At 51.5% G+C, this 277,938-nt stretch overlaps 10 protein-coding genes, 3 long non-coding RNA genes and 1 other non-coding gene across 25 annotated transcripts; 6 read left to right on the top strand and 8 right to left on the bottom strand.

Moving 5' to 3' along the window:
* Nucleotides 1-45,970: 45,970 nt before the first annotated feature.
* Nucleotides 45,971-57,434, bottom strand: LOC134559173 (uncharacterized). Of its 3 annotated transcripts, XR_010082472.1 has the most exons (4): nucleotides 57,223-57,434; nucleotides 55,048-56,513; nucleotides 52,890-53,016; nucleotides 45,971-48,733 (listed from the first exon to the last, which is right to left on the bottom strand). It is a non-coding gene; the product is annotated as an uncharacterized LOC134559173 (long non-coding RNA). The 3 variants fall into 3 exon arrangements; XR_010082470.1 differs by lacking the exon at nucleotides 55,048-56,513; XR_010082471.1 differs by lacking the exons at nucleotides 45,971-48,733; nucleotides 55,048-56,513 and adding an exon at nucleotides 48,744-49,245.
* A 72,574-nt stretch (nucleotides 57,435-130,008) lies between these two features.
* On the bottom strand, nucleotides 130,009-132,247 carry LOC134559131 (uncharacterized). The gene is made up of 2 exons (XR_010082459.1): nucleotides 131,827-132,247; nucleotides 130,009-131,427 (listed from the first exon to the last, which is right to left on the bottom strand). It is a non-coding gene; the product is annotated as an uncharacterized LOC134559131 (long non-coding RNA).
* Nucleotides 132,248-143,246: 10,999 nt separating this feature from the next.
* Nucleotides 143,247-160,399, top strand: DELE1 (DAP3 binding cell death enhancer 1). Of its 2 annotated transcripts, none has more exons than XM_063413662.1 (11): nucleotides 143,247-143,842; nucleotides 143,927-144,023; nucleotides 144,126-144,246; nucleotides 144,557-144,700; nucleotides 151,016-151,071; nucleotides 152,805-152,898; nucleotides 153,612-153,754; nucleotides 154,599-154,736; nucleotides 155,600-155,692; nucleotides 158,959-159,115; nucleotides 159,985-160,399. In XM_063413662.1, exons 1-11 carry the CDS (start codon nucleotides 143,742-143,744, stop codon nucleotides 160,239-160,241), a joined length of 1,401 nt encoding a protein of 466 aa, XP_063269732.1. In that variant the 5' UTR covers nucleotides 143,247-143,741; the 3' UTR covers nucleotides 160,242-160,399. The 2 variants fall into 2 exon arrangements, with proteins under 2 accessions (XP_063269732.1, XP_063269731.1); XM_063413661.1 differs by having other exon boundaries at nucleotides 143,263-143,842; nucleotides 154,578-154,736.
* On the bottom strand, nucleotides 150,033-152,798 carry LOC134559130 (uncharacterized). The gene is made up of 3 exons (XR_010082458.1): nucleotides 151,188-152,798; nucleotides 150,775-150,934; nucleotides 150,033-150,460 (listed from the first exon to the last, which is right to left on the bottom strand). It is a non-coding gene; the product is annotated as an uncharacterized LOC134559130 (long non-coding RNA).
* Nucleotides 160,400-162,905: 2,506 nt separating the features above from the next.
* PCDH12 (protocadherin 12) lies at nucleotides 162,906-173,809 on the bottom strand. The gene is made up of 4 exons (XM_063413660.1): nucleotides 170,761-173,809; nucleotides 170,222-170,316; nucleotides 168,345-168,532; nucleotides 162,906-163,675 (listed from the first exon to the last, which is right to left on the bottom strand). The coding sequence occupies exons 1-4, from the start codon at nucleotides 173,611-173,613 to the stop codon at nucleotides 163,311-163,313; spliced, it is 3,501 nt and encodes a 1,166-aa protein (XP_063269730.1). The 5' UTR covers nucleotides 173,614-173,809; the 3' UTR covers nucleotides 162,906-163,310.
* Nucleotides 173,810-175,328: 1,519 nt separating this feature from the next.
* On the bottom strand, nucleotides 175,329-182,133 carry SMIM33 (small integral membrane protein 33). The gene is made up of 2 exons (XM_063413663.1): nucleotides 181,776-182,133; nucleotides 175,329-181,341 (listed from the first exon to the last, which is right to left on the bottom strand). The coding sequence occupies exon 2, from the start codon at nucleotides 181,323-181,325 to the stop codon at nucleotides 180,918-180,920; it is 408 nt and encodes a 135-aa protein (XP_063269733.1). The 5' UTR covers nucleotides 181,326-181,341; nucleotides 181,776-182,133; the 3' UTR covers nucleotides 175,329-180,917.
* Nucleotides 182,134-183,788: 1,655 nt separating this feature from the next.
* ECSCR (endothelial cell surface expressed chemotaxis and apoptosis regulator) lies at nucleotides 183,789-202,528 on the top strand. Of its 2 annotated transcripts, XM_063413121.1 has the most exons (12): nucleotides 183,791-183,931; nucleotides 184,024-184,169; nucleotides 192,691-192,732; nucleotides 193,282-193,332; nucleotides 194,995-195,111; nucleotides 195,578-195,631; nucleotides 197,425-197,472; nucleotides 198,027-198,125; nucleotides 198,881-198,979; nucleotides 199,539-199,575; nucleotides 200,682-200,781; nucleotides 201,303-202,528. In XM_063413121.1, exons 2-12 carry the CDS (start codon nucleotides 184,118-184,120, stop codon nucleotides 201,309-201,311), a joined length of 708 nt encoding a protein of 235 aa, XP_063269191.1. In that variant the 5' UTR covers nucleotides 183,791-183,931; nucleotides 184,024-184,117; the 3' UTR covers nucleotides 201,312-202,528. The 2 variants fall into 2 exon arrangements, with proteins under 2 accessions (XP_063269190.1, XP_063269191.1); XM_063413120.1 differs by lacking the exon at nucleotides 201,303-202,528 and having other exon boundaries at nucleotides 183,789-183,931; nucleotides 200,682-201,296.
* A 961-nt stretch (nucleotides 202,529-203,489) lies between these two features.
* On the top strand, nucleotides 203,490-217,728 carry DNAJC18 (DnaJ heat shock protein family (Hsp40) member C18). Of its 4 annotated transcripts, XR_010082423.1 has the most exons (9): nucleotides 203,490-203,644; nucleotides 203,755-203,900; nucleotides 205,213-205,398; nucleotides 208,003-208,115; nucleotides 209,878-209,987; nucleotides 211,638-211,810; nucleotides 215,251-217,239; nucleotides 217,347-217,410; nucleotides 217,541-217,728. XR_010082423.1 is itself a non-coding variant. In XM_063413119.1 (7 exons), the coding sequence occupies exons 1-7, from the start codon at nucleotides 203,607-203,609 to the stop codon at nucleotides 215,373-215,375; spliced, it is 891 nt and encodes a 296-aa protein (XP_063269189.1). In that variant the 5' UTR covers nucleotides 203,490-203,606; the 3' UTR covers nucleotides 215,376-217,728. The 4 variants fall into 4 exon arrangements, 1 of the variants encoding a protein (XP_063269189.1); XR_010082422.1 differs by having other exon boundaries at nucleotides 217,347-217,728; XR_010082421.1 differs by having other exon boundaries at nucleotides 215,251-217,410.
* Nucleotides 217,729-220,840: 3,112 nt separating this feature from the next.
* PROB1 (proline rich basic protein 1) lies at nucleotides 220,841-226,105 on the top strand. The gene has a single exon (XM_063413117.1). The coding sequence runs from the start codon at nucleotides 221,108-221,110 to the stop codon at nucleotides 225,776-225,778; it is 4,671 nt and encodes a 1,556-aa protein (XP_063269187.1). The 5' UTR covers nucleotides 220,841-221,107; the 3' UTR covers nucleotides 225,779-226,105.
* A 677-nt stretch (nucleotides 226,106-226,782) lies between these two features.
* On the top strand, nucleotides 226,783-228,188 carry MZB1 (marginal zone B and B1 cell specific protein). The gene is made up of 4 exons (XM_063413705.1): nucleotides 226,783-227,001; nucleotides 227,277-227,383; nucleotides 227,569-227,673; nucleotides 227,748-228,188. Exons 1-4 carry the CDS (start codon nucleotides 226,810-226,812, stop codon nucleotides 227,920-227,922), a joined length of 579 nt encoding a protein of 192 aa, XP_063269775.1. The 5' UTR covers nucleotides 226,783-226,809; the 3' UTR covers nucleotides 227,923-228,188.
* SLC23A1 (solute carrier family 23 member 1) lies at nucleotides 228,172-232,653 on the top strand. The gene is given in 16 exon segments (XM_063413278.1): nucleotides 228,172-228,317; nucleotides 228,320-228,393; nucleotides 228,860-228,931; nucleotides 229,117-229,221; nucleotides 229,312-229,469; nucleotides 229,542-229,630; nucleotides 229,707-229,774; nucleotides 229,870-230,051; nucleotides 230,152-230,272; nucleotides 230,375-230,531; nucleotides 230,693-230,840; nucleotides 230,959-231,064; nucleotides 231,141-231,270; nucleotides 231,475-231,618; nucleotides 231,760-231,855; nucleotides 231,977-232,653. Coding segments are annotated over 16 exon segments (2,031 nt in total). The 5' UTR covers nucleotides 228,172-228,184; the 3' UTR covers nucleotides 232,225-232,653.
* Nucleotides 232,654-234,550: 1,897 nt separating this feature from the next.
* PAIP2 (poly(A) binding protein interacting protein 2) lies at nucleotides 234,551-242,878 on the bottom strand. 2 transcript variants are annotated; one of them, XM_063413510.1, is made up of 4 exons: nucleotides 242,721-242,878; nucleotides 239,077-239,242; nucleotides 236,788-236,967; nucleotides 234,551-235,662 (listed from the first exon to the last, which is right to left on the bottom strand). In XM_063413510.1, exons 2-4 carry the CDS (start codon nucleotides 239,212-239,214, stop codon nucleotides 235,597-235,599), a joined length of 384 nt encoding a protein of 127 aa, XP_063269580.1. In that variant the 5' UTR covers nucleotides 239,215-239,242; nucleotides 242,721-242,878; the 3' UTR covers nucleotides 234,551-235,596. The 2 variants fall into 2 exon arrangements, with proteins under 2 accessions (XP_063269580.1, XP_063269581.1); XM_063413511.1 differs by having other exon boundaries at nucleotides 239,077-239,236; nucleotides 242,721-242,858.
* A 2,480-nt stretch (nucleotides 242,879-245,358) lies between these two features.
* On the bottom strand, nucleotides 245,359-271,293 carry MATR3 (matrin 3). Of its 4 annotated transcripts, none has more exons than XM_063413759.1 (15): nucleotides 271,025-271,148; nucleotides 262,238-263,318; nucleotides 257,911-257,972; nucleotides 257,297-257,338; nucleotides 256,951-257,054; nucleotides 255,753-255,805; nucleotides 255,152-255,277; nucleotides 254,438-254,563; nucleotides 254,082-254,252; nucleotides 252,714-252,845; nucleotides 251,478-251,521; nucleotides 250,625-251,015; nucleotides 248,609-249,002; nucleotides 247,897-248,018; nucleotides 245,359-246,418 (listed from the first exon to the last, which is right to left on the bottom strand). In XM_063413759.1, exons 2-15 carry the CDS (start codon nucleotides 263,126-263,128, stop codon nucleotides 246,368-246,370), a joined length of 2,709 nt encoding a protein of 902 aa, XP_063269829.1. In that variant the 5' UTR covers nucleotides 263,129-263,318; nucleotides 271,025-271,148; the 3' UTR covers nucleotides 245,359-246,367. The 4 variants fall into 4 exon arrangements, with proteins under 4 accessions (XP_063269829.1, XP_063269830.1, XP_063269832.1 ...); XM_063413760.1 differs by lacking the exon at nucleotides 271,025-271,148 and adding an exon at nucleotides 270,666-270,985; XM_063413762.1 differs by lacking the exon at nucleotides 262,238-263,318 and having other exon boundaries at nucleotides 271,025-271,293.
* Nucleotides 271,294-273,889: 2,596 nt separating this feature from the next.
* On the bottom strand, nucleotides 273,890-274,092 carry LOC134559311 (small nucleolar RNA SNORA74). Its single transcript, XR_010082497.1, has one exon. It is a non-coding gene; the product is annotated as a small nucleolar RNA SNORA74 (small nucleolar RNA).
* Between the last annotated feature and the right edge of the window lie 3,846 nt (nucleotides 274,093-277,938).

Below are 277,938 nucleotides of genomic sequence, written 5' to 3'. Positions count from 1 at the left end.
TGCAGAGCTGCCCCAGCCCCGGGGCCCAGCACAGCAAGGAGCTGGAGCTGCTGGAGCCAGGCCAGAGGAGGCACCAGGATGAGCAGAGGGATGGAGCAGCTCTGCTGGGAGGAACGGCTGGGAGAGCTGGGATTGTTCACCTGCAGAGGAGAAGCTTTGGGGTGAGCTCAGGGTGGCCTTGCAGGGCCTGAAGGAGCTGCAGGAACATGGAGAGAAACAATTGCCAAGGGCTGGAGGGACAGGACACAGGGAATGGCTTCCCATTGCCAGAGGGCAGGGATGGATGGGAGATTGGGCAGGAATTGTTCCCTGGCAGGGTGGGCAGGCCCTGGCACAGGGTGCCCAGAGCAGCTGTGGCTGCCCCTGGATCCCTGGCAGTGCCCAAGGCCAGGCTGGACATTGGGGCTTGGAGCAGTCTGGGACAGTGGGAGGTGTCCCTGCCTGTGGTAGGGCATAGAACAAGATGAGCTTTAGCCTTCCACCCCAAGCCACTCACCAGTTCCATGATTCTCCCCTGTCAGCTCTCCAGGGATCTCCTGGTATGTCCCAGCTCAGCAGGAATGTGGCACTGCCATGCCTGGTGGCACAGGACGGTCACCCCTCACTCTGTGGCCAAGAGCTGCAGAGGCAGGAAGGGTCACAGGGCTCCTGCCAAACCCCAGCCAGGCACCCTCGCTGCTGGGGAGGAGATTTTGGGGAGCATTCCAGGTTCTCCTCACCTGCAGCACCTGGGCTGTGGCCGCCAGCAGCAGCAGCAGCAGCAGCAGCACTGAAGGAAGGCTGGCAGCTGTGCCAGGGACAGGGCTGCCAGCCTGCTCCTCCCTCCCTCCTGCCAGAGCATGAATTGCAATTTATTTTTGTATTGCTCAGGGTCAGGCAGAGACCAAGAATTGTACAGCTGCCCTGTGCCCTGGACAAGTGACCCTCCCCAGTGGGACGCTCCTCTCCTGTGCCACCCGAGTGCCACACAATGTCACCGCCAACTGCCAGCAGAAGGAAAAGCATAATGAGCCTTCATCCCAGCCATTGTTATGCCGGGGATGTGTTAAAATAAGAATATTCATGAGAAAGCATTTGTTTATCCAAGTAGCCTTGAGCATTCAGCAGTGAAGGGCTGGCAGTGGCCAGGCGTCAATATTTGTCCAGCATTAACAGAGCAGAAAGGGTGGTTTTGGACACAGGAGCTTTCCTCCTGCTTTGATTCCAGAGCAATCTCTGGTGCCAGAAGCCTTCCAAGATCTGCTCAACGCTGGATGCCACGGCCAGGCCGGGGCGCGGGGGGTGCTGGGGTGTGCTCAGGGTGTGCTCAGGGTGTGCTCAGGGTGTGCTCGGGTTCCCTGGTGCCCACACCGAGCATTTCCGGGCTGAACGGGCTCGGGGCTGTGGGTGCCTGCTGGGAACCCCCTGCCCGGGTGCTCGTTCCTGCCGCTGGGATGGGCTGTGCCGGCCGTGGGTGCTGGCCAAGTCCAGCGGGCACTGGGCGCTGCTGAGCCTCCCTGGCACCTCCCTGGCACCTCCAGCCGCTCCGCCTTGATGTCTCCATCACTCCCGGCACACTGCGCTGGGGTTTTCTCCTCTCCCTTCCCCTCTGCGGGATTGCAGCTCCCCGGGCACCGCGGCGATGCCTTGGATGAGGGATGAACATCCTGTGCCATCGCTCCATCCCCATCCAAGCCTGCCAGCAATGCCAGGCTGCCCGGAGCAGTTTTCCTTGCTGGGAAAGCAGCAGCGGGCAGGAGCCAAGGACACGGCAGGGATGGGCACATGTCCCCACGGACAGAGCCGGCCGGCAGGGCTGGGCCGGAGCAGCAATGAGGCAAACAGCTGGGAGAGGGCTGCAGCAGATGCTCCGCATCCCAGCCAGGTGGCAGGAGCAGGGAAGGGCACCGGGAAAGAGCTGAGAGCACTCAAAATCTGGAGATGCTGCTGGGGAGCCTCAGCCCTGCACCCACACCCCCTGCACCCACACCCCCTGCACCTCATCCTGCTAATTATAAATATAAATAATGATCGTTTGCAGCAAAACTGCCTCCTGGATGGTCAGCAGGTCTCCCAGAATCAGGGATGTGAGCCCCATCCCGTCCTTCCTTGGCTGGGTGTGACTGTCACTCTGCAGGTGCTCCCTGCTGGCTGCTCCCCTCTCTGCCTTTAGTGCTGGCTGCTCCTCTCCAGCCTGGCTCTTCTGGCTGCTGCTCTCCAGCCTGGCTGTGCTGGTTGCTGCTCTCCAGCCTGGCTGTGCTGGTTGTTGCTCTCCAGCCTGGCTGTGCTGATTGTTGCTCTCCAGCCTGACTGTGCTGGTTGCTGCTCTCCAGCCTGACTGTGCTGGTTGCTGCTCTCCAGCCTGGCTGTGCTGGTTGCTGCTCTCCAGCCTGGCTGCTCCCTGGCCCAGGAGCTCCCTTCCCTCAGCAGCTTTTCTCTCCCAGCCTGTGCTGGAGGCTCCCATCCTCTCCTATCTGCAAAAGGAGCTTGGCAGGCTCCGTCCATCCCCAGTGCCTGCAGTGCTGCTTCCCCTGGGAGCAGCACCAGGGATCCCCAGGGACAGACAGGATCCCCGGGGACAGACAGGATCCCCGGGGACAGACAGCCTCCCAAAGGCAAAGAGGGCTTGGGGACAAAAAAAATGGAGCAGCACTTGGAAAAAATAAAATTCCATCAAGCAAACAACCCTCCGTGCCCCCAAAGGCAGAGCACAGCTCTGTGCTCCTGTCTGCTCCCCTTCCCAGCTGCTGCTGGAGATGGGATGGGATGGGATGGGATGGGATGGGATGGGATGGGATGGGATGGGATGGGATGGGATGGGATGGGATGGGATGGGATGGGATGGGATGGGATGGGATGGGATGGGATGGGATGGGATGGCCCCAGGAGCAGGGAATGCAGCTTCTCTGCAGGCAGGGGAGGTGCAGCCAGCACAAACATCCTCAGCAGCCCCAGAGAACACTGAGAGTGTGGCATGAGCTGATACTGAAATCGTGGAATCACAGTTTGGGTTGGAAGAGGCCTCAAAGCCCATCCAGTGCCACCCCAGCCATGGCAGGGACACCTCCCACTGTCTCAGGCTGCTCCCAGCCCCAGTGTCCAGCCTGGCCTTGGGCACTGCCAGGGATCCAGGGGCAGCGACAGCTGCTCTGGGCAGCATTGAAATGAGAGACCCCATTGTCCCTTGTGATGATCCCCCTCAGGGACAATCCATGGATCCAGCTCCCACAGGTTTGGAGCCAATTCCATGCATTTCCCACTCTGAAGGGAAGCCAGACCTTCCCCTGAGGAGATGCTCAGTCTGTGTGGATCCACAAGGTTCTCCCTCAGCTCTCCCTCAGAGCAGCCTGAGGAGAAAACACCCTGGAAACTGCATTTACTTTGGAAAACCTGGATTGGACCTCAGGGCTCAGCCCATTTTATGCTCGAGAAGCTCCATCCTTTGCAGGTCAGCAGTTCCCATGCTCGAGTTTCACTCAGTGCTTCCTCGGAGTCTCCGTGCTGTCTCCTGCTCCTCCAGCCTGGATTTCGTGTTGGAGCAGCTCCCTGGCCCCAGCTGAAGGATAATAATTGAATAACATGCAACATTACACTCTTAGGTTTCATTCATTTTCACACTCGCAGCATCTGTAAAATCTAAAATGAGGTCTCATCTCCAGGCTGTCATCCTGCCCAGCAACAACAAATTCCAGCAAAAAGGGAGGACACTGCAAATCCAAACCTGTGAATTACCTCAAACAATCTCATTCAGGATTTGATTCACATTTCAGGGCACAGCTCCCACAGTAAATTAATAAGATATAAGCTTGTAATATTTTCAATGGCTTGATGTGGCAGCATTTTTCATTTCAATTAGGGGGAAGAGCACAATTGGATTCCTCAGCCTTGGCTGGGAAGAAAACACATTATTCCCTCAGGGTGAGGACCTCAGCAGCATCCAGGAGCCTCCACATCCTCGGAATCTTCTAGGTGAGCCCTGAACTGGTTGCCAGTGGGAGCTGCTGGAGAGGATTTGTGGCAATACGTCCCAACAGTCCCCAGCAGGGAGGGGAATCACAGCCGGCCCTGCAGGGTTGTTCCTCCTCTCCTCATTTCCTGCAGTTCCTCCCTGCAGGACCCGTCCAGGTCTCAGCAGGGTGGAGGGGCTGCCCTGAGAGGTCTCACTGAGCACCAGGTCCCTCCCCAGGAGTTTGGATGAGCCTGCTCTGGGATAACCTTGGGCATCTGAGAGCGATGGTTCAGCCCCTTCAAGGGCCAAAGTCCAGAAAGAGAAACATTGAGAGAGAATTGAGAAAACACTGAAGTTATTTGGGGTGTAAAAGTCACTTTTCTCAGCCCTGATCCCTCCTTTGGTTCTCACATCCCTCTGTGCCTGAATCCCAGCTGGATTTGGGGAGCAGCAGGGACAGTGATGGCCCTGTCCTTGTTTTTTCCCCTTTTATTTGGTTTGTATGAGGTCTTTGGACCTGTCAGAAACCCTGTGGAATATTAGCACCACAGGAAGGAACCAGCCATGGGTGTAAAATAAAGAGTAGCTCAGCTTGGCAATGATTTAGGCCATAAGTGGTGCAATTAGAAGCTTTTGGAATTTGCAAGTCAGAAAAAAACCCCACAATTATCAAAAATCCTTCCTCCAGTTCAAGAAGTTTGGTGCCTGGCAGCTGGAGTTCACAAATCTAATGTGAAATAAAGCCAAGATTTAGGTTTAAAACACTGGGTAAGCCAGACTCAAGGCTTAGGCTGTGAAACGTGGCAGAGGATAAATCCTGGCCTTGCACTGGGGTGCTGGGAGAGCAGAAAAACAAATCCACAGAGCACAGGAATGAGGGGAAAAAAATCCACAAAAATCCAACCTGTGTGCATGAGGGCTTCTGCCACCCCATCCATGAACTTGATTCAAACCAACAAACCAACAAACACCGTGGTTTTGGATGTGCCAAACACAAAATTCCCTAAAAAGATATATTTTCATGTGCCCAGAGCTCCTGGATTGGAGTTTCTGGATTCTTGCACAGCAGTTTTGGGTCTGGAAGTGTCTCAAGCACTGGGACAGGGAGAGCTACAGGGTCAGAATGGATCCTGAGCCTACTCCCCCAATCTGAGTTATTCCAACCAGGAATCAGGCACCAGCCTCCCTGTTTTCCATGTCTGCCCACAGAGATCCACTCAAAAACACATTAAAGAGTCAAAACTGAGGGCATTTCCCAGGCAAACTTGATTCAAGCAGGGAAAACAACAAAAATCCTGGTCTTGGACATGCTGATTACAAAATTCCCTAAAACCCCACATTTCCACAGGCTCAGGGCTCCTGGATTGGAGGGTCTGGATCCTTGCACAGCAGCTTTGGGTGTGAGAAAGGGGCTGAGTGGTGTCTCAGGAACAGGGACAGAATGGACCACGCTAAACCCTGAGCCTGCTCCTCCCACTGGAGTTATTCCAGCCAGGAATCAGGCACCAGCCTCGCCCACAGAGATCCTCAAAAACACATTAGGGAGTCAAAATTGGGGCATTTCCCAGGCAAATTTGATTCAGTCAGGCAAACCAACAAACCCAAACTGGTTTTGGGGGAAAACCCGCCAGCCCCTGTTTGTGCGTGGGACAGGACCACGAGGAGCAGAGCTGTGGCTACCAAAGGCCCCTCCAAAGGCACAGCTCCGGTATTTCCCATTTTCCCGTGCCTCAGGGATGCTCTGGCACGTTTTTGGTTTTTTTTCCAGGAGCAGCTCAGCGGTGCAGCTAAAGCTCCCTCCAAACATCAAAGAGCTCGAACAGTAAAACCCATCAAAATTTTCCTAATCAAAACGGCACGTAATTGTCAAGCAGAGGCAGAGAACAGAAGTCGGGCAATCTCTGTGAACCCCCAGCTTCACTCAGACTTAGCAATTAAGCACCGGCTGCTGCTCCGAGGAGCTGCGGGGCTGGGGGGGAAAAGTCGCAGCTCGCCAGCACCAATTAGCAGCTAATGAACATCAGCAATCCCCCTGGAGAAGGGAGCAGGAGACAAAGCCGCGACCAAAATACCACCCACGCTTTAAGCCGGCCTAAAGCCGCACCTCTGCTGCGAGGGATGCTCCGAGTCCTGCATCCGCGGGGCTGGAAAAGGAGGCAGGCATGGAATTCCGGGAGGGAAGGGTTGCTGTTCCCAGGTCAGTCAGCAGCACCAGGGAGGGAGGGAGGGAGCCTGGAATAATTTCAGCAGCGCTGCCATTCCATGTGAAATCAGAGCCTGAAAGGAAGTCAGTCAATTTAAACCCGCTCCTGAAGGGGAATAATTAAACACTCCAAAGATGTGGGAGAATTTTAAGCAGTCAGCAAGGATTTAAAGACAACATATCATTCCTAGCCGGAATAATAATAATAAAAGAAGGGGGAATGTAGGCAGGCAGGGCTGACTGAAGGGAGCCTCAGTCAACCAAGACAGCCTGCCAGAGGTGCAGGGGCTGCAGAACAGCCCCTGGTGCATGGGCTGCACCAAAAACAGCGGTGCAGCACCTGGAAAGGCATGGGAAAGTGTCTGGAAATGGGAAATACAAGCATAAGTCTGGAAAGGGGTGGAGGGAAGGGGAAAAGAGAGGAGAAGGGGGAAGGGGAAAAGAGAGGAGAAGGGGGAAGGGGAAAAGAGAGGAGAAGGGGGAAGGGGAAAAGGGGAAAGGAAAAGGGGAGGCAAAATGAGGGAAGGGAAGGGAAGGGAAGGGAAGGGAAGGGAAGGGAAGGGAAGGGAAGGGAAGGGAAGGGAAGGGAAGGGAAGGGAAGGGAAGGGAAGGGAAGGGAAGGGAAGGGAAGGGAAGGGAAGGGAAGGGAAGGGAAGGGAAGGGAAGGGAAGGGAAGGGAAGGGAAGGGAAGGAAAGGAAAGGAAAGGAAAGGAAAGGAAAGGAAAGGAAAGGAATTGGTGCCTGGTGCTGCAGGTGTGTCTGTGGCAGGCCTTGGTGACACAGGAAATCCTGGGACCTGTGCAGGACCATCTCCTGCCAGGACATTCCACGGAGGAGGACAAACTGAGTGGGGAGGCAGGGCAAGGAGGTTTCCAAGCCTAGGAAAACACTGGAGACTGCTGAGTGCTGCAGACTACAAAGGGAATTTCAGATCCACCCCAGACTCCTGGATGAGAGAGGCAGTGAACATCCTCATTTCTGGGTTTTCCCAGATCAAGGGAAAAGGAAGTCTCTGAGGACAGAGTGGAGGCACCCCAAAAACGCCCCACCATACAGGATTTTTATTGCCACAGAATCCCAGACTGAGTTGGGGTGGAAAAAGACCTTAAAGCTCATCCCATCCCACCACTGCCATGGCAGAGACACCTTCCCCTATCCCAGGCCACTCCAAGCCCCAATGTCCAGCCTGGCCTTGGGCACTGCCAGGGATCCAGGGGCAGCCACAGCTGCTCTGGGCACCCTGTGCCAGGGCCTGCCCACCCTGCCAGGGAACAATTCCACTGCCCAGTATCCCATCCCTCTATTTGATTATCCCTTTCAGAGAATGAATCAGCCTGACCACATCACCAGGCACATCCCTGGAGCAGAGGAATTTTTGCAGGGAAAGATGAGCCAAAGGTTCCTTCTGGAAATGAGAATAAAAGTGTCACCACCTCCCGTATTCCAAAGGATTTCCATGTGCAATACGGATTAGAGGAAGGTGCCTCTGTGAGCATCACTCAGTGCAAGAGTTCAGTCTCACAACTCACGTGAAGGAGAGAGCCAAGACTCCAAATGTACCCAAAGCCTCATCTCAGCTCCAGGCACCTGGAAAGAAGAACTCACAGCAAACAAGATTTATGTGCATCGAGGAAATCAAAGCTCTGTGTAAGCTTTTTGGAAGGTAATTAATATATTTTGGCATTTGGGCACATCTGACACAGCAGAGAATGTGCTGGACTCTGGGAGAATCCAGAGGGCTGAGTGAAATGACCAGGAAAGAAACTCTCCCTGCCCTGAGCCTCCCACCCCAAACAGGTGTTGACCTAAATAGAAATGAGGAAATGGCTGGAAATATCAAAGGTTTTGTGTTCAGGGAACTTCTGCTCTTTCCAAATCTCTCAAAGCACCACAAAACTGTTAAAATTGGCAAATCAAATAGAATTCCTGGGAAAGGCATGAAGGAAAGGAATTATGCAAATGTGCAGATGATGGAAACAAAGATCTGGTGGGAGGATGGGAGAAAGGAGCCCGAACTCTTAAAGAAGTCCATGACTTTCCCCTCAGAGGGGTAAAATCAATCTCTTAGAAGATCACACACCCAAAAATAAACGCATCAGACAGTTCCTGGTGATGGGGGATGAACATCGAGCAAGAGCTAAAAAAAATATCTCCAGGCATCCCCCATTTCCGAATGCCTTTGGAAAGAGCAGGGAAATGGTAGAAAAAGCAGCATTTTGTGGGCACTCTGGGGACACAGTGAAGCCCCAGCAGCGTTCCCTGGCTCTTCAAGAGCTCAGAAGTTCCCTGTCATGTTACCACGTCCTGACCCCACTGATCTGGAGCTCACAGTCAAAGGCAGCCAAATCAAAGACGAGGCTGGGACCAGAGGCAATTACCGGAATCACAGGGACCAGGAAGCTGCTCTTCCCAAAAAGCTCAGTTCAGCTGCACAAGGAATGGACTCACTCAGGAGGGGGATGAAGGGTTCCCTTTGCTCCTGCCTCACCCCTCAGTGTGCAGCAGGAATTTTTCGTGGAAGGGGAATCAGAGCAGGGGCCTCCATCCCTCGGCAATTCCATCCCAGCCCTGCTGCTGCTGCTGCTTTGGTGCTCCCTCACAGAAGCTCCAAGATTTTGAGCAGCCTGGGACAATCAGGACATGGAGAAAATCCAGCACGAGGCTCCTCAGCATCCTGGATCCCTCTGGAGTTCTTGGGAACTCGTAGCTGAGCTGGCACGGGCTCAGCCCCAGCACCAAATACCCTCACCAGGATAACAAATATTCTCCCCAGGAGAAACACGGAGAGCATGAGCTGATCTCAAAATTGTACAATCACAGTTTAGACTGGAGGGAACCTTAAATCCTATCCAGTCCCACCCCTGCCATGGCAGGGACACCTCCCACTGTCCCAGGCAGCCCCAAGCCCCAGTGTCCAGCCTGGCCTTGGGCACTGCCAGGGTTCCAGGGGCAGCCACAGCTGCTCTGGGCACCCTGTGCCAGGGCTTGCCCACCCTCCCAGGGAACAATTCCTGCCCAATATCCCATCCATCCCTGCCCTCTGGCAGTGGGAAGCCATTCCCTGTGTCCTGTCCCTCCAGCCCTTGGCAATTGTCTCTCTCTGTATTCCTGCAGCTCCTTCAGGCCCTGCAAGGCCACCCTGAGCTCACCCCAAAGCTTCTCCTCTGCAGGGGAACAATCCCAGCTCTCCCAGCCGTTCCTCCCAGCAGAGCTGCTCCATCCCTCTGCTCATCCTGGTGCCTCCTCTGGCCTGGCTCCAGCAGCTCCAGCTCCTTGCTGTGCTGGGCCCCGGGGCTGGGGCAGCTCTGCAGGTGGGCTCAGACCTGGGCACAGGGAACAGGGGCACAATCAGGGCTCGGGGGGTTCTGGACTGGAACGTGCCCAGCACTACCCCACCAACCCCCCCAGGGCTTTGGGGACTGTCCCCTCCCCTCCAGGGCCACATCTGGCAGTGGAGAGGTTTTATTTCTGCAGGCACTGGAGCTCAGAAATGGTAAATGTGTTTGGCAGTGTCCACGGTTGCTATTGCCACACACTCCGCTCCAATTTTTGTTCCTGTCTCCCACTCCAGCACCATCCAAATGCTGGTAGAAGGGGGTTAATTTCTTAATTTAGGAATCATTAGTGAGAGAAATTGCACTGCGCAGCTGTCTCAGGTCTTTAGGAAAATGCCTCGAGCAGCTGCAGATTTGCGATTCAACTTGACCAGCTCTGTTCTCATCCGTTTGACACCAACAGCAACAGTCATCTGGGGTCAATTAAATGTTTTCTTCTTTGTTTATCACCATAAGTCTTAATAATATATCTGGCAGCACGAGTCCATCTGAAGAGGAGGCCACCACATCCATAATGGATGGGAACTCGCAAATCACAAACAAGTGGATAAACACCAAAGGCCTCACATTCCCAGCTGGATTCCTCCTCTCCCCGGTGCTGAGCTCACTCACAGGGCCTTGCTGCATCTCTAGGTGCAAGGTTTGACTTCTGTAATGATTTTAAACACCATGTTTAATTGCTTCTCTGTGCCCCTGAGAAGCCAGAGCTGTCAGCACAGAATTCGGGGTGATTACACAGCCAGGCAGAGGCTGCTGCTGCCTGTCCACCCCTGCCCCACAGGCGGGACGGAGCCTGCACCGGGGCCTGTGCTGGAACTGTGGAACCCTGTGCAATTCCTCAGGAGCTTGGGGTTTGTGCTGGAACTGTGGAACCCTGTGCAATTCCTCAGGAGCTGGGGCCTGTGCTGGAACTGTGGAACCCTGTGCAATTCCTCAGGAGCTCAGGGCCTGTGCTGGAACTGTGGAACCCTGTGCAATTCCTCAGGAGCTGGGGCCTGTTCTGGAACTGTGGAACCCTGTGCAATTCCTCAGGAGCTGGGGCCTGTGCTGGAACTGTGGAATCCTGTGCAATTCCTCAGGAGCTGGGGCCTGTGCTGGAACTGTGGAATCCTGTGCAATTCCTCAGGAGCTCCTTAGCAGGGGTTAACTCCCCGTTGGTGCTGCTGCCTGCCCTGCAGCCAGCCGGGCTCTGCAGCAGCCACTGCAGTCTCTCCTCTGCTGCCTCCTGAGCAGGGCTGCCTTCACTAACAACCCCACCTTGGCCTTCCTTCAACACAGGCTGATCAGGATTTCGACGTCGTCTCCCTCGGCGCTCTCATTTGGAGGCTGGGGGAGCTCAGGCTGGATGAAAGCAGCGTTGGAGGGCTGGAAAATTGGCCGGGGATCGATGGCTCCACATGTGCTTGGCAGCCAGGAGCCAGCTGAGCCTCAGGGGTCAATAGTGGGGCTGGGACGGGTCAATATCTTCATCAGGAGCACACAGAGCCACCCTCAGCAGCTCTGGGGGCACCACGGGGTTAGACAGGCACAGCTCCACTCCTGAGGGGCCTGGGGATGGGACTGACAGGAACTCCACGGGATTCAGCGAGGGATGTGGATACTCCTTGTGCTTCATTCCAGGCTGGGAATGCCAGGCTGCCAGGGAAAACCAGCACAAAGTCATCCTGAATAATTCTAACCCCACCCTGCACTGGGGGAAACACGGATGGGGATGGTCCCCATCCCCTCAGCAGCTTTGGGGACACCCCGGGATTAGAGGGTGATGGACACGGCTCCACTCCTCAGGGACCTGGGGAGCCTGAGGATGGGGCCAACAGCAACTCCACAGAGTTCAGTGTGAAGCAGGGATTGTCCTCATGCCTGGCACCATTCCAGGCTGACAAACCAACCCCAGCACCCTCACCCTAAATAATTCAGACCTTATCCTCCATGGGGGGAGCACGGCCAGGAGACTGCAGGGGGTCCCTGTGCCCTCAGCAGCTTTGGGGGCATTATGGAATTAGAGAGGGTGATGGACACAGCAAACAGGGGAGCTCCACTCCTCAGGGACCTGGGGGAGCCTGAGGACGGGGCAGCTCCACAAGAAGTTTCTGGCACCATTCTGGGCTGGGCACCAAGGCAGAGCAGCCCCCAGTACCGTCATCCTGAATAATCCCAACCTCATCCTGCATGGAGGGAACAGGGCCAGGACACTGCAAGGAATTCCCATTCCCAGTGCTGGGGGTGGGGCCACAATTTGGGCACCACCAGTGTTGGTTGCCCAAGTTCAAGGGCGATGGGAAGAGCAGGGATGAGACAGCCAAGGCCACCAAGGTGCTGCTGGTCTGTGGTTCTGATCCGTAGGATCCTTTTCTTTTCCACATCCTTCCATTTCCATTAGGAAAGGCCAGGGGACACAGGTGAGTGTGGGCTCGGGGGTGACCTAACTGTGTCCTTCACCTTCCTGAAGGAGCAACAGGACCGAGGGGCCCTTCCCAGGGCTCAGAGCAGCACTGCAGGCACGGGCTGCACCTCAGGAGGCGCCGACCGCCCTGGAGGAGCACGGGGAATTCCCTCCAGAGCTTTCCAGGGCTTGGCTGGGAACGCCACAGCCTGATCTGCTCCAGGCACTCAATTTAACCTGAGGAGCTCCTCAGCAGCACCTCTACAACTCCTCCGTTTGTTCAGGTGGAAATTTCGGAGATTTTCCATCGTTATCGTGGGCACCCCTGAGGCCCCCTGCTCACCCATCATCCCAGCTTTCAAAACCCAGCCAGCTTCCCCTCCTAATCCTCACCTAAGTGTCCTCCAGCCAGCCCTTCTGCCAGAAATTGGGATCGTAATGGGCTGTAATCACATAATTCCTGTCAGGAAAAGTAAACAGGGATGGCTGAGTGATTTCCAAACAACACACTAATGGCCAAAGTAGGGAAAAAATCCTCCTGCTTCACTTCTTGAATTTTTCTTGAGCCACTCTTTTGCTGCTCATATTTATTGTAGGTTTTCGCCTCATTTTTAGGTTTATTTACCCCGAGCTAATGAATAACATGGTGAACATATGCTATAAACCACCATTAAGATGAAATTTGGAGAAAAGAAAATTACTTTAGTGGCAGAGCTGAGAGGATGTGTAACCACTAAATGCCCAGCGCTGATATTTGAAGGCTTCTTAGGAGAGGCCTCTCGGGATTGCTCGGTCAGATAAAATGAGGTCTTTTGTAGGAATTCTCCTTTCAAAGTTAGACTTGTTTTTTTAACAGTCTGATGCAGATGCTGCTCTGAAAAAAAAGAGTCAACTATGGACTTTTTCCATCTTGAAGGCTTTGAATCTCATTTTTCCTGATTATCACAGCTGTTACAAGCAGCAGGGTGAGCAGTGCCAGCAGATGAGACCTTGTACACCAATTTTAGAGGGGGTTGGGGCCATCTTGCAGCAAACTCAAGCATGGAAATCTACAGAGGTGGAAAATATTTGGGGAGAATTCCATCCAGCACGAGCACAAAAGTTGCTGAAAACTTGGGGTTTTCAGAGGAGCTGTGAGTGACTTGTTGTCAGAGGGAGAGGCCCCGAGGAGGCTTTTCCAGAGCACATCTGTCCAATGTTATTCCATTTTTCATTAGGGACCTGGCTGCTGCCCCTTGGAGGATGCTCATTAAACGGGCTGGTTTAGTGTGGAAGGAGCTGAAAACATCTTGGAGGACGGGATTAGAGCCCCAAAAAAAGCCTGAAAAGGATTATTTGTTATTAAAATGACACCATCCAGTGGGATAAGGGGGAGTCTCCTCCATGATTGCAGTCACTCCGAAGGAAATGCTGGATAATGGGAGCAGGAGCTGGAGTCCATTCCAGCAAACATCTGTTGACTTCCAACAGACCTTGAGAAGCTGGTGGCCATAAAGAGAAAAAAACCCTCAAGAGACAGGCAGGGAAAGCTAATCAGGCTCCTGAACCTGCCAGCTCCAGTGCCAGCGTTCCAATCCAGTTCTGTAAGAACACAGAACACCACGGGCACGAGGCAGCCAGGAACAGCTGGAGCCCCAGCATTAACTCTGGAATCAAAGGTGGAGCTGCCACAAACCCTTGGAAAGCAGCAGGAGGAACTGCAGGCACCTGCAGCACCCGTGGCAGGGCTGGGAACTCAATCATCCTGGCAGGAGCAGCTTTGGGAGGGCATCCAGAGGCCTCTGGGCACGGCTCAGGCTTGTGGGCATCCATGATTTGGATCAAAGGCCTGGAAGGGGTCTCCAGACACAATTCCCGTGCCTCTCCTCAGACATGCAGCACATCTGAGCACACACAGACCTTTCCTGAGCAAGCCAAAGGCATTTCTTGTTTGGGGCAGTGAGGCCTGAGCTGGCCTCTGAAGGAGTTTTAGGAAAAGTTATTCCCTGCTTTAGGGGAGGAGCAGCCACACCTCCGAGGCTCTGAAAGGCTGGGCTGCATTTGCCTGGTGAATCCAGGATGGATTTTGGTGTGATGTCAATTATTGATTCCTTCCCTCAGCCTGAAATCGCTGCTCATGATTCCAGAGGCACATCAGTCACAGCCCAGCAGGCGCCTCTTAAAATGAACTTCTCATTTTACTGGGAGAGGCGAAGTCCCAAACACCAGGATGTGACTGGGGTTTTCTTGGGACTGCAGGTGGCAAAGTCCAGGGAGTTCAATGTGTGATAGAGGAGCTAAAGAGAGGAATGTGTTCACTGGAGTGACCAATGATCTCTCCAAGGTTTAAAGGAGGTGCCAGACTGAACTCCTTAGGTTTAAAGAACATTCCAGGCTGGTTTTGCTCTCTGTCACCCCAAACTAATGGCACTTTGCAGTGACTTTTGCCATGCCACTGGTAAAAAAGAAGGATAAAGTAGCTGACAGCACCCCAAAGGGGATCTGGGGTTCAGCCTGGGGGAGCTCCAGACAGGGACAGCATCATGAGCTTTTCCGGAGCCTCCACTGCAGCCCCTCCTCCTGCTGAGGTGACAGAGCTTGAGGCTGTCCCTTCCCTGTGCCCCCTCCACAAACCATTCCTGTGTCTGGGAGCTGTTTCCTCCCCTGCCACAGGACATCCCTGTGTTCCCAGGCCCCCTGACCTGTGTCCCAGTGTTTCCAGCCTTCCCTGGACAGCTCCTCTGATTTTTCCCTTCCAGAGCCCTTCCCAGGCTTGCTGTGGCTCCGTTTATTGCAGCAGGGAGAGGACAAAAGGCTGTGAGCCCTTCTGTGTTCACTGAGCTGCCAGAGCCCCCAAACACTTCCATTTCATTCCAGCCATCTCTGCAGGCTCTTTATGCCCAGCTCTGATGAGTGTAGCTCCAGCTGTTTGTGTTTCAAAGTTGGTTTCTGCCAGCGTTGTTTCCTTGTCTTTTCCTCCAGCAATGCCATAAAAAGCTCTGGTTTCATTTTCTCCCTTTCATCCTGGCATTAGCCCTGCAAACAACCTCCTTGCTTCCCCCTCCTTCCAAACCCTTTGTCGGGCAACCTTGGCTGTCTGGGACCAGCATTTTGTTTTCTCTGGTCGCAGTTGCTGCTTTGTTTGTTCATTACAGACACTCTGCTCTCTGCTGTGATCCCACAGCACTTTCCTCTTTGCCAGCAGGGTCCTAAACTTAATGACTGGGGAGTTTTTTTTCTGGAGGCTAAACAGGAGACTCAGGAAAAGCATCCAGCTCAAGAGGTGCTTGTACCTGGAGAGGCATCCAGGAGAGCAGGGCTGGCTGTTCAAGCAGCACTGAATGAGAAATAATTTCTTTTTATTTACTCTTGCTGATGTTAAATCAGTTTATTTTCAGAGCTGCTGTCCCAGCTGCACTTCTTACACCACTCCTCTGCTTTGCTCAAAACATCTTGTGCTGCCCTTGAATCATGGAATGGTTTGGGTTGGAAGGGACATCAACGTTTTTCTTGTTCCACCCCCTGGATGGGCAGGGACACCTCCCACTGTCCCAGGCTGCTCCAAGCCCTGTCCAGCCTGGCCCTGGGCACTGCCAGGGATCCAGGGGCAGCCACAGCTGCTCTGGGCACCCTCAGGGCCTTCCACCCTCCCAGGGGACAATTCCTTCCATATGTCCAACCTAACTCAGTCATTCTGAGCCACTCCCTCTTGTCCTGTCCCTAAATTCCTGATGATCTCTGTGTCCAGTGGTTCCCAGCCTCCTGAGGCTTCGAGGGCCCCAGGGAAGCTCAGTGCCGTTCTGCTGCCAGCAGTGCCACCCTGCAGCTCTTGCCTCAGCCTTGGCACTGCAGGAAGGCTCCTGCAGAGCCCAGGCAATGCAGGCCATCTTCTCTCCCCTCAATGCAGCCTCTGGGTCCATCCCCAGCTGCCCCAGGATCCAAACTGAAGCTTGGCTGCATCAGGAGCTGTGTAAACCCTTCTTAACTCAGTGAATAAGCTGAGTTTGGTGTGGAATGCTGCCTCTGTGCTGTTTCATCTCTCTGCCCGTGCAGGAAACCATCAGATGAATGAATTCCAGGCAGCTCTGGGGGATGCTCTGCTTATTCCTGCCTGGCCCTCTCTCTCTGAAACCCTTGGAAGCCAGGCAGGCTCTGAGAGCTCGTTGGCATGGCCTGGGCGAGGAAACACCACCCAGGAGGTGCAACACCAGTTACTGTTCCAGGGATGGAGCAGCAGGGGCTGAAGTGCCCCTGGCATCCCATTTTGCAGAGGCAGGTCAGGGATCAGGCCCTGGTGCTGTCCAGCCCAGCCCAGCCCAGCTGTGTCCCTCCAGTTCACACAGCTCACTCCTCCTGCTGCCCAGCACACCCCTGTGAGGTTTCACAGCCTCTGGAAAGGCCAAAAAGCCTCCTCACCTTGTAATTTGTGCTCCATTCCCCAGGCCACTTTTCCCAGTGTTTCCAGCCCACTCCAGGCATCTGCTCCTGCTTTCCTGGCCTTGGATCCGCCTGCCTGTGCTGTTCCCCAGCCCCAGCACTCCCTGCTCTCCCTCCACCAAGGGCTGCTCTGGGCTGGCCACATCAGTGGCACTTCCCTTCCACGGGGTCCAAGGTCAGGGACATCTCCTGAGCTCCTCCTGCTAATTCCCAGCCCCCACGGCTCCTCTGTGCCCTGGTGTCACCACTGCTGAGCCCACCCATTGCCCCGGAGTGCTCCTCACATCCATCATCACCCCAAACCCATCCTCCCGTGGTGGCTGTGCCTCTTTTGGTGGTTTCCGATTTCCAGCACCACCCAAGAGCTTCAGGGAGACCCCAGATTGTGCCCTGGAGGTTCCCTCCTCTCCCTGCATCAAGAGAGGCTCCCTGTCTATCCCTCAACTTGCTTTGCTCCAGCATCCTCCCAATCCAATGGGAAAAGTCTCTCTGTTCCCAAATACCATCCTCCTGGAGCCCTCTGAGCCACCAGCTGCACCTCCTTCCTCCACGGCCTAAACCCTCCCAGCTTCCAGCAGGGTGGGGCAGGATCCTTAACAAGAAATTCCAGTTTCTCTCCCACCCTGCTGAGACTTCCAGCCCCATCCTTTTCCTTCCTCACCCCCAGGCTACAAGGAGCCAGATGAGGAGACCCCACTAATCCATTCTCTGTCCCACCCGAGGAAGGTGGGAAATCACAGAGGGAATCCCCTTGGCACCTGGATGCTTTGGGAAAAGGCACATTCAGATGGAGGAGCCACCCTGAGTCAATCCCATGGGATGGTGATGTGGATATTCAGGGAGAAACACTGAGCAGCACAATTGGAGGTGTGGGATCTCCAGGCCAGCCCTGGAGGAGCTTCAGGGAGTTCAGGTTTTCTGGGAATGCTGGGAACTGCAGCAGCAAAGCTGCTCTGGATCCCACCTGCTCCAGGCTGGGAGCAGGAGAATCATCTCAGCCAAAAACCACTGCTGCAGCATCCCCCAAAGCAACACCCTCCCCAAAAGGTGGCTTTTAATGGAACCTAAACTGCTGCTCATTAGGGCCTGGTAATTATGAGCCTCCCCTCTCCATGCCAGCTTTCCTTGCTTTGCAGCAGATCCCCAGGACGGCTCGGTGTCCTGGTGGCTGTCACCCTGTCCCCCGGGGGTGACACAGCCCCAGGCCCAACAGGAGCAGGGAGCAGCAGCAGAGCTCCCCCCACACTGCAGAGCGAGCGGGAGCAGTGCCTGCTCTCCTTCTGCCTTTCCCTGGATATGTGCTGCTGGAATTTTAAACAGATTATGTAAGTGGCTCTCATTTAATCCAGCTGAACTCTCCTCTTTTCATCGCAGTGAGATCAAAGCAGCTGCTGGGAGATGAGCAGGGTGCAGCAGGGCTCTCCCCGTGCATCTGGCCTGCAGTGGGTGACAAGGAGGGGACACTTGCCAGGCCACCACACTTCGCCAGCTGCTTTTTAAAACCCTCCACAGCAAAGAACAAGAGCTGCTGCCACTTTCTATGGATTCCTCGAGGCCTTCCCTTTGTCCCCGTGCACCGCAGAGATGCAGGACATGCCCACGGATGTGGGAGCTCCTCAAAGAGAGAGCAGCTCTCTCTCTCTGTGTCTCTCTCTGCAATTTATAGAGTTTACCTTTTTCATTCCTTCTCCTGAAGGCTGACATTTAAAAATGTGTAATTGTGTTTATCCCTGGCAAGCTGTGAATGGCTCCCCGGGCTGGCCGTGCTTCCTGCGCCGCTGGATAAATTACACTGACAAGCCCTTATTACAAAGGGAAAAATAAGTTAATGGAAAAGCAAAGCAGAAAGAGATGCATAAAAATCCCTGAGTGGCCGAGTCAGCAGAATTGCCCCCACGTGAGAGTCGTTGCCAGGGTTTAATTAAACAGAGATCGATCGTGGGGCTGAGGGGGAGCCGGGGGGTGCACGTGCAGGCCAGGAATTGGCACTTTTGGGCTGAATTTATTTTTTTGATAGCCAGGAGTTATTGATATTTCACTGAAGGCTGCCCTGGCAGAGTGGCTCAGGGAACGAGAGGTGCTCCCAAGCCTCCTTCCTTCCTTCCATCTCTCAGTGCATCCCAGCGATGGCTGGCAGGGAGCTGGAATGCCTGCCTGCCCCTCGGGAAGAGTTTGGGTGCTGCAGAAAGGCTCTGGGAACTGCAGAGGCTGGAAATGAACCTGCCTCCAAGTGTGAGCAGCAAATCTGCACAGCAGCACTGGGAAATAGGGAATCACTTCCCAAAACAGCCCAGGGTGCTTTGGGAAAAGGCACTTTTAGGTGGAGGAGCCACCCCGGGTCACTCCCGAGGGATGGTGACATGGATATTCCAGAGGGAATATTGACCAACACAATTTGAGGGGTGGGATCTCCAGGCCAGCACTGGGGGAGCTTCAGAGAGCTCAGATATCCCAGGAATGCTGGGAACTGCAGGAGCAGAGCTGCTCTGGGTCCTGCAACCCATCCCTGCCGATGGCTCTGTGGGGTTCTGGGGCACAGAGCTCTGAACAGACCCTGAAATCCTGCAGGATCCCTGGGGGTACAGCCTTGGAGGCAGGGAAAACTGGCTGGCTCTGCCTGAACCCCCTAATTCAGATCTTGAGGATGAGCTGCTGCCTGTGGGGTTGGGAATTGCCTGTTCCTGGCAGATTTGGGTCTGTCCTGAAGAGCAGCTCTGTGTTTTCCATGGCCTCTGGGATGAAATGCCAGCCGTCAGCCAATACTGGAGGAGAATACTGGAGGAGAATTGCTGCTGGAAATCCAAAGCAGATCCTGAAAAAAGTGTAAAATGGCAGGGCAGAGGTGGGAATGCTCAGCTGAAAATGCCAACAGGAGCTGGGAATGTTTCCTCATGGGACACTGAGCCCCTGCCATTCCCCATGGGAACAACGGGCACACCCACAGTGCCAAAATGTTTTGGGAGGCATGAAGATGTGAGAGTGAGAGTGAGCTCCACATTCCCAGATCGATTGGAATTCAGCCATCTTGGGAGCAGGGCAAGGAAGTTCCCAGCTGCTGGAAATGACACACAGCTCCTTTCATTTCCACACATTTTTCCTGCCTAATTGGAGCGAGGAGGGAAGGAGCCGGACACAAGTGCTCCGTGACTCATTCCTGAGGGAGGGAAGGAGGGATGCAGGGATTGCTCTCTGGTACCAGTTGCACCAGTCTGCTCTTACTGGGCATAGGAGGAGGAACCTATTATCTCCAGGCACCCACAGATGTCATTTGGGTACACTGGATGAGAAAATTCCCATTTTTTCTGTTTCAGGTGTAGCTGTGCTGCTTTTCCATGCCTCCTCCTCAGCAGCTGCATCCAGGCTGGACTCCTGTAAATGTTAGCCAAGACTCAATGGAGAGGAAATAAAACCCTCAAACAAAACAAGAGGAATAATTCCTGTTTCTGTGCCGCTTTCAGATCAGTCCCACAGCCCTGACATCTCCCAGCTAATGACTGAAAATCCCTTTTCCTTGCAGCCTGGACACCAATCAATACCCCACAAGCAATTTCCAGGGCTCGGCTCACTCGTTAAAGCCCAAACATTCCTGTTCCTTAGGAAGTGGGTGGCACAGTCAGTCACAGGACGCTGCCTCTACCTGCTGCAAGCCAGGCTGGAAAGCAGGAATCATCCAGAAAAAGCTTTCTCCCAGCCTAGGGATGAATCCTGAATCCCAGTAAGTACTCGAGAGGCTTCAGGAGAGCAGCAGGTCCCAGAGGTCCTGGCATTGCCACCTGCCTGGTCCAGGAAGGGCTCACAAGGGATGGAGGGCTCATCCTGATCCCAGGGGTTCCCAAAATGTGCTCTTCCATAAGCAGTGACTGCTCCTGGCAGGTTTGCTCCACGTCTTGGGCATGTCCAGAGGGACTCCAGCATCATCCTCCCATCCAGCTGCCATCCCTGCAGGAATTCTGGCCCTTCCTCACCCCTCCACCTGCAGAGCTGGGAGAAGACCCAGCAGGAGGAGGCACCAGGCTGGAGCAGGAGCCTGAATCTCCCATCAGGGATGGTGGCTGGGCTTTTCCAGCAAGGAAGCCCCCTAGGAGCTCCTCAGGCTGCCCAAATTCCTTTCTTTTAAAGTTGCTTTGCTTAATTACTCTGGGATAGGTCTGAAAACAGGAGTGCCACGAGCCTTTGAAGTTCAGAGAGACTGGGGCAGGTGCTGTAATCCCCTTATCCTAATCCTGATGGCCAAGATACGTTGGCGCTTTCTCCTGGTCGAGGTTTAAAATCCAGAGTCTTTGTCCGCTTTCCTGGGATGAGATCTGGAATCCCGCTGACCTGTGGGGTGTTTATGGACACCTGGGCTTGGTTGGGGCTTATTTTTATCTCCCTAAAATCTCATGGGAGCACCCAGGAGGGCAGTGGGTGTTTTTTCCAGCTGTTTCCGTGCCAGGAGGGGGAGAAACGCTCAATCCATGCCTGGAAGCAGCCAGAGCGGGTCGGGGGCTGCATCCTGGGGCACATGGAGTTACCAGGACCCCGTGGCCCTGGGAGTGGCCAGGAGAACATTCCAAAGGCTGGGAGTTGCTGCCATCCTGCAGTCAGAGTGAGCAGGGAAGGAATTCCTCTTCTGCAACTAACGGGAGTGAGGGGATCACCCAAAGCAGAACAGACGATGAGCTGAGGGAAGTACATGGAAAAGCTGCAGGGATGGGGATTTGTTAGAGGGGTCTGGGGGCTTCTCCAAGGGCAGAAATAAAACCAGGAATAATCAGGAAGCTCAAGGTGGCCAAAGCAATGCTTTGTTCAGAGGAAGGAACAAAGTTAGGATGGGCTGCCCGGGGAAGTGGTGGAGTCCCTGTCCCTGGAGGTGTCCAAGAAAGCCTGGACGTGGCACTCGGTGCTGTGGATTAGTTGAGAAGGTGGTATGGGGCCAGAGGCTGGACTTGATGATCTCAAAGGCCTTTTCCAACCTGGTTAATTCTGTGATTCTGTGACTGGGCAAAGGCTCAGGAGGTTTGGAGGCCTGGAACTCCTGCCACAGCACAGCACAGCTCAAGGGAAGTGCCATTCCCAGCAGTGTTTTCCATCTGAAATGAACTCCACCAGAAACACCTGGCTCTGCTGCAAGTTCCCTCCAATCTGGCAAGAGCTGCCAAAAGTCAGGGCTGGATCGGAGCTAAGTACTTCCATCAAATTCCATAATTGCAGGATGGTGAATGGGCTGGGAAATAAAGTCAATTGTGGAGCAACAAATGCAGTATTCACTGCAAGAGAGGTGCTCGAGCTTTCACAGCTCACAAAATGTCTTCCCTCTCTTTTTGTTCTCCCTTCCTTTTCCCCAAATTAGATTTCCTTGAAATCAATGTATTCCCATGGAAATTCTTCATTACAACAAAATGCCACTGAAATGCCATTTTCTGCTGGCAATGCTCTGTTGGTTTGTTACTGACACGCTTCACTTACTGCGCTCGCTGCAGCCCCGTGCCAGCAAACAGCACCCAGGGCACGTTCCCCTCATCCTGCACTGGCATTTGAGTCCCCACAGTTCCTGGGGCTGGAATCCAGCCTGAAGGGATTCCTCTGGGATGTCTGGATGCATCCTGGGTGCAGAAGACCCCCTCCAGATTCCAGAAGGCTCTCATGCTGCTTCATCCAGGACCATTCCCATGAGGAATCACATCCTGTCCCAGGAGAGACATGAGGGCTCAGTCCATCCCCTGAGTGCAGGAGAGGTTCCAGACCTGCTGAATTTCTTCTCCAGGCACAGGTATCCCTCATTTGACTCCCATCTCCTGCTCCTCTGGGCGTGGATTTGCATCTTCTGCCTTTGCGTGGCAGCCATGAGTTTTCCCAGGCTCAGAGATCCCACAAGGTTGTCACCAGACTGGTTTATAGCCAGACTGGCTGGGTTTGTCCCAAAACTCCTGTGGGAATCACACGCTGGGCTCTGCAGCTTCCAGCTCCAGGCAGCAGCTCCCTGTGGTTTTTAACCCAGCAAACCTGGATAAACATCCCAGCTCCTTTGAGGGGGATCACACCACTCCCAGCTCCAGCAGGAAGCCCCCACTGGAAGCCCTGGAATAGTTGCGCAAGGAGAAAACATCTCCAGTGAGGTCACTGTGTTCTATCCTGGCTGGGAGGAACTGAGGCAGTGGGTGGGACAGAGGGTCCTGTTCCTCAGGGAAAAGGGAATGGATTTAAGCCAGAAAATGGGAGATTTAGATGGGACATTGGGAAGGAATTCCTCCCTGGGAGGGTGGGGAGGCACAGGGTGCCCAGAGAAGCTGTGGTTGCCTCTGGCAGTGCCCAAGGCCTGGCTGGAGCAGCCTGGGACAGTAGAAGGTGTCCCTGCCCATGGAAGGGGTGGCACTGGATGAGACTGGGGACTTTAAGGTCCCTTCCAACCCAAACCATCCCATGATTCTATAAAACACCTGATGGACAAATTGTCCCTCAGAGGGACATCCACAGGCTGGAGAATGGGCTGGGGGAGCTTTGTGTTCCCAGTGCTCCCGGTGTTCCCAGTGCTCCCAGTGACGGGCCAAGAGGCAACAGGCACACACAGAAATACAGGAATCTCCTCTCATGTGAAAAGATTTTATTGGGAAGGGTGCTGAACCCTTGGAGTTCCCAGGTGGCCACGAGAGGTTTGATGTTCCCATCCCTGGCGATTCCCAAACTCCACCTGGATGTGGAGAACCTGCTTCAGGTGGCTCTGCCTGGGAGAACCTGCTCCAGGGGCTGGACCAGGAGATCTCCAGAGGAGCCCTCCAAGCTCAGCTGCTCTGTCATTTGGGAATACTGGCCTTCTGAGTCCTGCTTGTGGCTGCCCTCCCCAGGCCCCTGATTGGAGAAAAGCTTTTCCCAACTTCCCTGTGCTTGGGAATTGATCTGGTACCATCTGAGCATTCCTTGAAGAGAACTGTAGGAATGTGGAGTGAGGACATGGATCTGTTGCCCTGAATCAGCTGGGATAGAATGGAGCTGACCTTGCCCTCCCATCTGAGCAGGATTCTCCCTCTCCAGGTGTTTTCCTTGCTTTGGTGTGGAAGCATCCATGGGAGTGGAATAAAACCTCTTCTTTCCACACAGATCCTTAAAGCAGAGCTCCCAATTCCCTCTCAAATGAGGCTGATGTCCATTTTGGCAGCAAATTTAATCTCCTGAAATGCTTCTGAGAGGCTGCAGGACTCACCCTGCCATCCCCCCTCAGCCAAGGCTCCCCAGGAATCAGGACTGAGTTGTTTATTCCCTGCAGGATTTATTCTGGAAGTGCAATCCCTGTTTCCTTGGGAAGTGCTGCCAATGCTGAGCTGTCCCAGCCTTGGGATTCAGCTGCCACCCCTAAGCCCTGCAGGAACCTGCCCAGGCTCCTCTGACTACACCAAGGCCTGGATCCAGCCCTGGGGGATTCATTTTACCCCCTTGAAGTGGTCCAAGCTAATTTTTCCTCCCCTTTTCCCACATTTCCCTGATTCTCTGCTGCAGCAGCTCTTTTCCTTGGAATATGAAGGCCCTTGGAGTTTCCTCCCAACAAACTGAGCAACTTAAAGCCAATTAAAAGCAGCTCTTTCCCATGCAGATACACTCGGCTTCAGTTTTGTCTATTTATTTTAGGCTTGGCAGTTCATTTAAAACAGAGAAAAATATCCCACCACCAAGGCATCAGCAGCACACAGCGAGGATCCCGGGATGGGGCAGGAAAGGGGAATGAAACCAGGCACTTCGGGCCACAGAAATGCAGCTTCCCCTGGCAGCCAGCTCAGCAAACTCTTTATTGGGGTCATTTCTCTCCTGATGGAATACTTGCAGTGGGTTTTTTTTGATCCAGCATGGTTGGTGATGAAGCAGCTCCATTAATCACTCATGCCCAGCCATTCCTATGTGTTCTTATCCCACTGTTTGCCTCCGGAACTGGGAATCAGCTCCCCAGCACCTACAGCTCCCTTGGTGCATCCACGGGCACAGAAACACACCCAGGTCATTACCTGAGGGCCAGGAATGTAAAGGAGTCCAAGGAAAAGATTCCAGCAGAGAAAGACTGGTTTTTATTTAACACATTACTTTTTCAAATATAGGCTCCAGCTTACTTAAGGCAAAGTTCAAGTTAATATTGATATTTGAAAGAAGCCGCACTCTCATATTAATCAGCCACCTATTAAATGTCTGTTAGGAGACAAAGCTCGTGGGCTCTGGCTCCAGACACGTTTTCAAATGTTCAGGCTCACTTTGATCCTTCTTAATGACAGAAAGCAATTAGAAAATGGGTTCAGAAACTCTTTTCACGCACAGCTTGCATGGGTGAGGGGTTTTTTTGTAACGTTGTCAGCTAATATCTCCATAACATTTCTGGGAAGGCAAAAATGCCCCTCCTTGGCTCATCCTGCTCAGCAGTGTCAGGTTTGCAGCAGCCTGGATGTGAAACGGTGTCAGAAGTGTGAGGGGCTGCAGGGGAGCAAAGTCCTGAGGGTTCCCCTCAGCCTGGGATGCAGGGATTGTCCAGCAGGAGCAGGGAAGGAGCTGGGGATGTCCCCACAGGAGCTCGGGCATGGACTGCCATGGCAACCACACCCCAGGGCAGCAGGGGTGGTGGGAAACTCATCTGACACCACAGCCAGCCTGGGATGGGGCCTGACACCCATCTGACACCAGAACCAGCCTGGGATGGGGCCTGACACCCATCTGACACCAGAGCCAGCCTGGGATGGGGCCTGACACCCATCTGACACCAGAGCCAGCCTGGGATGGGGCCTGACACCAGGGCAGGGCGGGAAGGGCATCCCACACTCCTGCCCCGCTCCAGGCTGGACATCTGTGCAGGGTTTGGTGTGTGTGGGGTGCCAGACCTGTGGTGCTGGCTGGGGACCAGAGATGGGGAGAGGGATGGGAAAAAAGGGCTGGAGGAGTCAAAAGGGTGCAGAGCAGCGAGGGCAGCTCAGCTGAGGAGAAAGGGCCAGCAGAGGCTGGGGGCAAACCCCAAATGTGCTGGAGCTGGACCCTCCTGCAGGTGCCTCGAGCTGCAGGTGGTCCCCAAAGGCACCTCTGTGGATCAAGGAGCGTCCAGGGTGAAAAAGCCATGGGAGAACTCAGGCACCTGGAAAAACCTCACCCCATCCAGCCCAATCCACGTCTCTCTCCTCCCCAGCAGGAGACAGGAACTGCCACTCTTAGAACACCTCATTTCGGGCAATCACATCCTAAAACCAACACAAAACAGGCTGGAAATGCCCCAGGAAGCCACAACATCCAACTTCCCCCTTTTCCCTCTCCCACACCTTCAGCTCCACATCTCCTGACTGGCAAGAGAGGGGCTGGGCTGGTGGCAGCTCTTGGGGAGCAGCTGGAAAATGGGAAAGCAGGAGGAAATTTTGTGGGGCTGGTCACACGAAGCCCTTCTGTGTCTGTGCTGTTGAGCCCTTCCCAATTTTCCCTCTTTGAAAACGAGAATGTTTCATTCTGCTCCATCTTGGCATCTTTTTAGTCTCAGGTTTCCTGGACTTGCTGGCTGGCTCATTAGGGAGCAGCTAACGAGCTTTCTCTGCCCACAGTGGATGGGTGCAAAATCCATGACAAATCTGTTTTCCCAGTATTTCTCAAGGTCTGGGTTTAAATTGGTGTGAGCAGAACAGAACAGATAAAGGATTTAAATAGAAATAAAATCTCTTTGTTGAGGAGGTGTCAGGGACACCTCACCACCCCTCCAAGGGAGATTCCAGAGGTGAAAATGGTCCAGATCCTGAGGAGAAACCCCACAAATCTTGTGGAGAATGGACAGAACTCTCCTGCCCTAAAAATCCATTAGATGCAGCTACATCTGCTAAAAGTATAGGAATTAAAATCCCGGGAGCCCAAATTCCATCTACACCAAGGTACCTGAATGAGAAATTTGGTTTGCAAAAACAGGGAGCGAGCCAGGGTCCCCCAATGTTCCTGTGCAGCCTCACAGCACAAAAGCTGCTCCTTTCAGCTGGCCAAATTAGCAGAGTGAAGGGAAAATTACGGTTATTAAACCCCTCTCTTACCTGAAATGCAACCTTTTATTTAGATCACAAAGACATTTTTGGATATTATGGGCACTTTCAAGTGTAGCAGCTAGAACAGTGACATCAAGAGCACAATCCCAGCGTGAAAAATCAAAATATAGAAGTGACTCCCAGGTCCTCCCTGCCCCTCCCAGTTGAATTAATTTAAAACCAGCTCTAATCAATCTGGACCTGACTCAGCTGCCTCTCCCAGGGCTCAGTGATGGCACAGCTGGGCTGAGAGCTCCACGCTAAAATTCCATAGGCAGGAGAAGGAGATGGGTTGGAAAAATCCAACGTGGCGTTTGTCAGAGGGGCCCTCTGGCCTCACCTGCTGCAACAGCAAACGAGGCCCCTGCCAGGTGCACATTTGCAAGCCCCAGCTTTTGTGTTCCCATCTCAAAAAAGGGGGGGTCTGGGAATGCTTTTCAAGCAATTCTGGTTCACAGCTGCTCTGCTTTGCTTCTCTTCAGGTGGGAAGGACACAGGATTGTAGAATTCACAAACTCTGCAGAGCCTTTGGAAAAACAGGGAGATTGGAGGGGCTCCTGTGTGAGGCAAATGGTGCAACCTCTTCAGAGCCTGCGAAATGAAGGGAAGCAGCATGCAGCAACCCAGACAGTCCTTTTGTCCATGGGGCTTCCACTCTGAGGGCTGGCCAGGCTGTGTGTCCCAAATCCCACAGCCCAGGCTGCTTCTGGGGTTTGCTGCCCTTCAGGACCAGTGGGACAATGCAGGGACAGTGGGACAATGCCCTCTCCACCTGCAAACCCAAACATTCCCTGTCACCTTCCCTGCTTTGATGCCCTCTGCTCCTTCCCAGGGTGGGGACTGTGGACCGGGGCTCTGACCAGTGTCACCAAGCTGGAGACAACCCTCACCAAGGGGTGACTTTGTGTCTTAGCCTGCAGTTCTCACCTGAGATTTTAAGAGAGGAGGAACCCAACCATGAGGATTCTCAGGTCAGCCTCCCAGATGCCCAACCAAAAGGGATTTTTATGGATCCTGCTGCTCCTCATGCCACTCAGAGATGTCCAAGTGACAGGAAACAGCCTCCAGCTGGGTCAGGGGAGGCTCAGCTTGGACAGTAGCAGGAATTTCCCCATGGAAAGGATGCCTTGGCAGGGGCTGCCCAGAGATGTTTGGAATGCTCATCCCTGGAGGTGTCCCAGGAAGGGCTGGAGGTGGCACTGAGGGCTCTGGGCTGGGGACAAGGTGGGGATGGGGCACAGCTGGGACTGGATGGGCTGGGAGAGTTTTTCCAACCTCAGGGATTCCATGACTTTTATGTGCACAGCGTTATCAATGGCACGAATCCACCTTTCCAGGATGCTGCATCCCTGGGAAGGACTGGCAGGGGCTGCACATCCATGGAATCAAAAATTGCAGCAGAGCCCCGGTCACCTGCAGAGATCACAGGCACCAGGGCTGTCCCCAGGATGAAGGTGCAATCTCTGTAACAGAGGGGTCTGCAGAGTGATTTCTCCAGGCTGGCATTCCACACCTGCAGTGCAGGGAGGGACAGGGCTCTGGAAACTCCGCCTGTCCCCTGGGTGGTTCTGGGATCAGGGACAGGCAGGTGCAAAGCACAGCCAGGGCAGGGGGGCTCCTGAGCTCTGCAGCCATCCCACAAGGAATTAGGAACACTAAAATCTCCCTGAGGGGTTTTCCCCTCCTATCTGAGCCCGGGCAGGACCAAGCCCAGCATCACAACCCCAAACTGGAACTGCACTCAGGGGAAGTGTCCTACAGGAAGGGAAGCATTAGAGACAGGTTCTTGTCAGCAGCACGGGGTTATTCCAGCATGGATCCTGCAGGAATGGGGACAGAACCCTCTGGGAATGTGTTTGATGCCAAAACCCCCTGTGATGCTCTCAGTCACCAGCAGCAGGGAGGGGAAGGTCTCCCAGGTGACACCACTGCCATCTCCTCACAGCCAGAGCTTTGCCTTTCACCAAAAGCTTTTGGTGGGCTGGAAGTGTCACTTTTGCCCCACTGCCACTCCCTGGAGCTGTAGGAATGGGAATGAGACCCCAAGGCTGAGCTTGGGGCCCTCCAGGGTGGCACTGCTGGACCCTGGCCCACCCTGCATGAGGGAGGTGCTGTCCAGGAGAGAGGGAAGTGTCCCACGTGAAGGTGAGCAAGCGTTTAAGCCCTGTTTAAAGCTGTGTAAGAGCTTAAACCCTCGGTGTCACCCAAGGGCTTAAAGGCCTTAAGGCTGCACTGAGTCCTGAGGCAGAGTTAAAGCAGCTTAAGGCTCTTTCAGCCTCCCTGCTCCTTGAAGGGCAGTCCCACAGCATCCCAAGGGCTCCTGCTTTAAAGGTCTCCCAAACCCAGGCTCTCAGAGAGTGTGACTTTCTTCCAGGCTGCTCCAAAGTCTCCTGTTCCATCCTGGCTGGGCGCAGTGCAGGAGGTCTCTCCTTCCTTCCCCAGGTTTAAGACAAGAGGTTTCTGAGCTGGTTTTCCCATTTTCCCTGGCTGTGAGGCTGAAGGAGCCAGCCCTGGGATGCTGCAGGATAAAAGCAGAGGTTCTCCAGCTGGCACAGCCCCAGAAATCCAGCCTGGACAAGGGCAGGGGAGGCTGGCAGAGGACTGTGCCCTCTGCAAACATCCCTGCCCTGATCCACAGGGCTTCTCAGAGCCTACAAAGCCCCGTCCTGCGGCAGGCCCTGTGAAGATACCGGCTGCACATCCCTGCTTTAAGCCCCTACAGCAACTTAAACTGGCTCTAACGTTAAGCCCTTGGAGTATTTTAAACTGCTTAGGCTGCTCAAAAGACCAGCTTAATCTTAAACTGCAGAGCAGCTGCTTAAACAGTTTAAGCTGCTCTCAAAGCTGGCAGGAACATGGGGGCTTGAACTGTGCTTAGCCCTGGTTGTTGACTGAAGCTCGGGGCTGGCCCTGTCACACCCAAAGTGACACCAGAGCTGTTCTCCTGAACAGACCTGGCACAATCCAGGGGAAAAAAAGATCTTCTGTTGTCCCTTCCCAGCAGCTCCAGGTGTGCTCATCCTTCCCTCAGCTCCCTGGGGAGAGGGAGGGCTCCAGGCAGACCCGCGGAAGGCACATTGGGAATTGTCACCTGGTCTCTGTTTGGTCACTACAAGTGGAGTTCTGCAGGGAGAAGAGCTCAGAGCTGGGTTATTAATGGTGTTCTCCTGAACAGCCCAGCAGAAGGGAAGGCACCTTTGTCTCCCTGAAATGAGGAACTGCTGTAATCTCCAGCTCCATCCCCGAGCAGGATGAAGCCACATCCAAACCCTCCATGACTCATCTCAATCCTATGGATCTCTCCCCCAACAGGCTCGTTTTCTCCCTGTCTCCCAGAGAAATCCCATTGTTTGTCAGGGGTTTATTAAATGTACTCTGATTTTACAATTTCTTTGAGTTTTCTCTGTTTACAGCCATGATGCAGCCAACGACTTGTGCACTGGCTTGGGAAAAGGAGGGAATTCTCCCTGGTGACCTGTCCAGCTTTGAGAAAATGGGTAAATGTTGCCCAAAATAAAAATTATATCAGGCTCAGCTAATGCTTTGCCTCGAGCATGAATTCACTTCATATATTGGTGATGATTTGGGCCTTTCACATAAAATTCACAGTTTTCACATCATCATGACAGTAAAAAACACCAAAACCCACAGAATTACTTTCCCATTTGTGCCAAGCACTGATGGGAGGCTGTAAACCCCCACCTTGTGCTGTAATTTTTCCTCTCTGGAATATTTAACATTGATATGCCTGGATGTGGCTGTTCATAGCAGAGACTGCACAAGTTTCAAAGGGATTTGCATCTTTTCCTCCGCGTGTGACTTTGACAACCTGAGAGGGCACAGTCTGTAACTATTTTGACAGAATTATCACACAGGGAGTTGAAATGGAATGTACCTGTTGGTTTGTTTCCCTAACGGGTGTCATTCCAGGCCTGTTCCTCCTGCTGAGGCTGTCACCTGGAGGGGCTCTGTGCCCCTGTGGCATCACCCATTTCCTAATAATTCATTGGAATATCACTGTAGGAGCATGGAATGGGCTGGGCTGGAAGGGACCTTAAGGATCATTTAGTTCCAAATCCCCTGCCATGGCAGGGGCACCTCCCACTGTCCCAGACTGCTCCAAGCCCCAATGTCCAGCCTGGCCTTGGGCACTGCCAGGGATCCAGGGGCAGCCACAGCTGCTCTGGGCACCCTGTGCCAGGGCCTGCCCACCCTGCCAGGGAACAATTCCTGCCCAGTATCCCATCTAAATCTCTCCTCCTTCAGCTTAAAAACATTCTCTGTGTCCTGTCCCTCCATCCCTTGTCCCCAATCCCTCTCCAGCTCTCCTGGAGCCCCTTTAGGCCCTGGAAGGGGCTCTGAGCTCTCCCTGGAGCCTTCTCTCCCCCAGGTGAGCACCCCCAGCTCTCCCAGCCTGGCACCACAGCAGAGGGGCTCCAGCTCTCGGAGCATCCCCATGGCCTCCTGTGGATTTGCTCCAGCAGCTCCACATTGTCCTTCCTGTGCTGGATACACCCAGCAGCACCCTGGGGTGGTGCTGGCTCGTCACACGGTGTCACCCAGACAAGGGGAGGGGTCACAGGTCACCACTGCTGAGAGGAATTGTCCCACACAGCAAAGGTTGTGAAACGCTGCCGGGCGCTGGGAACGCGGATCCACGGAATGACAGCGGCAGGGAGCACAGGCCTGTCCCTGGCAGCATCCAAAGCTGCTTCCCAGAGCCTTGTTGAGATGGGAAAACCTAAAAATAGGACTCGGGATCTGCGGAGAGGCCTGGAGGTGCTGGAGAAAAGGCCACGAGTGTCGCTGGTGCTGTTGACAGCTGGGTACGGATCAGATCCCGGCCCAGCCCCGCGCTGCCCGCCCGGCGGGATGCACGGCTCACACCCAGCCTCCCTGCACACAGAGGGGCCGTGCCTGGCAGGAATTCAGGCATTTTCTGCCCCATGGAGACCCCACCTGCCAGACCCAGAGCCCGCCGGCCTCAGCCCTGCTGCCCGTCCTCCACCAGGAGCAGCTGGGATCAGGAACTCGTTCCTGGTTTTCTGCCCTGGGAATGGTTCCCATTTCTGGATGAGCTGCCTTTGGCAAGCCCCAGGGTGCTGCTGGAGCCTCTCGGGCTGGGCACGCAGGGAGCGGCTGCGGGAGCACGGGAGACAAACCTGTCCTGGCCAGGGGGCAAAGAGCAGCTGTGCCGGGCGTGAGCAGGGAACTGCAGCAGAGCTCCTGGGCCAGCAGGATGTGTGGGGGAATGGCCCACAGGGGTGTGGGTGAAATAAACGGGCAAGGAGCCCTGCTCCTTTTTGATGCCTTTATGAAGAGTTCAGCTCCAGGTGGGGCCCGTGGGGTCACACACACCGCTGGTGCTCCCTTCGGTAACATCGAGGAGGACGTCGCAGCTGTGACACCCAGCAGAGCTGGGGCTGCCACCCTCACGGGCGGGCCTGGGAAGACGATTTGAGCTCGTTGTCTGAGGGGGGGTCCTGCAGATGAAGAACTGTTGAGGTCACGGCGACATGGTGGAGCTGCTTTGGTTGGTAGTTTTATCTTCTCCACTTCTATGCCAGTCTAGGGCGTAGAGTACTATTTCTAGTGTTGGATTTTACATTGGCTCATTGGCTTAAGGGTTCTTTATCTCTGAGCAGTACCCAGTGTCCCAGTGTCCCTTCATTTGCATATTGTGTGCCATTTTGGGGAGCAGAGGCAATACCCGACAGAAAAAAGGTACAGGTAAGGGACTGTTTGTTAGGGTAATTAACAATATGAGTGATTAACAGAGTCTATGCATTCATTTTGGTGATCAACATTTGACATGGTAACATTTAACAATTAACAGAACATGGTCACAATCAATGGATTAACTGATAAATGTGTTCATACCATGTGGGAATGGCACACGAGCAGGGCCCTCAGGAAGCACCTCGTGCTCCTCTCGCACACTGCAGAGCATCATTCCAACACATCATTCCAACCTCATCCATGCCATTCCCAACTCCTGGACACCCCCAGCCTGCCCACCCTGTGCTTTCCTTCCCTGGCCACTCACACCTGCAGTTAAGTCAGTACCAAAGGTTAAAGCAACAAGTTCTGTTGAACAGGGGGAAATTCTTCCCTGTGAGGGCAGTGAGGCCCTGAAGAAGCCAGAAAAAAAGATGGAGAGAGACTATTGACAGGGGGCTGGAGTGCCAGGATAAGGGGGAATGGCTTCCTCCTGCCAGAGGGCAGGGATAGGTGGGAGATTGGGCAGGACTTGTTCCCTGGGAGGGTGGGCAGGCCCTGGCACAGGGTGCCCAGAGCAGCTGTGGCTGCCCCTGGATCCCTGGCAGTGCCCAAGGCCAGGCTGGAAGGGCCTTGGAGCAGCCTGGGACAGTGGGAGGTGTCCCTGCCCATGGCAGGGCATGGAATGATCTTTAAGGTCCTCCCAGCCCAGGCCATTCCATAAATCCATGAGGAGCACAAGCTGGCTGTGTCACCCCTGAGCCACCTTCCCTGCCAGCAGCACGTCCTTGCCCGGGCCCAGCTCCGGCGTCTGAGCAGCACAGAGACAATGTCCTCCCCTAACTGGGTTAGAGGAGATTGGATTAGCAATTTCTGAGTTAGTAAAAGTCTAAGGATGGCAGATAAAACAAAGTGTGACAGCCTAAGCAGCCCCTGTCAGCGGGGATTGATCACAGCGCTAATGGCCAGCGACAGGCACACATTAATAACACAATAACCCAGCTCGGGATATTGGCACTATCACAACCCTTTAACCTGGCAATAACTCATGGGGAAAATGCTCCCAATGGCAGAGCCAACATGGCTGTGCTGCTGCTTCCCCCTCCCACCTGCTGGAATTCCGGGGGTCACCGCTCTGCCGGCCAGGTGGGCGCCAGGCCCCTCCCGAGACCCAGTGCCCACACCCAGGTAGGGATTTACACCAGGATGCGCCTTTGGGGTGTGGGCACAGCTCAGGGAGGGAGCAGGAGATGTGCAGGGATGATTCCAGAGTGGTTGCAGGGAGGAACAGGGAATGGGGAATATCAGGAGTCAGGGAAGGTGGGGCTTTGAGCTCAGAGCGCTCAGTGAATGTATCTGAGAGAACTGGACACAGGTGATTGTGGGGAAATTTGGGGTTTTTTTTCCAGACGTTCTGAATTTTAGTCACACAAACCATTCCCAGTCTGACTGGAAGCCACCTGCTTCTACTTAAACTGTGATGGGAGAAGAGATACTGGGAAAAAAAAAATATATATATATATATATATCAGGACTGTTCAGAAAATTAAAAACTGAACTAGAGACTGAATTTTTTTTTAATGTAACTTAAAATTTGGGGAGGGGTGAAAAAAATAAAGCCTGTCTTAGGGCAGAGAGCAGCCTCTGCCTTTCCAGAGGCTTTCTCAGAGGCTGCTCAGTGTCACCATGCTCAGTGTCAGAGCATGGAGAGGGAGGAGAGATGGAGAAATATCCCTGCTGTTTCTCCACCCCTGAGCAGGAGCAGGCTCTGCTCTGGCTCCCTCCCAGCTCTTCCATCTCTTGGCTGAGCTTGTCAGGGCAACACTGAGAGCAACCAATTCCAGGGATTCAAAGGGCAGCAAATCCCAAGTGAGAGCAGGGCTGCTGCACTGGGATCTGCAGAAGAGCCCTTCCCTTCCCTTCCCTTCCCTTCCCTTCCCTTCCCTTCCCTTCCCTTCCCTTCCCTTCCCTTCCCTTCCCTTCCCTTCCCTTCCCTTCCCTTCCCTTCCCTTCCCTTCCCTTCCCTTCCCTTCCCTTCCCTTCCCTTCCCTTCCCTTCCCTTCCCTTCCCTTCCCTTCCCTTCCCTTCCCTTCCCTTCCCTTCCCTTCCCTTCCCTCACCACCTGCACCAGGGCTGGATCTGCCAACACCTGGGAGCCCCAGGCAGGTGGAATTCCTGGGAAATGCTGTTGCTGCCCCAGTTTGGCCGGGTCAGGGATCTGGGATGCCCATGGCTGGTCACACCCACGCACTGAGTCTCCTCCATGTCAGCCCTTCCAGCGGACTCAGCTGTCCTTGGATTTGTCTCAGACAATCCTGGGAATGTCCATGTGTGCCCATGGAACAGGAGGTACTGGGGAAGGAGAGGGACCTGTGCAGGGATCAGTGTCCTGCCCTGTTCCCAGTGTTCCCTACATCCTCTCACCCATCCCTTCCAGGAAAGTGGGGGATTATCCCACTCCTGCTGTGCCAAATAATTCAATGTAAGGGCACAGAAGCCCTCCTGGCTGTTGTAAAGGGCACTAATTCCAGCAGGGATTGCTCTGCTCCACCTCCCAATCCATGGCTGAGCTGTTTTGACCTTTCTCTGGAGTGGTGACCACTTGTTGCCCAAAACATCAAGTCAGGGACTACCAAGAGGAAAATTTGGGAGGCTGGGGGTGTTGCTTAAGGATGCAGGGATGTGGCAGTGTCCCAGAAAAACAGAACCCCCTCCTCAGCACAGCTCCCTTCAGGAGACAGGCAAATCCCTCCTTTCCCAAGGGGTTCCTGCCCCCTGCCCCCCTCTCTTTGGGGCAGAAGGCAGAGTCTAAAACAAATTTTAAAAAAAATTAAAAAAAAAAAAATCTGGAAATGCAATGTAGCTTTGAAGGATCCCCTGACTAATTCATTTGGGAGCTGAGGGAGCTGATCACAACCAGCCTGGCCTGCAAATCAGACTCCTGAAAGATTTGCTGCCGAATGGGCACTTCCCCGAGAAAGGAGCGGGAACATCCCGACCATCCCGTTATCCAGCACCATTCCCACCAACGCTGCCCCAGCCGGGCTGCGCTGCAGCAGTGCATGCGAGGGCCATGCATCAGCGGTGCAGAAGGGAGGGCTCAGCTTGCCGGGCTCCATCAGAATAATGAAGCTGTGAGTGCAGCGGGAGGAGGGTGGGAATGCTGCGGCTGTAATTGGCAGGGCTCGCGGGAGCTGGCGGCTGGCAGCCATATGGAAGCAGCAAAGTGAGGGGAGTGAGTGACAGCCCGAACCTGTGGCGCTCTCATTAATTCCAACAGCAGAGCCGTGATGGATGTGGCAGCTCCCTGCTGCTCCGCAGCTCCGGCGCCTCGTTCCAGCGAGCTGCTGCTGCTCCTGCTGCAGCCGGGGCTGGGACACGAGGCAGGGAGAGGGGGAATGCAGAAAGGAGGGAAAGGGAGGGACAGGAGGAACAGGAAAAGGTTGTGGGGTGAGATAAGTGTGTGTTCTTATCCATATAATCCAGGCTCAGTCCAGGCTTTCACTCCAGAGTCACATTTTCCACCCTGGATTGGCTCCCTGTTGGAGTCAGAGGTGTCTCAGAGCCCCCAGGACCTGGCTCTGGTCCTGCTGGTGCCCTTGGCTTTTTTTCCAGGCTCCAGGCAAAGAGGCAGGGCCAGGCTGTGCCCTTGGTCTCTCTGCCAAAGATGTGTTCCTCAGTCCCCACCTCCTCACCCGCTGAGGGCCAGCCCCAGTGTCCCAGTGACACCCAGCAGTGTCCCCATCCCAGGCTGGCACTGGTGTGTCCAAGATGTGGGATCCACAGAACCACTGGGAGTTTGCTGTTGAAATCCCAAACCTGAACAGGAGAGGCTCTCCCTCTGTCCCACCTTCTGGGATTCACAGTGGGATGTGACCCACGGCTCAAACCCCTTTCTTGTTCTGTCCCAAAGCTTCTGCCAGGATCCCACAGGAATTACAGCATTCCCAGCGCTCTGTGCAGAGCCAACTGACCACATTTAGCTTGATCTTCCTGCAGGGCTTCCACCTCTTCTTCAGCTCTGGCCACATCCAAACAGGGTCAGTCCGGGAGGGATTGCAAGCGAAGGCAGCTCCCTCATGGATAAGAGGTGGATAACGGGCATTCCCACATTCCACGTGCTCCTTGGAGGAGGGGGGAACCATGCCTGTGCTCGGGGAGAGCTGTCTGCAGGATCCATCCTGTGGCAGGAAGCTGTGGGAGCAGGGAGCATGGCTGGGAAGAGCTTGGATCCCATTTCTGAGCATCATTCCCAGGGAAGGGATCGGGAAGCGTTGGCTGAAGCAATCACGGATGGGCAGGGATGGCGATGGACAAACCCTGTGTAATTCCTCCTCTGGCTGGCCCAGGAATTTGTAATCTTTTCCATTGGAACAGGCAATTATTGTCGCTTTCCAGGAGCCAGGTTTAATGGTCTGAATGTCCTTTTCCCTCTCTTGAGGGAAGGGAAGAGATCTGGGCAGCCCCACCTCAGAGCTGTGCCTCAGTGGGTGTCTGGGCACAGCATCCAAGCACTTTTCCTTCATGGAGAGAGTCGTGGCCGTGGGAAGTTGTGGGACAGACTGGGAGAGCTCTGCCCGTGCCACCATGAGCTGCTGGTCCACCCAGCACTGCCTGAATCCAGATTTTGCTCCCTCCTTCCGAGGGAAGCAGCTTCCCATGAAGGGGAACAGGGCATGAAGTGGCAGGATGAGAACCCATTGGGGTGAGGCTGTCAATCCTCCTTTGTTCTGCCCCACTGCCTTCAGGAAGGAGCGTGCAAAACGAAGGACTGAGTGTGTGCAGGGAGCAAAATTCCAGCTTTCCCCTCTGCAGACATTCCCAGTGGGGAGAAGCCCAGGTGATGCCTCACTCCAGGGCTGGCTCCCACACACTGCAAAGCTAACAGGGAAAAATAGGGAGTCTCTTCCTCTGGGCAACTCCACTGAAAGCACGAGGCTGCTCCACTCATTTGAAGCAAAAAAAGCAAAATGGACAAGGAAAAATTGGGTTTTATTACAGAGTTCTAGGTGCAGAGTTCCTCCAGCAGGAAAGCAAGGAACAGTCAGAGCAGCCAGCAGCTCTGTAGCCTGTACAGTCATTTTTCAGTGGGTACTCATGCTGGAGACCAGCAGGTAAAGGATCCCAGAATAACCAATCTCCTTTGCAGACTCCATGGTGAGGAGGAGGTTTCTCAGCAACTGGTGCCTCCCACGATGTGGCTGTGGCTCTTCCCAGAGCGGGATGAGGCTTTTGCTCCTCAGGATGCTGGGATCTGCTCCACGATCCCTCCTCAGTGTCCCTATCTGGGCATGCCAAATGGAGAGGGCCACCATCCAACTGCAGGAAAGCACAGAGGAGGTGACAGGGTCTGTCACTGGAGCTGGGGATGTGCCGTGTCCAGCCCGGCCTGGGCGATCCCTGCGGGGTCTGAGCAGGGCCATGACCCCCAGCTGGCCCTGTTGTGACCTGTGGGAGCCCAGGCTGTCCCTTTGGTGGCCCCACTTCGGCCCTGAAGGCAGCACACAGGCCTGGCTCATCCAGAGCCCTTCAGATCCCTCTGGGAGCTGCAGGCTGGAGGTGCAGGAGGTGCTGGAGCCTCAGGCCGAGGGAAAGCATGGCACAAATCCCAGGGCTGAGCAGCTCCAGCAGAAAGCAGCTCTGATCCTGGACAGGAGCTTTGCTTTGGAAGAGTAGCAAAGAAATTAATTAGAAGGATGTGCCAGCAGTCAAACACAGCAGCCCTGTCAGCTTTTCCCACACGTTTCGCTTCCTAAAGGTGTTTCCAGGGGCTGAAATGCGGAATTAAGCTGGCTGCAAGGCTGTGGTGCTGTTTCCAAGGCTCTGACTCTGCAGCTCTGCAGAGCCAACCTGTCTTTGAGCTGCTGGAGCTGAGCAGATGAGAGGAGTGCTGCTGCCTTGGTCTCTGGAGTTTCACGGGTCCTGCATGGGTGGTAGACAGCGGAAGGCAGCGTTTGCTGAGCAGTCGGGAGGAGAGAAATAACTACATGACAGCCCTGATTTGTCCTCTGTGGCCATCCCAGTGTTTCCAACCCTTCCGAGCGAGCAGCAGTGATGGGGAGTGGGATGTGCAGAGAAAGGCTGGCTGGTGATGGCTGGGATGCTCTGAGCTCCCTCTTGGGGCTGGAGGGGATCTGAGGACTCGTGGGCAGGGCAAAGAGCCCATCCCTCATGGTGGCCACCAGAATAATGAGACAGAGCACTGTGAGGGTGTCCCCAGCGTCCCCAGCTGAGCCAGTGGCAAACCCCACTGGGGGTGTCTCCCACGTGGCTGCAGGCTTGGAATGTGCCTAAGGGTGAGAGGGAACAGCCTCAGACTGGGCCAGGGGAGGCTCAGGGTGGACATCAGCAGGAATTTCCCCATGGAAGGGGAGCTCAGGCACTGGCAGGGGCTGCCCAGGGAGATTTGGAGTGCCCATCCCTGGAGGTGTCCCAGGAAGGGCTGGAGGTGGCACTGAGGGCTCTGGGCTGGGGACAAGGTGGGGACTTGATGATCCTGGAAATGTTTTCCACCCTTGGTGATCCTGGGATTCTGTGACTCTCTGCAGGGGATCAGATATGGTGGCCAAGCTCAGTCCCCTCTGTTTTGGGGTGGGCAGGGGGAGGCAGCAGCACCCCCAAACCCTCCCTAGAGCTGCTGGGTGCCAGTGCAGAACTGAGCTGGGGGTTTGACTCCTCCCTCACCTTTTCCATCCTGCTTTGCTGTGAAATGGGTGGAGAAGCAGCTCCAGTGCTGCAGCTGGGGCTCAGCTGGGAGCGGCCACCAGCAAAACACAGCAGCTCCTGACGTGCTGCTGGAATGTCCAGATGGATTCCCTGCTCCCATCCCCGAGCATCCATGGACTGAAACACTTCCCTGGAAATCCTGGCCCCTGCTCCGAAGTGTCCCATGCCAAGGTGGCACGGGACATGGTGGCAGAGCACACACACCCTGCAGGCAGGGCACAGGCAGGGGAAGCAGCAGCTGGGAATTCATCCTGCACAGGGCTGGGATAGCAGGAACGGGGCCGGCATGGCTGAGGCACCCAGGGATGCTACCCACAAAGTCCTGGATTCCTGGGAATTCTTCACAAGGACACCTTCCTCTGCCAAAATGTTGTCACCTGACCGACATGCCCAGGAGACAGCCTGCATTTCCTGAGCAACACTGGCATGGCGGGGTCATTTTCCATTTTCCACTGTGCTGCTGAACATCCCTCTTCCCACCATTTCTGACCAGAACAATGTCATTTTTCCTGCTTTGAGGGCTTCCACGCCCAGATGTTCAGCGCTGGTGGTGCCTCTGCTGCAGCATAGCAGAGAAAAGCTCTGAGAAGGGTCGTGCTGGGCTCCAGAGCTGATCAGGGAGCTTGGATCAGAGTTTTCAGGGCGGGCCAGGCCACAAAATCTCCATCCTACTAAACCCAAGCAGGGCAACCACCTGTCTGAGCCCCTCCCAGCATTTCCTCCAGGCTCAGCATCCCACGGTGCTGTGATCATCTCTTGTGCAGGCACTGAAGGGGTTTTTTCACTTTAAAGCTTTCCTCTCCTCAGTCTTGGGCTTTATGAACCTCCCTGACTGTGCTGGATAACTCTGTGCTCCCAGCATGGTCTGCCTGCTCAGCTGGCCCTGCTTGGTGGGTGGATTAATGCCGGGGTGAATTTGGGAATGGGGACACTCTCCTCAGCCAGGAGCTGCTGGATGATCCCTCTGGGGCTTCATGACGTTCCTAATTCCGACCTGGGAATGTTTTGACTGCAAACAAGCCAGGTGATGTGGATCTGCTTCTTAATCACATCAGACTCCTCAGGCTTCCGAGGCGAGTGCTCATAAGTTCAAAATTCCTGTCTGAAACACATGCTGCTGCATCTCTGTGTGGAAAACATTCCTGTTGGCAGGCTCTGCAGGAGTGCTCGGAGAGAACAAATATCAAAGTGTGACAAGCAGGGCTGATTACAAATAGCAGGAACATTTGCAGAGCACTGCAGAGCCAGGCCCACGCAAGAGGCTCCTCGGCAGCAGAGCCCCGCTGCTCCCCAGGGATTGTCCAGCTCCTGGAGTTGGTATCCATGAGCTGGGCCAGGGAAAATCACCTCAACGGGTGGCAGAAAGGGATGGGGCAGAAATACCAGCAAACATTAGTGGGGTAGCAGAATTTGGGTCTCGCTGCAGCTTCACAGAGGGATGGATGTGCAGAAGTTGTTCTTGTGCTGCCTTTCTAAAGGTTCAACAACTTTTTCCCATCAGAGCTGCAGAACCTGCTTCAGGACCACAAATCCCACCTCAGAACACCCCAGCTTGTTCCTTCAACAAAAGAACCCCACTTTGGGCTGTGTTTCTGGCCACATTCGCATGCTGAGGTTTGATATCTCTGCAAAGAGTGTTTGCATCCACGACAGGTTATTTGTGAGGATCTTGGTCTTCCCTGCATCATTTCCAGGATGGTTTTATGGGAATGGTGAGGTAATCCAGAGAATGTCGCCCTGGATGTCAGGGATTCAGTGGTGATGCAGTCCCAGCACCCCAGCCTGCTGGCAGTCAGTGTTCTCGGATATCAAACAAATGTTCATGGACAATTTTCAGGGTCTGCATTGTGCCATCTGTCAGAGCAGCACTGGGAGGTTTTAATTATGGTTTACACTCTGTCTTCAAGCACCTGGATTCGTTTTCTCCTCCTGTCAATTATTGATGGGGATTCGCTAAAAAGTGCCTTAATTCCACTTTGTGCTCTTCCCCTGCAGCAGCTGGGCCAGGAACAGAGATGGGAAGGGGTCAAAGTGAGGCGAGGACACTTCTTGCTCAGCCACTTCCTGGTGTGGGGGCCAATTCCCTGACCATTCCCAGGTTTATCTTTGGAATAATTTTCCTAGGGACTTACTTATGTTAGTAATTTGTGAGGAAAAGGGATCAGAGCAGCTTCCCAAAGAGGAGGGAGATCTGCATGGGGGATTCTGCCCCATCCCCTGTGCTCAGGTCAGAGCCCACCTGCAGAGCTGCCCCAGCCCCGGGGCCCAGCACAGCAAGGAGCTGGAGCTGCTGGAGCCAGGCCAGAGGAGGCACCAGGATGAGCAGAGGGATGGAGCAGCTCTGCTGGGAGGAACGGCTGGGAGAGCTGGGATTGTTCACCTGCACAGGAGAAGCTTTGGGGTGAGCTCAGGGTGGCCTTGCAGGGCCTGAAGGAGCTGCAGGAACATGGAGAGAGACAATTGCCAAGGGCTGGAGGGACAGGACACAGGGAATGGCTTCCCACTGCCAGAGGGCAGGGATGGATGGGATCTTGGGCAGGAATTGTTCCCTGGCAGGGTGGGCAGGCCCTGGCACAGGGTGCCCAGAGCAGCTGTGGCTGCCCCTGGATCCCTGGCAGTGCCCAAGGCCAGGTTGGACATTGGGGCTTGGAGCAGCCTGGGACAGTGGGAGGTGTCCCTGCTCGTGGCAGGGGTGGAATGGGATGGGCTTTAAGGTCCCCTCCAATCCAAACTGTTCCACAATTCCATGAAATCTCCCCTGAGCTGGTGACTGCTGTCCCCAGGCTGCACTGGGTGGAGGAGCATGGAAATCTCAGAGTGGGGTGGCAGGGCTCACACAGAACCTGCTGTCTGCACCTTCCAGTGACTCCTCCAACCCCAAAATGCAGCTCTGGAATGCAGCATTCCATGCCCAGCACCCTGCAGGGCTCCTGGAGCGAAGGTGTGGCCTTCACCACTCCCAGAAAAATCCAATATATCTGATTTTCCAAACCAGCCACTCGCTCCTCTCCAATCGAAGCAGTGCCCGTGGAACAATGAGGGCACAGCCCCAAAAGGGGAGGGAGCAGCGAGCTGCCAGCTCTCCCTGCATCCACCAGCCCGCAGTTTCCAGGAGGAATCACTTGCCAATACATATGGTGTTGTGTGGATGGGAAATGTCACGGAACATAACGTCCTGATATGTTTAAAAATAAATTGCTGGGACGGCTGAAAAAATAAATGACTGAAGGGAGGGGACTTGTGGTGGCTTCTGCTGGGGATTAATTTTGTCGTTGGGTTTAGGGGGAGCTCGATTCAGGTGTCAAAGCTGGTGTTGGTTTGATAAACTGGGGGGTTTGGCTCCGTCTCTGAGGAGTGCTGGGGAACGAGGTCAGTTTCTTAATTAATTTATGCAAATTGCTGCTTCCTTCTCGTCTGTCTGAATGTTAGTGACACCTGTCTTATCTCCTCACAGCTAATTGCAGGGAACAAACAGGGAAGCACGGGCAGGACTTGGGGAACAGCACCAGCAGGAGCGATGGAACTTCCAGAATCAACGCAGAAAGCTGCAAAATTATCAGAATGGTTATTGATTATTGGTTATTATTTACACGTTCTGTAAAGCATTGATCAGAGCAGTCACTGGGCTCCCAGTCCGTGCCTGGAGCAGGAATATCCTCGCAGGAGCCTGGAGCATCAGGATGAGCTCCTGGCTGGATGTCACGCTTGGAAAATCCACCCCAAATCCCCTTCCTGGGTTCCCTCCATGCCCTCCGCCTCTCCCTCCCTGCTGTGTGTGATCCTCCCAAATCCAGAATCTGCCCTCCAAGGGAGCTTGGTCCTTAAGGTTCCTTCCAAGCCAAAGCATTCCATAGCTCTTTGATTCCAGCTTCCCTGAGCCTCCCGGTGTGGTGGGAGCTGTCCCTGCTCACTGGGATTGGACTCGATGGCTTTGAGGGCTCCTCGCAACCGAATTATCCTGGGATTTTTCCACAGAAATTTAGAGATTCATGAATACAGACCAAAGAGGATCTCCAGACTCTGGGAATTGCCTTTGGGAGAGGATTGAGAGAAGGACAGGGTGCTGTGGGATGGGCAGGTGGCACCTGGGTGGGTTCCAGCCTGCACCTGGCAGTGAAATAACAATAATTTTTAAATACTGCCAATTCCTGCCCCAGAGGGCTGGGAATAGGGAAAATGGGCTGGGAAAAGACTGCAGTCGCTGCAATGGGAATGGTGCACCCCAAAGTTTCTCCCATCCCCTGTTTATGGGTTATTTGGAGAAGGGAAAATTTTCAAGATTCCCAAAAAACCCCCCCTGCCTTTATTTCGTTGTTAACACTCCATGTAACTTTATTTAATTTCATTTTTTAAGGAATTTCCCCTGGTTTTTATGAAGGCACAAGGAAGAAACCAAAGCTGGGACAGCAGGAAAAATATCTCAGGAGAGGGAAGGGAGTTGAGGGAAAGTTGGTGCAGCTGGATACCAATTTTGGGGGGTTTTCTGATCTTTTCATCACCCAGACAGGACAAACTGGATCAGCTCAAGTGGAGCACATGCAGATACTTCAGGAAAATCCTGTCTTCCTGGTGGAAGATGCTCCAGAACCAGTCAGCACATGGCAAATGCCTATTCCCAGGATAATTTATCATGATTTCCCTTGGATCTTTTGTTTCTTTTGGGAGATATTGAAAAATATAGGTTTCATTTAATAAAAACAACATTATTTGGGCCCAAAATTGCAGGGTTCTGCATGAAAAAAATACCCAGAGTTTAAAACAGTTCTAGGTTGCTTGTGTGGGTTTTTGTGGGTTTTTTTTTCAAGAAAACATGTTCTGTTCAAAACTCCAAAGCCTCCAGCATTACCTCCAAGAGGTCCTTAATGTTTTATTCCCTTCTCTTTTCACATTTTTTAGGAGAACTACTTGAAAATTTGTCTGGGGTGAAAAAAGCAAAATCACAGGAGCTCTGTCTGGTGTGAAAGTTCCTTTTCTTGGCAAAATCCAGCCGGGATATGATGAAGCAACACCCCCTCGGGGGAGCAGCCTCATCCCAGCTGCAGAGCTGCAGGTTGGGCTGGAGGCTGGGCCATTCCCACAGCGGGTTCCCGCCTTTCCATGGCTTTGTGATCAGTGCTGGAAATAAAGGTGCTTTTCCCTAGGAAAATACCTGGAATTTTTCCAAGTTGTGCTCCTGCCTCCCGGGTTCCCTCATCTCCCACCCTGGCGTTCCCTCTCTCCCACCCTTCTCCTGCTCCCCCCAGTCCAGCCAGGCTGGATTTCCCTCCAGGCTCCCTGCCTGTTGGGAGTGTTGGGGCTCCAGAGGAGCTTTTCCACCGGGCACCCACCGAACGTAAATTCAAGAGTCCACCTGGGCTGCAGAGGGATGTGGGAGGATGAGGATGAGGATGAGGATGAGGATGAGGATGAGGATGAGGATGAGGATGAGGATGAGGATGAGGATGAGGATGAGGATGAGGATGAGGATGAGGATGAGGATGAGGATGAGGATGAGGATAAGGATGAGGATGAGGACGAGGATGACGATGACGATGACGATGTGGATGCAGCTTAGGGAGGTGTCTTTGGCACTCTGGGCTCTGTGGTGGCCGCAGAGCCCCCAGTGTCACTGTCCCCACTGTCAGTTTGGGGCCAGGGCTGTCCTGAGGGCCAGCAGCAGTGCCCAGTGCTGCGTGCAGGTGCTCCCACGGGTGGGTGTAGAGCTGCTGGAGATGTCCTGGTGTCCAGCTGCAGCTCCAGGAGCCAGCATCCCGTTCATCTCCTCCATCCAAACATCCCACGTGCCCAAGGCTTTTCCTCAGGCTCTGGACTTGCAGCCAGGGGACCTGCAGGCCCCAGACACCTGCAGCTGGACTGCTCCTTGCAGGCGCCTCACCCCTGAGCAATTCCAACCGGGATGAGCCCAAAGCTGCCTCTGGCACTGCCCTGGCACCGGAGCGAAGCGGCTTCTCCCAGAATAACTCCCAGCGCCGCGCCGCTGGCGGAGCCTCCCTCCCGGGATGTGTGGAGGGGCTCAGCACCTCGAGCTCGACAGGGAATTCGGTGCTCGAGCAAAGTGTGAGACTGTGGGAAGCGTCTGGAGCGGCGGCGGCTCCGCTGTGCCAGCCTGGCAGCAGCTGCCACCGCCCGTATGGCTCTGCCCACATGCACCCCCACTGCAGTGCCTCCCGAACGTGCAATATCAACATTGCGGGAGCAGAGGATTTCTGCATGTCATTATCCCAGGGTTTATTTGAATAAAGGCTGGCGGGGGGAGGCAGAGCCGGCTCCGCCGCGCGCTCCGGCGGAGTCTCGCAGCTCGGCTCGGAGATGCCGACAGACAGCGGGAGCACAGACACAGCCAGGGCTGTGTTTGCTTTGCGGAGTGCTGCTAAAACATGTTGCCATCGAGATTCCCAAGCCCCACATTTCTAAAATATTCATTGCCACAGCCCAGATTCCCTCCCAAGGAGCAGAAATCCAGGCAGAGATGAGAATCTATCTGGCATCCCCTTGTGGCTTTGCTTCTCCCTACTGCGATGGCAGTGAGGAGCACACCCAAAGGAGAGCCCAGGGCTCAGGGGATTGCTGCCAGGCCTCGTGGCTGGCACCAGAGTGTCCTCACGGAGTTATCCTCTCATATCTGAACCACGGAGCCTTGGATGAGGAATCAGTGATGAGGGATCCACAAAAAGGAGATAAGAAATCAGTGATGAGGAATCAGTGATGAGGGATCCATAATGAGGGATCTGTAAGGAATCAGTGATGAGGGATCCATAATGAGGGATCTGTAAGGAAACAGTGATGAGGGATCCATAATGAGGGATCTGTAAGGAAACAGTGATGAGGGATCCATAATGAGGGATCTGTAAGGAAACAGTGATGAGGGATCCACAAAAAGGAGATGAGGAATCAGTGATGAGGGATCCATACAAAGGGGATGAGGAATCAGTGATGAGGGATCCATAATGAGGGATCTGTAAGGAATCAATGATGAGGGATCCATAATGAGAGGTCTGTAAGGAACAGCCATACAAGCTGCAATGAGGAACAACAGCCAGAAGTGTGGGCAAAGCCCTTTAGTGACACCTCAGAGTTACCTGGGCACCTTCAGAGGTGTCTGAGCCGTGTCCAGGGGCAGGATGGACACGCAGGAGAAGCTCTCCAGCATGGCCCTGCTGTTCCTGAGGTCAGGAATTCCAGCCCCTGCATGCTCTGCTGCCCTTTGGGATCTCATCCAGTGCCCCACTGCTGTCACATGGAGATGTCACCATCATGGTGGATTTAAGTAAGAAAAACACACACTCTCCCCTGACCTAGTCAAGTTTTATTGTTCCTGAGATTCCCGAAGGTCCTGGTCACAAAAGTGACTCCACGTGCAGAGCCCTGCCCCGAGGCAGCAGCAGCTGCTCCAAAATGACCCGGTTTGGGGGCAGGGGTCCTGTTTCAAAGGGTCAGGGAATGTTCGGGGACCAGATCAGCAGCAGCCCCGGGAAAAGGCTGAGCTCGGGAGGGGCCCCGGGGCTCCAAACTGCGCCTCCAAATTGCCAAGTGCAGATGCTCTTCCCACCCAGCTCCCCCGGCCCCTGCAGCCCAAACCCTCGCGTTTGTGGGTCAAATTTCATTAAGGAGGGCCGGATGCTTGGAAGACATGGCACGCCTGTCTCTGGTTATTGTCCTGGTGATTTACATAATGGATTAGCACAGATTAGCCCGGCACTGGGAGAGGCACCGGCTGGCTTTGCATGCTCCACAGGCGCAGGATTCCGGCTGGAAATGGGATGATCTAATAACAGGGATAATTGCTGCTTTATGGACTGTAAGTGCTGCCATGTCAGGGGCTCGTCCGCCTCGACAGTGAGGCCATTGTACAAATATAAATCTCCCGGTCACCCCACGGCTCACAGTGACTTCCATGGGGACACTGAACACCTGCACCACGAGATACCAGCAGCGAATTAATTGATCCGACCCCTTAAAGCTGCTTTAATGGGATCCCCGGGGCTAATATTCCCACTTTCCCACCCCCCAGAGCGATGCTGGAGGAGGGGAAACTGAGGCAGGAGCAGTTTCCCTTTGCACAGGGTGGAGGGTGGGATTCCCTTATCACCCCCCAATCTCGGTGCTTTTATCTCTGATTCCCTGAGGGTAAATTCAGGGCTCGACAATTAATTTCTGCCGGGTGTTTTGCACTGCTCAGGAGCCAGCCAAGCCCATACTGTGAATATTACAAAGCTTTTTAGAACAGGAGAGCTTGGCAATTGCGACAGCACTTTTGAATCATTCATAATTTTGCACAGGGGCAACTTCTGTAGGTGTCTCGTTTCCTCTATGTTCATAATGTTTTAGGACTAAAAATAACATGGAATTGCTGTTCGAAATGTGAGCGAGGAATTAGAATTGCCAAGGAACTCGGGAGTCAAACTGTACGGGAGGACATCAGAGCCTTCCCACAGCCACAGCTCCAAACCCAATTAATCCCGGGTTAGGCACATGGAAAACGTGTGCCTGGGAAGATTGGGAAACAGCTTCCACTTTCCAGCAGAGCAATATGCAGATGAGAGAGCAGAAGGGGATTTTGGGGAAAATTAGTCCTTTATGCCCACAACAGCACAATGCTGAGGCCAGCTGAGCACCTGGGTTACATCCCTCTAAAATTCCCGCGAGGAAAGAGATGCTTTGGGACAGCAGAGCTGCACTCCTGCTCCTGATGGGAGACTCCTGCCTTGTGCTTCCCGTGTGAGGCTGCTCCCATGGCGTGGGGCAACATCCTGGAGAGGTTTCAGTATCTCCTGTGGATATTGTATCCCCTCCTGCCGAGGGGCTTTGCTGGAGCTGCCTGGGATATTCAGTGGTGACAGTCACGGAGCTGGGATTGGGCTGCAGGACGAGCAGGGACACCGCAGGCACGGAGGCACCAGAGCTTTGGGACAGCAGAGGCAGAGACCTGGGGGTGGGGAAAGTCCTTGTGGTGGCACAGGAAAAACAACCCTGTCCTGATCCCACGGCAGGGGAGGGGATTCTGCCCCATCCCCTGTGCTCAGGTCAGAGCCCACCTGCAGAGCTGCCCCAGCCCCGGGGCCCAGCACAGCAAGGAGCTGGAGCTGCTGGAGCCAGGCCAGAGGAGGCACCAGGATGAGCAGAGGGATGGAGCAGCTCTGCTGGGAGGAACGGCTGGGAGAGCTGGGATTGTTCACCTGCACAGGAGAAGCTTTGGGGTGAGCTCAGGGTGGCCTTGCAGAGCCTGAAGGAGCTGCAGGAACATGGAGAGAGACAATTGCCAATGCCTGGAGGGACAGGACACAGGGAATGGCTTCCCATTGCCAGAAGGCAGGGATGGATGGGAGATTGGGCAGGAATTGTTCCCTGGCAGGGTGGGCAGGCCCTGGCACAGGGTGCCCAGAGCAGCTGTGGCTGCCCCTGGATCCCTGGCAGTGCCCAAGGCCAGGCTGGATGGGGCTTGGAACACTCTGGGACAGTGGAAGGTGTTCCTGCCCATGGCAGGGATTGGAATGGAATGAGCTTTAAGTTTATTGGTTCAACCCAAACCGTTCTGGGATTCTCTGACCAGGATTGCTCTGGGCTGGGCTGAGCCAGAGCTGCCCTCAGAGCCCTCACGCTGTCCTGGCTGGCTCAGAAGGAGCAGCTGACCCTCCCATCTGGTGGAGTTGTTGTCCGACAGCAAAGGCTCCCCTCTGACCCCCTTGGGTTTGGGATCCCCTCGGATTCCTTCCCAAGAGGTCACTGCTTAGATCCTTCCCTGCCTTTCCCAAGCCTTGCCCAGCTCCCCTGAGCTCTCCTCCATGGCAGGGGTCTGCTCCAAGCCCTTGCCTGATGATTTCTGTGCTGAGCTCTCTGAGCTGAGGGGATGAGGAGAATTCACGTCCTGGAAGTTTCAGCCTCTTCTTTCGGAATTAATTTTGCAAGCTCCTCCTTGGCCCGAGCTCTCTGCGGGCTGAGGCAGAACAGGGCCAGCGAGAGGGGAAAGTCATGTTGCTGGTTAAATCTCCAAAGCAAAAATAATCCATTTTAATGAAGGTTCACAATCTGCAATGAATGTGAAACAATGTTGTCAGCTAAGCTGTTGCATTATTCACTTTTATTTGTACAAGGTCCTTCCATTAATATTTGACTACAAGAGAATGCAATTAAAAATTTTCTACTTGAATAAACCTCTCACCACGGTGTTGGTTAAAGGATAAAACCCTTTTACGGTGGTGGAGAGGGGAATTTAGCACACTGGCACGTGGGTCACACCCCGGCTCTCATCCTCTGCACCCCACGTTTTGTTCCCTGCTCTCATTTTTTGCCATGTCTTCCCTTCAATCCTTGCCCCACATTGGCTCCTCTGGGCTCCCCTGCTCCCTTCCCTGGCACTTGGAGGATCCCAGCGCAATCATTTCCTTCCAAGCAGAGCCCAGACAGGCGGGGCAGGGAGGGGGATGTGCAGGCAGGTAGGAAGCAACCCCGATCCACAATTCCCACAGTTTTCAGGCTGAGGCAGAGCCCCATTTTCCCGGGAAGGAGTGGGGCTTTGTCTTCGTGTCCAGGGGTGTTTGCTGGCAGGGAGAGATGATTTATTATTTAAATTTTGGCATGCATGGCTGGGCACTGAATTAGCTGTAATCTCCCAGGATGGGAGGAAAAAACCTTCTAGGATCAGGGAAGAGAGTTCAGACACGAGCTCAGCTCGTCACAAAAGGGAAGATGTTGGGGACAAGGGACACAAGGATGATATGCAAAGCATGGAGTCACATATAGAAGGATTAGGCACTAATTCCCTTTCCAGAGCATCCAGGAACAAAGAGCCTGTGGTGAAAATAAAGCCACAGAGCTTAGGTGGGCATGGAAGGCTGAAATATGGCCAGGTTTGTAAGGATTGGTGGCAGGGAAGAGGACAATCCATGAGGTTTGAACTGTTGGGCCTTTGGGAGATCCCTCCCTGCTCCAGGCTCCTTCAGGGAGCTGGGAAGTGCCACCAGGAGATGGACATTCCATCCTGTGCTGCTTCACCTCCTGGAGAATCCAACACTCCCTGTGGGGCTGTTGGAAAAAGCACAAGGGAAGTTTGGGAGCCTGGAGGGCAGAACTGGATGGGATAGAAGGAGAAAAGCTGTGTGGATAAGTGGAAAAGAAGCCTCTGGCCTCAGAAACGTCTAGGAGTGGTTTGGAGCCTCTTTTGGAGGGGAAATCTGGGGGCTGAGAGGGCCAACCTTGGGGGCAGGGAGAGGGCCAGAGACCATAGGGGTGTCTCCAGGAGCAGGGGAATAACCTTGCAGAGTGACTCCTAGAAGAAAAGGACCCTCCGGAGAGTTTCCACCTCCCCAGGGACTTCCACAGAAGCAGAGGAGAAACCAGAGAGGATTTTGGGGAATAAATAGTCTGTCTCAGCTGATCCAAGTCCGGCATCCTGTAGATCACCTTTGGTTTTTTGGGAGAAGATCTGCCAGGGCACACAGTGTGCAGAGATCCAATCCCATCCCATGGCAAAACCTCACTGATCGCTGTGGGAATTCCATACGCTCACCATTAACACCCCCAGGAACATCTGCACATCTACATCTCTTTAATGGTTCGATTTGATGATCTTAAAGGGCTTTGCCAATGTAAACAATCAGGATCTGTCTCCTTCTGGGATCAAGCAGGACCTGCTGCTGTTCTATAACATCCCGAAAAGCTGCCAGTACCATCCTCCTCTTCCCAGACTGAACATTTCCCATTTCTGGGACAGCCACAGCTCCTCAGTCAATCTCCTGCCCTGAGCACCCGGGATCATCGCTGAGGCTGGAGCAGCCCATCCACAGGGATCGCAGGGAACACAACAACAAACCAGCAGCAACTGCAAGGGGGATTCAGGGAATGTTCTGTGGACTATTCTGCTCTTCCCTTGTCCCCTGCAGGGCCCTTCCCTGGTGTTTGTGGGGAGGGTGTGTCTTAGGTTGCAATGCAAGCTGTAACCAGCAGTGTGTATTCCATCACCAGCTGTTAAACCAGCTGGGGCAGTGTTCTTTATCCCTTCCAGGACCCATCCTCCCTCCAGGGGATCTCTGCTGTCCATGGGCCATCCAGGCTCACTGCAGGGCTGATACAATTCCAGCATCCATGGGGAGATGCTCCACCCAGGGGAGGAGCCCTGCATTCCTGCCTGGACAAAACCTGAAATTTGGAGAAGCCTTTTTCCACAGGATTCCCAGAGGAACACCGGACCCATCTCACCAGCACTGGACCTTCACAGGAAAAGTACCCCTTCTACAGGATCATTGCTCCGACAGAACCACGTCTGTCACTCCAGCACTGCAGCCACCATCTAATCAGATTGCTACCAACACCCTGACCAACAGGGTGTCAGGTTCTATTCTGGCTCTGTCAGTGGTGGGTTTTTTGTACTACTGCATTTTTATTTTAATTCTCCTAGTAAAGAACTGTTATTCCTATTCCCATATCCTTGCATGAGAGCCCCTTCATTTCAAAATGCTAATAATTCAGAGGGAGAGAGTTTACATTTTCCATTTCAAGGGAGGCCCCACCTGTCTTTCCAAAGCAGGACAAGGTGGCTGTGGCATCCAGAGCTCCGAAGAAGCCGCTGGCACCATCTCCAGGCTCTCCTGAGGGGCCCTGGCTGCACCCCTGGAGATTTCACATACCACAGCTGCCACTGCAAGGGGGGATCAGCACATCAAAGCCTCAGGAATCTGTCCATGGAATGCTAAGCAGCACCTCAAGCAAGGCCTGGGAGTGCACAGAGAGGAATCTTCAGACCTTCAATTCACTACACTCCAACTCTTCCCAGATAAAAGAAGGATTAGGAAGCCCATTCATCTTCGGGAGTGCTGTGGAAAATCAGTCCATTATTTGTGTCCCATTAATGTTATCTGGGCCAGGGAGATGAATAATTCCATCCCCAGCAGCAGATTTGTACAGTGAGGAGTACAGAAGACAAGGGCCCATCCCAAACAATCAGGCTGGAGCAGGACGCTGAGGGATGGTTCATGGAATGTGTGCCAGAATTCCAGGCCAGGCTGGGGCTCCCAGGAACTCTCCCAGGAGGAGTGGAGTGCAGCTGCATCCCAATCCCAAGGCATTCCCAGAGCATCATGGACTGGGTTGTGTTGGAATGGTCTTAAAAATCCCCCAGGGCCACCCCTGCCATGGCAGGGACACCTCCCACTGTCCCAGGCTGCTCCAAGCCCTGTCCAGCCTGGCCTTGGGCACTGCCAGGGATCCAGGGGCAGCCACAGCTGCTCTGGGCACCCTGTGCCAGGGCCTCCCCACCCTCCCAGGGAACAATTCCTGCCCAATCTCCCATCCATCCCTACCCTCTGGCAGTGGAAGCCATTCCCTGTGTCCTGTCCCTCCATCCCTTGTCCCCAGTCTCTCTCCGGCCCTCCTGGAGCCTCTTCAGGCCCTGGAAGGGGCTCTAAGCTCTCCTTGGAGCCTTCTCCTCCCCAGGTGAACAATCCCAGCTCTCCCAGCAGAGTTGTTCCAGAGCAGAGGGGCTGAGGAAGGGTCTGGAGCCCCAGGAGAGGCTGAGGGAGCTGGGAAGGGGCTCAGCCTGGAGAAAAGGAGGCTCAGGGGGGACCTTGGGGCTCTGCACCGCTCCTGACAGGAGGGGACAGCCGGGGGGGTCGGGCTCTGGGAACAGGGACAGGAGGAGAAGGAACGGCCTCAGGCTGGGCCAGGGGAGGCTCAGGGTGGACAGCAGCAGGAATTTCTCCATGGGAAGGGAGCTCAGGGATTGGAACTGCCCAGGGAGGTTTGGAGTGCCCATCCCTGGAGGTGTCCCAGGAAGGGCTGGAGGTGGCACTGAGGGCTCTGGGCTGGGGACAAGGTGGGGATGATCCTGGAGGGCTTTCCAGCCTCAATGACTCTGGAATTCTGTGAAATACTTTCCTGTCATCCAAACCCCTCTCCTCATTACAGACCCACCATTCGAGCAGAGACTGATGTGAGGAAACCTCAGAGACAGTCTGGAACATTCCAAGCAGCTGGAAAAGGCAGTGGCTGGACAGGAGCTGGCCGCTCCTCCTGCCCCACCCCCAGATCTGCTGGGAAGGTCTAAAGTTGCTAAAATCTGGTTATGGAACGATCTGGGAGTGCTGCACTGCTGCTCAGGGAGATTTATCCCCCATCTGTGCTTGTTTTCATTCCACCGCCACACCTAATAAATATCTCCTTTTAAACCAAAGCACCTCCATTTACAAACCTGTTAGCAGAGCTCTGGCATTTCCCAAGGATTTTGCCTCCAACCTCCCCGCCTGGAAGGGCACGTGTTAATCCCCAGAACTCGCTGGGATTTCTCAGGCTGGAGGTCCCTCGAGTTTTCTCCTCGGCTGAAAAACAGATAGTCCAAAATCTTCCAGATGCCCACGCAGGTGAGAGCCAATAATCCTGGGAATTTGAGAGAGCGATAACAAACCGAAATTCCCATTTTAGACGAGCACATCAAGGCTCAGAAACCTTTGTTGTGCATGAAGAGAAGGGGAAAAAAATTAAAAATAAGAAAAATTTTAAATTACCAAATCCCAAAGCCCTGCGAGGCAGTAAGTAAAGTTTGGCAACTTCCAAATGCATTCCCTGTTGTTCCAAGCTGTTCCCTGTGGCTCCCCAGAGGGCTGGTCCATAAAGGATAACAACCTTTGCCTGCTGGGAGCTATTAGCTTAAATGGGAGCGGGCTGCTGCAGCATTTAAGGCTGATTAGAATGGTGTCATTGGATTTGTATGCACTGGGATCCATGCAGATGGATTTCACAAAAATTCCGAGAAATTACATCCAGGAAAGGGAGTTAAAGCGATGTCTCAATGCGTGGCAAGCGCTCGCTCGGCTGACTGAAATTGCAAATAGAGGAGCAGGAAAAAAAGAAAAAGAAAACCACAAGGAAGCTAAAATGACCCTGGGGAATTTAGGAATAGAATTCCAGGCTCTGGAATCCGTTGGAATGGGCAGATGGATTAGGGATCAAAATGGCTACAAATCTCTTCCTCATTTTTGCACCAAATTTAAATTATTTTCATTAGATGTGTGAGCACATTCAATCATTGCTGTGTTACTCGTGGAACTGCACAGAATTCGGGATGCGTGGGTACCCTCCGTGCGGGTGCCACCCCTGGATTAAAAATTCTCCCACCCTGGCATTTCCAGGCATTCCCAGGTCACGCTTGGAGCCAGGAAACCTCATCAGCTCAGGTAGCAACCCCCGAATTTCCACATCCTGGAACAAGCAGGGAATTTGTCGCTGGATAAAGCCCCTGACCCAGAAAAGCATCGACCTCTTACAACTCATTTGTCTCTCTTTGACTTGCAAATCTCAGGAATTTTCCACCCCAATCAACTCAGCTCTCACCTCCCCCTGAGAAGGCAAAGCAGCTCCTGCAGCATCTTCTGCTCGAAGGTTTTTGGTTTCTCTCAGGGCTTTAGCGGCTCCTTTTGGGGGTTTTCTCACCCATGGAGCTGCTGGGGCATTCCCAGCGTTCCCAGATACAGGGAATGAAGCTGGGCTAACCCAGCCTCCCTGGTGATGCCACAAAGGGTCCCTCAGCCAGCCCCAGAGCACGGTGCAGGCAGAGCTTTCCAGCAGCTTCTTGGTGTCCAGAGCCATTGATGAGCTTTCACCTCATTAAAATAATCGCTAATAAGTCTGGCATCCTTCAGGTAGGCTCAGAGTCTGCTCCCTGTGCCCAAAGCCATGGCCTGGGCCTGGTTGGATTGGACCAGGGATGTTGGAAGGAGGGAAAGGCCAAGCAAGAGTCTTTAAACTGCCTGAAACAACCCGATGATCGTGGTCGTTTTCATCCCATCAGGTTCATTTTCATCCCATCACATTCATCTTCATCCCATCCTGGGGAAGAGCTGGGATACAGAGGGGCACTGCAAACACCCCACTAATTCCACTACCAGGGCAACATTCCTTGATTTTCCAGCCCCACCCAGGCCCACTTCCCCAGCTCCAACACGTTTAACCCTTCCTTCTCTCTCCAACCCCTTCCTGCTGGGATAAACAGTGCCTCAGCCCTCAATAATCCTTTTTTAACATTTAACAAAATCTTTTTCTCCCTCTTAAGGCTTAAGGAGGAAAAAAAAAAAAAAAAGAAAAAAGAAAAAAAAAAAAGCTTTCCCTATTTAGCAACATTCTTGTGATGTTTATTGGAACGGGCTGAAAGAGCTGAGGTTTGAAAATTAGGATCTGGCAAGGAAACAGTGTCCTCAGGGGCCAGAGAACAAACCTCTCTGGGAGGAAAGTGATGGGACCAGCCTTTAAAGGCTGGAAAATTGCAAACCAATGTGCTCAGCAGTATTTTCGTTTATGCAGTTCTTTTATTCTTAAGATGAAAATTGCTCGGGACAAAGGCATTGGTCTCATACCTGGGACAGTGTGCTCCTTCCTCTCCTTTTCCGTGTGAAAATGTGTGTTGCTTTGAAGAGCAGCGATGTTCAGCACGAAGCAAATGCCAACGTGACCATTTTCAATGCAAATTCGCTGCCATCTCTCCCCGGTCCTTTAATGCTGCCCGGGAATGTGTGACAGTGCCTTGGCAGGGCTGTCACTCGGGGAGGAACCCAAGCCTGCGGTGCTTTTCCAGGATGAGAAAGTGCCTTGTTGGGTTTCCAGCCTCTGATCCCACCTGGACACGACAGCAAAAGCCTTTTCCAGCCCTCCCTGGGACTCGCTGCTCAGTCACGCCGAGGTTTTAATGAGGGCAGTGCTGGTGGCATCACTGTGAGGGTGCTCCTGTGGGCAGGGCTATCAAAGTGCCCCTTGCACAGGTAGGGATGGACAGAGGTGTCCCAGTGTCCCTTTCTTAGGTGGGCAGGGGTGTCCCCAGTGTCCCTTGTTTGGGTAGGGGTGGACAGAGCTGTCCTCAGTGTCCCTTGTTTGTAGGGATGGACAGAGCTGTCCTCAGTGTCCCTTTCTTAGGTGAGCAGAGGTGTCCCCAGTGTCTCTTGTTTGGGGTAGGGCTGGATAGAGGTGTCCCAGTGTCTCTTGTTTCGGTAGGGGTGGACAGAGCTGTCCCCAGTGTCCCTTTCTTAGGTGGCCAGGGATGTCCCCAGTGTCCCTTGCACAGCTAGGAGCAGGCAAAGGTGGTCCCTTTCTTAGGTGTCCCTTTCTTAGGTGGGCAGAGCTGTCCCCAGTGTCCCTTTCTTAGGTGGGCAGGGGTTTCCCCAGTGTCCCTTGCACAGGTAGGAGCAGGCAAAGGTGCTCCCAGTGCCTCTCGTTTGTGTCGGGGCGGGCACCGAGTCCCGTCCCGCATCCCCAGCGCGCAGAGGGTTAAACCCTCCCTGCTATTCCCGGGGCTGGGAATTGCGCTGGGGCCGCTGCCCTGCCCCGGCCCGGGCTCCGGGAGGACGCGGCCGTGCCTTTCCCATCCGCTCTTCCCACACTTTTCCCGAGCGCGGCTCCGCCCGAGCATCGCGCCCCCGGCGCGGGGCCGGCGCTGCCCGCGGGGGGGGACGGGCGGCCGGAGGTTCCCACAGCCCCCGCCGGGAGCGGAGGAAGCGCAGCCCCCGGGGCCGCTCCGGGAGCCGCGGCTCGCCACAGCCCCCTGCTGCCACCGGCCTGTCCCCAGCCAGCCGGGGAGGCCGTGCCCGCCGCCGCAGCCCCGAGGCTCTCCCGGGGGCTGCGGGGGTGAATGCACACAGGGGGACAGCGTCCGTGTGCCTTTTCCATGGAATTCCATCGCCCGTCCTCCCCCGAGCAGCCCCGCGCTGCTGGGACCCTGCTGACGCCGTTGGTGACACCGGCACTGCCCGGAGGCACACCCGGGGACAGCAGCACCTCCCCTGATCGCTGCTCTGGCACACAAATCGTGGAGTCCTGGGATCGCAAAATCCTGGAATGCAATGGGAGGGGTGCTAAAGCTCATCTCAGTCCACCTTGTGCAATGGCAGGGACACGTTCCACTGGCCCAGGGTGCTCCAAGCCCTGTCCAAACTGGGCTTGGGCACTTCCAGGGATGGGCAGCCACAGCTGCTCTGGGCACCCTGTGCCAGTGTCACAGCCTGGTCACTGTTCCCATGCCCACAAAGACACCTGAGTGCCAGTCCTGGCCTGCACATCACCCCTTCCATCAGTGACAACACCCCTACAGGAGCTGGAGGAGTCCAGGAGCTCCTGCCCCGACCTTTGGGGCTCCAGACCACTCTCTGCAAGTCCTTCTCCAGGCTTGCAGCCTCCTGCCACCTGGGGTGACTCCTGTGCCACAGAAATGCCCGAGCTGGCTGCAGCTGCAGGGGGTGTGAGGGCCCAGCCAGTGATGGTTCACCATTCCCAAAGCTTGGGAGGATTAACTAATTCTTAGTCATTAATTAGCCCTGTCTGGGCAGCACAGGTGCTACAGCAGGCATGGAGGAAAGGTCATTTCCTCCACGTGCCCTTACACCTGGTCTTTGCTGTGGAAACATTCCCAAAGCAGGGAAGAGGAGGGTGGAGAGAAAAGAGCCTGGGGACAGCATCCACAGGTGTCCCCCCAGGAGAGAGTCCTGCCTGGGGCATCAGGTGACCCCACCTCAGACCGAGGCCACCCAGGCTGATTTTCCCACCTGAGGCACAGCAGAAGATGGGAGAAGAGCTCCAGGAACCGTTCCTGCTGCCCAGGGATGACGGGAAGGCCGTGGGAAGCGGCTGGGAGAGCGCGGCAGGCGGGGAGCAGCCGAGCTGTAATCCCGCACTCTTGGCTATTTAATGCTGCTTATTGCAGCCCTCAATTCTCCCTCTCCCTGCAAGACAAATGTGCTCAGCGCTCCGTGAGCTTGCCCGGCCCTCCCCAGCCCCGCTGCAGCCGGCAGGGAGTTTTGCTGGGGGGCAGGATAAGATTGTGCAGATATAATAACTCCATTCATCACCGGCAGCGGGGCCAGGCGAGCGGCGCTTTGTAAATGGCTCGGCACGTTTGGCAGCTCAGATGCCACCAATCTCCCTGACAGGCAATACCAGGGTGCCCTGGAGCCCCGGGGCAGCACAGCCAGGGCAGCCACAGCCACGGGCACCCTGCCAGCAGGGACTCTGCTGCCCCATGGGGAAGGATGGAGGGGAAGGATGGAGGGGGGAAGGCTCTCCCTGCCTTGAGAATCCCAGGAAAATGCTCAGAGCAGCAGGACAACAACTCTGGAGGGGCTCATTCCCCAGGAATGGGTGATGGCCTGAGGCCAGAGCACCCACAGTTCCCACAGGACTCATCCTCAGCCTTCCACAGACTCTGAGAGCTTTGCACTTAAAATCACAAAATCACAGAAAACTTGGGTTGGGCGAGACCTTGAGTATCTCATCCCATCCCTGCCATGGCAGGGACACCTCCCACTGTCCCAGGCTGCTCCAAGTCCCAATGTCCAGCCTGGCCTTGGGCACTGCCAGGGATCCAGGGGCAGCCACAGCTGCTCTGGGCACCCTGTGCCAGGGCCTGCCCACCCTGCCAGGGAACAATTCCTGCCCAATCTCCCATCCATCCCTGCCCTCTGGCAGTGGAAGCCATTCCCTGTGTCCTGTCCCTCCAGGCATTGGAAATTGCCTCTCTCCATCTTCCTTGTAGTCTCCTTTCAGACACTTGAAGCCTGTGGATGTGTTGGCTATGGAAAACCTGGATATGCAAGGATTTGGTGCTTTCCCAGCTCACTCACACACACAAACACAGCCCTGGTTGGTGCATCCCTCCTGTTCCCTCCTGACTCAAAGAAATACCCTCCATGAGCTAAACTATAAAAGGAATTATGGATATTTTTTTTAAAAAAAGGTACTCCAGCTGCATCCCACATTCCTCCTCCTTGCCTTCAACCCCTGTTGAAGGGAAGTGCAATCCTGCTGCTGACACGTGGCTTGGATTCAGGGGCTTTATTAACCCAAATTCCCTGTCCTGATTCCCTATGCTGATCCAGGACCTGCTGATTTCCATCCCACCCTCCAACCTCCTGTGCATCCCACCCTGGAAATTCCAACAACCTCCTGTGCATCCCACCCTGGCCATTCCAGGCTTGCAGAGACACCAGCGAGGGACAGGGCTGTTAAACACCCATGGGCTGGGGAGATTGTCCATTCCCAGCTCAATGCTTTGGCCTACATCCATTTTTAGGGTTTTGGATTCCTTTTCCCAGTTTTTAATTACCAAGTTGGTACAGCAGGAACATTGAACCCCACTAGTTTTCCTCCTGTCTGGGTTTTCATTAGAAGCCTGGCATCTGTGGAAGGAAATCCAAGAAAGACTTTGTCTTTCCTGACACAAAACAGCCTTCCCAGAGCTTAATAGAAATTTGAGTGAGGCTTTTGCTGCCAAGGATGCAAAAAAAATTGATTTTGTGTGTTCAAATTCGCATCTTATTTTTTGCAAAATATTTTCCAAGGGTGAAATTTCCTGTGCTTGCTTTCAGCAGACTTTGCAGGCCTGTGTTGAGCTGCTTCTCCGCAGAACAGTGATTACGAATGTTCATTTTCAGGATTAAAGTAAAAACAACAAACAAACAATTCTTGTCATTCCACAAAGAATTAGGGAACTGCTGCAGCATCCTACACACACACACACACACATATACAGTGTGAGGATTTCTCCACAAAATCCTTGGCACACCTAGGCTGGGCTAAAGGCAAAATAAATAAATAAGTGTATGACACAAATAATTATCAAAATGCCTCAGAGCAGCCCATATTTCAGCAGAGTAATGAAGGCAGGTACTCATTGTGCTCTGTCAAACCAAACAACTCACTTTTAGTATTCCTGCAGTGCTTTCTTCCAGGTAAGCACTATATTTACTTCTAGAATGTGATGGAGGCACTACATTTACTTCTATATTCCCCCTGCTTTTTATATTTTAAGGGAATGGCATTACAGGTGCATTAAATATGGGGATGGAGGAGCACTCCTTGGAATATTCAAGGTTCTTCTCATGCTGGGAGGAGAGGGTGAAGGGCTCCTGCCCAAGGGAGGGCTTCAGTCAGGAAAATCCAAGGGTTTGGATCAGCTCCCCCACCTGAACTTGTGGGAAGAGTCAGAGGGAGAAGAGAGGAGAAGTTTTCAGGTGTAGGAGAAGGAGTTGGGTAAGTTCTTACAAACATTGGGAGGTCACAGAATCCCAGACTGGATTGGTGAGCCCACAGGGGCTCACCTGGAGCCACCTCCCTGCTCCAGCAGGGCCATCCCAGAGCTCAGGGCACAGGAAGATCTGCAATGTCCCAGGGAGGGACACTCCACAGCCTCTGTGCACAATCTGCTCAGGGCTGGCACTGCCCAGGGCAGAAGTTGTGCCTCCTGTGCAGGGGCAGCTCCTGGGCTTAGCCCCTGCCCGTGGCTCTGGGGCCATTGCTGGGCCTGGAGCAGAGCCTGGGGCTGGAGCAGAGCCTGGGGCTGCTCTGCCCTCCCTGCACACAGGGACGGACACAGGGACAGACACAGGGACAGACAGGGACACACAGGGACACACAGGGACACACAGGGACAGACACAGAGACAGACAGGAATACACAGGGACAGACAGGGACAGACAGGGACAGACACAGAGACAGACAGGAATACACAGGGACAGACAGGGACACACAGGGACAGACACAGAGACAGACAGGAATACACAGGGACAGACAGGGACAGACACAGGGACAGATACAGGGACAGACAGGGACAGACAGGGACAGACACAGGAACAGACAGGCACAGACACAGGGACGGACAGGGACACCCAGGGACACCCAGGGACACCCAGGGCTGAGGGCCCCTCTCAGCCAGGGCTCCTCTCCAGGCTGAGCAGCCCCAGCTCCCTCAGCCTTTCCTGAGCATGGAGATGCTCCAGGCCCTTCCTCAGCTCCAGGAGTTCCTGTCCCTGCTGTGCTGAGGATCCAGAGCTGGACACAGCACCCCAGAGGTGTCCCCAGGGGCAGGATCACTCCTGACCTGCTGGAAATGCTCTTCCTGAGGCACCTCAGGATCCCACTGTCCTCCTTGGTCAGAATTTATTATTTCTGTCATTTTCCTTCCCTGAAATGGGAGTGAAGCACTCATCCTATGCTCCTTCCATGTCAGGAAGTGCTGGATATCCTTCTCAGTCCCAGATGGATTGGGAGTGCAAATGTCCTGGGCAAAGAGAAGAAATTTCATGAGACAGAAGGTGACCAGCTTCAGGGTCACCTGAAGGGAGGGGAGCAGTATAAGGACACAGCACATGCAGATGTGGCTGCTTTGGACTGGGCAGACTGGGAGGAAAAGCTCCAGAGCAGGCAGGGCAGGAGCTGAGCTCTGGGAAATCCATGTGGGAATGGCCACAGGACTGTGCAGAGACAGCACATAACAGCAACTCCATCAACAATGGACAACACCATAAAAACAGAACACGAGCCTAAACTCCCCCATCCTGTGAGCATCCCTGGAAACCAGCAATGCACAGCAGGACACGGGGTCATCAGAGCAAAATTCAAGGACTTTTGGCAGAGAAACTTCATTTTTAAGAAAATTGTTATTGCTGCATGGCGTGTCCTGTGTGCATTTATTGTTTGGGAAAGGAGCCCTTTCCCAGGGGCTGCGGTCTGTTCCTGCTGGGAACAGCATCTCAGCCCTGTACTGGAGCCCTGGAGCAACCCTCGAGCATGGGGACAAAAGGAAGAGCCTGAGGGTCTTGTGGTCCCCAGGCCCAGCCTGGGGTTGACTCCATTCATCCTTTGCAATTATTTTTCCTCTCTTCTCTTCCAGTGCAGCTTCACTGGAGGTGTGGATGAGGGGACAGAACAGGTAAACACCTCACATGGAGATCCAGGCCTCCAGTGGCATCCTCAGCAGCAGGAACAAGCCCTTTTCCTAAAAAATCCAGCCAGGACAACAGCCATCAGCTGGCAAAGAGCCTCTGATGGAGAGGATGCAAATGTGAGAGGCTGCCCTGACGTTCTCTGCCAGTGACCTAATGAAGCACAAGAAGCGTTTCTGAGCATGGCTGTGGAACAGACATTTACATAATGTTTGTCTGCAGCCCGGGCTGTTACGCTGGGATGGCTCTGCAGGAAGGACAGGCTGTCCTCCTGGAGGTGGCACTGAAAAATGTGCTTCCCTCCCAGACTGAGGAACAGCGTTTGTGTTCCTTGTTCCCAGGGAGATCGGCAGCCTGGGCAGACATCGGTCAGGTCACCGTGCCTTGGGCTGGCAGGGAGGGGCAGGGAGCACCCAGCACCTTCCCAGGCACATTCCAGCCTGGAGGGAGTGGGATCACTGTGCCAGGGGAGAAGTGGGAGCAGCCAGGGGGCACAGGGTGGCAATCAGGAGCCACCAGCCCAGAGAGGTGAATGGGGACAGGTAGCTCAGGTGCCTTGGAGAATGAAACGGGTGTTTGCAAACCATCCCAGTGTAGGGCAGAAAAGGCATTTTCCAGCTGGGTGTTGGGAGCAGGGAGACAGGCAGGAGGTGTCAGGGAATTGTTGGAGCACCTGCAAAGCATGCACAGGTCACCAAGGATGGCGAGCCTTGGGACAATGATGGTTTTGTAGGAAATGATCTTTTAATCCAGTTTTACTGAATAAAACTGGAGAGAAGCAGCCAGAATGTCTCAGTTTGATTGAGGAGTGTAACAGAGAGAGTTAATTACTTATTGCAACCTGAGGCTCAAAACCCAGCCAGAAATCAGGGTTTGAAATGCTGCTCCCACCAGCAAAGCGTGGGAAAAGCCATGGGAATGCCACCAGCCCCATCCTTGGGAAAGGGGCACGTCCATCCCTGAGCTCCACGGAGCTGGAGCCGTGCCAGCCCCCACTCCCATCTGCTGCACCTGCAGGGGGGCTCAGATTGACAAAACTTCAGCTTCCCCACGGATTGGAGCAACAGAAATCCAGGAGCTGAGAGCGGACACCAAAATGGACTCTGATTTTAATTTTTCAAAGACTTCTATACTTAGAAGTCTCTTGTTGGCCCTCAAAGTGGACCTGTTACTCTCTGCTCTTCAGATGATTTATTAATTACAGGCAGAGTTACGGCAGAGCTGCAGCTCCCCCAGTCCTGGTGATTTGTGTGAGACAGGGAAAAAAACCTTCCCCCTTTGCAGAAATGAAACCTACATGCCCAGGAAAAAAAAAAAAAATAGAAAAGGAATGTCATCCTTAAAAATTACACCCAAACATACACAAATATCTATTCATATATATATATATATATTTATATATAGCTTTTGGTGATGTGTCTCATGCTTCAGGACTGAAGCTATTTTTATGCTTTTCATAAATGACCATGGAAGAGCATTTCAAATGAAGCTCAAAGAATAACATCTTTTTGTTCCCAGGAACAGATACAGCCAGAATGGACTTGGCTGAGAAATAAAATCAGACTTTGAAAAGAGGAGACAGAGCAAAGTTACCTGAATAGCTGCAAATTCAGAACTTCTCATCTCCCTGTCACTGCAAGAGAGATTTCTCAAGTTTGGAGAAAGCTCTGGGTTCCCATCTTAGGAGGGACACAAAAAACAATAAAAAGTTTCCTTCAAATTCCCAAAAGAGGCATTTGATGCTCTTCTGGAAGTGGCTAAATGCTGCAAAGGCCTCTGGAGATGTGTTAATTATGGACAACCCAATTCTGGCCTCATGAACACTCAGCCATGGAAGATATTTCAGTTACAGCAAGGCAGACACACCAGAACTCCAATCAATAGGTGGATCCTTTATTAAACTTTAAGAGAGAGTCAGGATTGGAGGGAAGAGATTATATTGGTTTGTCCTGGATAAATCAAACAGCAGAGCTCAACTTTATTTCTGCATTCAGAGAATCCCAGACAGGTTTGGGCCAGAAGGAATCCCAAAGCTCACCCAGCGCCACCCCTGCCATGGCAGGGACACCTCCCACTGTCCCAGGCTGCTCCAAGCCCCGTCCAGCCTGGCCTTGGGCACTGCCAGGGATCCAGGGGCAGCCACAGCTGCTCTGGGCACCCTGTGCCAGGGCCTGCCCACCCTCCCAGGGAACAATTCCTGCCCAATATCCCATCCATCCCTGCCCTCTGGCAGTGGAAGCCATTCCCTGTGTCCTGTCCCTCCAGCCCTTGGCAATTGTCTCTCTCCATTTTTTCCTGCAGCTCCTTCAGGCCCTGCAAGGCCACCCTGAGCTCACCCCAAAGCTTCTCCTGTGCAGGTGAACAATCCCAGCTCTCCCAGCCGTTCCTCCCAGCAGAGCTGCTCCATCCCTCTGCTCATCCTGGTGCCTCCTCTGGCCTGGCTCCAGCAGTGGGATGAGCACAGGGATCTTTTTGTGGTCAGGACAAACATTTAGGATGCTCTTGGTGTGAACATGAGCATCAAACAGGCTGAAGAAAGGAAAAAGTTGGATATGGAGCTCTTTTGGGTGGTTGTCCTGCATTGTTAACCCCCAGTGGGGTCTGTACCCCCTGCCACCCCTTCCCTGCTCCATGTGGGGCTCCTGCAGCCTCAGGGCCCCTCTGCACATCCCTGCCTCAGGACCTGCTGCTCCAGCTTCATCTGAAGAAACCACTCCAGATAATGCATCTTTATTTGTTTTGGAGGAATTAGATTTAAATTCCCCCAGAAATTCAGTGAAACTCCTCTGTAATAGCACAAAGCCCACGAGCCCACGCTCCGCGTGCCTTTGGAGCAGAACATCCATCTTTGCAGCACTCAGGTAATTCCAAACTGAGAGGAAGGTTTTTGGGAGAGGGATGCCTGGATTAGAGCCAGGTCTTGAACCAACAAGGACACAGCCTGACCTGTGGCTCCTAAATAAGGCTTTAGAAAATACAGGATTTAGAAAATCCTTGCCAAGAAAGCTGTGGAATCCAAAAGGTTTCAATGTGAGATCCGAAGCTAGGATGTGAAATTCCTTTTCAAGAACATTGGCAGGAGGAGGACCAAATAAAAGCTGTCACTGTTATTTTTCTTGTTGTCATTATATGGTTACAAGTGAAAGAAGAATGGGGCTTTTGCATCAGACGATATAATACAGTCTGTAGGTGTTGGGGAAGAAAGGGAAAGGAATCAACATGAGGGGAGGAGGGGAAGACGAGGGGAAAGTTACATAAAACTGCAAAGATGAAGCCATTTTGGGCAAGAAGGTTCTCAGGAAACTGAAAAGCCACGAAGGTGGGAAGGTTAAAGCTGCTGTGCTTAGAGATATCCATGTGGGGCTGTCCTGGTGTGAGAATCTTCACAGAGCCACAGGCATTGTGTCCAGTGAAGGCTGAATTTCTGACTTCCCCCAGGGGATGAGGAAGAGGCTGAATTTCTATTTCCTTCTGGGGATGAGGAAGAGGATGATTTTTTGGCTTTCTACAGGGATGAAGAGAATGAATTTTTATTTCCTACAGGAGATGATGAAGAGGATGAATTTCTGACTTCCTACAGGGATGATGAAGAGGATGAATTTCTACTTCCTGCAGGGGATGATGAAGAAGATGGATTTCTATTTCCTACAGAGGATGATGAAGAGGATGAGATCCCCCTCAGCTGCCTCCAGGAGCTCCACAGCCACTGGATCCAGCACAGGGTTTCCAATGCAGCCCCAAAGCCAAAGGGAAAGGGGAGGGCTCCCTTCCCTCTGGGGGAAAATTTCTTGCTGATTCCAACCCCACTGCCAGCTGGAACATGGGACAAATCCTGCTGCCCCTGTGGTGTCCCTCAGCAGGAATTCCTGCTCTCGGGACAGCGGGCAATGGGACAAATGTCCCTGTCAGGCAGGACAGGGTCGGGGGTGCTCACCCAGGGCCCGGCATTAAGGCAGCAACAGAGATAAAAACCCGAGTAAAACCACAAAAGTGCAGAGCGTGGCTGAGCCGTGGGGCAGAAGGGAAAAGCACCACACAAGAAATTGATTCCATTAAAAAGTAATCTCAAATTTAATAAAAGTTATGATTTGATTATAGCCGTAGACCCGCAGGGCAGGGGAGGGAGCGCGGGGAGAGCTGGGGGGAGGCACTGGGGAGGGGAGAGCAGCTCTCAGGGCTGGCTCAGCCTCCTGAAGGGCTCTCCCAGCCTGCCTGGCCATGTTGGCTACTGCCTGGCTACCTCCTGGCTACCTCCTGGCTACCTGCTGGCTACCTGCTGGCCTGTCCTGAGCACCTCTCCAGCCCTCTCCACTCCCTGCACTCCTCTGTCCCCGCTCTGGGGTCAGGCTCAGGGGGGCACAGCAGCGGGGGAGGATGGAGAGCATCACGAGGGAGCTCCTCCAAATAACGCCAGCATTTATGAAACCAATGCCTCAACGTGCCTGCAGGGGTGCAGGGAAGTCCTTCGTCATGCCAGGAAATGCTGCTGCTTCTCTGAAGGCTGCTGGCACGGGCATAGGCACTGCTCTGCCCCAGCCTGGCTTCTCCAGCAGGGCACAGCGGGCACACACATCCCTGAGGGTGAGCCCCAGCTCCCTTCTGAGTGCTGGCACTGCAGCAGGCTCAGGGGGTTGGGGCATGCCCCAGGAGCGGCAGATGCTGAGCTGAACCCCAGGGCTGTTGGCAGAGCCCGAGTGCTGGAGGAGCTGCCAAGGCTGAAGCTTCAGTGTCCGGAGCTGTGAGACCTGTGCTGCCCTCGGAAGCCCTCCTTGCTCGGTCCAGGAGCATCCCCTCCCTCCAGCTCCAGGGGGGACACAATTCCTGGTCACAGTGTGGCTGCAGCCCCCCTGGGGGCACAGCTGGGAGGGTGACAGCAGCAAAAGCTGATGGGGATGTGGGGAGGAGTCGGTCCCAGCCTGGTGCTGATCCAAACCCCACATTCTCCTCGGGAATGCAAGTGGGTCCCCTCATTTTTCCTGGGAGAGGGATCGGAATGGCCTGGGAGGGACAGGGGGGCAGGGAGGGAGATGGTTTTGCCACTTGAGCCCAGGTAGTGGTGAAGGAGAACTTGCTGGTTCCCAGGAGGGTTCTCCTCGCCTGATCAATCAGAACCCAAACCCCCCCTAGCTCTATTGTGCAAAATAGAGAAACAAACACAGATTATTTGCCTTATTGGAGTAACACAAACTTTCTAATTTAAAAAAAAAGGAGTGAACTGGTCTGTGAGTCACCATCACACTGGAACCACTGGTTGTCCCCTCTCCAGTTCCTCTGTTGTCATGAAGAAATTCATGGATAAATTCATGGATAAATTTGGTAGCTGAATGGCTGCCAGTGCCTCAACAGTAAATGCACATGAAGGATCTCTGTGTTTATACAATGTCGTTCTAGGTTAAGATATTCCTTTAAATGCAGGTGACAGGCAGTGGCTGTGAGTGCAGACACCTCTGAAAAGGAGGGAAGAGAAATTAATTAATCCAGCCTCAATTATCTGGGCTTTACCTTTTAAAATAAGCTATTACATTATTTGAAAGTCTAGTTAGGGAAGTAAAGAACAAAAGAAGAAAACAGCCAAGTGTTAGGACTCAAAGAAATCTGATAATAGGAATTAAAAGGGATCTAATGCTAGTGTAAAGCCCGCTGCTAAATGGGAATGATAAAATTGATGGGAGTGTTGCTGAAAAGTTAAATATGTTCCAAAAATATTTCTGCTTAGTAATTAAAAGAAGCCAAAAGGACAGAATATTGCAAGTTTAAGGAGCTAAGGAGTTATTTTTCATTCTAAACTGTAACTGTGGTAGTTATTAAATTGTATTATTGAGGCAAATGCATTTAAATTAGAGATGCTGTGCAGTGGGCTTTGGAGAAACTCCTGGGGAACTTGGGGCTTAATGATACATCCTGTGATAATGTGGAATACTGGGAAAGCTTCAGTGAGAGGGGAACTCTGGGCTGAAACAAAGACCAGAACGACATTGCTCAAGTGATTTTGCTCCACACTGTTCTTCCATAAAATAGCAGGACAGCTGCTAAAAAGATAGAGCTGATAATTAATTGAGAACATTATTAGAGCAGTTTATTATGGCCACTCAGCAGGATTTTCTGAGTGTTTCTGGTGAATTATTGAGGATCAGGCAGGATAACTCTGGGAGGGACTTGCCCGGGTGCCTCCTACCACACAGGGAACTGGAGGATGGACAACAGCAACTCTGAAACAGGAATTAAATCCAGGGACTCAGAGGAACATCCTGGAGCTTCCCAAGCCATAGACAATCCTCCAAGGTGTTTTAAAGCTCTTAATTTCAAGTCCAAAATATCAAAGACTTCAAAAACAAGGAGAGGGAGATTGCTGTGGGCTCCCACAACAGGAGGGCCCCAGCCCAATAAAAACATGCAGGAGGCCTTTGAGAGTGCACCCCATGTCATAAAGAAGGTGGGAAATAGAAAAGCATCCCTACTATCCTTGATTTAAGGAAAATCTCCTTCTTGATCCCAAATCTGGTGATCAGGTGAAGATGCATCTTCCCAAACCAAATCTGCCTCTACCTGCAGCTGCTTGTTGGTTTTACAGAAGGAAAAAATGCAACCCCAAACCCCCAGTCATACATCCAGTGGCAGAAACACGAATTCTTCCTGATCCCTGAGCCCTCAGGATTATATAGAGCATACTATGGAATAATAAATACATGTCCTTGTTTTCCCTTTAGATAGACCCAGATGTCCCCTCGAGCCCCCATAGTCAATCCAGAGGTCCAGAGGAACATCCAGGAGCTTCACAAGCCACAGATAACCCTCCAAGGTACTTTAAAGCTCTTAATTCCAACTCTAAAATACCAAATTCTCCTACAGCCGGTGAGTCAGAGGAAGAAAGGAGAGCCTGTGAATGTGTCACTGCTGTGGGCTCTGCAGCAGGAGGTATCAGCCCAGCCACAGCAGCCAGGTGACAATTTCTCACTCTTTCCTGTCTGGAGGAGGAGAAGGGCTGGCGTAGGATGGCCTGAGGTGTCTGGAGTGAGGTGTCATGGATTTGGGGGCTGCCTGTCCTGGGGAGGGCTGGGCAGCTCTGCCCACCTGCAGCCTGAGAGGGAGCCGGGCTGACTCAGATGGAATCAGGGCTGCTTTCGGCAGGAAACCAGAGAGAGGGACTTGAAAAGCTTTGTGCTCTGTGCTGGGAGAGGAGCAGCTGCTTCCTCCTCCTGTTCTCCTTCCCTCCCTGGCCTGCTGCTCTCAGAGTGCTTCTGACTCAGCCTGTGAGGGGAAAAGTGGAGCTCACTGAGAGCTCCAGCACTTTAATCACAGCATCACAGAATATCCTGAGCTGGAAGGGATCCACAAGGATCATGATCCAGCTCCTGACACCCCAATAATCCCACCCTGAGCATCCCGGAGCTGTGGCAGCCTCGGGGCTGTGCCCATTCCCTGGGGAGCCTGGGCAGTGCCAGCACCCTCTGGGGGAAGAAGTTTCTCCCAAAATCCAGCCCGAGCCTGCCCTAGCCCAGCTCCAGCTGTTCCCTGATGCTGTCCCTGTCCCAGAGCAGAGCTGGAGCTGTCCCTGCTCTTCCCCTCACCAGAAGCTGTCACTGCTATGTCTCCCCTCAATCTCCTCCAGCTGAACAAACCAAGTCCCCTCAGGTGCTCCTCACAAGGCCCTTCTCCAGCCCCACGGCCTCCTCTGGACTCTCTCTAATGGTTTTCCTTCCACTGGGTGCCCAAAAGTGCCAGCAGTGCTCCGGGGAGCCAGCCCAGCCCGGGCAGAGCGGGACAATCCCTCCCTGGCCTGCCGGGGGGAGCTGGGCCTGATCCCCAGACACAGCAGAGATTTAATTCAGCGTTTGGTGTGTGGGGAAGGCCAGAAACCAAAGTGGCCATGGGGGTGAGAGCTGAGGCCTGCTGAGCCCTCCACAGACAGAGCCAGCTCCGCTCCAGGCCCCGGGGCTGTCAGGAATGCTGACAGGGCAGCACAGCTCCTTCCAGACCTGTGGGACTGGGGGCTCGGCATCACGGCAACCGTTCTTGAGACAGCTCCCGACTCTCCCCCTTCTCATCAAGGTTTGCTTTTTAAAAATGTGCTGTTTTTCTCAGATATATGAGGCACAAGAGTTCTCAGCTTTGTGCAGTGGGTCTTTACGAGGCTTTTAAGGAAATCCTCATCCGGATGCATTTGCACTTTCTCCTTCTGCTTGGAGCTGAGTCACTGGAACTGCAAATTGTGGTCACCACAGACATTTGCGTCTGTGATTCTGTTTTTATCTGTGAAGCTGATGCCTGGTTTAGAGCTGGGGATGGCACTCTTTAAGTAAAGACCACAATTATTGGGAATTCTGGGATTACCTGAGCCCTGGCAGCCTCAAAGCCACTGCTTTGAGCTCAGAGATGAGCAAGACAGAGATGTGGCTAGGCCAGGAATTGAGCCCCATGTTCCTACTGGCCAGAATTAGGTTAGGCCCAAGATCGTCCTCAGAAAATCACAGGAATTTTCTAGAGAAGGAACAGCCCCTGCAGGATCACTCTGTGTTGATGGCTCCAGAGAGATGTGGAGCAGCTCTGCTGGGAGGAACGGCTGGGAGAGCTGGGATTGTTCAGCTAGAGAGGAGAAGCTTTAGGGTGAGCTCAGGGTGGCCTTGCAGGGCCTGAAGGGGCCATCAAGAAAGATGGAGAGGGGATATTTCCAAGGGCTGGAGGGACAGGACACAGGGAATGGCTTCCCACTGCCAGGGGGCAGGGATGGATGGGAGATTGGGCAGGAATTGTTCCCTGGCAGGGTGGGCAGGCCCTGGCACAGGGTGCCCAGAGCAGCTGTGGCTGCCCCTGGATCCCTGGCAGTGCCCAAGGCCAGGCTGGACACTGGGGCTTGGAGCAGCCTGGGACAGTGGGAGGTGTCCCTGCCATGGCAGGGGCTGAAATTAGATCAGCTTTAAGCACCCTTCCAACCCAAACTCCAATTCTGGGGTTCCATGATCTCTTTTGATCCCCTAAGGACTGATTTACAGGACACTCAGCTGTAAACTGTAGCAGCTCCTCCCCATGCTACATCCCTTTTATCCCATGAGTTCCACAGAAGATTTTGGACTCCTATTTCCCATCACACCTCTTCTCCTCACCTCTTTCAGGCAATAAACAGTATGAGTTGTTGGACTGGAACCCCTCAGGATGGGTGGAGCAATTGAAATTTAGAAGTGCAGGAGCTGTGAGTTGAAAATGTCTTTAGCAAGTGACAATTAAACCTTGAGATGTCCCCAAAATGCAGAGAGGAGGAGTGACTGCACGTCAGGAGGGGCTGAGATGGTGAAGGCCCAGGGTACCAGGACATCTCATCTCAGCCCCAAATTCTGCATGTTGTGAGCAGAAATCCCACACTTCACTAATACTGACCTGAGGCTGTTTTCAGAGGCTGTGGGATTGGGAGGGAACATTCTCCTGGCCTTGCATCCTCATCCCAGCAATTTCTGCGCCCAGATGGAGCAGCCCTGGCCCTCAGGACACAGAGTTTACCCAACCCACCCCTGTTTGTGCAATGCTCTGTGCAGGAGAAGGCTTTTTATACAAAATGTGTTGCCAGGCTCTTTGGAGGGGGTGGGATGTGAATTTCTCTCCTTTTTTTCCAGTATCTTTGGAGTCCTGGGGAAATGTGATGTTTTATCAGGCCCTGATTTTGCTACTGAAGCAAAATCCTGGCTGCCACTCACTTCTGTGCGGGGCTGTCACAACACTGCTTTGGACCTGACTTTTTTTATTCATTATTGATCATGGGAAATTGTTTTGAGAAGAGAGATGTAATTTATTTATCACCGAGGCTTCCAGTGGAATGTGATTTGCGCTGGAGTCCTGTTCCCTGAATTGTGCTCTGGCAAATATGATAAGGCTCGGGAAGTAGGACAGCTTTGATGCTGAGGAGTCACTCTTAACATCCCAAACACTGCTGGGAAAGGGCTGCACCCTCCCTCCTGTGCCTCATTCCTGCCGTGCCAGAGGCTCCTCTGGAAATCTCCGCTCCCCCTCTGCCTTTGGTGGCAATCAGGAGAGCCTGCAGCACCCCAAAGCCTCTCTTATCACATCCCATCAATATTATCACCCTTGAGAAGCTCATGGGAAGTGTTTTAGGCAGAATAAACTTTTTTTACGGCAGGAAGTGAGCAAATGGAATTATCTCTGTCATAAAGGTTATTTGCTAGGCAATAAATAGATATTTTTAAGGGCAGAGTCTGGTGTGATTCCGTCTGTCAGAGCTATCCCTGACTTTAGGATTCAATATTTTTATATGACAGTGTGTTTATCCTCACCATGAAGTGAGGGCTGAGGGGAAATACGGGATTTGAGCACCCCCAGTTGAGCCATATTCACTGCTTTGAGGTATCCAATGGAGCCTATTCCAGCTGCAGGCAGATTATGACCTCCACAGATGATGTGAAGAAGGGGGAAAATCCTAGAACTGCTGTTATAATCTGTAATAATCTCAGCCTGGCTGAGATTGATCCTGTACTTTTTTACCCAGTGCAATGCCATCCTTTCATTTCCTCTGTTCTCCCTTCACTTATGCTTTTCTTCCTCCACTCCCATAAAAGTCTGGAGTGTCCTCCTGCACTTCTGCTGCTGTTGTCCCCCGGATTTTAGTGGGAACATTTGAAAAATAAATACCAGCCAAGGAGCACATTCCCTTTTATTACAGCTGTTCTCTCTGCATATGCAATGGTGAATTAACTCCATTTCCACGAGTCTCTTGATTTTTATGTAGCAGTGGAGAGGAGCTCAGGCCATAAAACTTGTTTGGTCCTGTCCAAATTCATGTTCTTAAATATCTCAGGACACCCCAGTGAAGCCCATGCTGCTCCTCTCTTTTTGTGTGCAGCTCTCTTTCAGTGCATTTCCATCTTGTTTAATTTCCTTTAAAAGCCGGAAAATCTCCCCCAATCTGTTTCTTTGCCTCTTTCTGAGCCTGCCTGTTATTGTTGGGGAGTTCTAGCATGACACTGCCTCAATATAGGCAATTTTCTCCTGCAAACACGTTATCATCACTGCTCCAATCCATTTACTGCTTCAGAACCTCTGGGGCAGTGCCTGCTCTGCTCCACTGAGCACCACAGATAGACCCTGGCTGCTCCTAAAGCTCTCAAATTGGTGCCCTGCTCCACTGGCTGGAGCATTCTGGCCAAACCTGTGGCTGCTAAAGAAACATTTTCCTCTTCCTGGAGCTTTTGTGCCCTGATCCTGCCATATCCCTGGGTTTACGGTCATGGGATGCTGGTGGATGTGCAGGCTCGAGCTCGGCGCCTCGTTTATTGAGTTACTTTTATGGCAGCAGCTTCTATCCTTCTGTCTTAATCTCATTTTATGTCTTTTTTTTTTCCCCCTCTCCCAGCCTTCACAGCCGTAACTATCTCTGATATTTAAATGCCCACATACATGATCAGTAGATCTTAAGAGTAATATTTTTATTTAGTTAATGCCGGGCCTGGCTCCCTTTCCAAGGAAATCTCACGCTCACATCGCATGAGCTCTTCTGCAGTGGCCACAATAGCAATAAATGGGTTTATTGCTCTTGTCAGAGACATATGTTTCAAGGCCAGCAGGGCCTTTATGATTATTTGGTTGGAGATTATGGATTGCTCAGAGCAGAACTCAAAGCACTGAGTCAAAATTAATAACGTGGAGGGGACTTTGCGTGATCCGAATGCCTCACGCGGGGACACACAGCCCTGATGGAGGTGCCACTTGAGCCTGGCTTGGCTGCACTCCTGGGAGCAGCCAGCTCCCTCCTCCGAGCCCACAGAGCTTCCCCAAAGCTCCCAGGGTGCAGGGGATGAGCAGGCACGTGCTCACAGTTTTCTTTGCACCGTGGAAATGTCACGGATAATTTGCAGTTTGTGTTTGTGCAGCAGCAGGACCTGGGCAGGACGGGGGCTGCCAGCAAGCTGGCGAAAGTCTCCCAAGCATTCCCTGAATCTCTGCATCCTTCTGGTCCTGCAGACTTGATATTTTTGCTGGGAGCTGCTGTTCGCAAGATGCCATCTCCGAATGACACAGCTCCCCCAAAAACACATTGCTCAGGGGGTCTTTAAAGCCTCTCTGCTGCACTTAGGCCCCGCTGAGCTGTGCTGCTGATTATGATGCTCTGCAAAGAGTTGTTTCACAACTATGATTTTCCAATTACTTAAATCACCTGGAACTGAGGAATAAACCAGAGCTCCCTGGTACTTCTCCTTTTTTTTCCTGCTCGTTTTGAGGGGAGTTTTTGGTGCTGTTTTGCTCCCTGCAGAGAGCACTGCCTGATTCCTGGGGGCTGCCTGGATGCAGGTGCACATCCCACCCCCCCTCGCATCGCAGGTGGGCTCCAGTGGAAATTCAGGACATTCCTGCAGGGATCCAGGTATCTGGAGAGCTGTGGCAATGGTTCACAGGGCACAAGGACACATCAGGAAGCTGAATTTCAGTGCCCTCATCTCCAGCTCAAACAGAGATGGATTTCTCCTGTGGGGAGAGGGAGATGTTCCAGCCCCTGTCAGACCAATTTTTTGGGGAAGGTCACAGACAGAGGTTTAGAAAAGTGACCCAAAAGGCTAAAAATGTGATCCACAGAGGCACCTCTGCCTGCTCCAGGTTGCTGGGACACAGATCCAGAGGCGTCCAGAGCTTTGGTATGGGTTTGCCCAGACTTCCACCATATTGAAAAGATCCACCCTAAATATTAGATGGAAAACACCAAGAGATATGGAAAGGGAGAAGACTGGACAGAAGGGAATGTTCCAAAGGGTTATTAACAGCTCTTCCCATGCCTAGGGTGTCCCTGCAGGCAGATCCTCGATTCCAGACTTGGTTTAGGCAAGTGATTAATGGATTTTGGGATTGCAGTGGCCACTTCTCATCCCAGATCTTCCCTCTTTCTCCCAGGCCTGGCTCCTCGATCCCTGTCCCTCGCTGTGGGATCTCTGACAGGTTTGCAGGTGCCCAGCCCCAGCACTCCAACCCTGATCCCACCCATCCTGTCCCCTCCAGCTCCTTCTGCCTGGAGCAGTGATTTGCCCTCTCTCCACAGTTTCCCACCGAATCCAAACTTCTTTTAGGAAAGGGAGGCAGCTGGGAATGTGTCTTTTCCACACGAGGTGCTTCCCACAGGTCCTGGTGACAGCAGAGGGTGGGTGGGTGTGATAAATTCCCATGACAACTATAAACTGTCTTTAGTGGATGGGGAGAGGAAACTGGATACAGATTTAATACAAAGCCACTCAAATCTGCTTGGGAAAGGGAGCCTGGTTATCCAGATTTCATCATTCCCAGCCCTTTTACAGGATACACTCATTAAAGGCAGCTGGAAGTTGAAATTACCTATCCAGAGCAGTTCACCAGATTGTTGCTTCCGTGAGAACAATATGTTATAAACCACATACCAGGGAAGTTGTTTTAATTAACCAATTATCTATTCCAAGTTTCTCATAGCTCTCTGTATCTCTGTTCTTTAGCTACAGTACAATATGGAAATGAAGGTAAATGAAAGCACTTTATTAGGCAAAATAAAATGAACCAAGAAAATAAGAAGTTAAAATGAATAAAACACAGGCCACCCAAACATGCTTGGAACATGGGAAATTGGGAAGTTTAACTGTGGTTGTTGAAACATGGATATAAGGAATTAAATCAGTTTTTCCACGTTATCCTACAGCTGCACAGGCAGGGAGGGCTGTACCTGCAGTGTTGCAGGAGTCTCTGGGAGGGTTCAGATCCCTCAGCATCAGCCCATGAATTCATTTCTGGCTGCAGCATTCCAGCTGTTCCTGCCCTGTCCCACAGCCCTGGAAGTGGGAGCAGCACTGAGGACTCAGGGCTGGCATCCCAGTGCCCTCCAAGCCTCATTCCCAGTGGGATCAACCCCATTCCAGTGGGATCAATCAAGTCCTGCAGAACACACCTCAGGGGAGGCTCCATCCCAGACCCATGGGATTGGAGAATCCCTCAACTCTTCCCTCCACACTTCCTGAAATAACTCTGGGGGCATTTAGGGAGCAAATCCCACCCTCTGTTCCAGGCAGTTCCTCCTTCCCTGGAGGAGCTTTTCACCAGAAAGTTCCCAGTCCGTGTCTAACACAGCCCCCACACCCAGGACTGAAGATTTGCCTCTCTCCAGGGCTTTTTTCCTGGTGTGGGATCCTTGTGGGATAACCAGGACCTCTCATCCAGGCTGTGGTGGCTCAGCACGGTCACAGCACCACCTCTGTGACCACAGGCTGGGGCTTTTTGTGCCAGCAGGGTTTTGTCACTGAGAACAGAGGTGCTGAACAACCATTAACAGGCCAATCCAGGAACACTGAGGATGGGGTGGCTTCCAGGCTGTTTTCCACCTCGGAACTGCTCCCACTTCTCAGCAACTCCTCTCCTTGTAAAGCCAGGACAGCGCTAAACCCCCAAGTCCTTCACAAGCCTTTCACTCGGTGAAAATCACTCAGGTAGGTGCTTCCAGAGGAGAATTTGGACACAAAGAGGGATCTTGTCACTTGGGTAAACGAGACACGAGGACCAGGCTCGTTATCACCTGGAACCAGGAGGGGAGGGAGCGCTCCAGCTCCGTCTGCAGTGGCAGGGACTGGTTTCCCAAGATAAACCAGGAATGCATTCAAGTCTTTTCTCTCAGAGTGATATGAAAGTCACGTTGTTGTTACTCCACGTCTTGCGAGGCCGCTCCCTAAATAGGATTGCCGAGGGAGCTGATGGGCTGCTGGCTGTGGATGTGATTTAAGGATTGATGGCTGCTCCCCCAGCTTTTCCTGGGATGTCTGGTGCTCCAGAGAGGGGAGAGCAGAACAAGGGATGTGAGTTTGGTCAGCCCCTTCTAGGTTCCTGGTACTCGCTGATCAGAGGGGTTAAAATGAGGAGATTCCCTCCTGGATTCCCTCCCTCCTGTTCCTTCCCAGGCAGGGAACAAAGCCCGTGCTGCATTTTGGCTGCTCTGGGAATGCAAAAGGAGGAGCCCCTCAGTTTGGGTGAGACAGCTCCAGCCGTCTGTGACCTCTAATTAATTGTGCAGCTGGAAGTTCTGCTGGAATGGCTGTTAATTGAGGCCTGACCAGTAACGATTGCTGGGAGGGGAGGCCTCCGTGCCCTGCTGACTGGAGGCCACCCCAGGCTGTCCTCAGCCACCCTTCCCTGCCTGGTCACACACTGTCCTGGCCTGGATTCTCCATTTCAAAGCCATAACAAGGTCCATGAGGATTTTCTTTCTCCGTGGGTGCAGGGAGCCAAGAGCTGTGGCTGCCCCTTCCCCCTGCCCGTCAGACCCCAGTTGTTATTAGGGCTGGAATGGGAACATTTCTGTGGAGCCAGGGATTTACTGTTGCTCTGATTAGAGCCTGAGCAGTCTAATCAAATGTAACAAACTGTTATTATCCCAGTTCCAATAATACCAGGCCTAGGAATTAATATGGAAAAGGATCATCAATAACAGAGCCGTGAAATCCTTGGGATCTGTCTCATCCTTGTGCTGTTCCCAATCCTTGAGCAGAAAACCCCTCTGGGTGTCCCAAGGATCAATGGCAGCTCCAGAACTTCTCCAGGATGGGCTCAGGGTGGCTGCAAAGGGCCCTTCTCCAGTGTCCCCACCAACCCTCCAGGGATGAATGATTGGGAAGGGTTGGTTGGGCTGGATTTGGATTTGGCAAAGAGCTTGGAGCAACGTGGGATAGTGGAAGGTGTCCCTGCCCATGGAACTGGAGGAACTTCAAGGTCCCTCCCAACCCAAATCAGTCTGGGATCACCCTTCCCTGAATATCCAACACTGCTTTGGAGGTTCTTCCTTATGCTAATAATAATAATATAATATTTTATTTCAGTTTAACATTTTATTGCTTCTATTTAATAGGTTATATATTAAAATTAATACCAGCACTTTATTTTCCTGCACTTTTATGGGTTCTCCAACATTAGAGCCAGCTACGTTTTAGAAGATTTTTTTCCCCATCAAAGTGCTATTTTGTCAAAAATTAAGCCTTAAACTGTAGTAGGGCTCCTGAAATGCTGCAAGAATTTAATCAAGGAAATCCACAATGATAATTTTGCTTTCAAAATAACCTTTCCTCCCATAACTTTTTATTCACGGCCAACAATGACACAAGGCTTTTTTTAATACTGAAATTGCATCGGGATGATTTGTTGCAGGTGGTTTAATCCAGTCATCGCTGCAGCTTTGAAATGTGGCAGGTACTGGTGTTTGAAAGGTGCGAGGACACGGAGGGAACTGCCTTTTGTCTGAAGTGCTTCTGCCTTTGGGCTTTGAGTTTGCTGGTGCTCCACAGGGACCGAGCTCCAGCGATTTGAGATAATTGTGAAATCTGAAAGGGCTCCCTGATGCCTCTGCTCTTCCCCTCCTGCTCCAAACGGCTGCAAGAGGGATTAACTCTGCTCTGGAATTGTCCCCGGCTCCCTGATTTTAGTGCTGGAAAATTACAGAGTCTGGTGTTCCTCAGAGTCGGGGCTGGGATTACAAAACTTCCCGAAATTGGTGCAGACAGCCCCGTTTGCAGCTCCCTCAGAGCAGAGAGGGGAGAGCTTGTTTTAATAACATACTGCAAGTGTTCACATTACCAAGGCAGCTGCAAACTGCCCTCCATTTTAGGGGAAAATAATGGACTTTTTTCCAGGGAGAAGTGCATGTTTATATCTGCAGGCAGTAATTAGAGGCTGGTGAGTCAAGGCACTGCAGAAGGAACGGGGAACAAACCAAACCTGTGGGGAAAAGGAACTGAGAACTGCTCGAGTGCTTGTTCTGGGATAAATTTAACCTTCCTGAAACTGAGCCAGGCACAGCTTTTCCCACTCTGGAGAGGCACCATAGGGTTGGCTTTGGCCAGTGTCTGTTCTCCGTGACTTTCCCAGCCCTGGGCCCAGCTGGAGCAGCTGGATGAGGGATCTTGGTGGGCAGCAGCTCCCGTGGGATGGCATTTCCTTGTCTCCTGAAAAAGGGACACCCCCCCAACTCCCTTAGAGCTCTCAGCAAGGGCAGGGTAACATCCAAGTGACTTTAGAATGTGGGAGACTCCTGGGATGGAGACTCAGACCTTGCTGCGTGGATCCCATCTCTCCTGCTTTCTCCCCCACAGCAGTTCCAGGTACCAGGCTGCCCTCAGGCTGTCCCAGGCATTCCCATCCTTCCCTCCTCTCCTTAATATTCCCAACTTTCACACCAACTTTTAATACCTGATCCAAAGGGGCTGGCAGGAGGCTCCAGAAGGAGCAGCCAGGCTTGACCAGCACTATTAAATAGTGATTTTATCCATGTTCACACAGGTGCAGGAGGAAGGAATGGGGAGTACATAACACAAATCGGATTTTTTCTCAAGTTTACAGGGTTTGAGATTAAAGAAGTTCGTGGAAGCTGGTAGGATAAATGAGATGGGAGCTGCTGAGAGATAAGAGGGAGGATTAGTGGGAGCTCAGCAATAATGGAGAGCAGGTCTGGGGTGGGAATTGTCACCCTGGCAGTTGGGGGCCCTTGGCTCCAAGAGGGCAGACCTGACACTGGGACTTGGGAAAGACCAATCTAAAAATGATCTCTTTTCTCCATCAGCAGTCATGGCCACTGTGTTTTGTATATCAAAGTGTGATGGTAACAACCACTGCTCCACTCTGCCACTGGAAAATCCTTTTAATTTCTCTCAGAGATGTGAAGCCATCCAGCCAAATCTTGCATGGTAAATTTGTGGAGAAATCCAGGCGAGAACATTAATTCTGCATTTCTCCTCTTCATCAGATCACTGCCCTTTAAGCACCCTCATAAACTCATCCTGCTCCTGCATTTCTTTGCAATATCTACAGAGAGAGGCACTTACACCAAACTATTTCCTTCTCCTGAGCACTTCCCCGCTGCTCTGTGATCATCTGCACATTAAAAAGGTTTGTCCCCTCTCTCTTTGTATTTCACCTTCACACTTGGAAGGGATTCCTCCAGTCCTGTCTTTGCTCCAGAATATGCTTGTGTGGGGCAGAGTTCTCACTAATCCTGCTGAAGTGCAGCACCTTAGCTGTTCCCATTGTTCTCCTGCTGTCCCCAGACCACACAAATCACTGGGGGCAGCCTATTAACAGCCTCCAAACTCATTTGGGGCTGATCAAACGCAGCTCTGAAGAGCTGCACAGCTCTTCTCCAGGAAAATGTGCCTTTCCCAAAGTGTTTTCCCTCTGACTGTAACATCTGTGACAAGCAGAGCCATTTCCTGAGGAACACGAGGATGTGCCACAGACCCCCCGATGCCTCCAGGCTTGCTCATGGCCTTGAGCACAGGGACCTACTTATCTGGTGCTGTAGCTGCTTTTAAAAGCACTAAAACACGCCAGGAAAATGCAGAGTGCTTGTGTGGACAATTAATTTGAGCTTTACAGTGCCTAAGAGTTCTTCTGAGTGCTGGCAGAGTGACTCAGAGCTGGGCTGGGTGGTGACAACCCTGTCTCTGCTGTGATGGAGCAGCTCACCAGGGCTAGGCCAGCCTTTGATCCTGTCCAGGCTTCTCTCCTTGGCAGGTTGGGTTTTTTAGATCCAGTGTGTCCAAAGAGCTCAGCACAGCTCAGAGCAGGGCTGGGGCTGGAGCCAGGTCCTGCTGGTCCGTAGGTGACCCAAGGGGCTGCAGCCATCTGTGGAAATCAGCTGAGAGAAGGTGACAGTGGCACTGCTTCTCCACCCCACCACCCTTCCCAAGAAGCTCGTGGTTCCTCTGCCCTATGTTCCCCAGGGCTTTTCACTCTGTAATTCCCAGAATTCACAGTCCTGCAAGGGCTTGTCCCCGTGACTCAGGTTTGGGAATCATCTCCACAAGGATAAAAGCAGCCCGGTGGCTTCACCTCTCTGTGTTCCTGTTGTGGAGCCTCACTCCCACCCCTCCATCCTGGGATGTGGCCACAGGGGTGACAGGACAAGGTCCCCTGGCAGGGTCTGAACACACAGACTCAGCTGGGGCAGTTTTCAGTGCCAGCTGGAATACTGGATTTATTGGGGACTGGTTTGGGTACCTGTCTTGGTTTGAAAACACAGGTATCTGTCAGGGAAAAGTGGAGTTTCCCTTGGAATGGAGAATGTAAAACCCTCTCCCTCCGAATTATAATTTTTCAGTTAGGAGCTTTCAGGTAAAAAAATGGGAATAGGAATAACAGTTCTTTACTAGGAATATTAAAGATACAAATGTAGTAGTACAAAAAAAACCATAAGCAAACAAAAAAAGTCCTAGAGAACCCTGACAGAGTCAGGAATACAACCTGACATTGTTGGTCAGGGTGTTGGGAGCAGTCCAAATAAATCCTCCTGGAGTGACAGATGTGGTTCTGTTGGAGTAGAGATGATCCTGCAGACAGTTCAGTGGTGGTGAGATAAGTCCGGTCTTCCTCTGGGAATCCAGTAGAAAAGAGGAATGTCTGGGTTCCCTGTGTCCCCATTTTTATCTGGGTAGGGAATGGTTGGCTCCTCCCCACGATGGGATGATGGAATGTGTCAGTCACTGGTGAGCCTCAATGGCCCATTAACAGAAGATATCCCCGAGGGTGGGCAGTGGTGACAGAGATCACAAACACTGCCCCACCTGGTTTAACAGCTGGGCTGTTATCAGAGGGCATCCACCCTCCTCCCCTGGAGTTACAAGAGATAAAGGAAAAAAATAAACCATTCCCCAACTGCTTTCTACAGATGAAATACACTTTTTTTTGGTTACATAACCCAAGGCAGCATCCAAGACCAGCATGGCCAGAGAGGGGTGAGGTTGCTGTCCCGGATTCCGCTCTGGCAGAGGATTTCTCCTTCCCAAAGGGCTGGGAGGGCAGAAAGCCCCGGTGGCAAGCAGCAGTGGGGTTTGTAGGAGCACCACAGCTCCACGGCCATGCCTGGATCTCAAACCTCGAGCTTTCCACCTCTGCCAGGGTGTGACTTCCACAGGGGCTGCAGGAGACCCCTCAGACCTATCCATGTCTGGGAATTCAGTGGGATCCCCAAAACGTCACCTGCTGGGGCACCCCAGGCACGGCGGCCCCTCTTGCTTTGCCTGGCACTCTGACAGCCCTGAGGAGCTGCAGGACAGGAGCTATTTCGGGTGCCGAGAGGCTGCCTTGACACATCCCTGCAGGGAGCCTCCCCCAGCACCCTGCAAGCCGAGAGCTGTCGCAGAGGAGCTGTTAATTAGCGCAGATCCCGGGAGCAGCGAGGGCGGCTCAGCGCAGCTCTGCTCCCAGCAGTGGCAGCTCCGGCTTTGCTCTCCTGTCCTGCCTTGTTTTCATTGAAACTTCCCGGAGCCGTGGAAAACGCACAATTAGAGGCTGTTAGGTGATTGATTCCTGGGCGAAGGGGCCTTTCCTCCTTGCCTGGAGGGTCTGGCAGGTATTATTTAAAGAGCTAATGCATGTTAATGGGCACATTATTTGCAAATCTTGAAGTGGAATATTAGATCAGGGCTCCTGTGTGTCATGGTAATCAGCTTTCGCTCGCTCGCTCTGGCTGGGGGGGAAACACCCTGCAGTTGCTTTGTTGTGTGCTTTTCAGATTAATATCCTTTTTCCAATCCAGCAGCTTTTCTCGGGGTGTCGGAGTCAAAGAAGCAGATGGTTCACATGCTGCTGTTTGATGCCTGACCAAGGGATTGTCCTGCTCAAAACCGCCCTGCTGCGAACACAGAGCGAGCTCCCTGCTTTGGTCTCTGCTGAGAGGGGGGAAAGGTCTTTGGGAGGAGGCTGGACCCTCCCCAGCAGCATCCCTGGGATGGAGAGCAGCATCCGAGCTGCTCAGAGCCCACCAGATCCTCCTCGAGGAGCAGCTCACACCAACAGCTCCCTGCTGCTGCTCCAGGCTGCCTTTTCTCCAGCGTTTCCCAAATTTCACTTGGCTGCTTCCTCCTGCACTTCCATCCATGTCCTCTCCCAGATTCCCACATCAGGCCTACACCTCTGGCCAGGCTGGTCCCCCAGCCCACATCCCCCTGGATTGCTGGCTGCTCCTGGGTGCCACAGGCGAGGTTTGAGTCGTGCTTTCCACAAGGACACACTGAGAGCTCCATCTCCCAACCTTCCTGGACACATCTGGATCAGAGGGCACAGCCTTTGCCAGCTGTGACCCAAAATGGCTGGCACACCTCTGGATAGCACACACCTCAGGAGACCAAAGGAAAGGAAAGAAGAAATCACATTTTCCAAATGTTTTTGCTGGAGCCTTTCCCGAGCATCAGACAAAGAAGCGAAGCTGCTGCACAGAGCCTGCCCTGGCTCAGGAGATGCCCTGGGTCCTCCTGGGGTCCAAAGTGAGCCACAGGAGTGGGGAGTTGGGAGGCTGGAAACCTGTGGGTGACAGGAAACTGTGATTCAGGTGCTCTACCTGGTGCCGTTCAGGTGCTCCACCTGCTGAGTGCTGCTCCCAGGTAGAGGATCCCAGTGAGAAGAGCACCACCAGGAACTGTGTGGGAAAATTCCCCCAGGTGCAGCACAGGTGAGGGATGGGGGAAGGCTCTATTCTGCCAAAATAAACCAGCAAATTGATGATGAAGAAAGATCCATCATCTACCTCTGTATTTCCAGTCTCCCTCTGGATGAATCCAGCCAATTTCTGCCTCAGAAGGGGAAGATTCCTTCTCTGTAGCACACCTGCTCTGCTGCTCCAGACTCCTGAGCATCCACCCATCCTCCTCAGCTCGTTGGTGCCAACCTACTTTGTATTAACAGTGATTCAAATGTTAACAGCTGCTGTCCATGTTCATCAAAAAGCAGCTTAATACAAATATATGATTATTGTATGAGCATTGTATAAAAGATACTTGGTTGTGTCTTAAGCTAAAACAACAATATCCACTTTTATCCAATCCTGATACGTTTATAAATATATTTAAATGGGTATAAATATTTATAAATAGTTTCTGTAATCTTCTGTAATTAGGCTGTAAGCTCTGTGACAGACAGCATCTGTTTGATCTGCGGGCGCTCTCCGTGTGTGTGTGGCAGCTCTCTCCAGTACAGTGCTGGAGTCAGGAGATGCCTCTGAAGGGAGCCGGCTCCCTCCCTCGGGAGGAGCAAACCCAGACCTGGAGCAGGCTCCAGGAGCAGGAAAGCCGAGCAGAGCTGGGATCTGCATCCAGAGTGGGGGGGATGGAAGGATGAACAGCCCAGGGCTGATGCTGGAAATGCTCTGTGAGTTATTGGCGGCTGGAAGCTGGGCTGGGAGGAAGGAGCAGCCAGCGAGGACATGGTGGGTGGGAAAAGTGATCATAAACCCTTTTTTATTTCTCCTCATAACTCTCTTTATTTCCTCTCTGTTTCACTGTCGCTTTGAGCTATCTTTGCTCCAGACGGAGAGGAAGTAACCTAACACAGAGTCAGACAAAACGGGCCCTTTTTGCTCTAAAAGCCTTTTGGGAATGCTCCTGACACAGAGGAAATGGGGTGGATTTCCTCGGGGCTATGGGAGCAGCTGATGAGCTTGGTGGCAGCAGGACAGGACAATCCATGGTCACACAAAGCCACCAGGAGCTCCCACGGGTGGGATTCAGGTCCCAGAGCAGCTGCTGGGCCAGCTGGAGGCCTGTCTGGACTGCTCCACGCTCGTCCTTTTCCAGCTCAGGACAGACTGACATGGCCCAGGTGACTCCTGGATGTCCCTGAACACCCCATGGCAGAGGGGGATGCTCACAGCATCCCACACAGAGCCCGGGGCCTGGCAGGACAGAGGGCACCATCCCCAGTGCCAAGGCAGGGAGGGTGTGCTTGGTGAGAGAGGCAGAAATTGGGCACTGCAGAGGCTTTATGGGGACAGCCTTTTTGGCTGGAGAGTGGTTTTTGGGATGGTGACACAGGTCACACTCTGGGGAGATCCTGCTCAGTGGGAACAAGTGAGATGAGGAGGAGGAGGAGGAGAGGCAGAGTTTGCCTGCTCCAGTGGTGGATCCTGGCCCAGTTCAGCTGCTCCTGTGCCAAGCTGTGTCCCTGGCACTGCAGAGATGTCCTGGCACTGCTCTGTGCCCCCACTGCACGCACTGGGAGTGGTGGATGTGTCCCCTGCCCTTTGTTCAACCAGCCCTGCTGTGTTCCTGCTTCAGGTGTGTGAGAGGTTCTGCCCTGGGATCAGGGGGAAAATCCTGCTGGAGGAGATGGAGGCATCTCTGCTTCATCCAGGCTGAGGGAGAGGATGTGGAGAGCGACAGAGAGAGGTTTGTGTGGGATGGAGACAATTGCTGGGAATGGCAGGGAAAGAGAAAGTGGAGCAGAGCAGAACAAAGCCAGACTGAAGCAGGAGCCTGGGGCTGTGCAGGGAGTGGGAGAGCATCCAGCAGAGCTGGACTGGCTCTGCCAAAACCCTGGGAATTGTTCTGACTCCACTCTGGCTCTCCGTGTTGAGCACTGCTCCTGAGCAGGGCACTGCTGCTCTGTGGCAGATGATTGTCATTCCCAATTTCTGTGTTTAAAAATGCAGAAGAACAGACTGAAAGAAAAATAATCAAATTGCCAAGTGCAAAGTTGCAGAGTGATCTTTGCTTTGCAGCTTTGACTTGGGCCCCGGCTGTGTATCTTTAATCTTCCAGAAGTCTTTAATCAGAAGAAAATCTGGCTTATCCCTAAAGCCCAGGGTCTGAGCCTGTGCTGTGCAAACAGAATCCTCGGGAGCCTCCAGGAGGGGCTGGAGCAGAGACAAGTGGAGATGTGGCTGTGGCTGCCCAGTGATTCCAGCAGGGCAGTGCTGCCCGAGGCTGGCCAGGAGAGGAGATGCTTGAGGCAAGAACGGAGGGGAAAATGAAACTGTGACAGCTATGAATCAATAAACAGGCTGGGGGTCGAATAGGGAAAAGGGAAATGTTGGGAAATGTCTGTACACACCTGGAGTGAAACTTGCTGGGTTTTGTAAGGCTGGATTTATCACAGAATCACAGGTGGGAAGGGACATTAAAGTTCATCCCATTCCACCCTGCCATGGGCAGGACACCTCCCACTCGCCCGGGGCGATCCAAGCTTCCAGGGATCCAGGGGCAGCCACAGCTTCTCTAGGCAAGCAGAGGCCTCGCCACTGATTTAGGGGTGATGCTGAGGATTTGGGATTTTTAGAAATGGGGCAGTGACTTCCTACCAGTTCACAACAGATTAGAAAGAGCAAAGAGGAAACAGGAGAATCCAGTGCAGCCTGTGCTGCTCCTGGGACAGCAGCAAAGCCAGCCCTGCCTTTCCTTCAGAGCTCAGTGCATCCACCACAAACCCCGGGACAGACTTCTTTGGCATGGACAAGGCTTCTCCCACTGCCTTTAAGAAGAGCAGACCCACTTTCCAAATGTTTTCAGGCAGACCCAGCCAGACTAGGGGGCTGCTCCTGGGTTTCCTTTTCCTCCTCCCCTGCCCTGTTGAGTGTTCCTGGCAGTTTTCAGCTGTGATTAAAACCTCAGAGGAAATGCTGGGACTTGGGAGCAATCCTGCTCTCAGCCTGGAACATGGCAGAGGGGAAGGTGCTTGGGTTGGCACCACCTTCTCTGTGTGGTCATACATTCCTGGCTCCCCTGTAGCAAATGTTGGAATAGCCTCCTTCCTTGGGAATGGGATGAGGGAGCTTGGAGGAGCTCTCTTTAAACTTTGTAATTATCAGCATGAACTTCCCATCGCTAAAATGGGTTATTTGGTGTTGTTTTCTCACATAGATTTATTTGGCACTGCATACAAATCCAGGTAAAGCTGGATGTGTCCATTCTTAGGGCAACAATCCCAGCTGGAGTGGGAAGTTGTCTAGGGAAAGGGGTATCCTGGATGTCCCATTTGTCCAGTGTGGGGTTTTATCCCAGTTTTTGGGCTTTCTGTGGAAATCAGAGGGACAAGAGTCCAACCCTTGAGAGCCAGGACAGAAAGCAGCAGTGGGACAAGTGCAGGAGAGGGCTTAATTAGTGCAATGAACAATTAATGAACAATTAATATTAGAAAATAACTCACTCAGTGAGTTTAAATTTAAAACCAAAGCAAGGTTTGAGGCTACATCAGCACCCACCTGAGCAGGTGACTCAACCGTAAAAGTCATCAAGAATCTGGGGCCCAGGGCGTGCAAGCCAGTCCAAAACTGGGGAGAATTCCAAAATCTCCGTGGAAAAACAATAGAGACAACACTGGAGAGAATTCCTGCTTGGGAGAGCCAGGAGAAGCGGTGCCAGATAAAATCCTGAGCAGGCCACAGGGCTAATTTTAAATGCTGTTATTGAAGGGTTGCTCTATAAAAGTGTCTCGATGTACTTAAACTCGGTAACATTGTAGGAATTTAAAAATAAACCTGCAAGAGTTCATCACAACTTCATTTCAAAAAGGCTCTCCACATAAAAGGGGAGAGGCTTGTTAAAAAGAAATTAAAAGCAGCCGCCAAAAGGGTGACATTTTTCCAGGGGACACAGACATTGTTTAAAGATCTTCTATTAGAGAATGAGAGCAAACCTATACAATTATCAAAAGAGACCTTAAAAGGGCAAAAAATTAGCAGTTCTCATTAAAGAGCAGTCCAGAGGAGGCTGTCAGAGGTAAAACAGTATCCTTCAAACAGTGGAAGTCATGTTCAAAGGAGAAAAATGAGAAAGGGAGTCTGAGAAGACAAAGCTGTGACAGCTGAGACAAACCCTTTTTTTGAGGAGGTATAAAAATCTAATATTAAACCCTAATAAATCTAAAAATAAACCTCAATAAATCTAATCATAATCCCTTTTTGCCAACCCCCTCAGCAGCTGTGGAGGCTCAACAGTGGGGGATCCATCCCAAAATCAGCGGTCTTTGAGGAGGTGGGGGGCAAAATGGAGAAACTGAAAGTAATCCAAGGAGCACCTGGAATAACCCCAGAGCCCGAAGGATGTGGCACAGGAAAGAGCCATTCTGTGGTGCTGAGCAAGGAATTATTAAAAATAAGGTGGTTCCAGAGGAGCTGGAGGTGGGAAATGCAGGGATGCTTCCAGCAGCAATCCAGGGATGGCCCAGCCCAGCTCTGAGCTCGGCAAACACTCAGGAAAATACCACAGAGAGCTCAGGAAGCACAGGAATAAATCTGGAACAATGGGGAAGATCACTGCACCAAGAGTTCTTGCAGCCCGTGAGCTTGAGAGCAGGGGGTGCATGTGGGAAAAGCTCGGGAAAAGTCCTCATCAGACGCTCTGAAAGAAGGTAAGAGTGCAGTGTAAAACTGTAGTGTTCAAGAGAAAATTCTACTCTGTCTCATAACTGTGCAAGAAACACAATTCAGGAGTAAATCAGCAGAGTAGAAGTGCCAAGAGAAGCACCCAGGGACCTGTGGTGGAGCAGCACCTCAGCAGAGCAGGACAAGGAGAGGAAACCATGAAGCTGCTGATAATTATTCAATATTCTGAGTTCCTGGTGCAAAGCCATGGCAGGAGTTTACAACAGGTCAGGAAAACAGGAACAAAATGTGCAAAATCCTGTGGGAGGGTATAACAGTCCTGTAGGAAGAGTTGGGAATGTCCACCCTGGGGAAGAGAGTGTGGAGACCTCAGAGCCCCTGCCAGTGTCTGGATGGAGTAAGGGGAAACTGGAGAAGGATTTGCATCAGGAACTGGAGTGCCTGGGCAAGGGGAATGGGTTAAAACTTAAAGAGGGGAAATTTAGATGGGCTGTTGGGAAGGAATATTGCTGAGGCCCTGGCACAGGGTGCCCAGAGCAGCTGTGGCTGCCCCTGGATCCCTGGAAGTGTCCAAGGACAGGTTGACATTGGGGCTTGGAGCAACCTCAGATAGTTGAAGGGGTCCCTGCCCATGGGGTGGAATGAAATAATCTTTAAGGTCCTGTCTTGGTTTGGCAAAGACAGATACCTGTCAGGGAAAAGTGGAGTTTCCCTTGGAATGGAGAATGTAAAAATCTCTCCCTCCAAATTATCATAATTTTGCAATTAGGAGCTTTCAGGCAAAAATATGGGAATAGGAATAACAGCTCTTTACTAGGAATATTAAAAATGCAAATGCAGTAGTAAAAAAAAAACAAGCAAGCAAACAAACAAAAGTCCTAGAAAACCCTGATGGAGTCAGGAATACAACCTGGCACTCTGTTGGTCAGGATGTTGGGAGCAGTACAAATAAATCCTCCTGGAGTGACAGATGTGGTTCTGTTTGAGTAGAGATGATCCTGCAGACAGTTCAGTGGTGGTGAGATGAGTCCGCTCTTCCTCTGGGAATCCAGTGGAAAAGAGGAATGTCTGGGGTCCCTGTGTCCCCATTTTTATCTGGGAATGGTTGGCTGCTCCCCACTGGGTGGAGCATCTCCCAATGGAATGATGGAATGTGTCAGTCACTGGTGAGCCTCAATGGCCCATTAACAGAAGATATCCCCTGGAGGGAGGATGGGTCCTGGAAGAGATAAGGAACATTGCTCCCCTGGCTTTAACAGCCAGCCATTAACAGAAGGCACTCACCCCCTCCACCCCTGAGTTATGAGGAATGGGTTATACAAGAGATAAAGAAAAACACCTCCCCAACTGGTTTCAACAGATGGCAAATAGAATACACATTTTTAGTTAGATATTAGAACCCAAGACAGGTCCTTTCCAACCCAAACCATCCTGGGACTCTGGGATTTGAGCTAAACCAGTCACAAGCCTTCACCAAGCCGTAACTGCTCAGGAAATGTGACTTTTTCCTTGCATGCCCATGTTGCAGGTACAGTTAGGAAAAAAAGAAATCGCCTCAGTGATTTGTGATAGCCTAAAAGTAAATTGAGTGTGGAAATTTTTCAGGGGAAAAATGTTAAACAAAACAGAAGAGATCAATTTGTCATTGCACAGATCAATATTTCACCTGCTACTTAACTACTGTTTGCAGATCTGTTCCCTCCACTGGAGGAGGAAAAAAAAAAAAAAAAGACAGGAAAAAACCCCTAGGAAGGAGGAAAGATGGAGAGAGAAGTGGGAAAGATAAGGGTTGAGGAATGTCTCTGCAGGCAGAGAGATTTTGTGGATTGAGACTCTCCACTTGAGCAAAGTGTGAGTGATGGGCAGGAGTGCCACAGGGGAGATAATTCACAGTTCCTGCAGCTCAGCAATTGGGATATCACATGGATCAGACATTCCAAAGGGGAAGGAAGAACCTGCTTTGTTCAGATTTTGTGTCACCAAAATTCTTCCCCCAGGGTTTGGTCAGGTTTGTGAGGGCTGCAGGAACGCCAGGAAGTGCAGGGAGATGCAGAGGTGGTGTGCCCCTCCTGGGCCTCCCCACACCTGGGCAGGTTTGCTTCCCTCAATTCTCCCTCTTGTTTGGAAGCTTCATCTGGGAATTCTTCAGGAGTCTCCTGAAATGGGTGGGCTGGGCCAAGCTCTCACTTGAGGATGAGGATGGGGGTCTCATGCACAGGTTTGTGTTCCTCTAATCCCAGCTGGAAACTGAGAGTCAGCCCCAATCTGAGGTGGAAAACCAGGATTTTCCTCATGGAGCAGACATTCAGCTGCTTTTCCAAGAGCATTCCCCACTGGACATCAGCTCACCTCCCATCACTGTGAGGGGAGAATCGAGCTCGTGGTTTAAATTCTTCAACAGCCTTGGAGGAAAATGATTTAAAATTCACTTCATGCTCCAGGAGAGCTCCAGGCCTGGAGCAGGGGAGCACTGGTGGAGCTGCACCCGAGGAGGCATCTCTGGGATCACTTCCATGGCATCCTGGCTGGAGCAGAGGGCTGGCAGGTCATCAAACACAGCCAGGGAAAGCAAACAACAGGCCACGGCTTCAAAGAAAGTTTCTAAACCCCAGCAGGACTCAAAGCACATTTCCACTGCAGCACTGGGGGAAAAAAAGAAACACGTTTTGTATTTTGCTCTCAGTTCTGCCACGTTCAGGTTTAAACCAGGGAGCAGTGGTGCAGAAAGGCAGAGGCAGAATTTGTCATTCCACTGTCCTGAAAATGGTTAAAGCAGCATTTGTTCAAGGTTAAACAACCCAGCAAAAGTTCCTCTTGTGCTGAGTAGAAATAGGCAGATTTTCTGCATGAAAAGGGAAATACATGAAGTTGTGAATGCCTCGCATTGGAATGGAAATGCTGAGATGCCAATGAGGTGCTGGGAATGGGGAATCAGTGCCGGGAGCAGCCCAGGCCCGAAAATAATTTATTTTCTCCAGTGAAATTTATTTCATGAAAAGTCATTATTCAAAAATCAATGTAAACAAAGCAAGGGGCAGCCGAGAGCAGCACTGCAGCTGGGGGATGGCACAGAGCACTCAGCTCCAGGGAAAAGCTCTGCCTGGGTCCCACTGGTCTGGGGGACGCTGAAAACACATTCCCAAATTTCACCCCGTCCTGAACTCCCCATAATTCCAGCCCTGCTCTGGCCAGGGAGATCATGGAAAAGCTTGGAATGGAAGGGATCTTAAACCATCCATGGGCAGGGACACCTTCCACCATCCCAGGCTGCTCCAAGCCCTGTCCAGCCTGGCCTTGGACACTTCCAGGGATCCAGGGACAGCCACAGCTGCTCTGGGAAATCCATTCCAGGGCCTCTCCATCCCCACAGGAAGGAATTTCTTCCCAATATCCCATCTGAATGTCTCTTTTTCCAGCTTAAAGCCATCAAAGATGAATTAAGAATGTTGTGCATTCACATCTGCAGGACAATATTAATTCAGATATATCCATAAGATTTAATAAATCTGAATTAATTAATTATTAATCCATAGTCATTTATTAATCCATAAGATTTATGCATTTCTAACCACTGTAAATCATGATCAGGGAAATTGAGGGGATTTGGGGGGCTGAGACCAGGCCAAGGTGCAGAGCAGCTCCTGCTATGTGCCACAGAGATCCCGAGGATTAAAAATCCTAGTTGGATGCAGGAATTAGGCTGAAGCCCACGGCAAAATCTGCTGGGCCGTCCTCACACATGCAGCAATTTTTAAAGCTCTCTCCACTGTTTCACTGGAAAGCAGGAATTTCTCAGATTCTCCCTGAAATAAATGGCTTTTGTTTCCCTTCCTTCTTGACAGGAGTATTTATGGTGATCACAAAGGAAAGATCACAACACAGCCTGGCAAAAAACAAAAGGAGCCAGAGGAATGAGCCGGCCTACAGATAATAAGTAACAAATCAGGAGAGGGAGGAAGATAATGGCTGTGATTAAAAATTAGACACTGGGAAATAAAGAACAATGGATGTGAGAAGTAAGAGTATCCATTAAAAAAAAAATCCATATCCAAATGTGTTATGGACAACCAGAAAACATTTTAGATTAGGCTGGAACAAAAGAAATTCCAGCAAAATTGCCATGTTATAGATCCAGGTTTTGATAGGGGCAGGAATGCCATCAATAACAATGCAGATGATGCAGAAGAGCCCAGAAACCTGCTCTGGGAAACAATGAAGAGAACAGATTTCCAGCTCTCATCCCCCAGCATTTTCCATCCCAACGGCAGCAGCTCCCAAATAGTTCACAGCTTAAAAAACTGTGAAGCTGCAAGCTTAATTAAGCGAAATAATTATTAATTTTTAAAAGCTTGCAATTAATTTTTAAACTAGTTTTCACCTGCAAGATCAGCCAAGTTGTTTGGAAATTTGTGGAGGGAAACCACTAAATATTTTACAGGAATAAAGCTGGTGTCGAGGTGGTGGTAAGAGGGTGAAAAATGGGGCTGGGGTTTGTCACCAGCCCCCAGCTGGAAGTGCCACAGTCCCCTAAAGTTTCTCCTTCTCCTCCCTCCTCCCCTTTACCTTGGGCTGGGCCTATCCTATAAACCCCCCTCCTATGTTTTCCCCTTGGTATCAAACTAATTTTTTTATAAGCTGGGGGATAAAAATTGTTTCCAAAAACATCTTGTGATCCTAGGGTTTCTCTCTGCTGCTGAAGTTGATTGTCCTTGTTATTCCAGGAAGAGTTTGGAGCTGTTTAATTTGTTGGCTCCCAGCAGGTGGAAGGTTTGATGCAGGATTTGTGGGATTAAGGGTGATTTGGGACGTTCAGAGGTTTGCTCTGAGTGAAATCACCACAGCTCCAGCAGAATATCAGCAAAATAAAGTTCCAGGGTCCTTAATTAAGTGACCTTAATTTTATTATAAATCTTGAGGCCTTACAAGTGAATTGATGTTTAATCAGAAAAAGGATGATTCTGCCTCTGCCTGTGGAAGGGAGGGAACCAAAGGGACATCCAGGGGACTTGGGTTCAAACCCACTGTTTTTAAGGAATAACTCCCTTGAGCCTTCATGGAACCCCAGAATGGTTTGGGTTGGAAGGGACCAGAAAAGTCATCGAGTTCTGACCCCTGCCATGGCAGGGACACCTCCCACTGTCCCAGGCTGCTCCAAGCCCCAATGTCCAACCTGGCCTTGGGCACTGCCAGGGATCCAGGGGCAGCCACAGCTGCTCTGGGCACCCTGTGCCAGGGCCTGCCCACCCTCCCAGGGAACAATTCCTGCCCAATCTCCCATCCAGCCCTGCCCTCTGGCAGGGGAAGCCATTCCCTGTGTCCTGTCCCTCCAGCCCTTGTCCCCAGTCCCTCTCCAGCTCTCCTGGAGCCCCTTCAGGTCCTGGCAGGGGCTCTGAGCTCTCCCTGGAGCCTTCTCCTCTCCAGGTGAGCACCCCCAGCTCTCCCAGCCTGGCTCCAGAGCAGAGGGGCTCCAGCCTTTGGAGCATCTCTGTGGCCTCCTCTGGACTCATCCAGCAGCTCCTCATTGTCCTTCCTGTGCTGGGACCCCCAGAGCTGAAGCAGGAATCCAGCTGGGATCTCTTTTCCAAGCCTGTCTTTCCTTCTAGCACAGCACTCCCATCATCCTTGGCCAGGCTGTGAATGCTTGGCTCCAGCAGAAGAATGAGAAATCGCTGGCAGGATTTGCTTTGTTAGGAGCTTATTTGGTTGGGATGGGACATTTTCCAGTCCTGGACTTTCCTGTGACAATCTCCAGTGTGCACAGCTGGAGTCCAGCTCCCAGAAATCATTTAAGCTTTGCCTAATATCAGCCTAATTGTGCAGTGACCTGGCCTGGAAGGTCCCTGCTCTGCTGGAGAAGGGATTGACCCTGCTGGCACCCCACCCTGGAGCTGGAGGATTTGGGCATTGCTGTCCAGTGTTCCCAGGGCTTTGCACAGCTGTGGCCTGGCACGAATGGAATGGGATGGTGGGAATGGCTGGAGGAACATCAAACACCCCCAGGGCAAAGCCAGGGCTGCAGGAGGGAGCTTTAAGCTGGGAACACTGTGCCCTCTGCTCCTGCTGCACAGGAACCATGTGAAATTACCTGATTTTCGAGGTGTTTGACAGTGGTGATTTTTGTAGGCTGCTTTCAGATTTTTGGGAAAAGTGCAGTGCCTTATCCAGCCTGAACCAGCTCTGGCTGGATTTGAAGCACCCAAAGGAGGCAGATCTCAGGTTGTGGAACTGGGATGGGAAAGTGCAGCTGTGCGTAAACCCCACGGCGAGAGGAGCTCTGCTCCAGGCTCAGATTTGGGCAGGAGGAGCTTGAGTGCAGTGTAACCCACAGCACCCCACAGCCCGTGGGTTTGGGGTGCAGGTGGGGCCAGGGAGGCTCTGCCTGTCTGGAATTGCTGACAGCAGGCAGGGAGGAAGCAGAAGGAGCTTTATCCCCCCACTCCCAGGAGCTGCAGCTGCATCTCCCACCCCATGGCTCCAGGACACTCAAGGGCAGGATGAGGGCTAAATCCCCAAAATGTCAGTAACGCCGTGCTGGGGAGAGGAAAGGCAAAGGGTGAATTTGCCGTACTCAGGGTTAAACAGAGAAGGGACTCAGGTTAGAGGCAAGTATAAAGAAATACAAGGAATCAATTTTTTAATGGATTTGCCCGTGCTTTAGACTGGTTTCAAAAAGCTTGGAGTAATCCAGGGAACAAGGTAATAAATTGTTGATCTATTTGTAGTGCTGAACAGGGCTGAGGTCTGGTGAAATCCTGGCTTGGGAGGTGAGGAATTCTGCAGAGAAGCTTCCATTTCTTCCTTTGTGGTTATCATCACACTCAGATTATTTTTTTCCCAGAGGTTTCCCATTTGTGACTCGGTCTTTATTCCCTAGGGCATCTGCCCTGCTCCAAAGGCAGGGAAGGGGCTTTTCCTGGAGGCTTTTCCTCAGGGGGTTCCAAAACTGAAAACCAACCAGAGGGGAAGGACCATCTTTTCCTGCTGGGAAAGATCATTTCTCTCTAATTCACTCTGGATTTTCTGTAACTGAGGAGGTTCAGGTGCTCTGATAACCCCAAATCTACAGTTCTGGGCTCTCCCCGTGGGGTTTGTAGTTGGGAACAGGCACAGAAATCCTGGGAATGAAACATCTCCAGGCGTTGCTGCTCCTCCAGCCCTCCAAGGAAACAACTGCAGTGCCAGTATTGAGCAGGGGCAGTTGGAGAGCGTGGAGGCTGCTGTTCATCCGAGTCAGGTTTGATTTTGGCCAGCTGGAAGTTCCCTGTGTTTGCATCTCCCCCAGGATTTTGGCTGTTTGAGGGGCATCTTTCCCACCAAGCCTGGAAAACAGGAGACCCTGAACCCACCTGAGCTCCCACACGGAGCCTTTTCTAGCCCCTCTGGCTTCCAGGCTGGAGAAACCTGGATCCAAACCTCAGATAGAGCAAAACTCTTTAAACAAGCAGGAAAACCCCATTTTATGGGCAGACCCGAGGGCAGCAGGAATTTCTCCCAGTGTGTTCCCTGCCCTGGGAAATGCTGGATTTGTTCCTGAAACCCTGAAAACAACAGGTTGAGGTCCTGCCAGAGAAGTCAGTGCTCTGGGTGACAGGAAAATGCCACAAGGTGTTTTCCTATGTCCTCGGGACTGACAGCAGAGCCAAAACAGATGGATCAGAAGCCTTTCCAGCTGAAGAGTTCAGTTTCCAAGCTTTGGATTTCAGATTGATTTTAAAAATCCCTGTTTGAGGGGAGGCAGGAGTGTTCCACAGACAGTTCAGTATTGAACGAGAAATTCTCCATTTGAAATAACCACCACCGACCCTCTGGAGCAGCCCTGCCGTGCTCCCTCCTCACTGGAATTGTTAAGGACACCTGGGAATCCAAGCACTGGATTGGGAAACCACCCCTGCATCTCCACTGAAGCTCTTTTCCCAACTCAGGTTCTTGTCAGGCCCTGTTTGCATCCCTTTTTTTCTGCCCAGTGATTGTTGCTGTCAGCTTGCTCTTATCCCATTTCTTATATATGTTGCTTTATTTGGTTTTATTGCTTCTTTCACCTCTTATCTCATCAAGGTGCATTTCTTCATTGCTTTTGTGATCAGCGTGGCTTTTTGGAACACATTTAGGGAATCTTTTAAAAGGACCTTCAACAACTCCAAATTAATCACCCCAATCATTCTGATAATTTTCCTGCCAGTCCCTAAATGTTTTCAGCAGGGCCTTTCCCCACAGGTATCCAAGCCCAGGCAGGGATTGTGTTTGGGCAGAGCAAAAAAATCAGGGCCTGGTGGAAGAAAAAGGGTTTTATTTGGTGATCAGTTCACCCCAAATCATTGGAAAAGGGGCTGAGCCAGCAAGATTGGGAAGGTAAGGAATAGTTTGAGCTGGAAAATAATCAGGGCATGTTTGTAAAACTTTGAGGATTGTGGTGAGGAGCCACCCACAATGCCCCAGGAGCTGTGCCTGGAGCCACCACAGCTTGGAGTCTCCTTATGTCCCTCCAGCTACAGCAAAACTGGAATCAGTCCTTCTCCATCTCCTTGGGCACAGCCTGGGGATGAGGAGGGAACTCCTGCTCCTTTGGAAGAGGTCCCCAAAACCCCCAGCCCATGGGTGCAGGCAGAGGAGCAGTGTCAGGAGATGCTCAGGGCTGGTCCTGCCTCCTGCCTCTTTCTTTGAGAGCAAAGAAACCCTGAATTGTTTCCATTCCCAATAACCCTGCAGGCTGGCAGGTGCCTCGGAGCTGTGGCTCTGCCACGGTGCTCCTGTGAGGGTCTGGAGCCCAGGAATGCTGGCTCTGGGTTCCAAGCTGACACTGCAGGGCTCTGGTGTTGTTTTCCTACCACTCCATAGTGTTCCCAGAGCATCATCATGAAGAGAAACATGAAAGCAGAAAATTTATAATAATAAAAATAGATAAAAGGCATAATAATGTAAATTATGCACATCATTAACCCCAACTGTTGCTCTAAAATGGACAGAGATTCTACAGGAAAATCATATTGAGGTTCTGCCGTGACAATTTTCCCTGAAGGACAGGAATCTGTGGTGGACGTGTGCCTTGGTTTGGAAAGACAGGTATCTGTCAGGGAAAACTAGAGTTTTCCTTGGAATGGAGAATGTAAAACCCTCTCCCTCCAAATTATTACAATTTTGCAATTAGGAGCTTTCAGGCAAAGATATGGGAATAGGAATAACAGTTCTTTACTAGGAACATTAAAAAACTACAAATGCAGTAGTACAAAAAAACAGGCAAGCAAACAATTAAAGTCCTAGAGAACCCTGACAGAGTCAGGAATACAACCTGACACTGTTGGTCAGGGTGTTGGGAGCAGTCCAAATAAATCCTCCTGGAGTGACAGATGTGGTTCTGTTGGAGTAGAGATGATCCTGCAGACAGTTCAGTGGTGGTGAGAGGAGTCCGCTCTTCCTCTGGGAATCCAGTGGAAAAGAGGAATGTCTGAGGTCCCTGTGTCCCCATTTTTATCTGGGTAGGGAATGGTTGGCTCCTCCCCACTGGGTGTTCCATCTCCCAATGGATGATGGAATGTGTCAGTCCCTGGTGAGCCTCAATGGCCCATGAACAGAAGATATCCCCGAGGGTGGGCAGTGGTGACAGAGATCACAAACACTGCCCCACCTGGTTTAACAGCTGGGCTGTTATCAGAAGGCATCCACCCTCCTTCCCCTGGAGTTACAAGAGATAAAGAAAAAGAATAAACCATTCCCCAACTGCTTTCTACAGATGAAATAGAATACACTTTTTTTTTTTTTTTTGTTACATGACCAAAGACAACATGGACCTGTGGTGGCCACGGACCTGTGGTGGCCACGGACCTGTGGTGGCCACGGACCTGTGGTGGCCATGGACCTGTGGTGGCCACGGACCTGCCACCCTCGGCTCATCTGTTCGAGGCAGGTGAACGCTTTGCACGACTCATCTCCTGCAGCAGGTGCCAGGTGAGGGCAGGGGAGTTCCACACCTCCCCAGAGGGCCCCTTGTCCCCTCTGGCCATGGAGGAACCCGACAAGCCCAGCTCAGGTCCCTCACTTTGCTGTCCAAAGTTTCCAAGGGGAATCCCAGGGCCACACGGATTTTTTATTCTTGATTTTTGAGGAATATAAAGGAGGGGATTGGGAGGGAACTGGTGTTGGATGCCTCCTCCCTTCCAATTCTTCCCCTTCCCTCCTGCTCACTCTTTTCCCTTTTCAAAGAAGAAAGAGTCACTTTAAACTCTTTCATCAGCTCACTCTCATCAAAGGCAAGTGGGCTCAGCCTGAGTGGGATTTCCCAGCCCCCTCCCATCTCCCAGATTCCTAAAGCTGCTTTAAAGCGCCTTAAACCCTTCCTGCGTAGAATTTTTCCTTGCAAAAATTAGACCTCATGAAAATAAATAATTCCCAGAGGAAATTTCAATTTGATTACAAATATTGACTTGCTTTAGGAAAGCTTTTTTTAAACAAAAATCCATTTGGAATCAACATTTTCAAATTAAACATGTATGTTCGCTCTGTCAGAGTACTTAACTTGGAAAAACACCAATTTTATTTCCAGTGGTTGGGGATTTTAGGAGTTTCTCCCACCCATAGTTTTTTAACAAAAGCGAGGCCTTGAAATCGGGCAAAGTCGGGAAAAGATTTGTTTTCATTTCAAGGGATTTAAAAAAATGCAATGTGAAATGTTGTAAATCATTTTCATGCTTCTAAAAAAAAACCCTCCAAATGCAGAAATATGGGGATTAAAGCTGGAGCTCCAGGAGATGCCTGAGCTGGAGGAGCACCAGGCAGAGCTGACACAGCAGGTGCTGCAACTCTGGTGTCACTTGGATGGTCCCCATGACCCCGCTGCTCCCAATTCCGGCACTTTGGGAGGGATTTTGCAGGGATTGGCAGCCAGGAGATGGGGAGAGGAGCAGACAGGTGGGGAAAACTTGGTGGTTTGGCAGCTGAGTGGTGACACCAAGCTGTGCATGGGCTCTCCATCAGTTCTGGGCTGAACCCAGAGGCTCCATCAGCACCCCACAGAGGCTTGTGCACAATCAGGGACTCCCGGAATGGTTTGGATTGGGAGGGACCTTTAAAATCATCCCATTCCTCCTCCTGCCATGGCAGGGACACCTCCCACTGTCCCAGGCTGCTCCAAGCCCTGTCCAGCCTGGCCTTGGGCACTGCCAGGGATCCAGGGGCAGCCACAGCTGCTCTGGGCACCCTGTGCCAGGGCCTGCCCACCCTCCCAAGGAACAATTCCTTTCCATATATCCAATATAATTTTCCTTTTCAGTTTGAACCCCAAATTCCCAGTTCAGTGACCATTATGACCAGTATGATCACTGAACCAAAGCAGCACTTCAGATGCCCCTTCTGGTGTCCAGCCCCACCTAACAAAGCTAAACCCAACTGCTCACAGTGTGAGTCTTTGTTGTGTTTTCCCCCAGACTCTTCCTGTGCTTTCTGTGATCCCTCAGCTCCTGTGGAGCCTCCCCCAGTTCAGGACAGGGAGTGCTCAGGTGTGAATGTGCTGCTTTTGCAACCTTATGGACTAAAAAAGGCAAGAATAAATCAGCTTCATGCAATGTAGCAGCTGTGTCAGGGGAGAGAGTAAATTGTTTTTAGTGCAAGAAGAACCTGCTGATTTTGGGAGGGGAAGGAAGAGAAGGGAGCTGGAGGAACAGCAATTTTGTGATGTAGACAAGATTTCCACATACTTGTCCTGGGAGAGGTACTGAGGGAGCCCAGCCTTCAGCCATTGCCTCTGCCAAAATAAAACCCATCCATTAATTAAAATAAATCAATATTAGCATCATAAGTGACCCTGGCAAGAGCTGAGGGCTCTCCTGGAGCCTGAATCAGGGGGCAGAGGGGTCCCCAGCAGCTGCAGTTTCTCGAGACTCTGCTGAGGTGAGGCAGCTCCAGGGATCAGCCAGGAATGAGTGCAGACACTGGAAGAGCTTTTAAGGAGCACTTTGTTAATAAATGCACATGAGAAATGGCTGGTAACAAATGCAGCACGCCCTGGGACGCCAGACCTGCCTGCCCAGGCAGCGTCCCCACAGCCATCAGTCCCAGCAGGACATCCAGGACTGGCATTCCCAGCAGGAGAGCCACACTCCCACATGAAGGCAGGGAAACAAATGCTGAGCTGTTTTCTGTGCAATTCCAGAACCTTTCCAGCCACATCTCAGCAGGTCCAGCAGTGCCTGAGCCTGGTTTGCCCCACAGGGCCCAGTAAGCCTGAGGAGCCACTGTGACCCCCACGGCTGGGGCTGGCCCCTCTCTGTTTGCTCTGAGGTTCCTCGATCCTTTTCCCAAATAATTGTGTTTAAACAGCCCATGCAGACATGATGAAGCTGTTCAGGACAACGGATGTTGCCAGTGAGGACAACTTGACAACTTCTCTTAAGGTTAATTAATCATTTGTAAACCGACCTTTTGGGGGATGAATTATTCATCAGTGCTCCTCAACCAACACAACACAGAATTTTCATCCTGTGTTTTTGGTCCAAGTTTTCCATTTTTCCATAACTGAGGGACAGACAGAGCCATGCCCCTGGCTGTCTCCTCTGTGTGGAATGCTCCTGCTTGCCCAGCATTTAACCACAGCCAGGCTTAGGCTGGACCAAAGCCCAACCACTGCTGCTCTTCCCTACCTGTATTTCTTCCTTAAAGCCTGACTGACCTTAAACTCTCTCGAAGACTCCTCTCCAGGAGCTTGACATTTAAAAGTGCAGTGACAGAAAATAACTTCTTCTAAAAATATGTGTAACTTATTTACCAGCAACCAGGAGAGGAGGAGAGGAATTCAAATGAAGACACACATTGACATCACACCACTGGTTGTGACTTCTCTGGGGGGCAAAGCTGCTCCCTGTGCCTCCCAGACCTTTCCCCCACATCCAAACCTGGGAATGGCTGGGCAAGGATCAGGAGAAAAAGGGTCCATCCCCATCTGCCTTTCCCCCACATCCGAACCTGGGAATGGCTGAGCAGGAGCAGGGATAAGGAGAAAAGGAATTTCTCTGTACCCTCCCACGCTGCAGGAAGGGACAAGGCTCCAGTTTTGGGGGAGAGAAGGAGCTGATTTAAGATCCCACAGCCTCCAAAAGTGGGAGGCAGGAAAAGGCAAGCCACTGTTTATTGGGAAAACATCCCATGCATCATTCTTTGTCAGGTTACCGAAATGAGGGAATAAAAAAGAGAGAAAAAAGAAATCAAAGGCAAAACACAGCCCAAATCTGGGAGCTCAATACTTTGAAAACTGCTCATTTCCATAGGGAAAAGCCTTCTCCACCCCATGTCCCCCCAGGAGAGAGCAGCTCCTGCCCAAACAGGCTCCTCACCCCCTTCCCCACCCAAAACTCCAGCACAACCCTGGGGGATTCTCCTGAACGTGAGGCGTTCATGTATCTTTAATTATTGTTTCAGCCACATAAATCCATGCAGAATTAAAATTCATGATGGTTCTAGGGTACAAGTGCAAACAATTTGTTCGGTAAACTTTGCTCTAATTGGCATTCTGAAAATTTCCTGTTAATCAAGCCCCCTGGGCTCGGTTTACCAGTGTAGTTGTGCCTGGGAACGTCGGTGCTTGGAGGGTGCACGCGCCAGCGCCGCTTTCAAGGGCCTTTAGACGATATTAACTCTCACACTTTGTCCTCGCGTTAATTTGCAAGTAATTTTTTAACAACCTTCCGTGGCCCTGTCTTTTATCTCGCTGCTTCCTGACTCGAGACGAGCGGGCGGGAGGGAGAGCGTTGGTTAAACCTGAGCCTAAATCGCATCCCGGGAGCTGCGTGGAGCATCCCCGGGGGCAGCTGGAACGCCTTCCCATGGGAGACGCCTTTCCTGACTCCAAGTGGCCACAGGAGATGCAAAAAGATGTTTGGGCCAGTGTGGAAACCTCAGGAGTGCGAGGCAGGGACCCCAAAAACAGAGATAGGGAGGTGGGGACGCCTTGGTCCTCTTGAGGCGAGGATATCAAAGTCCTGAAGAGCCAAGGCATGGGCAGAGCTGCTTTTCCATCCCATCCGTGTGCAGGGGGAACAAGAGGAGATGCCAGGCTCTGGCACTTCCCACCCGCAATCCAACACGGAAAAATTGTCTAATTCTGGATCTCTTTCCCCAGGGAACTCCTTCCCTCTCAGGGTCACCACCAGGATTTCAGGAGCTTTCAGCCATCCCCTCCCTTCAGTTTTGCAGCATTATCAGGCCAGTCCTTAACTCACATCCCAAGAGATTTGGGAACAGGAGAAGCTTTGGATCACCTGAGCGTCTCTTCCCAGCGGCACAGCGAGGCGGGATGAGAGAAATAACAAAATAATGAGCAGCTGACAGAGATCAGGGCTGTGCTGGAGGAGCTCTCCTGGATGGGAATGAGCAAGGAGGAAACGCAGGAGAACTGGCAGCTCCCAGAAGACTCCAAAGATGGTGCACAACAACAAACTGCTTCCCGGGAAAGCTGATAAGGAGCATAATTAGATGGAATTACAGCAGCAGCGGGGTCTGGGAGCTGGAAAAAATCATGTGGAGAGTGGGAACAGGCACATTCCTAGGGGGAAAAAAGAGGGATAATACAGGTTCACACACTGGGAGCTGCTCACTAGGTTTTGGAGGCAACCAGAAGGGCCCACAAATAAATCAGATGTAAAAGAGGAACAGGAAAATGTTGAGGGCCCTGAATGTCCGGGCAGACTGAGCATTCCAAGCAGGGATTTGTCCCATCTCCATTGCTTCAGTCTTATCCAAAGGTTAATTGTGGATGAAACGTAATGAAACAGCTTTGAAGGGATCTGTGGGGAAGGCCAGAGGAAGAGAAGGAGTTTGGAGCCATTTAGATGTGTCAGATATATTCAAAATGAGAGGATCTGATGAAAAACACGCTGGAACAGTGAACCCTTGGTGGTTATCTTCAAAACTGATGAAGGTGCAAAGGTCCCTGGAGGTGAGAGAAGCACCTCTCTTTGAAGAGGATACTTAAAATTTAAAAAAAAAAGTTAGAAAAAACCCTGAATAATCATCTTAATCTAAATTCCCTGAAAGAGGCTGGAGGAAAGGCTAAAATGAGCAACTTGTTAAAGGATGAATAAAATCAAAGAACATGGGTTTGTCAAGAGCCAGTCATGTCAACCCAATTTAATTTCCTTCTCTGATAAGGGAACAGGAGGACCTGAGATGGGGAGCAGCAAACACACAAGTGAGGACGACTTTTGCATTTTCCCACTAAAAAAACACCCTCTAAATCCAATCAGAGCTCAACTGGCAGAGAAACCACTCCTGAAGAGGAGGGATCGGGGGGAGGAGATTCTCCAACCCCCACCCTGGCTCTAGAGGAGAGGCTGTCACCCTCCCTCTCCATCCTGCCTTTCTCCAGCCCAGCAATCTCCAGCTTTGCCCGGGAAAATTGAGACTAAACCTTTGTTGTGCTGATTTTTAGCCTCCCGTGTTGCTTTATCCTTCATTTCCTCACAGCAGCAGCATCCCCATGGTTTCAGCAGAACCATCTTGATGTAGCATTATCCCATATTAACCTGGGATGCAGGGAAGACGCTTTTGGTGGAGCTTCAGTGATCCCAACCCATTTGGAAAAGGTGCAAATCCCCACAAAAACAGCCTGGGAAACCTGAGTGGGAGCGGGACCTCCACTCCTGGAGGCACAGATGGACTGAGGGATGGGGACTCCTGCACGCCCCAGCCAGGGACTTTGGGAGCTGCAGGAATGGCTGCTGCAGGATGGCAGGAGTGGAAGCTTTTGATATAGTTTCAAACAATGTGTAATTATCAGGTAGCTGAAAATTAGCCCATCTGTGCCTCGGGAGAAGACAATGGGAAGTTGTGTGTTACTAATGGCTGAAAAGCGCTGGCAGCACAAGACAGGAAATTCTCACACAACTTTTTTCTGCAGGTAATGTAATTACACGGCATAATCCCCAAATCTCCTGACTTTTTGGTGGGGTTGATAAAGCTTAGGAGGTCTTCATCTCCCTTTCTGTTTCCTCTCCTCGCTGCAGCAGCACAGCTCTGGGGATTGCGGGCCTGCCTGGGCAGCAGCAGATGTGGGTGACATAAAACTGCCTTTAAACACCCAGCTAAAGACAACCTCAGGTTTTGCTAAAGCAGATTGTAAATTCCCACCTGCCTCTGCCATAGCCTCCCTCTCTGAATGCAAAGCACAGAGCTTGTAACATTATTTTGGATAAAATTTTCTTGCTGGTAGAGTCGGTCAGAGCCTGATCCGGGTCAGTGCACACACAAGCAGCAGCTTGGGTCAGATTTAGGATCACTTTTGTTTTCTCTGCTTTTGGGCCCTGCTGATGCAAAAAAAAAAAACCAAAAAAAACCAAAATATCCCCCAAGCCCCTTGATTTCTTTAAATGCCTCGAAGATCTGGTGATGAGGTCTTTCAAGGTCGGTGAAGCAAAGCTGGAATGGCACAAACCTCATGCAAACAGTCCAGGCAGGGTAAATAGCCGATGATTTTTTATATTCATACTTATGTCTGAGGAATAACTAGGAGCAAATTGCTTTTCCCTTGCCTCGTTGGAATTATTCAGAGTGGATTCTTCTGCTGATTTGTGCTATTCTCCCTTTGGAGAGCTTCGCTCCCGAAGATGGCTCAGCCCTGAATGGAAAGCAAACGTCGCCTTCACCTTCAGTGAACTTTGAAGCGATTGATTTTCACCGGGCATGAAAGAAAAGCTGAGAAGTGACAGCTCGTGGACTTTGGGGAGGGTGAGCATTGCCATTTCACGCCTGTCGGTGCGGGAGGACTCAGGGCATCCCAGCACACGTGGGACAGAGGCTCCTTGGGCTCATCCAGCCCGGCCTCTCCCACACGGGGGGTCCTGGCCCAGCCCCGAGCAGGGAAAGCTCAGAGGAAAACGATTCTTGCTGGCTTTTGTCTGGTAATCTGAGGTCAGGAAAACAAAGTGCTTCCTCTCAGCTCTCCCCAGCGCCGTGGTGGGAAATGCAGCCAAGCTCCAGCACCGAGAACAAAGCCAGAGCTGGCACAAACACAGCAGCTCCTTAAATGAGTTTGCCATTAGCCGGAAGGGCTGCAAATTGAAGCGAAGATAAGCCCCTTAGCATTTCCCTTCTTTAATCCCAGCCTCATAAAAGCAGAGATGTGTTCCTATTCAGTGGGCTTTATACAGAGGCAGGTATTTCATTTACCCAAAAAACCCCTGGATCGGATAAATTATTAATGTTATTTATAAAGGCAATTCTGCCATTCAGCAACTTCTTTTGGATCCCTCCGCTTAATCTCGCTGCTTAGCATAAGATACACTCCAGTTAAAAAGCAAAATCACATTCCCTTACAAGGCCTGCAAAATAAGGGAGTGCTGAGGTGCCTGGAAAAGGGTTGTAGTTGAAATTCTGCTCTAAAGATTAATACATTTATCAGTGGCAAACATAAGCCCTGATTTCCACTTGCTCGTACCCTCCCTGCGTGAGATGGGGCCTCACTCACAAGCAGCCAGAGCTGGTTAAGCTGCTCAGCGACACGCTGGTGCTTCCAGAGGCTCTGTGAGGCTGCCTGGGGGCTGGGTGGAGCCCTAGGGGGAGAATTTTGGGATCCCTGAGGTTGGAAAAGCCCTCTCAGCCCATCCAGTCCCAGCTGTGCCCCATCCCCACCCTGTCCCCAGCCCAGAGCACTCAGTGCCACCTCCAGCCCTTCCTGGGACACCTCCAGGGATGGGCACTCCAAACCTCCCTGGGCAGTTCCAATCCCTGAGCTCCCTTCCCATGGAGAAATTCCTGCTGCTGTCCACCCTGCCCCCCCCTGGCCCAGCCTGAGGCTGTTCCCTCTCCTCCTGTCCCTGTTCCTGGGAGCAGAGCCCGACCCCCCCCCCCGGCTGTCCCCTCCTGTCAGGAGCTGTGCAGAGCCACAAGGTCTCCCCTGAGCCTCCTTTTCTCCAGGCTGAGCTCCTTCCCAGCTCCCTCAGCCTCTCCTGGGGCTCCAGCCCCTGCCCAGCTCTGTTCCCTGCCCTGGACACGCTCCAGCCCCTCAAGGGCTTTCCTGAGGTGCCCAGACCTGGCCACAGCCTTTGAGAGCCTCTCAGTGCCCAGCAATCATTTCCCTGATCCTGTTCCCAGCCCCTCTGCCCCAGCCTGGAGCACTCCTGGGGTTGTGTGACCCAAGAGCAGGAGCCAGCAAAGCAACCCTGTTCCCTCCTGTGACGTGTCCTGCAGCACATCCTGCTCTGGGCCACCCCGAGCCACAAATTCAGCTCTGCAGGCTCAGCCCTGCACCCACCCCATGGGCCAGGCCGTGCCAGGGGCAGCCAGGCACCAGAACAAACCCCCAGGAGATGTGGGGAGTGGAGCTGGGACACTCAAGAGTCCCAGAACAGGACCTCAGATACTCCAGGGGAGCTGCCACCACGGTGGCATTGGGGATCTCAGCCCCAGCAGAAGCAGCATGGCACAGAACCACGAGGAACTATGGAATAAACACGGGAAACTGGGACTATGGAATAAACACAGCAAACTGGGAGTTCTGGTCAACATTCCCATTCCAGCTCCAACAGTGGCACATGGTGGAGCAGTTCCCACCTCCTCCTCCCACCAGCAGGGCAGCAGTGGCTGTTCTGGGGTTCAGCACCCACACTTGGACAGAGCAAAGCCAGCAGCTCCCAAGGGAGATGCTCCAGCCTCTGGGAGAGGAAAAACAGCTCCCTGCCCCCACATCAGGACTTCACTGGGAATCACCTCCATCCCACCCCATGATTCCAGGAACATCCTGGGGGTTGCCACAAGCCATCCCCCAAATCTGAGGGCAGCACTCATGGGGACTGCAGGGAGCTTTGGAAAAATCCTTTATGGAATGTTTCCTTCCCCGCCTGTTCCCCAAAATCCTTTTCCCAGCACTTCCTTCTCCCAAGGCCGTACAAGAAATGGAGCAGCCAGCACTGGCTGAGGTTTTGTTGCAGCACAATTTGAACCCAGGCAGAGCATTTCTGTTTGCTGAACTCGCCCAACCTTTCCGCAGGAGGGTTCTGACAGCACTGTGTGTTTTCCATGTGTTTTCCACGGATTCTCCATGCTGTTTCCCCAGCCCTGGGGATGTTCAGGATGTGTTTTCCCGCCTGGGCTGGGTGTGGGGACAGGCAGGGGCTCACGGGGGGCACCTTTGATCATTCCCTGGCACGGAGGGCTCCTGCAGCTGCACTTGGAGCTGGGAATGTCTCAGCTCTGGGCACCACAGAGAAGCTCACTTTTATGTCAAAACGCTTCCTAATAAGATTTTAAGTTTGTTCAGGGAGCTGGAATGAAATATTTAACCACGGCATCACAGCAGCATTTTATTCTCATGAAAATGCTGAGATGCCATTTGCAAATCAGAAATGTTTTCAAATTTTGCTTTGAAATCACAGCTTCTTTATGCAACTGTTTTGTGGGGGTTTTTTTTATTTTTCTTTCCAGGAAGAAACAAATCATGGGGAAAAATAGCTGAGATCTTGGGCATTTCTTCACAAATCAGGTGTCTGCTCTTGAGTCTGTCCTGGTGAGGCTCTTTGGAGCCATCATTCCCACTTGGAGCAGGGAGAAGCAGCCCCTGTTGTTGCATCCAGCATTCAAATTCCATTATCTTTGTTTCTTGCACTGACAACGAGACATTTAGGTTGGAGAACTCCACTGGGCATTAGTGCTGCTCTGAAGGGTTTGCATGATTTGAGATAAATGTCATAAAAGAAATAGCAAGTTCTGCTAGAAAAGCACAGCTGTCCTACTTTTATTATTATTATTGGGGCAGTTTTCCCTTTTTTTCAGTACAGTTTATTCACTTGCAGCTCTTCATCTCCCTATATAGAAATTATATCTTGCTAAACATAAGAATCCAGCTTGCTTCAATCCCTCCTCAAGACTTGGAAACTTTCTTATCCCACTCCTTTCCCTGCTTCAGGCAGGTACCCAGAGCCATCCAAAACCTTTGGGTCTGGGTGATGTTTGGTCTGTGAGTGGCTGAATTTTGAGACATGAATTAAACCACTTCCAAAAGGAAAACCAGTTTTTTAGGCAGTTCTGGCCACACACAATATTTGAGGCTCAAATTGTTTTGAAGAAAGGGTTATTCTATAATAGTGACCAAAATATTCTTGGATTCAGCATTGTAGGATCAAAAAGCCCCAAATCCCTTAAGATGTCGCCTGACTTAAAAAAAAATAAAAAAATTAAAAAGACCTTGTGATTTGTACAGTTTATTCATGGGGGTTTTAAATACAAAATTCAAAGAACTGCAAGGAGAAAATGTTGGCAAGCAGCATAAAAAACTGCTTAAAAATAACATATGAAAGTGTCAGAAGGAATGCGTATCATTTATCCAAAACACTGAGGATCCAAAATAGCTGAGAGAGGAGGGGAGCGGGAACCAGAAAAATCCTTCCCAACCCAAGGCAGGTCTGAACACAGAGAGGAGACAGGGCTTGTCCTGGCCAGTTACTGCCAGGGAAGATGTCAGCATGGCACAAGATTTCCAGGCACAAAAGGCACGGCAGGGACAGAGCTGGGAATTTTCTGGTTCTGGGAGAAGCTGTTGTGGTCCTGGAGGATTCTCCTTGGATTGAGCTGTCCCATGCAGAACCAACTTTTAGGAAGGCAGCAAATCTGCAGCCTGCAAACGCTGCTCTTCTAATTCCTCCCTGAGATTTGGGCCAAACAAGGCATTGGGAAGTCTGTGAGGAGTTGAAATGCCCTGGAAAATCAGGAAATCAGCTCCTTTCAGCAGTGCCATAACCAGGAGCTCGCGCTGGCTCCAGCTGATCCCCATTTCCCCCTTTCACCAGTCCCCTGATGTTTCAGGTTCTGCTTTGCTGCTGCTGAAGCTCCCCCAGCCCCTTCCAGCCCCCAAAGTTGTCCCAGCCTCTCCTGCTGCTTCTCCCAGAGCCACCTGCACCACAATTCAGGGAATGCAAGGGAATTCAGTCTGGACAAAAGAGGGATTTGGGGAGACCTTGTAGCTATAGGTGTTTCAGTCCCTATAGGGAGCTTCCCAAAAAGATGGACAGGGCCTGGAGAGACAGGACACAGGGAATGGCTTCCACTGCCAGAGGGCAGGGATGGATGGGAGATTGGGCAGGAATTGTTCCCTGGCAGGGTGGGCAGGCCCTGGCACAGGGTGCCCAGAGCAGCTGTGGCTGCCCCTGGATCCCTGGCAGTGCCCAAGGCCAGGCTGGACATTGGGGCTTGGAGCAACCTGGGACAGTGGGAGGTGTCCCTACCATGGCAGGGGGTAGAATGGGGTGAGCTTTAAGGTCCCTTCAACCCAGACCAGTTTGGTATTCCATGGTTCTGTGATTCTCTGGTGTAAGAACCTCTTGCTCTCACACCCTGTCCCTCACCCTGGATCATTCCTGATCTGCTGATGTGACAGCTGGACATTGTCACTGTGCCTCTGCCCCTTACTCTGCTTCCCACCAACACCCTAGATGGGATACTGGGAAGAAATTCCTCCCTGTGAGGGGGTGAGGCCCTGGAATGGATTTCCCAGAGGGCAGGGATGGATGGGATATTGGGCAGGAATTGTTCCCTGGCAGGGTGGGCAGGCCCTGGCACAGGGTGCCCAGAGAAGCCATGGCTGCCCCTGGATCCCTGGCAGTGTCCAAGGCCAGGTTGGACAGGGCTTGGAGCAGCCTGGGACAGGGGGAGGTGTCCCTGCCCATGGGTCTAATCTTTAATGTCCCTTCCAACCCAAACCATCCCATTATTCCATGAAATCTGGCTGTGATTTCTCCCACCCTAAGAGCAGATCCTGGTCAATGATGTTCCCACCATCCAGGATCAGCAATTCCAAGACAGCAAGTGCCTGGGAAGCTGCACCCAGCTGGTGCCTTCCCCCGTCACCTGAGTCCTGCTGCTCCAAAGAGGGAGGCAAAGCCCCTGGGAGCACCGTGATTCCCACTGCAGAGGGAATTGCAGTGCTGAGGCTGCAGCTCCTGCCTGGCTCCTGGGAAGCTGCCAGGGAGAGGGAAGTACAGGCACAAAATGAATAGCAGAAGAGATTGCAGGTAATTATGTTTCTTAAGCTGTTAACAGGATTGGCCATTTGATAAATGAGAGGATTTGGGAATGTTTTGTCACTGACAAGGCATTGTAAGATCCGGGTGGAAACGGGAACGTTTCTCTTCCACAAGCAGGAAATTCTCCCGGGATGCTCACGCACCGTGAAATCCATCTGAAACCTGGATGCCAGCACATGGAGGAGAGAGGATAGATCCAGGACTCAGGCTGAAAAAACCCCACCTGGTCTCTCACATGTGGAATTCATTTGGGTTTGGTGCCCCTCCTGGGTCCCCGGAGGCTTCTGCTCTTCCATGGTGAGCCCCCATTGCTCCCATATGGATTTTGGTGCCACCAGGGCCCCTCAAATCCCTCCATCTGCTTTTCAGTGCCCTGAATCCCTCTGGTTCCCTCTGCTTCCCTCAGCTCTTGGTTTGCTTTTGTGTTCCCTTGGTGGAAAGAGGAGAGCCAAGAGGGAAACCAGCCCTGCTCTGTTTGTCCTGCTCCAACTGTGGCCCTTGGGAGGATCTGGATACCCCTGGAGCCCCTCTGGTTCTTTTGCAGTGCCCTCAGAGGCCTCGATGTGATTTTCAGGGTGTCCCAGTGCTCTCGAGCTGATTTTCCCTGGAAATCTGTGCTTTGGTGCCCTCAGGAGCTCTCTCCATGTGCTCTGTGGGCCCTCGGGAGTCTCAGCCCCACCCCACAGCAGCGAGGCTGGGGCAGAACCCAAACCAGCACAGTTTGTGTGCAAAAGAGGAACGGGGAAGGCTCTCCCAAACCTCCCCCAAAGCTTTTCATGGCTTTGCTTTGGATGTGTTTTAACAGCCAGAGTGATGCAGGAGCTGTGGGACAGGCTGAGGAGCAGGAGGGCAAGGCCTGCTCCTGACACCCGTCACAAGTAAATAACGCATTAAATAAACCAAAAATCATCTTCTCTCAGCTTGTGGCTCGCTCCACTTCTTATTTCCAAGAGGAAAACTATCCCAGCATGGTGTCAGCATGGCTGACTGCTGCCCAGGCTCCCTGTGTGTGACTTCCCAGCCAGGACCTGCTCATAGGGGCCTTTCCCTGGGGCAGCTCCTGAAGGGGTGAATGAAGGCAAATCCAGCCCCTGCTCCTTCGATCAAGTTCTCTGGGAAACAAGGTCACCACTCCGTGTCTAACTGCTGGCCCCAAGCAGCTTGCAGGGCGGGCAGGAGGTGAAGTAGCAGTTTATTCTTAGAAATAAACTCCTAGGAAAAGAGAAATAACAGGAAAGACACTCCGGGCATTTTTCCTTTACAAACAATTGGAGTCAAAGCTCAGTTTTCACCCGGCCAGGGGCAGATGTGAACACTGGATTTGTGGATTTGTGCTCCAGCAGCCCCAGCCCAGCCCAGGCTTCCCTTCCTCAGCAGCAGACAGAGCTCCAGCCCCAGCTGGGCAAGGCAAAATCTCTGCCAAAGCTCAGCCCAAAGCCCAGGACAGCCCAGGGGCACCACGGCCACCTGCAGTGGGCTGTGGTTCAAGCCCAGAGAAGTTTGTTCCTGCCAGCACCACTGCAAAAGGCAGATGGGTTTCCAACCCACTGCTATGGATGGATGAGAAGAATTTCCCTGACCCACAGAGGCAGCCTTGGCCAACAATTAACACCCTGCCCCTAATTAACTGGCTGTCTGAGGAACTGGGCACCAGATCCGAGGGCAGCTCTCCGTGATGGGCAAGATGAGATGGGAGAGAATTACAATTTCATGGAATCATGGGATGGTTTGGGTTGAAAGGGAATTAAAGCCTGTCCAGTGCCACCCCTGCAATGGGCAGGGACACCTTCTACCATCCCAGGCTGCTCCAATTCCTGCCCAGCCTGGCCTTGGGCACTGCCAGGGATCCAGGGGCAGCCACAGCTGCTCTGGGCACCCTGTGCCAGGGCCTGCCCACCCTGCCAGGGAACAATTCCTGCCCAATCTCCCACCTATCCCTGTCCTCTGGCAGTGGAAAGCCATTTCCTGTGTCCTGTCCCTGCAGCCCTTGTCCCCAGTCCCTCTCCAGCTCTCCTGGAGCCCCTTCAGGCCCTGGTAGGGGCTCTGAGCTCTCCCTGGAGCCTTCTCCTCTCCAGATGAGCACCCCCAGCTCTCCCAGCCTGGCTCCATAGGAGAAGAACTCTCCAAATACCAGCCCCACTCTGCAGCCAGGGCTGGGAAGGGCAGGACTGTCCTTGGGCACCACAGCATTTGACAGAACAACTGAGAATTCCTAGTTAATCTACCAGAAAGAATTTTGGAACAAGGGGAAGGAAGCCACATGAATATGCAGCAAATCCAGTGGGAAGCTGCTGGCTGCTGCCATGGCTCATTAGAGCTGCACAGCCCCAGCCCAGCAGCGCTGCAGCTCCCTCTGAACGTGGCAGGATGTGGCACCCCAGATGGGTTTGCCTGGAGAGGCTCTTTCGCAGGATGGTCCTCACATTTCCATGGAATTTCCATATTCCCCAGCAGCCACCTCGTGTGAACCAGCAGAATGCAGGGGACTCGCAATTAAAAGTGGATTACAGAAAAATAATCGTGAAGTTCAACCTGGAGAACAAGGATGACTGAAATGCTCTCACTGGAATCAGGTTAGAGCATCTTAACTTTCCACAGGATTTTTTATAGTGAGTGTCACTCACAAAATAATTTTATGTACCTGAATAAAATTAATCAAAACCAGTGGAAGAAAAGCAGCGCAAGATTAAATATCCAGAAAATAAACCCAGAGACCTCTTGGCAGGAAGGATGGGAGGGCAGGGCTGGGACTCACACTCCATCTGCTAATAATGAAAATGAAGAGACACAGTGGTGGGAGAACAAGGACAGGTTCACTAAGGAAAAGCCCTGCAGACTGGGAGTGCTGCAAGCGGAGCTGTAAGAAGAGAAAGCCAGGGACTGTCAGGTGCTAAGAACACAAAAATCATCTTGCTCAGACAAAGCAAAGGACCGGGGGCTCTCCCTGCTCACCCCCTGTGGCCTGCAGTGAGTGATGTGGGAAAGCCCAACAGAAAGGACAAATAAATACACTTTTCCTGGCTAATTGTGCGTTTATCAGTTCCTGGCCACCAGCATTTGCAGTCCAAAGCAAACCCCAGTGAAGGCAGGGAGAGGCCACAGGGCTCTGTTAGGCCATGGAGAGGAGCTGCACACGTGGATCTCTCCAGGCAGGAATTCTGCCCATCCGCTCCGAGGGACAGCACAGGGAATCAGCCAGGCCGGGGGGACAGGGCCTGGAGCAGCCTGGACTGGGGAAGGCGTCCTTTCCATGGCAGGGGGTGGGAGTGGGTGGGCTTTAAGGTCCCTCCAACCCAACCCAAGCCAAGCCAACCCACTCTGGGATTCTGTGACTCCATGAGGAGGCTGCTGGGAAGAGAGGATAACAGCTCTGATAAAGGAATGAGATTTGATAAAGGATCTCTGACAGCTGGGGATGGAGCACAGAATGTGGAAGGGTTTGGAAAGGGATCACCTGGACTTCAGGGATGATCTCCTGTACCTGATGGACCAGGATGCCAGGGGCAGAGCACAGGTAGCCCTGAGCTCTTCCCCACACAGTGCTGAGGAGGAAAACAGCACTGCAGTGTCCTCATCCCCTTCTGTGGCCTGGGATCTACAAATAAAGGGGGTTCTGAGATCAACAGGATGTTGTCACTCTTGACAAAGACTTTATTTTGGCTGAATCTGGAGGCACAGGCTGGTGCTGGGCTCCATCCCACACTCTCAACAGGCATCACACGTGGAAAAGCACCAATTTTCCACCTCTACGCTGCAGATTTTCCCTGGTCCCACCTGTGCCTCTTCAGCTATTTCTGTTTCTCTTCCTACCTTACATCTGTTTATCTTTTAAATCCTCCCTGCTGCCTTGGCTGTGGGCTCTGCTGGCACATCCCAGCTCCTGTGCTCTGCCCTGCAGGGCAATCCTGCCTCCAGCCAGGAACGGGGCTGCTGTTGAACAAGGGCTCTGTGGATCCAGAGCTGAACATCCACAGGCTGACATGGAGAATACTGGCACATTTCAGAAGAAAAAAGGAAAAGAAGGGCATATTTTTCACTGGGGTTATTCATTTCCTAAATTTCAAGCCTTTCATTCAAATGTTAAGACTCTGCCTTGGCTAATTTGGCATTGCTATTGGGGGGGTTATTTATATAATAAATATAAATAAATATATTAAAAAATGGAATCACAGAATACCAGAATGGTTTGGGGTGGAAGGGACCTTAAAGCCCACCCAGTGCCACCCCTGCCATGGCAGGGACACCTTCCACTGTCCCAGGCTGCTCTAAGTCCTGTCCAGCCTGGCCTTGGGCACTGCCAGGGATCCAGGGGCAGCCACAGCTGCTCTGTGCCAGGGCCTGCCCACCCTCCCAGGGAACAATTCCTGCCCAATCTCCAACCTACATTTCCCCTTTTAGACTGAACCCTTGTCCTATCACTGCAGTTCCTGATGGATAACACATAATAACACATTATACAGAGATAGATATGTATCAAAGCACTGGGAAAATGGTGTCTTTTCCTTAATCCTCTTGCCATTTCACCTGACACTTTAAAAAATATCAGAGAGTCAAACACTAGGCGTGAAACCTTAAAAAAATTGACTGGCATGGTCAAAGTTTGGTGGTGACATCAGCAAAGGAAAACAAAGCCCCAAAATGTCAAACAGTGCTACGACATGGAGCTGGTTGTAAATCAATCACCAGGAAAAACTCCTGACCTACATGAACAGAAGTAGGAAACAAAGAAACCTCGGAATAAAATCCATGGCTGACAGAGCTTAGCACAGGAAAGTTATGTTTGCAGAAGAAATCCTAGCAACAGTATGGGGTCACTGCTCGGTGCAGACAGGAGAATTGGGAAGGATTATGCAGAAAATGCAGAAGGGTTCAAAAAGACTTTTAGTCGGTATTTGGAAAGAAGGATGATTTGCTTTCATTGCTCGAAGATGATGAAATACTTTCCAGTCTATTAGGGGCTGAGAGGGATGTTAGGATCTCTCAGCAGTGAGGAGTTTGAAATCAGCAGGCTTGGAAGCGCCAGCACCGCTGGCAGAGCAGCTCTGGGCCCCGCTGAATGTTAATAGCAGATCTGGAAATACCCAACTTATCAAGATCTGTTCAACCAGAAGGGAAGCCACAGGAATCAATGAACCAGCATTGAGGAGGAAAGAGCAGCTCTGGGTCACAGCAAGGGAGGGTTTTTTCTAGCCCGTCATTAGCACGGGCAAGTGTAACTTGCAGCCACATGGAATCAGGGAATCACAGAGCAGGGAAGGCAGGGAGGGACCCCGGGGTCACCTGATGCCCCCGCTCCAGCAGGGTCAGCCAGGAGCACACGGCACAGGACTGGCTTCAGAAGGTCCTGGAGTATCTCCAGTGAGGGTCCTGCTCTCCTGACAAACTGGAGCCACCCTCTTTGGTGGCTCTGAGGTACGGGGATGTCACCTGGCACTCACTCAGACCAAAGTTTTCTTCTCCATAACAAAACTTTGACATCTTGGTCAGCTCAAAACTTTCTGCTGGAGGTAAGAGTCAAAGAGAAAAAGCTCTGGGCTCAAGCTGTGCTCTGTTCTTGCCCACATGCAGGAGCAGGAGTTTCTAACCAGGATTTTTGTGAAGCTGTTCCTTGGCTGTGTGCAGGTCCCAGTGACTGTGCAAAGCTGGTTTGTGGCCATGAAATGTCCCAACATGGGCACGCACAGAGCCAGGAGTGTTGTGCTGTGGCTCTCAGAGCCAGGAGCCCTCCCTCTCCCAGTCCCACCTCTCTGCTGGCTCCAAGTGCCAGCTACAGAGCTACTCTAAACTTGTTTAATTCCCTCTTTTCTCCAGCAAGAAGTGAAGTGAATTAAATCATTGTTCACTTCACACCCCTGTGTTAGCTCCAAAGAGCTGAGGGGGCTGGGAAGCTTTAACAGATACCAGAAGCCTTTTCTGCTTCAGGGTAGCACCAAAGACCACCCCAAAACCAAATGTTTTGTGCACAAAACTTCCGCTTTGCAACTTCCTGATGTTTTCAACTCCCCCCAAAAAGCGTTGCCCTAAACAAGGCTATGCAGAGTGAAAGTTGTAAAACACTGTTGGATCTCCCATTAACGTAATGAGGCTTCACCAAAAAGAGAGGAGCAGAAAGAAAAGATTAATCAAAATCCTACGTGAATTTATTTATGGATCACAAAAAATGTTTCCAGAATATCCAAGACATGGTCGAGGGATAAAGTTAGATGAAGTTCGGATTTATCTCGATTACCTAACCTGGCATTAAAATCCTTTCCACTGATCAGCAAACAGAGGGATAAAAAGATTTTAGAGACATTATGTAGGTCTGGAATAATTCCCAGTACGAGTTCCTATAAGAAGAGGAATTGTGGGAGGAATACAAATATTAATCAGAAGAAAAGGTTCTAAATTGGGAAACTGCTCTGGCAATGAGACAAAAGTCTAAGTCATTAGTGTAACAACCTCTAATCCCTATCAGAGCAGCCAGTCTCATGACAGAGATGGACGTGAAATGGCTTTCTCCATAAATATTTCAGGTTTGATTAATTCTAACTTTCTATGTCTGGACGTAACAAATATGTTGTGAAACATATCATGAAAAAGCAGAGACATTTGGCTGAACAATCCAAAACCATGTAGAAAGCTCATTTTCTAGGAAATGGAGAAACACATTTTAAAGCTGTTTTCCTCTTAACTCCATGCAGAAAATTCCCCAGTGTCCAACTCTTTAAAATAACTTCTCCCCAAAAGCAGCAGCCTATCTAATTAAGTCCAGAACCATGCTACCAGTTTGACCCTGATTTCAATTGGCAACTCCCTGACAGGCACCAAAATACCTTATTAATTTTTTTCTATGGATAGCAGTTCTGATTTATAGGAAAAGAAAAAGAAAAAAAAAACCAAAGAAGTAAATATTTTCTAGGTCAGAAAAGGCGAGAAATGCCAGGAAAGGTCCTGCAGTGCCAGGATTCACACGGAGCATCAGGCAGTAAGCTCAGAGTCCTGCTTGGGTGACAAGTCCTCATGTAAAGCAGATCATCTCTACCCAGAGACTGAAGCACATCCATATGCATAGCAAAGCTCCGAGATTACTCCCAGCACTCCCTTTTTTCCCTGTAATTACAAATCTTTTCCTTTCAGGGGCTGTAGAAGAAATATTCTTCAGCATAAGAAGCTCCACAACACCCCCACGGTTGTGACAGTTCAGCTGTGTTGGGGCTACACCAGATCAGGGTGGATCCCACCCATTTTTAGGGGTAAAGGACTTTTTGGGCAGCTCCATCTGTCCCAGGCTCCTGGGCAGCCCTGTTGTGGTCAAAGGGGACAGGGCACAGAGTGAAAACTGCTTTAGTCTCATCCTGCAGCTGGAGAAAGGGACCTGTAATGGTGGTCTTTGGCTGACAAATAAAACAGAAATAAATAAGGATTCCTTAACAAAGCAGGAGTTTCCTGAGGGACAGGGAAGCTGCAGTGTTTTCCTACCAAGCTCGTGGATTTGGGGTGTTCTGGGAGATGATGGCACCTCCTCCATCAGCACCAGCACAATGTACAGGAACTTTAACTTTGAGCTGATGGATAGGATCCCAGAATCCCAGAATATCCCGAGTCAGAAAGGCCCCACAAGGATCATCAAAGTCCAGCCCCTGGCCCTGCACAGAACAACCCCAAGAATCCCAAGATGAATAATTCCTGACTTAAAAAAAAATCCTCAAAGTACTGAAGGGTTTTGGAAAAGAAGAGGGGCAGCTCCGAGCTCTGCTCCTGGGACAGGGACAGCACACAGGGAATGGCTGCAGCTGGGGCCAGGGCAGGTCAGGCTGGATTTTGGGAGAAGTTTCTTCCCCCAGAGGTGCTGGCACTGCCCAGGCTCCCCAGGGAATGGGCACAGCCCCGAGGCTGCCAGAGCTCCAGGAGCCTTTGGACAGCCCTGCCAGGGATGCACAGGGTGGGATTGTTGGGCAGAGCCAGGGGTTGGACTGGACCATCCTTGGGGTCCCTTCCAGCCCAGGACATTCCCTGATCCTGTGGTTTTAGCATGTTGCAGCTCGACCTACTTTACAATAAAGTTGCCATCCAATTTCCCCTCATTTAAAGGTTTCCACTTCTGATGTTATAATGGGCTCCTTATGTAACGCTGGAGTGCAGTTTAAAGGCAGATGCATTAGATCCCAATTTTGCTTTTAAGTAGTGCTCCCAATCTAATTAAATCATCATTCCCCCAGTTTGCACCCTGCAGATGAGGAATCCTGCTTCCCAGAGCACTCTGTGTCCTTCCCAGCTCCCTGAGCCAAACCCATGGCTGCCCAAGCACACAGCAAATACCTGCAACCATTTCAGAGCAGGTGGAAACAGCCTGGGGACAGCTGGCACAGGAACTCCAAACAGGAACAAGTGTTCCTCTAAAGCATGAAATGAAGGATGAAAATACAGCTGAACAACATGGAAAACAAAAGCGGGACGGGAAGAGGGAAGTTTGGGATCACTAAACACAGTTTCAGACAAAACTAACTGAGCTGCAGTGGCAGCCACATCCATAATTCAGTTCTCCCCCATGTGGAGAAGCTGGAGGTGTTCTCAAGCCTTACTCTCCACAGCACGGCACAACTTGTTAGCTGCTCCTCAGAGCCAACCCATCTAAAATCTCTGTGTTTGGATCATTCTGGATTGTACTTAGGTTCCCTCCAGTGACAGGAACCTTGGGACAGGGGTCACCATCCCTGGAAAGGTTCAAAGAATGAGGAGATGTGGCACTTGGTGATGTGGGCATGGGGGTTCAACCAAAGGCTGGGCTTGATGACCTTGGAGGTCTTTTCTGACCTTAATAACTGTGTGATAATGAAGCACTCACCACAGAAACCAGGGGGTTTGAGAGAGGGAGATAACTGGGCTGTTTGAGCAATTTCAGTCTTCAAAAAGCATCTGGCAAAGCTCAGAGTCAGCAGGTGAGTTCCAGTACCTGCATTCCCACCTCCAGGCTGGAGCCAGTCCAGCCAGGATCCCTGGGAAGAGCTGCCCAGCTCATGGATGGTCTCAGTCCAGTCAGCCCCGAGCTGCTGAAGATCCTGGCTGCAAACCCTCCTGATTCCCTGTTCCGACATTCCCTCTGCAAGGAATGTTGGGTTTTGGCTGTCACTGGTCTTCCTTCCTTTTCGAAAATTTCTCCACAGCATTCCTCTCTCTGCTTTTCCCTCTCCTTCCCCGAAGTCCGTGCTGGAGCATCCCACACTTCCTGCTCCCGAGATCCCAGCTGTGCTTCTCTCATCCTGGTGCCCCACTGCTGGTGGATGCTGCCCAGTTCCTCACTCACAGTGTCTGTTCTACCACGAAAATTGCCTTTATTGTCCTCCTCACCTGCTCCAGGCCCTTCCTGCCTGGCTTCTGACAGCTGAAGGAGCCTCCCTAATTCTGTTTGGCAGGACAGTGAGTGCCCATCAGCCTCCCAGGAATTCTTAATTCATTTCTACTTTTGACCTACACACCAGCCTGAGGCAGTACAATTTAGTAATCAGTTATATGAGAACGTCTGACTTTGTGATTTAGACTTGATACCTCGTTATTTCATGGGGTGTCCTGAACTTTTCCTATTCTTATCTTAACTTTTCCTATTTCCTCTAATTTTTTCCTGGCTAGGAGATCTCAAGGTTTCTGTCCCGTGCTTGATTATTTCCTGCCCTGTTCCCAGAACCATTCTGTCCTCACTTACTTTCCATGGGTGGAATTCAGATTAAAAAGCTTTGATTTCCTCTTGGAGTTGCTCTATCTCATTGATTGACTCCTCCAGGTAGAAACCTAAATTTAGGAGTCTCAATCTCTGAGTTAAAGAACTCCCACCCATCCTTTTTAGCTCTGTTTTATTCTTTATGGAGACAGGATGAACAGAACTGCAGATATTAATCAATAGGTGGGTTTGCCAAACATTTATACAGTGACATGATCACATAATCGTGTTTTCCTTTTTTTCCCCTTTGCTAAAATTTTCTTTCTCATTCAGCTGGAATATTTTAGTGCTGGGGCCACTGTTCCAATGTTTTCATTGAGTTTTCCTACAGCAGCTCTATTTCTGAGTGATAATAATGCTCTTAAATTAGGTATAATATAGAATTGAATATGGATATTCCCAGGCAAACTATTCTGCATTTCTCAGCTCTGACTTCCACCTGCTGCTCCTGACAGCCACAGGAACCATCTGCTTCTCTTCCCATGATCACTCCGGACTATCCCAGCTGATTTTGTGTCACCTCCACACCTTGCCAGCGCCACCTTCACCTCTCCTCCCAAACCACTGATGAGCTCCTAATCATGGCTAAGCTGCAGAGCTCCTTTCTCTGGGAAAACCGAGCTTTCCTCCCACATTTTGTCCCATTTTATCTCAACTTTATTTTCTTACAGAGGACATCTGATTACCTCAGCTTAACCACTTGAAGAGTCTTTAGAGAAAGACTTATTGACATTTGTTTGGGAGTCCATGTGCACTTTATCAGCTGCATCAGCCTCACCTACGAGCTGGGTGACATCTCCAAAGAGCTCCAAGAGATTTATGAGACACAGCCTCCTTCTGCAAGAACTGTAATGACTTCTTCCAAATAAATCACATTTATGAAATTGCCTCCTGGTTCTCTTCTTTATTATTGTAGCTTTTACCCACTTATTCAGGCTGAAGGGAGATTTACTGATCCCTCCTTTTCCCCATTTGTTCTGGAGACCTTTTCCTCAAGGCTGAAGACACATTTGCCACTGTCCATCCCTCTTGCAGTGTGGTCAACCCGAGTGACACTTTTCATGCTACATTTAGCTTTCTCTTAATCTACTGTTTGAGGTCTTTCAGAGCTCCTGATCGAGTATCATCTTATCTTGTTGCTTTCTGACTGCTCCCTTTATTGATTTGTTCCAAAATGTCCTCGGCTGGAACTTCATTTAGGGACAATTCCTCATGCCCTCCACTGCTTCACCACTAATGCACCCCTTCCCAGCCTTCCTCTGTAATTTGTTCCCTATTATTACAGTTTCCTACCCTTCTGCCAAGTTTCTGAGGCATTTATTATGTCAATAATTTCCTTTAAAATCAGTCTAGTTCACCTCTTTGGGGCTCCAGAGTTACAGCATTTGTATAGATATATTTTTACATTTTTTATTGATCTCACTGCCCATTTTTCACGGGACCTGCTTAGCTGGGACTTTAATTGCTGAGCCCATTCTTTGCTATTTCCTTCCTTGATGTTATTGATTTCAGTTCCTTCCATTTTTCTAAATCGCCTGAATTTTCTTCTTTCTCTTGAAGAGGAGCTGGGGTCTGGAGCCATGTGCAGTTGTTTATTTGGTGAGTTTCCACAACTGCCAGCTATAAAAATCCCTCCTTGTTTTGGAATGTTAAAGCCTAGTTTGCAATGTTGATTTATATAGCTTATCTCCCCTGTAAAAACTACCTCACCAACGACTCAGAATCTGCCTGTCTGCTGCTGTGACAATTTATAACTCAGTGATTTCACTTCCAAGTCTCTTTCCTACTCACTGCTGACGTTGGTACCCACATCACTCACACCACCAGCTCCCTCTAGCACTAAGTGTGGACACCAAAGTCCAGCAGAGCTCAAAGCACTGCAGAAATGAAGCTTTTTTCCCCATGTTTCAGTAATACATTTCATTAACACCTCCTGGTTTGAGACTTTGGTGATTGCTCACTCTTGTTCAATTTTTTATTTTCTCTAATTCCCATGTCTGTTCCTGGCACGCTTCAGGCAGGCAGTTGGATCTTTTTTTATATATTTTGGTATCTGTTTCCTCTTTCATAAATGCGGTACAAAGCACTTGTTTCTATTTATCTGTTGATTTTTTGATCACTTTCTTCTCCAGTTTAGAAAATCTGATCCTGACCTTCAAAGTGCATCCCAGTTTTAGCACAGACTTTGAGCGAGCTCTTTGTTAAATCACACCGATGATTAATTAAACAACTGAACAGAACACCAGGGCACACCAGCAGGATTCCAGCTCACACTCCAGCCTGACAGGGCACCCACATTACAGTGAAAACCTCTGGATGAGGAACTGGCAGCTCTGAGCTGCCAGGACGAGGATTTGGCTGGATCCAGGGCTGCCAGAGGGGCTGCTTTGGGTAAGGGCAGCCCAGCCTTGCTGGGAGCCCACCCAGTGCCTCTGCTCATGGACCTGCCCTCCCAAAATCAATAAATCTCTGCCCCAGGCCCATTCCTGTGCCTGCACGAGGCACTGACATCCATCAGAGCAGGGGCTGCAGCAGATGGGCTCTGCCTCACACAGAAACAAGGTAAGTGTCTGGCCCAGCCAGAAATGCTGGGCACACTGATCCAGACCATATTTCTTTAGTCTGCTTCTCAGAGAATCATGTGGAACAGTTTCAAAAGCTTTCCTAAAGCAAAATATGTCCCATCTGCTGCCTCCTCTCCATCTCCTAGACATTATTTTCTCAAGGAAAGAAATTACAGTGAGCTCGCATGATTAATTCTTGCTAAATCTATGTCTTTGCCTTTCTATCTCCTACTTGCTTTAAATTGATCACGTAATAATTTTTTTTCAGACTTGTTTCTGAGAAGAGTGGTCCCTTATTCCTTGCTTTGTCTTTTTCAAAGGACTGAACTGTGTTTGCCTTTGGACAGAGCTCAGTGATCTCACCTGCCTTGCAGGAGCTTTCAGGGCAGCCACTAAAGCTTCAATAATTGCTCCAGCTCCTGCCTGCACTGCCCACACGGCTCTGCCAGCACAGCCCCAGAGCAGTGTGAGGCCAGAGCTGCTAATCTGGGAAGACAAAGAGAGAACAAATCTAAAGCACAAACCCGGCAAAAAAGGACGTGAGGGACGAGGCCTCACTCACCCTCTGCTCTCCTCTCACAATAAATAGTTTAGCCCAGTTTGGAACCATGCAATGGTTGGGTTGGGAGGACCCTAAAGTTCATCTTGTTCCACTCCCTGCCACGGTTCCAAGCCTTGCAGGGTGCCCCAGCCTCGGACACTCCCAGGGATGGGGCAGCCACGGAACACGGTGTTAAAGGAGCAGGAAGCTCCTTCCAGCTGAGGAGAGGCAGGCTGCCAGCTCCAGGAAGGCTCTGGCTGAAAATCCATTTTAAATGGAGAATTTTTGGTCGGCTGTGCTGCTGGGGATTCAAACACCAGGAGCACAGAGCAGCTGCACGAGTGCTGACAGATTTGCTGACTTACAGGAGAGCACAAAGGGCCTCTCCTGAGACACCTGGGTGGGAAACGCCGGGGAGGAGCAGCAGGTCCTGCTGCATGTCACACATCCTGAAGGGAAACGCAAGTGAAGGGTCCTGGAAGGCAAAGTCGGGCTGATGGCTGAAGATTTAGCCCCAGGGTGCTGTTGGCAGTTTCTCTGAAACGCTCCCAGTTCCACACACAGCTCCAATTAGGCACAGGGGGAGGAGATGCTCTCTGGAGGTGATGGGCTCCATCAGAACTCCACAGAAATCAGACTCTGGGAAATCAGGCTCAGGAAAACATAGAGGATGTGTTTAATTAAGTGGGAGCTGGGGGAAGGCTGTCATGAGCTAAGGGTGAACAGATTGCTGAGGGCTGGTACCACACAAATACTCTGTGTATCGAGCCAGTGCAGAGAAAGAGCTTAGTACAGATAATAGGTGAAATTTTATATATCAAAATGGATTAAGAAGCTAAACAAAGCTGCTCCCTTAATTAAGAACGATAAATACATGGATATAAAAATGGGGAGGGTGTTAAATTAAAGGAAAAAAATAGCTAGATGAAATAAAACACAGGTCATAAAATCAGCAGCAAACAGCAAACCCCAGTGACAAACCCAACATAGTGCTAAAATATATGGCCATAAACGACAGGAAAGTGAGTATAAGTCATAAAAGTGAAAGATTCTTTTTTTATATCAAAGAGAATGTTTTAAGGAATCTAGTCAGACTGAAATTCTTACTGGAAAAGACCATACACTGAAAGTGTCTGGCAATGAGAATGTAAATACATGAGCAGAGTTACCCCATCAGTCACCAGAGAAAGGAGACTGAGTGCTTAATGCTGAGAGGTGAAATACCAAACATGGGCCCCTCTATTATTCATAAAATAAATGGATATAATGGCACAAAGGGGGAAAAAGGGTTGGAGAAGCAATTTCCAGGAGCAGAGGCTGCTGAGCAGAGCTCGCAGGCACCGGGAGGCTGCTCCTGCCTAATCTGCAAGCTCCAAGAGGAGCGAGTTCAAGAAGAGGCAGGGGATGAACCAGCAGAGAATTTGGGCTGCTCTTGGAGCACAAAATTCCTCTTGGAGCACAGAACTCCTCTTGTAGTGCAGATCTCAGGGGTCTCAGCGAGCACAGAGCTCCCCACAATTCAAAGTGAAGCAAGATGAAATGGGAGGAGTGGTCAGAAATGAGGGATCCCCTCGCCTCCAGCAGCACTGAAACAGAATCCCACAGAAGCAGAGAATTCACTGGGCTGGAAAAAACTTCTGAGATCATCGAGTCCAGCAATGAAAACCCCAGTACATCCAATTCTGGTGCTCCCATCGAACACTGTGGGAAGATTGGATTGGGGGCAGAAAAGAGCCATAAAAAGGATATGAGGAGAGGAGAATGTGTTCCTGGGAAGCTTAAACGGCTCAATTGTGGGGCAATTCCATAAGAACCTTCACAAGGGGGAAATATCAACCCGGGCTTTTTAATCTCGCCGAGACAGAAGAAAGACTGAGGACTGAAAAATGAAAGTGATTCAAAGCAGAAATGAAACCCACATTTTTTAACAGCAGTGATGATTAAATTTGGGAACAAACTACCACCTGAAGTGATGGATTTTGCAACTCTTGACATCTGGAACATATGTTCCTGTGAAAAGTTCAAGTTTTGATAAATAAGGATTTTTTTCTTCCCTGAAAAATAATTTTGTCAGAAAATTCTTCACCACTGTTCGGGTTTCTTGTCTACTTAAAAAAGATAAAAGATGAGACAGAGAAACAGCTTTGTATGTTGAAAGTTGGTCAAAATGATAATAAAAGCAGAATAATGGAATTCCCAGATAAGGAGTATGATATGGCAGGAGTTAATTATCACAGCGACTGTAATGAAAATTTTGCATCACTAATATTCCAGAACTATTTGAACATTTCTTTATAATAATGATCAAAAGGGAACTGCTTGACATAATCTACTTGAGCACTCGAGAGCCTTCTGATAGTGTTTTTCAGGCAGGGCTAATCCTGAGGAATCCTGAAATTGTGGATGCTCCCACATGGCAAGCACAGCCAGGGCACCAGGCAGAACCCTGATGGCACAAACAGGAATTTCCTCCCAGCCTGGGCTGTGAAGGTGTTAAGTGGCACCATTCCAAGGATCATTTTTAATTGCAATCAAGGCACCCAGAACTCTTGCACAAGTGCTTTTAATACACTGCAGGAATGAAAAATGACACATGAGGAGCTGACAAGTTGTGGAGCATCATTAACCACACCAGAGCCATTAACAAATGTGCCAAGGCAGGCTGGTACAGCTGCGTGGAATTCAGGAGGGGTTGGGCTCCACATCCTTGGATTTTTTTTAGTCTAACACTTCAGAAGAGTGAAGCTCATCCTGAATCAATAGGATGTGAAGCATCACTGAAAAAAATAAAAAACCCCACACATCCTCTCGGGATTTTTTATTGGCCTGAGAATTGTGGCACTCCTCAGTAAATGTCAGGCTTATCAGTGTTGTGAGTAAGCATCAGTTAGCTCTCAAACGAGCTGACTCTGTTCATTTTTCTCAGAACTGTGCGTAATATTCTCCTGGCAAGGAACAGCTCTTTTAGTAGACTGCAGCACAAATTTGTAAAAGGAGCTTGTCTCAGCTCTGATCCACAAACCAAAAGAGATCCAGATTAGATGCCTGTGGAAAGAGCTGCTTTTTGACTACAAAGCCCAGATCATTTGGAGTTAAAGCGATGCAAGAAGTACAAATTTCTCCTTTTCAGATCACAACAGATGCACCAATTGTAAGAAAACTTTCTTCCCTAGACTTGTTTACCTACTTCAAATTACATCAGTAGCTTCAAGTGTATTTTTGACCCGTGAGTGGTTAATGACATCAATCTCTCCGATACATATTCATCCCTTTCTAAAGACCCTCTCGTTATTTCTCCCATGTAGCTTTCCTCTTTCTAGTGCTCGCTGAGCCCCAGCAGCCTCGTGGTGAGATCTTCATTAGCATTCAAATAAAAATTCATTGTTTGCCTGTGTAGTGGGGAGAGGAGCCATCACAAGTGTTTACATTCCGAGCCGCGTTTCATTTGCTCCTGACAGAACATAACAAAGCACAGCAAAGGCTGCGCTGGGTCAGCTGAAGGTTCCCCTGCTCCAGCAGCAGCTTTGCAATCCAGATGCTCAGGGAAGGGGGTTAGGAACACACCAGGAATGCAGCAGCGCTTTCCTGCAATGTTACTCTGTTTCCCAACAATGTGTGTCTTGGGACTTGGCGAGTCACAATCCCTGGTTTTACTGCTGAACAGGTTCTGCTTTAACTTCCCTCCATTAACTTCTCCCGCTACCCCCGGAGCACAAGTAAACTTCGAGCATCCATAATATCCCATGGCAAGGGATTTTACAGCTCCATCACAAGGTTTGTCAAGAACCATCAACCACATTATGCTGATTTTGAGTTGTTCCTTTGAAAGAGACACTAAAGGGGCTCCTCAGTTTTGAGAGAGCAAGGAGGATGTGAGTGAGACTTGTAAAATTATGGTGAGGCCACGACCCCTGTCCTGTGTCCAGGTCTGGGCACCAAACTGCGAGAGAGCCCTGCAGGGGCTGGAGCGTGTCCAGGGTAGGGAACGGAGCTGGGCAGGGGCTGGAGCCCCAGGAGAGGCTGAGGGAGCTGGAAAGGGGCTCAGCCTGGAGAAAAGGAGGCTCAGGGGGGACTTTGTGGCTCTGCACAGCTCCTGACAGGAGGGGACAGCCGGGGGGGTCGGACTCTGCTCCCAGGAACAGGGACAGGAGGAGAGGGAACGGCCTCAGGCTGGGCCAGGGGAGGGGCAGGGTGGACAGCAGCAGGAATTTCTCCATGGGAAGGGGGCTCAGGGACTGGAACTGCCCAGGGAGGTTTGCAGTGCCCATCCCTGGAGGTGTCCCAGGAAGGGCTGGAGGTGGCACTGAGGGCTCTGGGCTGGGGACAGGGTGGGGATGGGGCACAGCTGGCACTGGATGGGCTGGGAGGTGGATCTCTTCCAACCTCAGCAATTCTGGGATTCTCTGGTCATATCTAGGACAGGTGAACAGTGCAGGCAGAGGAACCATGGTCTCACCCATGAGATCACTTCTTGTGGAGTTCTGAGTAGGGCTTTTAGTGCCCTTTCAGGACCCTTTCACAAGTTCCAGATGTGTGAATTGTAGTTTCTCGCTAGAAAAAAAAATCCCGAATATGTTGGGGTTTATCCATTTAGTCTGTTTGTCATTTCTCCTCCTTTGCTCAGCACAGCCTCCACCGTGCCCATCTGCAGTTCTGCACTTCACTCCTGGGGACCTTCTCCAGGATTGTTGTGACATCTCCCAACTTCCATCCCTCCTGCAGGGAAACTGATTTAAGTGACAGGTTACACACTATTGTAGCTCCATAATTGCATATTTGTTTTCCTCCAGAGCTCTTGAGTGATTACCAGATGGTCTTGGTAATTTCTGACTCTTCATCTTATCAATTAGTCCTAAAATGAATTTTATTGTCATTTAATTTGAGACGGTTCCTTACACTTGTCCCCATAAGTTTGGTTCTCATGGGAGAACAACCTCCCTCAACTACAGACAGCAACAACACAAAGCTCACTTTACTTTCCTCTCCTACAGGAAATCCCGTTAGAGACTGGTCATCTGTTTACCAAACCTCTGGAAAAATGGGATTCTGGCAATTTTGAATGTCTTTTTACAATACTTTTATGATTCCTTTAGTGAGTTAGCACCTTAAAATTTTCCCTTGCCTGCCCTACAGGTTTAGCTTCACAGTTAATGAGTTTTTTATATTTTTTCCCATAGTTTCTTTATTTGCTCAGAAACCCCTGATTTTGAATACTCTCTTTCCACTCTGCTGTTAGAATATTGCCTTTTTGGTCCCTTGTAGAATTATTTCACTTAGTGATATATTGCTCTGAGCTTCAGATAGGGTGGGTTTATCTCCTTTCTCATCTCCTGCATCCTTAGAGCAGCTGCTTTTAATTTCCTTTTAGGAAGCTCCTGCACTTTTGAATAGGTCTCATTTTTAGGTTAGGTGGTACTGTGAGGGAGTTGGGGGAGAAATCAAATATTCCTCAGATAATGTCACTAATCCCTCTGGAAAAAGAGAGGGGAATTCACCAAGGTTTCCAAAGGAGGAAGGCTGTGGAGGAAAGGATGTGCAGCACCTCCAGCTGGAAAGGGAAGGATGGGGAGGGCTCTGCCCTGGCACTGCAGGGAGCAGGGACCTGGACACTGGGAGAGGTGGGCAAAGGAACTTCAGCACCAAGCATCCAAAAGGGCTGGTAAAAGACAGGGAGGGAATTCAGAGAAGCAATTCCCAAAGGAAAATTCCTGTTCAAAAGCAGGAATGCTTCTGTGTCACCAGAATGATGCAAACTCAACATTCAGCTGGAAGGATCTCCTGTAATTCCAGGCTCCCTACACTCACACAGAGAAGCTGTCTGGGGCACAGCTGTCACATGTGGCCTTTCCTCAGCATTCCATGTGGCCTTTCCTCAGCATTCCAGGTCTGGCTCTAACAGCAGGACTGGGGAGCTGTGGGAAGCTCGGGGTGAGAGCCTGTGTGCATCCCACAGCACAGCCCCCAGTGCTCAGCAGTTACGGTTTACAGGAACTCTTGGCTCACAGGTGCTGGAGAAGCACCCCTGGATCTTTTCTGCGTGATTGGCATCCAAGTCCCCTGGAGAAAACCAATCTCACAGCAACACAAGAGGGGATGCAGTGTGGGCCATGCCCTGCCCTCCTGGTGCCTTGTCCTACCTGGATGTGACACACTTGGGACACTGGCACTTCTGGAGTGTCTGATGCTGTGTGGATAGGAAGTGTGTGTGTATTTCAATGAAAACACAATAAAAGATGTGTCCAGGCAGTTTCGCCCAGAGCTGCAGGTGCCCAGCCCTGGGGACAGGCTCCCTCCCCCTGCAGACGAGGTTCCAAGCTGCAGTGGCCCTGGGATGCAAGCAGGCAGCTGGCAGATCCCACAAACAAACCTGCCAGATGTTGCAGCCCCACAGGGGAGCCACCCTCCTGTCCTGCTGCAGGGACTGTGCTGTGCCTCCTGGTGGGTTGGCTCCTCGCAAAGACTGCTGGAAAACAGGGCTGGCTTGACAGCTCCTCAAAATTGGTGCTAGCACAGGTTTGTGGAGTGAGCAAACACCAACAAGAAATAAATCAGAGCTGGGAGAAAAGCTGCTCTCCACTCTCCCTCCAGCGTGGCTTGTTTACACTCTGCACTGCAATCTGAAAAATGCCATCTCTAATGAATACTAAATAGTGGGAGGTTTCTCCCCAGCAGCCTGGTGCTGAGGCTGATTGCTGTGCAGGAGAATGTGCTGGTGAGAGCAGGGGCTTGGCTGTGGCTCTGCTTCGTGCAGTCATAGAAACTGTCAAGCTCAGGTGCCTCTGTGATCTGCAGGCAGCCTCTCTCCCTGCACCCTTTCCTGGCTACCCATTTATTTTTAAAACGTTCCATTGTTACTGTCGCTCAGGTCTTGCAGCCAATTTTCATGTCATTATTATTTCTGTCGCTTTAAAATTTATCTACTTATGCAATTTTAATCCTTTTTCTTTTTTCTTCTTCTTTTTTTTTTCCCTAAACCAATTCACAGTAATATGTTAACAGCTGCCTGGTAGTGGAAGTCACTGGGAGTTAATACTCCCAAGCCCTCTCTGGTAAGAACTGACTCACCTCAGTGTTATAAATCTGTTCTACACTGCCTTGTACCCCTCTCCTCAGAACACTCACATGGATCTGCTTCGTCACCAGGAACATTCCCGACCCTGCCTGTGCAGGGGACATAAAAAAAAGCAAGCAAGAACACTTCTCCACACACAAATGGCATCTAAAAGACTTCTGCAGCTCCTTAAGCTGTAAGGATGAGGAAGCAGAAGGGGATGTCTATTGCAGAAGATGAGGGATAAAAAAGGAAGAATCGTAACAGAGCCCCTGCTCACATTTCAATATTCCTGCATGGAATACCTCTGCCTCTGTTTTGGGAGTTTGATGACATCTTTGGTTTTTCTCCTCCACCAGCAGTTCCACCCTCTCTGTGAGGATGGGAGCCCTTGAGGTGCCCAGAGCAGCTGTGGCTGCCCCTGGATCCCTGGCAGTGTCCCAGGCCAGGCTGGACACTGGGGCTTAGAGCAGCCTGGGACAGTGGGAGGTGTCCCTGCCATGGCAGGGGTGGGAGGGGATGAGGTCCCTTCCACCCCAAACCAGTCTGGGATTCTGGGGTTATTCCAAACAATTCAAGGCATTCCCATGGTGATAATTCTACATAAGAAAAATGCAGAGGAGAAATGTCACTGACCCAAAGGCTTGTTAATGCACACAATAGCTAAGAGTTTGCTGGTTTGTTTTGGTTTTTGTTTTTTGTTTTCTTTTTTTTTGTAAAATACAGAATTCAGGCAAATTCAGTATTTCTGAATAACAGCAAATCGTTCATCCCAACTGCAATGGTTATTCTTTCTTCCTCCACTCATCTGCTGGAGTGTTCACATAAATATGCATGCACTTCCCACCCACACAGTATCAAACACTCCACAAGTGCTACAGAGCCCAGGATAATCCGTTGTTTTGGAGGGATCAGACCTGCAGCCATGTGTGTGCAGTGAGCAGGAGATTCCAAAGCCCAGCACAGGGGCACTTCTCACTGAGCTGTGCAAAGGTCACCCTGTGCTGTGATTAAGCTCCTGTCAACACTGAGCCTGTAGGAGAGTTCAGAAAACACTCTGCAAACAAGAGCCAGGCTCTCTAGGTTAAAAGGTTATGAAATTTAGTCTAAACTCTAGTTCTGATTTCTTAGATGTTCACTACCAATCTATTATAGCAAAAAAGTCTGTGCACCCCAAAATTGGGTTTCCCAAATTCTTCCTTCACAACTTCTTCTTTTACATGGCCCTGGCCATATTTAATATAGAATCACAGACTGCTTTGGGTTGAAGGGAGCTTAAAAATCATCCCGTTCCACCCCCTGTCATGGGCAGGGACATCTGCTGTTGTCCCAGGCTGCTCCAAGCCCCAGTGTCCAGCCTGGCCTTGGGCACTGCCAGGGATCCAGGGGCAGCCACAGCTGCTCTGGGCACCCTGTGCCAGGGCCTGCCCACCCTCCCAGGGAAGATTTTTTTTCTCAATTTCTAATCTACCAGACAATTTCTACAAGGCTGCTCAGACTTGCAGCTCAAACTGTTCAGAATTCTCTCAAGACTCCCTGGAAATCTCTTTTTTAAGTCATGCTGATTTGCATCATCATTTCTCAGACTGAAATGAAATAATTTCTTTTTGTCAAAACATTCCTTCCACCACTCTCTTGAAAACCACTTGTGACTCTGTGAATTATCACAGGAAATTCACATTTGCCACAGCATTTCTCCCAGTGAGACGTTTGGATCTGTTGCCTTCCCAACTGTCCACAAAGTTCTCACACTTTCAAACACTGGGAGTTGTCCACAAATCAAACAGGACAAGTAAGATATAAAAAGATTTAACACCCAGGAAAAGTAAAACAGCAGAATAATCAGAATGCTTTCTAAGTGTATAGAAACTAACAGGGAGATGAGTCTTGTCTACACGGATCCCTCAGGAACAAAACAAGCTGATGCAATCCAATTCTGCTCTCCAATGGATGAGACTTTGTAGATGAGATAGAAGCAGCAGGTCCCACACACCTGAGGCTCCTGACATTGTCCCACGTGACATCCATATGTGAAGAATGCCTTGGCTGAAGTCCTGACACAAATCTGGTTGGAATCTGCAGTCTGAGAGCAGTTTCCAATGGCTCACTGTGAAATGCAAAGGACAAATTGAATGGTTACTCAGCTGCTCAGAAGATCCATTCAATATTTTATTGATAGCCTGGATGAGGGAATGGACTGTGCGTTTATTAAATCTGCCAAGATTAAATCTGTGAAGAGCGGCTGCAGATACATGGGGGAGAGCAGTATTAAAAACTTTTGACAACTTGGACAAGTCTATAAATACAGAGGGCTTGTAAAAAGCAGAGTGGTTTTACTCATGAGGAGTAAAGTGCACAGATACAGGACAGACACCAGCTGGCAGAAAGCAGTGTGGAAAAACAAACAATCTGAAGGTTCTGCTGGATCATAGGCTGTCCAGGGTTATTATCCTGAGCAGAGAGAGAGAGAGGTTGTTATCCTGAGCAGGTCCAGCAGCAGAATTACCTGCCAGACATCTCACAGGTCCTCTGCAACACCTGAGTGCAGATGCACAGCCAGGTTTGGGTGCTGCTCCTCGGGAAAGGCTGACAGGCAACACAGCAGGACAATGGAAACATGACCTGAATCAAGAGACTGAGAACAGGAGGTGCTCAACAGTGAGCAGAGCATGGAGAGGTGCAGGAACAGCCCAGTGCCAGGTCAAAGTCTGCTAAAAATGCAAGTGAAACAACTGCCCTGCACACACCAGGAATGACACAAGCAGTTCTGATTCTGCTGTGGAAGGAGGAGATGGACTGAGAGATCAGTTGAGAGTTCATCCAGCTTCACTTTTCAAGGGTTCTGTGCCCAGCTGAGGCTGAGTAGAGTTTTTCTGTCCCCAATTTGCCCAGATATACCCAGCGGCTTCACACAGCATTTGTATCATTTCTGCATTAACATCCTCATTAAGGTTAGTGGTTTGTGTTCATCTTATCATCTTAGGACTCCCTGTCTCACAAACACCTTATCAAAATGCTATTTGCCAGACCAACATGACTCACAGCTCATCCATCAAAAGCCATTTTAATAATTAGTCCTCAGATACTAATTCAATAAAATCTTTGTAGCTTGATTTTCCTTCCCAACCAGCAAATGGGCAAAAGGACTTGTAATCCTTTGGCACTGCTTCTCTCAGACTCACAAGATGCAGATCAGAGCTGCTGGTGCCAGTCTCCCATCCCACTGACAGAATTTTAGAAACAACTACAATTTTAGAAAACATTGTAAACATCTTGGGCCTCTCAGCTGCAGATTCTCAGAGACACCAGGTCACTGCTGCTGCCTCCAGCATCCAGTCCAATCCCTGGCACAAAGGCAGGACCAGCTCTCCCTGTGTCCTTTCTGACATCAGAAAAAATCTCCAGATACTTTAATCTTCCCCAGATTACCCATTTTGGTGATTCTACATCCTACATCAACGATGTATTCCCATTGTTAGTGCAGTTCAGCCTGTTTTCTCCAGCCATTTTCCCATGGAGAGAAGTTGAAGCTGCAGTGGCCAGGCTGACTAACACAACACCTTCTGAGCCAGATGAATTCTCAGGATGTCGGGGAAAGCAGTCCTGCTTTATCAAACAATTATAATCCATTACCAATATTGATCAGAAGCAGCTACGGCTGAGCTTCCTGCAGGATCCATGGAATGAAATGGCTGTGCTGGAAGAAGAGGAAAGATCCCTGTGAAGTTGTGCAGATTCTGAGATTTATGAAAGCACAGCTCGATTTCATTGGCATTCCATCAGTTAAATCAACATTATATAAACCCTTATATATAGGGGTTCTTATATAAAAGAAATCATGCAAGTCACAGACCTCGTTAGTTCTGTGTCCCCTTCTACCACTGCTAAATTGAGTTGATATGTCAGAGAGTAGAAACCCAAAAGATTCCTGATTTATCATCTTAATTCTTTACATCTCCTCTCAAGAATTCACAGTGCTGTCATTCTCTCCTCCATTCCCATTACCTTCTTTGTAACATATTGGCCTTCTTACTTTTACTGAATAATTCCTGGTCTATTATATCTATAATTATACTAATAATTAAGCATGCCTTTTCATCAGCTAGCAGCTAATTACTTCTGTTCCTACCCAGCTTGCTCAGAAAACAGTCAATTCATCTGCATCCCCATCACTCCCGCCGTTGCTAAGCACTCAGTGCCACTCAGCAGTGCCACTGTCGCGGTGTGGGGTGGCTCGGGGTGCTCTGCAGTCCCTGACTGCTGCTGCCTTTCACCCTCACAGGGGTTTCTCACCTGAGAGAAGGCTTAACTCACCTGCCTGGCTCACTGCTGAGCCCAGCCAGCTCTGGAGCTGTCCATGAGCAGCTCCTGCTTTCTGCAAGGAGCAGCCATTGCAGAGACAGAAGGAATTGGATTCCAAATCATCCTGTACTCACTTGTGGGTCACAGCATCCCCAGGGTTGTGTTAGATGGGAACTGAGGTCATGAGATTTAACTCTCGATTATTTGGACTTCTCTGAAGCTTTTGGCACAGTCAGAGGAATGGAGCACTTCTCCCATGAGGAACAGCTGGGAGAGCTGGGATTGTTCACCTGCAGAGGAGAAGCTTTGGGGTGAGCTCAGGGTGGCCTTGCAGGGCCTGAAGGAGCTGCAGGAACACAGAGAGAGACAATTGCCAAGGGCTGGAGGGACAGGACACAGGGAATGGCTTCCACTGCCAGAGGGCAGGGATGGATGGGATCTTGGGCAGGAATTGTTCCCTGGCAGGGTGGGCAGGCCCTGGCACAGGGTGCCCAGAGCAGCTGTGGCTGCCCCTGGATCCCTGGCAGTGCCCAAGGCCAGGCTGGATGGGGCTTGGAGCAGCCTGGGACAGTGGAAGGTGTCCCTGCCTATGGCAGGGGGTGGGATGGGGTGAGCTTTAAGGTCCCTTCAACCCAAAGCAGTTTGGTATTCCATGGTTCTGTGATGGTTCTCTTGCTCTCACACCTTGTCCCTCACCCTGGATCATCCCTGATCTGCTGATGTGACAGCTGGACATTGTCACTGTGCCTCTGCCCCTTACTCTGCTTCCCACCAACACCCTGCCCCAAATCACTGATGCCAATTAGTACCAAACTTCAGTGGTGATAAATCAGCTCAGATTGTTTTTCCCAATTTTCTGTCATTTGGTCCATTGTAGGCTGCAGGCAGAAGTGGGTGTTCCAGGGCAGGAATTTCCACCATCACCAGCTTTGGCAAGCTGCTTCCTTGCCTGTTCCTCAGGTAATGAAATCAGGGAAATTACCATTAGTGAAATGTTAATGGCTGGTATTTCCAGCCTTCCCAGAGACTGGGTTAGGCTAAACCCTTAATCCTTTTATCTGACTCATGACTGCATCCACTGAAATGAAGCAGTGTTGGCAAATGAAGTGGTTGTGCCTGATTCCAGCGAAAGGAAAATTGGAAAATGAGGGAATTTGTTACAGAAAATGCTCAGAGTGGCAGCCAGAAAGGTAAAATGTTTTCAGATGGCAGGTAGACTATTTTAGGATTTTATATTGGAGGCTCAAAGCAAATGCATATAACCTGTCAAAAAAAAAGACTTGAGAGGAAAACAAAAAGCTTGCATCATAAAACAGCAGGATCAGGGAGGCTCTTGGAAGTTAAAAGGTATCCTGCAAAAAGCTGAAGTTGTGTCTGAAAAAGGAAATCTGAAAAGAACATAAATTCTGGCAGACTAAATGTAAAAGCACAATAACGTAGACGGAAGAAAGAGTTTAGAAGCAGTTTGCTAAAGAAATAGAAAAGAATGTTATAAATCCTTCTTGAACACATCAAGAGCAAGGAGCTTACAAGAGCCACACAGGTGTGGAAGGAGCACTCAGAAAACACGATGCAATCACAAAAAATCCCAAATTCTTGGGGTTTTTTTTTCAAACCTCTGTTCACCTGGAGAATCCTGGAAACTCTAGAACCAGGATTTTGTTTATAAGGCCTTCACAGAAGGCTTGTCTTAATTTAAAGGTGTTAAGTGGAGATTACAAAGCAGATAAAAGGAATAACAACATTTCACTGAGCGCCCCATGGAATTCACACAAGGTTTTTATAGAATGTTAAATTTGAATCATCACTGAGCTAATACCCTGAGTACATAACCTTTTGCTGAAAATTGCTGTGATTATCAAAGGACTGGAAGGTAACTAATAAGAAATCAGGTTTTTAAAATAAATCCAGTGGCAATTCAAGAAGCTTCAGACCACTAAGCCCAATGTCCATATGGGTCATGTTGGCTGAAGCTCCAGTAAAGAACAGAATTAGTGAATACATGAATAAAAGTAACATGTTAAGGAAAAGTAAACATGACTTTTGTAAAAGGAATTCAAGCCTTCTAAATCTACTGGAATTCTTTGAAGGAGTCAAAAGCATGTAAATAGCAGAACTCCAGCTGAGAATTTTTCCCTGCATTTCCAACTCACCCCAAGCTTCCAGAAACCTCATGCATAGAAGGTCTCATCAAAGGCTTTTAAATAAACTAAAACAGCCAGGGACTACAGGTAAGGACCTCACAGTGTTACAATTTAGCATTGGAAAAAGAAGATTATCCTAAAAGGAGGAGTTTTCACAGTGGAAGATGATCAGCAGTGGAGTCCCATGGGGATTAAGGTCCACGGTGTTCAATGTGCTCAAAAATGATTTGAAAAGTTGGGGGAGAAGTGAAGAAGTTTTCTGATAAAAACTAAATTAATTAGGATAATATTTACTGCAGAAAGTTGAAGATGCCATGACACTGAGCAAGCCTCATGACAAAGTGGAAGATGAATTTCAGCCCTGACAACTGTAATCTGGTTATCTGCAAAAAGCAACACTCTACACACAGAGTGATGGGCTCTGAGCTAGTTTGCACAATTTAGGAAATGCATCTCAACATTATAACAGCTTGTTCTATGAATATATGACCCCATTGCTCAAGAGCAGGCAAAAAAAAAAATCCCAAAGTGTCAAATTCTTAGGAGAGAAAAGTAGAGAGCCCTGCCCCTGTTTGTATTCACAGTGGCTCTGCTTCTCCAACAGCCAGGCATCTCTGGTACCCTCACCTGAGACAAAAAGAAACTCTAACAGCAAGAAGAAAAGCTACATGGCAGGATGACAAACATGGAGAGTACAAAACCGCTTTCATGTGAGGAAGAGAGTTAGCATGAATGAGAGGTTGTGTAGGAAGGGATGGCTTGGCATTTGTCGTTGCCAATTGTGCCGAGCAGGCCAGGTGCCAGCAAGGGGAGACGGACACCGAACACGAGCTCTGTCGTGTGCCTCTTTGTTCAGCTGCTGAAGCCTTCATATCCTGTCAGACAACAATTCCGAGGGCTCTGGGAGGATGGTGACAGCTCCGTTTCCTACATAATCCCGGCGTGTTTTCAGGGAGATATGAGGGGAAAGGAGGAATGAAAGGCTCGCACTGCTTTTTGTGCCCATTGCCTCGAAATTGTGGCTCATTAGAGGTCTCCACTTCCTTTCCCAGCTGCCCTCTCCCACCACAATTTCAGAATTAAAATAAATAAAAGTAACAACCCCACACATGGACACTTAGACTGTGTTTGCTAACATCTGCCTATGGTGATGCAGTTGTTCCTTGCCAGCCCCTTCAGGGATGTGTTTTAGCACGGTTCCTCTCACCTTTTCACACGTGTCTCATTTCCCAGCTCCTCTGAGCACTGTGGGTTCAGGCTGTTAGCTCAGCTCTGCCTTTCAGTCACTAGTGCACTGACTCGTACCAGTCGGTCCCAAACCTGATAACAGCCCCAAACTCCTGGTGAGCCATACACCAGCAACCATTTTAATTGCAACCGGGTGTCTGGAATTTTGGAGCTGCACGCAGAGTCCCTTCTCCCCGCAATATTATTGTCCCATTGTGCATTTTGGAGTTTAGCTCTCATTAAAAGTAATAGAGGGAAATAGTCTGTGGCAAAGTGAATGTGTTTGTTTTCACAGTTCACCTCCTGCTCCTCCGCACTCAAACACTCTCGCTCAGTGACAAGACCACAGCTGCTGCCATCATTTACTTACCTGAGGAGTGCAATATTTAGCTGGAGGGACACTGGAGTTTTCTGTTTGTTAGTTATCAGGTCAACAACTCTCACCTTATCACTTCAGTTTCCATTCTGTTGATAAAACCTGTCAGCCTTCCTTGAGTGGTTCCAGGCCCTCAGAAGAAATCACATTAAATTGGCACAACCAAGTAAATCTGTAAGGGATGTGCTCCTGCCTAACCAAAGGGAAGGGGGGAGGGCTTGGATTTCTTTCCCTCTTCCTCCTTGCACAGTTCCAATGTCCGAGCGCTTGGAGCTGTGTTGAAATCCTCCCTGAGGATTCAGCAGTTCAAGTCAGATCAGGTCTTTGACTATGGCCCAGAGGAGATGTCTGCAGAGCCGAAACTGATATGTTTAAGTGCAAGAGACAATAATCATTTCTTCAAGTAGAAACTAAAAATACCCACAAGAAAGTGGAATTCATAATGGAGATTTTAAAGATCTGTGACACACCAGAGCCTGCACAGGGGTTTTAATAAGAGAGAGGCCAATTTAATTGGTCAGGGCCAGCAGTGCTTGGCGGGGTGAGGGGCTCTGAGGTCTCACACTCGCGGTGAAAGCCCGGAGCGTCACTGGACAAGCCGGTGTCACAGCATGGCCGTGTCACAGCCAGGGACAACCTCCGTCACCAACATCACACGGCGCAGCCATGAGGATAAGGCACTAAAAAGAGGAGGCAGACACTGACAAAGGAACGTTCCTAAAGATAATTGCAGGACTGACCATCTCCACATGCCGTTTGTTTCATTTGAGCTCTGGGCACACAGCTAAAGCAGCCCGTTAAGTTTTAAAGTCTGTTAGGGCTGACTTAACAGGGACTTGCTGAGCACCTCAGTCTGAATTCACACCCCTCCCCAGTGAAAACTCTCCTGGAGTGTTTGTGGAAATCCAGAAATAACTTCTGTGGACCATTAAATTACAGACAATCACCACCCAGAGCTCCCTGTCCTCGTGGCACGGCTCATCAATCAGGTTTGCTGTCACCGTGTCTCTTCTCATAGCAGTCACCAGAAGGCTCTGAGCTCCCTCCGAATCCATGTGACATTTACTGTCAGGGGCTGTCAACACCAAGAGATTCTCCCAGGGCCTCCGAGTTCATCACAACGAGATCTATCCCCAAAGCTGCTCCCACTTCCAGCTCTGGATTACAGCGACTGACTGAGGGGCTTTGCAGCACTCAGGGAACAGGGAAGCAGCAGCACGAGCTACAGCTTATGCCCACATACCTTTGTTTTCTTATTCTCTTTTCTTATTGTACAACTGCTTTAAGAGAGGTCTCAGGCATGTGATTAATTAGCCTTCCTCAAAAATATCCCTTACAAACTTATTAAGAGAAAGCTGAGATTGTTTACTGGGAAATTTTGCTTTCCCATCTTTAGCATTGATCCTGCCTTCGCTCTCTGTTTAACAACATAGTGACCTAGTGGAAAAAATTTATAAAACTTAATAAATTGCAGTTGGCAGTATTGACAGAGTGTGTATATGCACATTTGGGTTTGTATGAACATATTATAAGAAATCTAATAAAGTAAAACAAACACATTTGCTTTGTCTGTGAGCTGTGAAACAAGATATCCCCTGTAATTACACTGTTTGAAGTATATTTGGTCAAAGGAGGATGGCGAGATTTTTGGCCATAAATTTCTGGCTTTAGATTAAAAAAACAACTATTATCTATCAAAGCTTACATGGTCCACTGAGTTACTTTGCTCAAGATGCAGAAAAATAAAAATGCAGATGAAACCTTAAGTTAGCAGGAGGCCACTGCAAGACAAGAGGAACCAGCTCCAGAGAATAAAGGTCCAGTGCCAAATGTGCCTCAAAAAAACAATGAAAACCTTGGAAACACATTCATTTTTTCTGCACTTTGAGGGAGAATGGGCATTAATGAGTGTCCGAACCAGTGACTGAAAGAGTGATTTCAACTGCAAAGGTTTTTAAAAGAGCTCACAATGTGTATAACCCTCTAGAACTTCCATGTCTATTTTTAGACTGCTTTCCACAACCAGCCTGATTCCCTCTTCCAACCAAAATAAATATATTTCTTCAGGAGCACAGTATTTATTTCCCTCAGGAGCAAAGTATTTATTTTCCTAAAATTATCATGGTAACAAGCAGAGTTTTCTCAGCCCCTTCTGGTAAGCTCTGTGTGCCGCTAACCCACTGCTGACCAGCAGCTGAGCCCAGCAATCCAGGCTGGTTTCCATCCAATTTACAGCCCATTTACCCAATCCACACCTCACCCACCAGACCGGCAAAATGACACCGTCGGTGCCTTTGTGGCAGAGTCCAGTAAACAACACCCACTGCTCTCCCCTTGTGCTCTGAGCCAGTCTCCTCGCAGAGGCAATCAGGTTCCTTTGGCACAACTGTCCTTAAATCCATCCTGGCTGTTCCCAATCACCATCTTGCTTAAAACAGTTTCCAGAAGAAAGCTCCCCATCACCTTCCCGAGAGTCAGGTTAAACCAAATGTTTCAGAATTGTCCAATCCTTCTTCTTACCCTTCTTAGAAAATCCCAGAATGGGTTGGGTTGGAAGGGACCTTAAAGCTCATCCAGTCCCATCCCCTGCCATGGGCAGGGACACCTCTCACTGTCCCAGGCTGCTCCAACCTGGCCTTGGGCACTTCCAAGGATCCAGGGGCAGCCACAGCTTCTCCAGGACTTCACTCCCCTGCCAGGGAAGAATTCTTCACTGAGTGTATGATGTTTGCCCTTCCTCAGTCAGCAAAATCCTCTCCTGATTGCTGTGACCTTGCACAGGGGCCCTGCAATGACATTGGCCACTTCCCCCTGGGTGCACAGAACAAAATCCCAGCACCAGCAGGCAGAAAAGCTGCAGCAAGACACTGCACCTGCAGCAGCTCCTCAGGGCCAGTCACCTCCTCCTCCTCAATGTCCTTTCCACTCTCCCTTCAAGCTGCAAGGACACAAACTGGCTGAGCTGGGCAACCCCAGCAGCAGAACCTCAGGTGGAACAGTGTGAACATTCTCCTGCTTCAGCCTGAACCGCTCTCTCTTCAACATTTCCTCCTGCAGCCACGTTCCTGCACAGCAGCCCCTGACTCTGAGCTTTGCCAGCTCAGCTTTGTCTTGCTCTGGACAGGTCCCTTCACGGAATCCCAGAGTGGGTGAGGCTGGAGGGCCCACAGGGGCTCACCTGGAGCCACCTCCCTGCTCCAGCAGGGCCATCCCAGAGCTCAGGGCACAGGAAGATCTGCAATGTCCCAGGGAGGGACACTCCACAGCCTCTGTGCACAATCTGCTCAGGGCTGGCACTGCCCAGGGCAGAAGTTGTGCCTCCTGTGCAGGGGCAGCTCCTGGGCTCAGCCCCTGCCCGTGGCTCTGGGGCCATTGCTGGGCCTGGAGCAGAGCCTGGGGCTGGAGCAGAGCCTGGGGCTGCTCTGCCCTCCCTGCACACAGGGACAGACACAGGGACAGACAGGGACAGACAGGGACAGACAGGGACAGACAGGGACAGACAGGGACAGACACAGAGACAGACAGGAATACACAGGGACAGACAGGGACACACAGGGACAGACACAGGAACAGACAGGGACAGACACAGGGACAGACAGGGACACACAGGGACAGACACAGGAACAGACAGGGACAGACACAGGAACAGACAGGGACACCCAGGGACACCCAGGGACACCCAGGGCTGAGGGCCCCTCTCAGCCAGGGCTCCTCTCCAGGCTGAGCAGCCCCAGCTCCCTCAGCCTTTCCTGGGCATGGAGATGCTCCAGGCCCTTCCTCAGCTCCAGGAGCTCCTGTCCCTGCTGTGCTGAGGATCCAGAGCTGGACACAGCACCCCAGAGGTGCCCCCAGGGCTGGGCACAGGGGCAGGATCAGCCCTGACCTGCTGGAAAAGCACCCCAGGATACCCCTGGCTTCCTGGGCCCCTTGCTCCTTCCCTGCAGAGCTGCTTCCTCATTTCTCAGCATCCCCTCCCCTTCATCCAGTGATTTTCCTTCTCCAGTGTCACAGACACAAACACACAACTGCACCATGAACCCTGGAGCTCCTGGGGAATCCTCACAACAGGAATTCAAACAGACCAGCTCTGCTCGTGCCTTGCCAGTCACAGAGAAGACAGAGAGTGTCCCTCACCACCTGGCTGGGGACTTGAAAGGAAACCAGGACCAAAGCATTAAAAATTCAGTGATCAGCTGAGAAGATCATGGATGAACTAATACCAACAAATGTAGGTTCAGTTTTTGGAGCATTAATTAGTGGTATCAACCTGATGAGAGAGAAAATTAAGGCAAGATTATAGAGTGGAGATGCTGATATTTCTATTTTGCATGTAATTTTCATCCCCAAACAAACTGTAGTAGCTTAGCAAACACCAGTCTACTAACATGAGACAATTACAGACACATTTAGTGAAACAGGCAACTAAATGACTTTGTAATTACACTATTAAGCCAAATCTGGGGTGAAAAGGATAAAGGATTTGTGTCCCATATGACACTACATTACAAAAAAAAAAAAGAAAAAAGGGGCTGTGGAACACCAAGAGAAATTTGGTAGTTTAAAGCAAGTGTTTAGGCTGACGAAGGAGAGCAATTATGGATCTTCCACAGTTGGAATTAAACCTGCAGCCATTCAAGCATAAACCACAGCTAATACTGAACAAGAATTCTGAGCTCATAACGGGAATCACCAGCACAGAAAACACCACATTCCAGAGAGACAACTGCTGAAATGACCAAGAATTTCTGTAGAAATTCAGAAAGAAACAGGCCTATAGAACAAAGAAATAAAAGTGTTCAGCTGGAGTGAGCAGGGCAATATTCCTATTCCTGATGGAAACCCAGGGTGAGAAAGACACAAAGCTGATTTTTTTCTAAGGCTGGCATGGCATGGTCTGTGTTGGGTGCAGCTCTGGTAATGCAGGAAAAGGCATTTTATTCAGTTTATAATGCAGTAACAGGAATTCTTCAGCACTCCCCACTCTTAACATGGTTCCTATATTTTGTCTCCCCCAGGGCTCAGGGAGCACTCACAGACACCCCAAAGCCACAGGAACAACCTGGGTATGACAAGGCTGGGGTGTGTCCCTATCCATGTTTTCCAAGGAGTTATCCCCCCACCCCAAACAACAGCACATCCCCAGGGACTCTCCCTGCTATCCCAACACAGGTTCCTTCCCCAGTGTGCAAGAGACTGATCCAGACAGAGATGAGGTATTTGATTTCTTTACAGTTTACATTTTAGCAAACAAAGGCATCAGTGTTGACTGGCTACATGTCACCTAGTTCTCCTCTTAATTAGTGTTCTATCTTCTATTGGTTAATGAGTCGCTCGCTTCTCATGCTAATTAGTCCCACTCTCAGTCTTTCTCTTTTTTTGGGTCAGTGGTTTCTTGGGCCATGGGTCAGTGGCTGTGACCTGCCCCTGCTGAATTACCTTCTACCCAACTGGAGCTGATTTCAGCCCAGCTGCTGAGTTGGCTTTACCAGTTTCCTCCTTACCTTGTGGCTTCTGCCAAACGTCCTTGTGCTCTATAAATTCTACGTTGTGTTCACCATCAGTGGCACATCCTTCTTCCCAAGCTTTCTCAACCTCCCTGGGGTCTGAGATGACTGAAATGTGTCCAGCCCTAAACCTTAGCAAGGCAGTTCTAAGTAATTTGTCCTTCTAACACTTGGACATCACTTAGCGCTTGTTAGGTGCTCTTTGTCTCAGGGATTCCATCTCCCTTCTTGTTGATGTGGCTTGAAAGCATACAAAGATCAAGCACCAAACAACATCCTTAATTTTCATTTATTCCACATTCTGCAACAATAAGGCAGAATGTTTCATAACCCCCTTCTCATTCCCTGTTACGAATTGTTCACTATTTCTGACTCCGGAAATGTCAGCGTCATTAGCAAGGTGACTCTACCAACAAAAGTAATCGGTCTTTCGAACACCTGGGCACCACGTAGAGCCTGTGAGCTGCTGTTTCACGGGTGAAATCGCGGTCCTTGTTGGTGAGGCTGCAGGCAGAGATCAAACGCCAGAGCCCGCCGTTCCCTCAGGATTGTTCTGCCGTTCCGCGCCCTCAGCGCCCACCGGGACCTCCCGGCCGGGCGGCGCTGTGCGCGCGCTCCATGGCGCCGGGGCCGCTCTGCCCGCGCTCTATGGTGCTGCCGCCGCTCTGCTCTCGCTCCGCGCCGACCGTGCCGCTGTTTCCCCCCTCCGTGGCCGTGCCGCCGCTCCGCCCGGGCCGCCTGTAGCCGCCCTCGTCCCCGCCGTCCCCTGTGTGCCCGCTGTGCCCTCAGCCCCGGCCCGCCGTGCCCCCGCCCTGCGCGGCCGCCCGCCCGTCTCTATGCCCCGCGCGTTCCCGGCGGGGCGGGCGGGATGTGGCGGCTGCTGCTGGGCCGGGGCCGCTGCGCGCCCACCCCCGCCCGCCCCGCCTGTGCCCCCGGGCTGGGCGGCGGCCGCGGCCACAGCCCCGAGCGGTGAGTGCGGCTGGGGTGTCCCCCGGCGCGGGGCCGGCGGCGCGGCCCGGCCTCACGGGGCCCGTGTGTGTGCGGTTGTTGCAGGGCGCCCTCGTGTCAGGATGGCCCGGAGCGAGGAGGACGGCGGCAGGCGCTGCCCGGCCTGGTGCCCCGCTACTCGGTGCGGGAGGCCGTCACCTGGGTGAGGAGCAGCGCCGGGACAGCCCGGGGGGATCCCCGAGCAGGGCCGGGGGGTAGCGGGGGGGAGCGGGGCTCTAGCCCTGACCGTGTCCGCTCTCCGCAGGGAGCCGTGGGCGCGCTGCTGCTGCAGCTGCTCCGGCACATCGCGTGGCTCAGGTCGCTGCCGGACGCCCGGACAGAGCGAAGGCTTCCCTGGCGTTCCTCGCTGCCCCCCCAGCCCGCAGGTCAGCGGCTGTGGCCCGGGGAGGGCGGCGGGGGGCTGCCGGGGGGATTCCTGCCTCGTGGTGCGTTGAGTGAGGCTGGAAGAGAGCGAGGAGAGACTGACAGCCGCCCTGGGGACACTGTCAGGAGAACCTCTGCTTCTTAACGATTTGGTGCAGTCCCATTCTGTTCGCCCTTACTTTTGTTTTCCGTTCTGGATTCTGCTGCACGAACTTTCCTCCTGCTTGTGTGTGTGGTCAGAGGACACTGAGTACATGCACAGACCGGTGTTGTTGCCTGGGGCAGACACAGTCTTTGTGCTCTGTATTACAGTGGTGACCGATGCCTCAACCAGCTGTCCTGGCGAACAGCTGGGCTCCCAGGTCCTGCAGAAAACAAGTCCAGAGGCTGTCGCAGAGAATTCATCCTCAGGCATCCCCTCGGGGCAAGGGGAGAGCCAGCCCTGGGCAGCAGCAGGTATGTGCCGTGTGCTGGGGCAGGATCCTTGCGGCACAAGGGCCTGGCAGTTCCCCCAAGGCAAGCTGGGAGCCAAGGAGTGTGTAGCCATTTATTGACACTTGAGGAGGCAGGTGAGAGTGGAAAGGCAGAACCTCAGAGAATGAATCAGAGTCCAGAGACAGGAGGAAGAAGCCTCCTGAAGGCAGAGACAAGGCTGTGCTGTAGCTGCAGGTGACAGCAGCTTTCCCAACACCGCTCTGCCTTAGCAGACTGATTGCAGCATGCAGTTGTGTTCTTCTGTTGTGGACAGATGTTTGCAGCCAGAAGGATTGAGGAGGATGCTGCACCATTGATGCTGCACTGGGAGACTGGTGTACATGGTGTGAAACTGGAGGAATTACTCTCCTCCTGCAAGATGAGGATGCGTTTCTGAGCTCTTCTGCCATAGATAAGACAGTGGAAGGAGGTATCAAAGACATTATTAAAATGAGTTTTACAAAAATAGAAAGATAGACTCCAACAAAATTGAAGTCTTGCCTAGGAAAGCATGTCCTACATAGGGAATTTAAAGTCACACCAAGGAAGATCAGATGAGGCCTACAGCCCAGTAGATGTAGAAACACTAATAATGGCCTCAGGAAAGTTGTTGGAAGCAGGAAGCCTGCTGGAGCAGGTGGCAAGGGGACAACATTCAGTAGTGGTGTAGAAGAGACACGTCAGGAAACCAGGCACAGATGTTGGCTAAACCACAGGATCACAGACTGGTTTGGGATGAGAGGGACCTGAAAGCTTTTCTTGTTCCTTGCCATGGGCACCTTCCACTGTCCCAGGCTGCTCCAAGCCCTGTCCAGCCTGGCCTTGGGCATTGCCAGGGATCCAGGGGCAGCCACAGCTGCTCTGGGCAGCCTGTGCCAGGGCTCAGCACCCCCACAGGGAGGAGTTAAATAATGAAGGTGCTGCAGAAAAGGTCAGAGCTGTTCCCCATTTTTTGCTTTCTTTCAGAATTTTGGCTTCCTTCTGTGCTGATTTCAGCTACTGCCCATCAATGCTTATCAAACCTTCTCCTGCCAGAGGTTACCATTCCCATCAGTTGGCAAATGGAGCATTTTGTTTCCATGTCTCCTAATTAACTCCAGGAAAACAGCCAGGTTAATTTACCTAAACTGCCAATTAGACAGTTTAACCCATCTGCTTTAGCCTGGAGCATATTAAGAAGCACTCCAGCACTGGCAGGTGACTGGACATGGTCCTCTGGGAGGAGTGGTGGGAAGAAGTGGAGACAGCAATGCCTGCAGTTGGCACAGCTGGACATCCTGGAGTGAATGTGTGTCTGACAAACAGTTCCTGCTGAGAGTCAACAGGAAGAGCTTTTGGACAAACTGATAAATTGAACAGTGACAAGTCACTAAGGCCACGTGGTCTTTGTTCAGATGTTCTTCAGAAGCTGGGAAATCACTGAGCCTCCAAGGATGATCTGTAATCCCATGCTCAAACCTGCTCTGTGACCAGGGGAATGAGCACTGACAGATTGCACAGCTTGGCTTTTAAAAAAGAGTGGGTGGGTGTTGGCTTGAGGCACAGAACTGCAAACAAGGTGATTCTCATTTAATAGAAACTCTGTTAGAGGATAGAGGTGTCAGATGCTGGGATGAGTGGGCTGAATCAAAGGTCTTGGAAGGATTTAGGAAGCCATTTCTCAGGCCAGCTTGCTCCCTTGCAGAGACTTGAGAGAGTTGTAAATCTATTAAGACTTCTTTGGAGAAGTCAGCAGGCACATGGAGCAAGATAATCCAGCTTTTGGCTTTCTGAAAATCATCCAGACAGGACCTAAACCAAAGCCATCTAAAGAATTAAAGCTGATGTGAGGGAACATGGAGGGGTTACTCTTGGGCTGGTAACTCCTTAAAGAAAGTTTTCACAGTGGAGAGCCATTACTGTAGGATTCCCCTGTCCTTTGTGAAACCTGTTCTGTTCAGCACAATCAGCAGTGATTTGGAAAAAAGGTGACAAATGAGGCAGCAGAAGCAGCAAATGGTACAAAATTCTTTAGGACAGTCAGATCTGAAAGTCACAGGCAGAGATTGCATGAGAACCAAAGCCAGGCTAACCCCCAGATGGGTTAAATGAGCATGCACAGGGGAGTGTGGCTGCAAATACACAGGCAGAGTGAGGAGTGTCAAATTAATAATTGTCTTGCAGAGGGAACATTTAAAGTCACAGTGGATGTGCTTTTGATAAGGTTAAGTCAGTGCTCGGCAGCAGTGAGGCCAATTAAATGTTAATTATTGTGAAGGAAGGAGCTGAGGACAAGGCAGTGCTGTGGGTTCGTGTGAGTCCGGGATGCAGCCACATCTTGAACATGTAAGGAGAAGACAACAGTGTCTGAAAAACAGAGACAAAACTGCAGAGAAAAGATGACAGGGAGACAATTAAATCCAAACACAGACAGACTCTTCAGCTTAAAAAGAAAAGTGGCAGAGAATGTCCTGGTGCTCTGTGAAACTGGAAGCGTTGGGAGAAGGAGAATAGGGACAGTCTTTTTCATAATCCTGATATTAAAAGGCAGCACAGAAGGGTCAAGTAGCAAGTTTGGAAAAAAGCAAAAGGCATTTTGTTTTTGGCCGGTGCCCAGGTAAATTGTGGAACTCGCTGCTATGGCCCAGAAGTGCAAGTGGGTTCCAAGAAGTGATTAGGTAAAATTACACATTGAAATGAGACTTAATTGGTCCAGCCAAGCCTCCTGCTCAGATCACAGAACAGCTGATTGCTGGAAAGTTCTGCCAGGGAGAGCGTGACTTTCTAATCCCTGCTCCTCACCCTTTCTGCCCAAGCATCTCCAACTGTCACTTGTCAGAGATAATATATGTCAGAAATAATTTGATCTTGCTCCATACATAAGTCCGCGGGTTACATTCCACATTCAGTTGTGCATCCATTTTGTAGGAATTTATGGAGAAAAGTCGGGGGAAAGAGATTTGGTAATTTGCACTGAAGAGCCTGAAAAAATGCAGGGTTTTGTCATGTGAGAAGTCCTGGGAATCTTTCAGTGTAAAGTGAAGCTTGATGATCCTTTTCTTTCACTACATTTTGCTTTGTACAGGAAAACCTGCCTGAGGTACAGGATTTTTTTCCCTGGTGTTTAGCTACTGAAAGAGGGTGAGGCTGGCAAAATGAGGCTGCAGCAGGAAGCTGGGGAGAGCAGAAGGAAGGGAAGGACAGACGCCTGGCAGATGACGCAGGGAAATCTGGTAGCAAAGCCTTGCCATGAGAGAACAGAGCTCAGAGTGCAGCAGAATGTACCTTCCCTGCTCCACTTTGCTGCTGCCAGCAATGGCAAGGGATATTCTGGAGAGAATTCCATGTCCTTCCCCTTCCTCTGGGTGTTTCAGTTCATTTCCACATTGTTGGTGCTGGCCTCCCTGTGCAGTGACAGTCTGCCCTTGTTGTGGCAAAGATCTGTGGGATGGATCCCACCATCTCAGCTTTCCACAAGAGCCATTCCAATTTTATTGGAGCACAACAGGGTCAAAATCTATTCCTTTGTTTAAAAAGAAAACTTTGGGAAATTAACTTAAAACTTGCTTTAAATAGCATTCTGGATATTGCTACCAGCAAGTCCTCAGCTCTATGTTCACATCTTATTTTTTTCCATGCAATTCCTGCCTCACTCAGAGGCTTTTTGCTGGAAGTTAAAGGCACAGAGTGAGCAAGCAGGTGATTACAGCCAGTCTCAGTGTTACAGCAGCTGAATGATGCCCTGGGGAGTTGTATTTTACCCCTAGCAGAACTGTAAAATTCGTTATTTCAATTCTGAGATTACAGACATTGCAAAAGTGTGTTTTCATTTCAAAGCACAATGAAACCAATTGGAAACAGTGAAATTTTCCATGAGGCAGAAACGCTGGATTTTGGCCAGCTCTTGTTGTGACTTCGTTCTCGTGGATGTTTTGGGATGAGCAATCTAGGCTGTCTAGGAGAAGATTATTAATTCCTCATTTGGAGCTAGCTGTGAGCAACACTTGATTAGTCCAGGATGAACAGTGAAGAGAGACAAAAATATTTATTAACTGCTGAAGATGTAAGCATTGGGCATCCAGAACACTGAAAGCTGCAAGACTGCATGGAAAAAAATGATGGGCAATCATGTTGCATCATAGCTTGGGTTTGAAGAAGTAGAAATAAACTTGCACAGAAAATTCCAGCTGTGATATTCCCATCTTTTAAACATAACCTGAAGAATAATTTATCTTGCCCAGCCTCAGAGGTGATTCTGAGGGAATTCAGGTCTCCCAGAGAAGCTGTGGCTGCCCCTGGATCCCAGGCAGTGCCCAAGGCCAGGTTGGACAGGGTTTGGAGCACCCTGGGATGGTGGAAGGTGTCCTTGCTTGGCAGGGGTGGCACTGGGTGGGCTTTAAGTTCCCTTCCAACCCAAACCATTCTGGGACTCTCTGATCCTTCAGGAGTTGGGGCTGGGTGTTAGGATCAGTTGGTCTCTGTGCCTTTTTCCAGATGTTCTCTGGGATTGGTAACTCTGATCCTCGGAGATTTGAGTGAGGAGGGGTTTCCCATGGCAGAGGGGCACAAGGTGATCCTGCAGGCTGACAAAATTCAGAATTAGTGGCTGTTTATTTTTTCACAGTTCAATGGTTTGTCCAAATTACAACATTTTCACAGTAAACGAGGAGTCTCTGATTTAGGAGTAGACATCTGTGCAAAATGTACAGTTTCTTGCAAGTGTGGATGTACTAATGCTGTTTAAACAAGTAGTGGGAGAATTCTTAATACAGACCATTTTTTTCCATGGGATTTGCAGTTGTTTGTGTGGCAAAAACCCAAATTACATCACAAGGGAGAGATACATGATAGAGCCTTACAGTGAGAAATATCAGATAATTTGATGCCTGCTCTGCAAAGAAACAGAAAGCACAACTAATAACTTCACATATTATACTGCTTTTGGTGGAATGCTGCTTAGAAATCATGTTTGCCACAGTGATCTTGCTTGTTGGGTGAGTGGGGCCTGTCCAGATAAGACACATTTGAATACAGCCAGGGGGGAATTGTTTGTCTGGGAATAATGAGGCTGCAGCTGGCACCCAGGTCACAGCTCTGCACACTGTGGCACAGTGCAGGCACTGCAAGGAGCCTGCTGCCTGCTGCACACCTCATTGCTGCTGCTCGTGAGACCAAACAGTGCCAGGAGCTGAGGAGTCAGGCCCTGAAAGGACATTTTTTCACTTGTGTTGGCTATCACACAGCTTGAAAAGGAGACACGAGGAGGGCACAACTCTGGCTCAAAGTGATCCAGGCTCCAGCACCTGGAGGTAAATGTCCAGGGGGATCCAGCTGCTTGTGGTGATCCAGGCTGAAAATGCTTGGCCTCAGGCTATCTGTCCTCTTTGTGGAGGTCATTGTCCTGTTACAGTGGCAGGAGTAAATGCCCCTGTAACCACTGCCAGCACAGTCCTGCTCTGAGCAAGGCGGCTTAGCTTGGGCTGGAGATGCTCTGTCAGATAATTCTGATTAAAACTGGTCACAAAGTGCTGAACATGTGGCTGTCCCAGTGTAGCTGAGAGGGCTGATCATCCCCTGGCAGAAGCAGGGCTGCACCCTGCAAAGAGTGGAGAAGGAGCTGGGGAGGCAGCAACTCAGCTGAGGGCTGGGTGGGATGCCCTGGGTAAACTGGGAGCTGCAGCACTTCTGATCCAGGCAAACTGAGCACGGAGGCAATGTCACCCCTCCTATGACACTGCTGAAAGGGGCTGCACCTCAGTAACCCTGTTGGAAATTCAGGAATAGTAACAAAAAGTCATAAAATTAACCAAGGCTGGCAGAAAAGTGCTGCAGTTGAAAGACATGAATGGTGCAGTCTTTTAAGAATCACAGGCAGGAATCAAGAGGGGCTGATTAGTCGTGTCAGGACTTTCAAAAGGAGGAACTGGCTTTTTAGTAAAGAAGAAAAAACCTAGAAGAGCCAGTGCCTGGGAGCAGAAACCCAGAGTAGGAGCACTTTAATTTGAAATGAAGCACAGAGGTTTAAAGCAGTGATTACAAGTTACTGGAACGTTTAGGAGAAGCAGGAGGTTCTCTACTTTTGGTGTCTTCAGATCAAAACCAGGGGCCTTTCTGGAGGAGCTGCAGCCACAGGGCTGGATTCCAGTGCTTGCTTTTGCTCCAAAGGTCAGACTGGTTGGGATTCCCTCTGTTCCTGATGTCCCTGACTGAGTGGGCAGTCAGACCTTTAGGAAAGAGCTATGGAATAGAGAGGATGAGAAGAGGCAAAGATGCAGCACTGCTAAATTTTCCTTATTTGTTGGATTTTTTTTAATGCAGGGGAATTCCAAATCCCTGTGAGCTCCAGGGTGGGGCCAGTTCTCCACAGTGCAAAGGTAAGGTTTCATTTTCCACCCCCTCTGTCTACACCTTCCCAGAGATACCCTGAGCACAGCCTAAGGAACACTCACACACAGGACTGGGAAAAAAAAGGAAGATGGGATATACTGACCTCTGCTTTAGCCAGAAAATTCCAGGATTTACAAACTGCCATCCCCATCCTTTGAGGTATCTGTGTAGCAGGGCTGCTGGCAGGAAAGCACTGAAACAAAGCAGGGAGAAACACCAAACCAAGCAACCAAACAAAAAAATAAATTCAGCAGCACCAGTGTGTTCCTGTGTATTTGCATTTTGATGCAATCTTTCACTAGGTGATTACATGCTGTTGCTATTTTGGTGTTTACCAGACAACCTATGACTGGGGAAGGTGGTGTCACTCCAAACGCTGCAAATCAGGGCTGGCTCTTGTCTGGTAAAGAGGGAAGCACTTGGGGCTTGAAGAGAGTGCATCAGCTCGAGAGTCACAAGGCCGTAAATTATATTATTGTTCTTGTTGTGATTAAACCTGCCAATTTTTTGCAATTCACATCTTAGATGCAAATAATTCCCTTTAAAAAAAAATCACTCGGCTGAGTGCTCAAGGACACTGTGAGCAGAAAGGAGGCAAATTCAGTTTTTAGCTGGGTGAGTTCCTGCAAAAGGCACCAAAGAGGAATTTGCTTGATCTGCTGGGGGGTGAGCGTGGATCTCTCCATCCTGGGAGGTGCCACTTGTGCAGGGCTGGAGGAAGAGCCTGGAGCTGGGTCATGGAGCAGCTCAGGGAGGGGCCTTGGACCTGTCTTGGCCTCTTGGGAGTAGCCCCAAGCTCAGCAGTGGAGTAGTGGGTGCCAAGGGCCATTTTCCAATTCCCAATTTCCCAATTCCCCATGTGCACTGAGCTCTGATGCCACTCGATGGCACTCGGGGTGTGCAGCTGGGCTGGGCTGAGCCTCCTGCCAGGGCCTGGGCTCTTCAGTGCCCAGGAGAGCATTTGGCTGTGCCCTGCAGGGTTTCACTGGGCAGTGCTCAGTTCAGCTGAGGGGGGCTCAGCATGTGCTGAGGTGTGAGGATGTTTTGACAGGGATTCTGCTCTGGGCACAAGGTAGGAGAGGGAACAAGGGGTAATGTTATTTTTTGGAGGGGGGAGTTATCTTAGGATCATGGAATATCCTCCTTTGGAAGGGATCCACGAGGATCATGAGTCCAGCTCCCAGCTCTGCACAGACACCCCAACAATCCCCCCCCCGTCCATCCCTGGGAGTGGTGTCTAAATGCTGCTCCTGGAGCTCTGGCAGCCTTGGGGAGCCTGTTCAGTGCCCCAGCACCATCTGGGGGAAGAAGCTGCTCCCAAAATCCAGCCTGAGCCTGCTGACCCAGCTCTAGCCATTCCCTGGGTGCCGTCCCTGTCCCAGGGAGCAGAGCTCGGAGCTGTCCCTGTGCTGCCCCTCAGGAGGAGCTGCAGACTGCCCTGAGCAGGATCAGGTATTTGCTGAATTCTGAAAGGTCTGCTGATGCCTGGGAGGCTGTCCCAAGCTCCCTGGCCAGAGGGCAGGGGAGCAGTGTCCATACAGCTTCCCCAGCGAGGTGGCTGTGTGGGACAGGGAGGGTTTTGTGTGGATACATGACCTCACCCTCCTGATGGCTGAACTACCATACAAACAGGTCTCACTTCTTGGTTTCCGAGCAAGAATCTCCTCTAAGGTTGATATGATTTAGCTGTCTTTAATAGCTTTTTTCTCTGACTCCTCAGGGTGACCCAGCTCAGCGAGGGCATTTAGAGGAAGCCGCTTTCCAATTGCAGCAGATTTTCCGAATTGATATTTCCATTGCATTGAATATCCTTGGTAATGTGGAGTTGGTTTTGTTTTGCCCTTAAACCACAGGTTTCTCATTTTGGAGGACCTCCAAATGGTTGCAGGTCTTATGAGAAGGCAGGGATGGCAAATACCCAAGCTGGAGCCTTCTTTCAGCAATTTTAACTGCTGGTAGAGATTTATTGCCCTTTGTCCCATCATGCCACCTGATTTATCTCAGCATATTTCAATCCAGGCTTACTTGAAGCCTGCACTGTTGTCCTGACATCTGTAGTTGGAAATTAAGCCATCTCTGTCTTTTTTGCAACACAAGATGTCATATCCTTGTATCCTTCTTTTATTGTCTGAGCTCACAGTTTTCCTGGCAAGCTGAAAAAGCAATTGCAGGATTGCAACTCTAAGAAAAGCAGAAGGAAGATGCAATGAGCTAAGAAAAGTCCCTGCCCTATATACACCACTAGTTGCAGCACTGAAAAGCAAGTTGTTTCTGTGTGAGCCATACGTTGTGTTAGCCTGTGATCCCTCTCTGCCACGAGCCCAGAAAAATCCCTAAAATGCAGTGTTGCCATTTTTCTTACGGAAACTGTGGAGCGAGGGTTGGTGAGCCAGCTGGAAGTGGCCCAGAGCCCTTGGCGTGAGCCAAGGAAGGCCCAGTGGCTGTGGGGGAGGTTGCTGCATTGGAGGCTGGGTTGTGCTGTGTGCTTTTCCCTGTTTTCCGTGGGTTTAGGCTGTGTTTTCCCCAGGCATCGAGAGCATGAGGGCGGGGCACTGCCGAGCAGCCTTCACCTGCTTCAAACTGGCGGCGGATCGGGGCTACAGCAAAGCGCAGTTCAACGTGGGGCTGTGCTACGAGCACGGCAGGGGCACGGAGAGGGACTTGGAAAAGGTACCCAGGGGCTGGGGCAGGCAGTCCACATCAGGAGAGGGGTCTGTGCTGGGGGCTTGGAGCTTTGTTCCTTTCACATGGGTGGGAAAGTCATGGAATATCCTGAGCTGGAGGGAACCCACAGGGATCATTGATCCAGCCCCTGGCCCTGCACAGACCCCCAACCATCCCTGGGCATCCCTGGTAGCGCTGTCCAAAGGCTCCTGGAGCTCTGGCAGCCTCGGGGCTGTGCCCATTCCCTGGGGAGCCTGGGCAGTGCCCAGGCTCTGAAGACTCAGTAGAAAATGCTGGCAATAATAAAAATTGCAGCTTTGCAGAGCTGCTTTCAGTGTCACCAGTCCTCTCAGAGAGGTGCTGTGAGATCCCTTTCCCACAGCTTCTGAGGGTTCTCCAGGTGCACAGGCTGTGCTACCAGCACCCAGCAGGGTTCCAAGGAGAAACCTGTCATGTTGCTGTATTTAAGACACCACTGCACATCCCAGGGCTTCTCAAATCTCCAGTTCGGCTCCTGTAACTCCAGCCTGCCACCTAGTGCAAGCTGGCCAGCAGCTGCTGGAGCTGGAAACTGCAAAGGCAGCTTGGTTCGAGTCATGGCTGGCCCAGTGCCACCCCCTTGAGCTCAGGGAGTTTGAGTGGAGCAGGCAGGGTAGTCCAGGGCTCTGGGGCAGTCACAGCCCACTGGCTCACCTGACCCAGCTGATGTTCTGGTATGGGAGGGCTCTGGGGAGGGATGCAACTTGTGATGGGTCTAGACGGAGAGGTTAAGCTTGAAGGGAGCCATGTCAAGCTGAGGGCCTGCATTACCTGGGTTTCTCTCTCTCAGGCAGGTTTTTATTACTGCCAGGCAGCCAGCAGCCATCACCCCATGGCCCAGTACCGCTACGCCAGGTACCTGCTCCAGCACGGCCCTGGCAGCTTCTGGGACAGGCATTGCAAGGCTGTGGCACTCCTGGAGCGAGCAGCAGGGGCTGGCATCACCGAGGTGGGTGTCCATGGGTCACAGGAGAGCCAGCAGAGAGCCCTGACTGAAGTGCTGGAGCCACATCCTGGAAAGCAGCGTCTGTGGCACTGCAGGGAAAAGCCTTCCAGTGGATTTACCCCTGCTCACAGCAGGGGGGTTGGAACTGGAGGATCTTTAATGTCCCTTCTGACCCAAACCATTCTCTGAATCTCTGTTTATATTCCTGACAGTGTCTGGGAGAGAGCCCTGCCTGCAGACAGAGCCACTGTGGCTCACGTTGGTTGTCTGTTGTTAATGGGCTCTTACATTAAACCTTTGGCTTGGGAGAGCTGACCTGTGCTTGAAAACACAGCTCAGTTTTCATATCCTCTCAATTCCAAGACTACAGGTCGCTGTACTGGAGGAACTTCCAGTGCTTGAAGCAAGAACAGATTCTCATTTTGTATCTGTGGCTTTCTGAGATGACTCATCTGTGCAGATCTGTGTCTCCTGCGCTCCCTTCCTGCTCCAAGAGATGCATTTAGGCATGTGCCATCTCATCATGGGAATGCCAGGCTGGCAGTGCCCGTGCCTCCTGGAGCTCACTGGTCAGGGGGTGCATGTGCTGGATCTTGGGGGCAGGACACGAGTGGGAGCCATTCCCTGGCCCTGACTCCCACAGGAGGGTTGAAATGATACTCTGGGTCTCAGATGGGATTTCTTTGTGTTTACTCTGTCATGCTGATTTTTCTTAGGGCAGCCCTGGCTCTCCTAAGAGCCCCTGCACAGGCAGGGTCCTTACCACACTGCCACAGTAACCCCAGCATTTGAGCAGCTTGAAAAATCAGTAAAAAAACTGAATAATTAAAACCCTGGCTGATCTGGACCATGTGGTTTTGTTGCAGGCACAGGCTTATCTTGGAGTGTTCTACATGACAGGGCTGCAGCCCCAGGAGAAGAGAGGTCTGAAGTACCTGCTGCAGGCAGCAAACAGTGGGGTAGGTAATTCCTCTGCCAGGGATTGTCCTCAGCTTGGGATCTGCTGGTGGAGGGTTTCAGGGTTTCTTGGAAATGGGAGCGAGTGTCAGGATTTTACTGCCCAGTGTGGAGGGACAGAGTGGACCTTTGGTGTCTCTTGGAGAGCAGATTGGCCCTGGGCACAGACCCTACAGAGACAGCCCAGCTGGGCTGGAGGAGTTCCTACAGCACCAGTGCCTGTATCCAGCTTCCAGGATTGTCCAGAATTCCCATTATGGAGCATCTACACCCTCTTCAGTCAAAATCTTTCACTGCTTCATCACTTGGAGAACTTCACTGTGTTTATCTCGAATCTGTTCTTCAAAATTGGCCCATTGTTTCTCTCCTTTTATAGAGAGGATGGAAAGACTGTTTCTTGATTTATTTTTTAATCCAGGCACCTTTAACATATTTAAACACTTGAATCTCCACTCAGCCTTCCCCCATTGCTGCAGTTTCTCTTTACAGGTCATGTTAGATCCCCAAGAATCTTCTTACTTGCACTTTCCCCAAGTGGGCCAGGCTTCTTTCTTGAAGGGCAGTGCCACAGTGTGGGCGCAGCACTCTCCTGAACCCCCACAGCATTCAGAGGAGCAGAAGAGTGGATCCCATGTCTTGCAGCCAGGTTTCTGCATCCCACAGTTCTGTTCTTTCCATTGTCCCCTTGTTTTCAGCTGCATTGTAATGGCCAGGGTTTTTGGTGTCTTTTTTTTTCTGAAGAACTTGCTCATTTTAACTTCAGTTTCCACAGCTTTTGTGCAACAGAAAATAATGAATAGCTATTGCCTGTTCTGCTGGCTAATAGTTGTGGTTGTGGTGCCCTTTAGTGAGTCCTCTCTGAGTCATTTCTTTTGCAGGCTGCAGAGTGCTGGTTTAGCTTGTGTCTCTGTGTAGTTAAGCTCTTCTACTTTGCCTGTCAGTCTTCTGTCTATTTTTCTAATTCTCCTTTGACCATTTTAAGATGCTTGGACTAAAAGTGGACTCAGGATGGAGGTATGCCATGGATCTCACATAATGAGCTCCTCTGCTTTGTTCTGCATTCCCTTCCAATAATTCCTAGCCCTGCTTGCCCTTTGCCTGGCACTGAGCAGTGATGAGATGGTCTCAGGGAACTATCGCAGTGTGATACCCAAATTTCTTGCTGTCAGCACTACTTTGCATTTGGCAATACTATTTCCTTTGTGACTGTGTTGCCCACTCCTTAGTTGTGTGAGGTCTTCTTTAATTAATTCTTTATAGTAAATTTGACCATTTTGAATGGCATAACATCACTGTAAACTTTGCCACTTGGGTTTTCACCCTCTTTCCAGCATGGAGACAGTCTCAGTCTGGTGGGACAAGGCCTGACTTGCCACAGCAGCTCAGACATCACAATACACAGTATTTAGCTCTAAATCTTCTAAAGATCTCTCCTAAGCTTCATCCTTGGCTCCCTTTTCCCAGCCTGGAGTCAGAGGTTTATGCTGAACAGTATCCCATTGAGTTAGCCCATTAAATAGATGATTGGCATTTACTGGTAATGCCTTAACACAAAATCTGTAACTGCAGGTCCTCACATGCACTCCTGGCATGTCTTGGTCAGAGTTCTCAGACCCCACATCCTTCCCCACCTCTGCTGCTCAGTGGATGCTGTGGATGCTCCAGAGCCTCAGCCTTGGGGGCAGGCTGATCACAGGCTCCCCCATTTTCCTGGGAGAAGGGCTCCATGGACAGGTTAACTTCCCATTCCCCTGGAGTTGGAATTTATGTTTAGTTGGCTGAAAGAACACTGGGTATGGATGAAGCAAGGACAGCACCATTTAGTACAAATCCAGAAAAAAGGAAAACAGCACTAAAAGTCACAGATTCAGCATTTCTCTGGTTTCTGTCTGCTAGAGCCGAGCTGGGAACTCTGACAAGTGTTTTTCCAACAGGGGAACCGTGTTCTACTTTGTTTCCCACTTTTTATCCTCCCTGGTTTGCTACATGCAGCCACAGAATGTAACCCCTATTAAAGAGTTCTGCTGCAGAACTGAGCCTGCCCTCCAGATTTCCAAGGGTGTCGCAGTCACTTCTGCCGTGCTAATTTGGGGACCTCCCCTCGCTGCAGTCTAGGCTCTGAGGTGTTCATCCTGTGAGAGATGGTGGTGCAGCTCTCCTGACTGAACCCTATCTCTTGTCACAGCTGAAGTGCCAATCCTTCAACGTGTTTATCTCATCTCTAAAGGAGTTTATTGCTGTCATAAACTGAGACTTGCAACATTTTGCTGAGCACCCACTCACTGAGTTCTTCACTTGCCTCTACCAGCTACATCCCAGACAGCAACACTTGCAATATGTTCTTTTTCTCTTGGCTTTATTAAAACTTGCTACTTAGTTGGGGGTTTTTTTTCTTTTCCTTCCTTCTTTGCTTTTTTTTTTTTTTTTTCCTTGCAAAGCCTTGTTTAAATCATGTTTCTGGCAGTCACACTCTTCAGGTAGTGCTGCTGGTTTTGTTGCTGGAAAGGTCTGTGTGACCACGAGTCCAATGCAGTCTTTTTAATGTCTTCAGGAGTGTCATCCTGCTCTCTGAGACCCTTTGCCTGCCATTTCATCTCAAAGATGAAGTGCACAGCTGACACATAAACATGTCATGGGTTTGGATTTGGCTTCACTGCAGTGCCAACCTTTGCTTTCCAGTTCATTCCCAGCAGTTACATATGTCTGAGTGGTTCAGGTGCCTTTTCTCTAGTGCATATTTGCTTCATTTACTTCATTTCTGCTGCCTGAGATTTCTTCTGGACTAGAATGAGGTGGGGTTGAGCAGGAGAGTGCTGCACTCTTGTGTTAAAGGGGAATTTCCCAGCCCTTGGCAGCAAGTACCTCTGTGCCATTTGTGATGTTTTTACAAGACTTGGGCTTGAACTCTTGGGGCAGTCTCAGGGCGTGCTTGGAGTTTGGGTGGGACCAGGATGTGGCGCAGTCGGGGCTGCCCAAGACACCTCAGCTCTGACCTCTGAGACAACTGGGATGCTCTGCAGAGCCAGCTGCTCATTTGTTCCCCTGCCACAGCCCTGGGTGTTGAAGGGAAATCAGTGAATTTAATTGGAGAGGGATAGGAAGGAGCAGAGCCAGAGATTCTGCTTCTCTCCAGGGGACTCAATTACTGAAGATATAGACTGGGGGATGGGGTGGCTAAACTTAAGAAGATGACCAAGACACAGCAATAACCTCTGAAGAAGGTGCTAAAGACTTTCTGTTTCCTTTGCTGTGCTGATTGCTGTGCCAGGATGCCCAGAGCAGGTACCACGTGGGCGTTTGCTACGAGCAGGGCCTGGGGGTGCAGCAGGACGTGGCGGAGGCGCTGAGGCACTACCGGCAGTCGGCAGCCGCTGGGAACAGGCAGGCCCAGGAGAGGCTGCGGGCGTGGGAGCAGGAGCTGCAAGGTACCGGGGCCAGCAGGGCACCAGGGCCTGGGGGACTGCATGGGGAGCTGACCCCGTGAGAGCAGGGCCTGTACTGCCAGGGCAGGGGCCACACGGGGCCTCGGCACAAAGGAGTTCTTTGTGCTGAAGGGTGGCACCGCTTTTCCTTCTCAGTTCTTTCAGTCCAGCTGGAGAAGCTCTTCCCTTAGTGTGATGTGTCACAGAATTGCTTCTGTTGGAAAGACCAACTGTGTCCTGGGGGACACCAGGCCCAGCGGGGCCAGGAGGGGATTGTCCTGCTCTGCTCTGCACTGGGGCAGCCTCCCCTCTAGTCCTGAGGGCAGTTTTGGGCAACACAGTATAAAAAAGACATTAAACCTTTAGAGAGTGAGCAAAGGAGGCCACGAGGATGGGGAAGGGTCTGGAGGGGCAGCCTTGTGAGGAGCAGCTGAGGGCACTTGGTTTGTTCGGCTGGAGGAGAGCAGACTGAGGGCAGAGCTCATTGTGGTTTTCAACATCCTCCTAAGGGGCAGCACAGGGCCAGCTCCAGTATCTGCTCCCTGTGACCAGGGACAGGACCTGAGGGAACGGCTGGAGCTATGTCAGGGGAGGCTCAGGCTGGATACCAGGAAAAGGTTTTTCACCCAGAGAGTGGTTGAGCAATGGAACAAGTTCCCCAGGGCAGTGGGTACAGCACCAAACCTGTCTTGAGTTCAGGAAGCACACAGACAACGCTCTCAGGCACAGGGTGGGATTGTGCAGGGCCAGGAGCTGGACTCAGTGACCCTTACAAGTCCCTTCCAACTCAGGGAATTCTGTGATTCTGTGGTTGTATGACCAAGTCCAGCCTTTGCCAGTGTCACTAATACCTTGTTTTTCTGTACTTTCAGATGAGCACACAAAGCATCCATTCCTTTCAGGATTAAGAGCCTCCTCCTCCAGTCCCGATTTCTGGACTATCGAACCTGTGTCTACAGTTCTCCACAGCAGCCAGCCAGGACAGTGTGGCCTAAGCCTGCCCCACTCCTGGAGCACAGGCAGGCTGCACATGATGCTGCTGAGCAGCGCAGGATGGGGCCGTGCCTTCGGAGCCAGGGCAGTGCCACTGCAGCTGCAGGGCTGGGAGCCCCAGCACTGCTGGCACTAGAGCAGGCAGTCAGTGACACAAGCAGGCAGAGGGCAAGGCAGCCCTGGGGTTGGCTGGAACCAGGCTGGCAGTGAATGGAAAGGGAAAGCTCTCTGCTCAAGGAACAGGGGCATTTTTAAACACCTTGGGTTTGAGAATAAACCTTGTGGTATCTCCTACACCGTCAAGTCCTGTACCTTCCACATGGGATGTTGCTTCAGCACCTGCATTTCTGTAGTAGAGCCAAGCTGTGGCTGCCCCTGGATCCCTGGAAGTGTCCAAGGCCAGACTGGACAGGGCTTGGAGCAATCTGGGACAGTGGAAGGTGTCCCTGCCGTGGCAGGGGGTGGAACAAGATGAGCTTCAAAGTCCTTCCAGCCCAAACCATTCTGTGTTTCTGCACCACAGTGGTGTGATCTGAGGTTTTAATTCCAGTAGCCTTGCATGTCTTGCTCGTGGTCCCCCAGGGGGGTTTACAAGCCACTGTGTGGGGATGTTGGCAGCTGACCCTGGATTGTCCTGGCCCACACCCTCTGAGGCAGTTTTCTCTCTCTCCAAGGCAAGTCCCCACAGTGCCCCTGCTACCAGCACAGTGTGGGCTGGCTCTGTGTTGCCATTATGGCAGTTGAATCTGCTTTCAAACCTGGGCAAGCAAGAGAGTGAATTCTCATAATTAGGGCACAATTTTATATGGGATGTGACAGATCCACCTGTAGCAGTGAGGTGACAGCTGTCCCCAGCCATCCTGCACTGTGGCAGTGTCCTTCTGTCCCTCCTCTTACTCCTGCAGCCTGGCAGGGAGCTGCTCCCACAGGCACACCTCTCTGAGACACAATCAGCAAGGTTTGCTTCAAAATCCATCCTGTCCCTGCTTGCTGAGCACGCCAGCTCATTTTCAGCAGAGTGGATAAGGGATGCTCCCAGCGGGAAGGCACCACTGGCAGGCAGCAGCAGCAGGCAGCTGGTGTGATAATTTCTTCCACTGGGGCAGCTGAATCCGGAAAAAGGCATTTGTTCACACCAGTTTAAACTGGTTCAAGGGCATCTGTGCAAACTGCCCAGCTTCCTGTGGCCCTGGCGCTCTGTGTAGATCAGGCTCTGCAAAACAAAGGCAATGGCCCCATCCTGAACTTCTCCATGCAGCAAGGGAGGGGCACAGGCAGCCATCAACACATCTGATTGTTCTTCTGGTCTGCTCTCTCCTTCTGCTCAGACCAGACTTTCTTAGACCATTTCCTTTATCAAGCAGGATACAAGGAGCAGGAAATTCCTGAGGTGGATTTCCTATGCTGTGATAATCCAGAGCATGCTTACGCACTGGTCAGGATGGGAGAGGGGCTGGGGGGCCTGAAAGCAGTTTGCAGAATCAGGAAATGGAACCAAGAGGGAGGAATTTGTCTCCTTTTAAACCTGCTTGTTATAAGGTATTTTTGTGTAAGGGCTGTCCTCTAACAAGGACATCAAAGCAACTTTGCAGAGGGAGATGCGAGGTTGTGCTGAGTGTCCCTCTGCCTGTGCTCCCAAGGTGCAGAGGAATCCCACAGGGCTCAGTCACAAACGCCCCCCTCATGGTTTGCACAGCTGCAGCTCAGTTGGAACCTGGCTCTCTGACATTGTTTTGGTGCAAGAACCTGTTTTGTTTGTAAAACAAACCAGCCAGAGATTTGTGTTAGCAGAGCAGCAGCACGAGCAGGCCAGGCCAAACCCATCTGTGGATGGATGCCAGACATGGGCTCATCTGTACAAGTATTTTGGAGACTCAGAATAAAACAGAACATTTTGGATATTAAAAAGCCCACCTGGGGAAATCTTATTCTATTGCTCTTGTCATTTAGTCCCAAGAGCAAAAGAAAGGGGTAACTTTCTCATTTACTCTGCTTTAAATGATCGCTGTGATTGTCTGGTGCTGTGGCTCAGGTGTGTACACATCTAAAGCTGGGAGCTGTCACCTCCAGGTAGATGGGAAAGAGCAGGGTTGGATACCTGGGATGGTCCAGGAGAGCCCAGCAGCCCTTCCTGCCATCCCCACAGTGCTGCATGAGCCCGTGGGTCAGCACTGCCCCTCCCTTGTGCAGGAGAGCAGAGGCACAAACACCTGTGTGCTTCTTCATCAATATCTTGATTTTCCCACCCGTGCTATTATCCCAAAACTGTCTTACAGCTCCCAGACAGACAGATCAAAGTGAAAACCCATAAAAAGGGTGAAGCTTGTGACTGAATATTTCAAAACAGTGTTTTCACACTTCCCTTTTCCCAGGTTACCTTTGGCAGACTCCAGCCATCTGGTGTCTGCTTTTGGATAAGGACTGTGCTCCAAAATCCCATGGCCTCAAAGGAGAGAACAGAATAGAGTGGAATCATTAAGGCTGGAAAAGACCTCTGAGATCATCAAGTCCAACCTGTGATTGATTCCCACTTTGTCACCCAGCCCAGAACACTGAGTGGGCACATCCAGTCCTTATGGAAAAGGAAGTTGTGGACTCTTGGAGCAGTCATAGGACTCTCTCCATAGGAGACATGCCAGGGCTGATCCTGGGAGCTTTTATGAAATGCCAGGATCCCAGTGGCAGAACCACTGAAGCTGGAAGGACCCACGGGAGACAACAGGCACATCTCCCCTTCCCCAGCTGCCACTTCAGGCTTTCTGCACATGTGTTATGTCAGCTACATGGCTGACAGAGAGGGTAGTGTTAGAAAAAAATGGTTTTATTTAAATAACTAAAACCCTGGAGCCCAGCTGCAGCAATGTCCGTGACAGGTATTTTCACAGTCTGTGATCACAGGGCTGTATCTCACTGTGCTGTGGTTGTTCTCACAACCCCCTGTCCTGGGAGGAAAGGCTCCTTGTGCTGCTGGCTGGGGCGGGAGGCTGGCAGGGCAGTGGGAGAGCGGGCTGGGAGAGGAGGAAGGCAAGGACAGGCAGGGAGGGGAACTAAAGGGGAAATCACTTGTGGAGAAATTCGATGGGGCGAGGCAGAGTAGGAAATACGCCTGTCTAGGTGTGGGTCATGCAGTGACCCTGCTGGGGCTGGGGATAGGGCTGGGCACCCCAAATCTCTGACTGCTCTCCCTGGCACAGCCACCGAGCTGCTACAGCCCCGCAGCGGCGTCGCCCAGGCCGAGGCCGTGCCCGCGGGCCGACAGCTGCCGCAGCAGCCCCGCGCCCGCCTCGCCGTGCTCCTGCGCCTTCTGGGACAGGATCATCTCAAACAGGGTGCTCATCTCCGACAGGAAGGTGCTGGCCAGCCTCGTCCCAGCGCCGCCGGCGTCAGCCCCAGCACCTTTGCCAAAGGTCTCAAAGGTCCTTGGTTTCTCCTGCCTCGCGGCTGCCTCGTCCTCAGGGGAGCACGGCGCGTCGGGGGAGAAGATGTTGTCCTTGTAGCTGCTGGTGAGGGGCAGGGACAGGCGGGCCACCCACGCCGGGTCTGCGGCCGTCAGCCTCTTGAGAGCCAGCTCTGGGGAGGGACAGCACGGCAGAGGAGAGGGGGAAATTAATAAAGATATCGGTAAATGAAAATATCTAAAATAGCTGGGAGGAATGATTGTAAACACATCACCGGTGACACCATGCAAACCAGTAGCTAAAAAAAGCCAAACAAAATAGAACTGGTTTGAAACTATTGGAGGTTTGGTTTTGTTTTTAATATAATAACCATTAGAATCGCTGTGCGCTCTCATTTGTTGCAGTCTCAATTGGCACTTCACTAAATTGTTAGCAAAGCCTGAGAGAGGGAGGGTTTAGGACTGGCTGAAGGGGAGAAGACAATGAAAAGCTTTCCAGGGGGAAGCACTGGACACAAAGATAGTGGACTTCCCTTCAGGGTCACTCCAGGGTGGGAATTTGCTGCTAAGGAGGCAGATTGAGACCGAAAAGAAATGGGTTATTGTGAAAACAATAATACCAGAATGAAATTCTGGTTTATAAAATGCACAGCTGGATGGTTGGAGACTGGGAGCGAACAATTGAGCTCTAAAGTAGTTGTTCCTCGATTGGAAACAGCTGAGGAGCAGGAGGAGCCTGGGCTGGGGGCTGGGGCAGGCTCGTTAGTGCACCAGTAATTTGATTGTGGCCCAAAATGGGCAACTGGAATCACACAGAGGATTGGTGAGGGCATTCCCTGCTGGCAGGGAGGCGCAGCCAGGGTTTTTACTGGGTCTGATGAGGGGAATTACACACAAATCTGATTATCCATCTGTGGAAGAGGGAGCTGAAACCACACCAGCAGGGAAAACTCGAGATGAAACCAAGAGTGATCCAGACTGACACAATGGAGACCCCAAGAGCTGGAGGTTGCTGCTCCTAAGGAAGCAAGTGCTCTCCAGGGATCTGACTGCAACCTGTCATTATTTTGAGGAGATAAGCACCAGCAGAGGAAATCTTTATGCTTAAAATAGTGTTGGCAAGAGAAGAAGTGATTATAGCTGTCCATGAATAAACATCTCCTGCAGAATAAGGAAGGACCCCATAGCAGGGAGAGCCTGGAATAGCTTCCTCGTCAGACAGCAGGAAGGGGAACAGGGATTCTTGTTTTTTGAGGTAACTGGTAAACAAGAGTCCGTGCTGTGGTGCACAGAGGCTGCATTCCAGCCCCTCATTGTTCTTTCCCAAAGCACAACCAAGAACCTCAGGGGAGTTCAGAGCAACCACCTGGTTTAGGAAAGGAGTTGAGAGCAGCAAAAGCTCATTGGTAACAAAACCCAGCAGTCCCAGGGTGGCAAGGGCTGGTGTCACTGTAATAATAATTGTGTGACTCTGACTTAAAAAGTGGCATCTGAAAGGAGAGTCCCTGTTCTAATGCTCTTATCCTGCTGGTTGCAGAGGGTGATCAATACCCTGCCACAGCTGGGACCTGGCATCTGCAGTCAGTGACTGAGACTGCTCAGCCAGCCAACAACTGCTCCTTTTTCTCTACAAAACAACTGCCCTGGGGTGGCTGGGGGCGAGAGCTGGGACTCCAGCCTGGCAACCAGAGAAGGGCAGGTACATCCTCAGATTTCTGTTTCAGCTGGAGCCCCAAAATTCTTTTGTGTTGCTTCCCATCCAGAGTTTCACATCTCAGTATCTGAGTCGCAGTGACTGTTCCTTGGGACATCACCCGAGCGTGCTGCAGGTTTTGCTGTAACACGTGCAGCTTTCTCCCCAGTGTGCAAGAAGCCAGCTCATTCCCTGAATATTTGGCTGCCTGAGCTCTGGAGCAGGGCACAACTGGTCTGCTCTCTGCAGGGAGAGCTGGGCTGACAGTCCCGTGGCCATGAAAACCTCATAATTAGGTATGTTTAATTTGACCAATAACTCTTTACTGCCGTGTTTTAATGGTGTTTGGGGAGCAGGGGTTGTTTTTATCATCCATAAAGTTCTATCTCTCATCTGCTGCTGGGAGTGCTGGGCTGAGCTGCTGGGGGATCAGAGCTAACAGACGGTGCTGGGAGTTCATCCCGCAGCATCAACAATCCCAGAGCTGCCTGGGATTGCAGTCCCCCGCTGGGAACAGCACAAAGGCCCAGCCAGCCTCAGCCAGCTGTTAGGATGCTCCTGAGCACCAGCAGTGCTTCCTCCCCCCCCTCTCAGGATGCAAGTCCAGGGCTGTGTTTGTGTTTGGGAGAGGAGGAAGGAGCCCGGCGGCTCTGGCGGCTGTGCTCGGCTGCCTTTGCGGGAAGGTCTGGGCTCCTGGGGAGGCTTTGGCAGCCCTGGGCTCCTGGGGAAGGTTTGGCAGGTCTGAAACAGAGCAGCCTCTTTGGGCATGGCCAGCAGGAACCCACACAGCCTCAGCATTCACCGCTGGCACGGAGCAGGCTGCCCAGGGAAGTGGTGGAATCATCATCCCGGGAATGGGGATGTTTCACTGGGGATCCAGGGCAGTGCTGGACATGGCAGTGCTGGGGAGCAATGGTCTTGGAGGGCTTTTCCAGCCCTAATGATCCCATGGAATTCCAGGACTTTGGCCAAAACAGGTTTTTTTCCTATCAGATCCAAGAATCACAGGAGATAGTGCTTCATGGATCAGCCTCACCATAGCCCAGATTTTCTATCCTTGTGTGGGCAGGGCAGGATCCGGAGCTGCTGGGCAGCTCCACCTGTCTCTTTTCTGGGATCAGGGCGTGTCAGTGCGCCTGGGATGCAGCTGGGCTCCTCTTTGCTCCCTGCTCTTGGCTGCAGGACCTTGGAATCTGAGGAAGCTTTAGGTCTCAGCCTTTCCTTTGTTTGCTCCTTACTGGAATAAAAGCGCAGGGAGGCAAAGGGGGAGAAGTAGATTCTGTCCCTAAGGAAGAGCATCAAAAATGCCCAGCTCTGGAGTCCAAACCACCCCAGCAGCAAAGCTCAATGAGTTTCTCTTCTGTGGAGGAGCACAGAGGCTCCACAATGAAATTTCTGCTACAGGACATGAGTCAGCCCAACTCTTTCAAATTGAAATGCCAAGAGAGGAGATTTTTAGAACAAATCAATAAAAGGAACATGTAGAAAATGTCAGGCCCAGATGGTATTCACCCCGGAGTGCCAGAGGAACTCAGATATGAAATTGCCTGGTTTATTAGCTGCTGTTCATTAACTACTGCTTCAAATGAATGCAGGATCAGAGGGAGGGCAGGTGGAAATGGTGACAGGAGTTTTTAAGTGCGTGAAGGTGAATCCAGCCCAGGCAGATTCAGAGAAATCCTTCTGTGCAAGGCTCAGCAGAGAGAGCCAGGGAACTGCTGCTCCCAGAGGAACGACCTGACATTGTCACATGGGAAGCTGTGTTCTGGAAATTTGGAAAGGCTGGATAGAGAGTCCTGGATTACTTTGGACAAGGGTCTGGAGGGACAGGACACAGGGAATGGCTTCCCACTGCCAGAGGGCAGGGATGGATGGGAGATTGGGCAGGAATTGTTCCCTGGCAGGGTGGGCAGGCCCTGGCACAGGGTGCCCAGAGCAGCTGTGGCTGCCCCTGCATCCCTGGCAGTGCCCAAGGCCAGGTTGGACATTGGGGCTTGGAGCAGCCTGGGACAGTGGGAGGTGTCCCTGCCATGGCAGGGGGTAGAATGGGATGAGCTTTAAGGTCCCTTTCAACCCAAACCATTCTAGCATTCAATTCTGTGAAGCCAGAGGTCACCTGAGCTGGTGGAACAGCACCAGCCAGGCTTGCAGGAGACCTGAGCTGTGCCTGAATTTACAGCCAGGTTCCATAGGGACTAATATGTGTTAAAAGCTGGGAAGTGAGGGTAGGAATAATTAATCTTCCTCACCAAGGGAGGTCATTAGCAGAGTCCCAGAGTATCTGCTCAATACAGTGATAGATGACATGGAAAGGGGACAATGTTGGTGTTGACTCTACTAAAACACTTAAAAGCAGAGGGTTGCTGAAGGACCTGATAATGCTGAGTGCCATGAGGGAAACGTGGCCAGTGAATTTCTCTGTCACCAACTGTCAGATAATTGTCCCAAGGAACAACAACCTGTCATGTGTTGATGGCTCTCCCTCCATGCAGAGGAGGGATTTGGGAGTCACAACAAACAGGGCTCAGTGTGGAGCTTGGGCAGGACAGGAACAAACCAGAAAACTTCCTTGTACCCCCAGTGGAACCTAAACACTGCACACAAGCCTGGTCACACATCTCAAAAAAGATAAAATTAGCTGCAGGTTGGTCACAGGAGATGAAGAGGAAAGAGGAGCCCAGTGGGGCTCTGAGGGTAGATAACATCTTGAGGGGTTTGACAAGGACAAGTGTCCCCTTTCTCACTCTGCATGGACCACGAGACCATGAAGGGAGGGCTCAGGCCAGCATGGGAAGCAGTTCACCAGCTGCAATGAGAAACTGGGCCTCGCCCCTCAGCAACGACAGAGGCCAAACTCACACATCACTAAACCTTAAACCATAGCAGACACGTCCATGGGAGGGAAGAGCAGCCATAAACACATGGAAAAATCCAACGAGAAGCTCAGCAAGTCCCTTGGCCTGGTACCAGAAGCCTGTGATGGTCCAGCCATGCTGCCCCAAGCACTGCCCCCACCACAGCCACTCCGGAGGTGCGGTGTGCCTGGGCTGCTGCAGGCCAGCTGGATGGGGTTAGTGTGGGTCACCTGAGGAGATCCCGCTGCTGGAGCCCCCCAGCCCCACCCTGTCCCAGCAGTGAGGTCACCTCACCTGCCTGTGGCTCCAGGAGGGTCTCCAGCTCCTCTCCCACGAGCTGCTGCACGGAGAGCTCGAAGGCGCTGTCAGAGTCGCGGTCCCCGGCCTCGCTCTCGCCATGCCCGCTGTCCTTGGTGCTCAGGCAGTCCGTGTCCAGCCCCGTGTCCAGCCCCATGTCCAGTCCTGTGTCCAGCCCTGCAGCCCTGCCAGGGGTCACAACAGCCACGTCACTTCAGCCCCCAGCACAGCCCTGCCCCAGTGAGCCCTTGGAAGGGTCTCTAGCTCCCAAAATGCCCCGGAGAGGGGCTGTGGGCACCCTCTCCAAGCGTCTCTCTCACAATCGAAGACAGTTTGAGTGCCCATCAATTAATGAGTTCTGGGGGTTTGCTCCACATTTCCTGCCTGAAAGCGTTTTAATCCTTCTGCAGCAAGATCACAGAACCACAGGAGGGTTGGAAGGGACCTTAAAGCCCATCCCATTCTACCCCCTGCCATGGTCAGGGACACCCTCCACAATCCCAGGTCGCTCCAAGCCCCGTGTAACCTGGTCTGGAGCATTTCCAGGGACCCAGGGCCATATCCTGAGCCAAGAGGGACCTGCTGGCTCCTCCTCATGAACTCAGAGGAGCGTCCCTCCTGCAGGACCAGGTGAGGAGCACCCCAGATACGCTGGAGCTGCTCTCCCCCGCCTCCATCCTGTGCAGCTGCAGGTGAGAAAGGTGGAGAGAGCTGCGGGGGACAGGGGGAGGTGGCAGTGACAAAGGCTCGGCACGCTCAGGGGCGTGCACCCAGGGCACACTGCATCGTTTCATGGGAACACCATGAAGTTTGGGGACACCCTGGGCACGCAGCTGGGATATCTCAGTGTTTCCAGCCCTGCTGCAGCTCCTCACTCATCTGCCCCCCACAGGGTCAGGGATCCCAAACTCGTGTTGGCAGGCACTAAGAAAGTGTCCAGAGCCATGAGAACACATCCTTGTGCTGCTGCCTCCAGAGCTGGGCCCCTCTGTGCTCCTGAGCACCCAGAAACATTGAGGAGTTTGGCAAGGGATGGTTCATGGCCATGGAGGAAAAATTCTAACATAACAACAGCAGAATTAATAACCATACCAGTGAAATATTTTAAAAAATATATACCTACCAAATAACTACCATTAACACACAACATAATTAAACATTTAAAACAGGCACTTTAAAAAGTGCTTTTTATTTTTTTTTTATTATTATATTTGTTATACGGGTTGAATTTGTAACAACATTAAGAGGCTTTTGAAATAATTGAAATATTTTGATTGTTGGTAATTTTATAATTTGAGGGGAAACTTTCTATTGTTTGAAAATTTGATTTTTATGTTTTTGTTGTTGGGTTTTGTTATGTAATTATTGATTTGTGTAGGGTTTTTTAACTGTTAACTGAATAATGTTATTGTATTTAATGGTATTTTACTTAGCATAGGGTTTTTTTGGAGTTTAATTTTGTTTGTAATAGTTTATGGTTTGGATAGTGAATTGAATAGATTTTTGAATAGTTTAACAATATAATCTGGTGGGTTTTTTTTGGAATGTTTAATTTTTTTATGGTAGATAGATGGTTGTAAAGTTTTTGCTTGTTACTGTCAGTAATTCTGCTTTGGTTTTGATTATGACTGGAGCTATTCTGAGTGAGTATGCAGGGACCTGCCAAAGGTGCCCCAGGAAGGAGGCGAAGAGCAGCTGAATGGCACTGGGAGCCAGGAGCAGAGGGGCACAACCAGCCCCGGTGGGGAACCTCCAGCCTCAGGGGACGAGGCTCTCCCTTGTGTCTCCCGGCGTCTCCTGCCCTCGGAGGTTTTGGACTGGCGGGCCTGGAGCAGGGGCAGGGGGCGTGGGGAAGTGCTGGGAGCCAGCCTTACCTGCTGCCGTTCTTGGCCGTGTACTTGTTTCCCCTGTAGTTTGTTTTGGGCTGGAACTGGCCCTGGTGCAGCAGGGAGAGCAGCTGGGAGATTTGCTGCAAGGCAGGAAAAGCCTGTTGAGCCCCGGGCTGGCCACTCAAGCTGCTTCCTGCCAGGACGTCCCTCCGAGCCCCCCGGCCTTTTAATAGCATTTCCTCCTCCTGCAGATGGCTCAGCATCCCCACACCGGGGGAAAAACAAGCCCTGGGCTGCCCACCTGGGCCCGAGCCTCCCCGGCACCCTCCTGCTGCTCCCTGCCCGTGGGACTGTCCCCTTCTCCCTGGACAGCCCCGCTCCTGCGTGTCCCGCTGGGGTGACCCTGCCGGGGTGGGGGGCTTGTCCATCCTGCCCAGGCTGTTGGGGCATCACTGCCCAGGCCTGGGGACGAGACCAACCAGAGACCAGCGGGCTGCACATTCCAGCACCCCAGGGCGGGCGAGGCCCGGGCCAGGAAGGACTGGGGCTGTCCCCACTCCGGGAATGCCCGGAGCGGCTCCTACCTGCACTGGCGGCGACTCCATGGCGAACTCCCCGCTCGGGCTCTGCTCCGCCAGGGCCACCAGCGACAGCCGGACCAGGCTCCTGAGGATGTGCTGGTGGGGCTGCGGCTGCTCGGGCGGCGCTGGGGGCTCTCCCGCGGGCTCCACCGAGCTCCCGCCGTGCGGCGCCGCCGGGGGGCCCGCGGCCTCCCTCAGCGGCTGCTTGGGCCTGTGCGGCTGGCAGGGCCGGCGCTGCGGGATGGGCAGCTCGAAGGCGCCCTGCTGCTCCTCTGAGCCTCGCTGTGTCCTCTGATTTCTCAGCGTCCTGTAGAGAGTGGGGGTGAGGTGCAGGGGAGCCTGCGGGGTGGCCGTGCCAGGCGGCTCCTCCGGGCAGGGCCGCGGGGGCTCGGGCTCCCGGGGGCGGCCCCGGAGGAGCGGCACCAGGTGGATATCGGCCTTCTGGATCTGCCTGGGCGGCTTCTTGAGCTGCTGCTGCCTGCGGGCGTCCTCGGCCTCCCGGCAGTTGTAGGCCATGCCGTCCTTCTTGTCCTTCTTGCGCAGGGACAGGGTCAGCGCCAGCAGCAGCAGGCACCCGCCCAGGAGGGCGGCCAGGCAGATCACCAGCACCACGGGGAGGCTCGGCCAGCCCGGATCCTGCGCCGACATCTCGGAGAAGGCGCCGTGATGCCGGAAAAGCAAACGGAGCCGGGCCAGGGTGTGCAGGGGGGTGTTCCCCTGGTCACTCACCCGGACCAGCAGCTCCTGCTGGCTGCCGGCCAGGCTGCTGGCATTGCTGGCATTGAGGGACACCTGCCCCAGGAGGGGGTCCAGGATGAAGAGCCCGGCATCATCCCCACCCACCAGATCATACCGGAGAGCCCCGTTGATGCCTGAGTCCGCATCCCTGGCCACGATGGAGAAGAGGAAGGGACTGCCAGGGCACGACACGAGTGTGGAATTGGTCACTGCCACAGCCCCCTGGGTGCTCCCATTCCCGGGGACCACCCAGCAGCACCCAGTGTCCACATTGACCAGGACAGAGAGCGTGGCCACCCCTCCCACCAGCGCTGGTGTGGTGATGATGGGTGCGTTGTCATTCTGGTCAAGCACAGCCAGCCTGATGGAGATGTTGGATGCCAGCTTGGGATGCCCTCCATCCTCTGCTGTCACCAGGAACTCCAGGCTCTTCACCTGCTCGTAATCAAAAGCTTGGAGGGCAAAAACATCCCCGGTGATGGGGTCGACTGAGACCAACCCCAAAGCAGAGGGGTCCAGGATCCTGTAGGTGACTTTCCCGTTGAAGCCCAGGTCGGGGTCGGTGGCACGGATGGTGAGCAGGAAGGCAGGTGCTTCACTGTTCTCAGCAACAGCAGCCTCGTAGGTGGCCTTCTCGAAGGCTGGGGCATTGTCATTGACGTCGCTGATGCAGATGGTGAGGTGTTTCAGCACGGCCAGGGACAGGACCCCCATGTCCCGCACCTCCAGCGTCAGGTTGTACTCGGCGCGCCGCTCGCGGTCCAGCGCGGCGTTGGTCAGCAGCGCGAAGCTGTGGCTGTTGGTTCTCTTCAGCCTGAAGTGCTCGGAGCCCTGGCTGAGGGAGCAGAGCACTTGCCCATTGCTTCCCGAGTCGGGGTCGCTGGCTGTCACCAGGGCCACAAAGCTGTCCTTGGGGAGGGCCTCGGACAGCACGGGCACCCGCGCGGCCCAGGTGACGTGGACATCGGGAGCGTTGTCATTGACGTCCAGGACCTTGACCAGGACCTTGCAGTGCGCCGGGATGGGGTTGGCGCCCAGGTCCCGCGCCTGCACGTCCAGCTCGTAGGCGTGGATCTCCTCGTAGTCCAGAGGGAGCCTCAGGAGGATGCTGCCCGTGCGGGCATCGATGCTGAAGGTGCTCAGCACCTCAGGGGGTGCGTGCCTGCTCAGGCTGTACTCAATCTCCCCATTGGGACCCTGGTCGGGGTCGGTGGCAGTGACCGTCACGAGGAGGGTCCCGGGCTGGGCATCCTCCTGAACTTCCACTGTCAGGGAGCTCTCTGCAAACACGGGGCTATTGTCATTGGAGTCGAGGACAATGACTTTGATCAGAGCAGTACCTGATTTTGGTGGTTCCCCATGATCAGTGGCCGTCAGCACGAGGTCAAAGGAGGAGTGCAGCTCCCGGTCCACCTCCTTAACCACGATGAGCTCCGCGTGCCTCGTCCCGTCGGAGCTGGAGACGACCTCCAGAGCAAAGTGCTCGCTGGGAGAGAGGGCGTAGGAGCAGCGGGCGTTGGGGCCAGCATCAGCATCCAGGGCTCGATCCAGAGGGATCCGCGTCCGCAGGGATGCGCTCTCGGAGATCTCCAGCTCCAGCTTGGGCGTGGGGAACCGCGGCACGTTGTCATTGATGTCCATCACCTGGACCTCCACGTGAATCAGGGCCGGGTTCTGGGCGGCCAGCACGTCGAAGGACACCCAGCAGGGATCGCTGTGGCGGCACAGCTGTTCCCTGTCCACCCTCCCGGCCGTGCTGAGCACCCCGTCCCCGCTGCCCACATGCAGCGGGAACCTCCCGGGGGTCTCCATCAGCTGGAAGGTCTCGGCCGCCTCGCCGCTCTCGCCGCCCTCGAAGTGCTCGGCCAGGCTCCCTATGACAGTTCCCGGGGGCACCTCCTCCAGCACCCGGTACTGCACCGTGAACGTGGCCACCTCCTGGGCATCGGCGCTCAGGAACAGGTACCACCACCAGAGCGCCGGCAGCTGCAGCGCCGAGCGGCTCAGCCGCAGCACATTGCTGGCAGAGCCCCCGCGGCCCCGCCGCGCTGCCATGGGCTGTCCCGCCGGCCACCGCATCCCCGGAGAGTCCTCAGGGCCACCGCAGCGCCTCGGCATCCTCTCCCATCTCCGAGTGCCGTGGGCTCCAGCCAGGGCTTGGAAAGGAGGGGAAATCACAAGCGGGGCTGGTGGTTGTCCCCCGCGCTGTCATCACCGGGGACAGCGCGGGAGCCGGGAGCCCCCCGGGCCGGGACAGCCCGGAGCGCAGGGACCGTCCCCGGAGCAGCCACCGGCCGGCTGGCCGGGCCGGGGACGGAGCGGCCGACATCCTATGGAAACCCCACCTACAGGAAAAGGGAGGACCGGGCGGGTGCAATGCTGGGCGGGTGGGGGCTCGTGGGGCGGCACGGGCCCAGCTGCCAGAGGGTGTGGAAGTGCCCTCCGATCCCAGGCCGTGGGGACCGTCACTGCTGTCACCTGCAGAGCACACTGCCCAGAAGGTGGGATTCCTGCAGTCCCTGACCCAGCACACACCTCTTGTGCTTCAGGAAGAGGTGATGGACTCCTGCTCCTGCACTGACCCAAAGCCTTGTTCCTCACACTTTTGCATCTCAGCCTTTGACATGTTCATTTTGCCTAAATCCAAGTGCAATCCCCGCTCCTTTGGAGGGCAATGCGCCCAAGTCGCCTTTCCCACACAAAGGTGATGATGTCACCAGTTCCAGCTGGGCACACCAAAACGAGCTGATGAATCAGCAGGAGCGTGGCCACATCAAACACAGCCGGGAGGACACGAGGAAAGGAGGGAGGTGCTGGCAGACACGGCCTGTGTCCGTTCAGGCCTCTCCCCATCCCTGCATCCGTCTGTCCTCGCTGCTCCCTGTCTTGGCACGTGCTCCATCCCAGCTTGGCCCAGCCCTGATTTCCCTGGCGTCACTCCTGCGCCATCAAATCCCTTCTTGGTCTTATTTCAGTGCCTCACCCCGAGCCCCCACCTTCGGGCTGCCCAGCTGTTGCACCAGTATCACCACAGCTGGCCAGCTGTGCACACACAGCAGCACAGCCTGAGGGTGATCCACATATTCCTCCTGAGCCTGCGGAGGCCCCAGACCCCAGGCTGGGTTTGCTTTGGTCTCAGGGTGATTGAAGGCATTCAGGACAGGGAAGGTCATGTGGAGTTTTTCCTTGGCTGTTATGGAACACCCTCAAGGTGTGGTTAGAGCCCCACCAGCCACATCATCTTTGTGTCCCCACCCCTTCCGGGCAGCTTCCAGCAGCCTTTGGTGTCCTGTGCCCACCTCGCCCTCTCCTCCTGCTTTTCCAGCCTTGGTGGGCACCCCTTGTCCCCCCAACCTATTCCCATCCCTCCCAGCTCCCCTCACTGCTCTGGTTTTCTCTTGTGAGGCTCCTGCATCCCTGCTGTCATCGCTTTTCTTTGTCATGGTGAATTTTGATGCCCCAAAGAGCAGCAAAACCAAAGCCACCCCAGTGCCATGAGCCGTGCCCTCAGCACAGCGGGAGGAAGGGCCAGTGTCGGGGTGGCCCGAGCCCCGGTGCCATTCCTGGGCTCGGCCCCAGCTCCAGGTGACCTTTGCCAGGTCACTTCCCCGCTTTGTGTTCGAGCTTCCTCCTGCGCAGCCCGGGGCTCTCCCGGAGGGATGATCCCGCTCGCTCCGATCGCTCCCGCTGCCCGCGGAGCTCCGGGTGGAGAAGCGGATGTCTCCAGCCCGTGCCCGATTTTGGGAGGGGAGGTGGGAAGGCCACTTCCTTCTGCTGGGACTGTTATCCCTCCAGCTCCCGATCTCTTAATGCTTTTTCTTTTCAGGGATGGAGCAGAACAGAAGAACCATGCTGGAACATCGCAAGGGAAAGGAAATAAATCTGATACCCCAGGACTGAGGGGGTTCCCCGAGGAGCCCTGCGTGGGGTTTCCTTCTCCCATCGCCTCCCAATCCAGCTGCAGAACAAACCAATCTCCCCGAGTGCCCTGTGTTTAACCCATCACTGGCACCACAGGAGGTGAATTCCCCCAACTCCATCACCCACCTGCCAGACCCCACTTGCTGCCATCCCCCACCCCTCAGCTGGGAAGATTCCAAACCTCCAAACCACTCATTTTTCTCCCCAAAGACAGGTGGGATTTTGAGCACCAGTTTGCTCAGGGAAAGGCTGGGAGGAGAAGTCTCTGTCACTGGGCTGTGACCCCCCTGAGCACTGTCCCCGGACTGGCTGCACAGATCCCAGCACGGGTGACAGGTCTGGCCTGCCCAGGAGGAGCTGGAGGAGCTCCTGCATGAATTATTTATGATTCTTCAGGAATAAATCCCTACAGACCAGGCCTGTGACCCCCCAGCCATCAGAACATCCCCAGCTGGCAGGAGATGCTGCAAAAGCATGGCTGAGCTGCAAATCAGTGCCACGGAGGGAGATGGACAAAGTAACACCGCAAGGAAATAGGAAAGAAAAACCAGGTCGAGCTGAGACTTGCCAGAAGCACAGGCAGGGAAATGAGATCTGGTGCTAAAAACAAAACGTGTCTCCTCCTGTTTCCTGTTCACACCCCGGCAGGCTCCCGGCGTACTTCAGGACCTCTACGGGCACTGTGGTGGCTGTGAACACAAAATTCCTCCTCTAAGGTTTAGACTGCACCTGAACCCTTTCATGCAAAGCTCAGAAAGAGCCTCAGCTACACTGAATTCTTACAGCACTTCATGCTTCCACTGTGTGCAATGCTTCCTTCAGCTCCTGCCCGATGCTGGCAGTGCCCAGAGCAGCTGGAAATGCCATTTGCAGGAGTGCAAACCCAGCTCCTCTGCAGCTCTCTGGGCTCCAGAGCAGGACACGGGCACACCCCGAGCTCCCAGGGGTGCAGAGCTGTGCTGGAGGCACCCCCCTCCCTGTCCATCACCTGGCAGAGAGCAGCACCACCAGGTTATTTTCAGCTCCACTGCACAGCTGGAGATCTTCAAACTTTGTCATTTTGGGCTGACACGGTGTTAGCCTGGGACCAGGAGCTGTGCCATGACACAGCAGGGAGCGGAGGGCGGCTTGGAATGAGAGCGAAGAGGCTTTTTCAAACCTAGTAGTCTTCTCTGCTGAAGACAGGCTGAGATGGGGATGTTCACCTGGACAAGAGGAGACTCCAGGCAGACTTTAAAGCCCCTTCCAGTGGCTGAGGCTGCCATAGCCCCAGGAGGGCTTGGACACTGCTCCCAGGGATGCCCAGGGTGGGACTGTCGGGGTGTCTGTGCAGGGCCAGGGCTGAACAGGATGGCCTCTGTGGATCCCTTCCAACTGTGGATATTCTGTGATTCTGAATTTTCAGCCCTTCAAGGACAGCCTTTGCTCCTCTAGAAGTGTCACTCCCTTTTCAGCGGGACAGCAATTCCTCCCTGAGCATGAGGTGTGTGAGGTGCAGCTGCACAAGGGAGCCCAGAACCTTCCCCGTCCTCAGCTGCCTGCAGGGACCTGGGAGGCTCCTGGGGGCCCCTTCTCAGGAGGAAGGACGCGATTCCCCCTCTCACACCAGGCACAGAGGTCTGCAAGAGGTGGAGGGACCTTCCCTTGGGGTGATCTGGCTCTCCCAGAGCTCATCTCCGTAAAACCACCGCCGGCTGAAGGTGACCCCCAGCGCCACCGCTCCCGCCTGGGCTGGGCTGCTCCCCCTCCCTCACCAAGGATCACCCGCGTGTCCCTGCGGGCTCCTTGCGGTGCCTTGGCGGAGCCCCCGGGGCCTGCCGAGGCCGGGGCGGGCCGGGGCGGGCGGAGCCCCGGCGGTGCCTGCGCTGTGCAGTTGGATCGCTCCACCACGAGAGCCCACTGCTGCTCCGCGCTGGCCTCCGCCGCTGGCCCCGCCTGGCCCCGGTGCAGCCCGAGGGCCTGGGGGTGCTGAGCCCCCCAAAGTCTCCCCACAGAGGGGCTGCGCCCACCCTTCCCCCCGCGCACGGTCCCGGGGGCTCCGCTGCCCCCAGCCCTGCGGGGACGCTGCCTCCCCTCCATCCTCAGCGGGTGCTCTGGGTGCCTCTCTCAGTTTGGCACGGTTTTGGGGTGTTTCCTTCCGTTTCACACGATTTTTGGGCGTTTTCCCCGGTTTTGCACAGTTTCAGGATATTTTCCTCGCTTTTACACGATTTTAGGGTATTGCCCTGGGTTTTACTCGATTTTAGGCAACTCTGCAGCATCACAAGCAGAGTCTCCCCCAAACCCCGCTGTACCCCCACTAAACCCTCTCTGGGGGATTATAAAGGTGCCTCCCCTCCGGCAGGGCAACACCTTAATTAGGAAGGAAATAAAAGGGGGTGCAGGCGATCCTTGATGAGGACAGAGTTAATTATCGATGCAGCAGCTCCTGAAAGCTTCCCCAGGCAAAAAAAACCCTGGTTTTGAGCAAAGCAGCTCCTGCCTGCCAGGCTCCAGGAGCTGCCCTGCACGGAGGGGATGATAAGGAGAGTTATTGTTGCTCCGTGCTCATAAAAGGATTATTATTAAGGAGGGGAAGAAAGTTATAAGTGAAGTAAATTGGGCCCGGCTGGGTGTGTGAATAGAGAGGAATAATGTTATGGTAATGTCATGCACGGCTCTGCTGCTCCAGGACCCTGACGTGTTTTATAAAGCCCGGTGCTACAAAAAGCAATTCTGTGAGCAGAGAGAGGGAGAGGTGGCCAAAGAGAAACGAGGAGAAGCTGTAAAAATGATGTTTTATTGTGTGGGAGAAAGCAATGAGTTGAGATCTGACCCTTGATGTCCTTCTGGAGGAGAAAGCTGGCAGCATATTGTCGCTCGCTTGTATGATTTCATTTGCTATTCTAAGTCTTACAGTAATTCCGTTCCTGTGCTCCAAAAGCTTGCATCTAAATTTCTGTTTGCAAATGAAACACGTGGAAGAGCTCCCCAAGGCTGGAGCTTCGGTTCTGGATCTTTCCAGAGTGCAGAAGGGGCTGCTGACAGGATGGGGGCATGGGGCACCCAGCAGCACCACCTTTCCCTGCCAGTTTGATTTGATTTTAGTTTGACAGCCCAAAACACCTGAACAACAGCCCGGGGTGGGTTCCCTGTGCCGCACAGGGTAAGTGATGGATCCGGGCCACGGCACACTGTGACATAAATCAGACCTTTACAAGTCCCCAGCGGCTGCAAATCAATAAGTGCCAGCAATAATTACCCATTTTGTCTCTCTCTTTATTAATATTTAGACGTTTTTAATCTTTTCTCTCCAAACCCGATGTTTCCCTGCTGTGGGTGTTCTTCAGAGGGGGCTGCCAGGAAAGCTCCTGTTCCTCTAATTAAAGGCTTTGTGCTGGACAGAGCTGCTCCCTGAGCAGGAATGACACAGCCAGCAAAGCTGGGGACAACCCTGCTGCCTCACCCAGGACAGGTGACAGCGGCTGATGTCCCCAAGGGCAGGGTGCAGCCTCTCTGGGTGTCACAGTGTAGATCTTGCGAGGGTTACAAGGGGGTTTCTCCAGCTCTTGGTGGGGGTGACCACAACCAACAGTTGTCATTTAAAGAGATCATGGAATGGTTTTGGTTGGAAAGAACCTCAAAGCTCATCCAGTGCCACCCCTGCCATGGCAGGGACACCTCCCACTGTCCCAAGCTGCTCCCAGCCCTGTCCAGCCTGGCCTTGGACACTGCCAGGGATCCAGGGGCAGCCACAGCTGCTCTGGGCACCCTGTGCCAGGGCCTGCCCACCCTCACAGAGAGCATTTCTTAATTAGGAGAAGTCCCTAGAGGTGATTATCTCCTCAGAGGTGCTGTTAGGGATGTACACATTGCAAATGAAGCCCTCTTTTGACATGGAAAAGGGAGCAGGACTCAATGATTTTCAGTGGAAATGACAGCTGTTATCTCCTCTAACATGGGTATGGGAGAGCTGATAATGCCCTATCAGCCCTGGAAAACAATTGGGAACAAATTCAAAACAGAAAACAACTCTCCCAAAAAGCAATATAAATTATATTTGTTGTGGAGACAAAAAGTTTCCAGCAAGTCCAACCACTACTCAGCTTTAAAGCAAGAAAAGGGTTGGAAGGAAAGTGGGAGGAGGGATCCTGGAGCATCTGCCATGTTGGGAATACCTCCAGCACCTGGAGGAACAGGTAAAGCCCATCTCTTGTCCAGCTGTGCCCACAGGGATCTGTGCCAGGGATCTGAGGGCAGACAGACCTGGCTTTTCCAGAGTGGGAGAGCTGGGAGCTGGACCCTGACTTCTGGGGCTGTCCAGCAGAGTAAACCCTTGTAGGGGATCCCAGATCTCCCCAGGCACTGCAGACACCGAGGTCCTGCATCCACCACGGGAGGAGAAACTGGGACTGAAGAGATCCCAGTGCCTCCAGGAGCAGAGACCCCAGGGCTGAACAGGGACCATGCTCTGACACCCCCCAGGAGCCTGCAGGGCTCAGGTTTCACCTCTCCTGATCCCTCTGTGCCACCTCAACAAGGCTCTCCCCTGGGTGACAGAGCAACTTCAGAAGTACCCCACCGAGGATGCCAACCCCACCATTGCTCCCTCCTTGGGACTGCAGCTGGGGATGGGGACAGAGAGATGACCACGGTGAGGGTGACCACAGTGAGGGTGACCACAGTGAGGGTGACCTCAGGTCTCCCCATCCCTTTGCACAGAGATGCTGCGGGCTCTGCCCAAGCCACGTGAACCCCTCTGGTGCCAACACCTCCAGATGTTCAGTCAGCTGTGATGTGCCATTATCACCTCTCTTGCCTCTGCTGTGTCACAGCTCTTCTCTCACCCACCTCCACTGGGGACAGGACATGTTGTCCCCTGTCACTGGCTCCACTCAACACTGAATCAGGAGCGGCATCCTCTCCCTTCCTCTCCTCTGGCTGTTTGCCCGAGGGGCTGGGGGAGCTGGCAGGGGCAGGACGATGTTCCACTCCCCAGTGTGGGAAAAGGGGCTGTGACACGAGGCAAAGAAGGGCTGGAAGCTTCTCTGCACCCTATAAACAGTGCAACGAGGGCACTGTGAGTGTGGAAACATCTTTCACTGGAAAACAATTCCAGATGATGCAACTTCCAGCTACAGCTGAGCTGAGCACAGCCCCAGAGCTCCCCAGATGGAGCAAGGACCAAGGCAGCTCTGCTGGCCACTCCCAGGCAGTGTGGGACAGGTAAAACCAGGACAGGTAAAACCAGAAGAGATGCTAAAGCTGTCCCATGTAGGCTGAGGTGGCCCCAGAGCCCAGGCTGGGACCCAGCTCCAGCCTGGGGACAGTGGCACCCCTGGGCTGGACTTTTGGGGGCCAGTGAGGGGTTCTGAACCTCCTGGCTGAGCATTCCTGGGTCAGCCATGGGTCTGGGGAGGTGCAGGCTCCGTGTGTGGGCAGCAGCGAGTCCCAGGACACAGGAACAGCCCATCCCAGCTCTTCCAGTGGGACACGTCCCTCGAGCCCTGCCCAGGGCTGTGTCACAGGTAGGTGATCTCGATGACATTGGGCTCAGCACTCCCGTGGGGAAGGTGGCGGCTGCAGGAGCAGTGGCAGGTCACTCCAGCCGAGCCCATGCCAGGCAGATCCCGGCCCGGCAGCATCCCGAGGGAGCCCAGCTGCCTCCAGTCTGTGAGGAGCACGCTGTCCATGTGCTGGGGCATGGGCTCGTGGTAGAGCGTGATGTGCACGGTGCGCAGCTGCGGGCCGTAGTGCACGGCCAGGATGATGAGCACGGCCAGCAGCACGAAGGCGGCGACGATCACCGAGATCATGGGCAGCGCGTCCGATCTCTTCGTCACGCTCTTGAGGATGGAGACGGGGGTGAAGGCGGCCACGTCCTGGGGCTCGGGCTGTCTCAGCTGGCTGCCGGGCACCGAGGCATTCATGGCTCAGCGGGGTGACCTGGCACAGGGACACGGGGGTGACCAGAGAGCAGGGCCCGTCCCTGTCCTCATCTCCCCCTCGAGCCCGCAGGCTCTGCCTGTGCTGGCAGCTGCCAGGGAATGGGATGATCCCGTCAGTGTCCCCTCCCTCGGGCTCGCAGCACAGGATTTTGGTGGTGAAGCCTGGGGCTAGAAGGATGAGGCAATGCCCTGCATCCCCATCGCCTTTGGACACCACCCCCGGCTCCTGTGGGGAGCCCTCTGCCCTCCCCTCTCCGCCCCCAGCCCACGGCGCTGATCCAGGAGCAAACCCCACGGGGACCTCTCAGTGGGACCCAACCCCGCCAGTCTCCCCTCGCCAGAGACAAGATGCCGTGGGAGGCAGCACGGGTGGGAGCGGGGGCAATGGGGAAGGAAGGAAGGAAGGAGAGCCCTCCCAGCCCCACGGGGTACCTGGGCGTCCCTGCTGCCTGGGAATCATCGTCTCCAGCGGCGGGGCTGGGAAGCTGCCGGCGGGGCGAGCAGGACGAGCGGCGGGCTGGCTCTCCGGTGAAGGTGCAGCCGGACTCACCTCGGAAGTTGCCACGTCACGGCCCGGCCCCGCCGCCGCCGGGGCTCCCCGGGGCTCAGGGGGCAGCGCCCGCTCATCCCGCGGGCAGCGCGGCTCCCGCCCCTGCCCGCTGCCACATCAGCGCTGCCGCCTGCGACCCTCCTGTCCCCGCGGCGGGACAAGGGCCCTTTTGTCTGGGGACAGGCACCCTTCCTCCCTGCCCCCTTCGGCTGCAGGAAACCTCCCTGCTGCCACCGGCGGGGCGTGAAAACTGAACGTGGTGAAGGAATGGGTGTAAAAAATCCCCTTCTGCACGTGAACTGCTCGCCCTGCCCGGCACGGAGTCCCCACGCCGTGCTCCGGGCTGGAAGCGCCCTGTCCCCAGGGGTGACACAGCCCCGGGGGTGACTGTCCCTGCCGGGGTCCCAGTGCTGCAGAAGGGGCATGTGCCCGCAGGGCTGTGGGGTGAGTCCATGGGCAGCTCTGGATGCTTTGGGCCTCCAGTTCAGTGGTCAGACTCAATGATTTTGGAGGCTTTTCCAACCTAAAGGCTTGTGTGAGCTGCTGGGGGTTGCAGGCAGGAGCCAGTGCCAGGTCAGGGCTGGCACATCCCTCCCCTCACACGCTGGCTGTGCCACCACCCTGCACACAGGTGCACCCCCCTGGCCCAGGGCTGGTGTGTGTCACACCCTCTGCACCAGGAGTGACCTTGAGCACATTGCAGAGCAGGAAATATGGATCCCTCGGAGTTTCAGCCATTACAAAACACATCTTCCCATCCCTCCACCCCCAAACACCACTGCTCTTACCTGCAGGCTCTCAGCAGACAGGCTGGGGTGAATGTCTGGCCTCTGTCCTTCCTGCACATGTGGAGGACAGGGTGGGAAATGCCTTTTCCACCATTCAGCCGAGCATCCAGAAGAGATTTAACTGCGTGTGAGCTTCTGGGTATTTGCACTCATTTCAGGATTCAGTAAAACCTTAATCTACAGCATAATCTCTGAGCATCACATCTGTGCAAGGGACAAAAGGATGGGGGGGCTGCTGGCAGGGGGTTTGTCCCAGCAAAGGCTGCTGTGGAGGTCGCCAGCCTTGGGCCTGGTTTTCCTGGGGGGCTGGAGGGGTTGGCAGAGACCCACAGGATGTGAGGAGCTGGGGGGTCATTCCAGTCCCTCCAGTCCTGCTGCTGTCTGCCAGCCGTGGGAACAAGGACCCTGCTGGCAGCATAGGACACCCTTGATGCAATCCATGCAGTGAAGGAGAATCTCCTTTGCCTTTGGATGAGGCTCTGTGGCTTTTGGGGGACTGTGGGAGAGGGCTGGAACAGCCTCTCAGACCAGGAGACAGAATCCTCTGGCTTTGCATCCTAAACACCCACACAGAAGGAGCCTTTCCTAGGTGGGGACACTGAACTGCTTCTCCTCCCTCAAACACCCACTGACAGCCAGCACAGGATAAATCAGAACCTCTGGAGTTCACACTGGCAGGCAGGACCTGCACAGACCAGCACAACACAAAGTCAGGGCCAAGAAACCAAATGCCTGAACCCCTCGGGCTGGATGGGGGCAGAACCAGTCTGGTTTTCCAGTTCCTCCCCTTCTTCAGGAGGGGGTAGGTCCAAGCCCAGCATGTGCTGTGTGTACTGCAGGGAGGGAGGCTGTGCTGCCTGAAGAGGAGCATCCCAAAGCCACCATCCCAAGGCCACCATCCCAAAGCTGGCATGTCCCAGCTCCCAGACTGGCTGGAGCTGCCCAGGGAGGCACAGGGCACAGGGCAGATCCAGCTGCTGAGCTACACTGGCCCCACAAGGAGCAGTTATTCCTAAATTCCACGTGGAATTTAAAAAACCTCCTCTCAGGTGGTGGGGAGGCTCCTGCCGCAGCTCTTACCCCAGGGAGGCTGATGTGGGGGGTTGGGACCTGGGGCACATCCTACCACACACAGAACACCTCCCCAAAACCCCAGCACCGTAAGGAAGCCGCTGAGGCCCAGAGCAGGGCATCCCTCCGTGCCGGGAGCCGAACCCCGGCACAGCTCGGCGAGGTTTCCTCTGCCGCCGGTGAGCGATGTCTCACATCCTCCCCGGCCATAATGGGCTGAAAAACACAGTTCCCCTGTGGATTCAGCCCGTTTCCTCCTATTCTTTAACAGGAAGCTGTGTGAGAGTCAGCCCGGGCGGGCGAATCGCTGCTGGCGGTCCCTCCCGGCATGGCCAGAGGCTCCGCGAGCCCAGAGCAGCGCGGAGATGCTGCTCCCGTGCCTCCATCCCTTCCTCTGGCTCCTCCTGCTGCTTCCAGGTGAGCTGCTCCGCACACCCCGGGCAGCCCGAGGGGGTTTGGGGGGTCCGGCTCCACGGGGGGCTCCAAAGGGAACCGGGGAGAGGCTGGGAGCTGCCGCTGGACAGCTCAGCCTTCCAGCTCAAGGGTGGCAGGAGTCAGGGTGTTGGGAAAATGTGACTTTGTCGGGTTTACAGGGTTTGTTTGGTAGTGCTGGAATACAAAGATTTGTTTCCTGGTTAATGAAAAGAGTGTTTCTGCTGAGGCGTTTGGAATAAGTGGCTTTTGTCAAGTAAGAGTAAAGGTGGAATGTTTCAATGTGCAGGACATTGTTTTCCTCAAAAATACTTTTTATTTGCACTTTTTACTCTCATTATTATAAATACAAAGCCTACGTGCAAGGCTCGTGCAGAGCACACCTCGTCCTTGCTGTAATAATTCTGCTGCTTTGGGGTAATTCTGGTTTAACTTCTCTCTCCCATGCGAGTCGAGATGTGGGATGAAGGAGCTGGTTTCCCTTTCCAAAGGATGTCAGGTTGCTTTTCCCTGCATTGTCAGGCCCCTCTTGCCTTGCTGACAGCTGTAGTAGCTGGGAGCTGGAATACATTCAAAGGAATATAAAATAATGTGTCTCCAGCTCCGAGGTTTTATCATTAAACTATAGAAGCTGCCTCGGGTTACAGCCACTGTGCTGGTAATAATGGGATTTTTAAAAGGCAGAGAATCACAGAATGGTTTGTGTTGGAAAGGAAAGATCATCTCATTCTGTAGCATACAGAAAGCAATTTGGTTTGTAGTTGTATAATTCCAAGAAATAAGAGCACATGGATTGGAAATTTTCTCTCTTCATTAGAGGGCGGCACTGCAGCCTTCAGCGGGGGGAGGGGGGATTTGGTGCTTGGGATCAGAGCAAGGATCACATCAAGGGGCTTTGAGCGCCCTGTGACACTCCTCAATGCCCACCCAGAATGCTGCTTTCCCTCTTAAAACTACTTGGAAGGGCTTTTCTGGAACAGGAATGGCACAGAGGAGGTCAGGCCCCCTCCCTGGCTGGGCTGCACCATGCCGAGATCCATGGAGTGGGAATCCCAGAGGCACTGCCCAGAATTCCAGCTTCCAGGAGCACCTGGCTGCTGCAGCACCCGGTGGAAGGGATGCCACCCTCTGTGCTTCAGTCCCGACAGCATCACTCTGTCCTCCCAAAGCCACCTAAACCAGGTCTAAAATCAGGGGCTGGGACCGTCCCCCTCCATGGTCACAGAGTGTCACACCTCTCCCACCAAGCCAGCCTTCCCTGGGATGTGTCCTAGCTCCCTCTTCTGCACTGATCCAACAGCCCCAGAATGGCTTTTTGGTTTCATTTTTAGTTTGACAGCAAGTCCCTCAGGTGGTGCAGCCCCTGGGGAAAGCTTCTGCACAAGGCAAAGCAGCAGCTTAGTGAGAGGGGCAGGCAGGCTCTGTACTGCTGCTGATTTCCAGGCACAGTAGCAGCTGGAAAAAGGAATTAGGGGCTCTGGAACGAGGCTGCCCGCCCTGGGGAGGATGGAGGTAACCTTGAGGAGACAGAGAATCAGCTTTGGCTGGACACTTACACCTGCCTGGTCTCACACGGGCCTTTCTCGCTTTTGCTTGGTGCAAATTCAGTATTTTATTAAGTTATCCTTTCCTAAATTAAATTTCTCTGTTCTCATGGTTATTTCTGAAGGGAGGTTCAAATAAGGGAGGTTCAAACTGTTATTTTGAAATTGCTGAAGTGAGAAGGTCTGGCACATTTCCAATTTGTTTTTCCTCCCCCCAGAAACACTTAGCAGAAAATTTGTCCAAACAAACCTCTTCCTATGGACCCTTCCCGTTACAATGGGCAGGCGTTTTCCAGACAAAAGATTTCCACTGAAAAAATTCCTCCTCAAAGCTGATGAAAACCCAGCAGGATTTCCCACTGTTGTTGTTCCATCCACTGCTCTCCTTATCTGTGCCACAGCCTGTGGATGGATAATGCCATGAGAAATGTGTTGTTTCAGAACTAAACATGTATTCTGAGATATATTTTTGATATCATCAAAAATGGGGTGCAGCTAAAGGACAGGTACCTGGATTCCAGACTTGCACCCTCAAACCAGGGCATCCTAAAGCAAATTTCTCAACCAAGGGTGAGGCGAGCCCAGCCCTGACGTGGTGAACAAGGAAGAGAAAGCAGGAGGTGGTTTGGAGAAATGTTTGTTCACACAACAAACTGCTCCCTTCGGTGACACAAAACCCCTCGGTGACTGCAGAATGACTGCAGCAGCTTCCAGGAATTCTGCCCCATTTACAATAGGTGAGTCAACAACAGGTGTCCTTGCAGGAGGTGCTGCTGGTGTCCCAAAGCCAGGAACGTCCTGCTGGGGAGCCAGGCTGGAGAGGGGACCTGGGGCTTCTGCAGCACCAGCACAGCCCCAGCTGGGAGCTCTCCTGGCTCCAGTTCCCACAGGAGCCCCCCCAGCATGACCCAACCACCTCAGCAAGGGAGAAGCTCCCATAGGAGTCCAGAGCAGGCACCAGGATGGTCAGAGGGATGGAGCAGCTCTGCCATGGGGGAGTGCTGGGAGAGCTGGGGGTGCTCGTCTGGAGAAGGGAAAGCTCCAAGGAGACCTCAGAGCCTCTTCCAGGGCCTAAAGGGGCTCCAGGAGAGCTGGAGAGGGACGGGGGACAAGGGATGGAGGGACAGGACACAGGGAATGTCCTTAAGCTGAAGGAGGGCGGCTCTGCAGGTGGGGTCTACCCAAGCCAGGCAGAATCCCCCCTGCCCTGCTGCCCACACTGTGGGGATATGGGAGAATACATAAAGAGTTAGGAAATGTGGGAATAAAACTTGGGTCATTCACCCAAAATCCAGACTCGGATGAATTGTCAGGCCAAGATGCTTTACCTGCTCTGTAGCTGTTGCTTCTATGAAACTGGAACCTCTTCCAAGCAGGGTTATCCTTCAACTGCTCCCCTGGCACTCAAGCCAGGACACTCAAGAAAAGCAGGTGGAAAGAACAGGAGTTATGAGAAATCCCTCAGCCACCAGCCCCCTTCACACCTTGTCTCCTGAACCAGTCCCAGCAGATCACATTCCTGCTTGGTGGTTCATAAACGTCATAGAGCAGCACTCAAAAATACCCTGGGGAATCTCAGAATTAATGGAAAGGATAATCAGTTTGGGAAGAAACTCGGAAAGTCTCCTCTGTAAAGTGCTTTGAGCTCTGCTAATAAATAATATTATTTAAAAAACTGTAGGTAGGCAAAAAGTACAGGCTGGGCCCTGGGTCCCAGCAAGCCTGGATTGGTGGTGCCCCCATTTTCATTTGCATTGGGCATGGAGTGATTTCCCCTCCAAAATCCCAGACCCAGCCCCAAACCTGAGAAGCTGCATGGCCAGGAGGAGGACAGGACCCACATCAGGAGCAACCTAGAGCTCTAAAATAAGCTGCTCAGGAGGGAGATGGGAGGGTGATGGAGCAGCAGCCTGGTGGAGCAGTGGTGGTGCAGCCAGGAGAAAAGCCAGGCTGCTTTTCCTTCCAGGAACAACCCCTTCCATGGACAAACCAGCCCTGGGCAGCACAGGGATGCAGCAGAGCCACTCTGTGCTCACAGCTTCCCCACATTGTTTTTCTCCCTTGGTTATTTTCTACATCCAAGTGGGTTTTAATTGCCTCCTACTAAGATCTGCTTCCAGAGAGGAGCATGGAATGTGGTGCTTGGAGAGGATGCCCAGGCCCAGCCCTTGAGGACGGGCAGAGGAAGGCAACAATTAATTTTAATTGCTGATGAGATCCGGGATTAATTCCTGGCTCTCTAAACTTTCCATAACATTTTGACTGAGTCATTACAACCCAGAAGAACTTGGCAGCCAGTTGCCAACCCCTCCATGCCATTTGGGAATGAAGCTCTTCTGTGGATCTGGCCCTGATTTGGGCTGTCAGTTATCCATCCAGCAGAACAAGACTTCTTCTCTCTCTTCTCCACAATTCCCACCCCATCTGGTCTGCTGTGAGACCCTCAAGGCAGAGACCTCTTACTTAGGCACTTAATAAAACACAACCTAGGCTTTGGCAGAACTCTCTGCTTTCCAGGTTTCCTAAAAGAGGAATTTTTCCTTTGTGGAAGTCCTAAGAACTGGGTGTTGCTCACTGCTGCTGTGTTTCATCCAGGAAACAGCTGCACCTGTGTTAAGTGGTTGGTATTTTTTTTGTCTTGGGTCATCTGACAGAAGTGCCAATATCTGAGTTGCAAAGCAAGCACAGGGTGACTCAGAGGTACAGCACTGCCCCGTGGGCTCTGCAGGTGGGACATCACCCAGAAGTGCCAGGGAGGGGACGAGCCCAGGGTTCCTTGTCTCTGGGAATAGATGCTCCCTCTCCATCGGCAGTTCTGAGTGGACAGGAGCAGTCCCTGTGACTCCACACCAGTGCCAGAGGTCCTCCCCAATGACTCCAGCCCTCTATGAACGCAGGCTGGACACCACAAGCCTGCCTTGAGCCTGATCTAAAACCTGCTAAAGCTTTTCCAGCAGCTGGCTCAGATCTCCATAGGAGGCCCTGGCAAAGTTTGAGGTTTTAAATAGTCCCTTTCTTTGGTCAGCAGCTGGAAAAACCATGCTTTAAATGTCTACAATTGCCAAAAATAAGACCAAAGCAGAAATACCTAAAATTCACTGGTCTTTTGGTTGACATCACCTTCTTTGTGCTGAGGAGTGAGTGGGGTGAGCTGCTGGCTTTGGAAGTATCTCAGCTGCCACAAGAGAAGGCTCCAGGTCAGTGTAGACACACCTAGCCCCACAGAAAAACAACTGCCAAAAACAGAAATCCAAAATTCTCCTGTTTACCCTTTGGAAAAATCAAACCGGAAAGCTGCGAGCAGAAGTGCGAAATGGAGCTGCAGCCCCAATGTGCTCCTCTGCAGCCCTGCAGCTCCAGTGCCTAACTGAGACTTTCCCATGACAGCAGCAGCACAAAGCCGTATTTCCCATCGTAAATCCCTCAGCCAGCTCCCAGTCTCCACCCAGGACTGCACAGTCCAGCTGTAAATCCTTTGCACCCAAACACGCAACAAACTCCTTGGCAGTGCCTTCCTCGTGGAAGGGCTTTGATGTTTATTACAATTCCAGCTGCACCAGCCGTGTCCTGGTTATTGCTGGGAGCTGTTTATACAGCCAGGGCTCTCCATGCTGGCAGCAGCACTGGGAGGGAATGGTTTCCAACTCCAGAATCCCCTGGGATATCTGCAGGGAGCTGAGACACGTGGCAGGCTTTGTTCATCCCCATCCTGCTGCCCAGCCCCGCAACGGGAGTTCGGTCTCATCCTGCTTTGCACAATCCATCCCACTCCTGGGGATCTGGGATGCTGAGCACCCTCCCCAAAAGAAAACACCCAATAGAACAGGACTTTTGCTTATTTGAGTTGGCAGGGAAGGCATAACAAGCAGCAGCAGCCAGAAGTCGGAGCCAGGCCTGCTCCACTTTGAATTGAAGCGTGGATGTGTTTAGAGAAGCCAGGGCCCTTTATTCCGGAGCAGAATGCCAGAAGGGGATCTCCAGCCCTCAGCCTCCCCACAGCAACACTCCAGAGCAGGGCAAGCATCAACCACAGGAGCTCTGGGAACTGAGCAGTGGGAAAAAACTGCCTTTTCATCTTTTTTACAATGACCACAAGGTTTAGGTGTGCAAACATAGAGCCTCAGAAGGTCTCCAGTGTGACCCTCAGCGACAGGACATGCTGCAGTGAAGAAAGCGTTGTGTACAATCATTTCCTCCTGTCCAAGGGATGCTGGAGCTGGCCCGTGGATTATTCCATCAGGGATGGCAGACATGGCAACGTCACCTCCCTCACCCTCAGCTTCCTCCCATCCCCAGAGGTTCTGTTCAGGCTCTCAAATTTCTCCTCATCTGCACCAAAAATGGTGGAATAAATGTCCAGCTCAGTGCCTTCATTCCCCTTTTGCTTTGGCAAAGGCTAAGTGCAGACAGCAGCTCTTTCTCCAGTGAGTCTGGGTGCTTCCACATGCCATGTCCATGAAAAAGGACCTGTGAGTAATTCCATAAATGTGCCACAGCTACTTCTCCCCACAGGAAAATGAGACAATGGGTCTTACAAGGGAATTCTGGAGAAAGAGGAGCTGTTTGAGTCTGGCAGCTGCTGGAGGATATTGATCCCCTATGATGATCTCAGCACATTATTTTTTGTGCTGAATGTAGAGAATATCTGAAGGCATTTGCAAACCAACCTCCAGAATCATCCCCCTTCCTCAAAAGAAGCATTTCTACCTTTTTAGGAAGGGCAAAAATGTGCCTAAAACATTCTTTTTTTTCCATGATGTTAATTGATTTAGTAGATGATGGTACAGCTGCCCATAACTCTTATTGCCCTGATGCTCCTTGAAGTTGCTCTTCAAACCCCCCAGGGAAGGATATCCCATAAATTCTCCAACACCGTCACTCCTAGCACCTCACCAGCCCTGTGCTACGGCAGGTTCCTATTTCCCAGCCTCCCTGTTCCTTGCTGCACATAAAGGTCCTTGTTTCCTGATCCTGCTCCAAATGGTGTTAGAAAATCAACCTGTCCCTTCCTCTCTGAGTGATTAAGGATCTGTTCCTGTCTCCTCTTTCATGGATTGAGCAGGACAGTTTTCCCAGCCTGCTGCCCAGTTATTAGAAGAGGAAAAACATGGAAAAGGTCTGAATAGTCCACTCTGATTTTCACAGCCAAACCGTGTCTGGGAATAAACCACATTTTATTATGTATTCACCATGGTTTACACACTTCCTGTCTGGCTGGGATCATTGTCATAAAGTCTCAGACATGAAAACAATTACGGCTCCAAAGCAATTCCATGAGGAAAATGAGATCAATCGGGAACTCGCTACACCCAGAGGGTGCTGAGGGTGAGCTCTGAGCCAGAAGCACACTCAGGGCTGAGGGTCTCCTTCCAGACACCCCTCCCTGCCAGGGCCCTCGGCCTCCCCCAGGCACCAGCAGCTCATGGACCTACCCCAAAGTTCATCTGCATCACCCCTACAGCTCCTGGCATCAAACCCTGGAATCACAGAGTGCTTTGGGCTGGGAGGGTCCCTAAAGCCGATCTCATCCCACCCGCTGCCATGGGCAGGGACCCTTCCACTGTCCCAGGCTGCTCCGATCCCCCTTCAGCCTGGCCTTGGGCACTGCCAGGGATCCAGGGGCAGCCACAGCTGCTCTGGGCACCCTGTGCCAGGGCCTGCCCACTTTTCCAGGGAGAATTTCCTTCCTGGAGGGCAGGTTCTGGCTGAAAATGGGCACTGTTGTGCCCTGGCTGGTGCTGCCTGGCTGGACCCTCCCCTGCACCTCCTGCAAAGGCTCTGCTCCCACCACTGAGCCCTGAGGCATCATGAGGGGACAGTGTGCTGGAAGGATTCAACCTTCCCTGCTGCCCCTTTCTGCCCAAATCCTTTTTCTCCCATGGGACTCTGGAGAGATGGATCACCAGGGGAGTCAGATTCAGCTGTTTTCTGTACCTGTAGTGTCATTTCTTTCATTAAACTTAACCACGGAGAGCACCAGGGTCACCACCAATAACCATTTGAAAATCCCAATTAGAATGTACATTCCAGCAATGACAGACTCAAAGTCACCTTCCCAAAGTGAAATCAGCTGGGTTTGATTTGAGCTTTTAAAGTGCATTTACATTTTCCAGGTCTTGTCCTAGAGTGTGGGACATTTTTCTCCCATTTTCACGGGCAGCATTTTTAATTGGCATCTCATCTAACCCTTGGGGTTGCACTAGATGACCTTGAAAGCTCCTGTCGAAGCCAAAATACTCTTTAAGCTGGGGCTTAAAGGAAAACATCATGGATGCTAAGAGTAGGAAATGTGAGGGATGGGGGCAGGAATGCTTTGTCATGAACCCAAAAGAAAAGCAAACAAATAAACCAACCAAAGCCACCTTTCAGTTGAGGAACTGGGGACTGAGTGAAACACCTACAACCTTGTACGGACCTCCAGGAATGCCCAGCCCTACGGGGAAGGCAGCTCCTGAGGGCTGAAGCTCCCTCCAGGCTCACAGCCCCAGGCTTCAGCTTCCCAGGATACACAGGATAGGAAGGAGAACTGTCCCATCGGCTCCTGGAAGCCTTTACAAACCTCATCCATCCATTCCTTAAGGTCTCAAGGGAACAAAGTGTTCCAATGTGTCTTAGCTCTGAAGAGCTCCAGAAAGCAGGTCACACACCCTTCTGTGTCAGGGCTGAGCTGAGGCAAACAGCTCACGGGGAGGGAATGACCCCATGGATTTCTACAGCCCCCCAAAGGCTGGATAAACTGGTTAGATAAACTCCACTACTAATTTATTCAGATCCTGATAGTTTTACACTCAGTAAAACTTCTTTGCTACTACTTCTCTGCTAATGCTTTTGGGGGAATCCCATATTTCAAAATCATTCTGACAGAAGATGAGGCAAACCCAAACCACACAAGGAACAAGAACAGCAGTGCATTAGTGACCACCACAGATGAGCACCACTCACACTCTGCTCTTTCCTTTCAGGTTCTACAGCTTCCACAAACTCCTCCACCCCTGCTGGAACAGGTACCTCTGCCTTGTGGTGTGCTTTATGAGTCTGTTTGGATGTGGAGGCACATGGAAATGGGGGCATGCACATGGAAAGGGGGGGAGGCACATGGAAATGGGGGGATGCAAATGGAGAGGCCCCAAATGGGACCCTGATTCAAAGCTCCCATCTGCTGAGGGATCTTCTCCCAGCATCCTGCCTCTGCCTGCCCCATCCATCACCACTCACCCCCAGATCTCCGGGGGACATGGAGGACACTGTGCCCCAGAGGGTGACCTGGCTTGGCTCCCTTTTGTCCAGAAGGGAGCAAGGCTGTGCTCCAGGAAGCCTGGGGAAAGCAGAGGGATCCTGCCTCATCTGTGCTCCCTGTTTCCTCAGCTGCTTCCCAGCAGCAATGAATCCATGGAGCCACAGCCACACCAAGCCCTCTCCTTGGCATCTCTTGTTCCCCTCACCCTTTCTGCTCTCTTGGCTGCCATGGCCCCTTTCTGGTCCATCCTCCAACCCTCTCTGTGGGATCCCACCAGCCTGGAAGTGTCACCTCCATGCCTCTGCTTGTGTTCCAGGTCAATTCCAACCAACAGCACCCAGCCCTGAAGCAAAGAACCACAGCTCAGGTAATGCTCAGCTGGAGACCAAGGACAGCAGCCTGGGGCCATCCCAGTGTGGAACTGCTCTGACCTCAGTGCAGCTGGGCAGCCCTGCAGTAACTGGGGCTGTGCAGAGGACAGTGGTGAGGAGGAAGGAAATTTTATGGTGTCAGGTCTTCTAATCCAGCCAACTCACCCCGCAGGGATCAAGGCACAGGAGTGAGCAAAACCAGGGGAAAAATCTTCAAATTCAATAGGGAGAATGAGATGATTATATGTCACTATTGGACACGAAATAAAGATGCTTGACTCCAGTTTAGCAGGCAGAAGAAAATCAGAAGGCTTTATTTACAAATTCATTCATCCCTTTTATAACATGCTGTGCTAAAAAGGCACATTATTGGTCCATAGGATGGACACCTCTCCCTTGGTTAAGTAACTCAAACAACACCTGGGAGAGAGGTTTTTATGGGAAAGGAATATTGTTTACTCAGAAATGTTACGGGAAGAAAAGTTATTTACACTGCTGCTTGGGAAAAGAGAAACTGCTGAGAAGTTTCCCTTGGGAAAGCTGAGAGTTAGCAAACTCTCAGCTTTCAGAACATCAGACCCACAATCATAGAGTGGAATCCCAGAATGGTTTGGGTTGGAAGAGACTTTAAAACTCATCCCATTCCCCATGGGCAGGGAGATCTTCTGCTATCCCAGGTTACTCCAAGCCCTGTCCAACCTGGCTGATCTTTAAGATCCTTTCCAATCCAAGCTTTCCTCTGATTTTGTGACATGTACAGAAAACCAATTAGACAAGAAATGATCTCTCCAGCTCCACATCTGTTAGTGTCCACTTGGATCTTTGGAGACAGATCTCTTCCTGCCATGTTTCAGGAAAAAAACAAACCTAAGCATAGCTACGCTTCCAGAAGGACCCCAAAAATATCAAGGAATAAGATCTCAAAAAGATCTCTGCTTCTGTTTCCAAGGCTTGCAGAAAAAAAAAGAAACTTAAACTTAATCCTAAATTCTAATATTTCAGTGAGGCATTTGAATAAAGAGGGAAAAAAAGCCAGCACACTAACCTTGAAACCATTCCCCCATTTTCTCAATTTATTGGAAAGCCAAGAGCAGTCTAGACAGGGAGCCTGCCTGTAAATTCCCAGCTGGTGATGCACTCCTCCTTGCAGAGGGATTACTGAAAGCTTTTCCCACACATCTTGCTCTGGATCGAGTGCAGTTTGGAGCAGGTTGAGCAGAAGACGGAGCCTCCAGACCACTCCAAGAGCTGAGTTATTTGTACTTCGAGACTCTCAGTGAAATGAAAGGTGAAAGTTGGCATTTCAGAACACAAGGAAAAGATCACATGGGTGCCAGGCAGCTCCAGGCAGGTCAAGTGTCCAGTGACACAAACACCTTCACTTTTCAGAGCAGGGAAAGAAGCAGTGGCAAACCCTGACTTTCTCCACGTGTTTGCTGAGCTCTGCCAGCTCAGCATCTCCTCACAGTGAAAAGAGCAAAAGGAAATTCCAAAGTACAAGAGCTCCTTGAGTCTGAGCAGGATGAAGGCTATTTCCCTGCTTTCCCTAGCAGATTATTCCTATCTCTCAAGGAATTTGAGGGCTCTGCAATAGCTGTGCCCTCTCCAAGCTGTTTCTGAGCTAAACCTTTTGAAGTAACACCACAATTTCCCTACAGAGCCGTCAGTAAAATCAACACCACCGACTGACCTAAGCCTCACCTCTGTGGGTCAAACTACTACAGCCAAACCCTCCCCCACCACTACAACAGCCCTGACAGCAACCAGTGAGAGAGGTAAGGATGGAAAACTCAAATATTTGCTCAGGCAGGACCTTTTTGTGCCTCCCTCCTTATCCAAGCCAAACTACAGGCATCAGAATATTGGGCTAGTCCACCCTGTGCTGGTTATTCAGCAATTCTGCAAATATTGAATTTCTCAGAGTCTTTGCTGAAAGAGCAGCTTATTCCAGCTCCCCAGATGGACACAGCCTGGCCAAGCCCATATCAGAAAATCCAGATCATGCTCTATCAAATATTGGAGCAGTCCAGCTGCCCCAGGCTCCCTCTCCCAAGCTCACCTGTCAGGTACACTCTGAGCTCACTTCATACCTGCCTAACTGGGCATCCTGATGTCTGTCTGGAGGGAAAGTATCATGCAAATAAAGATTTTTTTACTCCACGGACACCCAACAGCTCTTCCCAGTGGAATTTGCCATGGCCTCCCAAATTAATTGTCCTTTTCTATGTTTTCTTTATCTAGATGATAAGTCCAGTGGAAACGCAAGCACAGCAGCTCCTTCTCCAACACCTCAAGGTACTTTGTCCTTTTAGAGACCAACAATAAGATCAGATAATTTGATGGCAATCAATAGCACAGGTTCTCTAAGCATGAGTCTTTTCTGGGGGGTGAGCCATCCAAAATCACATCTGGTGTCTTTATAAGCAGTGATAAAACACAAGATAAATGCTCTTAATATCCTCTGCTGGGATGAACTTGAGCAGCTGAACAATGGATCTGTGTTTAGGAGAGGGGAGTCCTTTTAAAATCTTTTTAAATAAATATAATTTTGCTTTTGACAGTTTGCTTAACCCAACCTGTAGGCACAAATTAGACAATTCAGTAAGAATTTTCTCAGAATAAGGGCAGAATTCAAGTGACTGGAAGACTGAAATCTGACAACTGACCTAATTCTCCATTAAAAGTTCAGCCTCAAAAATCTGCAATGGTCAGGAAACTGGTCTGCCTCTCCAAGTACCTGTCAGATCTGTAACACAAGCGAGGTGAGGCAGCCGTGGTCAGCTGTGCCTACACAGATGCCCACCCAGCACGGCTGTGCCCAGCTAAGCCAGAAGCCCTTTGCTCAGAGCAGATTGCTGTTCATTCCAGCCCTGAGGAGCTCCACGCTTCTTTGACTAAAGATGCTGATGCTTCCAAAAGCCAGGTCTCCCATTGTGTGGGACCCAACATTTCCCAGGGATGGGGTATCCGTGCCAAGCTCGGCAAACCACAGCCTCTGCCTGCAGCTAGAAGAACAATTTTGAAATGAAACAAAGAATTTGATGAGTGGGGAAAAAATTGTACAGGAGCAGACCCTGCTTCTCCAGACTGTTCTGCTCCTTGTGGCTTTTAAAACAGTTAGATTTATTATTTCATGCCTTTACTGCTTTTTCTTCTGGCTTTTGGCAAAATCTCATTCCAAATCAGGGATGTTTGCTGTGGGACAGGAGCTGGGGCAGTGCCAGGATCTGTGCACACCTCTCCAGGCACCACATCCCCTTGGCCAGAGCTGCTGCTGGGAACGTGTGGATGGGAAAACAGGGAACAAGATCCTACGTGACCTACAGAAGATCCTCTGAAGTATCACTTTCGGTCTCCTGGCAGGGCCTGTAGCTGCTCATTAAGGTCGATGCAGACACTCTGGCTGTTCAACAACAGCCTGGAGGCAGCAAAGGATGTTTTTTCTCTGTACAAGTGAAACACACGGGCTGGCTTTACATTTTCTTGCACAGGCACTGGAAGCAGCTGTCACAAACCAAGCAGCTTCACACAAGTCAGTTTATCCCACTGAGAACTGGAGTCCTGCTTGGACAAACCTCTGTGCTGCCACAGCTAGACTACATATGGTTACCAGTTAGACCAACTCAAACCTGTTTCATTCCTTCTAGATAACCCAGCATAGCAAATTCACTAATTTCAAATCTAGGGACAAGCCAAACACTCAATCCACACCCACATTCTGCATTATTTTTTCCCCTAATCAGACTTATTTTAAACTCTCAATGTTTATGACCTACAGCACATCTATAACCTTCCCAGCTCAGTCTTCCAGCCTTGCTTTGCTGTTTCTGCCCCAAACCTGTACCTGGGACTGGAGACACTAAAGAGTTTACAAAGGGGTATTTGAATTTTGGTTCTCTAGGCTTCCATTTGGACATGGAAAATAGTAAAAAGTACATTTGGTGGGAAGCTTTGAGGTGGGAATATTAATTCCATGTTTCCCCAGGTATTGCCGGCACTACTGTGAATCCATTCTGCTCTCCATTAATTCCTTTGATTCTTGGATGTCACTGGAGGTCAAGACTCACATTCTGTGTCTCTCTGTGCAGGTCAGGACCCCGTGAGGAATGAGAGCACCACAACATCAGCGACTCAAGGTGCTTCCTCCTCACAGAGAGGCGATCCCTGCTCCCTATTTTATATTCCCCTGCGCAGCCAGCAGCAAGGCAATCACACGGTTGTCTTCAAGGCAGCGTGGACACCAGTGATTTCCTGAGTGGTGATGAACATCCCATCCAGCCCTTGAAAAGTCTGTAAAGCTCTGCAGAAACAGCTCTCCAGAGCAACCTCTTGAGCCTGGGAACAGCAGGAAAGCTGCCATTATGGCAAAAGGTTGTAAAAGGAGGGAGACTGGACAAATTCCCTCCTCAAATGTAGTGCCAGCTCTGACTTTGACCTTTCCTCACTGGGGTCCCAGAAGGAAACCCTGTGGCTGCTCTCAGCTTGTCCATTAAAGGGGCCCCACCAAGGCAATGATTCCACACAGGTCTCCCTCCCTTTGCTGTTAAGACTGATGGGTCTGGCCAGGATCCAAACTTGGTCCCTTCAGTGAAGTGCAAGTGAGAGTTAGGGCCTCTAGCATTGCTAGGAATCCTCTTCCTCGTTGTGGAAGAATGACTTTTATGTATATGTACACTTCTCCTCTCTGTAGGCACCTCAGAACCCATCACCCCAACACCCAACTCCTCCAGCCAATTACCTGAGCCCACCCCGACAGACGAGAAATCACCGCTGACAGTGGCAGCTTTTGGTAAGGTCTTGTGCCACCCCTGGGGAGAGGAGGGGGCTCTCTTTCACCAGGCCATGCTGGTTTGGACACCCAAATTCATGGGGCCCTGGCACAGGGTGCCCAGAGAGGCTGTGGCTGCCCCTGGATCCCTGGCAGTGTCCCGGGCCACGCTGGACACGGCTTGGAGCAACCTGGGCTGGTGGAAGGTGTCCCTGCCCATGGCAGGGGGTGGAATGGGATGATCTTTAAGGTCCCTCCCAGCCCAAACCATTCCATGATTCCAGGATTCTATGTCCGAAGGATTCTTAGCAGGACAAATTTCCTGTGCAAAGAATGGTTTGATTGATTGAGGCCTGACGTCAGTATCAAATCAACTTGATTTAAAGTGTCTAGAGGTGGTTTATGGGACAGATAACATCACCCACAGCTCTAGCTTCTCTCTCCCTTTTACATTACATATTTATGTGGCTTTACACACTTTGGGGATAAGATTTACCAACTGTAGCAGGAACATATGGACTCCTATCAATCTTCAGTGTAACCAACTGACTTCTGCCTTCCTGGCACTGCCTTACCAATTAAGTATTTATTGATTAAGTATTCATAGAAGTCCTTAGAGATTAACACACAGGAGGATAAAGCTATTTGTTCTAACAACTGTTTGCTTCTCTGCCTATTACGAACCATGCTCACATTAATGAAAATATTGATTTCCTAGCCAAGTTTTGATGGCAGAGTCTCCCTGCTGCTCAGACAGTTCTTTCCTCCATCCCCAGGTGTCATCAGCTTTGTTGTTATCCTGATAGTGGTGGTGATCATCCTGGTCAGCGTGGTCAGCCTGAGGTTCAAGTGCAACCACTCCAAGGACTCAGAAGGTATTTGTCTGGGGGAATCTGTGCTTCCCTAATCAACAAATCACCAGAGTCCATGTGGATCTGGCAATTCCCAAAAGATGCATTTGAAAAGCTTACACAGTGGTGGGGAGGTTTGGAAGCCAGAGTGGAACATGGATTGAGCAGTCAGGAATGCAGTGTATCCTCCTCGCTAGAGCCCCAGCCCAGACTCTTCTGGATGTGGTCTCAAATTTCCTGCAGTTCAAATTCCAAGATGTGGGCAGCTCTTCCAGCAAAAAAAAAGCAGTTTGCTACTCTTTTTCCTTAGCAATCCCATTTCCGACGAAGCAGTGCCCAGCAGAGGGCAAGGCTGCTCTGCAGCAAGGCAGAATCCTTTCTAAAGCCCAACAGGGCCAGCACGTCCTGCCTGCACATCCCCTTAGCTGAAAGGATTTCTCTATTCAACTCCCAAGTCTTCCCCCACAGTGTCTCCAAGCTCATTCAGATTTCATTTATATCCCTGCACAGAATAATTCAGAATAGAGCTGACTTGTTTTGTGACTTCTCACCTCTACATCACCACCTGCTTTTCTCCCCCCAGACAAACAGAAACCAGGAGCCTCCATGGTATCAGAGAGGTAAGGCTGCTCATGCCACCCACATCTGATTTAGAGTGCCTGTTTTATCCCAGAGCTAATTTTAGCAAGGAAAAGAGTCTGCTTTGGTTATTTCAGGTGGAAGGAAGCTTGTCAAGACATCTTTGAGAGAGTTAGAAAAGCAAAATCAGCTTTGATAACACCTCATCCTCTGAGAGAGACATAGAGGATCAGTATTTTTAGGGGGCTCATTTCAAAGCTGCACTAAGACTCATCACCTTCCCAAAGCAGATTGATTGTCTTCCTTGCCTAGATAGAGCCTTGAGGTCTAAACTCGAGATTTTGGATCTCAAAGCAGTGTTAGGTATCTCCCAAGATGCCCGTTACCCTTTCCCAAAGGAGCCCCAGTTCAGAGATTTTTGGAAGAGAAGCATCAAGCAGACAATGGTCCATCAGAGCCCCATGGTCCATCACTGCTACTCCAGAGAGGCTGAATGTGGGAAAACAGCAGGAAACAAGGCCTGGAAGGGACCAAAACATATTGCTTCTATTTTTTCATCGTTTCCTAAGTTTCCTAAGCCCTGCTTTGAAAGGGGACAAGGGACACAGGGAGCAAAGTCTGTAAGTATTTAGGTGCCAAATTGGCATCAGCATGAGTTGTCACCAAATACCCTTAAAGATTGTGATCCAAGGATCTGAAGCCACTGAGGCAGAACATGCCAGAAAGTAGGACAGTGCCTAAGGTCCCCTGATCCCCAGTCATCCAGCCTCCACCAGCAAGGAATGCACATCCCAGACCTCAGGGTAGGAAAAAAGGAATTCCACATTCCAAAGCCTTGTAATTCAGTGTGGATGGGCCTGAATCAGGACAGCAGCTCAGTGTGTGGTGGAAACCAAACCTGGTCCCCTGGACCAGCCTTGGCCTTGCCTGTTTGCCTCCAGCTCTGTGCAAGAAATTTTGTCCCTGGAGGTGTCCAAGGAACACCTGGACGTGGCACTCAGTGCTCTGGTCTGCTTGACCAGGTGGTGATTGCTGAAAGGTTGGACTCAGTGATCTTGGATGTCTTTTCCAACCTCAGTGACTCTATGACTCTGTGATTCTCTCTCGTTTCCCAGAGTAATTAATTATCTCCTTCCCTCCATGGCAGCTGCTCAGCAGACACGAGACAGAAGGGGAACAACATCACTCTGATCTCCATGAAGAACATCAACACCAACAACAGCATGAGCTACCCCCCTTCAGAAAAGGTTTCCCTTTTCAGCCTTGCTTTTTAGGGAATCAGCTGGGGATCATTTCTCTGGCTGTATAAGAGCATGCCCTGAGGTATTTCTTTGCTCTTTTATTCCTTCAGAAGTATGACAAAAAACAGCTGCCGCCAAACTTCTAAAGGTCCAAACTGCTCCCAGTAAGCCTGGTGAAAATTTTGAGTGTCCATCTTAGGTTTACCTGGGCTGGCTGAACTCGAGGTACCAAGTTTACCTCATGTATACAGGTGACATCATCTGTGGCCAGGTCCAAAACTGGAGGGGTTTGCCATTAAATGAAGAGGTCTGTGAGAAATCGTGGTTTCACCCTCCAGCCCAGCTCATCCCCTCCTGCCCCACAGGTGGTTGAAGCACATCCCCATCAGTGCTCTCAGGTCCATCCCACATGAGGAATTCACATCATTTCAGTTGTTTTAAAGCTGGGGCTGAGTTTGGAGGAATACATTACTCCCTTTGTCAGCCCAACCAGGCTGGTGATGAACCACATTTTGTTCTTTTGGCAGGTGCTATGAAGCCAAGAGCCCAGAGCTTGAAGCTGACACGTGACAACCAGCAGTGGCTTTCTAGGTTCTTTTATTTTTCCTTCGGGGAAAGAGCAAGGGTGGACTTCATATATATAAATTATTATGTCCTTTCTGATCAGTACATTTACAGTAGTGTCCTACATAGCTTCCCCACCTGGGGCCTAAGGACCTTCTCCAGTTACAGCCTGCCACGCTCCATGGATGATATCTAACTCTATTTTTGATGTGCCTTCAAACACTCAATAATTCCAGCAGCAAGAAGCACCAAGGCACCATGCACTCCACTAATAAACCTCTGCCTTAGATTAATGGCCTTTATAGTCTGTGCCAGGCAGTCACGGGCTCGTTAATCAGCACAGCCCCACGCCGAGCCAGACCCGTGCATTGGGAAAGCCTGATCCGAAGCTGAAGGCCTGATGGGACTTAAATGCCCAAGTTCTAGGTCAAATCCCAGCATGACTGCTCCATGCCCCTTATCCCCAGTGCCCTCATTGTCCCCACAGCAGTGGGACGGTCACATCCACCTATCTCACAGGATTGTTGTGAGGCCTTGTTAATCCCTTGTCTGTAAAGCATTTGGACAGCCGTGAATTAAAGCCGCTGCTGAAATGCAAATTGCTATTTTAAACACTTTATTATTATTATTATTAATAACAATGGAGCTTCTGGACGGCAGATCGTTATCTCCTCACGCGTTCAGAGGCTCAGCTGAAGTGTAAGGAACAAAGTCCCTGCGTAGATCAGGGTTTATCTCTGTGTAAAATGAATGGTCATAAGCAAAATGCTGAGCTCCTTCAGCTCCTGGAGTGTGGCAGTCCAAGTTTGCCAGGAGAGCTTCCATCATCTCCACTATTGCTTTCCCAAAGCCTCCTTGAACCAGGACGAGCAGCATCCCCCTGTGCAATGCAAGAGGCAGCTGTGCTTTGAGCTGGCAAGGAATTGTTCAGCAAAAAAATTGCAACATTTTCAAAACTCCTGGTAAGAGGCAATGCCTTTTAACCTCTGACATCTGCACTGGGTAGTTTGATAAGTTGTTTCTTAATAAATGAAGCTTTTCTGGTAATATTTATGAAAAGTAAAATGTTGCCACTCACCCAGGCTCCATCAGACTGGTGAATTTGCTTAACACAGAATCCCATATAATTCTCAGTTAGATGGACCTAGACAGCTCCAGTTCCCAGAGTCCTAAGACTCCACACATGGAGCACAACAAGAAGATTTTTAGTGAAAGTAAAGCTTTAACAAATCTCCTCTGACCTCTGAGATTCCATAGGATCTCAACATTGCATTCATTTTCCTTCCTTGAACTTCCTTCCTCCCACAGGCCCTTGAGGTTTTTAAAGTGAGGGTGGGCAGGCCCTGGCACAGGCTGCCCAGAGAAGCCGTGGCTGCCCCTGGATCCCTGGCAGTGCCCAAGGCCAGCTTGGACAGGGCTTGGAGCAGCCTGAGACAGTGGGAGGTGTCCCTGGCAGGTGGGATGAGGGGAAACCACCAACCACACTAGCAGTGATGAAGGCAACCGGGAAATGTCTTGTGGTGTGGGGCCAGAACCGACACAGCCCTCGAGGTCCCCCAGCAGTGCCAGCACAGGGGACGGGCACTGCCCTGGTCCTGCTGCCACCCAGGGCTGGCACAGCCCAGGAGCCATTGACCTCTTGCCCACCTGGGGCTCATGTTCAGTGCTGTCACCAGCACCCCCAAGGCCTTTCCAAAGCTGTTCCAGAGTGTCCAAAGGAGGAGCCGGGGCTGGGGAAGGGTCTGGAGGGGCCACCCGAGGAGCGGCTGAGGACCCTGGGCTGGTTCAGCTGCAGCAGAGGAGCTGAGGGCAGAGCTCAGGGAAGGAGGGAACGGCTGGAGGGGGAGCTTTGGGATGGAGAGCAGGGAAAGGTTCTTCCCCAGAGGGTGCTGGCACTGCCCAGGCTCCCCAGGGAATGGGCACGGCCCGAGGCTACCAGAACTCCAGGAGCCTTTGGACAGCGCTGCCAGGGATGCACAGGGTGGGATTGTTGGGGGGTCTGCGCAGGGCCTGGAGCTGGACGGAGTGATCCTGGTGGATCCCTTCCTGCTCGGGATACTGCACAATTCCACGACATTCCACAATTCAACAATTCCCTGACCTCCCGCCCCACGCTCCCCTCAGAACACTAATGACGTCACCGCCCTTCGCCGTGACGTCACGGCGCGGCCGGCGCCGCCGGGTCCGCTCCCAGCAGCCCCCGCGCACAAGATGGCGGCGCGGGGCGGCGGGCGGTGAGCGAGGGGCGGCGGCGGCCGCGGGCCGACATGACCTACACGGCCGAGCAGCTGGACGGGGTGCGGCGGTGAGCGGCAACGGGGGGCCCGCGGGAGCGCGGGGAGGCGGGGGATCAAGCCCGGGGAAAGGCGGGGAGCGGGCCCGGGGCGCCCCGGATAACCCTGTGTGCGCTCTCAGGATCAAGCGGTGCCGGGATTACTACGAAATCCTGGGCGTGAGCCGGGACGCCGGCGAGGAGGAGCTGAAGCGGGCGTACCGCAAGCTTGCCCTCAAGTTCCACCCCGACAAGAACCGCGCGCCCGGAGCCACCGAGGCCTTCAAAGGTGAGGGGGCAGCAGAGGCGCCCGCCGGCCCACGGAGCGGGGTTACGGACACAGCGTCCTCGCAGAGCCCTGCCGCGGCTCGGCAGCCTCTGCGTTTCTGTCTGCAAAATACACGTCTCCCTTAGAAACCATGGGAAATGCATCCCAGGTCTCATTCCCAGATACTTCTGAGGAGGTTTACAAGGGTCTGGAGGGACAGGACAAGGGGGAATGGTTTCTACACTGTCAGAGGGCAAGGATGGGTGGGATATTAGGAAGGAATTCTTCCCTGTGAGGGTGCTGAGGCCCTGGCACAGGGTGCCCAGAGAAGCTGTGGCTGCCCCTGGATCCCTGGAAGTGTCCAAGGCCAACTTGGAAGGGTCTTGGAACAACCTCATCAAGTGGGAGCTGTCCCTGCTGATGGTGGGGGATTGGAATGAGGTGATCTTCATGGTTCCTTCCAACCCAAACCATTCTGGGATTCCATGATACTGAAGGAGGTTCACAGCTTGGAACTGACACTGCCCATGCTGGAGAATTGGGTGTTTGTCATCAATAACTGCTCCTTGTCATGAATAAATTTTAATTTTTATCTATACGTATGGGAATGTGAAATTGAATCAAATGTGCTGTGCCTGCAGTTCTCAGTCATGCTACAGTGTTACTGTCTAAACTCATACAGGTTTCCCCTTTCCATGCAGCCCAGCACGAGGAAAGCAAGTGATTCATTTACAGCCTGTTAAAACAAGGAGCTTCTGGAGGGCTGTTCTTTGTTTGTTTGTGTTTGGGTTTATTTCTCTGTGAACTTGTTCTGTCAGAGACCAAAGAGGAAAGTTGAGCCAAAGGAACACTTCTGAGTGGCTGGACATGAGGTGTGAAATAGATGTGCCACACAGCTCCAGGAGCATCTCTGCCAGCAGGAAACACTTGGGTTAGCCCTATACATTTTAATTGGTCCCTGCAGTTATTAACTTTGTGTTAACTGTGTGTGGGATATGGAGGTGCACTCAAACCAAACTTGAATTCGGGTGAGAGCTGATAAAGTGCTCCATTCTCACCCAGTTTCTTGGCTGAGTGAGCTCTCATGTCAATATTTTACAAATATTTCAAGTCTTTCCATATACTTGGACACTTTTGTCTTTCTCCTGGCAGAAGTGACAGCAGGAAATGTTTTCCATCACAGGTAATGCCGGAGCTGTTACACATCTTTTGTAAAAGTAGCTTTATCTTTGGTCAAGCACAAATTCCCTAGGCTTGTCTGGGCTTCTTTTGCTGCTCCACTTACAAAAGTGTGAGCTCTGGGAATGTAACACTATTTTAATTCCCTCTCCAGCAATAGGCAATGCTTTTGCAGTTCTGAGCAACCCTGAGAAGCGGCTCCGCTACGATGAGCTTGGGAGGGACCACGAGCACGTCAGCACTAGCCAGGCCAGGCACTACAATTACTACACAGAATTCGAAGCAGACATCACACCAGAAGAAATATTCAATGTGTTTTTTGGTGGGCACTTCCCTACAGGTCAGTACCTGTCTGCAGTGGTTTTGAAGGGCAGTGGGCAGACTAACCCCAAGGGAGCAGCTGGAGCTGGGCCAGGGCAGGCTCAGGCTGGATTTTGGGAGAAGGTTCTTCCCCCAGAGGGTGCTGGCACTGCCCAGGCTCCCCAGGGAATGGGCACGGCCCCGAGGCTGCCAGAGCTCCAGGAGCCTTTGGACAGCGCTGCCAGGGATGCACAGGGGGGATTGTTGGGAGGTCTGGGGAGGGCCAGGAGCTGGATGATCCATGGGAGTCCCATCCAACTCAGCATATTCTGGATTCTATAAACCATGAGGAAGCTCAGCTTCCCCTGGGATGGCTCAGGGAGTTGGTGATACATCTGAGAAGAGCAGAAACCTCTTCACATTTGATTTCTGCCTTTTTTATTCCCTCCATCATCTGAAGTCAGTGGTTCAGATGATATTTTACCTCCCAGTGGTATGGGAGGTAAAATAGGGTGTGAGTGAGAAGGGATCAGAGTTGGTTTTGATGATGGTTGGACTCGGTGACCTCAGAGGTCTTTTCTAACATGAACAATTCTGTGAATGAGTTGTACTTGAGGCACCTGTGCCTCGCAGCAGCCTGTGCTGTAATGAAATGACAGCCTGGGAGCTCAGCAAGTGCTGCCTGCCAGGAGAGGAGCCAGGATCCAGGGGATGGGCAGGATCAGTGACACAGCAGTGGAGCTGCATCTGGAGTAGCTCCATGCATGTCTCAGCCCAGTCTTGGCTTTTGGATTTGTAGGAAAAATAGGTCCTGCAAGATCAGTGCATTAAAAGGAAATCTGAAAGGTGTGAAGACTTCAGGGGCCTTCCTGGCAGCATCTATGGAATTGCTTTAGCACTCCTGGGAACTTTTCACCTCCAAGGTGTCACAGAAAGTGAGGTACACACCAGTTACTACAGATGAGTAGTTACTTACTTGCTGTGAGTGATGCATCTTGCATAAGGGGACCTCAGATCCCAAACTTGCACCAGTGCATATGCAAAGCCAACCCCAGCACGGTGCAATTCCAGCTGCAGTCTGTGAGTTTTCCATCTCTGACTCTGCAAGGAATTGCACCTGGATGTGCCCTTTGTGGGACATCACCCTCATGGAACTGGCCTGTGGGGAACAGGGGTGCTGGGAGTGAGGAGCTGTGGGAGGAGTTTGGATACTGGGCATGGCAGGTTTATCAGGGAGACTGGCATGAAGGAGAAGATGGGAATTTTTAGCAAAGCAGCAAAGAGTAAGAAAATAAAAACATAATTTTGTAGTAGTGGGTGTTGATAGTAAACAAGAGTTTCCTAACTGGGCTTTTGAGGGCAGGTTTATGACTTTGTTTTTACTGAGCCATTTTCTTCTATGGATATTCCATGGAAAAATAATCAAGTTTAAAATGTTAAATGTGATTAAACTCAAAGGAGACTCCACGTGGCAGAGTGTTGCAGTTGTAATGAAGAAAGGCTACAAGTTCTCCTTCTCATAAAAAATAAATGCACATGGAACAAAAGAAACTGCTGCCAGAAATTCTTGGAGAAACTTAAAATTTGGGAAGACTTTTTTTCTAGGCACCCCTATAAAAGCCATTATTCTTTTCCCACACTGGCTGCTTCTTTTCACAGCTTGATAAAATCCTGTCTCAGCAACGTTGAAGGATAGAAATAAAGTTTCTTTTTCCCCAAAAGAAACTTTCCTCCTTGGAGCCAGCCTGGCTTGGCTCACTGTTGGAGATCTGGCTGCACACACGCCTACAGCTTGGAAAATCTTTGAACAGAGGTTTTGACACAATAGCAGAGGTCACCTTTGCCCAGGTTTCTTGCAGAATTCTTTGGAAAACTGAAAAAAAGGACAGGATAAGAGTATAAAATAATGTGACATCTTTCCCAGGGCTTAAAAATAGTTTTGCATTTCTGTTGTGGTGATAAGCCACAGATTTCAATTCTCTAACACAAAGACATTCTGAATTTCAAAAGAGGAGAGCACAGCTATTATTAAGATATTCATATGGTGATAAAATCAGATCCTGAGCTTCAAATTGAAGCAGCAAATGCAATTCTTCCCTCATTTTAGATTTTTTAAAAATAAATCAACCACATTCCGTGTGCAAGAAAGAAAATCCTGAATTGTTCTCCTTTCTTACTATTTTTTAAATCTCTTTCTTTATTATAAAATAATTAAGTGAAACTATTAATGTCTTGAAGGCAGAGGAATTAGAAACGAGGGTAGAAGACCACATTCAGTAATTATGGGAGACCATAATTCACAGCCTGAGCCTGGTGAAGCAAATTCATTTTCCTGCCACAGCCTTGCAAGTGAATGTGACAAGAACAGCATTAAAATATGAGATACAGTCATAAAAATCAGAACATGTTTCTGCAGCTTGATTTAAATTAAGATGGATTGGAGCACTACAATTTCTCTGGTAGGCTTTTTGGAATAACATTGTGGTGATTTTTAATTCTGGGGTGGTTTGTGCTTTTTACTCTGAGATCTCCCAACTGTCATTCAGGCTGTGGAGTATAAACCTGGATAATTCAGCAGGAACTGCAAATCCAGGTGAGCAGCAGCAGCTGGGTGAAACAGGAGCCTGTCGTGGTTCTTTTGCAGGGAACATCCACATGTTCTCCAATGTAGCCAGAGATGCTCACTATTACCCACGGAGGCACCGCGCCGAGAGGGCTTGGACACAGGAGCCAGAGGAGGAGGAGCACCGGCCACAGGTAGCCAGGAGGAGAGACCTCCTCAGCTTAAATATTTAAACACTTCAGCAGCGTGAGGGATCCTCTTCCAAAGCCAGGACAAACCCTCCCGTGCTTGAGTGCTCGCTGTTTATCCTCAAGGGCTGCAGCCACAGTGGATTTCCTTTGTCACTGGATTAGCTTTTATTAATCACTGCTGTAAAGATCCATTGTATTTATAGCATCTCAGGCCTCGCAGTTTCTGTCACTGAGGGTTTTGCTGCTGCTTGCTTTTTGCAAGCTCCAGTGCTTGGTAATCCAACAACAATTAGTCTAAATGGGGACGGGTGATGCATGTAGAAGTAGTGGCTTGTCCTCCGGGTGTATTTAATCCTTCAGTAAATGAGCACCCAGGGGCTGCACAGGCCTTTTCCAGCTGGGGGCAGGACAGGCCTGGGGCACATTTCTGCCAACTGAGACTTCCAGATGAGGCACAAGGTGTCCTTTGTTGTCAGTGCATACACACACCTGCCACCTGCCTTGGCAAGATCTTCCCCTGGAGACAGTCTGTTAACCTCCACGGATCATTCTCCAAGGAAGATGAATTTTTCCTTGTGAGTCTCAGGCTCAGAAAAAAAGACCTGGTACAGCTGAGAGACAGCTAAGCTGGGGGAAGTGAATCCAGCCCCTCACTTCAGGAAAGTGAAGAGCAACACTGAGGAACTGGAGCATGTCCAGGGTAGGGAACAGAGCTGGGCAGGGGCTGGAGCCCCAGGAGAGGCTGAGGGAGCTGGAAAGGAGCTCAGCCTGGAGAAAAGGAAGCTCAGGGGGGACCTTGTGGCTCTGCACAACTCCTGACAGGAGGGGACAGCCGGGGGGGTCGGGCTGTGGGAACAGGGACAGGAGGAGAGGGAACGGCCTCAGGCTGGGCCAGGGGAGGCTCAGGGTGGACAGCAGCAGGAATTTCCCCATGGAAAGGGAGCTCAGGGATTGGAACTGCCCAGGGAGGTTTGGAGTGCCCATCCCTGGAGGTGTCCCAGGAAGGGCTGGAGGTGGCACTGAGGGCTCTGGGTTGGGGACAAGGTGGGGATGGGGCACAGCTGGGACTTGATGGGCTGGGAGGGATTTTCCAGCTTCAGTGATTCTGGGATTCTGTGAATCCCACCTACTGCTGCATCAGGAATCCTTGTTGGTGTCCCAGGGCAGAGGGCAAAACCTAAATAGCTGAATGTTGTATTTTCCTCTGGATGAGAAAAGACATTTAAATGCCAGTTTAGAAAGAAATGGAAGAGCAGAAAGATAGATCAGTGTTTTCTCTTTGATAATGTTTCCACTCTTTTGTGCTGCTAAATGAATCCAAACAAAAGCCCCAGTGCTTGAATCCTGTCTGAAGTTGCACTGCATGGGAGCTCTTAACCCAGCCATTAAATGCAGGGCTTGAGCAGAGGGTGAGATCTTTACAGTGCTGAGCAAATTCAGAGGGTGCTGGAAAGCTGTAGGCACACGGGAATTGCAGGGTGTTCCTGCAGGCTGCATTGGACACTGACAGGTACAAGAGTGCTTCCTTGCCCCTGTGAAGGAAGGGGCAGAGGAAAGAAAATGGTCTTCAAGTGCATTCTGATATTATTAATAGGTTATTTAGAAATTACAGTGTCTTCCCTCTCAAAATCCCAAAGTACTTCCTCTTTTTACTTCCAAGTTTACGTGACACGTTGTTGATCTGTGATTGATGGCCTGCCTTCTGTGAACAGATGTCTTTTTCCATCTCTGTATTTTCCTGACTGCTAATCCTTGTACTTTTCAGAATTCATACTCTGCATTTATCCAGTTGATGCCAGTTTTCATCATCATAATAGTGTCAGTTATAACCCAGCTGATGGCCACCAACCCACCCTACAGCTTGTTCTACAAATCGTAAGTCCTTTCAAACCACATTTTTCTTCTGTTGCTGTTCACAGCATGGAGGTGGATGGAAGTTGGGTTTGATAGCAAAATGCATGGTAATGTTCTCTTTATAGAAAATGTTTCCAGTAATAAGGAAATGGTGAGTTCTGAGTGCTGTGAAGTTCCCTGTGGGAGCTTTAGTGTACAGGGTGCTGAACTGAGAGGGTCAGAAACCTTCCTCAGCTGCCGTGGGATGGTTTTGCACAGTGGTACAAGATGGGCAGTGTGGATGTAGATCAGCCTCTGATCTGCCCAACCCCCAGAATCTGTGGACCACCCCTGAGGTTCCTCTGGAAAGCAGCTAAAAAATGAAACCTGTGGTTTGCAGTATAAATCTAAATCTTTTCTGGAGCATGAATCCACTGGAAGCTCAACAAATCTTTAAAGCCTTGAAACGGCCTGGTTTAACCCTCCAGAGAGGCAGGGCCCTGGGGGCTGGTGGGCTGTGGGAGCAGAAGGACCCCACCAGAGCTGCTGTACTGGGAGCTTGTGGGGCAGAGGAAAACCCATGTGCTGCTCTCAGCATCCTGGGCTGGAGGGGAGAAAGAGCAGACCTGGGCTGGCCCTTGCTGAGAGCAGAGTGGGATTGGCAGGTTTGGGGCAAGCAGCAGAGTGCTCCAAACAGTCCCCGTGTTCCCTTCTAGGATGAAACTGCTCAGGTGCAGCATTCCCCTCCCCTCCTCTGCCAGAGCAGCCCAACACCCCTCATCACTTTACCACACGATGTCAGTGTGAGGCCCTCAGAAAAGAACAGGAGGGTGGATGTTTCTAGGGTGGTTTTTTTTTTCCCAGGGAGTGTTTTTGCTATCTGCCAGTCCCATGTGAAACCTCCCACGCTGCCCCCACTGAGCAAGCTGAGCTTTTCTTCACTACCTCCCCTTCTCCTGGTAATGGGAGATAGGCCTGGCTCAGAGTTAGGCTGTTTATTTAATTCATGGCCTTAAAACAACTGAACAGCCTAAAAACGAAAAGAAATTGAGGACACCTCTGAGACACAGCGAAGAAGAAGGAAAAGAGGAGTCCAGGAAAAAGGGGCAAACAGGATTCCTTTGAGTAGAGTGTAACCTTTGTGTTTTGGCTGCCTGCCTCTCTCTGTGGGCAGTGATTCGAGCAGAGGCCTGGGTACTTCTGCTCAAATATGGAAATTCACTCCAGGAGTGTGGTTTAGCCCAGTGACTGTGTCAGAGGGGCTCATTATTCCTACAGAGTTGTTTTCCAGCCTGTTCCATGCCTCACTTTGCTTACAGGGTTTGATGATTATAAAACCCTGAAGAAAAGTGTAACTAGAATCTCCCCTGCTAAGCTGTATTTCTACTAAAGGATCCAAAAAATGGGAAAATCCAGATCCAACTGCATTGTGCCCTCAGTTTTTATAAACTCTGGGATATTTTCCTATGACGGTAGCAGGAGGGTGGGTTCTGTTTGTACTGCACAGCTTGCTGTCCCTGAGATTGTAATTTCCTGACTGGATGGTTGAGGGAGCCATATTCCTGCAGAAATTAACTGTACAAACATTGCTGTAAATGTTTTCCTCTGGAAATGCTAATATGGAGAAATAGCTCTTGATTTTTTGAGGTCTGAACTGCTGAGACATCTGATTTCACCCTGCTGCTCCCACAGGTCCATAGGCCACGTTGTCAGCAGAGAAACAGAGAACTTGCAGGTGCCTTACTATGTTGATAAAAACTTTGAAAAGAATTATCAAGGAGCAGAACTTCAAGAGCTTGAGAAAACAGTTGAGAAAGATTACATAGACTACATTCAGACCAGCTGCTGGAAGGAGAAACAGCAAAGTAAGTTATTTCTGTCCCCGCGGTGTTTCAGGGGCTGGGGGGTGGTTGTGCTTCACAAAGCTCTGCTGGTTTTAGCCTCAGTTTCCAATCTGTACCACCTCAGCCTTGCGCTGGTTTAAGGTGTCTCACATCTGCTCTCAGCACTGAATTTGCTATTCTTGAGATCTGTCAAAATCCATTTTAAGTGATTCTGGGAGATGAGTTGAAAGTAGACTTCACCATTTGAGACACTTTTTTCCACTCAGGTTTTATGCTTGAATAACCCTTAGTGATGTTTTAACCATACAACCCACCACATCTATCTAGCCCTGACAGATTGCTAGGCTGGAAAAGATCTTGAGACATCACCTATTCCGTGTTTCCTTCACTGGAGCAGAATTGGTTTTGCTTTGACTGGCTCCACAAGAAGTTTCTGTAACTTTTTCCTTAAAAATTCTCCAGGAGAGTCCAGAGCGTGTCCAGGTGCTCTTGGCTCCCTTGCAATGGGCTGTGTTCCTGGTATCAGTTTTCAGAGCATGCTTCGTGGTTTGGGTGTTATTTGCATTTTCTATCTTTAGCTGAGTTGGAGATGATGTTTTTCACTATTTTCAAGTCTTTCAAAAACAAGAACTGAATGCAGAAAGGGAGAACACAGATGTGAGCATTCAAGATTGTTATTCTCACTCAGCCCTGAGTGGATCAGTGGCACAAATAAAGGCATCTTAACCCCATATTTTACTGCTTGTTAATTGCTATTAATCTGGTTCATTGAAGAGACAGCAAATTCCTGCTGCTTGCAGAATGGTAAGAAATAACAGAAATTAAATCTCAAGGTGCAGCTTAGGCTGGGATGTTGTGACTGGTTTTATTCACTGATTTTACTCACCTAAAGAACTCACCACATTCCAATGAGTCAGTGCTGAGTAGTGCTGTGTGTAAGGGAAGCTGGAGCAAGTTGTGTCTCTGTGAATGTTCAGGAGCAGCAGACAGGCTGCTTTCACACACTGGTGGGGGTTTTAAATTGCTCTGTGCAGAACAGTCCTCAGCACACTGCTGAAAAGTGCCTTTGCACTTGTTTTCAGTTTCTTTACCAGTTTATCTAAAGAAGACTCATTTAATACTAAAGGAGAGGTAAAAATAGTGTTGCTGACTCCAGGCTCTTTACAGGTATTTGATGGGAAGGCTTGTTTTGGCTTATTTTACATAAAAGTTACCAATCCTGCTTTTAAAGAGAAAAATATGTCAGTTAAAAAGGAAAAGAACATGTAATACAAGACCATAAAAGTTCTGAAGTTTTTGCTGAGTTTGATTTGTGAACTTTGAGTATCTGTGGCTGGCAGGAGCAGCCTGCAGGGATAATGTGGATGTTCATACTCATAAATGTACACTTGCTAAAGGGGAGAGTTTATTTCTTACAGAGAAATCCCTTGAATTGACCTCGTGCAACTGAAAGTCACCACATGGTGTCTTTCAGAGAGAGGTGGAGCTGAGGAGAGCCCAGCCCCAAAGAGGGGACGGGGTCTGTGAGTCTGAGAGCCCAGGAGTCAGAGAGGGGAGACGATCCTGCCTGGAGTGCCAAGTGCCTGCCAGGCCGTGCTCCTGCAGAGCTTTGTACACTCAGGGATTGTGTTAGTCACCAGCTGCAAATACATTTACAGCAGCCACAGTTAGCATAGCCTGAGGCCACTGCTGTCATTAAAAACGTGCCATTTTCAGAGTGCTTCCCATCCGGGCCAGAGCTGAGACTGGGCTGAGCTTAGGACAGTCATGTTTGTAAAAATAAACTCTGAATACAGGATGGAGTGCTGGGGAGAAGTTCTGCAGATGCTGAGGCAGTTCTGAGTCAGCTGTTGCTGCACAGTGTGGGTCCCTTAATCCTTGCTGAAGTGTTGGACTTGGTGTGATGAGCTTTTGTCAGTTGAATGTCTATTTATAGTACATTTGTTTTGTTTACTGAGGGCTCGTTTCCCTTGAGCACCAGCTAAACAGACTGAGATGAGTAGTTCAGGAACAGTTTGGGTTTTAAAGGGTTTTTAAGGCCTCAATTTTAAGATTTAAAAAGCCTTACCTGGTGTCCAACAACCTTAAGGAAAACCTTTAAAATAATGGATTGATTGTACCTTGTTTAGCCGGTTTGTAGTGCTGTACCAGACTCTCAGCAGAGCTGTGTGTGAAAGTTGGGTTTGGATCTTCTGAAATTTGTGGCACGGTTGAGTTCAAAAAGCACATGCCAGGTTTTGCTGGAGATGCTCAGTTGTAAAGTGAGGCTGCAGAGAGCTCGGGGTCACAAAGAGGCAACTGAAAACCAAATTAAGATAAGTATCACAGAATCATGGAATGGTTTAGGTTGGAAAGGGCCTTAAAGCTCATCCAGTTCCACCCCCTGCCATGGGCAGGAACACCTTCCACCTTCCCAGGGTGCTCCAAGCCCTGTCCAAGCTGGCCTTGGGCACTTCCAGGGATCCAGGGGCAGCCACAGCTGCTCTGGGCACCCTGTGCCAGGGCCTGCCCACCTCAAAGGGAGAAATTTCTTCTGTATATCCAGTGTAAATATAGTTGGAATTCAGAACCTCCTTGAGGAGAAGGAACTATTCAGTAAAAGATTGAAATCCACAAGGAGCAAATGTGATGGAATGAAAGCTATCTAAAGTGCAGGGAATCATTTTCCCCAATTGGGTAAGTGTAAACTGAGATTCTCCACTGCACAACTCCAGGGACTCTGGGCTCAGGGACAATTACCTGAGCCTGGTTTTTGCTGGAGGCTTGACAAGGCTGTGCCCAGCACTGCTTGAGTGGCATTTTGGTTATAAACCTGTAAATGGATTCCTGCTCTAAAATGAACTGTTCCTGCCTGTCAGTTTGTGAAGTTTTTCAGTGAGTGGGAGGAGGGTTAAATGGCTGTAAATTTCAGTGGAACAGGGACAGAGGACGTAAGGCATGAAAGGATCTATTGAAGTTCTTTCCACTCTGAATAATTTTGTAAAATGAGGGGCTTGTAAGGTGTATAAAAGCTCTTTGAAAAATTGAGTGTCATCAGGTAGCCTGTGCTTATGGAGATGTTGACCTTTTCTGAAGTAAATTACTGCTGTTCTCCCCAGTGCATCTAATCCTGCAGCCAAATTATTCTGCAGGGAGAAACCTATATTAAGACTTCCTCAGCTAATCAGCAAAAGAAACTTCTCTTAATTACTGGGAGGAAATAATTTAAACAATGGGATTATTTCAATTTTATGTGACTTTTGAGAAGAAGAGGAACAAAATGCAAAGTACATTTGAGATTGTTAATGAAAGGGCAGGGAGGCCTTTCAGGCGGGTCCCTTGAGTAGCTGTTACCTCCTTGGCTTCAGTACCCACCAAAATTAAAACTTAAAAGTGCCACGAGGATAACAAAGCACTTAGAAATGGTTCTTTAAAGGAGGCTCAGAGCTGCATCCTAATACGTCTTTTTTTTCATCTTTCAGAGTCTGATTTGTCAAATTTGGCCAAGCTCTACAGAGATGAGCGGTTAAAACAGAAAGCAGAGTCCCTGAAACTTGAGCACTGTGAGAAGCTCTCCAGTCTGATTGGGATGCATAAAGGGGGCTGACCAGGACGCACACATTCAGTACTTTTATTTATTGCTGTTTTAACTTATGTTTTATTTTCCTCCATGTGAAAAGGGAAGAAGACTGTTGTAGAGTCTGGATACTGCAGTCCCTCTGCAGGCGGTGCAGAAGGGGCCAGCACGAGCTGCAGAGCTACTGTTTGCTGTAATATATCCTGTACATTAGATTTGGTTCCAAGGACCAGTGGCACTTTGTAAATTCATCCCCCAGGACACGCTCTGACATTTGGACCCCGCGTGGGTGGTTTGTCTGCCATCCAGGCTGTGTGTGCTTGCCAGGAGAGCAGGCTCCTCTCAGCTTCCTGCGGATCTGCAGCTCCCTGGATCCCCGGACAGGGCTGTGCTGGGGCTGTGCCAGCTCCCCCTGTCCCTCCAGGCTGTGCCACAGAGCTGGGGTGGTTCCAGTGCAGGAGGGACAGACCCTGCCTGAGGGGAGCCCCTGAGCACATTCCCAGCTCTCCCAGTGTCTGTGCTGCTCCAAGGGAGGGCTGTGCCCTTCCTGACACCAACACGGCAGTCTGGGAATTGCACCCATTCCAGTGTCTGCCAGACTGTTGGACAAGCAGAGCTGTGGCCATTCCCTCGTCTGTCTCCAGTGGCATATTTTGAAGCTGGCTATTCCATTCTGGTTTTAATCTGCACACTCCCCCAGCTCTCCCAGGGCCCTGTGTTTTCTGGTACAGTTCTCATGTAGCATATTTTTACTCTGTTGAGCAGCTATGAATGTTTCACTGTAGACATGATATTGCAAAAAAGAAGATCCATGTGGCAATGTCCTGTTTTTCCTTGATCCTCCTTCCCACAGCCAGGCCTTGAAGGGCAGGTTGATGCTGGATTTTCCTTGTGAGCAGCAGACCTGTGTTAGACCAGTGTTGCTCCAGCTGAGCACCGTGAAGCCCCCAGGGCAGTGTGGTGTGTGCCCTGCATGGAATGAGCTGCCCTTCCAGGGAAGTCCTGCCCGGGGTGGGGGCTCACAGAGCAGCAGTGCTCTGCTCTGACCCTGGGAATGGCACTCAGTGACACCTGAGCAAGGCTCTGCTGTTGCCACATGCCTGAAACTCGGGTACACAGCATGCACAGGTGGCCTTGGCTGAAACCTAGGGAGCAAATGCTCAAAAGCTTGGGAAATGCCAGGATTAAACCTGCCTTTAAAGCTCAGACTGCCCGTGTGCTGGGCACTGGTGCAGTGGTGTAGGAGTCCCAGTGGATGGAACTGGGAATATTCGTACCATAGTGTGTCCCCTCCACGCCCCTGTCCCATCCACACAGCCCTGGGAGGTTTGGCAGGAAAGCAAGCTGGAAAAAAAAACCTTTTCTGGGGTTGGCATGAGGATGAGGGCTTGATTTGCAGCCTGATGCTTCTGCACATGAACCCTAAACATCCCAGCTGGGAGGAGAATATTCCAGGTGCAAGCAACAGTGTTGTGGTGGAATGTCATAAAAGGGGAAAAAAATACCATAGTGACTCTAAATCGCATTTTTATGCCCCATTTGTAGGAAAACGTGTAGGAACATGAGGAAGTTGAGCAGAATTTTTGGGGCACCTGGAACAGGAAGAACACCAGTGAAAAGGGCCTTTTGAGGGGACTGGTCTGGAGCATTCTTAGTGCCAGAGTTCAAGGGCGAGAATGGATGTTGATTCCAGGGTGGTGGCTGGCAGAGTAGGCAGCCTTGATTCTGGTATTTCCCACTTTTGAGCACATGAGTGTACAAAAAGTGAAAATAATGTTGCTTTTTATATATTAAATAGCTTGTAGAATATATTAGAAATCGATTTAAGTGGCTGGACTTTGTTCCAGGGTTGGGATCTTCCCTGTCGTTCCTGTGTGACTGTAGAGGGATACAGGTAGGGAGACCAATCCAGCGACTTCCTGGACTCACAGTGTCCTGCACGGAGCTTGAACTCCTCCATAGCATTTTGCACTGAAACCAGATTGTACCTTTCATCCAAAGATGGCGAGTACTTGATGGAGACCTCCTGTGGGAAGCACAATCAGCTAGGAAATGCAGGATGGAGGTAAAAACATCCCCAAAAGCAATAAGTGTTTTGTTCCTAACCGGGGTCAGGGTGCTGTGAGGGAGGGCGTGTGGCTCGGGACCGCTGTGGTGACAAACGGGACAAGCTGTGTTTGTTCGGTGCTCCACAGGGAGAAGGAGAATCCTCTCTGGAGCCCCCGATGTGGAAATCAGCGCTGTCCTTCTGCAGAGGGTGCTTGGGGTTCTTCTTTGTGGGGCTCTGGCAGGAGGAGAGGCTGTTCTGGGTGCACCAAGCGCTTGAACATGGGTCTGTGTGTATATATATTTATTTATTTTTAAATTAAAGACGTGACATCGCTGTGCCTGTCCCTGGTGGTCCGAGCCTGGCGCTGGGAGGGGTGCGGGGACGGGCCTGGGAGGAGGCGGCTGCCATCTGCCGTGGGGTGCGGGACGTGGCGAGGCCTTGGGATCGGGATGGGGATGGGATCGGGATCAGGGCTGGATCGGGATCAGGGCTGGGATAGGGATGGGAATCAGGGATGGGATAGGGATGGGGATTAGGATAGGGATAGGGATTGGGGCTGGGATCGGGATCAGGGCTGAATCGGGATGGGGATCAGGGCTGGGATAGGGATCGGGGCTAGATCGGGATGAGAATCAGGGCTGAGGCTGGGATCGGGATGGGAATCGGGACTAGGGCTGGGATTGGGATCGGGATCGGGATCAGGGCTGGATCGGGATGGGGATTGGGGCTGGGATGGGGATCGGGACCAGGGCTGGGATTGGGATGGGGGCTCGGATTGGGATCGGGACGGAGCCCTCCTCTCTGTGCGAGGGGCGGGGCCTGTGTTCCCGCCTTCGCGGTGGGGGCGCGGTCTGTGCCGGCCCCGCCCCGCGGCCTGCACGTGATGGGGAATCCATCGGGACCGGGACCGGGACCGGGGCTGGGAACGGGACCGGGGGCTGGGAACGGGACCGAGGGCTGGGAACGGGACCGGGACCGAGGGCTGGGAACGGGACCGAGGGCTGGGAACGGGACCGAGGGCTGGGAACGGGACCGAGAGCTGGAAACGGGACCGAGGGCTGGGAACGGGACCGAGAGCTGGAAACGGGACCGAGGGCTGGGAACGGGACCGAGGGCTGGGAACGGGACCGGGGCTGGGAACAGGGCAGGGGCAGGAGCAGAGGTCTGGGAACGGAGCTTGGAACGGAACAGGGAGCTGAGAGGGGCTTGGAACGGGATAGGGGGCTGAGAGGGGCAGGGGGCTGGGAATGGGGCCGGGAACGGGACAAGGGGCTGGGAGCGAGGCTGGCCCCTGGCACGGCACCGCGTGGCCGCAGGACCCTCGTGCCTGCCGTGGCTCTGGGTGCACAGCCCTGGCACCTGCTGGTGTGTCTCGGATGCCCGGATCCCTCCTGAACCTCAGAGGCGGCTCTGAAAGCCCCTGCCAAGCTGGGCCGGTGTTTCCTGCTCCTCTGGTGTTGCAAAAAGTAACTCCAGCGTGGGAGAGGCACATCCTGCTTTCAGCAGCTGCTAGCAGCCTTCCTCCTCCTCCTCCTCCTCCTCCTTGCTGTCCATGCCAGGTTTGCCAGCCCTGAGGTGAGCACGCACCAAGCTGGCATGAAATCCAGGTTAATAAGCAAATGCAGTGGTGAGGCTGCAGGCAGCATCACACTGGCTTAAACATAAATCACAGTTTAATTAGCAAGTCTGGCCCAGCCGGGGTGCCCCCGCTGTCCTGTAAGGTGTTTGTGCCCCACAGGTGCTCCCATGCAAAGCCCAACCAGCCCTGGGTGCTGGGAGATGCTGCTTGTGTTTCCCGTGGCAGGAGGAGCCCGGGGGTCTCTCCACAGCCTCCAACGCAGGGACAAACCCAGGAGGAGGAGGCGGTGCAGGTGCTGCAGCGTGGCCTGGCAGGGCGGGTTGGTGGCAGCCTGGGGCTGCAGCCAGGGCAGTGACAGCAGTGCCCAGCCAGTTCTGCTGGGTCCCACAGCACACCCAGAGGGGTTGTTCATGACATCCCTGGGATCACAGAATCACAGACTGGTGTGGGTTGGAAAGAACCCCAAAGACCACCCCCTTCCACCCCCTGCCATCAGCAGGGACACCTTCCACTATCCCAGGGTGCTCCAACCTGGACTGGGACACTTCCAGGGGCAGCCACAGCTTCTCTGAGTACCCCATGCCAGGGCCTCCCCACCATCACAGGGAACAATTCCTTCCCAATATCCCACCTAACTCTGCCCTCTATCAGTATGAAGCCATTCCCTGTGTCCTGTCCCTCCATCCCTTGTCCCCAGTCCCTCTCCAGCTCTCTTGAAGCCCTTTAGGCCCTGGCAGGAGCTCTGAGCTCTCCCTGGACCCTTGTGAGCACCCCCAGATCCCCCAGCCTGTCCACTGCCTCACTCCAACACTCATGCTCAGCACAGTCCTTGCTGCTGCTGCTCCTCTGACACCCAGGCCGTGCTAAAGCCACAATGGTCACAGTGACAACAGCTGTGACAAGTGACACAGCACCACCGGAGGCTGCGAGGGTGGCAAGAGAGCAGCACCGGACACCGGGCTGCCGTCTGGTGTCCATGGCCGTCTGTCCGGTGTCCATGGCCGTCTGTCCGGTGTCCATGGCTGTCCATCCGGTGTCCATGGCTGTCCATCCGGTGTCCATGGCCGTCTGTCCGGTATCCATGGCTGTCTGTCTGGTGTCCATGGCCATCTGTCCAGTGTCCATCGCCGTCCATTCGGTGTCCGTGGCTGTCTGTCCGGTGTCCATCTCTGTCCGTCTGCCTCCTGACACCTGCTGCGGGTGCTGTGGGAGCTGGGATGGCCCCAGGCACACCCTGGAGCTCCGAGGAGGAGCAGGGCCGGGGATGGCGACTCCACCACTGCCCCGGGCAGTCTGAGCCGGTGCCTGGCCACCCTTTCCGTGAAGAAAGGGATCTGGGGGTTTGAGATCCCACATACACGCTCCTTCTGGCACGAGGCCAGCACAGCAGGGAGCACTGCCCATGGCAGGTCCCCTGCAGTCCCTGTGGGTGCAGATGCCACCTGCAAGCCCAGTCGAGCTCAGCAGTGAAGGGTTAAGTGCCAGCCCAGTTCTGCGGGAAGCTTTCCTCTCCTCCTTGCCAAGGTTTAAATTTAGTCCCTGCATGAACCCAGAGGACGTGGGCATCGGGTTGCTCCAGGACTGGCAGTGCTGGGGAGCACCTGCTGCTGCTGCTGTTTCATGGCAAAAATTCCCCCAAAAGCTGGGACTGGGCTGCACCAGCAATGCTTGGGATGGGCAAGCTGCAGAGACCCTCATGTCACCCCAGCCACCCCACCACTGGCTTGGAGTCTCCCAAAAGAAAGACACATGGTTGCAGTCCTTTGCTCAGCTCCTGTGAATCCCTGAGGTGCTCCATGCCTGGGTTGATGCCAAGCCTTGAGGTTGCTCCTGGCTGTTTGGATTAGATCTGGGGGAGCTGCTACCTGGGGTAGGGTGGGTTTTGGGGAAAGCCCGGTATGGACACACCCTTGCTGTGGCGAGCGGTGGCACCGGGAAAGGAGCCGTGGTGAGGATGGAGCTGCAGCTCGGGATCCTGCCGTGCCCTCAGCACCGGGGACGGGACATCCCCAGGGGCCCTGCAGGTCCCCCCGCGCCGGGGCAGCCCAGGCCGCTCCACGGGATCACAGCCGGGAGCTCGGGGGGCGGGGATGTCCTGGGACCTGTCCTGCGGTTTGGGGACAGCGGGGCAGGATGAGGGGCAGGGATGAGCCGGCGGCCCCCGGCAGGTCCCGAGGCTGGGGGCGGCGGTGGCATCCCTGCAATGCGCTTGGCATCGGCTGCCCCGGCTGGCGCTCGCTGTGTCCATGTGATCCGGGGCTTGCTCTGTGCAGCCGCCGGGACGGGGACGGCGAGGGAGCCAGAAGGTCGAGCCAGCGGCCCCGGCACAGCGGCCCCAGCCCCGAGCAGGGTTCCCCGGCACCGGCTGAAGCCCCAGGCCGCCCCCCTGCCACCATGCCCCGCGGGAAGAGGGAGCCGGTCCTGCTGTCCCCCGCCGAGCTGCCCGGCGCCCCGGGCGAGTGTCCCCGCGCGGGTGGGGACGGCCGGCGGTCCGCCGAGGAGGAGGAGGAGGAGGAGGAGGACGGACACCTCCCGGGGCTGCCCCGAGACGACCTCACCAAGAGCATGTCGAGCTCCTCCGTGTCCTCCTACCACTCCGCCCTATGCTCGGACGGCACGGAGACCTTCAAGGACTGCCTGGAGTTCCTGGACGAGGAGGGATCGCCCGGCCGCGCTGCCCCGGGGCGTTGGGCTCCGGCGGGGGCCCCTGGCGTGCCCCCACCGCCCGGCCCCCTCGCCCGCCCGCAGCGGGCTCAGCTGTCCAGCGCGGCTAAGAATAGCCCAGCGCAGGGCCAGGGGGGCAGGATGGGTCCCCTCGGAGGGGACCGGCAGCCCGTGCCGGCCGCGGCCGCTGGCGGAGAGCCGGCCGTGCCCCGGCAGCCCGGGGCGATGCTCGCCGGTGCTCCCAGCGACTCGGACGAGGTGGACGGCGAGGTGCAGGCGCTGACGGCCAGGGCTTTCCGCAGCCTCTCGGGGCTCCCCGGAGCTCGCCTCGACATGTGCAGCTCCCACACCTCCTCCAGCCTCTCCAACTCGCTGTCGGAGGACGGCGGGCGGCCGCGGCGGTGGCCGGCGGGTGCCGGGGAGCCCCGGGGCGCGGCGACAGCTCTGCACGGCAGGGTGGGCTGGCCTTTCCCCGCCGGCGTGGACGGGGAGCTGTTGGGCAAGGAGCAGTTCGAGTGCGTGGACGTGGAGCTGGAGAGCGGAGAGGCCAGGAAGGGCCACGGCAAGAAGAGGACGGTGCCCAAGCGCCAGATCCTGCTGAAGAGGAAGGAGAGGAAGGAGACGGGCTTTGGTCCCCGGGGGAATGGCCCAGCGCCCCAGCCCCCTGCCAGGAAGGAGCCCCCCAGCAAGGGCAGAGCCGCCGGCGAGGACTTCAGGCTCAACTACCAGCAGTTCATGAAGGCAGCGTCCCTGGACGCCGGCACCGACAGGACCAGGGCGGCCTCGAGCCTGGTGAAAAACGTCCTGGCCAAGAAGATGCAGTTCGAGCAGCGGATCAAGATGGAGCAGAAGGGGCTGCGGGGCAGCTCGACATCCTCGGGGCCGTCCTCTGCCGGCACTGACCTGCTGGGGGATGGTCTGGAGGGCAAGTCCAGCTCGCTGTCCCGCTCCGACTGCAGCTTCTCGGCCGAGGACCTGCGGGCCGGCGGGATGCCGGTGGCCACGGCGGCCGTGGGGAACACCTCCACCGCCACCCATCCCACCAAGGGCGTGGTGCTCAGCGAGGCGACCAGGGAGACCGTCTGCAACCTGAGGAAGACGTTCAACGAGCTCAACCAGAGGATGAAGTACCAGGAGGTGCTGGAGGGCCGCTGGCTGCCCGCGGCCGCAGAGGAGCACACGTCGGAGAGGATCTGCTACCAGCGAGCCCGCGCCTTGTTCGAAGCCCAGCCTGGGGTGGGGAAGGTGCTGGACATCGCCCCGCGGTTTGCGAGGGCGCCGAGGCCGTGGCCCAGCTTGAAGGAGAGAGCCATCGGCCCCATCCACTCCCAAACGCTGCCCTTCAAGGCCGAGAGCCGGGCGCTCCCCGCCACCCAGCCGCGCCGCCCCTTCCCCTCCTCCCGGGCGCAGGAGGCGAGGACGCTGCCGCAGAGCCAGCCGGAGAAGCCACCAGCCGCGCCCCGCCGGCCGCCCAGCCCCGGCATCCCGGCACGCCGGGGGTCCCCGCCAGCCGCGCCCCCCAAGCCAGAAGAGAAGGGGAAGGGGCGCGTCCCGCAGCCCCGGGACGTGCGCAAGCTGGTGAAGAGCAGCTACAGCCTCAAGTTCGGGACTGCCGGCGCCTCCCGCGGCACCGCGGCACCGGCGAGCAGCGGGGAGCCGCCCGCGGCCACCCCTCTGGTCATCCACTGCACCTCGGTCCGCCGGGAGCCGGCGGGCGAGGAGGCGCCGGCAGCCCCGGCGTGTGCCGAGGGGCCCGCAAAGCCCCCCGGCAGCCGGCCCGCGCCCTCCCACAGCTCCCCCATCAACATCACGAGGGTCCAGGCCACGCGGAGGGGCGCGGCCCCCACGGAGGAGCCGCCGGCATCGCCCCCGCGCCGGGAGCGGAGCGAGCTCCGGGTGCCGCCGCGGGCGCCGGGGCCCGAGCGGGTGCCGCACGTGGAGAGCCACCTGCACGTCCTGCTGGGGCGGCCGGCGCCAGCGGCCAGCGAGAGCCCCCCGGCTCGGAGCAGCGCCGTGCTGCGGGCGGAGAAGACCGTGCTCCTGCCTCCGCCACCGGCCAGCCCCGCGGCGGGGCAGGAGGTGCGCGGCCGTGGTGGCACCAGAGCGCTCCACGCTGCCGAGGGGCCGCAGTCGCTGCGGCAGCGGCACAGCAGCGGTGACAGCCGGGACCCCCGAGCCGCAGCCCCGGGCGGCAGCAGCGCCCTGCGGAGCCCGCAGCCTGCGGAGCCGGCGGCGAGGAGCGCGGCAGAGCCCCGGGCCAGCGAGCAGGAGCAGCCCGGCGGCCGGCGGGTGTCGGTGGGCAGTGGGGACTCTGCCGGTGGCACCGGCCCCGCCGCCCCGCTCCGAGCCGGGGACAGCAGCGAAGGCTCCCCTGGGCGGCTGCCGGAGCAGAGGGAGGCCTGGGAGCACCCACCGCACCGGCTGGCGGCTACAGAGCCCCACCCGCCTGCTGCCCCGGCAGAGAACTCCAGCTACTTGGCAATCCCCGAGAGAGCCCCCAAATCCACGCTGATGCCAAAGCTACCCTCGGTCCCCAACCCAGGCCCATCCTTTGGGACCCCCTTTGTCCTCAGTTTGTCCAGCGCCTCTTCTGGGGCTCCCTCAGCCCCCAACCCAGCCAGTGCATCCTTTGGGAACTCCATGGTCACCAACGTGACCAGCTCATCCTTTGGCTTCCCATCAGCCTCCAGCCTGGCCAGCACATCATTTGGGACCCCCTTGGTTTCCAACTCCAACAAGTCTTTTGGGCCCCCCCTGCTCCCAAACCTGTGTAGCACATCCTTTGGGAACCCCTTGGTCCCCAATCCATCCAGTGCATCCTTTGGGAACCCCTTGGTCCCCAATCCATCCAGCGTGTCCTTTGGGAACCCCTTGGTCCCCAATCCATCCAGCGTGTCCTTTGGGTCCCCAGTGGTTCCCAATCCATCCAGTGCATCCTTTGCGAACCCCTTGGTTCCCAATCCATCCAGTGCATCCTTTGGGAACCCCTTGGTTCCCAATCCATCCAGTGCATCCTTTGGGTCCCCTTTGGTCCCCAATCCATCCAGTGCATCCTTTGTGTCCCCTTTGGTCCTCAATCCATCCAGTGCATCTTTTGGGAACCCCTTGGTCCCCAATCCATCCAGTGCATCTTTTGGGAACCCCTTGGTCCCCAATCCATCCAGTGCATCTTTTGGGAACCCTTTGATTCCCAATCCATCCAGCGTGTCCTTTGGGTCCCCAATGGTCCCCAATCCATCCAGCATGTCCTTTGGGTCCCCAGTGGTTCCCAATCCATCCAGTGCATCCTTTGGGAACCCCCTGATCCCCAACCCAGGCAGCTCATCCTTTGGATCCCCCTTGGTCAGCAACCCAGTCCCCACTTCCCTTGGGCATCCATCAGTCTCCAACGTGGCCGGCTCTTTCTTTGGATCCCCTTTTGTCCCCAGCCCAGCCAGTGCTCCGCTGGGAACTGGTGCCTATCCCCTTCCTGGTGGGGAAGTGCCCTGGAGCAAGCCCAGCCCTGAGCCCCCCCTGCCCCGACCCCCAGAGAGTGCGGCTGCTGCGGAGCCCCCAGCCCAGCCCCACCTGGAGGATGCTCCTCCTTTCCTCAGCAGGACCGATGGGCCCTCGCCGAGTGGGAGGAGCAGGCAAAGCCCCCCCAAGCCCTTCTCCGCCCCCGTGCCCGCCCAGCGGAGGATGCTCGTGGATCCCAGCAGCGGGAAGTGCTACTACATGGAGCCGCCGCGGCAGCCCCAGATGAAAACGCTCTACGACCCCGAGACCGGGCAGTACCTGGAGGTGCTGGTCCCACCGGTGGCATCACACACCGGGCTCTACCAGGCACCTTTCAACCCCCTGGTCATGTCCCCGGGGGTCTATGGCCCACCCTACGCACCCTACGGCGGCTTCCCGGGGCTCCCGGCACCGCCGCCCTCCGCCCCCTCGCCGCCGCACCCCTCGCTGCCGGCTGCCGACAACCCCGGCACCCCCGGCTCTGCTCCCAAAGGCGAGGGGCCGTCCCCTGCCGGGGGTCCCGACTGCGGCTACCTGGAGAGCCTGTACTACATCCCCACGGGGATGCGGGCCAGCCCCGGCCCCGAGCAGCCCCCGGCCCGCGCCAGCCCCGCTGCGCCCGAGAGGTCGCTGCTCCGGATGTGACGGGAGGGACCCGCGGGGATGTCCCTTCCCACGGCCGGGCTTAGCCCGAAGTCAGCATCACCCCGGGATGAGACCTCTGCCCACGGCTGAGCTGGCAAAGCACCGAGGGGTAGCGGGCACTGGCTGGACTTCACTGGCTCTTATGGAAACGGGGACAAAAAGGGGATTTTCCGGTGGGAGCACCTGGCAGCCCCTAGGGGGACATGGAGGTGTGGGCCAGCAAAGGGAACACACAGGTCCTGCTTCCCCCTGTCCTGCCAGTCCCATCCCAAGGATCACCCGGGCTGCTTTGCACAGGGAGGTGATGGCCTGGCCACCCCCAGCCCCACTCCAGCCACAGCTGCAGCATTGACATCCCAAAATAGTAATAAAAATGCTGAAACAGCTTTAAATCTGCTTCTTCTTCCTGTGCTTGTGTGGTCTGTAAAGGGAGGAGAGGGGTTGAGGCACTTGGAACCTGCAGTCCTGTCCATCTTGGGATGTTCACCAGATAAATCCCAGCCCTGGGAGCAGGAAGGGACTCTGCAGTGAGCCCTAAACCCCAAACCGCAGCCCTGAGCACCAAATCACAACCATAACCCCAAACCCCAGTCCTGAACCCCAGATCCCAGCTCTGAACCCCAAATCCTAGCCCTGAGCCCCAAACCCCCAAGCAGCCCCGGCCCCTGTAAGCCCACACCATCCCAGGAAGGATTTAGGTTGAGGAGAAGGGATCAGGCATTACAGGACTGAGTTAGGGCAAAAGCCTCCTGGAGAGGGGGCACTCTGCTGGAGACACCCCATGCACATCCCCCCGTTCCTGCCGCGGTCGGACGGGCCGCCCCAGCCGGATGCAGGTGTGTGCTGGCCGCGCCTCAGCGCCGCTCGCCAGCCCGGGGGGATTCACAGCCCGCCCCGGGGGATTCACAGCCCACCCGGGGGTTTCATAACACGCCCCGGGGCTTTATAACCCGCCCCGGGGGTTTCATAGCCCGCCCCGGGGGTTTATAGCCACCGCACGCCTCCGCCCCACACTTGGGGAGCGCAGAAGGATGCGGGCGGCGCTGGCAGCGTGGCTGGTGCTGAGCCTGCTGCGGGGGGCAGGGGCCGGGGACACGTGCGGGGACGCCCCCGCCACCCCGTCCCGCTCCGTCCCCGCGCCCCAGCTCAGCCCCGAGGAGCGGCTCTCCCCCCACATGCCCGAATCCCTGCGCTGTGACGCCTGCCACGCCATCGCCTTCCAGGTGGGGACACGGCACCCCAAAGGGGGCAGTGAGAACCCTCGTGGGGAGGCTTCAGCCTCGGGAGATGCTGCTCCTCTAGGGCACGCCACTGATGGATATTCCCCATCGGCACCTTAAAAAAGCCTTTTGGGGCTCCTCATGGACCTGCTGAACCATGCAGATGTGCTTCTGCCGCCAGGGCAGCACAGGAGGGGGGCAGACCCCAGCCCCGCTGGGGAGCAGGGACATGGACATGCTGCCACCCTCGCTGCCCGGATTGTGCTTTTTCACCCCAGATTGAGGAGCACCTGCGCAAGGCAGAAGGGAAAGTGGGCAAGAAGGCTCTGAAGGAGTCGGATTACTTAGAGGTGCTGGAGAGGAGCTGCTCCCAGGACTGGGAGAGGTGAGCGGGGTGTCCTTGGGATGGGGGTGTCCCTGGGACTGGGAATCTCCAGGGGTCAGAATGTGCCCAAGGACGGCGGTGCCCAGGGATCAGAGTGCCCCGGGGGTATCCCCAGGGACAGGGGTATCCCCAGGGACAGGGGTGTCCCCAGGACCATTTTCCCTCCAACGCCCCTCTGCCCGCAGTTACGGGGTGCTGGAGCTGGACGGGGAGAAGCGGCTGTCGGGGCCGGGGCTGTCGAGGCAGCAGTCCCTGAGCGTGCTGGTGTCGGGGGGACCGTGGCCGGGCAGGTAAGCGGGGGTTTGGCGGTGCAGGGGCCGGGCACTGTGCTCTGGCCCCAGGTGACTGCCGCGGCCCCTCGCAGGCTCTCCAAGCTGTGCCACGGCTACGTGGGCGAGCAGGGCGAGGCGCAGATCTACGACGCGCACCGGCGGGGCCCGGCCGCGCTACGACAGCTGCTGTGCCACGGGGACAAGGGACCCTGTGCCGGCCGCAAGGACCGCCCGGATCCCCCCAAGGCGCTGCAGAACGAGCTCTAGCCCGGCGCGGTTAATGCTTAATGCCCCGGTGACCTTCGGAACCGACTTCGTCCCCAGCGGGAGCCGACACGTGCCGGGAGCGGGCACCTTCCCGGTGTCACCTGTCACCGATGTCGCCGCTGTCGCTCGACGCCCGGCGCGGCCGTGCCGGCAGCAGCGCCAGATCCGTGCGGGCGAGCTGGGAATTACTCTGTAACCCGCGGGCTCTAATGTTTCACCACGGCGCTGCCCCGCGCGGGTGTAGCCCCAATTAAAGGAGTTAATGGCTGATCCGTGCCGGGGCCGCGCTCGCCGGTTTCACAACCCGCAGCCAATGGCCGCTGCCCCGCCCGCCGCCCCTGCCACCGCCACCGCCCGGCCGGTGACTAAAGTCCTTCCCACGGCCATAAAACCCCCTGAGCAGGGACATCGCCGCCAGGGCCACGTCGCCGGAGGATGGGGACCCGCTCAGGAGACCTGGCTCAGCCCCAGGTGAATGCAGGCGCCGTCTCTGTCCCCATCCCTTCCTCGGTGTCATCCCAGGGTGGTGGGGAGGGGGGTGGTGGCCAGGGACACTGACCCCAGCGATGGCCAGCTCAGGGTCAGGGTGCCTTGCTGGGGCTGCCAAAGGCCAGGGTGAGCCTGGGGACTGCGGTGAATCCCGGGACCAAGGGGACACCCTGGAATGCCGCGGCTGCGACTGCCTTGGGCTGCCTTTCCCGTCACCTGCAGGGGGGATTCCCCTCCACATTTTCTAGGAACAAAATATATAGGGACCAGTGGGCTTGGGAGCCCAGACTCCTCTTGGGGGTCAAAGCAGCCACGGGCTGGGACTGACAGGAAGGATGCTGGGCCATGGCCCGCTGTCACCCACATCCCTCAGAGCAGAACCCACCCCCTTTCCCATGGGACACCTGTGTCCACACTGACCCAGCTCCCCCCTCGTCCTCACTGCCAGAATGGGAACTTGGCTCCAGCCCCCACGGGCTCTCTGCACACCCCTGGGAAGGAGCTGCCTGTGGCGGGCAGGGTGAGTACCGGGGCACCCTGCGGGGAGCACCACACCCCAAATCCTTCTGGGACACACCTGAGATGGAGACCGGCCAGCCGGGACCTCTCTCATCCCTGCGGGCACAGGGGCTTCCATGGGGCAAGGTGGAGTGCCCATCCCTGCATGCAGCCCCAGGTGAGACAGGCTGAGCTGTGCCCCCACAGCAGGATCCCGGGGTGGGCACCAGGCCCTCCCAGCCAGGAGTGGACATGCTCTACAGGATTGAGGACGTGCCCCCCTGGTACCTCTGCATCCTGCTCGGCTTCCAGGTACAGCCTGGAAAGTGTCAGACCCCAAATCCCCATTCCTCATGGTGTGGGGCACCCCCAGCCCCACTGAGCGCCCCCCTTGCCCCCCAGCACTACCTGACCTGCTTCAGCGGCACCATTGCCGTTCCCTTCCTGCTGGCCGAGAGCCTGTGCGTGGGCAAGGACCAGCTCACCGTCAGCTACCTCATCGGCACCATCTTCACCTGCGTGGGCATCACCACCCTCATCCAGACCACCGTGGGCATCAGGTAGAGCTGCGGCCCCAGCGGGCCCCCCTGCCCAGCCTCGGGCCCGGGCACAGGATCCCTCTGTCCCTCCAGGCTGCCCCTCTTCCAGGCGAGCGCCCTGGCCTTCCTTGTCCCCGCCAAGTCCATCCTGGCCCTGGAGAAGTGGCGATGCCCACCTGAAGGTGAGGGCAGGGGGGTGCAGGGGGTGTCTGGCTGCTCCCTGCCCCCCAGGATCACCTCACACCCCTTCATCCCCAGAGCAGATCTATGGCAACTGGTCACTGCCGCTCAACACGTCCCACATCTGGCAGCCCCGCATGCGAGAGGTACATGGTGCCACCATCCTGCCACCGCCCCCGCAGCACCCAGACTCCCCGGCAGGCTGCTGACGTCCTCTCCTGCACCTCTCCATGCCCTGCAGATCCAGGGGGCCATCGTGGTGTCCAGCCTGGTGGAAGTGGTCATCGGGCTGCTGGGGCTCCCCGGGGCACTACTCAGCTACATCGGGCCTCTGACCGTCACCCCCACCGTGTCCCTCATCGGACTCTCCGTTTTCCAGGCGGCCGGTGACCGGGCTGGCTCCCACTGGGGCATCTCTGTGCTGTATGGCATGGGGACACAGGGGACAGGAGGGCAGGGTTGTCCAGGATGGAGCCAGATGGATATCAGGGGCACGAGTTATCCTGTCTGTCTTTACCCCCAGGACCATCTTCCTGATTGTCCTGTTTGCCCAGTACCTGCGGCAGGTCGCCATCATCCTGCCTGGCTACCGGCGGGGCCATGGCTTTGTCCTGCTCCGCATCCAGATCTTCAAGATGTTCCCGGTAGGGACTGGCTGAGAGCATCCTGGGGCGGCCCCACATTCCCCCTTTACCCACACGTGGGCAGGGGAGCGGAGCGGGAGGGACCCGGTGTGTGCCCTGCAGATCATCCTGGCCGTCATGCTGGTGTGGCTCATCTGCTACGTGCTGACCCGCACCGGAGTCTTCCCCAGCCGGCCCGAGGAGTACGGCTACAAGGCCAGGACGGACGCCCGCGGGGAGATCCTGTCCGTGGCACCCTGGTTCCGCATCCCCTACCCCTGTGAGTGCCCTGGGGCCCCCGACACCCCTTTGCCCTGTGGGGACGTGGTGCAGCATCGCCGAGGCTGGGGAGCACCCGGAGGAGCTCAAAGTGGCACCGGTGAGCACCGGCAGGGCGGTGCTGATGTGTCCCCAGCCCTGACCTGCTCTGCCCCCGGGCAGGCCAGTGGGGGCTGCCCACGGTGACCTCAGCAGCCGTGCTGGGCATGTTCAGCGCCACGCTGGCCGGCATCATCGAGTCCATCGGGGACTACTACTCCTGTGCCCGGCTGGCAGGAGCGCCCCCGCCCCCTGTGCACGCCATTAACAGGTACAGCCGGCTGTTCCCCCCTCCACGGTGCCTCACTCGCACCGCGGCATCCCTGGGGCCCGGTCAGGGATGCTGCGGGAGAGTGGGATGGGCAGCAGCCCCACCGTTGTTTCCCCAGGGGCATTTTCACCGAGGGCATCTCCTGCATCATCGCGGGGCTCTTGGGAACCGGCAACGGCTCCACGTCCTCCAGCCCCAACATCGGCGTCCTGGGCATTACCAAGGTACCGGGGCCGGGGAGGGCTCCCGGCTGGGCAGGGGGCGCGGGCACGGTCACCTGCTGTCGGTGTCTCTGTGCAGGTGGGGAGCAGGAGGGTGATCCAGTACGGCGCCGGGATCATGCTCCTGCTGGGGACCATCGGCAAATTCACGGCGCTCTTCGCCTCCCTGCCCGACCCCGTGCTCGGCGGGATGTTCTGCACCTTATTCGGTAAGTGTCTCCCCCAAACCCGGAGCGCCGCTCTCGGCAGCCCTGGGCCACGTCCCCGCAGCTTCGGGGCCCGGTGAGCCCAAGGGTGCAGGGCGGGTTTTGGGAGGAACGGGGGCTGCTCGCACCCTCACCGCGGCTGGGGCAGCCCCCGATGCCCGGCGCAGCGCGGGCGCCCCGCCTGCATCGCCGCGTCTCTGCCGGCAGGAATGATCACGGCCGTCGGCCTCTCCAACCTGCAGTTCGTCGACATGAACTCCTCCCGAAATCTCTTCGTGCTGGGCTTTGCCATGTTTTTCGGGCTGACGCTGCCAAACTACCTGGATTCCCACCCCGGCTCCATTAACACAGGTACCGCCCACCACGAATAGCGGCAATTTCGGGAGTTTGGGGAGAGACGAGGGCAGATCTCCCGGCGCTCGCCCACCACGGGGGAGCAGCGGGGAAATCCCGCTCCCCACTGCACCCCCGGCTCCGTCCCTGCTCTCGCAGGTGTCCCCGAGCTGGACCAGATCCTGACGGTGCTGCTGACCACGGAGATGTTCGTCGGGGGGACCATTGCCTTCGTGCTGGACAACACCATCCCGGGTAACTGCAGCGAGCGGGCCGGGGACGGGCAGCGGCGGGGCTGGGGCAGATTCCTGATGATTCGGAGCTGCCGGAGGTGATGGCAGGGCCGGAGGGTGACACTGGGACCCTGGTGCCGCAGGGACGCAGGAGGAGCGAGGGCTGGTGCAGTGGAAGGCAGGAGCGCACTCGGACAGCACGAGCAGCGCCAGCCTGAGGAGCTATGACTTCCCCTTCGGCATGGGCGCGGTGCGGAGGAGCCGCTGGCTGAGGAGCGTGCCCATCTGCCCGGTGTTCACCGGCTTCAGGGCCCGGGAGAGCGGCAGGGGCACGGCGGCCGCGGAGGGCCCGGACGGCACGGACGGGGGCTCGGTATGCACCAAGGTCTGAGCGAGGGGAGGGTCCCGGGAGGTCCCGCCCGGCGCCGGAGGAGCCGAGCCGAGCTCCCAGGGGACTGTCGGGGTTCGGCAGCGCCCACCAAAGCCAAAGCCAAGGCTGCTGGTGCTCGGCTCGAACGCGGGGCTAGGGAAACACAGCGCTGCTCTAGGGGGACACCCCAAGCTCCGGGGGACCGCCACCCCGTGCCATGCTCCACCTGAAGCTTTAGCCGGCTGAGGCTCGTCCAGCCCTCGCTGAAGCCGGTCAGTCACATCGGAGCCCGCCAGAGCCCCGGGGCCACCAACTCCCACCCGGGGCCACGGATTTTCACGCTGTGCCCTCGGCTCTGGCACGGTGACCCACAGCTGGCACAGGCTCTGCATGGGGCAGTGTCCAGGCCAGCGTCAGGATGCCTAACTTAAGATGACACATTAAAAATTATAAAATATTCAAGTGCACGTGCCCCGCCAATGTCTCTGCTGCCTCCTGCACCATCCCTTGTCCTTTGAGCACTGCAAAGGCGTCAGACCTTTAACTCCTCCTCGGCTGCCAGACACGGAGACACGCTGGAATTCTGCCAGGTGGGCTCTGCCTGAACCTGGTGCTGTGGGAGAGGCAGCTCAGCACAAGCCCTCGGCAAACCCTTCCTGCTCTGGGGGCTTAGGAGCGCTGGCTCTGTCCCAGCCGTGCTGGTGACACTGTCCCGTGTCACCGGGCTGCTCAGCTGCGCACACAGAGGTGGCTGACCCCCAACGAAACGGGGTCAGGCCAGTCCCGGGCCTGGAATTAGCACCAAAGTTGAGCTGAGGCAGCATTGCACAACCCTGTCACAGCCCCGGGCGGCACCTTCGCACACTCGCTCCCCAGCATGAGCAGGGAGAGAAGTGAGAAAATCTGTTAAAATTGAAGATGAGGGAAAAAAACCCCACTCCAACCTAAAATAAACCCCAAGGGATGCAAATACAACTCCTCCCCACCTCCCATGAGCACCAGCCAGGCTCTGAGCCCCCTTTTGGCTGCTATCCTGGTGCTGGTGCCGAGCACGGTGTCACAGTGTGTGTGACATCTCTCTGGCCAACTGTGTCCCCTCCCATTTGCTTGTCCCCCCAGCCCACCCGCTGGGGCTGGAGCAGGACTGAGAGGAAGCCCGGGGGCAGTGCCAGTGGTGCTCAGCACTGGGTGCCACCAGCTCTGCTACTGTCACACCCCAAACCCAGCGGGGCTGCCAGGGCCAGCAGCAGCCCCTCCCCAATGAATATCACAGTGCTGCGGGATGCAGGAGAGGGATAAACGCAGTGCCAGGGGAGCAGCCGTGGCCAGGCTGGCTGCTCCACACGCTGCCTCCCGGCTGCTGCACGCAGCTGCCACCACCCCCAGGTGATTGATGGTGGCCAGGCCAAAGCTTGTGGACGAACTGCAGGCAAGCAGGACTCGCTGGTGGAACTCTCACTGCAGACAGAAATCAACTGTGTTACTTGCTGACCTTTTTCTTTAGGTCCTCGAGTCTGAACTCTCCCCAGGTCAGTCTCCAGGAAATCCTGGAGAAGTCTTGCCGGCTCTAGGAAGGCCAAGCTCTCAGCATGGGAAGGGAAGGCAGTGCCAGCACGGAGCTGGGGTAACTCTATTACCGCTCCGCACAGCAACAGCAGAAGGGGCTGGTGCAGCTGAGCTCGCCCAGGAGGGAGAGGCTCTCTCTGGAGCACGAGTGCCTGACACAGCCAGGTGGCTCTGCCGCAGGGCAACATCTGTGGGATGGCCTCACCTCACCCTGCCGGTCCCACAGAGCTGCAGCTCCAGCCGTGCCCCTTCATTTAACCCTGGCTTAAAAAAGGAGATACTAACAGCGAGGCCGGGCTTTCCTGAGCGGGGCCTGGGCTTGATCCTTGCAGGTCCAGCTCAGGATATTCCATGAAGCCAGAGTGGATGGGGCTGGAGAAGCTGCTGTAGCCAGCACTCGGCTCCAGCTCGGGGCTCCTGTGCCAAGCACGAGGCAGCAGCTCCTGAGTGCCCTCAGTGCTCCCAGGGCCAGGCTGGGAACAACCACAGGGAAAATGATGGGAGAGTACGGAGTGGGAGGAGAGGAATAAATTCCCTTCCCTGGAAGCATTTGAAGCCAGGTTGGACAGGGCTTGGAGCAGCCTGGGACAGTGGAAGGTGGCCCTGCCCATGGAACTGGATCTCTGCAGTCTCTTCCAACCCAGAACAGTCTGTGATTCCATGAAGAGTCCAGCTTCAGCCAGGATCCGGGGCCATCGGGCTCCACAGTGCCAGCCCTGTCCTGCACACACTGCCAAGCCAGTTCCCGTGCCAGATGCCCAGTTATGAGACAGCCACCACATCAGTTCTACTATTATTTATTTTTTTAAATATTTTTGAAAAAATATAATTTTTTTACAATATTTTCAACTTAAACACTATTCACACTGAACACGTATGGCAGCTTAACCTACCCAAATATGAAGTTTAAGAAGCCAAAACTGTTCTAGCTTTATTAAAAGAAAAAAAAAAAAAAAACAAAAAACCAAAAAAACAGAAAAGTTGTTGTGCTGTAGACTATTGTGTAGTGATGATTAAACAAAGCAAGGGAAAAGCACCACTCAAATCACTAATGCTGGGGGGGTTTGCCTGGTTAAATCCAGCTGTGGGAAGTCGGATGCTGAGGGTTCCATAGGCAGTGCTATGTAGGGGCCTGTTCCTGGCAGGAACTGAGATGGATCTCACACCTCCCTAACAGCACGGGAAGGGAAGGTTTCTGACATGATCACACACTGCAAAGGACAGGGAACTGCTTCCTCTCAATCGTCCGGATGTTAGTGCAGGAGCTGAGATCTACGACTCTGTACAGGTCTGTGAGATTTGGCTTAAGCTCACGCTGCTTCCAGGATCATGATGTTTTGTAAAGGGGGAAATTAACATTAGTAACAACACTGATACCTCAAAGGAAAGTTAGCTAATTTGCATAACAATCAGATCTCCTCACTTTCACTTGGAAGTTAAGGCATTATCAGGTGCAAGCTAGCACCAGTTAACTCATCTTTAGTTAAAAACAGACCATTCACCGCAAATTCCAAGTCCTGTTTTAAAAATCAGAGTCTGCAGAAGGTTTTATTAACATGGTACTTTGTCTCAACTTGACTGGTGCTTCTTACCTCACTGCCTCCTTCGCACAGAGCCAGGGCCCAATTATGTTTCCATTAAACTTTTGACAGATTTACTTAATAACAGTCTCAGCACTTTTATTGAGCATGCAAGACTAACAAAACTTTGGCAATGCATAAGTGTAACACAGTGACAAGAAGAGAGAGCTTTTACAATTAAATCTTCTAATACTGGCTTCACAGTGTGGAAATTGTGCTACATCCACCAAAAGAGGGCCCAGTCTACTCAAATGTTTAAATACTTCACCCCAGGAACAAACTCCTTCGCATTTGGATTCAGATTACTCTTGACCTGAGGAAGGGAAGAACAGAAGTTGAGGTGAATCATTATTTTCAGCTTCCATTTTCAAGCTCAAGACAATTAGAGGTAAAGGTTTATGGATGAGTAACAATCAGGTGTACAACAGGCTTCTTACACTTAGCAGCAGTCTGCAATTCCCAGAAAAGCCTATTCCTCTGTGCTACTCTAAGTTATCTAACAACCTTCCTTAGCTCCACCTGAAGTTTCAGTTGGATGAGGGCTCAGGGAATAAGCAGCAAACCACAGACATGCAGCAAACACAGCAGCTTCCCCTCATGCTGAAATAGCCTTTTCTCAAGTTGAGCTGTTAAAACGTGCCATGAGGTTTCAAAATTTTGCTTATTTAAGCAAGAGGTGACTTGTTCCAGGAACTTCAGCCACTTCTGGGAATTTCATGTGTATGAACACTGTATTGATTTTTTACATGTCTCTGTCTGTGACTCCCTGTCCTACCCCTTGGCAAGCTGCTGCTGCTCCATGTCCTGCAGTTTGAGGTGGGCACCAGCAGCTTCAAAAGGAGCTCTTTATCACCAAGAAATGGAGAATTAGGCTTTTCTGATCTTCATTGAGACTGAAACTACTGTCTGCAGCTTTTCAGCTTGGAAAAGTCGGGGTCTGCGTCTGAATCTCAGAGCAGTTGTGTGACAGGATGGTGTGGGGTGTGTGCTCTGCACAAGGAACTTTGGATTCTGTGAGGGAAACAATCACAGTTTGGCTGCTTTCCCCTTCCCTAGAATTGTTGCAGGGATCTGCTGTAGTTCTCCCAATCCCAACTAGACCCTGGGACGGGGCTCAGACCAGCCCCAAGTGTCAGTGCTGGCAGATGCCCAGTGACCCTTTCGCAGCCCCAGCTCCACTCGGTGCCCTTCTTTCACAACATCCCACCCACTCCTGGATTGTGCCATGGGCTGGGAAAGGCCCCACGTGGCTATGAAGAAAGCCACCAAATAGGTCACATCCACTGAGGACACATCCTTCTCACCCACCCTGCACAGGCAGACAGGGTTTAACAGGCTCCTTCTGCTGGAAAGGACTTTCTCTTGCCATAAGCAGCAACAAGCCCCAGCCTTGCACAAAGACTTGAGCTTTAGAAACAGGATGGGAAGCTGAACCTACCACCAGATCCTCCAGCGATGAGCTGTCACTGATAACAAGGTCATTGAACTGGTCCTGGATTTGATCCATTGTTTGTGGGAGATCACGGGCTGGAATAAACCATTCATGCTCCTCCTCCTCTTCCAGCATCTCCTGGAAACAGCGCTCGATGAATTCTTCTTCCCACAACTCCTCTTCGATCTGTGCAATGAAAAGAAACTGCTTCAGCAAGAAATCCATTGTGAGCTCGTAGGGGTTTTATTCCCAGGTGTGTGCACCCAGCTGACCTTCCCAGCTATCCAGAAGCACCCTAGCCCAGCACCATGTCCACGCAGCAGGAAGGACACCGGTGCTTTGTGCCAGGGATTGAGGTTGCAGCTGAAAGGGAGAGGCAGGAGAACCCCCCCAGCCCCTGCTCTTTTGTTTACAGCTTGTTATGAACTAAAGGAGGAAAATGTAGGTCCCAAGCAAAAATTTCAGCTGTACCAACTAGTCTGGACTGAGCTTGCTGCAAGTATGAGGAAGGGAGTTGTGCCAACACACAGAGCCAGGAAACACTCCCTGGAAAGTGTCCTGAGGGACTCCTGGGGAAAAAATAACCCCTGCCTGTCACCTGGAACACGCAGCCTCTCCTTGGCTATCAGTGTGTGCCCACCCACTGTGCTCTCCTTGGGAACCCCACTGATCCCAGCAGCTGCCAGGAATGCAGCCCTGCTGTCCTGGGAGCAGTACAAACCACCCCATGCAGAACTGACACACAGTGCAGAGATTAAAGCAGTTTTCCTTGGTTGTTCAGTAAACGAGCTTTGGAGGGAGTTCATCCTACAAATTTTCCATGTCCTGCATCAGACTGTCTAAGAATGGAAAAATGATTCAGGACAGATTTAGAAGTTCACTCAGTGGAAGCTCAAACAAGTTTTCCCATCTATCCTTCACTCTGAAATCAAACACCTCCTCAGTCCAGGAGTGGAAATTCAGTTACCACAAACACCAAACCAGAAACATTAACACCAGATTATCAGGACTGTTGTGCAATCTGGGTCCTTGCCCTTGGGGCAAGCACATTCATGAGCTCACCTGGTGCTCTGGAGAGCAGGGACTCAATCCCACATGCTCCGAGCCCCGCTCAGGCACTCCAGAGGCAGCACAGAAGGCTGACTCAGTGGTTCCCCAGAGCAGCACTTCAGCCTGGGTGGCACCTCCAGGAGGCACTGCCTCCCTCCTGCTGTGGGCACACAGCCACAGGCTCTCCTGTTACACAGGGCTTGCCCAGCTCCAGGGGCTTGGTTACAGCCCTGTACCCCTCCATGGCAGCTCCAGCAGTGCTAAATAACACTTAATTCCCCAAATAATTGGAAATTTGGACTGCCTGTTTTTATTTTCCAGCTCCAGTTTAACTTGCTCAGGCTCCCAGAGGGCTGTGTCTGCAGCAGCAGGTGACCAGGCTGCCGCAAGTGTTTGTCTGTCTGAGCATGACCCTCTCCCCTCACACTCCCACCTTTCCTCTGTTTTAACAATGGAATCTGTGCCTGAAAAGTCATGGCACAACTCAGCTCCTTCCCAGAGAACTACAACCCCGTATGCTAACAGTGGGACAGCTCCCTGGGGAAAAAAGACACCAAATGGAAATAATGCATAAGAGAAGAGAGGATGGAGGTTTTGTGAGCAAACCTGACTCTGAATGAGTTCAGTGCTGTTAGCATCCTGAGGACCCCATGTTGGAGCATAGGCAGCAGTTATGGAGAGCACAGAGCAAGCTGGGAATGGGAAAGGGGTGTGGAAAGAGGGGGGCTGTTCCCAGTCTCTGGAGCAAGACAGAAAACGGTGACAGAGGCAAGGCAGCAAAGGAAAGTAAGGCTTCTTTCCCACCTGGTGGAGAAAGGAGTTGTAAGATTCAATTATTAAAATGAGCAGCTCTGTCACGCAGCACCCTGTGGAGCAGCAGGGCTGCTCCCAAGGCAGGTGTGCACCTGGAATTCCCCAGCTCAGCACCGGGACACTCGGCATGTCCGCACACGAACACCTCCCGGGCCAGCCCTTCCCAAGTGCCAGGTACTTCTGTCAACTCTCTTTTCTCCCCTCCCTCCTGCAGAAGCAGGGAATTAATGGATTAGGACGTGCTGCACTTCCTATATTTTCCACCAGGACTACAGAAGATCAGCATTTACCCGTTTGTTCCCCAGGATCACTCCAGAGAGCCAATCTGAAACTTCCTCTCCGAAGGACAGTCAGTAGTGGAGCCCAGCCCTGTCCCTTCAGCTGGGAAGTGACAAAGGACAGAGGAGCCACTGAAAGCAGGGAATGACTTGCCTGCCTGTTAAACTCCTCCTCGTTCTCCATCCACATGTACTCGGCAAAGGGGTTGTCATCCTCGTGGGAGTGCCCGTTGATGATCACATCCTCGCTGATGATGCTGGGGCTGGTACTGCTGCGACTTGGGTCCTTCATGGCTGCCACTCCGATCCCAAACCTGCAACTGAGGGGGCAGCAAATAAACACCTGCAGATTCCTCATTCCCTGCCTCTGCACAAGCCCAGCCCAAGGGAAGGGAGCTGCACCTGCATTTGGAGGCTCCAGCAGCCTTGCCCCGACTGTAGCAGAGCTCTGAGATCACAGCAAGGAACAGCAGCACAGGCACTGTTGCCATTGTGTGCGGATCCCAGGGACAAATTAATTTCCCAAACTGAACCCCACCAAAGCCAAGCACCATGGCCAATGAAAAGTGACAGGAAAAAACAGGAAGCCCACGTACTTGCCAGCAGGAAAATATTTCACCATTCAAAAGGAGAATTTGTTTTTCAAAGCACTTTTAAGTGTTGTGTGTGATGGCACAAGCCAGGTTTCACAGCCCTTTCCTGCGGGGAAACCCTGCAGGGAGCAGAAACCATGAGGAACTGACCCTGCAGAGGGCCACCTGGAGATCTGCGTGTTCCGAGGTGACACAACACTGCTGCCCTTCCTGTACCATGCCCAAATACACAGATCAACACTGGAAAAGCTCAGGATTTGGTGGATACTAATACTGGCAATATCAGTTTTCTTTAAACAGTACGCAAAGCCAGGCAACGTCTTTAAAAAAAAGACCTAAAAAAACCTGACCAAAAAAAAAATCCATGACTCAAGTCAAATTTGAATGTTTTTCTCATGTTAAAATTCACAATGAAAGCTGCAGCAGTGAGTGAAAATATTTTAATTTTATTATCAAAACAACACTTTAGCTCGTTGTCTGCATATCAAAGACTGACTTCCTCGGAATCAAAATACAGCCTTGTTGTTATTACAGTACAAGGGCTTATACCCAGCACCTCATATTTTCCCTTTGCATTCCAGTTGGTCCTGTTATCTAGGGAATTAATGCAAGTTTTGGTTCAAAACTCTTGATAATACCAGCTAAAAACGTGCCACGTCCGAGTGACCAATTAAGAAAAGCACAAAGAAGAAGGAACCTGCCTGGCTTGCTGTGTTCCAGGTTTTTCAATCAAAGGCAAACCCCAGCACGGAAGTCACTGCAGCTCCCTGGGAAATGACACAAATAGGAGCAGATCCCTGTATTCCACCGTGTATTCCACCGGGGGAAAACAGGTTCTTTTTGATGTTCTTTCAAAACAAACTTGCTGAGGATTACTGGCAGCATTTACATAAAACAGGAAAGGATGTTGTGTTTAACACCCCAATTCAAGCTTGAAATTGCTTTAAGCCACTTCAGCTGTTCTCAGGCCAACACATGGGATGGAGTACAGGAAATAAAGACTAAAACACCTAATTTCTTCAACCCTCCTTCCCCCCATTTTTACTGACATGTGTTTTCAGCTTCTCTTATGTGGAGCTAGTCTTGACATTACTATTCTCCTGAAAGTAACTGCCCCAGCAGTGAGGAACTTGGGCAGCTTCTGCACAAAGGTGACTGTACCCAGACAAGTCCAGAATGGTAAAAATAATTTAAAAAGCAAACCCAAACCCAACAAACCAACCCTACTCGTTTGTGTAAAAGCTTGGAAGGTTAATTTGTTGAATCATAGGCCAGCTTTCCCATTTCTGAAGCCTTCCCACCAGACAGGAGCTCCAGGTTTAGGAGGGAGGGAGGGAAGTCCAGCTTGGACCCAACCAGCTTTGTCCACCACTACCCAAGGATGATGGGGATGATCTTCGAGAAGGCTCAGCCTGAATATTTGAAGTTTATCTGACAAAGCCCTCACACCATTCATGCCTTTCCCACAGAGAAACATGCCCACACTCATTCATCCTGCAGGAACACTGGAGATGCCCCAGGCCGGTCCCTCACTCAAAGCACTCCTGATTTAATTTTCTGCAGCTTCCAACAGAACAAATAAACCTTCCAGAAGAAATAAACCTTCCTATTTCTCACTGCAAGACACAGAGCAGCTTTCTGTGCTCAGTGTGGGGACAAGCTCAGTCTTGTTTCACCAGTACTGGTACAACCTTTTCAGTCAGGGAATTCTGAGGGGGAAAGCCAAATGCCACTTCAGTCTTGCAAAAAGTCCCAATCTAAGCAGGCTGCTGCAGGAAACAAGCCCCAGTGCCAGGCTACACTGCTGCTGGGAATAAAAATAACCCGTTTTCCATCTGGGAGTAGGTGGGAAGCAGAGGAGCTCAAAGCTCCTCACTCTAGAAGAGGAAATATAACACTGGCAGCGCTAAGGAACAGAAAACAGGGAGAATTCTGCCACAGTTATACACTGTGAGATTCTGACCCAAGCTCCTCTGGGATTTTGGTGTGGAGTGGGGGTGGTGGAGCAAACATGTTGCAAGTGCATAAGGAAAGACACTAATAAAAAATAGGATTTTTATCTTAGGAACGAAGACAGAAATTAAAAATCCTGTAACAACAGGCTTCCAGTTAACCCTGAGTTGTTTTCGGTATGCAGCGTGGAGCTTGTTACTACAGAACATCACTAAGGACCATTAATTCACCCACTTCCCTGAATTTTGCTGCAGTTACAGTCGTGAAGAGTCCTTGACCAACCATCATTAAAATTCAGAGCTTTGTGACTGAAGAGTCTGCATTTAAAATCCAGTCACGAAAGAAGATTATCCACTGCCTTCTCTGGAGGTGAGGTCAGGCCTAATTCCATGCAGCAACCCCAAGTCCTTACCAAGTAAAAAAATTACGATATTTACTTTAAGCACCCCAAAATAACACGTGATAGCTTTAGTGGGAGTTTGAGATTAAGGGAAGGTGTTTAGAACAGCTCGGGCAAGAGTCAGTGACTTGTTTATCACCCCGAGATTCCTCCTGCGAGTCGGCAGCGCCGGCCCAGCTCCTCCTTATCTATCGAGATTAGCACATGGCTCTTATCAACGGAGCTGATTATAACCGCCTAATAATCATACTCGCCTAATAAACAGATTTCTTAATCAAATGCAGGCGGGACGCGAGCGCTATCTGATCTAAACGCTCCCAAGGGCTGCGCTGGAGGTTACCGAACGCAGCCGCCTCCCCCGCGCGGGGCCACGGCGGGGGCTGCGGGAGCAGCGCCCCGGCAGGGCCGGGGCCCCTCGCCGGGCAGCCGGACCCGCTCCGGGGCCATGTTTCGGTAACAGCCGAACGGCGCAGACGCTGCGAGCCGATGTTGTCGGTACCCCCGGGTGTCGGTACCCCCGGGTGTCGGTAACCCCGGGTGTCGGTAACCCCGGGTGTCGGTAACCCCGGGTGTCGGTAACCCCGGGTGTCGGTACGCCCGGGTGTCGGTAACCCCAGGCCCCGCCGCTCGGCCGCTGCGCGGGCGGTAACGGCGCGGGGCCGCCTCCCCCCGCCCCCGCTTTGTTCGGCACCAGCTGCCCCCGCAGGCCCCGGATGGCGCTGCAGACAATACCGAGGGGCGGCCCCGCCGCGGGGGGTGGAGGCCGCGGCCCGGCGCCGCCTCAGGGGAGGGGGCGGCGCCTTCGAGCCCCCCGCGGCGGTGCGTGCCGGGGGTCGCCCCTCCGCCTCTCACCTGCGGTGCGCAGAGGAGCCGCCGCTCCGCCGTGACCCGCCCGGACCCCACCGGTCCCGCTCCGTTCCGCGCTCGGCCCGGCCCGCCCCGCTCCGCCACACACCGCCGGACCTGACGTCACTTCCGCCAACGCTAGGCACCGCCGGCTCCGCCCTCTCCCCCTCGGAAGCGGCGGCGGCAGGCGCGCGCCAGGCCGCAGCTCCGGCGGAGGGGCGGCGCACTGCACGCCGGGACGCGTAGTCTTTTCCCTACTCCCGGCGCGCGGCATGCCGGAAGTTGTAGTCCCGCACGGCTCCTGGCGGCCATTTCGCGCGGCAGCGCGGGGCACGCTGGGAAGCGCAGTCCGCCCGGGCGGCCGCCATCTTGTGGCACCGGCGAGGAGGGGGTGGGGGCCGAACACCCCCGCTACTCACAGAGGGATGACCGAACACCCCCAGGGCTCTCGGAGGGGACCGCGAACATTCCTCGTTGGCAGGCACCCACCTCCGAGGCTCCCCCAGCCTCCCTCGGGACAGCGGCTGACCCAGGAGTAGGCCCCTCGCCTCACGGAGGCAGGGGATAATGGAACACTGGGGGAGGAACACTCCTGTACACAAAGTGGTGTTTCTACCCAGAGCTCGTGCGTTTTTAAGGCTCTATATCAGGAAATAGGGCATAATGTAGATTTTTTTTCTGACTACGTGCTGAGACCTCAGCTCAATTTACAGAATAGGTTCGAAAAGCCATTTTTGTTGTTTTGCTCCTCCTCTCCCTTCTCCTTAGGGGAAGGTGGGAACGCCCCTCCTGCCCACAGCCGCGCCCCGCTGTGCCCTCATTGTGCCCATTCACAACCTCACAAAGGCACAGAAACCAAACACGGATGGAGTTAAAGCCCTTTGATCCATCGGGCTGGAAATGCAAAAGCCCAAGTGTGTTGTTAGTTTATAATGATTTTATTAGTCACCATTACTAACATGTTCCCAGGGCCCAAGGGTTTCCCATGCAGTCCATCTAACACTGCAAAATACCCCTGCAAGCGTCATCCTTAAACAATACTGTGCTCTTGCTACTCTTATTTCCACAATTTCCAACTCTACACATCCAGCAGGATGTGGTTTTCTCATCTCTAAGAGGCTTCCCTTTCTACTCACTCGCCACAGCAATGGGACAGCAGCCTCCAGGTTACTCCTTGCAGAGTTACTCCTGAGATTTGTGCCCTAAGTGCAGAGCCCTGTATTTCACACTCACCCTTGTGCTCTGGGATTTCCCTCACCCTTCACAGCGCACAGCACTATTCCCAAATAAGCAGCCCATGACACCAACGCGTGTCTGGAATCTGTCTTCAAGATCAGGTTTTCCTGGCACTTTTGCCTCAGAAATTACCTTAAGGACTGTATTCTCCCCAGCCTCTGCATGGGAACAGAAGACACTTGGCAGAATGAGCGGGTTTGATTTAATTTCTGACATGTAACAGCATCCTTACATTTACAATCACTCACACCTGGGAATTCTTTATGTTTAGGCACTAAACATGATGCAGATATTTACCTATCCTCAGGTCAGCACTCACACAAAGTACAAGATCAGCACAGGTATTAGCTAACAAAAGGCTTCTTTAAAAACTGAATGTAGCATTTCGATACATTAATCTTAAATGCACATTGTAAGGAAACTTAAGAAGACCTTTGAAATAAATTATCTGCCACCCTCAGAGAGAAGGGGTGCCTGGTCTGCAGCCAAGGCAGAGGGACGCCACAGCCTCTCTGTGACAGGTAAGTGACAAATGCCACCCTAACGGGGGCTCCAGGTCCACCCTTAGGACTTAGTTCTGCTCCAAGTGCAGGGCTGCCAGTGCCTGTGATTTCTTTCAGGGGCCTCAGACAGCTTTAAGATTCTATCAGTGCCTGACATTTAATCCATTTCCTACAAACCCAAACACCACTTTACACACTAATGAGAGTCGTGTACAGAGCAGTAACTGCTCTCTGTACAGCAATGAGTCACTGTATGGTAAGACTTTAATTTGGATCTGCTATTTAAACAAACCCTGCACTGGAGCTGCTCCTCAGCACTTCTCCCCTCTCCAGGGGCCCCACAGAACCTGCTGCCCTTGCTGGAGGTGGTTCAAACTCTGTGAGGGACTGTATCCCGGTGGGTGAGGGTGCAATACAAAGTCACAGCTGGAAAAACAAGTTCTCGAGGCTTGACTTGCACGTAACACACTATCCTGTGTCTGCTGGGTGTGTCTGCTTAACAAACGACATAACTTCATCAACACTCAGCCTCCTCTGCATCCCAAATCCCTTCCAAGCCCCAAATCCTCACTGGTGGAGGCTCAGGCTGGAAGAACTGGTCCCAGTCTATTTTATCTGCATGAATGGGATATGGCTTCAGCTTTGATGAGAACACTCCAAAATTCCAGAAATAAACGTGTCAGCAGAATATACCTACCAGGGTTTTACAAGTGATACTTTAATTTGTTTGGAAATGCAAGAAGGTTTAGGGAAGAGAAAGAAGAGTTATGCAGGAAGCTGCTGAAGCACAGGTGTTAAAAACATGCGCATTTTAAAAAGAGAGCTCAAGTTTTGGTGTGGTGATGTGACACAGGATAAAGAGTTCAGCAGACACACTGGTTAACATGCCAAACATCTATAACAAATCACTGTGGCCTAGCTTTGTTTATTGGGAATCATTTTAGTAACCTGAAGTCACAAATAAGCAGTAAATAACAAAAACTACAGATAAACACAAGTTACACATGCAAATTCCTGTTCACATCTCACATGTGCAGGTACATTAAGAGCACAGTTCTAAAGAGTCTTGACAAAACCAGGTTTTAACAAAAAAAGTGATGTTAAAATGCAGGTATGAAAACTTCCATGTGGAGAATATAAAGATACCTTTGTCCCTTTCAGGACTCCAGTGCTGCTTTTGATATACCAGAGATGTACCACAGCGACAAGATTCAAGTAAAAGCAGGAAGAGCTCGAGGAAATAATACTGGTCAGAGAATGGGCATTTACTTCTCACTAAAAATACACGGAATAGCTGAGAGTCTATCAAGAGCTTAGGAAAAAAAATCACAAAGTGGTAAAGCTGACTAATCACTAATTTTCCTATTTGCTATAGATAACAGCAGTGACATTAAAAGAAACTGCAATTCAACATTTAAAAATGCAACTTACATTTAAAGACTTTTCCGAAGTGAAATGCAATGACAGCCTTACACTCAAAATTAAATAGCTGCTAGGCTCAGACCAAAATACGGAATGTTCTAGATAAAATAAAAATACAGTATTACTTTTCATTTTTTATTCAGAATGTAATTGAAAGACAGTTTCTGAAGCTTCAAAGTAGTAAGTTTCATTTAAACGCAGTTTTCTTCTCATAGATGAGCTTTCCACAAGGGTGCAAGATTTGTTTTCTGCAATAGCTTGAAGTGTCAAAATGAAAAGTTGTTGCTATTCTCACATTAAGAACAAATTGTTGTCATTAACTTAACTGCATATGCTTTTTGCTACAACATTTAACACATGAACAGACCTATAATGCCTACTGTATTTCACTAAAACGAAAAAGAATACAGTATTTCCATCTACTACATACTGCTTTTAAAAAAGATCAACATTAAAAACAAAGCCACGTTTTCCTTACATCCTTCCTTCTTTTTAAGCTTCTTTCTTTTGCCTGTAGTCTTCTGCCATTTTATCCAGAATTTTCTGTTGAAAGAAAGCAGTAATATTGGGAATATATTTAAAGAGTCTCACAGTCACAATATAAAGAACAAAAACATAAATCCAATTTCCAAGTCTAAAATCTGTGAACATTAATTGCAATTGCAAAGGTCATATCTAACAAGGATGCACTTCTCCCTGCCCTGGAGTAGAGCTCTCCTTGGCCAGCCAAGGGAATTCCTTCCCCTTCTGTCATGGACTTGTGACGTGATTGTGCCACTTACCTGGGTGGAACCTGCCCTCTACAGAGGTGGGGACACAATATCTCCCCTCCCTGGAGAAGGGTTAATTTGGAAGTTTAAGGAATTTGGAACCACTGTGATGACATTTGGTAGCAACATCAATTCACCTGTTTAATTTATCCTGCTCTCCAAGCAGAGGAAACTCCCAGCTCCACAAGTGCCACTGTGAAACAGAAGCTGCAATTCCCCCCCGCCCCCAGACTCCCCAACTCCAAACCCCACCACTGTCACAATCACCAATAAGCAGCTCACTGATTATTTCTGCCATGGAAAAAGCAAAGCAAATCATGTTTCATTCAAGTAATAAAGCTCACAAATTGGCATCATTCCCCCCCTTCCCTTTTTACACCAAGGCTTTAATGTCCCATAAGCAGGTACCTCAATGGAAAAAAAAAAAAGAAAAAACACTATGGTGATGGATGAGGTGGATTTTCTTCCTACAAGATCCTGCATGGGAACTGATTTTCTGATCTACTCCTTTACAGTGTTGTTTGGTGACAATTTTTGTGCCATCTGCCTTCCTGGGCCCTCTGTTTATTTAGGGGTTCCCTGTTACTGCAGGAAGGCAAATGTTTGAATTATGAGGTGCCAAAGTCTCCTTCTCTGTGGAGCCTCTGGGGTTTGCTCTCAGCTCAGGGATCAACTGCCCTGAAATGCATTAATGTGACACCGCAGGACTATCAGAATTCCTCTGGGATTGGCCTTTCCTGGAGGTGATGTTTGCAGCTCACAGTATGAGTTTACAGCAGCAGCACTGTCATTCATGCCATGCAATCATGTGATACCTCATCCAGTTAAAAAATGGAAAAAGTGCTCACAAAATCAGAAGTTGCAAAGGTTTTTGTTGTTTTAAACATATAAAAATTTCATCTTAAGCTGTGTTGACTGGTTGAAAACACTCTCAAAGGGACAACTAGAAGGGATCTGGGCTCTCTGTATTTACTCTGCATCGCTACTTCTAAGCCTGGCCTTATTCCAATTGGAGTTCCCTCTTTAATCCAAATTTACAAGATAAAACAATGCTGGAGCCCCTCTTTAAACTGCGTATTCTGTATATTATCTTCACAAGGCAAAGTTTTGGAGAGGTCTACCTAGAGTTAAAAGTTATAGAGTAAGCCAATTTCCACTGCCTGAAAATATTTTTATTCTCAGTCCAGCCTAGTTGAGCTCTATTCCCCAGAAAGAATCAAGCCATTTAAAATGAACAAGTTTTTGCCTTACCTTCAACTTTTGATAATGAGGAAGGCTGCTGCAATGGGTCTTTTTTGCAACATCTTCATTTGTGTAGAACAGGGAACACAATTTGCAATAAAACCCTGTTTTGGGTACCACATAATTCACACCTAGAGGAGTAAACACCACAAAATAAACTAAGAGATCTACTCTACATCATTTCTTTTAATGTCAAATGTCATTTCAGCTAAATCTTAAAACCATAATTCACTTTACATTAAAAGCTGCTTTATCCTTAAAAGTCTCTGGTTTAGTTTAGTCAAGCAGGGGCCTAGTAGTAACTAAATATGTGCAGGCTTTTTTTTTTTTTTTTAAATTTAAAAATCAACCTTTCAGATTTAGGGTCCATTTTATTGGTTCCTTCAAGAAGTCACAATATGTTTTGTGATCAGTTTTGGAGTATTTAATATGATTCTGCACTACGACTGCTGGGCTTTGTGCTAGCAATTGAGTTTGTGTTGCTAAAAGATACCTCTTTCAATTTCTGCCTAAGGAAAGGGTTATGAGAAACACTATGAAAATAAAGAAAAAAGGAAGAAAATACTCGGATTAGGGCAGGAGTGAAGAAGGGGGAGGAGGGAGAAGCCCTAAAATGAAAGGCTATGGGGCAATGTATTGCCAAAAATAAAAGTCAGATGAAATGAGAAATGCTACTGCGATGCACAGAGACATTTTGGAAAAGAAACAGAAAGAGCCTTACCAACAGGCATGTTTGGCTGGTATGGCCCAATCCTAAACTCATCTGGGACAAGAGGCTTTTCCTGGACACTCTTTGTTTCCTGCTCGCCCTGGGGGTCTGTGTTTTCCTGGGCGCTTTTCTCAGTATCCTGTGTTGTTGCAGCATCAGAAGCTTCAACACTTTCAGCCTTGGCATTCTCTTCGCTTTTCGTTCCATTTTCTAATGTTTCACTCTCCTGCTCTGGCTCCTCAATCTTGTCCACCTTGATCTCTGCCAGGCTGTCCTCGCTCTTGCCCGCAGCCTTGGCTGCCAGCCCCGACTTGCGGAGCTTCTGGTGGTCGGAGTCCTCCTCGTCGCCCACCTCGTCCAGGGTGACAAAGCCCTCCATGCTGCGCGGGAAGCCGCCCACGTAGCGCTGCGGGGAGAACAGGCCCTGTCAGCTCAGCCGGGGCGCTCCCCTCACACCCTCCTGAGCTCCACAACAGAATCCTCTCCAAACTCCTCCTAAAGAGCTGCCTCGCTCACTCAAACTGTTACTCGAGGTTTAACCAGCTCTTTTTGTACTCCACTGCCCCACAATCAAGGATTCTCTTTCACAATGTTTGGTTTGTTTTTGGTTTTTTTTTGCATCAGGAGTGGTCACTGTTTCACCGTAGCAACATGATTTCAATTTGAGAACGCAGCCAAAACCACTTAAAATTCTCAAGCTGAAAGTTCTTTTAACATGAGTACCTTAAGTGAAAGTAATTTTGGAGTGCACAAATTTTGTTTCTATTTGAAAGTCCTGTAAGATCCTTGAATTCATGGCCTGAATAGAAGGTAAAACCTTACCAGAACTACTCTGTTCCCAGTCATCTGTAACTAATGGTATGAAAGTTCATTAAAAATAATTAAGTGCTGTTTTCAACCAGCAGAAAGCTTAGAGCATTCACATTAAAACAACCACTAAAACACAAACAAACCCAAACCTAGGAACTACCCAAACTGTGAAGGCCTCTGAAAATCCAGGTTTCATTAGAAGAGGGATTGTCTAAATTTTGAATTTTTGGAAATGTTCCTGCTGATATGGAGATATCACTATTCCACATACTCAACAGCAACTGTGAGCAGGACTGAGGCAGCATTAGCTTTGTGAATGTAGTTTGGGATGAAGCAGTTTGTGAATGAAGTTTGGGTCTGAAGGAGTTTATCATACCCAATGTTCACATACTAATAAGGAACACGAAGAAAACTAGGAAATGCCATTTGCATGGCCATTATCCATGGCAGCACCATTAACCAGGTTCCTGACAAAGATCCTCTGAAACTGAGATCCATGCACATCTAATTCATTAATTAGGAACATACCTTTCTTGCAAAAGAACATTCCAAGTCAACAAATTACTAAAACTTTGCACACTACTCCAGAGAACTGAGTATGATTAACAAAGCAGGTAGGACATAAAACCCACAAGACTGTGGGATGATGTTGTGAGAGAAAGGGAATGCAGAGCAAACAGCCTGTGACTGAAAACACCTTGAAACCAATTCTTTTCTTCCTCCAGTGGGAAAGGGGCCCTGGCTAACTACAGATGTCCCTGCCTGCCTCTCAGTGTAAGGTGTAGCTGTACATCCAGTTCTGCCCAAGCCCAGATTAGCCTCAAGTCCCCAGTACATTATTTTTTGAACATCGTTTCTGGGCTAAAGGGTATCTACAGACAGTTCTCTGAGAAACTTCTCAGGAGAACACAGTTCCTGGCTAAGTATTAGTCAAAGAAAAGGGTGAAGGGAAAAGCAAGCAAATCCCCAGCAAGCAACAAGGGCAGAGGCCCACAAGTTAAAGGCTTCTGTCAAACAGAACCAGGGATTTATAACTGAATCCATGCACAAGTTACATCCAGTGAGATCTTCCATTTTCTTCACAGGGCTTTAACACCTGTTCCTCTACAGACAGGTGTTTTAAAGACCCACCAAAGAAGGTCTGCAACAGAATGTACATAGTGTGCTACCTAAGTTAGACTGGGCTTCCCCCACTCAGCACTTCACTGTGTGAGTTACCTTTTTAAGCTTTTTCTTGGCTGCTGGAGTGGCTGCAACATTCCCCTCAGTTTTTACAGTTGCATCATCAGGTGTGTCCTTTTTTTCCTCAGTAGCCACATCAGCTAAATTGGCAACATCTGCATCCTCTCCTGCTGAGCTGCCACTTTCTAACAGTGCAGCTGCTTCCTCCTCATCCACCAGCAGCTCATCTTCAGACTCCAGGAGTAAACTGGGCTCGTCTTGCTCTGCCTGTTCCCCACTTTTGGCACCTGAAGGCTCAGCAGCATCCTCCTGTTTCTCCTCTTTAACTTTTTCTTCTGCATTGCCACTTTCAGGTTTCTGAGCAGGTTCTGTTTTGGACTTCTTATCACTGGGAGAATCTTTGCTGTCTGGGGAATATGTTCTCTTTCTGTAAAGAACAAAGAACATTGCTGCCTGTAAAACTGGAAAGAGCCCAGAAATTACTAAAAAAAAAGTTCCTATTTCTTTAGACAAGCCTGGAAACTATTGTGTTTCAGTTCAGAAAATGGAAGGCTGAGGGAAAGGAAACCCTGAAGGCCATCATTCTTTAAACATACAAAAGGCTGCTCCAAGGAGAAATCATCCTTACAAGACAGGACAACTGCTTGTGGGCTTAAATTGCAGGAAGACAAGGCTAATTAGGAACTGCAAAGAATTTCCTGATGAGCCTGTGAAGTCATCATTAAAGGAAGAGGGTAGGTAGTGTATTTGAAACAGTTCATCTCTGGGCACAACCACCAACCATTTGATCTCAAAGCTTGCCTGACTCTTTTGTATTGTTTCTATACTCTGAAAAAGGTATTTTCATATTTCTTTTAAACAACATCATGCTTTAACAATGGGAAATTACCTGGTTTTATCCTTTTTCAGCAGTTCAACTCCTTTGTTTGGAATCTAAAATAAAATTTAAAAAATCTGTGAGTCACAGCAGACTATGAGTTACAGAACTGCTGCAGCATGAATTCAGAGCAGCATCCAACCCAGCCAAGTGCTACATCAACCACCAGGAACTCTGCCCATGCCACCCACCAGCCGATCAGTAAACCTTTATTTCATGTCAGACAGGATCTGACCAACCTAGAGATCCCCTGCCTTTATTCACAGTAATTATTCAATACAAAACAAATGGGATATCCTGCTCCAGAAAATTCACATACAATTCCTGGTTTGTTTATGAACCAATAGCATGCAGTACAGGCAGTGGCACGGATCAGTCCTAAGCTGTGCTTTTCTCCCTGTCGTTAGTGGAAAACCTTTAGCAGGACTCCCACCACTTTACCTGTTTATGAATTACTGAACAGGAAATGTCACTTGTAGGCACTAACAAGGAAATCTATTGAAATTATCACTAAGTGCTCATTTTGCTGCACTACCATGTGCAGTAACATTTCTTCATGCTCCACAACAAAGCTAATGTTTCTAGAATACAGCCAGACAGTTCGTGTTTCTCCTACTTTTATTAACACACAACTTTATTATTATCACAGAATATTCTGAATTGGAAGGGGCCCATAAGGATCAAGTCCAGCTCTTCAGTGAATGATTCCAAAAGGCTGAACCCACAACCTTGGCATTATCCAGTACCATGCTCTGGTCAGCCAGGCTCATCTCAGTTTTCTACCTACTGTCCCAGTCTGATGAAGAAACACCTACAATTTCATGAATATTACCCTGGTGTTATGTAAAAAAACCCCTTCAGTCAACCTTTCCTTCCTCCATATGAGCTGAACAGGCAGAGGTGCAGTTCTGATATATTTTAAAGTTTTCACAAACCTTCTTCATTTTCAAAAAGGAAGAAAAAAAGGATTCCATTAGAGAATGTTCAAAGTGGAGTAATTTTAATTAAAATCTACATCATTTACTCTAAAATCTGAATTATAGTAACTGTTTGGGTTTTGTTTAATCTGAAAGGAATATCCTTTAACTCATCCTCATAATACCACACTTGTGCCAAGTAACTGCACTTGAGAAGCCAGAAAACAGTAAAGCCAACTGTTCAATTTTACATGCAACACTGAGTTTTCAATAAGCAATGGCTGCCCTTTGCATCTTCGACTACAGTCAAGAAAGTGGAACCATTCCTTACCCTTAACACCAGTTTCTTGTACTTTTCAGATAAATCCACTTTCACGCATCTGCCTTGGAACCAAAGCGCTTTGTTGGCACAATGCTCAACCATGGCCAAAGCATCTTCTCTGGTCTCCATCTCAATAAAGGCCTGAAAAGATTAAAGCACACATTAAAAAGGACTCTGAAACACACAACACTCTTCCAGGCAAAGTTATTTAACTTAAAACAAAGCATTTCCAAATACTAAAACAAAATCATGAGGTTCAATTACATCCATCCTCACCAAACATTGAACTAAGTGCTCCACAAACCCCAGCTTTTCAATTCAGGACATCTGTCCCAGAGACAGTTCTGAAATTAAACATGCATTTAAATAATCTGCCAAAAAAGTCATCATAACGTAAAATATGATTTAAATAAAAAAGCATCAGGACAATGAGATTCTTATTTAGTGCTTACATACCCGGGAATTTCAGGGGAGCTGTGACACTACCTCAGTATTTTATTTTTGTTTTTTGAGAGAAGCCTAAAACAGAAAGGCAGCAACTGCTGCTCCTCCAGCTTTGTGAGGAGATCCTCTTGGGAACAAACCTAAGGCATGCTAAGGCTGTGTTAAGCAAACACATCTGGGTTGGAGTATCCTTGCCAAAAAACTGAAAGCTGTTTCAGCAGCCAACTTAGACAGCAAAGGGATTTTGTTTTCCAAGTGAAATAAGGTCAGGGAGGACTTCCTACGGGTCATGCAAGAGTCTAGTCATTTTTCACTTCTCAAGTGTGACATTAGGGGATTCAGGCACTCATCTCTTTGAAAAAGCACTGCAACTTCCTATTTTACTCAAGGGAGCAATGAACTGGGACAGTAAAGCTTAAAAAAAATCAGAACTAAATAGTTTAAACTCCTGTATATTTATAGAAATCATGTCCATGCACATCCAAAGTATTTCACTACACAAATGCAATGGTCTGTTTTTAAACCTTTCATTTCCAAGCTAGAAAAATACAGCAGGACTGCTTTTGTTTAGTTTTAAAGAATGAAAAATAAAGAGTAAATAAAAGAAACATGTAACAGTGGAATATATTTGTTCATGTTTTATAGGTAATGGTTTTTCAGCCCTAAAAAAACAGTCTCAAGGCTCCACAAAATCTGCATAATCAGATAATTAAGCCTCCATGCTAAAATACCTTTTTTCTGTTTTTAAAGCAGCTCATACTCCAGGGACATTTCACAAGAAGCTCCAAAGCAAAGCCCCACCTAGACAGACCCTGGGTCATTTCCAAACCTAAGCCAGAGCAGAGAGTCTGCACATGCCCCAGCTGAAGGTGTAATTTCTTCCCAGTTAAAACCCCGTTCAAGTCCTCCCCAGGGGTGTTCCCCTGCAGTCACCTGGCTTTTCATTCTCATGAGGATGTAGTTCTTGATCTTCCCGTAGGGCTCAGCCAGTTTGAGCACAGCATTGTCAGAGTAGCCCGAGTGGGGCAAGTTGCTCAGGTGGATCACACGACCAAGTTCTGGTTTTGGTGGCTCAGTCTTTTGGTCAGGTTTACCCTCAGGTTTCTGAGATTAAAAGGGAAAGACATTTTTAAGATCTATATAAAAAATATACATGGGTGACTGACTCTTGATTAATTTGATGCACTGAAAAGTACAGAAATTAGGAATAACTTAAATGCAGCAGCCTCCTAACACATACTGCCCCAGATTAAAACAAGGTAATGCTAAAAAAAGCAGAAGTGTTTTACCTTTATTCTCTTGTATTTCTGAGACAAGTGGACTCTGACTGGTTTACCAAACACCAGGGCAGGTGTTGTCGAATAATATTCGACTGCAGCCTGGGCATCTTCAGTGGTTGACATTTCAATAAATGCCTGAAATCATACAAAATCAAATTAAGTGCTGCTCTTTCAGGAGTCTACTTTTTTTTCAAATTTTCAAGCGCTTCCATGCTTTCTTTTAAAAGTAAGTGTATCAGAAATGAACTTTTCCTTTTGGTTACATGAACTGACCTGCAGAACTTGGCACGATTTGCAGATACTTTATTTAGGTGCACAAACAGAACTATTTTGTTTGTTTACATTCCACCTAGATTTGGATTCAAAACATTCAATTGCTTCCTGCTTTTCCCTCTTCCATGGTATTGTTTTTTTCACACTTCAAATTAAGACATATTCCATAATACAAACTAAGACCAAGTAAGTTTTCAGGTAGTTTTAAAACGAGAGCAGAATGCGGTGTTGTAAAGAAAGCAATGAACAACCAAGCAGGAGGATTTTTCAATATTTAAGTGAAAATGCCATAGTGCAGCATTTCTGGAAAGCATTTCTCCTTTCCCACATGACCCTGACCACAGATGTGGCTGAGCACGTCCTTTTCCAAAAACAAAGCTCAGACAGTGACAGGGAGCCCACCAGAGACACCAGTCAGCCCCACCAGCAGTGCCCTGGACCCAATCCTACCTCATTAATTTTGTTTAGAATCAGGTGATTTGTGATTATCCCAAAGGGTTCAACGAGCTGAAGCAGCTGATACCTCAGGTTCTTTCCCCTCTGGAAATCCATGATGTGCACAACTCTGCTTGTTTCCTGTTGAACACAAAGCACACACAAGTAGCATGAAAAAACCTGTGCACCAGCAAACCTCAAGTTGGCCAAGGCTCTGCTCTACTGGTGTAACTGTTCGAAGTCTTAACATGTTTTTGTATCTATCCTCACTAGTGACCAAAACGAGATGCATCCAGAAAAGGCGCAGAATTTCTACGGATTTCCAGAGCAAGATGCCAAAGCTGCCTTTCCTGAAGTTCACATCCTGCAGCTTCATCAGAAAGGGAATGTCTAAAGAAGTTCTGTAGAGGATTGGAATAAATATTTTGTAGGGTACTTGACAAAATGAACTTCCAATCTCATGCCAAAGCTTCAGAACTTCCACACAAATTCTACAATCTCACTTCTAAAGACAATCAATTCATTAAAAAAACCGAACAAAACCCACACCTTAAAAAAGCACAGAAAAATTATACAACAAAAATGAGTTAAAAAATCCCCAAATTTCAATACTAACCACTCTGCCCTTCTGCATGTGTCTGGGTCCTTGCATATTTCCATTTCCAGCTCCTTTAAGAAATTAAAAGAATGAACAAGCTTAGTCCAACCTGTGAGACATGTCTCACCACAAGTTCTTAAAAGATATGTCAATACCAGACTGAGATCAAGTTCTAAAAACTAATTGTTTAATTGCACTCTGTAAAGGTTTCTTATTTATTTCAGAGCTCTTGTAACTTGGGGTCCTCATTCCTGCTCCTTCTCTTCACTCTAATATTAGAGAAAGAGCTGCATTTATTGCTGTTCAGGAACAGCAGAGAGTTAAGTACAGTCCACTGGAAAAAAAACCCCCTCCTGTTTAAAATAAAAGGAAACATCTCTGTACACAAAGGATGTGAGATTTCTTTATCTAAGACACTCTTTTTATATAACTGAGGCTTTAGGTTCTAAAACATCATCAATTCCATCACAACACCCATTAAAAACAATCAAACAACAAAAAAACCCAACCACAAACAAAATCCCCTTTCAAATAGTTTGGCCTACAGCTAAATCTGAGATATTTTGAAAAATTAACAGTGCTATTTTAATGTAATTAGGCATGAATGTATCTATCATCTAAAAAGTGTCTAATATACTTGTACTCTGTCAGGATATCCAGGTAAATTAATTAGTTTTGCTCTTTTAGTCATTTCAACTATCTAAAAGGAAGGAAGTAAGAGCATCAGTCAAGAATCTGACTCTTAGCCTCTTTTCCTGAGAGAAAGAAGGCTTGCATCCTATCTTCCCACTTGCTACTCCAATTTATTTCTCAAATTCACTTAAGAATAAAAAAAGGAGGGAAAACATTTAGGACACTGAATTCTTACAAGTTTCACCCAGAAAATTCCACCAACGTGTAGCTACTCAGAAGATACAAAAACCTCCCACATGGAGAAAAAAAAAAAATCCAACATCTACACAAGTAGATTAACCTCAGTTAAAAATCACCAGCCACAGGGAGTTGGCAGCTGGCAGAAAGGTGAAGTGTGGGAACTCAGTACCAGTCTTTAGTCCCTCCTTGGCCAAAGTATTTTAGTTCTAGTGCTGAGAAAAGCATTTTCGTTTGTTGTTTTAAAATGCTGGTAACAAAACAAGAGTTTAAAAAAAAAAAAAGTTCAATCAAAAAACCTAGCAAGAAAATAAGCCTGGTGAAGGTAGGTGCCTTTTGAGGTTACCTCTGGGCCCAACAGGAGGTCCTCCAAGGTGGAATGGAGGTGGTGGTGGTCCCAAAATTCCTGGTGCAGGGTTTGTAGATTGCTGCAGCATAAAGGGATCGCCCCTAGAAAGAGGCAAAACCACTCTGTCATTTTAAACCAATAAACTGTGAAGCTTTCATTCACAATACACCCCAATTTTTGCAGAGCTTCTATGCAGACAGGCTACTTTTACTGCTGCCCTTCAGCTGGAAAACAAAGGGAGGAATCCACCTGAACCAAAGTATGTTTTTTCACATAAAATGTTAGGAACATCCTCTGCTTCAAATAAACAATTATAAATACTTCTAAATTAATTACTACTTACATTCCATGCCCTGAATCACTGTCAGGATTCCATTCTGGGTATCTTAAAAGAAACAAAATTAAAAGAATATGTAAGAAAAATGCGATCTCCTCTAGCTGTGTAACACTTCTCACACAGGCAGTGATACCTGGAGGTGTAACACAGCTGCAGCACAGGCAACACTCCAGGCTCACTGCCAGAGCCAGGAGCAGCACTGACAGAAATGCTGCTCCTCAGGACAAACTCCCTACTCTGTTTGCAGAACTGTTGGGTTTACAACAAAATGTACAAGTTGGTATCAGTAACTATAATTACAACAGATTCCCAGCTGCTAAGTTCCAGCTGTTACATATACATCAGTAGGATTCCTAAGCTATGAAGCTCATTGTCCTGAAGATGCTCCAAGTTGTTTTTATTCCCTACAAGGCACAGTATGTTTTCTAAACCTGCTTTGTGCAACAGTTATTTAGAATCAGGGAACATCTTGAGCTGGAAGGGACCCACAGGGATCATGCAGTCCAACTCCCGGCCCTGCACAGGACACCCAAGAACGCCAGGCTGTGCCTGAGTGCTGTCCCAGGCTGGCTGGCCCAGGCTGAGCCCTCCTCCCCAGTTACTGTACTTCCAGTTCATACATTTCCAGCAGCAGCTGACAGCGGCGGCTGTGAGTCGCTCCATTGATGTGATGGTTCCACTCCTGCAGCAAAGTAAACAAGGCACAATTAGAGCCCCACACGGGAGTGCTGCCCACAAAGTCACGGCCTACAGCGCAGTGTCCTCTCTGCTAAGCTGCACTTTTGCACATCCATAGAGAATGGAATCTGTTTAGTGCTTTGAGGAGACACTGACACTGCCCTACGTCCTCCCTGCTAACCTGGCTGAAAAGGGGTCTGATGGGAATGGGGCTGCTCCTGCCTCAGAGTGCAAAGCTCCCTGGAAAACTCCAGCCCAGGCACAGAGAGCCATGGCAGCCTTTGGAACTGAAGGCTGTTTGTCTTCAGGCATTTGAGAATTTCCTCTACTCTGCTTCATTCCTCAGACTTCTACAGATTAATATGAAGTAAACACTCCAATTTTTAGAACCATAAAGAGGCCAAGAAATTGCACGGAATTCAGAAAGGAAAGACTAAAAGAAATCTAAGTGCATAGCTAGGACAAACTAGAAGTATACAGATGAAATATAAAATACATGACCACTTGAGGGGAATAATAAAGGAAAAAAGCGTATCTAAATCAAGTTGGTACAAAGGAGAAAATGAAATTAAATCAAATCATCCAGGTAAAACTCCTCATGGTTATGGTTTTAGCACTAGAAAGGAATGAGGCATTTCTACTTTTTCTCTGCACTGTTTTAACTACCAAGGGAGTTATTTATTTTAGTGCCTGATCTCTGTGTATTTATATTCTTACAAGTAAGAGCACAAGTCTGTGCTTTATTCACATTTGTGAAGTGTCAGAAGCTTTGGAGTTTTGCTGCTGCACATCTGGGAGCCACAGCCTGACCTTCACTCTGCTCCTCAGGAAGAAAAGGGACCAGCAGAGATAAAGTGTGGAGAGTCATTCAAGAACCTTGGGGCTGAAGGTTTTCTCCAACTGAAGGTTTTTTCTTATCAGCCACATTTTCAACTCTGAACACAAAGTGCAATGGCAACTGCTCTACGTGGCTCTTCTTCATGTCTGTTTCTGCTCAGGACCTACAAAGGATTGTTGCCAAATCCCTCACCTTTCCAGATTTTTGGTCTCTGCCACACTACAGCCATCCTGGATACAATCAGTCATTCCCAAGGCTCACCGTAGTGTTTCCATATGTTAAATGCCTATCCTGCACTTCCTTCAAAGGAGAAAAATCTGGATTTAAAGGATCTCATAAAGCACTACAATAATACTCCATGATGCTCCTGACATGGAGCAAGATGAAGTCATCCCTTTTATGAAGATGTAAAATGAGAGCATCACTTTTTCTTGTTAACTGCAGAAGATGTAAGCTCTGCAACTAAAAATAGGCTGGCAATTAGGATGAAAAACACCCACAAAAAATCTACAAACCATTCAATATGAAGTTTTTACAGTTCAACACTTGCTAACAAGCGTTAGTGTTACACTTTAGAAAATAGTCCTTTAATCCCCAAACCCCTCTAAATTTGAGGGCACAGTCAGTAAAGCCTCAGCGGCTGGTTCTGCCACACATGGGGTGCTTTGAATCTGTCTCAACACAAAACTGATGTAGAAGTTATCTGCAAACTACAGGCAAAGTTCAGGAGATTTAACTCTCATCCAAATGCTTTTAAACTGGCAAAAAAGGGGGATGTGATTGTAACTTCAGATTTTTCTTCTCCCCCAGGGAACAATGGTAGCTCATCTACATGAACTTTTTACACAATTCTTAATCTGGATTCCCTTTGCTGCCTGCACCCATTTGGAAGTGCCCAGGGTTTTGGGGCACCAGGTTATTTGTATTTACAGGAACTCATTAACACAAAGGCCCCAAGTTCAGCGAGAGAAAACCTGAACTAAGTGTTCAAAAACCCAGATTCCCCTTTGGCTGGGTCGATGCAAGCCCTGTTCCTCAGGACACACTGTTCCTCAGAAAACGAGGCCACACTCCAGCACCTAATTTTAGGCAGCCCTCTCCCAGGGCCACAGCCAGGTTCTCCTCTGAGATGTTCAAGTGTTTCACCTCCAAATTCATCTGCTCGGCTTGCATCAGCCTTTGTCTCTGGCAGAGAAACTCTCCCTCCACATCTAACACCTCACTCCCTGATAAAGGGATCAGGATTGACAAAATGCCTGAAGTAACTGGGGCACAATTTACTTCACAGACAGAAAATAAACTTGGTCTTAAAATATACAGACATCAAATTAAAGAAGCAATTAAGAACATCACTAAAATAAAAAAAAGAAACACCAAAAGATTAATCTGCCAATTTAAGTTACACTAAGGATGTTTAACACCTTGCTTGCACTTAAAATATATATGACTTGATCAAACACTTTTTTAAATTGCTGGTATTTTTATTTGGATATGGGGAAAACGAGATTTTGTTACTACAGTAATAAATTTACACAGTCCCAGCTATGAAAAGCATTCCCTTTCTGCTTTCCATAAATTTTGGTTCCAATTAGATTACTTTAAAAGTTATGTTTTACTTGATTTGATTTTCTAGGAGACACAAAATAAGGAATTCTATAATGGCTCGATATGCAAAGCAGAGGAAAGAAGAAGAGAAAGAGAAAAATTCTTGTGGTGACATGATTTCTGAAATCAGAAATAAAGCCCCAACTTGGGTCATAAGAACCAGATGATCCAATCACAAATATTTTATTGCGTACTAGCAGTTTTAAAGTCAAAGTATATTCCTAAAAAAAGTAAGTTTTACATGTTACAGAAGAGGTCAGCCACTTAGGTTATGCTGTTAAAAGAATTTGGTATTTCTCATACCTGGAAAGGTATTTCCATGTGGATATCCTTTCATTACATCTGCACTCCAAAGCACACTAAGAGCCACAAGCTTTTAAAATAAAGAGCTAAAAAGACCCCTACTTACAGGATTACTGGTTGCCATCTTCAAGGGCCTCAGAAGTTAATGTTTTCAATCTAACCAAATGAAGTCCTTTTACAGAACTGAGCATGGCAGCTAAACTGTTAACACTTAAAACTTAGTGAAAATAAACGTCATATACAAGAGACAAGAAACCTCGATTACTGTATTTTATATAAAAAGTAATTAAAGCAACACAAGTTCATAAACTGTCAGATCAGGTGGAGCCATACAGCATGTGCTCTAGAAGTGGTTTGATCCTTTCCTTGCAGGGACAGAATAAATTCTTGTGTTTCAAAAAGATCAGATGTACAGAACAGCACTTTTTGAGAGGTAACTGTAAAGAAATGGTTAGTAACAGCAATTCCACATTGTATCAATTTTACAGTAATAGCACGTATTACGTTTTCAATTGAAGGCCTTCAAGCTAATTAGCCACTAATTGTGACAAGAGGGGCACCGTATTAGCCAATTAAATTGCCTAGTATACTGGAAATCAGCAAGATGAGTACATTGGAAAAGGTGAAAGTGAGAAGGCTCTGAAAACACCATCTGAATCGTGCTGAGTAACCTGCTCCCTTCGCAGAGCTGCACTAGGCGTGGATAACTAAGAGGGAAGTCCCAACATCACCGAACACACCCGAAGATCCACTCTACTCGTGAGCCAAGTAAAGAACACTACTAGGAACACAGAGCAGGATACTGCAACAGCAGACTGATTGCTCGGAGAGTCTACAGGGATAGATGCAACATGTGACAATAAAAAGTGAGTCTGAAGTGTTCTAAGAAAGTTGTGAAAAAAGGAGAAAAATGACGACAAATTTCAGCCATAGTATGAGATAGAGTGTTAAAGTGAAATTAAAAAGGCAAGAATGAGCTAATCTAAAATGTGATTTTTACTTTTGCAAATAAGTTCCAGGGCTCTACATTAACTCTTTCCCTCTGGACAGGGAAAAAGCAGAACTGTGCAAGAACGCATCTTAACTACATATAAATCAGCAATCAAGACAGATGTGGAGGAGAGCTGAAACTAGCTTCCGGAATGGCACAGTAGATACATTGCAAAAAAAATCCCAAACCAACAAAAAATACCAAAACCCACCCCAAAACTGCTTGAATGCCAGATGTTTGTGGTTAAGAGAACATGTAGATGTAAAATATAAACAAGATATCCCAGTAGATGATAGCTGTTTGACTGGAAGTTAAGCAATCTGGGCAAATAAAATACATTAATGTAAAGCCCTGGTTCACAATGTTTGTCAACAATTACCTTGCAAATAAACCAAGTGCCTTTTTCACTCTCAAACCAACTTTCAGATCATTTCAAAAGCAACCAGGCCATAGAAATAATTAAAGAAATAGGTAAAAACAGAACAGATACTACAACGTAAAGGAAAATAGAAGTATCTGGTGCGTAACTCACCTTATTAGAATGAACTGGCATATCACATATAGAGCACAGATGGGGATAACCCTTCGGTAAGAATCCATGGAAGTCTTCAATATTGCTATTTGGAGGAGCACCTCTCTTTTTCTCAAAGAGAGATCTCTCGGGACCAGGACCACGACCCATTCTGTCATACTCACTGTCAAATTTATGATAGTTATGCGAAGTCTCACCATAAAAAGATTCATCCCTACACCTTTCTCCATCTCTCAATCTGTCATCTTCATAATCCATTCTGTCATAATAACCAGATTCTTGAGAACGACTTCCATGGTCATAGTCAACCACTGGGTTGAGACTAGGACCACGATCATCAAAGCTATCTCTTCTAAAATGCCTTTTTTCTTCCCAATCATCCCTAGGTACTCTGTATGGTGGTTCCCGTGTGGATGATCTGCCATCTCTACCATAACCTTCTTCAGCTCTCCTCCTTTTAAGTTGTAGAAGGATCTGAGGCAAGTTTTCAGGAGTGATCTTGTCCTCGGGATAGCGACTCAGTTCATCTAAGTCTCTAGCAGACAGACCAAAGCTGGCCAAAATGTTTGTGGCCTGGTCTGCATCTCCACGGTGCTGAGAAGACAAAGGGAGCGGACCTCTACTTCCAATGTTAAATATAGACTGCAAATTATGGGAAGAGGTACTACCAGAAGACAGTGCACTATGAGATCCTTGTTGGTTCAATGAAGAACTCATTCCAAGATTCATTAAGCTAGCAAGGCGTGCAGTACCCTGGTTCATCCTTCCAAGAGATGCTGGCATATTTAAAGACTGGGTAGCAGCAGCAAGAAGGCCTATTCCTGCAGAGAGGTCACGCCCATGACCTTGTGAATCCCTACTCAGAGATGACTGCTGGAATGACTTGGACATTGTAGAACTACAGCTCGTCTACTTTACGGATCAAAAAAAATCCTTTTTGTTTTAGGTTTTTTTTTAAGATGGCTGCAAAGAGAGCTCACACTAGAAAGCTAGGCAAACTTCACTTCAAAAACGGTAACGCCAAGAAAGAGGATCAATAATGACTGCAGATCTTCTTCAAGCTGAGAAACACCAGACAATTCTGTAGAAAAACAAGCAGTTTTAGTCATAAATCCCTTTAAACAGATGCAGTTTTAAACTTATGCATCATGTTGATCTAAAAAACATTAAAGATCTCAATCTTACAAGGCTTTTATCACATAACAGATTCAAGAGGTACCCAGAACCTACATATATTATTGCAGATAAAAATACAGTAGTGTTTCCTACACATACTACTCTTCCACAAAAAGCTACTTTCACACTGAAGGAAAGTGAATTTCAGAAGTTTGCGATGTCTGAGAGCATCTATAGAGTTTACTGACATGTAAGCCATGATCTCTGGTTAGTGGCTTTGTTCATACCCTACATTACTGTACTGTGTGTGTGAGAAGAACACAAAAAACTTAGGCCCATAGAATCCAAGATGACTTTGGCATGTAACACATATTTGAAAATGAAACCTGTACCACCACAGAACAGGACGAAAGGAAGTTAAAAGTAACTGAAGTTTGGGCAAAAAGTTTCTGCTATAAGATCTGTAAATAAGACCAAACATAATATTCAGTCTTTATGCAGTAAAATTCCAATTACTGATGTGAAGATAGATGCGAACAAGAAAAACAAGTTTTACATTTTGCAGGAAGTAAACAAGACCTCTTGTTCCAATTGCAGTTACACTGCTAACAGCATTTCCGAAGGGATTCTTGACTCTGTTACATGGCAGCTGTGACATCAGCCTGGACTCTCAGACCTCAAACTACACAAGGTCAGGCTTAGTGTTGGGATGGGAGACCCAAGGAAAACCCTGCTCCCGCAGGAAGAGACCCCAGTGAGTCAGGAGATGGCACCACATCCCAGCAGCACTGCCCGCCTGGGGCTGGCACTGACACCAGGATCACCTGTGGGAGTTAAAGATCCTAAAACACTGCTCACAAGAGAGAGGTGACTGTTTAGTGTCCCACTAAAATACCAACCTAGCACTCAAATATTTGGTTCAACTGCGTTTACACGAAGTTTTAACTAAACAGTCTATCAATATCCATGGCATGCTGCAATGAATATACTTCATAAAATGTTCTTTTAGGGCAGAGCAGAAATAACTGTAATACATTTCCCCGTCCTCCTCCAGCCTTGGGACAGACACATGAAGTTTAAAGCAATTCAACACATGAAAATATTCCAGCAGGAATAATCTGATCTTGGGTCCCCGATGCCGCAAAGCCCTTTCCAGTGTGGGCAGAGCAGTTCTGCTTCTCCAGCACTGCCACTGAGGAGCACAGCAAACACAGAAACACTTGGAAAAGAAACAGGCACAGACTGCACAGCTGCAAATGAAGTCAGCTCCCAAGAGAACAGGTACGTCTGGGGAGGAATGGAAAGCACAAAATGAAAGCCAGGACTTTCCTCGAAGAGACCAGCTCTGCAGAAGGCAAGGGCTCTTGTACTGGAAACAGAAGGAAAAAGGTCAAGGTTAGAGGTCTCTATCCCCACTGCCTGCTCAATCCACAGCCTGTTCCAACAGTGCACAAAGCTGAAAACCACTTGGGTTTTCTTTCTCAGTAGCAGCATGTTACAAAATTATGCATTTATGTAAAAAAATGGATTCCCTGAAAAATACACAAAATACACATAACTCACACAACTCCACCTTTGCAAAGTAAATCCTTTATACAATTTGCTACACACTGCTAACAATGCACCTAAACTCATTTCAGCTACGATTCACATAAGCTGGAGTCACTTAAAGAAAGCTTAACTGTGACAATTGTTAAGAGTAAGAGATAGAGAAACATGGGAATGAAAATAAGTTTGAAAGTTCTGAGGCAGAAGACAGAAAAACACTGCAGAAAGCTTCAGAGGAAAACAGTAACAGAAGAACACAGGGGGAGCATACCAGGCAAATTCTAAGGGAGATGTCCCAGAAAAAGGGGCTACACTAGAGGACACCCGAACAGAAAGCATTGAAGAACTATATTGTAAAAATCAAGACTCTTTTGAGTTCAGAGAGGAACTCTAATATTCACCTGGGTACCATGCTTTTATCTTACGTTCATTCAGTATTCTTCAAAGCACTTTTGTGACAATTTTACAAGTTAATCCTTACTCCTTCCATTTGCACACCTAAATTTCCTCCTAGTTCATTCACACACTTTCAGAAGGGTTTGAAGCTGAACTTACTAGATTCTTCATAAAATCAGGTATTCCAGAGGCCTTTCTGAGCCTGACCCTGCAGTGATTCCACAGATACCCCTGTGGTCAGGACAGGCTTGCTGTGTCCTGCTGTTAGTGCAAGGACCCACACTATTCAAGTTTTCACTAAATCAGGAAAGTTCTCCACTTTTCAAAAACACCCTTTATCTGAACAAATGCTCCCTAATCCTCTTGTCATAGCTGTCAACTGGTAGCTCATTGTGTGCTGCTGCAGAGATTAGCAGGAAACAAACCCCACAGCACCCCGGCCTGGTAGGACCAGGGCTGCAGGACCCACACCAGAGCTTTACAGAGCCACACCCAGCTCCCGCAGCTGCAAACACCCAGGGAAGAGGCACAGGGAAAAATGAAAATAGGAAAGATGGGAGAAAAACCAAGACAAAGACACAGGGAGGGACAATCTTATGGAAAAGCATGAAGGGGGACAGTAAGACAAGTGTGTGATGAAGACACAGCACATGTGGGCACTTGGTGCTAGTCAGGAAATGCCCTACACCCAATCAGGTATTGAGTACTTAAACTACCAACTTTGAATGTCCTCAAAAAACCACTTATAATCACAACACTGATATTGCAATGGCTGCTGCACTCCACTCCTAACCAAGGCCATCCTTTAAGACAACAGAAAGAGGTGGGGGAAGAGCCCTACCCTCACACCGAAGGATGTTTAACTTCCACAGGGTCAGGTTTAACGTGATCCTAAGGCAGCACTGCCCGTGCTGATGATTCCATGCCAGTATCTGCTAGAGACAGGTTCCCTGTCAGGGTCAGCTTTGAGAGAGGGTGCCATCACCTGAGTCACAGCAACAAGAGGGGCAGGACTGAACAGAGCTGCCCCCAGAGCCAGACATGAGTTAGTTGAAAGTGTTATGCTAATTGTTCTCCATGTAATTTCAGCTACGCTGGGAACAGACAGGATTTCAGATATACCTTTTTTAAAGATCTGTGGACAGAAATTTGGCCATATTAAGATTTGAAAGTACATATCAAGCAATCTTGAAATAAGTTGAAAGTCAAAATGTTATTAGATTTCCAGACAAAAGCAGACAATGAAAATAATTTGTATCTACAAGTTGCAAAAGAGTTTTCCATAAAGGTAGACAACAAAAATAAGGAATTTGAATCCTACAGAGTACACTGTTACCAGAGCCCAAAATGAGGCTGATTTTCAAACACCTATAGAAGGTTTTTCTCTTAGTGTAAAATTGAACATATCTTTTCAATAAAGCTTACAGAACTCTTGCTCCAATATTAAGTTTGACCTGAGAAGTTTGATTCAGTGAATTCTTGGAATATGTTGACCATGCTGAACGCAATAACCTCAGTTTGTCACCTTTTAGGGTGACACCACAAATAGGCTGAAAATTAAGTCCCCAGCTCCCTCTTCCTTCTGCCACTCAGGGGGTTTAAACCTATGCATAATTACTATAATTTTAATGTTTATCTTGTTCTTAGAACAGCTCATTTTTTACCCATTCCTCTTCCACTATTTACAGAAAAAAGTCTTAAAAATGAAAAATAACTGTTCTCACTTTCTAGTCAGTTTCACTTTCACTTAAAACCACCTTGGATTAGAACAAGTCAATTCAGTTATGGTAAAAACATGAAATTATCTACCAGCTGAAAAGCACACCCTCATTTTCTAAGAACACAATGCTTTTGCAGACTGTAAATCCTTGGGAAAAAAGTATCATAGAAGTTTTTGGAAGTTTGCTCTTTGGATAAATATCTATAGGTCTTCCTCCTCCTCCTCCTCTCTTACACATGGTACTTGATGTGGCAATCCTTTCTGCCATGGGAGAATTCTTCTGCTTCTTGGAAAAAATCGCTTCAGCACATCATGGAGAAAGGGTTATTGAGGAAAAGATCTGGAATTTGGACAGGCAGCCCCCCATGCTGCTCTGAGAATTAATGGTAGCAAAACCAAAAACTTGCAAGGAAATTAGAAGCAGATGTTATCTAGCTGCTGAATGACCAAGTATAATGGATTTCAAATTCAAGGGATTAACTTTTGGACAATACAGAAAAGGCATAGGAGGAATTGCCTAGCAGCTTTAAAGAAATGCAGATTTCAGCTCCCAATACTTAGAGAGGTTATTTAATATTGCTGTTTCACAGGAAAGAAAAGCACTGGTCTTGTTCAAGCCACCTCCAAGGTCACATCCTCAGAAACTTCAGGAGCACCTGGCACACTGGACTCACACTTTTTCTGGGCACAGATTAACCAGTCTGTGTCAGGCACAACAACTGGATGAGTTTCAGTTCTTAGGATTATGTTTAGCTTCATCCCAGGGACTTCCTTGATCAGAGGAGCACAAAACAATCTGAGAGCTGAAGTGACTGTAACAGAGAAGAGTGAAGTGTGACATTTGAACGGGCATATTTACAAATGGGGAATTAAAATGGCCCATTTTAATTAGCAATCAAGAATCTTAAAAGGACTTAAAGTTTTCAACATCTCAATACAAAAAGGAACATAAAAGAGGCTTGTTTCCTATTTCTGCTCATTATATAATTTAATATATTCAACCAGCCATCTTTTATAAGAGGTTCATTTAAGAAGTGCATTTATTCCTTTACAGAAACAGAAATGGGGAAAAAAACAAGATTTAAGGAACAGTAGAGAAAAAAGGCAAAACTCACGTACTTTTGGAAAAGGAAAGAAGCAACATCCAGAAACGACAGGTAACTGCTGTCACTGTGGTGACCACACCACAAACACCTCTATGGCTTCCAGCCATTCCCTTCTACTCCTTTCAATCCTACTGAGACCTTCAGAGACACCACTCTCCAGTAAGACAGACGCACACAGGTTCCTGCAGCTCCCAAAAGCTCCAGAAGCCACCAACAGAGGGGCTCTGCCAAAACCAGAGTCTCTGTGGAATTTCATTGGGCAGCTCTAGTAACCCAACTGTGTCCCCATGCACAACAGGGACACAATCCCCCTTCATTCCCAGCACGTGTGGGGACCAACAGCTGCTCAGACACCAAAATACTGACACCAACCCCGGAACAAATCACGACAATTTGATAAACAGGTCATACAAAAAGTAGGCCAAAAACACACACCAAATTTTACCATTAAAAAAGAAAAAAACAAAGCCCCCACACAGAACAGTTCTGTGTTCTGATCTGTTAAACCGAAGTTTCGTCTGCCTCCAGGCATTTCCAGGGCTGGGATAAAATCTTGTTCTTTTCCAGCTGAAATCCTGCTTGAAGTTGCAAGAAGTGTTCTAGCTGCAGAGAATAATCAAGAAACTGTTTCACTGGTTCAGTGCTCAAAATAAAAACCCTTTTGTTGAAATTATGACTGCATAATATGGTACTTAAACACTCACAAACTAAATTAGTTCAAAAATATGGTGAAGTATTTGTTTTTGTTTTCAAGACTTGTTGATTCAGAAAGCTGATGAAGAAAGGAAGCAGCACTGAGGCTACAAAAAACCACTCATAAATTAACAAACTGAATGGAAATAATTTCATTGCAGCTCTGCTTGCAACAGCTTCTCCCTAGATTTGCTGAGCCACCCAGAAGCCTGTCAAGCATTACAAAATACCTTCGTATTCACCAAATCGCTCAGCAGAGACACGCAAGCCGCACCAAAGGGTAGCACACAGCTTTTGCTCATTTCTCACCAAATTAATGAGTGCTTTTATTCAAGTGCAGTCCTGAATAAACTAAGTTGCTATAGCGTTAACAGCTGTGTGAAACTTCAGTCTGGAGCCCCAACCACTCACTCTTCTCCCCCCCCTCCTTAATTGATTTTCAGTTTTTATCTCTAGGAACATAAATATACAAATTTAAGGACACATTTGGAAATTTCTCTGGAGTTCTTTTCCCATCATTTAGTTGCAGGATGTATGGAACACCAAGTGCACAATGCAGAAGTACAAACACTGACTTATCACTTCACAAACACGGCCAAGGCCTGAGTGCCAGTATCCTCACTCAGAATTCAGTAAGGAATCATTTTGGGAAGTTTTTTTGATAAAAGTCAAGACAAAAGTTCACTAATTTCTCGGAACTACAGTAAAAATGTAGGTTCCACTACAGATTACAAAAATAATTTACCATTTTAGCACATCGAAAACTTAAAATAATAACATGTTTCAAAATACGAGAATATTAAATCACTGGATCAATAGATTCTTTGTAAAGAAGCTTCTGAAAATGCACCCTTTTCTTCTCCCCATGAAAACTACACAGACTGCTTTAAGAAACTGTCATTTTCGACCAGAGCTGCTCCCTACCTATCGGACTGCAGGAAGTCAGGACCACCTACAGTTCAAAAACCTGAAGAATTTAAGGCTGAGTAAAAAGAATAAAGATCGCTGAGCAGTTTGAACCACTATTAGATACTTTTTTCCCCAAGGTCTGCATTGTGGAAAGAAAAACAGCCACGCATTTTGGAATCTGAGGGATGGTTCAGCTTTCTTTCAACAGTAAATGGCTCATTTATCATTGAACAAAGCAGTTTTACAGGCCCCCAGAAAGTTCTTTTCAACTTCTTCTTGTTTTCAGAATAGGTGAACTTTGTATCTCATTACTCTGACTCTGGAAGCAGAGTGTGTACGTTAAAGAAACGCAACATTATCAATCCACCACCGAAAGGAAAAAAAACAGCCCCGCAGCTTGATTTGTAAGCACAGCCTGAATTATATGAAAGTGAAACTGAGTAGAAAGAGGAGTCAAACGGCTGCCTGCACTGTCAGGACTCTTGTTACTCAATTCATTAATTCTTAAGGCCAGATGGGCATCAATACCAGCAGTTTTGGACTCTAACGGCCGTCAGAGAGTTAAGGAAGGCGGGAGGAACGAGGCCGCCTGCGAAGCCCCGGCTGGCGCAGGGCCCAGGGGAGAGCCCCAGGCCGCAGGAAGCGCGCTGGAGCTCGGTCACCACTGCAGAGCCGAGGGGCCGAGCGGGAGCCGCTGTCCCCGGGCCCGGCGGCGGGGGGTGGGTCGGGGCTTTGTTCGGGCCCGGCGCGCCCGCAGTTCCGGCTGGCGGCGGGCGGGGGCGCCCCGGGGCCCGCGGCACCGGCCGGGCCGGGCCTGCGCGTGACCGCCGCTCGCCGGCCCGCGCCGCGCGCTCCCGCCTCGCCCCCCACCCCTCACGGCGGGGCGGCCGCCAACGGACCCCGAGATGGCGGCGGGCCGGGGTCGCGGCGCCGCTCCTACCTGCGGTCCGGCGGGGACGGAGCGCGGCGGCGGCGCCTCCCGCTCGGTGCGGCGCCAGCGGCGGGGGAAGGGGACGGACGGACGGCGGGACCGAGGGAGGGAGAGAGGGACTGAGGCGGCTGCGCGAGTCCCGCGCGCGCCTCACCGCGCTCGCGAGAGCACGCCCGCCCGCTGCCTGCCCGCTCACGTGCCCGACGGCGGCCGCCCCGCTGGGCTTCGGTATCGCCGGTGAGTCCGCGCCGCTCCCGCCGCTGGCCGGGACCGCGCGCCCCGCCCGCCCTGAGGGATGTGGGGTGTGGGATGGGGACGGGGAGGAGGCGCCGCCGGCACGGCTCTCGCGAGAGGTGGGGGCCGCTCACCCTGCTCTCGCGAGAGCGTCGCTGCACCGCGCGCCGCCAGCCTGCCGCCCGCGCCCCGCTCATTGTCCGCGCTCCCGCGGGGCAGCATGGGAAGGCGCGGGGGGTGGGGCACGGCGGCGGCCACGCCCTCCGGCGGGAGGAGTGCGCGGCCCGGGGCTGCGGGTTCGCGGCTCCCCTCAGCCGCTTCCGGGGAGCGGCATCCCCGGCAGCGCCGCTGCGAGGCGTGCCCGGGGTATCCAGGGTATTCGAGATATCCGGAATATCCTCTGGTCCTCACGCTGTTCTCTGTGTCCCAGGCACGCTCATGGGTACCCGGCCCCGCCCAGCTATGGCCGCTCTCCTCAGCACAACGCAAGGTGTCACCATCGCTAAAATATTCGAAACTCTGGGGCCTCGCTGGCTGTGAGGCTCGTTAGAAGATTCTGGTAAAAAGGCCCTGCAGCCGATGTGCGAGGCTGCGCTGTTCCTCTGATCCAACATTGCCACCTTGTGGTGGATGAGGAGAGGTCCCTGTGCCGCTGCCCTCCTGAGATCCCTGAGTTGTGACCAAAGTATTCGTACAACCCCTCAAGTATTTCTTTTGTGGTCAACGTCTTTCTTTCCTATTTAATTTTGTGGGTAAAGAGCCGGTCTTTCCATAGCCTGGAAACCGCTGAGTTCCAGCAGCTTTACAAAGGTGAGGGTGTGTACGTGAATGCAGGGAAAGCTCCAAGGGAAAGGAAAAATCTGTCTCTTCGATTCATCACAGGCTGATTTTTCTGTAAGTGGCTGGAGAGCACAATGAAACAATAACACCTAAGCTATTTTTGAAAAATGGAAGTGGTACAATATGTGTGTTTAAATAATATGGAAATGCTCAGAGAACAATCACAAGAAATCCAGCTCTTAACAAGCTCAGAGTAAAAAAACAATTAAGTGCTCAAAAACAAGCCCATAAATCTCAGTTAACAATCCTCCTGTGCTGTGGTGCTGCAGAGCAGTAAAAGCAGAGCAAATGAAAAGCAATCCAGTCACTTTTGCCTTGTAGAAGTCATATATAGGTTGCAAAATGTATGGTGCTCCTACTAAACAGAACCATAAATCATGTTGGCTTTTCCTGTACGAATGATGCTCCTGCTCCATTTCCTGACGTTATTTCACTGCCAGTCTTGGACCTCCTGGTTTCTCTCCCAATTCCCTTTGGTGTCCTGCACCCGAGGCACCAGAGCAGGCCAGAGGTGAATCATTCTGACCTTTATCAATCCCCTTTGTGCTGGAGGTGACACTCCCAGCTCCGAACCCCTGAGCCTGTGCTGACCACTGGAGAACCTTCAGGACATCCCTGTTCATTTCCCAGTTGTGCACAAAGCTTCACAACAGCTGTGCCCCAGCACCCAGAACCCCCAGCCCTGGGCTGAGCCCCAGCGTGGGCAGCAGGGGAGGGGATTCTGCCCCTGTCCCCTGTGCTCAGGTCAGAGCCCACCTGCAGAGCTGCCCCAGCCCCGGGGCCCAGCACAGCAAGGAGCTGGAGCTGCTGGAGCCAGGCCAGAGGAGGCACCAGGATGAGCAGAGGGATGGAGCAGCTCTGCTGGGAGGAACGGCTGGGAGAGCTGCGATTGTTCACCTGCACAGGAGAAGCTTTGGGGTGAGCTCAGGGTGGCCTTGCAGGGCCTGAAGGAGCTGCAGGAACATGGAGAGAGACAACTGCCAAGGGCTGGAGGGACAGGACACAGGGAATGGCTTCCCATTGCCAGAGGGCAGAGGTAGATGGGATACTGGGAAAAGAGCCCATATCCCCCATTTTTTGCCACTTTTGGGGATACCTGGTCCAGCAGCAGAGCCTCTGACAGTGAGTGTTCCTTGGCTGCCAGCAGGCACCCAGCCCTGTGGCACCTGCCCAGGAAAGAGGAAAATTGCTGGGCACAACATAAATCCACAGGGAAACCCTTGATTAGTTTTGCATGTAGGATTTGTTTCTACAGAAACAATAGAACTCAGGCTTCAACCAGGAAAAACCTTTCTTCCCTGATGTTGAGTATTTTAACAAGTATTCCCATGTGCAGTATAAAAAACTGCATTCGAAGCTCCAGATATTCAGGTGGCAGAAGGGCTCATGGCTAAACCAACAGTGTCAGGAACATTTAAAGAGTCTGTATTATTTCACAAACCCAGGGTTTCCCCAAAGACTGCATGGAATCCAAAGGGATCCAAATCTCATCTTGGAGAGAGCAAAACACTCCTTTTGTTCCAACTTTTGCATTTGAACAGTATTTTTATCTGAATCCCTGAAGGTTATCTAGAAGGGGTCTACTTCCCCCCAGGCCTAGGCATGAGATCTGGTGCCTCACTACAGCCTCTCCAGTCTCCCACAAGGATTCAACATCACTCTCAAATCCTGCTGCACCAAGCAGCCTAGTAAGATAATGAAAAGCAAACTGAGCAAGCTCAAGTATAAATACCTTTAATTTAGGTCATATAAAATATATTTTAAACAAGCACTGAGAGGAGATTAACAATAAATTGTACACATAATTCTTGTTATAGCTTGCCCCAAACCACCTTTGATGTTTCCAATTCCTACATCCACATCCTGAAAACAATTTCTTCTCCAGCTGCCCTGTTTATAACTGTGGATAACCAAGTTTCCATCATCCCAATACCTTTCAAGCAAGGATCTTCTAAGCAGCATCGACACCTTTTCTTTGGACCACTCCTCATGCTCCAGCAAGCCTCACACCAATTTACCTGTAATAAAACCCAATAAAGACAGTTGGAAAGAGGACCCCTATTTAACCCTTTGCACAGGGCAGTTAATTAGGTAATATTCATTTTTACATAAAAGGTGCACATTACAATATTTGCAACAGAATTTTCCATTTTCTGTGTGTTGTCTGCATCCAATCTAGGCTCTAACTCCACGGGCAGGAGTTACTCCACTCTCGGGCATGCAGAGTGCTGCCAAAACCTGGCACCACCGAGCACCAGGACGGCCCCACTGGTGCCAGGAGAGCTCAGCAGCACCTTTCTCTCCCAGCAGCATAACACTGGCACAGGCACCGAGCAGCCATGGGCAGCTGACTACTGCTGGGAGGAAAAAAACAAAACAAAACCGGGGGGTTTACTGGGCAGAAAGAAGTTGTGGGACCTCTTTGGTAATACCACCTTTTAACAAGGCTTCATCCAGCAAGAGGAATAGATAAGCTGAAACTATCACTGGATAAACCATGTTATTTCCACCCCGAGGACCCGAGGCTATCTCAGGAGCCAGCAGAGGCCTTTTAGTTAATTCAAGACAGAAAACCAAACATTTTTGCCCATTTCCCCTGGCTGGCTCATGGTCACACCTCACCCACGTTGCTCCAGAGCTCTCGCTGTGCCTCACGGGCAGGTTATCCCTTCACATCTCCTCTCGGCAGGCTCTAGGGCCCTCCTGGAGACGCCACCTTGGCTGTCCCAGCACAGCTCGGGGCTTTCACACACGATAGGGTCGGGCCGGCTGCTCCTTCGGGCGGCTCCCGGCCACCCAGAGCCCCGGGTCACCGCGATCCCCCCGCCGGCTGAAGGCCTAAAGAGAGAACAGCAGAAACATCGCAAATAGTCCATTAATTCCACCTGCATTCATAGAGCTCAACAGCAGCGGCCTGGCTTTGGGCAGAGGACAAACGCCAGCAAACCGAGCAAAAGGCTGAGGAATTAGTGCTGAACAGCACAGCCGAGCAAGGCCCTCAGTCCCGGGGCACCGCGGGCTGCATCGCTTAGCGGCTGGCAGAAACGGCTAAATATATAAAAACGTGAGTACTTAAGCTGCCGCCTTGCGTCCCCAGAGCCCCGGTGTCCAACCCCGCCGCCGCCCGTCCCCTGTTCCCCCTCACCTCATGGCGGCGGCGGCGCCTCATGGCGGGAGCCGAGCGCGCCCAGCCGCGCCTTCCCCTCACGGCAGCGCCGCCAGAGAAAGGCCGAGCCTGCCCGCGCTGCCCGGGTGATTGCACAGGCACCGCCCCGCCCGCTTCGGCCGCTCCTCCCGGGGCGGGGAAAACCCTCGATGATCAGCCACAGAGCAGTTTGGGCTGCGAGGGGCTCTAGAGATCATCTCGTCTCACCCCCTGCCGTGGGCAGGGACACTTTCCTGCAGTCCCAGGTTGCTCCACACAAAAACCAGCCCTGAAATAAGCAGAGAAAAAGCTGTGGTGCTGCCAAGTGCCTTGCTGGAAGAAGCACAATTCCAGGACTTTCCCTGTCCTCCGCTGGCTCCCTTAACATCAGCCCGCTGCTCTGTACATTCATGTCCAGGCACAGCAGTGTAACTGTGATCCCCTTGCTGGGGATCCATTCAAAGGAAGGTTTTTTCTGGGCTTTATACTCCAGTGAGACACTTCAAGGCCTTTCCAGAAAGCCTGGCATCCCTCCCCCATGCCCCTCATGTGCTTATGCTCTCAGAGCTCAAAAATGAACTCAGCTGGAGCTGTGTCTTGCCCCAGGCAATCATCCACTCCAGCTCTGACTTCTTCAAATGCTTCGCAGTCTATTTTCAGCACAACCCAAGGCAGGCAGCTATTCTTCCTGGATGTGGGGTGCTCCTCCCTGGCTCAGCCTGATCCTGCCTTGGCCCAGGAAGCTCTGGGCTTCTTATGCCCAGGACATGGCTGTGTGCAGGGAGAGAGGCTGGTGCTGAGCAGAAGGAGTTTGGTGCTTCCCCTGTCAGTGATGAGCCTGCTGAGAGCAGGTTTCCTGGCTATACCCAGTGCAGCACAGCAGAAACTGTCTGGTGGAGGGACAGATAAGAGCAGACACAGATCACTTCATGCTCTTGCTCCTGGGGGTCTCACTGCCCATGGCCAAGACCATGTGCCTACACAGGGATGGATGATGACTCTGCCAAGACCCTAAGCCGCAGCTTCAGTTTGGAAGCTGTTTAGTTCATTAGTGCAGCATGGAGCCCAAATTAATATGCTTTGTCTCTTTTAATAAGAGATTTTCAGCAGGATCTGGGAGATACTTCAAAAGCTTCCTGAATGCCAAATACCAGAACTCAGCAACTCTCAGTGCCAGGACCAGCCTCTCACTTCCCAGTACAGATTCCCTCTGTGCACAGCTTTTTCTCTGCTTGCTGGCCTCAGAGGGGGCTCAAACAAAGGCATGCACATCATTTGTGAACTTAGGGTGAAAAGTGTCAAACCAGATGAAACACAGCAGCTCTGCCATGGGAGTGAAGTCCTTTTCTGTCACAGGAATGTGCTCTCTGCATCAGTTGTAGCTAGTCTGTGTAGTTCATCTTGGCTTGGTGACAGCTAAACAGATCCTCCTTTTCTCCTGCAAGTGTTGTGGTGGGGCCTGAAGAGACTGAGATGCTTTGTTCCAAGCCAGATTAGAGATATGAGTTACTACAAAACAAAAGCCCAGCTAGCCTTCAGGAGAGTTCCTCTAGTCTAGACACAGCCTCCCCTGAGCTCCCTGCATCCCAGCACAGCCCTGCAGCTTGTGTTCAAAGCAACTCAACAGGCTCCAGAAGCATGGGTAACCCCTGTCGAGTGAATGCTCAGTTACAGCATAAAGGAGGAATCCCATCTGAGTGAGTTTGCTCCCATAAATTAGCAGGACGGGTTAAACCAGGACATGAGCACTGTCTCCTGGCACAGTGCATCCACTCAAGAGATCTGCACTGGCATGGAACTGTAATGCTTCAAAGTACCTGTGCTCCAAGCCTGGGGTGGGACATCTCCCCGTGTAGCCAAAGTCTGCAGCTTCTGTGGCAGCAAGAGAGATCCTTTACTGTCACCTCAGCCCCAAACACATCTGTGCCCAGGGCTCATTGCCTGCCCCACATCATTGCTCACCTCCAGCTCTGGCACTGCAGGATTGGTCCTTCCGTACTGATCAGATTTTGGCTCAATGCCATTTGGCCACAGCATCAGTCACGGGCGAAAAAGACAGAGTAGTACCATGGGAAGAGGAAGAAAATTCAGTAAACCAATATAAGAAATGTGAATGTGCATTGCCATTGGTGGTGGTCACCTCCAGCCCCACAGCCAAGCGGGTTTGGGCTCTGGTGAGAATGTCTGTCCCCTTGGTGTCTGTCTGTCTGGGGATGTGATGAGGCGTTGCACGTGTTTGTGCTCACACTGCACTGTGAGCGACACCAGCCTTGCTTGGCTCCCACACCGCAGAGGTGGTGGGGCAGCCATGCAAAAGGTGCTGCCTTTTCCTCTTTTGGGAGATTCGGCTTTTTGAGGTGCTGCACCCAGGTCAGGGCAATCCCAGGCATGAGCACAGACTGGGAGAGGAGCTCAATGACCAGCAGAGAAAGACTTGGAGGATATAATGGATGAAAGCTGGACATGAGCCAATGATGTGCAGCAGCAGCCCATAAAACCCCCTTGCTGGGCTGCACTCATAGAGGAGCAGGCAGCAGGTGAGGGAGGGGATTGTCCCCCTCTACTCTGCCCTTGTGAGATCCTGCTGCAGAGCTGCTCCAGCATGAGAAGGATGTGGAGCTCTTGGAGCAAGTCCAGAGGAGGTCATGGAGATGCTCCAAAGGCTGGAGCCCCTCTGCTCTGGAGCCAGGCAGGGAGAGCTGGAGGTGTTCACCTGGAGAAGAGGAGGCTCCACGGAGACCTCAGAGTCCTTTCCAGGGCCTAAAGGGGCTCCAGAAGAGCTGGAGAGGGACTGGGGACAAGGGATGGAGGAACAGGACATGGGGAATGGCTTCCCACTGCCAGAGGGCAGGGATGGATGGGAGATTGGGCAGGAATTGTTCCCTGTGACGGTGGGGAGTCCCTGGCACAGGGTGCCCAGAGCAGCTGTGGCTGCCTCTGAATCCCTGGAAGTGTCCAAGGCCAGGTTGGATGGAGCAGCCAGGGACAGTGGAAGTTGTCCCTGCCCATGGCAGGGGGAGGAATAAAATTATTTTTATGGTCTCTTCTGACTCAATCCATTCT

The sequence above is a fragment of the Prinia subflava genome, chromosome 16 (genome assembly GCF_021018805.1).
Source record: "Prinia subflava isolate CZ2003 ecotype Zambia chromosome 16, Cam_Psub_1.2, whole genome shotgun sequence".
Taxonomy (NCBI): domain Eukaryota; kingdom Metazoa; phylum Chordata; class Aves; order Passeriformes; family Cisticolidae; genus Prinia; species Prinia subflava.
Note: the sequence above shows the minus strand (reverse complement) of the source record. Positions and strands in the feature narration are given on the sequence as shown.

What these genes read in the sequence shown, in the direction of transcription:
- ECSCR (XM_063413120.1), top strand. Translation starts at nt 184,118, where the DNA reads ATGCTGCTCCCGTGCCTCCATCCCTTCCTCTGGCTCCTCCTGCTGCTT. An exon ending in GCTCCTCCTGCTGCTTCCAG is followed by an intron (nt 184,170 to 192,690) that starts GTGAGCTGCTCC and finishes CTTTCCTTTCAG; the next exon opens with GTTCTACAGCTTCCACAAAC. An exon ending in AGCAAAGAACCACAGCTCAG is followed by an intron (nt 193,333 to 194,994) that starts GTAATGCTCAGC and finishes ATTTCCCTACAG; the next exon opens with AGCCGTCAGTAAAATCAACA.
- DELE1 (XM_063413661.1), top strand. Translation starts at nt 143,742, where the DNA reads ATGTGGCGGCTGCTGCTGGGCCGGGGCCGCTGCGCGCCCACCCCCGCC. An exon ending in GCTGCCCCCCCAGCCCGCAG is followed by an intron (nt 144,247 to 144,556) that starts GTCAGCGGCTGT and finishes TCTGTATTACAG; the next exon opens with TGGTGACCGATGCCTCAACC. An exon ending in CATTGCATTGAATATCCTTG is followed by an intron (nt 152,899 to 153,611) that starts GTAATGTGGAGT and finishes TGTTTTCCCCAG; the next exon opens with GCATCGAGAGCATGAGGGCG.
- DNAJC18 (XM_063413119.1), top strand. Translation starts at nt 203,607, where the DNA reads ATGACCTACACGGCCGAGCAGCTGGACGGGGTGCGGCG. An exon ending in AGGAGGAGCACCGGCCACAG is followed by an intron (nt 208,116 to 209,877) that starts GTAGCCAGGAGG and finishes TGTACTTTTCAG; the next exon opens with AATTCATACTCTGCATTTAT. An exon ending in CTGGAAGGAGAAACAGCAAA is followed by an intron (nt 211,811 to 215,250) that starts GTAAGTTATTTC and finishes TTCATCTTTCAG; the next exon opens with AGTCTGATTTGTCAAATTTG.
- PAIP2 (XM_063413510.1), bottom strand. Translation starts at nt 239,214, where the DNA reads ATGAAGGACCCAAGTCGCAGCAGTACCAGCCCCAGCATCATCAGCGAG. An exon ending in AGGAGGAGTTTAACAGGCAG is followed by an intron (nt 236,968 to 239,076) that starts GCAAGTCATTCC and finishes TTCATTGCACAG; the next exon opens with ATCGAAGAGGAGTTGTGGGA. An exon ending in CATCGCTGGAGGATCTGGTG is followed by an intron (nt 235,663 to 236,787) that starts GTAGGTTCAGCT and finishes TCCCTTCCTCAG; the next exon opens with GTCAAGAGTAATCTGAATCC.
- MZB1 (XM_063413705.1), top strand. Translation starts at nt 226,810, where the DNA reads ATGCGGGCGGCGCTGGCAGCGTGGCTGGTGCTGAGCCTGCTGCGGGGG. An exon ending in GCCACGCCATCGCCTTCCAG is followed by an intron (nt 227,002 to 227,276) that starts GTGGGGACACGG and finishes TTTTCACCCCAG; the next exon opens with ATTGAGGAGCACCTGCGCAA. An exon ending in TGCTCCCAGGACTGGGAGAG is followed by an intron (nt 227,384 to 227,568) that starts GTGAGCGGGGTG and finishes CTCTGCCCGCAG; the next exon opens with TTACGGGGTGCTGGAGCTGG.
- SMIM33 (XM_063413663.1), bottom strand. Translation starts at nt 181,325, where the DNA reads ATGAATGCCTCGGTGCCCGGCAGCCAGCTGAGACAGCCCGAGCCCCAG.
- PCDH12 (XM_063413660.1), bottom strand. Translation starts at nt 173,613, where the DNA reads ATGCCGAGGCGCTGCGGTGGCCCTGAGGACTCTCCGGGGATGCGGTGG. An exon ending in TGGAGTCGCCGCCAGTGCAG is followed by an intron (nt 170,317 to 170,760) that starts GTAGGAGCCGCT and finishes CCTGCCTTGCAG; the next exon opens with CAAATCTCCCAGCTGCTCTC. An exon ending in ACGGCCAAGAACGGCAGCAG is followed by an intron (nt 168,533 to 170,221) that starts GTAAGGCTGGCT and finishes GACCCCTGGCAG; the next exon opens with GGCTGCAGGGCTGGACACAG.
- PROB1 (XM_063413117.1), top strand. Translation starts at nt 221,108, where the DNA reads ATGAGGGGCAGGGATGAGCCGGCGGCCCCCGGCAGGTCCCGAGGCTGG.
- MATR3 (XM_063413759.1), bottom strand. Translation starts at nt 263,128, where the DNA reads ATGTCCAAGTCATTCCAGCAGTCATCTCTGAGTAGGGATTCACAAGGT. An exon ending in TGTCAGCTGCTGCTGGAAAT is followed by an intron (nt 257,339 to 257,910) that starts GTATGAACTGGA and finishes GTTTCTTTTAAG; the next exon opens with ATACCCAGAATGGAATCCTG. An exon ending in ACAAGAAACTGGTGTTAAGG is followed by an intron (nt 251,522 to 252,713) that starts GTAAGGAATGGT and finishes ATTTTATTTTAG; the next exon opens with ATTCCAAACAAAGGAGTTGA.